The sequence below is a fragment of the Salvelinus alpinus genome, chromosome 1, assembly GCF_045679555.1.
Source record: "Salvelinus alpinus chromosome 1, SLU_Salpinus.1, whole genome shotgun sequence".
NCBI lineage: Eukaryota > Metazoa > Chordata > Actinopteri > Salmoniformes > Salmonidae > Salvelinus > Salvelinus alpinus.
In genome coordinates, this window is record NC_092086.1 from 73,634,871 (window position 1) to 73,923,228 (window position 288,358).

Genomic DNA, 288,358 nt, shown 5'->3' on the forward strand with positions numbered 1-288,358 from the left:
CATGGATATGGGGGGAGATGAACGAGAGGAGGCTGTGGCACCTGATATCGGTGACGCAGGAATGGACTGGCGAAGGAGGTCGGAGTTCATCGATTTGGTCCTCCTGTCGGGCTAGACATAGCTGCAGCTCCGCTGAATCCACCTGTCATTTTATGGCGATGTATTCTGTAATGAACACAATTGGAGACAGAGAGCTGGTTTCAAGCGCAGGGCACAGCAGGTGTTTATTTGTAAAGGACCACAGGAGGAGGCAGGTAGCTGGGTCCAGGGGCAGGAAGAAGGTCATACACAGGGGGTCCAAAAAGGCAACAGGGAAAAGGCTAGTAACGTCGTCCGGGAGATCAGGCAATAGGTTGATAACAGGAAATACGATAGGCTAAAGTACAAGCAGGGCATAGGTAAAAAGGAGTTGTTAGTGAGGCAGGCAAAAACTATCATACACGGGAGGATTCAATTACCGGAGAAACATAGCTTAGAATAGAAGTGTGTCACAAAACAAACAATACCTCACAATGATGGGCTGCAAAGAACTGAACTAAATAGCGGGAGAGGGAGTTGCGTTCAGGGGATCTATGTGTTTGAGAGTGTGAGCTGGAAAGTGAGCTGCGTTCAGGGGATCTACGTGTTTGAGAGAGTGAGCTGGAAAGTGAGCTGCGTTCAGGGGATCTACGTGTTTGAGAGAGTGAGTTGGAAGCAGACGTTACAGGACCATGTTGTAGACAAGTGAATTTCACTTTAACGTGTTATCCCCTCGGTTGTACTCAGCGCATCTTTTCCCCCAATAAAATCCATGTCAATCAATCAATCAACACATGTAGTACTACAGGGCTCTGTTTGGGCGTATTCTAAAAAAAGCTCAACGAAGTTTGAATTTACTTGGTCAAAATATATAAATTCCAAAGCGGCTGATTGAAACTCCCCTTCCTAATACACACTTGTGCTGTTAATTCACAACAAAAAAATTGGGGATCTTTTTGGGATCAGATATGAAAGAACCCTGGCATACCTTGAAAAATAGTCTGTGTAAAATACTTTCAGGGTAAGGAATCACATAACATTAAGGCCAGGATTCAATCCGATCATGCTTTGTCGGCTACTTAAATGTAATTTCTGACTGAGCCAACATATTCAGTGTTTACTGTGAATGCGGTCTCTGTGAACACGGGAACATTGCCTTTTAAAGCTGTATAGCTGACAAAGCGCGATCAGATTGAATCCTGGCCTTAATGTTATGTGATTCCTTACCCTGACAGTATTTTACACAGACTATTTTTCAAGGTATGCCAGGGTTCTTTCATATCTGATATGAAGTTGTGCAATACTGAACTTCCCTTTTAAGTGTCTTTAACAAGTATTTGTGAAATATGTGTGGTTGCATTGCGAATAAAATGAAAGATAAACATGCGAAACAAGAAGGTATACCAAAATATGCTGCAGTATTTTCACATCCAAGAATAATACTCCACCATCAGTGTTTCCAGCCAGCTTCTTTAATCATATTTCCAACTCATATTTCCCTCCCTCTAAACTGAAACAAAATGAAGACATTTTGCAATCTTTCCCTTCATTTTAAACAATAGATCAGTCAAATGTATGTTTTCAGAGCCAGAGTCCATATTAATAATAGTGCTCATAATAATATAGTAAAGTCTAGACAAAAATAATAAAAATACAGATTACATTAATATTTTAGGGATAAGTCTTATTTTTTTCAAATGTTTTAGTAGTTTCTGTTAAAATAATGTATGATGTAGAAAGCAGAAGGAAACAACCAACAAAACCAAGGAAACATGAAGATTGCTCTTACTTTAAGAGATACAGTGTTGGTCATTATTGTACATAATTGTATTTCTTTTACATTTAAAATAGTCCATAGAAGTCTCTTTTTTTGTTGTTGTTCACTTCTTTGTTTCCATCCAAGAATCCAAGCCACAACTTCATATTTCAACATTCTTCCAGCTGGGCTAACATTGGAGTGAAATTAATATACATTATTTGTTGTGCCAGTACTTTCTCAATCCAACCATGAAATCACAGAGCTCTGTGCTCTGACCCCAGAAGCTACATTTGTGAGTGAAGAGTTCCTCAGTAGCTTGTAGCCAAAGGATGATGTACAGTAACACAGAGGTTGGAGTTCCAAAAACAGAAAAAGGAAGACGTACAGCAACTGGGCCCATAGCTGGGGGGGGGGGGGATGTTCCCCCGATCTAAGAGGGTCACTGTCAATTAGGAATGGATGAATACCACTACTTCAGGGGAAAGTCAATAACAGGAACGACGGACTGTCCTCTCGTATTTTGCTATATCACAAGTGCTTCACAAGTGCCACTAATGCCAGCCAGAGGAGAAACAGCCACACTGAAAGATTAAGAAAAATTGCTCTTACTAACTACTAACAGTATTTCACTGGGTTGGCAAAGTAGACCTATCTAGCAGACCGAACGAACTAGTCCTTTTTCTTGAGATGCACAACATTTTCCTTTTTTTGGAGAACTGCTTGTTTTTCTTGAGATCCAATAAATTACTTGAGGACCTCTTAATGGGATAACCCTAATTTCCACTTCCAAATCTATACATACCGAAGGGAACATTTTACTTAAGTGAAAGTTAGGATTCACCCCTAGGTGATTAAAGAATCACTTCAGAACGTCATTATAGGCATGATGGTGGGCTAACTTAACATACTATTATGTTTTGAAGTTTAGTAGAAACCACTGATTAAAATCTCAATGACCATTCTCTAACCTTAAAATGTTTTGTTCTAGCGAAATTTGATCGATCTTCTGCACACTTCTCACTTTGGTATGGCTTTGCTATGGTACATGATCCTCTAGGCCCAAAGCATTAGCCACCACACGGGAGTGCTTTAAGTTGGACTATAGCATCACGTACAGTTGTGTTTCTGGACCCTGCTGGATAAATTGAAAGTGATGAGTTCCAAAGGCCCAATGCATGCGAGCAATGGGAAGATGACACTCTTATCCACAGGAGGAAAAAATATCTGGTGGTTGAGGGGGGTATAGTCCAATGGTCCTTGTGAGAAGGCTGTGGAGAGTTGTGGCGTTCTTCCCTGATTGCCGTGTGTGCCTGGGAGTGCCTGCGGGGTATCTGTCTCCACTTTAGGTCAAAGCAGCATTGGAGGGGTGAGGGGGTGATGTGGGGGGCATCAAGAGGACAGGGAGAGGTGACCAGGTGTCCCCCTCCCTGTCAATGTCACTATTTTGTTCTCTTGTGGTAGAGGATTAGGGGCTCTGTCACCACTAACTCTCATCTGAAGAGAGACAGAAAACAAAGAGAGAAATAGTGAAAACATATTTCCATTTTGCTTTCCTCATCTTGTCTTGCTCTTTGATATCTGACCACAAAACGTATTGAAGTGATAATGCCCGAGAAGCCAGTGTTTGGAGGATATATTGGCACGGGTGATGTTAGGCCCGAGTCGAGGGCCGCCAAACCGTGCCAATATATCCTCCAAACACCGGTTTTGAGGGCATTATCACTTTTATACCACGGGTTACTAACATATTCAAATAATGATTGACATATTTTCATTATAAACATGATTTTGATGAATTTATTCATACCATTTCATCCTTCCACAACACAAATCTAGGGTTGCTAGAGACGCGACCCAGTCGTTCAGTCTTTTAGTTCTGTATCTATGGACGCGCTCCAGTCGTTCCTTCTAAATGTTCCATTGCCATACTGGCTGGCAACATTCTTATCCTTTGCTTGCTAGCTAGCCAACTACGGCTAACTTACAGTCACGCCAAACAGTGCAGAAAGAATAACAGTAGCTGCATTTGTTTAAGCTGTTTTCAAGTGACATTTATTTGGATACATCCATAACAATGAGCTAATGAGGAACAATTTTGCCTGGCATAGAAAATGTGCTCACTCATTAGGACACGGTTGTTCAGAGGAGATGGCCAACAACACAGCTAACACAATAACTTCAAACTGAAGCTGGAAAGACTCCAAACTAGCTGCACGTCGTTTGACCATTTTTCAACTGACATTTCTTTGTATATATCCATAAAAGTTATGCCAGCTGATTCATGATTTCGACAGGCTGAAAAACACTGCCTGCCTCTCCCTCTCATCCCGACTCCGACACGTTCATTACTATGGGACAGTTGGAGATCAAATTTGAATATTGAAACAATGTTGCAAATGTCGGAGACACACACAGCAAGGTTTATACAAATCTCCACTGTTGAAAACTAAATGTTAGTCTAAAATAAATGTGAGATAATGTCTAGATGCTTTTTATAGTGGAGATCAAGTGTATAACTTCCCTGCCTGGGTTGATGAAATAGTGGATTGCACAGTCAGATGGAACAGAGGAAATAGGCATTTTAACATCATAGATTTATCTGGTGGTAACTTGTGGAATAGACACCGGCTATGATGTGCTTTTTAACAAAATCAGGATTAGACCCACCCGTTGTATAAATTTAGGATATCCAACAACAAATCTAGTTACAGGTTGTGATACGTATTATGTTTGTTGTCCCGTGTGTATGGTTTACTCACACTTCAATGCTTGCAGAAATTACAATGCATTGGTGGAGCACAAGATATCTATGCTCATGTATTACAAAAGCCCTTTCAAGCATCTTGTGCATGCAAACTACTCTTGTATCTGTTCGTGATCAGTAAAGTATCAGGGTGTGTCCCAAATGGCACCCTATTACCTATAAAGCCTTATGGAACCTGGTCAAAAATAGTGCACTATTAAAGGCTATATGGGACGCAATATCAATAATTCACAGTACCTTTGTTCTCCTCTGTGTCAGTAGCTGTTTCACTCAGCCTTTGGCGCAGTTCATTATACTTGGTTTCCACTTCCTGAAAATAAATTGTTGACAAACTTATCTGGTAGAACAGAAGCGATGGATAAAATTAGTGTGTAGATGGATGGGTGAATGGATGAATAGAAACATTTAATAGTATGGGCAAAAGCATGAGGGACTGAAATGATAGAATTTGAATGACTTTACCCAAAGCGCTTCTCATACATTTCTGGTACCATGAAGTTCTGGAATGTATAGTAGACGCTTTACGGGCTCCTGTTTTTTTGTTTGTTGCGCTGATAACTTTTTTATTATATTTCTTTTTTTTTTACATAATGTTTCTATGGCCGAAAATAACTTCTGGACATCAGAAGAGTGATTGCTAACCTCGATTCGGATGAAGATTTCTACTTCAACAGGTCGGCGGCGCAGGACATACTGCTCACCCCGACTAGGCCCTAATACCCGACACTCGGAAGAGAAAGAGACGGCAATATAGAGAACGACGTGCGGGCACCATGATAAAACTGCAGCGGTGAGTAAATAAACTACCTCCACCCTCTTTTCTATTGGTGATTGTACAATCACTGGAGAACAAACTGGATGAACTCCATTTGAGACTATCCTATCAACGGGACCTGAAGAACTGTAATATCCTATGTTTCTCAGAAACATGGCTAAACAAGGATATGGATCATATACAACTAGCTGTTTTCTCTATGCATCGGCAGAACAGAACGACAGCATCGGGTAAGCTCAAAGGGGGGAGGTGTGCGTCTCTTAACAAGAGCTAGTGCCCAATCTCTAATATTAAGGAAGTCTTGAGGTTCTACTCGCCTGAGTTAGAAAACCTCATGATAAGCTGCAAACCATACTATTTACCAAGAGTTTATCTACAGTTGAAGTCGGAAGTTTACATACACCTTAGCCAAATACATTTAAACTCAGTTTTTCACAATTCCTGACATTTAATACTAGTAAAAATTCCATCTTAGGTCAGTCAGGATCACCACTTTACTTTAAGAATGTGAAATGTCATTAATAAATGCATTGATGATATTGTTCTCACAGTGATAGTACGTACATATCCAAACCAGAAGCCATGGATTACAGGCAACATTCGCACTAAGCTAAAGGCTAGAGCTGCCACTTTCAAGGAGCGGTACACTAACCTGGACACTTATAAGAAATCCCGCTATGCCCTTTGAAGAACCATCAAACAGGCAAAGCATCAATACAGGACTAAGATCGACTCCTACTACACCGGCTCTGAAGCTCGTCAGATGTGGCAGGGGTTGCAAACTATCATGGATTACAAAGTGAAATCCAGCCGTGAGCTGCCCAGTGACACGAGTCTACCAGATGAGCTAAATGCCTTCTATGCTAGTTTTGAGGTAAGCAACACTGAACCATGCGTGAGAGCACCAGCTGTTCTGGACGAATGTGTGATCACACTCTCCGTAGCCGATGTGAGTAAGCCCTTCAAACAGGTTAACATTCACAAGGCCGGAGGGCCAGACAGATTACCAGGGTGTGTACTCAGAGCATGCGCTGACCAACTGGCCAGTGTCTTCACTGACATTTTCAACTTCTCCCTAACCCAGCCTGTAATACCTACATGATTCAAGCAGACCACCACAGTCCCTGTGCCCAAGAACGCCAAGTTAACCTGCCTATCGCCCCGTAGCACTCACATCTGTAGCCATGAAATGCTTTGAAAGGCTGGTCATGGCTCACATCAACATTATCCCAGACACACTGGACAAACTCCAATCTGCATACCGCCCCAACAGATCCACAGATGACACAATCTCTATTGCATTCCACACCGCCCTTTCCCACTTGGACAAAAGGAACACCCATGTCAGAATGCTGTTCGTTGACTCATTGCTAAGGACCCTGGGACTGAACACCTCCCTCTGCAACTGGATCCAGGACTTCTTGATGGGACTCTCCCAGGTGGTGAGGGTAGGTAAAACATCCACCACACTGACCCTCAACACGGTGGCCCCTCAGGGCGTGCTTAGTCCACTCCTTGTTTTCCTACGACTGCGTGGTCGTGCACGACTCCAACACTATCAAGTTTGCAGACGACACGATGTGGTAGGCATGATCACTGACGACGTTGAGGCTGCCGAAAAGGAGGATGTGTGGTGCCAGGACAACAACCTCTCCCTCAATATCAGCAATACAAAGAAGCTGATTGTGGACTAAAGGAAACAGAGGGCCGAGCGCACCCCCATTCACATCAACAGGGCTGAAGTGGAGCTGGTCGAGAGCTTCAAGTTCCTCGGCGTCCACATCAAAGGATCTATCATGGTCCAAACACACCAACAGAGTCATAAAGAGGGCATGACAAACCCTCTTTCCCCTCAAGATGCTGAAAAGATTGGGCATGGGCCCTTAGATCCTCAAAAAGTTTCTACAGCTGCACCCTTGAGAGAATCTTGACTGGCTGCATTACCACTTGACATCCGACCGCAAGACGCTACAGAGTGTAGTGCATAGGGCCCAGTACATCACTGGGGCCAAGCTTCCTGCCATCCAGGACTTCTATACCAGGTGGTGTCAGAGGAAGGCCCTAGAAATTGTCAAAAACTCCAACCACTCAAGTCATAGACTGTTCTCTCTGCTACTCCCAAGCTAGCGGTAGTGATGTACCAAGTCTGGAACCAACAGGACCCTGAACAGATTCTACCACGAAGCCATAAGACTGCTAAATAGTTAACCAAATAGCTACCCGACCCTTTTTGCACCAACTTTTTTGACTCATCACATACGCTGCTGCTACTGTTTTTTATTTCACTTTATTCCTAGTTATATGTACATCTACCTCAATTACCTTGTACCCCTAAACATCAACTCAGTACTGGTACCCCTTGTATATAGCCAAGTTATAGTTATTCATTGCATCTATTATTTTTTATTATTATTATTATTTTTTTTTTTACTTTTCTATAATTTCTCTATTTTCTTTCTCTCTGCATTGTTGGGAAGGGCCAGTATGCAAGTAAGCATTTCACTGTTAGTCCACACCTGTTGTTTACAAAGCATGTGACAAATACAATATGATTTGATGCCGAAGCTGCCCTGAGGCATCCATCAAAGAGCCGTTAAAACTGACCTTAGATCAGACCTGACTTTAAGCGTTTACTATAGCCTGCCTGAAGTGCGAACACAATCAAGCACAGAAAATATTTGAAATTAATTCAAATAGTATTTGAAACCAGGTCTGATCTAGGGGGGCAACTTCTTCATGGTACTCAAAGGGGGGTTGATGGTGTACCTTCAAGTGCTGCAGGTTGGCCTGCAGCAGGCGGATGTGGGTCATGACCTGACGGCTGAGGTTGGGGCCAGCATCCCCTGTCTGCGAGGATGAGGAGAGCAGCTTCTTCAGGTCGATGTCCGAGCCCCACTGGGCCCCGCCTCCACCCTTGCCACTCGCCTGACCGTAGTCGTCTGTGCTGCTCTCCCCCGAGCCCCCCAGGACAATGTAACTGCCTGAAAAGGGAGAGAGAGAGCGCTAGAGTCTGATTTATTGCCAGGTCTTGTCCACTCTGTTCTAATGAGTAATGCATGGCTTGTGGACATTGTAGAGGGAAACAGAAGACACATACATTTTCCTTAGAGCCTTATCCTTCAATGGTGGGGTCATAATATTTTGTAACTTAAACCGTTCAAAAGATAGTCACATTTGTAGGAAGAATGAACCAAGCGCAATTTTCTTATTTTATTTGAGTTTTTCTCGTGACCCCATTTTCAAATCAGGTGACCCCATATGGGGTAGCGACCCTTAGCTTGGGAAATGCCGGTTTAGAGCCATAAAGCTGATAATCTCTGAAAAGTGTAAATTATGCCCAATTGTGAACTTTTAACGTTCACAATTAAAAAGGAAGAACCTCACACATGCATAATGATATCATAAAACAACTTGCTATAAAATCAATAAAATGGCTATAAACACAATTTGTTCAGCTATGAGGATATTTGAACAATACACCTTACAGGGTGAATCCTAACTTCCGCTTAAGTCAAATTCAAACTTGTTCTCCTATTGACATCAAAACATGACTATGTGAAAATTTAAGGGGATTGGCCACTAAGTTTTCTGCCCTCCCATGACTTGTCCATCTCCCTGAATGTCCCAGTTGGCTCACCGTAGTCCTCAGATGTCTCGAAGAAGCCTGTGTCCCCAGGCGGGAGTTCCGAGGATCCTGGGGCCCCCTCCTCCCTCCCCGCCTCGGTCCTCTCCGAGGTGCCGTTCTCCGAGGAGCCAGGAGAGGATGCTGCTGCGCTCCTAGGGCCCGATGTACTGCTGTTGCTGTCCTCTGGGCCCCTCAGTGACGTGGTCCTCAGCAGGCGGGAGCCATGGGCCAAGCCCATCCTCTGCTCCTTCTCCTTCCTATTCTCATTGTTCTTGTCGCTGCCCTCCTCTCTGCTTGTTATGTGGTTGAGAAGGACCTGCCTCAGGGCTGCCACTAGGAGAAGGAGAGACAGAGGGCAGTTAATAAAAAAAAAACATATTTATTCAGGGGAACCCAAATGAGACCAGTTTCTCATTTACAATGGTGCCTTGAGGACAAAAAAAGTCATCAAAACAACAAAAATATATAAAACTACAAAACAGTATAAATACATTACCTCAGGTTATTACAACAATCAATTGCACACTTCAGTGAACTCATTTAACTGAGTTTAAACTGCCCTACTGGCATCAGGTAATCCAGGTGCAGTTTTTTTAAGGTATTCCATAACTGTGGTGTGTCTAGCAAGCTAGACAGGCAGTCATCATCATGAATCACGTTGACAATTACTGGCAAATCCTTTTCAATCCTTGTCATATGAAAAAAAAGTATAGATAAAAGGTATCGGTGCTCATCGGCAATGGACATAAACATTACACAACAAGTCGGAAATTGCAAATTCAACAATGAGTGGTTTGGAAGGAATCAGTGGCTACCTGCAAGCGTCGCAAAGCAATCACTAGCCTGCTATTCAGTGGAGTGGGTGTGTGGTCCAAGTCTGGGTTTAAGGGTCTCTTTTCCAAGCTTAACATTCACATGCAACACCATGGATGAGAAAAGGTTGAATACATTGGCCATGCTGTCAATCCAGCATGACTTCTGCCCGCGTTCAAAATAACTGGAAACTTGGAACTGGGAAATCTCGACTTCAGTGAGTTCAAGACAACTGGGAACTCGGTAAAAAAAACTAGCTCCGACTGGGAAAATATGTTGTGAACGGTCATCCAACTCAGAATTCCAAGCCGGGAACTCAGGCCTCTTTGTACAGCTGCGAACTAAAGAAAACTGATGTCATGATTTGACCTTGTTTCCCCCCCCCAGAGTTCCCTGTTGTCTTGAAAGCACCCTTGATGACAAATTTTGCCCACAAGAACAACCGCCACGCCACCTTCCTGTTCAAGTGAGCACAGCACAACAATGTTGAGTCCAAAAATGTCTTGTAGGCTTCTGCATAAATAAGCTCATGTGCTTTTCTTCACGAGGAGGAGATACTATATGTTGTTGGGTCTGTAACCATGTTTGCCAATGACAGTCTCTTCCCATTAAAATATTTGTTTTCAACAAAAAGTTCAGTAATAGACCCATGTAATTCCAGTTGATATTGCGAGGGTTGTTTTGTTTGCGCAATGCGCTGTCTATGCTTCGGTATATTGTCTATAAAAGTGGATCCTCGCGATTGTATTTTCCTTCAAATAGTAAGCGAACCACTCCTCTCTCGAAGAGTCAAATTCAGCAAGATGTTGAGGCCTTATCTGAACTAACATCTGAATTTCAGTCGGTGCCCATTTTGAAAGTGCTGAACAAACAGGCCTACCTCGTTGCAGCTCGTTTGTTTGCACTTGCTTATACTTAGAGCTAAGTGTTAATTATATAAGAACAAACATGAATTTACTGAACATAAATGTAATAATGTTTGAATGGTTCAAAAGTCAAAACTCATGTTGGCGTTCAGTATTATTAAGGACAATGAGGTTCTTATCGACTTACACAAATCCACAGGGAGTCAGTAGAAACCACATTTGTTTAAGCAAGTCAGCCATATCAGCTATGTTTTTCAAAAAAGGAGGTTAATGAGGGTGAATGGTCTGGCAGCGAAACAGTTAAGGCCCCGCTGATAGCCAAGTGTAGCGGTGGTAAGGATTCACTCCATGGTGCTGAAAAGAAAGCTCTGCTGTCGGGACAGCTTTATGTTTTTCAATTGGCTCATTCATCCACCCTCCTCTCCCCTGTAACTATTCCCCAGGTCGTTGCTGTAAATGAGAATGTGTTCTTAGTCAACTTAACTGGTAAAATAAGGGTAAAATAAAAAAATGTAGGCCCTAAAAGTTTGTGTGCACCATTTGTCACCGTTATAGTGCAATTGATGTATTGTTTAGTGTTGTGTTTTGGTGTGCTAGTATGCATCCCCCAAAAATTTTGAGTTTGCCCCACCAAGATTTACATGCAAAAATCGCCACTGGCAATGTAGTAGGGAGTTGTAATTTTCAACAGGCCAATATTATACAAAGTTTAGCGCATAAAATGTGGTAATTAACTACAATGACCATAATCCATTGGGCATCTACTTGCACGGTCCGTGTTTCTTTTATGCCTGCTACAGAAGAGGCAGAAGAATGCTCGATCGTAAGGGCATATAGAGAGCAGCTGTTGCTTCGCGAGGTATCTCTACCTGAAAATACACGATCTAAGTGATTGATAGTTGGTATTCGGCAGTCATAAAAGTATGCCTTATTTACTTTGAAAAACTACCAAATAATGATTTTGTCAAACAGCATATGCAGCAGCTCTATGATGGTTAATAAGCAGTCACTACAATCATGTGACTTTTATTCATTGTTTTATTCTGTGTTACAGCATTCAACCCAAAGTAATCGAAACTGAAATTGAAACCGGATTATTTTTTCATAATTGAAACAACCTCGTCAATGCAGCCCTCAATGTGTCCTGAGGGGAATGTGACAGGGTCTGACATGATGCTGCTGAACCGCTGGAGGTTGAGGAACTACCAAGTACGACGAGATGACATTGTGTCAGTCCTGACCTGAGCTCTAGGACCATGCCTCAGGACTACCTGGCATGATGACTCCTTGCTGTCCCCAGTCCACTTGGCCGTGCTGCTGCTCCAGTTTCAACTGTTCTGCCTGCGGCTATGGAACCCTGACCTGTTCACCGGACGTGCTACCTGTCCCAGACCTGCTGTTTTCAACTCTCTAGAGACCGCAGGAGCGGTAGAGATACTCTTAATGATCGGCTATAAAAGCCAACTGACATTTACTCCTGAGGTGCTGACTTGCTGCACCCTCGACAACTACTGTGATTATTATTATTTGACCATGCTGGTCATTTATGAAGATTTGAACATCTTGGCTATGTTCTGTTATAATCTCCACCCGGCACAGCCAGAAGAGGACTGGCCACCCCTCATAGCCTGGTTCCTCTCTAGGTTTCTTCCTAGGTTTTGGCCTTTCTAGGGAGTTTTTCCTAGCCACCGTGCTTCTACACCTGCATTGCTTGCTGTTTGGGGTATTAGGCTGGGTTTCTGTACAGCACTTTGAGATATCAGCTGATGTACAAAGGGCTATATAAATACATTTGATTTGAACCTCAAAAAGCACTAATCGCTCAGCACTGGACAATAAGAAACACATTTTTAGTTTCCGTAGCAAAACATGATAGTGTCATTCAATCACTATGTGTCATATTGATTTAACTAAGGCCAAGGTAGTAAACTCACAGGTTCTTAGGGCCTCCTCGGCTCTGGAGGGGGGCATGACGAAGGCGTCATGGGGCTCCTGGTCGTCGATGGCAATGCCTTGGCATGACCTCTCCTGGAGTAAGGGCAGTCTGTCTGCCAGCTCTCCAACCAGAAACGCTTCAACTTCCTCCTCGTCTGCCTCCTCCACTTCCTCCTCCTCCTCTTTTCTTCTGTCTAGCAGCAGCAGCGACTCTTCTTCCTTGTCGTCTGATTTGATGCTGTCGAATGGGTTGATTGATGTGGGCGTGGGTTGCAGACCAGGCGAGGAAGTGACATATTTTTCTAGGGAACACAGAAACATGGGTAATGAAGTTGTTTTAAAGCTGCATGAAGCATAGTCAAACGCACATGACTTTTCATAGGGTGGAAAAACTAGATTAAATGTCTTGTAATTGATACCTGCGAACTGGATACTTCCCGTGGAAAGGCGGTCTGGGTCTTTGCTCAGTTTGGGTATCCCTGTGCTGATCACCTCCACTGCGTCTCGCTCAGCACTGCAATACACATGAAAAATGCACGCACACACACACGTAAATTATAAACTAGGGCGATGTGAAACGGGAGCCTTTTTTCATTTGACAGCAGAATATATAACAAGTTAAATAGCCAAAAAAGGCCAGTTAACTTACTCGGTCTGAGGTAAAGGTATGATGTTGTGCGGTTTCGTATTCATGGTGTCTGCCCTCTGCGTTATCAGACACTGCCACCTAGTGGATGGGAGGAGCTAATGAGAAACAGTAAGCAGAGATAGAGAGCCCATCCCGTCTTTCTGTCAAGTGCCATTTATCTCTATGAGAGCAACTTAGCCTGGAGGGAAAGGACTTAAAATACAAATTAAACCAAGAAAATTCAGCTTTATCAGAAATATTAGTTGGAGGATCCTGTCCCTGCTTATTTCCCCCTGGAATCCTTCAACTGGAATTTCTGGAAAACCTGGGAACTTTGATAGTGTCCAGAATGTTTTAATCCTAGTTCCAGCCAGGTGACAACTGAATGGGAAGCTTGAATTAAGTGACTTTGTGATGAACAGACTTACGTTCTTTGCTCGGACACAGTCTGGGCCATTAGCTCGTAGATCTGGGCTCCGTTGTCGGACATAGACAGCACGAAGAAGGACTTGTTGTCTGTCAGCGGAAGAGACAGCATATCATCAGAACATATATTACGACAGTCTGCTATGTTGTCTTTCCTCTCCAAAGCCCACCAGATATAGCCTGGTGCCAGATCTGTTTGTACTGTATAGTCAACTCACTTCAGTAAAACAGAATGTGAGCTATCGCAAGATCAAACAGGTTCCAACCAAACTTAGTCTAATGTCATTGTCACTCCAAACACGATGGTTGGCAAGACTGCACAAACAAATCTCGGACCAGGCTACCACAGATATGTTGCTTGAAGCAATTTTATTGGACGTTGATTCCAAGAGACTTTTCAGTGGGACCCTACACTCAGAATGTGACAGATAGAAATGAAACATATAAGGCTGACACAAATCTCCATTCGGTTCTACACAAACTATTTCAGAATTGTTTAAAACATTACACACTCCTGAACAACCCTCTTAATTAAACTAAGTGGACGTGGCTTGTTAGTGCTTGCTTGTGTATCTTCATGTATCGTGTCGTATGTACTCCTGCAGAATGGATTTCCCTGTGGGGACAATAAACTGAATTCAATGGACTCACCGGTGGCCACCGAGCGCACCAGCACAGTGTTGAGCTTGATGACGGGGCTAAAGATGTGCTTGGTGTCGGCGGTGCCCGCCAGGTTCTTGCTGTGGCACTTGAGGACCAACCGCTCGTCCTGCTTCTGCAGCAGCACCAGGATGTCCTCCAGGAGCAGCGTGTACAGCTCTGAGGGCACAGGAGGAAGGTCAATAGATAAAGGTCCAATGAAGCCATTTTTCTCTCAATATCAAATAATTGATGGGTAACAATTAAGTACCTTACTGTAATTGTTTTGCAATTAAATTGGTAAAAATGTCTCAAGCAAGAATTTTGCTAGGACTGTCTGGGAATGGTCTGAGTGGGAAATTAGCTGTTATTGGCAGTGAGGTTTGGAACTTTCTTATTGGTCTCTTAACTAATTTACCGCCTGGTGATGTCAGAAGGGTACTCATGCTACTTTGTGTTGATTAATTGGTAGTAATGTATGGGAACATTTTGTATCAATCAAATGTATTTATAAAGCCCTCTTTACATTAGCCAATGTCACAAAGTGCTGTACAGAAACCCAGCCTAAAACCCCAAACAGCAAGCAATGCAGATGTAGAAGCACGGTGGCTAGGAAAAACACCCTAGAAAGGCAGGAACCTAGGAAGAAACCTAGAGAGGAACCAGGCTCTGAGGGGTGGCCAGTCCTCTTTTGGCTATGCCGGGTTGAGATTATAACAGATTATAACAGCCATGATGTTCAAATGTTCATAGATAACCAGCAGGGTCAAATAATAATAATCACAGTGGTTTTAGAGTGTGCAACAGGTCAGCACCTCAGGAGTAAATGTCAGTTGGCTTTTCATAGCCGAGCATTCAGAGTTAGACAGCAGGTGCGGTAGAGAGTATCTCTCAGTCCTGGCGTTTGGTACAGAGAGCCGATGGTTGACAACACACAGAAAAGCACTTACACTAGAGAGGACAAGCTAGTGCTTATGTAGGCTAAAACTAGCATGTGTACCCTTTTGTTTTTCTACTGTATGTTGTAGCCTACTTAGTTTTTCAGCATTAGATGATGACAACTCAAGTGTACTAAAGGGCTAAGCTGAAAATGATATTAGACATTGTCCTAAAGGTAAAAAAAATAATATATAGACTCTATATTATCAACATTTCTACACCGCTAAAACACACTATGTTAAATTGTGGGCACCTACCGATTGTCTTGTCTTTGTTGACCTTCCAGGAGAGAGGTCCCTCGTGCACCATCTTCCTTTTGGTCAGGTCCAGGCTCTACAGACACACACACACTTCATTTTATTTAACCCTTATTCTACCAGGTAAGTTGACTGAGAACACATTCTCATTTACAGCAACGACCTGGGGTATGGTGGCCATGATGGTATGAGGGCCAGATTGGGAATTTAGCCAGGACACCAAGGTTTACACTCTTACTCTTAGTATAAGTGCCATGCAATCTTTAGTGACCACAGGAAGTCAGAACACCAGTTTAACATCCCGTCTGAAAGACCGCACTGTAAACAGGGCAATGTCCCCAATCACTGCCCTGGGGGCATAGAGTACCACAGTATGAGTGATACTAACCATAAACTCTAGTGGTCAAACAGGGAAATGGTTCCAATCGTTTTTCCACCATTCAATTTTCTCATAGAGATTTTTTAGAAAGACTTAAAAGAATCATCTTCCATGTAGGCTTACCCTGGCGTGACGTTTTGATAACAGTGCAAATAGGACTAGGTGACTTTTATGAATATATTGGCCGCCTGTATTTGCCCCCCCCAAAAAATGAAATGCTAATTGGCTGCCAATGTGGCTATCATAAAGAACTACAAATGCCATGATCTGGACGAGACTGACACAGAGGACAATTTAAGAATCTCTGGATTAACTAATGTCAGCTACATTTAGTAATGAATAAATTGGCTAAATGTATTTAAATTGACAATTCTGTGAACTATCTTGTGGAAGTTTTAAATTGGCACAATACCTGTTAGCAAAGGTGTCAACTAGAAATGATGTGCAGGAGCTTGCAGGGATTTGTAGTCTTGCATGATGTCTACTTTGATGCTAATTAGCATTTTCAAATCTGAGAGTAAATAGAGAGGAATATATTGATAAAAGTCAACTTGTACGAGACTTGTCTGTTTTTTGACCAGAGGAAAGAGTGCCTCCTACTGGCCCTCCAACACCACTTCCAGCAACATCTGGTCTCCCATCCAGGAACTGACAAGGACCAACCCTGCTTAGCTTCGGAAGCAAGCCAGCAGTGAGACGTAGGGTGGTATGCTGCTGATGACACTAACACGCGCGTACACGCAAAGACCACGCCAGCGCTCACATCAGAACAGGCACCTTTCTAAAGCTTTATGCCAACTGGGGTTGTTGCCAATGAGCATATGTCATTAATCAACTTCCCTGGTCAAATAAAGGTACATGCATGTAAATAAATGGTGAGACAAGTGGAGGAATAGAGGTCTCACCTTGAACTCTGAGATCATTGGGTTCTCACTCTGTTTGAGTGAGGACAGGTCCAGGCGTCTTTGGTAGTCCTCTAACCTCTGTAGGGAGAGGAGCACACAGACTTATCAGCACTGGCTAGACAGGACCTATTCAGTCCCTTAGCTGATATATTGTGGTAGAAAGGTGGCAGGCATAAGAGTTGCACTGTTTACACAGGAAACTCATGTATTCGTTTAACCATTTATTATAAAATAGAAGAGAACCCATTTGGTCTTGGTGTTAGGCTGTGCTCCTTCAGGTGAGCTCACTGCCAGAGCAATACATCAATTATTAACATTTTAATACAATTTGAGGCTGGGGTGGTGGTAGACTAGCAGAAAACAGACAACGCATAGCAGGTGGCAGCAATAGTTACAGCAGCAGCAATATTAAGCAGAAAAGACAAACCAATCGCATAGCTAGGATATGTGTGCACAATTGGTCAACTTAAATAGACTGCCATATTAAGGTAGGAAGTGTTGTTTGAATCCCTTTATGCAAAAACTTGAGTTTCCCATCGGAACTTGCTTCGCTTAATTTTGCTTGCAAGTGTCAAACAGTTTTCAACCGATTCATTTAATATACACCATCAACATGACTGCACCATGACAACTGTTGGTGTAGCGCAGCTGTGTGCACGTGTCTAGTCCCAGTGGTTCTCCTCTCCATAGTCAGTTACCTGTTTGTTCTCTGCCTCTTTCACTGTCTGGTTGACATAGTTGAGGATCTTCCTGCAGCACTCCCCGGCCCTCTTCACCTTTTCCCTCTCCGCTGCATCCTCTGTCAGGAAAAAACACACAAGCTGATGTCAGTCTTATGGATCGGACCAAATAAGTGCACTGCTATCTTAAGGAGTGGACCAAATAAGCAGAGTCGGCTCTATGGGGTGGCCTGCTCCGGGTGGCCTGCTCTAGGAAGATTCTTGGTGGTTCCAAACGTCTTCCATTTAAGAAAGATGGAGGCCAGAATGTTCAAGTGGACCTTAAATGCTGCAGTAATTTTTTCGTACTCTTCGCCAGATCTGTGCCTCAACACAATCCTGTCTCAGAGCTCTACGGACAATTGTTTCGACCTCGTGGCTTGTTTTTTGCTCTGACATGCACTGTCAACAGTGAGAACTTATATAGGCAGGTGTGTGCCTTTCCACATCATGCCCAATCAATTGAATTTACCACAGGTGGACTCCAATCAAGTAGTAGAACACCTCAAGGATGATCAATGGAAACAGGATGCACCGAGTCTCATAGCAAAGTGTCTGAATACGTGTGTTATACATTTTTCATAAATTAAAAACAACTGTTTTTGCTTTGTCATTATGCGGTATTGTGTATAGACCGGAGGATGTTTAAAAAAAAAAAACATTTTAGAATAAGGCTGTAACGTAACAAAATGTGGAAAAAGCGAAGGGGTCTGAATACTTTCCGAATCCACTGTATATGGCTGCATTTCAGATAGGTCTATTTTTTTTTTTTACATTCTGTACAGTATGTAGGACCAATACCATGTGTAGCCTACTAAAACAAGTAGGCAAACTTTCACTCTTCTAATTAATTTGCATTACACAGTCATTGTGTGATAGGCTACTGTAAAAGAGATGTCAATACTACGAAAATGACACAAAGCCAACTTTTTCGCCCAATACCTGCTCTCTTGCTATAGTGTGTGTGTTGCTCTCAGAATACGCATTTACTCTTATTCGCGGCAAATTCAAATTAGCAGTGTTGGAAAAAGTACCAAATTGTCATACTTGAGTGAAAGTAAAAATGCCTTAATAGAAAATGACTCAAGTAAAAGTGAAAGTCACCCAGTAAAATACTACTTGTGTGACGTGATGAGGTTGGACCCAGGAGCAGAGAAGAGACCAGACAAGGAATCAGTGGTTTAGGTAAACGTAAATACTTTACTGAGAAACGGCAACAGAAGGATCACAGTAACACTGGGAAAACAACAAATACTAGGGCTGTGGTCCAAACACAAAAGACACACCCTTGTACACTTAACCTCGCCTTATGCCCTTGGGGGAATCCCCATCGCCATCTTGGAGGGTAGTCTAAATTATTAGCCAAGCAAGGGAAGTTTGCAACATAAGCCCCTCAGCCCTCGTTTTTAGTCGGCTTTGCGAGTGTACAATTATGTTCACTCCGGGGCCTGAAACTCCCCATAATTCAATTTGCGACGATTCTACATCCGGTAAGAAAAGTCAGAGAAAACTTAAAACAACATCAATGGAGAAGTCAGCATACAAGTGTAAGTAAAAACGAATGCAAATAAGTTACAAATTGTGCTACTAATGCACATGACGGCACAAACACGTCTTGTAAAAAGTAAATATGTTTTTGATTGGTTATCTTTTGGAAATTGTAGAAATAAAACATTTTCCTTCTTCAGAAGTTCCAGCTAGGCAGGCTAACGTTAGTTAGCTAATTAATTTGCGAGCTATCATACAGTAGGTGTATATTAATAATTCAAAATTTAATATAAGTAGACATGCACTCATAATTGACTGTAGCGCATATAAAGCACCCACAAGCTACCTGTGGCTGAAAACACAATAATCACGGGATGAGCGAGTAACAAATTTCCGGCCAAGGGTGGTCCATTTAAAAATCATCCATTCTTCCTTCCCTCCCTCCCTCACCCCTTGCCCTACAAGTATATACTCGTCAGACGTCATGATCTATTGTAAAGTGGTTGTTCCACTGGATATCATAAGGTGAATGCACCAATTTGTAAGTCGCTCTGGATAAGAGCGTCTGCTAAATGACTTAAATGTAAATGTAAATCAGAAATGCCCACATAATTTGAGGGCTGAGGGGATAGGGTGTCTTTTAAATGTTTGGACCGCAGCCTAGGGCTCGAAAAACTCACTCAGGAGACAAAAGTATATGGCAAAGGGAAACAGAAAACACACCTCTATTAACAGGGAAATCATAATTAGTGAACACACCTGTGTCATTAATGTCTCTAGGACGGTCTCTGCCGCCCTCTGGTGACAGGAGGAACCATGACAACTTGAGTAAAAGTCTAAAAGTATTTGCTTTTAAATATACTTAAGTACCAAAAGTAAATGCAATTGCAAAAACATACTTAAGTTTTAAAAGTAAAACTATACATTATTTGTTTTTGTTAATTTACAGATAGCCAGGGGCACACTCCAACGCTCAGACATAATTTGCAAACAAAGCATTTGTGTTTAGTGAGTCCGCCAGATCAGAGGCAGTAGGGATGACCAGGGATGTTCTCTTGGTAAGTGTGTGAAATTGACAATTTTCCTATATCCAGTTATGTACTTTTGGGTGTCAGGAAAAATGTATGGAATAAAACGCTTTTAAAAATCTTTAGGAATGTAGTGAAGTAAAGTACCGCCTCCCGGGTGGCGCAGTGGTCTAGGGCACTGCATCGCTGTGCCACCAGAGATTCTGGGTTCGCGCCCAGGCTCTGTCGCAGCCGGCCGCGACCGGGAGTTCCGTGTGGTGACGCACAATTGGCCTAGCGTCGTCCGGGTTAGGGAGGGTTTGGCCGGTAGGGATATCCTTGTACCATCGCGCACCAGCGACTCCTGTGGCGGGCCGGGTGCAGTGCGCGCTAACCAAGGTCGCCAGGTGCACGGTCTTTCCTCCGACACATTGGTGCGGCTGGCTTCCGGGTTGGATGCGCGCTGTGTTAAGAAGCAGTGCGGCTTGGTTGGGTTGTGTTTCGGAGGACGCATGGCTTTCGACCTTCGTCTCTCCCGAGCCCGTACGGGAGTTGTAGCGATGAGACAAGATAGTAATTACTAACAATTGGATACCACGAAAATTGGGGAGAAAAGGGGGTAAAAATGTAAAATAAAAAAGTAAAACATCTTCAACAATATAAATAGTAAAGTACCCCAAGAATCTACTTAAGTAGTACTTTCAAATATTTTAACTTAAGTACTTTACACCACTGCAAATTAGCTACTGCCATGTAGGAAATGTCACATCAGCTATTACTATAGAATATGCACTTAGTTTGATTTAGTTTTCCTTCCTGAAACTCTCCCACACAGAAAATATTGCGCACCTGGAGAAACGGCGGCTTGGTTACGCTCATTGCGTAGTGTGTCAAATTTGAAAAACGAAGCCTATAGTTCTAATTATTGAAGTTTAAGCGATGAAGCCTGTAGGAATATTTGATAAGCTAGTGGTGCTCACCCTTTCGAGTTGATCTGTGCGTGTTGGTAGGCGCAAATTATGTGTAGGCCTAATGCAGCTATGTTTGCATTTCGGGTGCACATGTTGTAGTGGGGTGCATACTGTATCTTTCTTTTGTTGTTATATAAAGCCACGGTTGTTGATGTGAACGGCTATATTTCAGATACATTTTGTACATTTGAACAGTAGTAGGACTAATCCACCTTGTGTTATTAAGGCGCTAAAGCAATACTTTTTGTGCCCTTCCATGGATTTAAAATGCCCCCTCAGGCATGTCATCCTGGAGCTGGGCCTGCATATAAGTGCAATACAGTCTTATGGAGTGGGCCAAATCAGTGCACTACAAGACCAATAATGTGAAGGGATGGGATGATGATGCCGGCTTCATTTATAGACTAATCTTCAGAATCATTTCTTCTTCAGATTTTACAACCTCTGGTTGTAAAAGTTTGAGTAGCTAAATCTGTAGTACTGCCATTGAAAAAGGCTTTCCTTTAGTTCAGTAATGTTATTAAATATTAGAAGATCATAGGGCTTGGAAATACACCCCTCTTCAATCAACCACAAAGAAATGCAATACTTATCTTCCAACAGGTGGACTCAGAAGAAGAGCGAGGCAACTTATTCCAAATTATTTTCAGGCCCAAGTCTCAACCTTTATTAGTTGTGTGGACAGACATTGTGTTTCATAGTGGTGTCTGTCTTCTGTACCTGTGTACTTGGCTATGCTCTCCAGCAGTAGTGGATACTTGGTCAGCCTCTGCATCTCCACTGGAATGATATCCTTCAGCTGCAGTCTGCGACACAGACGGTTGCTCTCAGCCTCCTTCGGGACGAGAGACACACCCGAGTCAATACTACAGTCACTCACTCCAGATCACCTCAGTTCAGCCATGTCTTGAATCTCCCCATCTATAACTGAGCTTGTATGGTTACGATGATGCCCTCTTAAGTCGTGCTTGAGGGAGTGAATAACGTTGTATTGTTCTATATTGAATTGCAAAGTATAGTGTAGTGCAGTATAATACTGTATATTGCACTATATTATTATAGTATAATAAAGTATTGTATAGTACATCATAACATAGTATAATAGTATAACATAGTTTAGAAAAGCATAGTATAGTTTGGTATTATGGGTTGCACCTCATGTCATTGTTATGAACATACTTAAGACGGCTCATCCATGGGGGCTAATGATTGTTTCGTCTAAATTACACTATAGTGGCTTGGAAATACGATGACATTGCTAAAGTAGACGAATAGTTAGTAGGAAACAAAAATAATATTAGGAAGTTCGTCAAATTTAATTTAAAAAATATTGTCATTCGCAATAGAAAAGTTAGCTAGCTAAAATCCGGTGCTTTCTCCTCAATCTTACCTATCTAGCTAATGCTATACTACATTTAAAGTCAATCTGGCGACATCACAATGATGGCAAAAGTATTTTTTTTTCTACAAATGCTTAGCTTCCTATAGAAATCTAATTGTGTGTCCAAGCCACTATAATGCACTTCAGACAAAATCTAAATTAGCGGCAATTATGAATGCATTGAGTAGAATGTCCAGTCCTCAAGAGAACCTTCACAACAAAATGGTGACGCAACATGCAACCCATGACTAGTATAGTTAAGTATATTGTGTCGTACCTGCATAAAGGAGGTGAAGCGCTGGTCTTTCTTCTGCCGGGTCTTGATGAGTTCCAGGGCGAAGGGCTGGTTACTGCAGAAGGTGCCCACCGCCCGCTTGATCTTCTCCTCCTCGCCATCACTGAACTACACATGCACACACAGAGGGACATGGTAACATGTGCAAAAACACGTACGCACGGAGGGACATGGACACACCCGTACGCACAGAGGGACATGGACACACCCGTGCGCACGGAGGGACATGGACACACCCGTGCGCACGGAGGGACATGGACACACCCGTGCGCACGGAGGGACATGGACACACCCGTACGCACGGAGGGACATGGACACACCCGTACGCACGGAGGGACATGGACACACCCGTACGCACGGAGGGACATGGACACACCCGTACGCACGGAGGGACATGGACACACCCGTACGCACGGAGGGACATGGACACACCCGTACGCACGGAGGGACATGGACACACCCGTACGCACGGAGGGACACAAAGACAAACACACGCACGGGCATGGACAGACAAACACACACACGTACACAGAAAATGACACGCGCACACACACAACAATGTTATCCCAATGGCTTTTGGATGTACAGTAATACTCCCCCCTCTCCTCTCCTGCAGTGACGGAAAGTTTGTCCCAAATGGCCCATAGGGCTCTGGTCAAAAGTAATGCACTATAAAAGGGAATAGGGTGCCATTTAGGATGCAAGTTGAGTCTTTTCTTACCCAAGCTAGTAGATCGTCTCCTATCAGGTCTATCACTGACGTCTCATTCTTCTTCCGAATGACTGTCACCTGTTCTGTTATCGACACTAGGGAGAAAGAGAAAAGCGATTACATGAAATGAGATAGCAAGGATTGGATATGCACAACATAAAAAGTCAGGGAAAATAATAAATCTGTTTGGGAATAGGTCCACATCAATGATTTAGGAAGTGAAAATGGAAATTAGGATTAGCCCTGAGAGAGGAGTTTAACCGACACTGACATACACACAGCGTACCATGTAGCTGGACAATCTCCTCTAGGTTAGTGAAGATGTGTTTAATGTCTCCAGGAGGCAGGATGCTGTCTCGGGTTAGTTTCTGGTAGAACACGTTATCCAGCACCTTCAACATCCTCAGGTGGGCTCGCTCTGTGTAGAACAGCTCTGTGGAGACACGCACAAAGTCAGACACAAATAATTAATCAGAACAAGACTGCTGTCAGCACATTCTAAAGCTATGCAGGCCTATCAGCCACTAGTGTATTTTATACAACGGGTGTGTCTAATCGTAATCCTAAATCCATGACGTTAAAATGCCTATTTCCTCTGTTCCATCTGACTGTGCAATCCACTTTTTCATCAGCCCAGGCAGGGAAGTTATAAACTTGATCTCCACTATAAAAAGAGTCTAGACATTCTCACATTTCTTTTAGACTAACATTTAGTTTTCAACATTCGGAGATTTGTATAAACCTGTCTGTCTCTGACATTTGCAACATTGTTTCAATGAACGTGCAGGGGTCGGAAGTCACGAGAGAGAGAGAGGCAGGCAGAGTTTCTCAGCCATTCGAAATCATGAATGAGCTGGCAACATTTTTATGGATACATACAAAGAAATGTAAATTGAAAAAAGGTCAAACGAAACAAAGTGCAGCTAGTTTGCAGTCTTTCCAGCTTCACTTTGAAGTTATTGTGTTAGCGGTGTTGTTGACCATCTCCTCTGAACAACCGTGTCCTAATGAGAGAGCACATTTTCTATGCCAGGCGAAATTGTTCCTCATTAGCTCATTGTTATGGATGTATCCAAATGAATGTCACTAGAAAACAGCTTCAACAAATGCAGCTACTGTTGTTATTCTGTCTGCACTGTTTGACGTGACTGTAAATTAGCCGGTTGGCTAGCTAGCAAGCAAGGGATTAGAACGTTGCCAGCCAGTATGGCAATGGAACATTTAGCACGAACGACTGGGTTGCGTCCATAGATACAGAACCAATAGAACAAACGACCAGCCGGCTTGGCTAGCAACCCTAGATTTGTTTTCGGGACTATATCTTGAGGAAGGATGAAATAGTATGAATAAATTCATCAAAATAAAGTTAATGAAAATATATCATTAGGTCATCAATCATTATTTGAATATGTTGGTAACCCATTGTATAACAGTGATAATGCCCTCGAAGCCTTGCCAATATATCCTCCAATCACCGGCTTCGAGGGCATTGTCACTTAAATATATCTCTATGGTCATAAACTAGGTGGAACCCATCTTCTTCCCGGCAGATGGCATCATTCTAACGTGACCGCATCTGACTTAAAACAATGAGGTGGACACAAGATTTTCTTTTGGGATTGAGGCCTGCAAATTCCCTGGTATCAGGATCTACACAACATATGTTGTCGAATTTGGACACTTTTCTACGAAAACATCACGCAAACTTTAGTGGCTTGTTGTTTAGCTAGCGGATCCACAATCACTGATACTCATAGTGAAAAAGTTCACCACTTGAATGGACACAGTAGCCTTGGTCATGGACACAATCTCAAATAACTAATTAGGTCAGGCTGGGGCGGCTAGGATATAAAGCTATGTATGAAAATATAAAGGACACATTCTAATACAGCACATCATACTTGCCATCTCAATAACCATGTCTCTTAACAGCTAACATGAAACTACTTGCAATATTCAACAAATGTATCTTTAGCAGACTGATAGCATGAAACTACTCAATCTGTATGATTGATCCCCAGGCAGCTGTACATTTTGTGGAAGAAAAATGGTCACCGGCCTCACCGTTGATGACTTCCTGTCTCTTGATCTCCTGTGGCGTCAGGCCCGCCAGGACCTCTCGGCTGACTAGTGTCTGCCAGTTGGGAGAGTCCTGCTTGCACTCGATCTCATTCCCCAGGTCGTCCTCACTCGGCACATCTGCACAGCCTAAACCCTGCATCCTGACATGAGAACAACAAGTCGCTGATGATGACACCTGGATTGTGCTCATTAGGGCATGCAGTGGCAACATTTTTGCAATGGAAAATGAAAACAAGCATTTCTTATTGGACAAGAGTTCAAGTAGTCTCTCCCTGTTTCAGTCAGTCTTCTTCTGGTTGGTTTTATTTACCTAATGAACACGGCCCTGGGGCCACTTAAACAACATTAAAGCGCAAGTCTCCAATAGAGATCAATGTGTGATCAAGTTACCAAGTTACTAAGTGCAATAATAGGTAGAGGTGGACTAGTAACTCAATCAATTCTATTCAAAGATTTTGCCAGAGTTAAGAGGCTCCCGAGTGGCGCAGCGGTCTAAGGCACTGCATCTCAGTGCTAGAGGCGTCACTACAGACCCTGGTTCGATCCCGGGCTGTATCACAACCGGCGTGATCGGGAGTCCCATAGGGTGGCTCACAATTGGCCCAGCGTTAGGGGTTAGGGGAGGGTTTGGCCGGGGTAGGCCGCCTTGTAAATAAGAATTTGTTCTTAACCGACTTGCCTGGTTAAATAAATAGTTTAATCACATTAATGAAACACCATTAATGAAACACCACTGATTCAGTTCATTAAATTGTGTGGGAAACGCAAACCCTTTGAATAGCTGATGCCACAGAACAACTGAGGAAAATCAGTTCTCATTCATGCCAAACCTTCATACGACTACAGAGACAAAAACAAATTATAAATAAAATAAACAGACCTGGATTCAAATACTAATTGAAATCATTTCAAATTCTTTATCCGTACTTGATTGAGCTTGCCTGGCTAAATTGACCAATGGAACAGTCAAACTAGCGCAACTGCTCAAAGTATTTGAACGATTTCAAATACTATTTGAACCCAGGTCTGTAAACAACATCACATGAAATAGACAACACAAATACAAGTTAAAAAAGACTCACCTCCGGGCTGGTTTGGGTGTGCCTCCCTCTTGAACTCTGGAGAGATAAGATCACAGTCCCCGTCAACACACTTTCTACCGAGCCCAAATCCCGGAGGTCCTAAGGCATAGGTCGGAGAATTCCCCGTCTCCAAGCAATACACCATAAGAGGACAGTTTATTTCAATGAGGTAATAAATGATCAGAGAGACAAAGAAAGGGATTTCAATGGCTCCAGTCTTCAGTATGTCACTGAGTGCTGTAGTAGAACAGATATGGCTCTGAGTATGATGGCTGGGTATGGGCTGTGTATCCCGGCACAATGGCCGAATGAGACTGTGACTGTGAGACAGCAGACTTTGCTGTCGACCGGTCATGTCGGATGATAACAAATGAGCTTGGCAGTGGACCAACACATCAGCAAAAACGTTCTGCCTTGGAAGGCTTTTTCTGGGAAAGCTTGCTCCTTCCTCGGACCAATATTTCAGTGATCATGCAATTCACCCAGCATGAGATTTAGTGTGTGTCCCAAATGGCACACAATTCCCTATTTAGTGAACTACTTTTGACTATATAGGGAATGGGGTGCCATTTGGTTTGTAGACTTAGCGTAGATTTGTGTTGACCCAGAAGACAGTCCTGACTCCGATTAGATAAACTGTTCGAGATGAAAGGATGGTATAGATTAGAGTTTCTCAACCCTTAAACAGATTAGACATTCACTATATATTGACGAAATCATCACATTTGATTACAGCAGATCTGCCCTCCATGGTCAATAAGCCTATCCTACTATAACCTCACTATGTAAACAATATGATTTTTGAGGGGGGGTAAACGCCAATGCAAGCAAATAAATTATCGTCTTACAATTTGTACACTTTTTTTTGTTGCATTGGTTGTAAAATACATTGATTCATGTTCTCGCTTACCTCATAGTTTAGTAAAAAAAAAAAGTGCTAAAGAAAGGTCACGTGAAATAGGCTCATGGAGTCAATTGACTTCAATGGCCCCATTAGCCTGAATTCACCTCCATATTTAAGTTGTATATTTCCCAAAGTCTAATCAATACCTAGCTGTGTGTTTTACACTGAAATGTGTTATAGTAAGAGAGACACTATCAAAAGTGTATAGACCCTGTGGCCTGTGTGGTCTAACAGTTAGCACCGCGTAGTCGGCATGAGTTTGAATCCAACCCCTGACACCATGACCTTGTGCCCGCCCTTACCCGTCACTCTCACGCTCCTCCTCCTGCAATTGGTCCAGGGTGCAGGGGCTGAAGTCAAAGTGGGTGCTGGTTGGGTGGGCCATCCTGTCCTGGGTGTCGCCCGGGTGGAGCCAGTCAGAGCTCAGTCTGGGCAGGGCGGAGGAGGGAGTGAGACCTGGAGAGGAGAGAACAAAGGAGGAGAGGAGAGGTCTAAAAGGCAAGACTGATCCTAAATCAACAGTCCTACTCAGACACTTGATATGGCCCCAGAGGGTAGTCCTCACATTAGAACAATAATCCAAAGGCAAAGGGGTAATGTCCCTCCCCAAGTGGATTAATAAAGTTCTATTCAATTCTACCAGGGTGAATGTTCCTCTCCATGTGAATTAATAAAGTTATATTCTACTCCACTTAAGTCCACATAAATCCAACAGGAGGCAATACGGTCCTAAGTAATATGGCGAAGGCTCACAGAAGTTTCTTCATTCGGAAGGTCAAACAAGATCTCCATTGAAGAGAAGCACGTTAGTCCACATTTACGCTTTGTTCATTGTTTTATCGTGTGATGGAACAAGCTCAAAAATCGAGATCCCCTTTAGTCGAAAAGCAGTGCAAGAAAGAATATCCGCACGACATATAGCAAGACGTTCAAAACTAAAAGAGAGAGGGGTTGTTTCGACAGATCATATGCAGACAAAGACAACATGCGGACAAGAAGTCCGCCCCCCAATTAGGAATAAACAAGAAGAAACCAAAGAAGGCAATTATTTTCCAGAAAGCTGGGCCACTGTAAGACAGGCTAAACCAGTGTAATGAAGTCCTGACAACAAAGGCCAGGGAGCAAACTTGTCGGAGAGGAGGGAAGTGGACCACAGAACAAAGGCAAACAAACAGCGTGGGAGAGAGAGGGTGGGGTGGTGCATGGAAATATAGAGAGGAAGCCAGATGGAAGCAAGACATGGAGGGAGAGAGAGGGAGAGAGTTGACATTGGATGAGGTGAGTCCGCCCCTCAAATATATAGCAATTTGAGCACTTGGAAAAGCACTACAGCGCTATAACATAATCCTTTCCTTTTCCTTCTATCATTATTTGAGAAATTGGAGAGGAAAAGGCAAATAGGAAGAGAGAGTAAGGAGGAAAAGCATTGGGAAGAGAGGGGTGCTTACCCGAGTCAGAATCGTGTCCCATTGGGTCGGAGCCCTGGCTGGCTGGGGCACTGTGTGGGGGTGATGCGATGAAGGCCGAGGGGTGGGTGGCCACATCCGAGCCTGGATCCCTTGATTGGCTGCCGCGGGCCGAGGATTCTGGGTGATCGGGGATGCTTAAGATGGGCTGGGAGAGCTGCTTCTGGGGGCCCCGCTGCTTGTTCATCTCTATGGCCTTGCCGACTACACACACACACACACACACACAAGCAAACAAACAAGCAAACAGACACGCCCGCATTAAAATAAACTACAGTCAGTACTGTAGCTCACATAGCCATGGGCAATCCATGGTAATAAAGTTCATGATGCCATTGACCTTAACAATGGCCCCAGGACCAGTGGAAGCCAAATAGCGCCATACCTTCAAAGATCCACCACCATATCTTACCGTAGGTATGAGGTACTTTCCTGCATATGCTTCTGTTTTTCAACACCAAACCCATCACTGGTGTTTGTGGCCAAAGAGCTCTATTTTCATGTAATCTGACCATAGCGCCCCCAGGAGTTTGATAAATGTCATTGACACTTGGATTGGTACCTGTGCTATGGTCAGAGGATATGAAAATAGAGCTCTTTGGCCACAAACACCAATGATGGGTTTGGTGTTGAAAAACATCAGAAAACTACCTCATACCTACAGTACAATATAGTGGTGGATCTTTGATGTTATGGAGCCATTTTGCTTCCACTGAACCACAAGGAAAACATGTGGTTGAAATTGAAGCAGCCAGTCCATAAGAGCAGACGAAGGATATCAAGGATCTGGAAAGATTCTGTTTTAACACACCCTGACCTGTTTCACCGGTCTTGTGCTTGTCTCCACCCCCCACCAGGTGTCTCCCATTTTCCCCCATTATCCTGTGTGTTTAAACCTGCGTTTTTCCCGTTTTCCTGTTCTAAAGTTTTGTTTCTAGTCTTCCCGGTTCTGACCTTTCTGCCTGTCCTGAGCCTACCTGCCGTCCTGTACCTGCCTGACCTTCGGAACGCCAACCATCTGGTTTCGATACGGGAAGGAGACGAATGGAAGACAGCCTTTAACACTGCTAGCAGGCACTACGAGTACCTTGTGATGCCATTCGGACTGACCAACGCTACCAGTGTTCCAGGCCCTGGTCAACAATGTGCTCCGTGACATGTTGAACCGGTTCGTATATGTCTACCACGACGACATCGTTTTTCCCCCATTCAGCTCAAGAGCACGTCCTCCAGGGCCTCCTGGAGAAACAGCTTTTTGCGAAAGCAGAGAATTGTGAATTCCATCGCGCCAGCATCTCCTTGCTAGGATACCTCATCGCTGCAGGAAATATTCAAATAATTCTGACAAGGTGAGAGCGGTGGTGGATTGGCCTCAACCCCACATCCAGAGTGCAGCTGCAATGTTTCCTTGGGTTTGCTAACTGCTACTGCCGCTTCGTCCGGGGTTACAGCACCCTGGCTTCCCCCCTCTCAGAACTCACCTCTCCCAAGGTTCTGTTCACGTGGTCTCCAGCAGCTGACCGGGTGTTTTTGGACCTCAAGCATCAATTCACTACAGCTCCCATCTTAATCCATCCGGACCCGTCCCGTCAGTTCGTGGTGGAGGGCTACGCCTCGGATGTTAGCAGGGGGGCCGTCCTGTCCGCGTCCTGCCCAAGACTAAAAGCTGCTTCCCTGCGCTTTCCTTTCCTATCGTCTTAACCCCGCTGAGAGGAACTATGACGTGTGAAGTCAAGAACTACTCACAGTTAGGACGGCGTTGGAGGGGTGTTGGCACCGGTTAGAGGGGCGGAACATCCATTCTTAGTGTGGACTGACCATGGAATATCTCTGCACCGCCAAGCGCCTCAACTCAGGCTCAATGGGCCCTGTTATTCACTTGTTTTAATTTTACTCTCCTACCGCCATGGGCCCAAGATTGTGAAGCCTGACGCGCTCTCACGCATGTATAGCCCCCCTGCTACACCATCTGACCCAGAGATCATCCTCCCTACCTCCTGTCTAGCGGCTGCACTCATCTGGGGTATAGAAAGCCTGGTCCGTAAGGGGGGCCCGGCTAACTGGATGTTTGTCCCGGACTCTGCCTGTTTCCCGGTCCTGGAATGAGCACATTCCTCTAGACTTACCTGCCATCCTGGCTGCCGTCGGACCCTGGCTTTCGTCCGACAACGTTTTTGGTGGCTCACCATGGTTCCTGACGTCTCCGCGTTTGTTGCGGCCTGCACTGTGTGTGAGCAGAATAAGAATCTGCGGCAAGCTCCGGCTGGCCTCCTTCAACCACTCCCTGTTCCTCACCACCCCTGGTCCCATATATCCCTGGACTTCGTCACTGGTCTTCCTCCGTCAGATGGCAACACCACCAATCAATCTATCTTTTCAGACTGTTACGAGTATTTATCTGGTCAATATGTAAGTGTATTATGTCTGTAACAGTGTGTTATATGTGAAAATGTGATTGTATTATAAATTGTATTTTAATGTTTAAGGACTCTTGGAAGATTAGTCCAAAATGAGGACTAAAAGAGATCCTAATAAAATCAAATCAACCATCCTAACGGTGGTGGACAGGTTCTCCAAAGCCGCCCATTTTATTCCCATTACCAAGTTACCCTCAGCCAAGGAGATGGCCCAGCTCATGGTGCAGCACGTCTTCCGAATCCATGCACTTCCGGGTCGACATGGTTGCCGATCGCGGTACTCAGTTTTCGTCCTGGTTCTGGAAGGCGTTCTGCACCCTCATTGGGTCGTTGTCCAGCCTGTATTCCGGTCAGTCAGAGCGAGCCAAATCAGGACCTGGAGACGGCTCTTCGTTGCCTCATCTCCGCCAACCCCACCACCTGGAACCAGCAACTTGTGTGGGTGGAATATGCCCGCAACACCATTCCCTGCTCTGCCACTGGTCTCTCGCCCTTTGAGTGTTTCTTGGGATATCAGCCCCCGCTCTTCCCTGAGCAAGAGGAAGAAGTCAGCATACCATCTGCCCAGATGTTTGTCCACCGCTGTCACCGTACCTGGAAGAGAGCCCAGTCCGCTCTTCTCAAGACCACCTCCAGGTATCGGTGACAGGTGGGCCGCCATCGGACCCCTGCTCCCCGTTATTGTCTCGGGCAGAGGGCATGGCTTTCCACTCGGGATCTACACCTCCGGGTGGAGTCTCGTAAACTTTCCCCCCCGTTTTATCGTCCCTTTCCCTATCTCTAAAATCCTTAGCCCTTCTGCTGTTCGTCTTCTGTTGCCCCGCACCCTCTATATACATCCCACTTTTCATGTGTCTAGGAATAAACCTCTGTCTCACAGTCTCACAGCCCTTTGTTTCCAGGCCCAACCCTCTCCCCTGTCTCATCGACGACCATCCGGCATACACGTTGAGGCGCCTCCTGAGTGTTCAACCTGGGGGCAGGGGATTCCAGTTCCTGGTTGACTGGGAGGGTTATGGTCCGGAGGAGAGGTGCTGGGTCTCCGCTATGAATATCCTGAACCCAGCCCTCATCACTGAGTTCCACTGCCGGCACCCCGGTCAACCAGGTGTGTGGGTTGGACACCAGGTGGCGCACCTAGGGGGGGGGGGGTACTGTTACACCCTGATCGGTTTCACCTGTCTTGTGCTTGTCTCCACCCCTCACCAGGTATCTCCCATTTTTCCCCATTATCCCCTGTGTATTTAGGTCTTGTCAGGTCGTACCAGTGTGCTTCAAGTTTTCAAGTTTTGTTTCTAGTCTTCCCGGTTCTGACCTTCCTGTCTGAAAGTATGCATCTTATAAATAGTTTTACATAAACCTTATATGTCTGAACTCAGAATCAAAGTTTTCACAAAAAATAACATGGTCACTGTGGTAGAACGTTTATTTTGATTGCCGATTTTCTGCATTTATTAAAAGTCCCATCAGGTAGACGGATTTCAGATGTGTCCACATAAACAGGATTATTAGGGATATTGTTAATGTTGCAAAGCATGTAAAAGTTAACTATTATATTAACCTGACTATCCACAATAATCACAGTGTTGTTATTCTCGCAAGGAGAGGGTGCAAAAGTATTGAAAACAGGGGTGCCAAAAATGTACCCCTATATTTTTGAGATTTGTTGTTATTTGTTAAACAAAATCTCTTTCTCTGAGCAGTTGTATTAGTATAAAATAATATAATTTCCCAATTTTTGGAGCATACAATATAGCTCAATATTTGCATTTATTTTATACAGCATTTTTTGCTGATCTTTATCAAGAGTGACAATAATTATGGACCTGACTATATATATATATATACATATATACATACATACACAGTATATATATATACACACACATACATACACACACAGTATATATGGTGGGAGCAGCACAATGTAATGGGGAGCTGACTCACAGCTCCAGACAGGCACTTCCTGCTGCGGAAGTTCACAATCTCTTTACAGCGCTGGATGTAACAACACCACTGGCGTCTGTCCGCAGTACAATACCAGGACACATTCCACCGAACTAAGTTAAAATAGCAACACTTCCATACTACTGGTGATGTATTGGCCATGCATGCAAAGAAGTATACTAGTGGGGATATTGGGACATAGGTATGTGGTCTTGTTTTTCTAAATCTTTTAAATCTTTTTTTTTTATTTTATTTTTTTACTTCAAGACATAATGGTCTAGGCAGGCTGGCAGATTGTCTTCATATTTGCGTTACGACATTACTGTTTCTTGTAGGACAAATATTTTAAAGAGTAAATGTGGCCTTTTTACGTGGATTCCTCTCAGGGTTTGGGTCAATTACACTTCAATTCAGTAAAATCAGGAAGTGAACTCAAATTGAAACGCAGAACTTTCTCAATGCTTTTCTATGAGGAAAATCCTAATTTCAGTTTACTTCCTGAATTGATTGAATCGAAATGGAATCGTTGAGAATCTCAAAAAAAGTTCAATCGTTTTTTCTTCTTCTTTTCTACAATGATTAGTTTGAGATTCAGGCTCTGTAGTAGTGTATTCAGGCTCAGTAGTAATATTATATCTCAACTTCATATATGACGTCACTACAGAGCCTGTTACGCATCTCAAACTAACCATTGTGTTTTTTTTGTTCCACACTGGTGCTGCACACTAGGAGGGAGCACTTTGTAGTCTTCTACACTTACTTGAAGTGGAGTCCACACGGCTGGGCCGACGAGGAGGGCCGAGGATGCTGGGAAAACGAGGCTTCTTCACCTTATCCTCCCCCTCTTTCTCAGTTTTGATGCTCTTCTGCTCCATAGAACAAAACAAATTCAAACCACCCAGTCAGAGAATGTAAAGCTGGGCCAAATTTAGTAGGCAAACGTTGTGGAACGTTGCAGATAGACATTTCATGAATAGAGCTGATGTGATTCCTTATTCTACATTACACATTCTACATGTCAGAGAGACATGTTTGTTCTATGCTATATTACTATCTGAACATTGCCCAACATTGCGGCCTGCTGAATGCTGCCCTGGAAAGCTGTTAACAAGTGGGCCAAAATGTTACCATGCTTGGTACCAAGAAAGACCTCACACCAAGAAGTGTGAGTAAAACAGTGCCGCCATGGGAAGAAACAGAATGATTTATGCTACATCAAATGTGAAGTTTCTACAAGCAGTAAAGGACTACAGTATTGTACTGAAATGCATAATTGATGCGTCTAGGTGTGTGGGTGTTGTACCTTGATCTTGGGCAGGAAGTTGATGCGGACTCGTTTGGGCTCTAGGCTACGAGGTTCCTTCACTTTAACTCCCAGGTGTTTCATATATGTGAGGATAACATACTGCATAGTAGTGCTGGAACACAACACAATACACTATTAAAGGGATTCTCTGGTACTGTTGTATACTTTTTAGCCAGTAGTTCTGAAAGTAGCGCTCACAAGCCAAAAGTGGTTTTAGAAAATTGCGTACTATGTCACAAACTCAGCAAAAAAAGAAACGTCTCTTTTTCAGGACCCCGTCTTTTAAAGATAATTTGTAAAAATCCAAATGATTTCACAGATCTTCATTGTAAAGGGTTTAAACACTGTTTCCCATGCTTGTTCAATGAACCATAAACAATTAATGAACATGCACCCGTGGAACGGTCATTAAGACACTAACAGCTTACAGACGGTAGGCAATTAAGGTCACAGTTATGAAAACTTAGGACACTAAAGAGGCCTTTCTACTGGGTCCCTGCTCATCTGCGTGAACGTGCCTTAGGCATTCTGCAAGGAGGCATGAGGACTACAGATGTGGCCAGGGCAATAAATTGCAATGTCCGTACTGTGAGACGCCTAAGACAGCGTTACAGGGAGACAAGACGGACAGCTGAACGTCCTCGCAGTGGCAGACCACGTGTAACAACACTTGCACAGGATCGGTACATCTGAACATCACACCTGTGGGACAGGTGCAGGATGGCAACAACAACTGCCCGAGTTACACCAGAAACGCACAATCCCTCCATCAGTGCTCAGACTGTCCGCAATAGGCTGAGAGGCTGGACTGACGGCTTGTAGGCCTGTTGTAAGGCAGGTCCTCACCAGACATCACCGGCAACAACGTCGCCTATGGGCACGAACCCACCGTCGCTGGACCAGACAGGACTGGCAAAAAGTGCTCTTCACTGACGAGTCGTGGTTTTGTCTCACATGGGGGGGATGGTCGGATTTGCGTTTACCGTTGAAGAAATGAGCGTTACACCAAGGCCTGTACTCTGGAGTGGGATCAATTTGGAGGTGGAGGGTCCATCATGGTCTGGGGCTGTGTGTCACAGCATCAACGGACTGAGCTTGGTGTCATTGCAGGCAATCTCAATGCTGTGCATTACAGGGAAGACATCCTCCTCCCTCATGTGGTACCCTTCCTGCAGGCTCATTCTGACATGACCCTCCAGCATGACAATGCCACAGCCATACTGCTTGTTCTGTGTGTGATTTCCTGCAAGACAGGAATATCAGTCTTCTGCCATGGCCATCGAAGAGCCCGGATCTCAATCCCATTGAGCACGTCTGAGACCTGTTGGATCGGAGGGTGAGGGCTAGGTCCATTCCCTCCAGAAATGTCCGGGAACTTGCAGGTGCTTTGGTGGAAGAGTGGGGTAACGTCTCACAGCAAGAACTGGCAAATCTGGTGCAGTCCATGAGGAGATGATGCACTGCAGTGCTTAATGCAGCTGGTGGCCACACCAGATACTGACTGTTACTTTTGATTTTGACCCCCCTTTGTTCAGGGACACATTATTCCATTTCTGTTAGTCACATGTCTGTGGAACTTGTTCAGTTTATGTCTCAGTTGTTGAATCGTGTTATGTTCATACAAATATCTACACATGTTAAGTTTGCTGAAAATAAACGCAGTTGCAGTGAGGACATTTTTTTGCTGAGTTCATGTGCACCATGTCATTGCTTTCTCTCTTGTTCTGCTGCTGGTGCATCATGTGTATCTTGCTACTCACTCTAATGGCGAGGGGCTGAAGCTCATTGGTTGAACTCAAAATGCTAGGGGGCTGGCCCACATGGGGGAAAATAGTGCAGCACATCCTCCAGAAAAACAGTTGCTTTGAAACTAGGGATTTTGTGGCTAATTGATGTAAGACAATAATTCTGCTCATAGATTATGCATGTATGAACTACACATTGACACATTCAGCCCAAAGCGGGAGGTTTAAAAAATAAATACTTAGTCGCCAAAGTTCTGGAACATGTCTTTAATTAACTGTTAATATTACCATAAATACACTTTCAATTAACATTAAAGGTCCAGTACAGCCGTCTTGATCTTAATAATATGAAATCATTTACGATCATTCAACCATCATATTGATTAGCTGCAATAATATTTATACTTTTTAAAAGAAAGTCTCATGATACATAAATGTCTCTCAGGGCTCTTTGAAAACAGTCATAATATGACACGTTATCAATCACTAGAAGTACATTTGGGGAAAATCTAATGAAAAGCTTAGGACACGTTTCTTCAATCCTGACCTGATCAGTTTTTACTATCACCGTATTCTTCAATACGATTCATTATCTCAGAACAGGGTCGAGTTCATAAGGGAGTGCAACCGAAAATAAAATTGTATTTTTGCATTGGACAAGACCAGGTAGTCCCTTGCCATTTCAGTCAGTTCTCTTCCATTTGGTGCCTAATGAACAAGACCCAGGCCTAACTGAAAGTGTGTAGTACCACAGATCTCCAGCAGATAGAGTGAGAGGACTCTATGATAACCACTGCTGGCAGACTCTCAGGATGCACATCCCAAATGGCACCCTATTCCATATATAGCACAATACTTTTGGGCAAAAGTAACCTGTGCCACGCCAACAGCTTTTCTCACAGGATGGATACACAATATGCTGATGGAATTCATGGAACTCAATATACTTTAAAATGACTAAAACCAAATCGAAACTATGTAGAAATTAGAAGGACCTGCATTCATACAGTTTCTTGACTGTGTCCAGCTCGCTAATAATCACTGAATAGAGTATTAAACCAAGTATCAGAGAACATGATTCCAATACACTTTAACTTCAGAACAGGGCCCGCATTCACAAAGCATCTGATAGTAGGGGTGCTGATCTAGGATCAGGTCCCCCTGTCAATATAATAATATTCATTATTATCCAAAAGAGGTGAAATTATCTTAGATCAGCATTCCTACTCAGAGGATACTGGCCCAGATAAAGTATGTGTGATTCACCTTGACCTTCACGAGTAATTGAACACATACATTTACATTTTAGTCATTTAGCAGAAACTCTTATCCAGAGTGATTTACAGCAGCATTTTGGATTAAGTGACTTGCTCAAGGGCACATTGATCGATTTTTCACCTAGTTGGCTCAGGGATTCGAACCATCAACCTTTCAGTTACTGGCCCAACGCTCTTAACCGTTAGGCTACCTGCCGCCCCAACCCTGCTACAACCCCAGTATGACAACACACACAATCATCACTGCTACTTCCACTGTCTAGAGTAAACTCTAGCATGACAGCAGACCTATCAAGTCTTATTCTGACATCATGTGGTTATAGTTAGATGGAACATAGAAAAATCCCACTTCTTACCACTTCTCCTCTTCTGTGGGCTGTGACGTCAGCCTGGAAGGATAAAAACACACACAGGGTGAACTGACGCTCACACACAGCTTCCCTTCTGCTACAAAAAGACACATGTGAAGTCTGCTGGTGTAATGGTAATACAGTTCCATTAGCCTATGGGTTTATGTCAGGGATGGGCAACTTTGATAGGGGTGGGGGCCACAAAAGAATCTGAACTCATCATGAGGGGCCGCAGTGGCTCGCGGGTCTGCGTACCCACATCCATAACCGCATATGCAGTCAGAGCTGGCACTAGACATTTTGGGGCGCTAAGGGAAATTTTGTTGAGGGGGCCAACATTTTAATGGCCCCCCTCTTGACAGCAGAGAGAAAAAAGTTAATTTCCTGCAAGTCTTCACATTTTTCAATAGGGTGGAGAGAAATGTTTGCAGTTTTTAATATGATATCTGAGTGAGAGTGGCTAACAAAATCAATGGGGGCCCCCATTCAACCATGATTACTACAAGTTTAGATCGCTGGCTAGACTAACTTACTAAAATTTTGGGCTGTGCTGACATGGGCTAATTGAGTGACTATCAGTGACTGACATAAGAGAAAAACTGCTGATGGACAAACACATTTTGAAATTGCACCTGGTGTATTCTACTATTCAAACTCACTACAGTAAGTAGACACACCGACTGAGGATTTTTCTCTTATCAAAAAACACCCCAAAAGCCAGGCTATCCTATCTATCTACAGCCCTGTAATCTGTCCAGTTAGGAGTGTTTGAGGCCCGGAGAACAGAGACACGCAAGCACTCACTGACCTGGAAATAACCACCAGAATGTCTGTGTGTGTGTGTCTGTGTAACTGGAGACAACACACTTATGTACTCTAACCTACACCTTATGCCATTACTAGACTAGATAATCCTTATGGAGCTGATAACGTCATGCTACTGTGTGTGTAGTGGCATGTGTGTGTGTGCGACAAATAATGTGTGTGTAAGAAAGAATGAGTAATTGTACACTACACTCGCCTCCTGTCTATCTCAAAGGGTAAGTGGAACACAGAGACAACAGCTTTCTTCGACCTGACTCTTGTGCCATGTTGTCATTCAATAATCTTGATGATGCTGGTAACGTCTGTGTCTCTGTATGTGTATGTGTGTGTGTGTGCGCGCGCGTGCGCGAGTCCTGTGTCCCTGTGTGTGTGTGCATGTATTTCAGAGACTTACAAGACGTCCTCTATCTTGGAGATGATATGTTCGGCACAGGAGCGTTCTCTATCCAGCGCCACGCGGTCTCTCACCCTCTCTGTGTCCAGTTTAGCCAGCTCCCCCTCTGCCAAGGTCAGACCCATGCTGCGCTTCTGCCTGTAGACACATACAGGCAGACACACACAGATGAATAGACAAAAACAGGCAGACACACAGACAGATACGAACGCGCACACACATACAAATGATTAATCCACCCATTAATTATGTGCACATCATCTTTGAGAAGTGAGTGTGTGCACGTGTGTGTTTGTAGTGTGCATTTATGGTGTATGTGTGGATTTGTAAATATACTAAATATAATCACGTCACCAAATAATTTATTAAAACACTATTTTGCAAAGAAGGTCTACAGTAGCCACAACAGCACTCTGTAGGGTAGCACTGTGGTGTAGTCGGAGGACAGCTAGCTTCCGTCCTCCTCTGGGCACATTGACTTCAATACAAAACCTAGGAGGCTCATGGTGCTCACCCCTTTTCATAGACTTATACAGTAATTATAATGTCTTGCAGCATGAACTGACATGTTGCCCACCCAATCAAAGGATCAGAGAATTAATCTTGTACTGAAAGCATAAGCTACAGCTAGCTAGCACTGTAGTGCATACAATGTGGTGAGTAGTTGACTCAAAGAGAGAAAGACAATAGTTGGAACAGTTTTGAACAAATACATTTCTTCCAAAATGAAGGAGAAGCAAGAGGAAAAAATATATATAGAGATGTCATTTTTTTCACTTTCAGTTTCACTTACTTAGCTAGCAAATGCAGCTAGCTAGTTTAGCCTACTGAATCACCCTGCTCAAACAGAGGGATGCTATGTTAGCTAGCTGGCTATGAGGTCAAGGTAAGCTTCAGGTTTTACGCCGTAGTAACTGCTTACTGCCTGATTGTAGCAGGTTTACTAACGAGTTAGTTCTAATAGCTATGCTGACTATGACGTTACTTTAGCTAATATGGTGACAACGATGTAGGCTGTGTGTAGTGGTTTGGCTTGGAAAGTTTTTTTCCTGGTCACATACAGCTGATGTGTTGTGCATTGAAGTCCACAAGTGAAGGGAAGAGGTGAGAGGAGGAGAGCGCATAGATGCGAGAAGGAATACAACGTGACTGTGTTTACGCGTGATCGGGGGTGTATTCATTCTGCCGATGCTGTTCAAAAAAAATACATTAAACGGAACAGAATGTGAATAAAATATTTGTATTTGTCCAATAGAAACTCAAATTTGCAACTGTTGGACTAATGATTACATCCTATATCAGCCAGACGCGGGCAAGAGTGAGCAAGGTGGTACTGAATTTCACTGTCTGTCCATGTGTCACTGGTTCTCACCTCAAATTTGTCTCACGACCTGTGTGCACCTATGTGGTAAACGTTCATTCATAGGCTAGGTTGAAGCAACCTCATGATGGGTCGGCGGGGGAAAATGTTAGTATCATGTTGTAGCCTAAACCTATTGCTGTTACATTGAACTGGGTGAATGGAATTTATTATTATAATTATTTATTATCTATGCATAGTCACTTCACCCCCACCCACATGTAAAAATTACCTCATCTTCTTGAACTGCACTGTTGGTTAAGGGCTTGTATGTAAGCATTTCACGTTAAAGTCTACTCTTCTTGTATTCGGCTCATGTGACAAAGTTTGATTTGTATATGAATGACAGTCATCCAATATGCTGTAATAGAAATAACGCCATGCTCATGAAAAAAAAAGGTCGTCCCTCATCTTAAACGGCACTGACCGCCACTGGTGTACATGTGTCTGTCTAAATGCGTGTGTGTGTGTGACCTGAAGTCCTCTAGGTTCCCCTGGATGTCTGGTAGCAGTGTGTCCTGTAGCAGCTGTGTGTACTGTCTGTGTAGCTCCTCTGGGATCAGCTCAGGTCTCCGCCGATCTGGGAACACACAACAGCATGTTAGCCCACACACACACACACACACACACCACACACACAGTCTCAAGCTGTCTTCCTTTTTTGGAAACGTTCTAATCAATTACACTAGACGATACACTACTGTATTGCTATAACTGTTGCTAAACTTATACAAGACCTGAAAGGAGTATGTGAAAACAAAAATAGTTGAAACAGCTTACCTAGTTCAGAGGCAATAGACTCAGGCACAGCTACTTTCAGATTCTGCAAGGGAAAAAGAGTCAAATATCTAACCAAAAAAAAAGAATAGAGACTTTAAGCAATTCAATCCCAACAAACACAAATATAATTTCATTTGCCTCCAACATAGCAGATAAAGACTGTACATTTAACAGAATACTAAGCATCTTGCAGATCAGCAGAAGCACACCGTTAGTAAAGGAACTTGGCTGTTCAGACACACTCACACCTAGTGGACAAAGATTCCTCAAGCAACATCAGGAAGACTGGAGAAAAGATATAAGAGCAGAAGCGAGGAAAAAAAGAGGATCTGATGGATGGTGCTGGGGTTTTAATTCACACAGGCTAGTAATGTGCGGGTTGACTCATAACCCGCAGGCCCTGCGGTTATATCCGCAGGGCGGGTTTAGGGTCATGAAATACTATGTGGATGAAGGATGGGTGGCTGGCAGGTTGAATAAAGAGAAAACAATACGTTAAAAAGTCCATAAATGTATCATTCTTATGCAATTTATATCTATAGGCTACATTTCTTTAATTATGTGACACTATCTGGTACCAGTGCATAAGCCTAAGATTTAGGGCCTAACAGTACGTGCATCAAATAGCCTGCAGGCCAATCGCCAAATACTTTTGGGAACGGGCAGAAAAAGTTAACGTCAATCCACGGCTGCTAAAAAATAACTTAGTCTTTAATTGAATAAGAGAAAAGCTGAGAAATGGAGAGTTGAAAATAAAGTGAAGGGAGGGCCAGAAAAATAATGTTTGGAAAAGATTTTGTGAAGTGGTAGAAGAGGATGATAGCATTGCCGGCTATGTTATGTGTGATGATTGTGAGGTGCTGTACAAATTCGACAGTCAGAAGACAGGGACTTCAAGTAGGCCTATGGCACGTCAAGGAAACTATAGCCTGTTCAGATCGGTTAAATGGAAAATGAAATCAGGACACTGATTGTAGGTCTATAACCTCTAACATAGTGTTAATATTTTTTATTTGATTGAACCTTTATTTAACTAGGCAAGTCAGTTAAGAACAAATTCGTATTTACAATGACACCCTAACCCGGACGACGCTGGGACAATTGTGCACTGCCCTATGGGACTCCCAATCACGGCCGGTTGTGATACAGCCTGGAATCGAAACAGGGTCTGTAGTGACGCCTCTAGCACTGAGATGCAGTGCCTTAGACCGCTACGCCACTCAGGATCCTACAGAAGTAAGCGTTTCTTGCAGTAAAATGATATACCAAATGTAGGCAAAAACAATGTACTCTGGAACAGCAGTGGAGAAATATGATTTCTTTCTTTCAGCATCTCGAGAAAATGTGAAAATGTGAATGGACAGTTAGATACCGTCTGTAGAGGTGCTATCTTTATCAGCAGCTGATAGTATTTCAACCACACATAAAATATGCATCCAAGCCAAACTGAAATCTTATCAGAACATGTTGGGTCGTTTTCACAGCTTTCTATTTCCTTACAACCGGTCAAACTGATGTCATTTGAAAATTTTGTCCAGAAAATCATAGGTGCGGGGGAGCTGTCACTGTGGGACGTTACGTGTGTTGCTTAAGAGCACAACGGCAGGCAATGACATCTAGGGTTTGATACCAGCAACCCTCCGATTGCCAGCTCATCTCCTGCCAGATTTTCCCCGTCGGATCCGGAGATTCGAACTGGAAACCTTCTGGTTGCAGGCTCGCCTCTCTAACCGCTAGTTTGTTTGTATGCATGTGTAATGGCATGCGTCCATGCGTGCCTTTGCGTGTGCTCCCACATAATGTATGTGTACATGTGTGTCTTACCGCTGCTCGGTCCATAAAGAAAGTATAGAAATCCGTGAAGATCCGTCTGGTCTCTTTGGAGTTGGTCTGCTTGTACAGGTCGGCGTAAAGGTAGCACAGCTAGGAGAGGACAAGGACAACGTTAGGTCTTAAATACTGACCAATGTCTTCTTGGGTCAAACCACCAAAGTGCTAGAGAGTAACTGCTGTACCCTATTAGAAAAAAAATTGTTTATTAGGGATGCAAAATGTCCCCATATTTTCTGGATTTGAATTTTATTTTGGGACAGTTACCAGAATTTTGTACACCTAGGGCTCTATTTTAACAACCATAACGCAATGGTAAATCTAAGCGCAGACAGTAACACTGTGTCAGAAATATTTTAGCCATTTTCACTATTACAATTTTCGGCGCACTTGCTGCCGTTGCGGTGAAAGGGCTGGGTTGTGATGAATAAACAAGTTGTGGGTGTGTCGAGGCTAGGCCCTTTATTGGCCAATCAGAACGTGCTCCATGGCGAAATATGTGACTCGTTTCAGGAAACAGGCATATGGCGCGCGTCACTACTTCACAGGAGAGACATTTGAACATACATTTTTTTAATCAAAATGCGTTTTTGGGCAGGAATGCCTTTCATGTGACTTAATGACAAACTTGTATTCCATCCATAAATACAAATACAATTGTTAAATTATGAGCCTAGTTGGTTTAGCCACGGAAAAAGACAGGAACCTTCCCGCTAGCGATGATTGGCTGAGATAATGGATGGGCTGGACATGCCGGGAGATAAGTTTGGATTGGTCTGCCATGTAGCTTCTGTCTATAACGTGAGCTGTTAAGTATGTGTGACAGTCCTTTCTACCAAGCCGTTTTTGAAAGACATAACATTAGCCATTGAGACCTACAAAAGTTTTGCTACTTTTCTCAACAACACTGATGCCCTGAATTTAGCAGGCGCTATCGACAGATCAGTAGGAAAAACTGATGGGCTACTTTCTGCACACGTCCTTAGTCCTGTACTGACGCTATGCCTGTTTGATGGTTCGTCTGAGGGCATAGCGAGATTTCTTATAAGCTTCCGGGTTAGAGTCCCGCTCCTTGAAAGCAGCAGCTCCAGCCTTTAGCTCAGTGCGGATGCACTGGTTGGGGTATGTACGTATGGTCACTGTGGGGACGACGTCATCGATGCACTTATTGATGAAGCCAATGACAGATGGGGTGTACTCCTCAATGCCATTGGAGGGATCCTGGAACATATTCCAGTCTGCGCTAGCAAAACAGTCCTGTAGCTTAGCATCTGCTTCATCTGACCACTTTTTTATTGATCTAGTCATTGGTGCTTCCTGCTTTAATTTTTGGAAGAGCTTTGTATGCATATCTGTGTGTGTTGTATAGGTGGTCCAGAGTTATTTTCCGTCTGGTTGCACATTTAGGTAAAACTGAGGTAAAACTGATTTAAGTTTCCCTGCATTAAAGTCCCCAGCTACTAGGAGCACCGCCTCTGGGTGAGCGTTTTCTTGTTTGCTTATGGCGGAATACAGCTCATTCAATGCTATCTTGGTGCCAGCCTCTGACTGTGGTGGTATGTAAACAGCTACAAAGAATATAGATTAAAACTCTCTCGGTAGGTAATGTTGTCTGCAGCTTATCATGAGAAACTCTACATCAGGCGAGCAATGGCTCGAGACTTCCTTAGATATCGTGCACCAGCTGTTGTTTACAAAAATACATAAACCGCCACCCCTTGTCTTACTTACTAGACGCCGCCGTTCTATCCTGCTGGTACATATAACCAGCCAGCTGTATGTTGATATAGTCGTCGTTTAGCCACGACTCCGTGAAGCATAAGATGTTACAGTTTTTAATGTCCCGTTGGTAGTTTAATCTTCCCAATAACTCATCCATTTTATTGTCCAAAGATTGTATGTTTGCGAGCAGAATTGAGAGGAGTGGGGGTTTATTAGATCGCCTCCTACTCCTCAGAAGGCAGCTCGCCCTCCGGTCTCTCTTTCTCCGCCTCCTCTTCATGCAGATCACTGGGGTCAGGGCCTGTTCCCGAGGGAGCCGTATATCCTCCGCCTCGGGCTCGTCAGAGTCGTTAAAGAAGAAAAAGGATTCTGCTAGTCCGTGGTGAGTAATCACAGTCCTGATGTCTAGAAGTTATTTTCGGTCATAAGAGACGGTAGCGGCAACATTATGTACAAAAATAGTAAAAAAATAAGTTACATACAACGCAGATAAACAAACTAAAAAACACAATCGGTTGGGGGTACATAAAACGCCTGCCTTCTGCTCCAGCGCCATTTTTTCACAAGTACTATCACTGTACCGTTTACACCTTCTGTATCCTGTGCATGTGACAAATAAACTTAGATTTGATATAGCGTGTGTTTACCACATGGTCTAACATGTGAATCCTTAAAAAGATGGGTGGGCTTAAGAGGGTGTGAACGATGCTGAATATGTGTAGAAAAAGAAGAGCTCTCCAGTACTTGTACCAAAACATTTTCTCAAAACTGGGGTTACAAGTTTATCAACTTTCAAAGCAGAATAACTTTCCCATTGTTCCTCAACTGCAGTATATGATATACCCTTTTCTAGCTCTGAGTCTGTACTTTTATCCAATGTAAAAAACACAATTTCAAATGTTGCTACATAAGACCGAATCGAGGCGGTCGGTCACATATGTGGTTGCTTCAAGTTGTGTACTTACGGTCTTTTATGTATTGCTTTGGGATCAACCCCAATTCCAATGTTATTCCATTATAGTTTGTTAAATGGGTTACAGCAATGAAATAACAAAATGTAGAACTATGTTTGCTAAATACGTTAACTTGTACCCATTTGCAGTCCACATTGTTCTAATTAATCACATGGTATAGAGGCTAGGCCTACTGTCAATTGCATTATGGCTGAGCATGGACATGCCAAACATTGTCAATAAGCAAGATTAAATAATAATTTTCATCAAATTCTAAACAAAATAAACAACAATTTGTTTTAAATAGGCTATGTCACACTTACAGGCACCATCATTTCTTTTCGTGGGTATAAAATATTAAAACGACGCAGACTATGGAGGGTTTTACACACATCCAAACTTTTCACAGTAGCTGGATCCAATATATACACTACCATTCAAAAGTTTGGGGTCACTTAGAAATGTCCTCGTTTTTGAAAGAAAAGCAAATGTTTTTTTCCCAAAACCATATCGCAACCAAAGATAACGTTTCTAGAAAGAGTGTTTCACATTCGACCAGATCCCCTCAGCTAATCAAAAGGTGCGTAGAATGAGTCCAATGTAGTATTGGATTCATGACAAGGGCTAACCTAACCTATGACATGACCCGTCACCTTATGTATTACTGCCCCCCGTTGAAAGAAGTGACATCTCAAAAAAACACACAAAAAAACTATACAACCCAAATGTTTCCTAGCCTTCCACGCATGCTTTATGTCCCTAACACCTAAACTAAATTATAGAAAAATATATTTTATTTTTATACAACGTAACTAGAGAATCTAATAGAAAAACACAACACTTTAATAACCTTGGTGTGTGTGTGTATATGTACAGTGAGTGTGTATGTATGTGGTGGTCTTACCAGAGGTGCAGGGTCAAACTGAGAGACCACGTGATGGAGGAAGGCGGCCAGGTGAGCGGGCCGAGACTTGAGCAGCTCTATACTCTGGAAACAACAACACTGACCATTGATCTGAGAGACAGGGTGGAGATCAACAGAAAGATAGAGTTGAGTAAGAGAGAGATACCAACTCCGTTGTCTTGTGGTTAAAGTGTTTTTCACCCTGAGATTGAGAGGTTGGCGGTTTGATCCCCGGTCGAATCATACCAAAGACTATAAAAATGGGACCTGATGCCTCTCTGCTTGGCATTCAGCATTAAGGAGATGGATTGCGGTAAGGCGCTGTGACAGACTAGCATCCTGTCCGGGGGGTGTACTTTTACATCAAGCTGCCTCACACTACTGGCTTGGCTTTATTTTCCCAAGCTTGCTAAGAGAGAGAGAGAGTCATCGAGAGAATGAGACAGACAGGCACAAAATGAGAGATAGAAAGAGATAGACAACCGGAGACAGTCAGACGGAGCCAGACAGTCAGAGCCAGACAGACACGACAGCTAGCCAGCAGTCTAGCAGTAGTCCACCAGTACCTGTTCCTGCTCGGTGTCAAAGTAGTCGTCCTCTGCTCCGATGATCTGGGGGTTGAGACGGGACAAGGGCCTGCCCACACTACACTGGAAGTTACAGTTCTGAATCACACATACACAGACATGAACATGACTTCCTTCTAAATCTAGTGTTGGGAGTAAACAACAAATATACTGTGTGTGTGTGTGTGTCTCTGTCTCACCAAGTCCGGCGTGTCCTCGGCATCAGGCGAGGGGCAGGAGTTGAGGCTGTCTCGGGGGGTGGTCTTTGGGCAATGGCAGGGGGTCTCTCTTTGGCACGGACTCTCAGGGAGGGGACTGGGAGACACCTGAAATACAGAGACACACACACCATTCACATACTGTATAAAATTTGCCAGTCTCCGATTTTGAATGGGCATTGTGGTAGTGATACCACACGTTCCACTCACATTTTCTGATAGAAAAGTATTCGGGGGTCCCGAGTGGCGCAGTGGTCTAAATACTGCATCTCCATGCAAGAGATGTCACTGCAGTACCTGGTTCTAATCCAGGTTGCATCACATCCGGCCGTGATTGGGAGTCACATAGGGCGGCGCACAATTAGCCCAGAGTAGTCTGGGTTTGGCCGGGGTAGGCCGTCATTGTAAATAAGATTTAGTTCTTAACTGACTTGCCTAGTTAAAAAATGGAGGAAAATAGGATTTGGCATTTCAGTTTACTTCCTGATTTGACCAAATTTAAATGGAATGGACCCCAACCCTGGTTGGCAGGTAGCTTAGCGGTTAGAGCGTTTGCCAAGTAACCAAAATGTCGTTGGTTCGAATACCCAAGCCGACAAGGTGAAAAATCTGTTGATGTACCCTTGAGCAAGGCAGTTAACCTTAATTTGCTCCAGGGGCGCCTGACTGACCCTGTATAAGGCATATTTCACGGCACCTATTGGGTGTATGTGACAATAAAACATATGATGATTACTTTTTTCTTTATTCCAGTACAATGGTATTGTATTGAGAATGCCAATTCACATGTAGTTGTCATGGAGCATCTGGTGGTGATAATAACAGACAGGCTAATTGGCCAGGTTGACTCAGTGTTATTGGTCCAGGTTCCGTTGCTGCCGCTCTCTACCTGCGAGGGGGTCTGCTCTCCATCGGCCGCCCCAACGCCCCCCCCCTCACCGTTCCAGGGGGAGAGGGAGCCATCCTGAAAACACACACACCTTCTATAAATGGGTGGCAGGCCAGGCAGTAACTGCGCTGTCCCTTTGAGAGTACGTCTGTACCTGTGAGATAGAGACAGCAAGAGAGTGTTTGTGTCTATGGGAGAGTGTGTTTGTTTTTGTGTGTGCTTGTATACATATGCACGTACATGTGTGTGAACATATGTATGTGTGTATACGTAGGTGTGTATACCTTAGGTGTGCCTGTGGTCTTTCTGAGCTGGCCATGCAGCAGAGGAATGTGTTTCTTGGCCTCCTGGATGTCCTTCAGTAGTTTGGCTGTGGGGTTCCTGCTGTACTCCTCCTTCATAGCCTGGACATAACGTGACATAACACAGGACAGAGCACACGTTAAGAGAGGAATTAGGTAGGAAGGGAGGGAGCGGGGGGGAAGAGAGAAGAGGAGGTGTATTCTAAGTCCTTGTGTGTGTGTGTGTGTGTGTGTGTGTGTGTGTGTGTGTGTGTGTGTGTGTGTGTGTGTGTGTGTGTGTGTGTGTGAGAGAGACAGTCAGTCAGTCAGTCAGTCAGTCAGTCAGTGAAAGAGAGAGGGAGAGTGTGTGTGAGTGTACATGCGTGTTTGTGTGTCCAGTTCCCACAGTCCTAGTTTTAGTTCATGGTCTATCATAGAAAGAAGTGAAACTAAGGGGAGGGCAAGATGTGGTCAGTGTTTATCAGTGGAAGAATTATTGGCTTTTGGGAAATGTAACCACTACTTTCTTAACAAAAACGAAAGGAATTCATAATAAAAAAGACTTACAACAGTTACAGACTTACAGCAGAAATAGAAAATCTAACATTACACATCAATGGTGAAGATACATGTAATACAGAAGCACTGAATATTCTAGAGGTAAAACAAAAGGACTTTGAGGAACTTATTCAGGAAAATTAGCTTTCATTTATAAAAAATAAAAGAGAACATTTGATGGAGAATGGCAAAAAATGCATCAAAGGTTTTTCCTAAAAATGCGACCAAAAATAACTTACAAAAAATAGTTAAACGATGGAGAAATCCTTATCTCACCAACAGAGATCTTGAATGAGGAAGCAAAATATTTTTAACAAATGTTCTCTTGTAATGCTCATAGAACCAAAAAGTCCCTACCAGATTTTATTCATCACGATCAGATGGGATTCTTAAAAGGTATATAAAAGATATATTGGAGACAACATTAGACATCCACTAGAAATAATGGAAAACTATGAGAATGCAGGGAAACCAGATATAATCTTTATAGCATAATTTCAGAAAGCATTTGATACAGTACATCTAGAATATGTTTATAAGTGCCTGGATTTTTTTACATTCTGGAGAATCTCTCATAAAATGGGTAAAAGTCAGGTACAACAAAATAATAAATAATTGTTACTTCTCTGAGAACTTTGAATTGTCAAGAGGCGTAAAACAAGGTTGCCCGCTATCACCATACTTATTTATTATGGCCATTGAACTGTTAAGTGTTCCCTTTATTTTTTGGAGCAGTGTAGCTTGGGGGTAGACGCTGTTAAGAAGCCTTTTTGACCTACACTTAGCGCTCCGGTACCGCTTGCTGTGCAGTAGCAGAGAGAACAGTTTATGACTAAGGTGGCTGGAGTCTTAGGCAATTTTTAGGGCCTTCCTCTGACACCGCCTGGTATAGAAGTCCTGGACGGCAGGAAGCTTGGCCCCAGTGATGTACTGGGCCATACGCACTACCCTCTGTAGCACATTGGCCGAGCAGTTGCCATACCAGGCAGTGATGCAACCAGTCAGGATACTCTCGATGGTGCAGCTGTATAACTTTTTGAGGATCTTTTCAGTCTTCTGAGGGGGAACAGGTGTTGTCGTACCCTCTTCACGACTGTCTTGGTGTGTTTGGACCATGATAGTGTGGTGGTGATGTGGACACCAAGGAACTGGAAGCTCTCAACCTGCTCCACCACAGCCCCCTTTTCCTGTATTCCACGATCATCTCCTTTGTCTTGATCACGATGAGGGAGAGGTTGTTGTCCTGGCACCACACTTCCAGGTCTCTGACCTCCACCCTATAGGCTATCTCGTCGTTGTCTGTGATTAGGTCTACCACCGTTGCGTCGGCTGCAAACTTAATGATGGTGTTGGGTGTCGTGCTTGGCCATGCAGTCATGGGTGAACAGGGAGTACAGGAGGGGACTAAGCACGCACACCTGAGGGGCCCCCGTGTTGAGGATCAGTGTGGCAGATGTGTTGTTGGCTACCCTTACCACCTGGGGGCGGCCCGTCCCAGGGTCCTTAGGTTAGTTTGAGGGCACTATGGTGGTGAATACTGAGCTGTAGTCAATGAATGGGGGGGGGTCAAGTGCAAGTGTTGATTAAGTGTTTTAAAAAATACATTTATTTGAGGTGAGCAGGAGGATTGTTTAAGATACTATTTCAGGAGAACAGAATATGAGTTGGCCTACTGTATGTTATCTGGCTATGCGCCATTGCCATAGGCTTGTTCATTTATCAGACAAGATACGCTTATACAGTGCATTCGGAAAAGTATTCAGACCCCTCCACTTTTTCATCTCAAGGATGATCAATGGAAAAAGGATGCACCGGAGCTCAATTTCGAGTCTCATAGCAAAGGGTCTGAATACTTAGGTAAATAAGGTATTTCTGGTTTTTATAATCATTTGTAAAAACGTCTAAAAAATAGTTTTTGCTTTGTCATTATGGGGTGTTGTTTGTAGATTGATGAGGGGGAAAAAACGATTTAATACATTTTAGAATAAGTCTGTAACGTAACAAAATGTTGTAAAAGTGAAGGGGTCTGAATAATTTGCCAATGCACTGTAAGTCCCGTGTCATTATTTTATATTATATGATTTCACAGTAAGAAGAATATAACTGAACTTAGCTGAATAAAATAAAAGAGGATATTCTTCCTATTCAGGAGCAAGTCTGCATATGAAGTGGCTACCTTGAGCATAAAAGTGATCATTTGAAACAGGTCCTATATGCTAGATTTAGAATTATTTGGCAACTTTAGTTGTGAATGATATAAACCTTAGAAATCAAAACATATATGGGCTGCATGATGCGACTGTAGGCTATTAATGATTTGAAAAAGTCACAAAAAAAGCTTGCACTATGTTCCTTGCCTCAGGCTGCAAACACTGTTCTCTTATCAAGTGATACTATTTTCACCCATCAGACTATTCTCAATTTAATCTTGTCTTTATTAATACTGTATGTAGAAATGGGCAGGACATTCATATGCACTCGAATAGCGAATGGAGGCCGCTTTCCTGCCAGTTAGTTTTTCCATGCTGGGTAGGCTACTCATGTTATTTCACTACATGTATCAACCACTGTTTGAGGAGCATGTAGCCTCTCGCTACGTGACGGGTGATATTCCTCCCAAACTCTGTTTGTCATGGGCTCTCCAACCCTGTTCCTGCAGCTACCCTGTGCTGAATTTGGGAAACCAAGTGAAATATGATCAGGAACATTGATAGTAACATGTTTTCACAAGGAAACATATTTAATTCAACTGTTGACAGCCCCTCTCTCTGCATGGTCGAGAAAGGAATGAAGGAGAGAGAGATGGAAACGCATGGTGTTCAGATATTCTGTAGCTAAAGGTAATGTGTCATCCTGTATGAGAAAAAAAAACTATTACTAGGCTATTCAAAATCAAATACAAATTCACTATAAATGTAGGCTAACTCTTTAAGCGAGTTGGGTACTACCAATGCATGTCCAGAGGGCATTAGAGGAGATTACCGTGACGGTCACATGTGGCTTAGTTGGTAAAGCATGGTGCTTGCAATGTCAGGGTTGTGGGTTTGATTCCCATGAGGGACCAGCAGATGCTGGATAAGAGCGTCTGCTAAATGTCAAAAAATTTAAATGTATAGTGGTAATAAGGTCACCGCAACAACCCTAGGTGAGTCTAAGGCTTAAGAGGGTGTGAACAAAGCTAAATGGGCATAAACAAAGAGCAGCACTATAGCTGTTCAATGTGAAAGGTTATCTTTATTATACAACAATAGACAATTTAATACTGTTAATGGTTTGCCTAGTGGGGGAAGTATTCCTTCTCTAAATATATGTTTCCCAAGGATTCATGTAGAGCAAGCGTAAAAATCGGAGCAAAATGTTTGAATGCCTTTTTCTCCAAAATGGGATTACAAATGTATAAATTTTTAAAGCAGCATAACTTCCCCAATTTCACATTTTGGAACATAAGACTGAAGAGAGATGGGGGCGGTCACATGGCGTTTAAGGAAACTCAGTGAGTATTCTATGCTACACTGGAATGATGCCACTGCTGTGGATGGTGCTAGGAACTGAATCGTGCTGTAAATTAACATAATGAATAAGCAGCAACATGCGCAATGACATCATTAAGCGTTTGATGACAATTTAATGTGTGAATGATATTTATTTAATCTGGGTCTGAATTTGGGCTCCTGAGTGGCGCAGCGGTCTAAGGCACTGCATCTCAGTGCTAGAGGCATCACTACAGACCCTGGTTTGATCCCGGGCTGTATCACAACTGGCCGTGATCGAGAGTCCCATAGTGCGGCACACATTGGCCCAGCGTCGTCCGGGTTAGGTGAGGGTTTGGCCAGGGTAGGCCGTCATTGTAAAATAAGAATTTGTTCTTTAACTGACTTGCCTAGTTAAATAAAGGTAAAAAAATAAAATAGAAATCATATAGTATCATAGATGTACAGGGCAGACCTCATCCTAGATCAGCAGTCCTACTCTGAGATGCTTTATGAACATGGCTCTAGGTCCTATGAACCTAACTATATGAAAAAAACGGTCAATTCCAAAGAATACTCGGAATTTGAATTATCTCATTCAAATCAAAGATTAAAAGTTCGACTAGATGACTGTCTCATCTCCTCATGTAGAAAACGTCAGAGTATGGAGATACTATGTGTGTGTGACTTGCCTGTACATCCTGCTGCTCCTTGGACAGCATCTTCTGTAAGATGTCCACGTTCTGGCTGTGTACAGAGTTATTCTCCTCCTTAGGGACCAACCAAAATGAAGAAAAACAGAAATTATAAGAGTGTTTGCTTCCGGACAGGACAGCGACAAGTGCAGCAGAGGGAGAGTGACAGCTTTATGAAAAAATTGAGGAAACTAGTGAGAGAAGCGTGAGAATACAGATCCAATTAGAAAGTGAAAGAGGTAGAGTGAGTGGGGGTGGGTGGGTGGAGGACGGGGGGATGGGGAGGGGTGAAGAAGGGATGTGGAACTGTGGAGGCCGAGAAAGAGAGACAGAGAGAGAGAGAGAACTAAAGAGAAACACTTCTGAAATGGCACCCTACTCTATATAGTGAAAAGGATGCCACTTCAGTTGCAGCCACAGAGCAAGGTGGCTGTCGATCGTACCCAGAGGGGCAGCGGGGAGATGATGTGGTCCTGGGGACTGGTGGAGGTGGAGCAGCGCTGCCCTGATCCCCCCATTGTTCCTGGAGAGTGGGGTGAGGAGAGGGACGACGACAGGACCCCTGGGTCTCCACCCTCGCCCTCTGACAGGGGGATTTGGGCCAGTCCCGGGGGCCTCCCCAGCACTGTGAGGGCCACATAGGAGCCCGCTGACACAGAGAGACAAGAGAGTTCGGTTACATTATAAGCAGTTCAAGCAGTACTTGTTAGCTTTAAGAAAGTGTGTCTCTTGAAGAGCCTGTGATTTTTCATGTCTATGAACAATTAGATATAAAACTGCATCTTTGACTTACATTTGATTAACTTTACGACTTCGACATGGTTTGAATGTGTTACTAAGCTCCCGTTAACCTGCAACAAAAACAGAACATCTGCTATATGTCACAACATCAATCAAATGAAATACAACACTTTCTATGGGAGGACTATGCATTCTGTACCAGATTAGATGCCCCATATCAGTTAATGGGTACATTCAACAGGAGCAGGTGTACATAACTCTTTCCATGCCAAGAAACACCTTCTTTCTTTCTAAATGTTCAGTAATTTTAAATTGGCATTTTAGTCATTTAGCAGACACTCTTATCCAGAGCGACTTATAGGAGCAATTAGGCTTAAGTGCTTTGCTCAAGGTAACATCAACAGATTTTCCCCTAGTTGGCTCAGAGATTCGAACGGAAAGGTGAACGGAAAGGCTCTGGAGCAACGAACCGCCCTTGCTGTCTCTGCCTGGCCGGTTCCCCTCTCTCCACTGGGGTTCTCTGCCTCTAACCCTATTACAGGGGCTGAGTCACTGACTTACTGGTGCTCTTTCATGCCGTCCCTAGGAGGGGTGCGTCACTTGAGTGGGTTGAGTCACTGACGTGATCTTCCTGTCTGGGTTGGCGCCCCCCCCCCCCCCCCCTTGGGTTGTGCCGTGGCGGAGATCTTTGTGGGCTATACTCTGCCTTGTCTCAGGATGGTAAGTTGGTGGTTGAAGATATCCCTCTAGTGGTGTGGGGGCTGTGCTTTGGCAAAGTGGGTGGGGTTATATCCTTCCTGTTTGGCCCTGTCCGGGGGTATCATTGGATGGGGCCACAGTGTCTCCTGACCCCTCCTGTCTCAGCCTCCAGTATTTATGCTGCAGTAGTTTATGTGTCGGGGGGCTAGGGTCAGTTTGTTATATCTGGAGTACTTCTCCTGTCTTATCCGGTGTCCTGTGTGAATTTAAGTATGCTCTCTCTAATTCTCTCTTTCTCTCTTTCTTTCCCTCTCTCGGAGGACCTGAGCCCTAGGACCATGCCTCAGGACTACCTGGCATGATGACTCCTTGCTGTCCCCAGTCCACCTGGCCGTGCTGCTGCTCCAGTTTCAACTGTTCTGCCTGCGGCTATGGAACCCTGACCTGTTCACCGGACGTGCTACCTGTCCCAGACCTGCTGTTTTCAACTCTCTAGAGACCGCAGAAGCGGTAGAGATACTCTTAATGATCGGCTATGAAAAGCCAACTGACATTTACTCCTGAGGTGCTGACTTGCTGCACCCTCGACAACTACTGTGATTATTATTATTTCACCATGCTGGTAATTTATGAACATTTGAACATCTTGGCCATGTTCTGTTATAATCTCCACCCGGCACAGCCAGAAGAGGACTGGCCACCCCTCATAACCTGGTTCCTGTCTAGGTTTCTTCCTAGGTTTTGGCCTTTCTAGGGAGTTTTTCCTAGCCACCGTGCTTCTACACCTGCATTGCTTGCTGTTTGGGGTTTTAGGCTGGGTTTCTGTACAGCACTTTGAGATATCAGCTGATGTAAGAAGGGCTATATAAATACATTTGATTTGATTCGAACCAGCTACCTTTCGGTAAACTGGCCCAACCTGCAGCACTACCTGCTCATTCAAGTGTAAACATCCATACGTGACTAAGTGAAGATTTTACTTAAAGGAAAGCTGTACCTATAGACTTCTAATCATAGCAGAAACGCTAATTAACAATGTCTCGCAAAACTACCTTCAACTTCTTTAAACTGAACACAGAGACATAAAAATGGTATCAATGAGTTAATCTGACTCTGGGTAAGTAGAAAAATGGCTTGATTGCCAAAGTCTCACACTAACCCATTAGGAGAAAGTTGGGATTCCCCCTCACAGACTAACAATACATTTTCTGCACTGACACTACGCACAGCATGAAGGCATCATGCCCTTTCCAATGACATTGGAATACATTTCCATGTTATGGTGTAGCTCCTCATCAACCCAGTAGGGGGCAGAGTGGGAAAGTATGCAGGGGGCCTAATCCATGACCCACAACCTACCTTTGTACCCTGCAGGGTTCTCTTGTCTGAGGCGGAATGAAGTTGCCCCAACACACTGATCTTGGGTCAGTTTAGCATTTTCCATACTAATGGTTAAGTTTAGGGGACACTGATCCTAGATCTGTACCTAGGGGAAACTTCACCCTGATCGGTCTCTGTCTAAGAGACAGTGGCAGAATGAAGTTCCCCCTTCACACTGATCTAAGTTCGGTTTAGCATTTTGGTTTAAATGCATAAGGTAAGATTTTGGAAAGATAACCCTTAGATCTAGGATCAGTTTATCTCGGACAATAATAAAATTATTGTGGAATTGCGTCAGATGCTTAATTAAGTTCTGGGGGGAGACATGTTAGAAAATGTACTAACTAATGACACTAGCGAAGTCTCCACCCCTCTAAACAAAAACTCTCAGCAAGTTTCGGGCAAGTCTATGGGCCAAATAGAACCTGCGAAATTGTGATTTGTCCAAAATGATCAGACACGAAAAATCAGTGTACCGGAACAAAGTTCCTCGTTAGTTGTCCCATCCTACAGTCTATTGACAGATGCTACTACATGCACTACATTACATGCATCTGTCAATTAAAGATTAGGCCCAGGGTAATGTCTAGGAAGAGTGTAATGGGCCCCAGAGAGGGAATGAGCCTCACCTTGATGATCCTATCACCCGTCTGGACGCCTGCTCGCATGGCAGAGCCATCTGCAGAAGAAGACAGTACAGGACAGGACACGTAATGGGAATGAGAATTATAAAAGGTTAGCGATATTACTGTATCCAACTGTGTAATGACACATTCAGAGATAAATCCAATACATTGTATTGTTGCCTTGGATATCAAGACTATATGATGTAGAATATATATTAATATTCTGCTCCCAATCAAACATGTTGATCTAACGTCACAGGTTTACACCCCCAAGATATGTACTTACATTTCCTTAAAACATTATATGTATTATACATTTTTATATGGGTGGCCCTAGTGGGAATCGAACCAGCTACCCTAGGGTTGCAAGCACCATGCTTTACCAATTAAAGGAATACTTCGGGATTATTGGCAATGAGGGCCGTTATCTACTTCCCCAGAGTCAGATGAACTTGTGGATACCATTTATGTCTCTGTGTCCAGAATGAAGGAAGTTAGAGGTAGTTTCTCGAGGGCCAATGCTAACTAGCGTTAGCGCAATGGGTATCATCATCATTTCCTTGACTACAGCACAGGAAGGTGTAGATTAGAATAGGATGGAAAAGGCCTTACCCTCTTTGACCAGCTGCACAAATACAGGGTTGTCTCCGCTCACCGTCAACCCAAAGCCGTTCTCATCTTTCTGAATGATCACACAACGCTGGACAAGCCCTACACAGACAGACAGACAGAAGAGAAAGATATGGTGGGTTACACACCATCACAACACAACTCACGGGTTGGCACAGTGAGAGGAAACGAGGCTGGCGATGTGGGACACGGTGTGTGTGACGGGGCATAATGCGCACTGTGTGTCTGCTTGGTGGCGGAGGTACTCTTTCAATAGCTCAGCTCTGTATTTATTGCTAGTAGTTTTTATAAAATGTTGACGAGGCCTGACAAATTGCTTTTGAAGCTTCTATAGCAATGAATGATTGATACCCGTTTTCAAATACTTAATACGCCCCAGTTATTATAGCACTTCACTCTCTTCTTCAAAAGCCTTTAACACATGGATGCATTTTGAAAAGTGCTTATTGTTGTTAAAGGGATAGTTCAGCTAAATTGCATATTAGATATTTTTCCCTGAACTTGAAAGCAGTCTATGCACAAGGACAGAATAACACAAATGTGTGGATTGCAGTCACTCATTGTCCATAGACTGCTTTAAGGTAAGGAAACAAATATCTAATCAAATTTGCTGAACTATCCCTTTAATATCAGTAGGATGCCAAGATAGGCTGTTATGAATAATGGCATAACACATGATCCTCTAAGAACCCAGTTTGACACTCATATAAGGACACATTGTTTGGGGAACATTGATATAAGTGACAACAACACCCCCTGTCATGTTTGCTTGTCATGTTTGCTTGAACACAGAGTTGTTTGAGTTGCATTTTATCTCCGCAGCCAAGAGGAGGACATCAAAAAATGTGGTGGGTGACCACGCCATTCGCCACAGACACCATCTAAGCCCCCCCCCCCCCCTTTGAACCAGAAAAACCCCTGCTATAATAGCATTTTCTAGCCAAGAACCAAAGTAAATTCACATTTCAAATTCACAAGTCCCCCAGTTAGCATGAATTAAATGTCATGCCCAAATCACAAAGTTATTGGGCTACACAATCCCTTTCAGATATGAGCTGGACATGAAATTGAAAGCATGCCAACTGGGCGACATTGACATACATTGGTTTTTGGTTACAAAATGCTAACATTAACGGTCGGTGGCAGTAGCTAGCTTAATGACAGCAAAGCATGTAAATAAATAGGTAATTTGGCAAAACTTCCCCTTTAACATTTTAGAGTGAAATGTATTTTCAGGCCTAAATAGGAGTCTTCATACATTGACTTAAACAGGTGCATTTTTACTCCCTCAAACCCTCCTGGTAGCGTTCCTTCATCAACCCAAACATCTTCCTTCACGCTACTCTGGCCAGGTAACACTAAAACATCCAGACAATGTTTGTCAAACACTGTGGGAAAGTTCACTGCCAGGGCAATAAAAGGCAAGGCTGAGTGTAATCAAAATAAAATAAACTGAGAACAAAGGAGGTGTAGGACTCGTGTTAGGGCGTGAGTGAATGACAGGGGGACACATGGCAGAAGGACTGGGAACTTCACCACACAAAACAGTCACCACACACTAACGGGGTATATCTAAACAGGGGAGCAAAATGTCCACTTTTACTTGCCTCCCTTAGTTTGCACTGAATTTAACAGATTGGATAAGTGATAGGTGAAATGTGAAAAAAGCCTAGTCCTGGTGAATCTGGCTTTCACCTGTCCACTGGCCAGTTACCGCATGTCAGATGAAGGAAATTACAGGAAAAGGAAAGGAGGTCATTTAAAAGACTATTGAAACACAGCCGTTTAGACCATCTTACCACAGGACTCGGAGGGGATTCCCTCAGCTACTACACAGCCAGTCTGCTGCACAAGGCACGTCTAGTACAACACGACAGACAGTACACATGGTAAAGTAACACAACCAGGACACACAGAGGGGAATAAAACACCAAAAGCCAAGAAAATCAAAAAGGAAACATTGGGAGGGAGGCGAAAATAAACAATGACAGAAAAAAAGACACTTCCCCAGTGTGACTATGCACCTTACAGCCCGAATTTCTTTGCAAATAGTACTTGTTTTTGATAACACACCCTTGAAAACAAACAAAACTGAAATAGTAACTGAGGGTATGAATGTTAAAAAAGATTAGCAATATTCAAAAGAATAATGATTCTGAGGAAGGCCTAAAATGGCGCTCATACAAAGAAAAACGAAGGCATAAAGATAAATGTTTCTCAACCTTTTTTGTACCCGTTTTTCCCTCATTGCGGGACAGCTTACATTAAAACTAGCTCTGTATAACTGACCAGATTAGATTCTCAGGGACCGTTCAGCACCATACCATGGACCGGTGGTTGAGAAACACTGATATATACTATATATTGTTAGGCTTAAATGGCATGCTTCTATTATTCCCTAGACCTACAAGTAACAGTCACAATACACTAACAACCTTCTGTGGTACCAGACCATTCAGAATATCAGAATATATTTTTACATCAACGGCGAATTAAAGCGTAAATACAATTCAGACCTGGAACCTTAGTGTAGTGGACACCATACCACTTCTCTGTTTAGTCCAATTTCTCAGTGAGAAGAACAGTGTTCAAAGCGACAACGCCCAGTACTGAGGATACATTTACACTACAAACAGCTTTGACTAGGAAACATGCTGTCACCAGGGCATTGAATAGTCACTCCAAGAAAGTCTTTCACATAGTCTAGCAAGAGAGGGAGTTTGGTGCTGCGTTTGTCTGTAGAGCAGACTACCTCATCACATGACTAGGGCTCAAAGTGCACTTTCAACCTCAAACTCCAGCAGCCGTGACTGTGGGCGTCTTTCATCCTCAGACTCCAGCAGCAGTGACGTGTGTACGTGTGTGCATGTATTACTGTGACTGTGCGTGCGTATATGTGTGTGTGAGAGAATGTGTGTGTTTCATTTTGCTGCTGCTGGCATTTCCCCAGCCTAACAGAAGATAAGCATCAGCCTGGTGCTGCGTGTTTATCTGTCTGTCAGCTGGGGAGCCACGGCGCTCCCAATACACCCCCCACCCCAGACCAAACATTAGCTCCTAGTCTCTAGAGTGGAGCTTTAATACCAGGGTCATATTCATTAACAGTCTCGGACCCTAGGCAACCTGAACCCTAGCCAAATGGTACACTGTGGGAGGCAATAAGAATCTCGTTTTTGTTGCGAAACATTTTCAGTTGAAAAACAGTTTGCTACAGAAAACATAAATGTACCTTTCTTATTGGACAAGGTAGTCCAACCCCGCTTTGGTTTGTTTTCTTCAGTTTGGTGTCTAGTGAATAGACACTGGTATTACACTGGCGCTACAGCAGCCACCTAGGCTACAGCATGTCACCGCAGCACTTTCTCATATTGAGACACTGCATAATTAACATTCCATTATCTAATGTGAGATAGTGAGAGAATTGACGTGCTACCTACCGCAGGATCAATGACAAGTTTACAGACCGAAAGGGGACGATAACAAATGATTGGCTTCAGCATGCATTGATGTCAATGGGAGACTAAAGGCCTTTCAAGATGATTAGATACAGGGACTCCGATAATATACAGGAACGATACATTTTAGTCTGAAACGATTCGGTGCGATTCGGTTTGATTAGAGGAACGAATCAATGCGATTCGGTTTGACGCGATACAATTCAATGCACTAACATTTGTTGCATAAACACATTAATTTTCCATTCTGCTGCTGATGGAGCTCATGACCTGGGCCTCTCTGACCTGGATCTGTCTGAGCTGACGTGTGTGTTTGTGTGTGTAAATTATATACACCTTCCTTATATTGAGTTGCACACCCATTTGTCCTCAGAACAGCCTCAATTCATCGGGGCATGGACTCTACAAGGTGTCGAAAGTGTTCCACAGGGATGCTGGCCCGTGCTGACTCCAATGCTTCCCACAGTTGTGTAAAGTAGGCTGGATCTCCTTTGGGTGGTGGACCATTCCTGATACACACGGGAAAATGTTGAAAAACCCAGCAGTTCTTGACACGCCTGGCACCTACTACCATACTCCGTTCAAAGACACACAAATATTGTCTTGCCCATTAACCCTCTGAATGGCTTTAAAATCCTTCTTTAACCTGTTTCCTCCCCTTAATCTACACTGATTGAAGTGAATTTAACAGGTGACATCAATAAGGGATCATAGCTTTCACCTGGTCCGTATATGTCATCGAAAGTGCAGGTGTTCCTAATGTTGTGTGCACTCAGTGTATGTCTATGTTGTATTTAGGCACCTGAGCTGAGAAAAAAGGTAAAGTGGGCATCTACCACTCCACTATCAGTTAGGGAGGGGGCATTGTTTGCTTTTGTCCCTCCCCCTACAGCTTTCGAGGAACGGGACACGGACACTTACAAGAAAGCCCTCTACGACATCCGACGAGCCATCAAACATGGAAAAGGTCAATATCGGACTAAGATAGAATTCTACTACACCGGCTCCGAAGCTTGTCGGATGTGGCAGGGTTTTCAGACTATTATGGACTACAAAGGGAAACTCAGCCATGAGTTGCCCAGTGACGCAAACCTCCCAGACGAGCTGAATGCCTTCTATGCTCGCTTCGAGGCAAACAACTGTGTGATCGCTCTCTCCGTGGCTGATGTGATTCTCAGAGCATGCACACACCCTCTGGTAAGTGTCTACACAGACATTTTGAACATCTCCTTTTCCCAGTCTGTAATCTTCCAACATGTTTCAAGCAGACCACATGTTCCAAGAACCTGCCTAAATGACTATTGTCCCGTAGCACTCACATCTGCAACCATGAAATGCTTTGAAAGGCTGGTCATGGCACACATCAACACCATCATCCCCGACATCCTGGACCCAATCCAATTCGCATACCGCACTAACAGATCCACAGACGACGCAATCTCTATTGCACTCCACACTGCTGTCTCCCACCTGGACAAGAGGAATATCTATGTGAGAATGCTGTTCATTGACTACAGCTCAGCGTTTAACACCATAGTCCCCTCCAAGCTCATCACCAAGCTCGGAACCCTGGGACTGAACACCTCCCTCTGCAACTGGATCCTGGACTTTCTGACGGCCGGCCCCAGGTGGTGACTGTTGGTAACAACACATCTGCCACACTGATCATCAACACAGGGGCCCTTCAGGGGTGTGTGCTTAGTATACTCCTGTACTCCCTGTTCACCCACGACCGTGTGGACACGCAGCACCATCAAGTTTTCTGATGTCACTACGGTGGTAGGTCTGATCACCGACAACGAGAGACCTGGCAGTGTGGTGCCAGGACAACAACCTCTCCCTCAACTTCAGCAAGACAAAGGAGTTGATCGTGGACTACAGGAAGCGGAGGGGCGAGCAGGCGTCCATCCACATCGACAGGGCTGTAGTGGAGAAGGTCAATAGCAAAAAAAAAAAAAAGCTTTTATATTATTATTATTGTATTTATTTTTTGCACTTTTTACCCCTTTTTCTCACCAAGTTCGTGATATCCAATTGGTAGTTACAGTAATGTCCCATCGCTGCAACTCCCATACGGACTAGGAAAAGGCGAAGGTCAAGAGCCATGCATCCTCCGAAACACGACTCTGCCAAGCCGCACTGCTTATTGACACACTGTTCGCTTAACCCGGAAGCCAGCCGCACCGATGTGTCAGAGGAAACACTGTCCAACTGGTGACCGTTTCAGCGTGCATGCACCCGGCCCACCATAGGAGTCGCTAGAGCGCGAAGGGACATGGACATCCCGGCCGGACAAACCCTCCCCTAACCCGGACGACGCTGGGCCAAATTGTGCGCCGCCTCATGGATCTCCCGGTCGCGGCCGGCTGCGACACAGCCCGGGATCGAACTGGGATCTGTAGTGACGCCTCAGACCACAGCGCCACTCGGGAGGCCCAGATCCTCAAAGTTACATGCATACAGCTGCACCATTGAGAGCATCTTGACTGGCTGCATCACCGCTTGGTATGGGTTCTGCACCGTCCTCGATTGCAAGGCACTACAGAGGGTGTTGCAGACGGCCCAGTATATATCACTGGGGCTGAGCTCCCTGCCATCCAGAAACTCCATGCAGTGTTAGAGGAAGGCCCAGATTATTGGCACACTTACCTGTAGGGTCAAACTCATGCAGAGGTGGGACTGTGTTTTTGTCACTTTTGGGTTTCTTGTCTGGGGGGTGGTCCTTGCTGAGAATGCTAAGGGTCCTGGGTACACAAAAACACGGATGGCATGGTGAGTAACACACACACACACACAGACAGACAGACAGACAGACAGACAGACAGACAGACAGACAGACAGACAGACAGACAGACAGACAGACAGACAGACAGACAGACAGACAGACAGACAGACAGACAGACAGACAGACAGACAGACAGACAGACAGACAGACAGACAGACAGACAGACAGACAGACAGACAGACAGACAGACAGACAGGAAGAACAGACTCGACACATCGGTCTAGACACATGACAGCTATCATCCAGAAAGTGAGGTCAGTACAGGTGCTTTAAAGCTGGGACCGAGAGATTGAAAAACAGCTTCTATCTATCTATCTTCTAAGGCCATAGGACAGTTAAATAGCCATCACTAGTCGGCCTCCACCCAGTACCCTGCCCTGAACTTAGTCACTGTCACTAGCCGGCTACCACACGGTTACTCATCCCTGCACCTTAGAGGCTGCTGCTCTATGTACATAGACATGGAACACTGGTCACTTTAATAATGGAACACTGGTCACTAATAATGTTTACGTACTGTTTTACCCATTCCATATGTATATACTGTATTCTAGTACATACACTATTCTATCCATGTATTCTTCACATACTGTATACTATATATTCTGTCCATAATGGCAGTACAGTACACATCACACATGTTCAAAGGTTTGGGGTCACCCAGAAATGTCTTTGTTTTTGAAAGAAAAGCATATTTTTTGTCCATTAAAATAACATAAAATTGATCAGAAATACAGTGTAGACATGGTTGTAAATGAATATTGTAGCTGGAAACGGCTGATTGTAATGAAATATCTACAGAGGCCCATTATCAGCAACTATCACTCCTGTATTCCAAAGGCACGTTGTGTTAGCTAATCCAAGTTTATCATTTTAAAAGGCTATTTCATCATTAGAAAACCTTTTGCAATTATGTTAGCACAGCTGAAAACAGTTGTTCTGATTAAAGAAGCAATAAAACTGGCCTTCTTTAGACTAGTTGAGTATCTGGAGCATCCGCATTTGTGGGTTCGATTACAGGCTCAAAATGGCCAGAAACATCAGTCATTTCTTCTGAAACTCGTCAGTCTATTCTTCTTCTGAGAAATGAAGGCTATTCTATGCGATAAATTGCTAAGGAGCTGAAGATCTCGTACAACTCTGTGTACTACTCCCTTCACAGAACAGCGCAAACTGGCTCTAACCAGAATAGAAAGAGTAGTGGGTGGCCCCGGTGCACAACTGAGCAAGAAGACAAGTACATTAGAGTGTCTAGTTTGAAAAACAGATGCCTCACAAGTCCTCAACTGGCAGTTTCATTAAATAGTACCCGCATCTGATGTTTCCAGCTACAGCTATTTATTTATTTATACTCCGGACTCCGATATTGCTCGCCCTAATATTTCTAAATTCCATTCTAAACACATTAAGTGTAATCTTAACATGCTGAACAGAGTGTAATGCGGTATGGGGTCCTAAAGCCTAATCACATCGGGATTAATCCACTCAAATACAGGGCTGCATCTAATAAGGTTCCATTGTGGACACATACCAGGTGTCCCAACTCTTGGGGGCATATGGTTTATTTTGTGGTAAGACGTTCTAGTTATACAGAGATATTCATCTGGATGTCACGATTGCAGTCCTTAGTGATGGACAATGTGGAGAAATATTAATGAAACAACTTACCTGGTTGCTTTTTTGGGAACCCTGCGAAAACAAAGTTGAGAAAGGATTAGAAACTATTATACTACTCTTTGTCATTGGTGAAGTCCTGTTCTAATTCTATATTGTGATGCCTATTCAGATTCTTTTTCTAGACAGGATATTTTTCGCCAACTGTATGAAGACTCCTTGGGCCTGTAGAATTTTGACATCTGTGAGGTACAGAAGTGTTAAGTCAAGCAACAACTGATTAAGCCTGTACCTGGACTAAAACATGTTCAATAGAGAATTTATTAAAATTGTTTTTTAGTCCAGGAAAAGGCTCAATCCGGGTTTGAGAAACCGACCCAACGTTCACCCTGACATTCTTAATTCGCTACCACATGTGACTTATATTCTACAACTTTTTATTGCCATTGCATGCTACGTCATGCTACGTGTTCTACGTTTAGAACACCTAGTCATTCAAAGGTTTTTCTTTATTTAAGCCAAGAGAAACAGCATTCCATCATTACTTTAAGGCATGAAGGTCAGTCAATAAGGAACATTTCAAGAACTTTTAAAGTTTCTTCAAGTACAGTCACAAAAACCATCAAGCGCTATGATGAAACTGTCTCTCATGAGGACCGCCACAGGAATGGAAGACGCCGAGTTACCTCTGCTACAGAGGATAAGTTCATTGGAGTTACCAGCCTCAGAAATTGCAGTACAAATAAATGCTTCACAGAGTTCAAGTAACAAACACATCAACATCAACTGTTCGGAGGAGACTGTGTGAATCAGGCCTTCATTGTCGAATTGCTGCAAAGAAACCACTACTAAAGGACACCAATAAGAAGGAGACTTGCTTGGGTCAAGAAACACGAGCAATGGATATTAGACCGGTGGAAATCTGTCCTTTGGTCTGATGAGTCCAAATTTGAGATTTATGGTTCCAACCGCCGTGTCTTTGTGAGACGCAGTGTTGGTGAACAGATGATCTCCGCATGTGTATTTCCCACCGTAAAGCATGGAGGAGGTGTTATGGTGTGGGGGCTTTGCTGGTGACACGGTCTGTGATTTATTTAGAATTCAAGGCACACTTAACCATCATGGCTACCACAGCATTCGGCAGCGATACGCCATCGCATTTGGTTTGGGCTTAGTGGGACTATCATTTGTTTTTCAAAAGGACAATGTCCCAACACACCTCCAGGCTGTGTAAGAGCCTGGCCTCCACAATCCCCCAACCAAATTGAGATGGTTTGGGATGAGTCGGACCACAGAGTGAAGGAAAAGCAGCCAACAAGTGCTCAGAATATGTGTGAAGCTGGTTGAGAGAATGCCAACAGTGTGCAAAGCTGTCATCAAGGCAAAGGGTGGCTATTTGAAGAATCTCAAATATAAAATATATTTGATTTGTTTAACCCCTTTTTGGTTACTACATGTTTCCATGTGTGTTATTTCATAGTTTTGATGTCTTCACTATTATTCAACAATGTAGAAAATAGCAAAAATTAAGAAAAACCCTTGAATAGGTGTTCTAAAACTTTTGACCGGTAGTGTACATTTTCAGAAACGATACATATATACAGTATACAGTATATACAGTAAATGTACAGTTCCGGGGTAACCAGGGCCTGTATTCATAGAGCATCTTAGAGTAGAAGTGCTGATCCAGTATTAGGTCCCCCCTGTACACGTTATGAATACAAGCCCATGTCATCTGCATGTTTCTGTATACTTAGGTTTGTGTTTCTGCTGGTGGTGTAGTGACATCCTCAGTGAGCCACAGCCAGCTTCTAACCCCCCCACCTCTAAACCGACTTTGCCAAGTTGCCGCTGGTACTGCCCATAAGATGCTGCTAACCAGTAGAGTGCACTATCATAGGAACATCTGTCATCCTCTGCTTACACAACACATGATCACAACCACCACCATAACTCGGGGGGGGACCATAAATGACTCAAGACCAGACCCACTAATTCATTTCATAATCAAAAGGGCAGTGGTGTGACGATGCCAACATAAGCCCCATGTCCTCAGGCACCTTCTGGCTCCCAGTTGTTCCACTAGTTGGCATATCAAACACGTAGATCCTTACCCTACCCTGATCCCTAAGTCTGACAGATAGGAGGAGGATGGGAGGGATCTTCATATAAATAGCACAGGCCCCTCTCTCTCTCTCTCTCTACTCCACATCCTTCCGCGGGTGGTTTTTGTTTTTGCTGCTGTTCCTTCTCTCAGACAATGGGGCCTGAACTTTGAACAATGGCGTTCACGTCAAAGCCAACTTACTACACTGCAGCATTGTAAGACAGATTCCCGGAAACAGAGGGGGCTTCTGGCAGGGCTCCCATTTCCTGTCCTGAATGTGGGCGGGTGGGGGATGAGAGGGGAGGAGAAGAGGGGGATAAAGGGGAGTGGGTCTTTTAAGAGAAGGCAAGAGGGGTAGGATTTGGAAAATCCTGTGCTAGTACCCAGAATGCAGAGCTCGTACTTGAAAGTCTCTTTTGACAGAAAAACATCACTCAGTCTAACCATGGACGAGATCCATAATATATGACATTTACCGAATACACTGTGATACAACACTCCACTGCTACTGCCTTGAATTTGAGAACACCTCTTTATATTTTAAAAGTTACTTCATTCGACCAAATAGTGCCGTTTATAAAAGGAAATTAACATCATTCCATAAAAAAGCTGACATCAAGCCAGTCATATTGAAACCCTGCCAATTAGAGAGACATACTATACTGTCTGAGAACAGGATGAGTTATTCAACTGGTTCTCCTCTGATGTGCCCTGAGGAGATTAGGATGGGATAGGGGATAGACTGTATGGGTGAGGAAAGACATCATGCTCACTGGCTAAGCAGCGAGCTGAGAAGGGGATTAAGCTGATATTTATACCCTTAAATGCAGACTCATTCAAAATGGATAAAGAGAGGCCTAATTGATACGTTGAAAGCCTGAGGGGAACAATGAACTTGTTATCGTGTTCAAGCTAACAAGGCTGATCAATGGAAAACACAAAGATCCAAGTGCAGGGAAATCAATTGCTAGCCTTTAACGATTATCCGTTAGCTTTAGCAGAAGGTTAGGTCCCACTACAAGTAGCTTTTCATTTATTTAGTCTTGTTATAAAATCAATTCCTTTAAGGGTAGGAACCATGAGTTTTTACTTACCTAAGTAACAACACAGTGTGGTCAAAGACTAAATAACTTAGTGAGAAAGGGAAAGGGCATACTGTACCTAGTCAGTTGCACAACTGAATGCATTCAATTGAAAAATGTCTACCGCATTTTACACAACCCCTCAATCACAGAGGTGCGTGGGGCTGCCTTAATCAATGTCCACGTCATCGGCGCCCGGGGGGTAGATGTTGTGGGGGTAAACTGCAAAACTACCAGTACAGCGTCAGTGTCAGCATTGATGGAGACAAACCGGGTAAATTCAATATGGATTTACCTCACTATATCACTATTGGATTAGCTGACTTTCCCTTGGCCGGATGAAACGGCCTCTCCCTCTGAAGGCCTCGCCTTGACTCTTCTTTGACTTTGGTAGCTAACTCGGCCATCATTCTGTAAGTCTCCGCTCCCTCTACTTTATATCTGTTGTTCTAGACTAGTTTATATTGTTTTGTTCTAGATTAATTGTTCTCTGGCTTAATACTTAGCTATGTCGACCATGGTGGTTTACATTATAGAGAATAGGCTGGCTTACCGCGTCCTCCATATTACATCACAACCCACAAATTTTTCCGCCATGACTTTGTCATTTTTCGGAATTCTGATCAGTTTAATGAAAAAACTTGAAAAATAGGAAAGTGAGAGGTCACTTTGCATTGGGACTTTTGATGCGCATTCTAATACAAATCCATGTTACATGTGGTTACGTTTATGCTACCGAGCCTTTAAATTGAATAATCTTTATCAATATTCCGTTTATGTTCTACTTTAACAATAAAGGCCAAGTTAACACCATCTAGCAAGGGACCACTCAGAAATGGACAAGTATGTAGAAAAAAAAAATGAAAACAGCACAAGAGTTCCACAGAGGGTTGCACTCAAGGGTGTCCATTTTGTGCCAGTTCCATACATAGAGGATTGAACACCATTCCTGTATGCCTCGAACATGACTACCTCACCGGTCTGAGATGTGTAAATGCTTCAACTCTTCATTGCAGTGGAGTTTGACCGCTGGCTACGTCCCTTCCGTCTTCAAGAGAGCGAGAGTTGCACCCCTTCTGAAAAAACCTACACTCGATCCCTCCGATGTCAACAACTACAGACCAGTATCCCTTCTTTCTTTTCTCTCCAAAACTCTTGAACGTGCCGTCCTTGGCCAGCTCTCCTGCTATCTCTCTCAGAATGACCTTCTTGATCCAAATCAGTCAGGTTTCAAGACTAGTCATTCAACTGAGACTGCTCTTCTCTGTGTCACGGAGGCGCTCCGCACTGCTAAAGCTAACTCTCTCTCCTCTGCTCTCATCCTTCTAGACCTATCGGCTGCCTTTGATACTGTGAACCATCAGATCCTCCTCTCCACCCTCTCCGAGCTGGGCATCTCCGGCGCGGCCCACGCTTGGATTGCGTCCTACCTGACAGGTCGCTCCTACCAGGTGGCGTGGCGAGAATCTGTCTCCGCACCACGTGCTCTCACCACTGGTGTCCCCCAGGGCTCTATTCTAGGCCCTCTCCTATTCTCGCTATACACCAAGTCACTTGGCTCTGTCATATCCTCACATGGTCTCTCCTATCATTGCTATGCAGACGACACACAATTAATCTTCTCCTTTCCCCCCTCTGATAACCAGGTGGTGAATCGCATCTCTGCATGTCTGGCAGACATATCAGTGTGGATGACGGATCACCACCTCAAGCTGAACCTCGGCAAGACGGAGCTGCTCTTCCTCCCGGGGAAGGACTGCCCGTTCCATGATCTCGCCATCACGGTTGACAACTCCATTGTGTCCTCCTCCCAGAGTGCTAAGAACCTTGGCGTGATCCTGGACAACACCCTGTCGTTCTCAACTAACATCAAGGCGGTGACCCGTTCCTGTAGGTTCATGCTCTACAACATTCGCAGAGTACGACCCTGCCTCACGCAGGAAGCGGCGCAGGTCCTAATCCAGGCACTTGTCATCTCCCGTCTGGATTACTGCAACTCGCTGTTGGCTGGGCTCCCTGCCTGTGCCATTAAACCCCTACAACTCATCCAGAACGCCGCAGCCCGTCTGGTGTTCAACTTTCCCAAGTTCTCTCACGTCACCCCGCTCCTCCGCTCTCTCCACTGGCTTCCAGTTGAAGCTCGCATCCGCTACAAGACCATGGTGCTTGCCTACGGAGCTGTGAGGGGAACGGCACCCCCGTACCTTCAGGCTCTGATCAGGCCCTACACCCAAACAAGGGCACTGCGTTCATCCACCTCTGGCCTGCTCGCCTCCCTACCTCTGAGGAAGTACAGTTCCCGCTCAGCCCAGTCAAAACTGTTCGCTGCTCTGGCACCCCAATGGTGGAACAAACTCCCTCACGACGCCAGGTCAGCGGAGTCAATCACCACCTTCCGGAGACACCTGAAACCCCACCTCTTTAAGGAATACCTAGGATAGGATAAAGTAATCATTCTAACCCCCCCCCCCCTTAAAAGAGTTAGATGCACTATTGTAAAGTGGTTGTTCCACTGGATATCATAAGGTGAATGCACCAATTTGTAAGTCGCTCTGGATAAGAGCGTCTGCTAAATGACTTAAATGTAAATGTAAATGTAAATGAGTCGCTAAAACTGTTACAACAACAAACGGAGTGCCGGAAAGTGCTCTCACTCAGTGGTGCCTGCTAAGCTAAATGAAGCTTCTTGGAAAGTGTGAGTGAGGTAACAGGTTTGCCCAGGATACCTGGCACGGGGACACTGTTGTTTTTTAAGATTTCTAAGACAGTCAGGTCTATGGAAGAGGTTCAAAACAACACAGAGAAGAGTGGGACAGTGAGAAAGGGAAGCAGCACTGCAGCAGCAGGACTTGAAACGGTAGGTCTTTGGGATATGACCTGATCCCTTTCGATGTAGACAAGCTACAGGGCCAGAGAGGCTTATGGGTCATTCCACTTCAAAAAGCACAAGAATGAGGACTTCGACATCCACCATCTCAAATTGTTCTGAACTTGTTTCTTTAGTTAGAAACAGATAAGATCAGAATTTCAGCAACATTATTTTGATGAAATATAATTTGATCTGAGAAATTAAGCTAATTTATTGCAACCAAATTGGCCATTTTAATGTATAGGATTCATACAACATTAAATAAATATAGTACCTAACATCAGATTTGGACAAAACTTCATCCTAACAATGAGTAAGACATGAGGATAAAAAAATAAGTCAATAGCCAATAGTAAATAGCCACCCACGGACCCCCAAGCAAACCCCAACGGCCAGTATACAGTATCAGTTCTCTATGTTTGACAAGTAGTATGAAGCTGCGGTTTGGAGTATTATTTATTCATTCTATGTATTGTATTCTCTGTGAAGTTGATGTTTTTTCACTGTTCAGAGAAATTAGCCATTGAAGTCTCCTGCATTTTTCCTCCTTTACCCTCCTGTGATGTCATCATCCAGAGTTGGCCCAGTATTCAACAGGACGTTATCTCATGTTGAATTGTGTATTTTGCTCCCCTGTTTTCTACCTTTTTTACAGGGCTGTAACCCTTTATTTTGTAGTTTGCAAGTAAAGGTAATGAACATTGAAAAGCGTGTGGATAATCCTTGTTAAGTTACCATAGGTAAAATGGTAAATGTCACTAATCACATAACAGAGATGTATTCTAATAATTGTATACACATAAATACACAATTGTTTAGAATTGTATTATTTTATTAGGTTTGTCAGAACATTTTAGTCACTATCCCATTTCCCCATCTAATTTTTGGGCTTCATATTTACATTTACATTTAAGTCATTTAGCAGACGCTCTTATCCAGAGCGACTTACAAGTTGGTGCATTCACCTTATGATATCCAGTGGAACAACCACTTTACAATAGTGCATCTAACTCTTTTAAGGGGGGGGGGGGGGGGGGGGGGTTAGAAGGATTACTTTATCCTATCCTAGGTATTCCTTAAAGAGGTGGTGTTTCAGGTGTTTCCGGAAGGTGGTGATTGACTCCGCTGACCTGGCGTCGTGGGGGAGTTTGTTCCACCATTGGGGTGCCAGAGCAGCGAACAGTTTTGACTGGGCTGAGCGGGAGCTGTACTTCCTCAGAGGTAGGGAGGCGAGCAGGCCAGAGGTGGATGAACGCAGTGCCCTTGTTTGGGTGTAGGGCCTGATCAGAGCCTGAAGGTACGGAGGTGCCGTTCCCCTCACAGCTCCGTAGGCAAGCACCATGGTCTTGTAGCATGGTGAGAATCATATGAGAATTGTATCACAGGGAAAGCCCTCAGAGAGCTGCCACTTGTTGGACTATTCAAGGAGAGTTGGGTTGAAGCATTAGGCTGCTAAGAGAAGGACAAACTGAATTGCTTTCACGGAGGACTGATTTGTGAGCATAACCACACAACTTATTTTCATCATTGGTTTTCTACCTAAAGTTGCAAAGAAAATGTTGTGATACATTTGATAAACACAAGAGCCCAGAAAAATGGACAAAGGCCAATAGAAGGAAAAGGGCATCTAGTGGGCGAAACCTGGTAATTTCACTTAACCCCCTAATAGTGCTGAGCGATTAGTGCTTTTTGAAGTGGGTTTGGTTTCAGTTAGGTTTTAGATAATCAGTTTTCGATTTTAGTTTAGATTTTAAACAACAAATGTATTATGTGGGTTGAATGCTGTAACACAGAATACAACAATTCATGGTATCGACTTGGTTGTGCATATTAGATATTTGTTTTTAGTATGACGATGACTTTGTAATTTAATTAATACAAACTCAATAAACCATCCTATATTCACATTGAATAACATATTTCCGTTGTTGTGTATATTTAAAAAAAAATATTTGATTACTTATTTAATTCCAAATCATCATCTCATCTCTGCTCAGGCAATAGCAGCCAGCCAGCCATCGATCTCTGTGCTCCCCAAAGAGTCATCCTATTCAGGCTTGTAGCCTAGCTGGCTAGCTAGCTGCCTGCTGTCTGACAAAAATCACTATTTCAGTAGTTATTCAAAGTAGATAAGGCATACTTTTAAGACTGCTGAATAACAACGATCAATAAATTAGATGTATTGTCGGGCAGAGATACCTAAGCAACTGCTCTCTAAATCAAATCAAATCAAATCAAATCAAATTGTATTAGTCACATACACATGGTTAGCAGATGTTAATGCGAGTGTAGCGAAATGCTTGTGCTTCTAGTTCCGACAATGCAGTAATAACCAACAAGTAATCTAACCTAACAATTCCACAACTACTACCTTACACACACACACAAGTGTAAAGGGATAAAGAATATGTACATAAAGATATATGAATGAGTGGTGGTACAGAACGGCATGGCAGATGCAGTAGATGGTATAGAGTACGGTATATACATATGAGATGAGTACTGTAGGGTATGTAAACATAAAGTGGCATAGTTTAAAGTGGCTAGTGGTACATGTATTACATAAAGATGGCAAGATGCAGTAGATGATATAGAGTACAGTATATACATATGAGATGGGTAATGTAGGGTATGTAAACATTATATTAAGTGGCATTGTTTAAAGTGGCTAGTGGTACATTTTTACATAATTTCCATCAATTCCCATTTTTAAAGTGGCTGGAGTTGAGTCAGTATGTTGGCAGCGGCCGCTAAATGTTAGTGGTGGCTGTTTAACAGTCTGATGGCCTTGAGATAGAAGCTGTTTTTCAGTCTCTCGGTCCCTGCTTTGATGCACCTGTACTGACCTCGCCTTCTGGATGATAGCGGGGTGAACAGGCAGTGGCTTGGGTGGTTGTTGTCCTTGATGATCTTTATGGCCTTCCTGTGACATCGGGTGGTGTAGGTGTCCTGGAGGGCAGGTAGTTTGCCCCTGGTGATGCGTTCTGCAGACCTCACTACCCTCTGGAGAGCCTTACGGTTGTGGGCGGAGCAGTTGCCGTACCAGGCGGTGATACAGCCCGACAGGATGCTCTCGATTGTGCATCTGTAGAAGTTTGTGAGTGCTTTTGGTGACAAGCCGAATTTCTTCAGCCTCCTGAGGTTGAAGAGGCGCTGCTGCGCCTTCTTCACAACGCTGTCTGTGTGGGTGGACCAATTCAGTTTGTCCGTGATGTGTACACCGAGGAACTTAAAACTTTCCACCTTCTCCACTACTGACCCGTCGATGTGGATAGGGGGGTGCTCCCTCTGCTGTTTCCTGAAGTCCACAATCATCTCCTTTGTTTTGTTGACGTTGAGTGTGAGGTTATTTTCCTGACACCACACTCCGAGGGCCCTCACCTCCTCCCTGTAGGCCGTCTCGTCGTTGTTGGTAATCAAGCCTACCACTGTAGTGTCATCCGCAAACTTGATGATTGAGTTGGAGGCGTGCATGGCCACGCAGTCGTGGGTGAACAGGGAGTACAGGAGAGGGCTCAGAACGCACCCTTGTGGGGCCCCAGTGTTGAGGATCAGCGGGGTGGAGATGTTGTTACCTACCCTCACCACCTGGGGGCGGCCCGTCAGGAAGTCCAGGACCCAGTTGCACAGGGCGGGGTTGAGACCCAGGGTCTCGAGCTTGATGACGAGTTTGGAGGGTACTATGGTGTTAAATGCTGAGCTGTAATCGATGAACAGCATTCTCACATGGGTATTCCTCTTGTCCAGATGGGTTAGGGCAGTGTGCAGTGTGGTTGCGATTGCGTCGTCTGTGGACCTATTGGGTCGGTAAGCAAATTGGAGTGGGTCTAGGGTGTCCGGTAGGGTGGAGGTGATATGGTCCTTGACTAGTCTCTCAAAGCACTTCATGATGACGGAAGTGAGTGCTACGGGGCGGTAGTCGTTTAGCTCAGTTACCTTAGCTTTCTTGGGAACAGGAACAATGGTGGCCCTCTTGAAGCATGTGGGAACAGCAGACTGGGATAAGGATTGATTGAATATGTCCGTAAACACACCAGCCAGCTGGTCTGCGCATGCTCTGAGGACGCGGCTGGGAATGCCGTCTGGGCCTGCAGCCTTGCGAGGGTTAACACGTTTAAATGTTTTACTCACCTCGGCTGCAGTGAAGGAGAGCCCGCAGGTTTTGGTAGGGGGCCGTGTCAGTGGCACTGTATTGTCCTCAAAGCGGGCAAAAAAGTTGTTTAGCCTGTCTGGGAGCAAGACATCCTGGTCCGCGACGGGGCTGGTTTTCTTTTTGTAATCCGTGATTGACTGTAGACCCTGCCACATACCTCTTGTGTCTGAGCTGTTGAATTGCGACTCGATTTTGTCTCTGTACTGGGACTTAGCCTGTTTGATTGCCTTGCGGAGAGAATAGCTACACTGTTTGTATTCGGTCATGCTTCCGGTCACCTTGCCCTGGTTAAAAGCAGTGGTTCGCGCTTTCAGTTTCACGCGAATGCTGCCGTCAATCCACGGTTTCTGGTTTGGGAATGTTTTTATCGTTGCTGTGGGTACGACATCGTCAATGCACTTCCTAATGAACTCGCTCACCGAATCAGCATATTCGTCAATATTGTTGTTGGACGCGATGCGGAACATATTCCAATCCGCGTGATCGAAGCAGTCTTGAAGCGTGGATTCAGATTGGTCGGACCAGCGTTGAACAGACCTGAGAGCGGGAGCTTGTTGTTTGAGTTTCTGTTTGTAGGCTGGAATCAACAAAATGGAGTCGTGGTCAGCTTTTCCGAAAGGGGGGCGGGGGAGGGCCTTATATGCGTCGCGGAAATTAGTATAACAATGATCTAGGGTTTTTCCAGCACTGGTAGCACAATCGATATGCTGATAGAATTTAGGGAGTTTTGTTTTTAGATTAGCCTTGTTAAAATCCCCAGCTACGATGAATGCAGCCTCAGGGTGTGTGGTTTCCAGTTTACAAAGAGTCAGATAAAGTTCGTTCAGGGCCATCGATGTGTCTGCTTGGGGGGGAATATATACGGCTGTGATTATGATTGAAGAGAATTCCCTTGGTAGATAATGCGGTCGACATTTGATTGTGAGGAGTTCTAGATCAGGTGAACAGAATGACTTGAGTTCCTGTGTGTTGTTATGATGATCACACCACTTCTCGTTAATCATAAGGCATACCCCCCCGCCCCTCTTCTTACCGGAAAGATGTTTGTTTCTGTCGGCGCGATGCATGAAGAAACCAGCTGGCTGCACCGACTCCGTTAGCGTCCCTTGAGTTAGCCATGTTTCCGTGAAGCAGAGCACGTTGCAATCCCTGATGTCTCTCTGGAATGCTACCCGTGCTCGGATTTCATCAACCTTATTGTCAAGAGACTGGACATTGGCGAGTAGTATGCTAGGGAGTGGAGCGCGATGTGCCCGTCTCCGAAGCCTGACCACGAGACCGCCTCGTTTGCCCCTTTTTCGGCGTCGCACAGGGTCGCCGGCTGGGATCAGATCCATTGTATTGGGTGGAAGGCAAAACACTGGATCCGTTTCGGGAAAGTCATATTCCTGGTAGGAACGATGATGAGTTGACGTTAATCGTATATTCAGTAGTTCCTCCCGACTGTATGTAATGAAACCTAAGATTACCTGGGGTACCGATGTAAGAAATAACACATAAAAAAACAAAAAACTGCATATTTTCCAAGGAACGCGAAGCGAGGCGGCCATCTCTTTTCGGCGCCGGAAGTATATCCATTGTTTGCGACGCATTCCTTCCCACTCCCTCCCTTCCTTTCCGTGTCTGTCTGTCTGTCTGTCTGTCTGTCTGTCTGTCTGTCTGTCTGTGTCTGTGTCTGTCTGTGTCTGTCTGTGTCTGTCTTGCCCCACAGGCTTGTCCAAGCATGAACCAATGAAAATAGGGAGCTGTAGGCACAGTATTCTGGTCAGTATAGTTAATTAACACATTTTCTGCGCTAACTATGATGAATATTAACCTGTTGAAAACTACACCTTCCTATAATGTCCAACAGTTCATGCTTGATTTGTGCATTGAGCTCCCAGAAATAAATAAATAAATGGAATTAAAATAATCAGTTAGTTATTTAAAAAAACAAAAATAAACTGAAATTTCTGCTAATCGCTCAGCACTAACCCCTAGAGTTGATTGACGCACCCGGACATCGCACAATGACGTATTTTTGAATTTTGAATGGCTCCCTGTGTGTTTATGCTAGAGACTTACAGTTTTGTGCAGTGGCTGCAGCTCAATCCCCTCTTTCCTCCGATATAAAACATGCCCCAATTCCATAAGATGGGGCTTGTGAAAGCGGTGTTTTTCTACAAGAAAATCATCATGAAACGGTTCGGGTTTTACAGACTGTTTCAGCTAAACTAATGAGTCACCACCATCAAAAGATGACTCCCATGAACTGTTTTACTCTATGACATCCACAAGTTTTACGGCAGTCGTCTGATCTCAGTTGTGGATGTCCTAATTTCGAAGGTGTCTTCTCACAAAGCCAACTGTCCAGACTAAACCGTTTGAACTACAAACCAATATCAAAAGGGCAGGCTCTGACGAACATGAAGGTGTTGGTTGTTTTTGCTCTATGACTCACAGCTTCTGGGGAGTCGTCTGAAGGTAACCCAGTACCAGGCTGTAAAAATGGCACAACGTGCATATGGGGTAAAAAGTGGCATGAATAAAGTGACCAAACATGGGTCTAAAAAATAAAATAAATTTTTTGTTTTCTTAACTCTCTCAGATATAGAACAAACACTTCAAATCCCTATTTCTTATGATGTATTATGATCTGTTTTGCCATGTACAAATGTGTTATTCAATGTGTTTCTATGGATTATAGCAGTAAAGGCCAAATTAAATGTTTAATCAAAAAAAAAAATCTGATATATGTTTTTATACCTACAAGGGTCCTAAAATTCCAAATCAAATGGCTAAATGATAAATTTTATGACCATCTTAAAACAATTCTATATGTTGGCTTAGTAGATATTATGTTAGTTTAGTAGATATTGTGATCTATGGGGAAAATGCAAGTGACTTCAATGGTTCATTTCTCTGAACGGGAAAAACCCCCACCAAACTTGTCAAACATAGAGAACTGATACTGTATACTGGCCATTGGGATGGGCTTGGTCTGGGGTTTGGGGGTCCGTAGGTGGCTTTTGACCATCTACATCTACAGGTTTTAGTGCAAATCGGATGTTGGGTACTATATGTATTGAATATTATATGAATACTATACATTGAAATGGACAATTTGGGTGAAATCAATTAGACAATTTTTACTCTGAAAAATTAAGCAAACAACAAAATAATATTGCAGGAATGCTAATCTTATCGGTTTCTAACTACAATTCAGAAAAATCTGAGATGGTGGGTGTCATGGCTTGCTGAAATGACATGGAACAACACCTAACACGTTTCCCTTGTGTTGGATCCAAAGCACACGTTTTTCAGAGAGAATCTCATTGTGACTTACCAATTCTGGCTACTTCTTTCACTTCAACCTCCGTTCCATATGAGGTCAAAGTTTGAGGAAGAGTGGCATTTAGAAAGAACATCCAGTTTGGGGGTGAACTTCATGCCTCCTCAAATATAAATAGTGATATCCTTAAATGGATGTCACACCTTCTTTCCTATCGCAACTGCCCATTCGGAAACCGATTCAAGCACGTTCCATTACAAAATGGTCAACATTTGACCTGAACTCAGTCCTAAACATAAAACGAATTGAAGTGGATTTGAAGTGAACTCCACTGCTCTGCTCACAAGACAGGTGGACCCTCACACAATATGACACCTGCGATGGTCGGCCTGTTGCTAGCTCCCAGATAACTTTGCGGTCAGCGTGCACGTCACTGAGGACCTGAAATGGTCTCGCCACACCGGCATCGTGGTGAAGAAGGCTGAAGAAATTCATTCATTCTACAGCAACCAGTGTCAAAGGAAGGCCAAGAAGATCATTGAGGACCTCAGCCACCCGAGCCACAGATTGTTTACTCGGCTATCGTCCAACAGACAGACAGTACAGGTGCATAAGAGCTAAGACCAAGACACTAAAAAGCAGCTTCTATTACCAGGCCATCAGACTGCTAAACAACCATCACTAGCCCTCTACTAGGAGATGCACACTCACTCACTCACACAAACACACACACACACACACACCTCATACTCACAACACACACACACACAACGCTGCTGTCCCATGCTATAGAGACATTGAACCACTAGTCACTTCCCATTTCACACTGTGTATTTAAATACAGTATCCCCAACGTAGCGCATCATAATATTTCTACTACTGTACATTGTATTTCAGGTACACTGTTTACACAAACGGCAAATGTATTTATGCACTGGATTCTTGACATATCTACAGCTGTACATATAATTCTTGGCTGATCTTCTGTAAATTCTCCCGCCGTACATCAGTATTTTTTCCCCTTACATTTAAATTATTTGACATTTTACTGTATTGTCAGGAGCTTGTAACATAAGCATTTCGCTTCACCCGCTATAACACCCGCTATGACACCCGCTATAACACCCGCTAAACTGATTCACAACTCAAATAGCACTGTAGCAGTAATCAAATGCAATCTATACATACAGTGAGGCAAAAAAGTATTTAGTCAGCCACCAATTGTGCAAGTTCTCCCACTTAAAAAGATGAGAGAGTAAACCTTGTAAAGACTTACAGAAAACGTTTGACCTCTGTCATTGCCAACAAAGGGTATATAACAAAGTATTGAGATAAACTTTTGTTATTGACCAAATACTTATTTTCCACCATAATTTGCAAATAAATTCATTAAAAATCCTACAATGTGATTTTCTGGATTCTTTTTCTCATTTTGTCTGTCATAGTTGAAGTGTACCTATGATGAAAATTACAGGCCTCTCTCATCTTTTTAAGTGGGAGAACTTGCACAATTGGTGGCTGACTAAATACTTTTTTGCCTCACTGTATGTGCACCGTGAGAATCCAGTGCATACATAAATATGCAGTCTATATAAACAGTGTAACTAAAATACAATGTAAAGCAGTAGAAATATACGTTGGGGATAAAGCATTTAAATACACAGTGTGAAATGGGACGCGACCAGTGGTTCAAAGTCTCTATAGCATGGGACAGCAGCTTTGGCTGTGTGTGTGTGTGTGTGTGTGTGTGTGTGTGTGTGTGTGTGTGTGTGTGTGTGTGTGTGTGTGTGTGTGTGTGTGTGTGTGTGTGTTTTGTGTGTGTGTGTGTGTGTGTTTTTGTGTGTGTGTGTGTGTGTGTGTTTTTGTGTGTGTGTGTGTGTGTGTGTTTTTGTGTGTGTGTGTGTTTTTGTGTGTGTGTGTGTTTTTGTGTGTGTGTGTGTGTGTTTTTGTGTGTGTGTGTGTGTGTGTGTGTGTGTGTGTGTGTGTGTGTGTGTGTGTGTGTGTGTGTGTGTGTGTGTGTGTGTGTGTGTGTGTGTGTATGTGCGTGTGTTTGTGAGTATGAGGTGTGTGTGTGATTGCTTGCGTTTGTGTGAGTGAGTGAGTGAGTGTGCATCACCTGGTAGACGGCTAGTGATGCTTGATTTGATTTGACCTGGGCTTGTGAGATAAGACAACTTGTCTTGAACACACTGCCTCCTCCACTGAACACACCAGAACACAGAACAGTCTGACCAACACCAGAGAGCATTTGGAGAGAGAGGAGAGAGAAAGAAAAACCTGGCATATCTGTCTACGTTCAGAGAAAAGCTAACTCTAGGCAAAGACCTGAAGGAGCAAAATGTCATAATCAGACTAGTGTGACCGTGACTTATCAACGTCAGCCCGGCTGCTCATATCAGTAAACCCTTCTTTCTACGTAACTCCAGTACCTACTACCTAGACAGGCAGACTTCATCACTATCAATTGCTGCAAGCTTATTAACTTCTTGCAACTATAGGGGGGTGCTGTTCCGCATTAGCATTTTTTGGTCTCCAAATTAAACTGCCTCGTGCTCAATTCTTGATCGTACAATATGCATATTATTGTTATTATTGGATAGAAAACACTTTCTAGTTTCTATAGCCGTTGGAATTTTGTCTCTGAGTGGTACAGAACTACTTCTACAGCACTTTTCCTGACAGGGAGTCAGATTTCAGAAATTTTGACCCCTGATCTGGGGTCGGTTTTAAGTTGCCTGTAAATGCTATGGAGAAACCGACACTGCCTACGTCTTCCTCTGGGTGTCAGTACGTCATCACGCTTTGAATGGAGTCGATTGCACAATCAGAGCCACTATAAAACAACAAAACGTGGAAGTACCGTCCTTTCCCTTCGCGCGTCTTACGCAAGATGGACATCGGACTTGCCTCCTTCCAAATGGTTGTTTAGCCAGTGATATTTCTCCGGTCATGTTTTTAGTCGTTATAGTTGTTAAAAACATCATAATGTAGTTAATTTGAACCGTTTTATAGCAATTTATATCCGTTTAGTGCGATTTTGAGGAATTTCTTTGTCGTGCACTTTGAAGCTTTGGTCACGTTTCGGGGTCTCGGTCGATGTTAGTGGACATTTCGAAGGACAGAGGACATCTATCGACCAAAAGAAGATTAGACCCAAGAAAGGATACATTGCCCAAGAATCTGATGGAAAATCACCTCATAGTAAGAAATATTTAATATGATAAATCGTTGTTCTGTCGAAATATTTTAAACGCATAATCCGCCATTTTGTTTGTTATCGCTTCACTTGGCGAACCCTGTATTGCACAGTAAGGATAATTTTAGAAATGTAAATCAGCGGTTGCATTAAGAACTAATTTGTCTTTCGATTCCTGTCAACCCTGTATTTTTTAGTCAAGTATATGATTAGCTTTCGATTAAACTAGATCACTCTGAAAGATGACGTCCGACATTTTGAGGCTTGATTTGCTAGTATTTTCATTGTATAACCACGGTTTTGTATGGCTAAATATGCACATTTTCGAACAAACTCTATATGTATGTTGTAAAATGATGTTACAGGAGTGTCATCGGAAGAATTCTGAGAAGGTTAGTGAAAAAATTAATATATTTTGGCGATGATTACGTTATAGCTCTCTTTGGCTTGAATCGAAGCTCTGGTAACGTTTGCACATGTGGTATGCTAACTTATCGATTTATTGTGTTTTCGCTGTAAAACGCTTAGAAAATCTGAAATATTGTCTGGAATCACAAGATCTGGGTCTTTCCATTGCTATGCTTTGTCTATTCTTATGAAATGTTTTATGATGAGTAAATTGGTCATACACGTTGCTCTCTATAGTAATTCTAGTCGAGTTGTGATGGTCGGTGCAATTGTAAACTGTGATTTCTACCTGAAATATGCACTTTTTTCTAACAAAACCTATCCTATACCATAAATATGTTATCAGACTGTCATCTGATGAGGTTTTTTATTGGTTATTGGCTATCAATATCTTAGTTTAGCCGAATTGGTGATAGCTACTGGTGGAGAGAAAAAATGGTGGACAAAGAAATTGTGTATTTTGCTAACGTGTTTAGCTAATAGATTTACATTTTGTGTCTTCCCTGTAAAACATTTTAAAAATCTGAAATGGTGGCTTTATTCACAAGATCTGTATCTTTCATCTGGTGTCTTGGACTTGTGATTTAATGATATTTAGATGCTACTATCTACTTGTGAAGCTATGCTAGCTATGCTAATCAGTGTGTGGGGGGGGTGGGGGGTGATCCCGGACCCGGGGTAGAGGCTCGTGAAAGGTTAACAACTGTTAGAATGGACTGGGAGTTGTGTAGCACTCAGGTGCAGGTGGCACTTTGAGCTACTGGAGAAGCACTATATAAATCCAATTTGTTATTGTTATATACACATTTGAATGCATCTTTGTAGCACAGGAAGTCTGCGACTGAAACAAGAGCCAATTCAACTCAAGGCTGCCAATAATATTAATGACTTGCTGTAAAGTCTGTAAAGATTGTATATTGTACACTACCACATCACGAATAAAGAAACTATAGGGATACGATTGGTAAAAGACTCACTACCACGCCATTGGTGGTACTTACTTGTTTATTAACCCCTTAATTTTACATTTGAAGAATCAAATAGGCTTTCAACAACAATGGAAGAGTACTGTGAAGTCATTTCTTGAATGGGGATCATACTCTTATTCAAAACAAAGGTGTTTATATTGTGTTGCATGCACAGTAATGCTAACTGTATCTAGGGGAACTCAAGTCATTGGCCTTGAAAGGCCCTATACTCAGTCTAACTCAACATAGGTCAGAAGAGACCATGCACACACACACACACACCTCTGCCCCTCCTCTCTTCCTCCTCCTCTCTCTCGCCTACCTCATTCTCCAGGGCCTGAAGGGAGGGAGGAGGCTCTCCCCTCTTTTTCTGCCCCAATAAGCCTGATCAGAGTGTACATCCTGAAACGGCTTGGGGACGTACATTTCTTCACGCTACACTGTCTGTTCATGTTTTATTAGCGTGGCCAGGGACGGGTGGGGATGGGGAGGAGGTGTAGAGAGAGAACGATAAATCCACGAGAAGAACAGCCAGCCAGCTCCCAAGAGAGACCAGCCAGCACCTCCATATCTACCATTAGATCCCTTTAGGCAGGCAGTGAAGGCAAGGCCGAGCCTGGTCTAATTTACACATAGCTAGGCTACAGACTACCCTATAGTGACACAGAGACCAACACAAGAGGTGTGAGGGTGAAATGCTTGAGGATAACACATTTCTGTAGTCCTGGGAGGTTGAAACTGTGCTTTTATTAATGAATGAATGTATTATTGGTCTTACTGTTTAAGGCAGGTCATAAGCTTGGGGGAGAACAAACTTTGGAGACCCGGCAATGAATAATGCATTGATCCATTAGAAACACTGACGTCACATGAGAACTGGAACCTCTGTGGGATAAACTAGAGGGGGATGGACAATTACAAGCGTAAAATGTGTTCCCCCATTACAAAGTAAAGCGCTTTGAGCACTTGGAAAAAGCTTCATTATAAAATAAAATAAATTAAAAAGTGTGACAATTTAGTGTTTAAAGCGTGAAATAACACATTTAGTTTTTGAAGCACCACATTAATCCAATCATCATTATCCATTATTCTAATACCATTGGTGAGATATGGAAAGTGATCCTAGGCGAAGCTAGGTCTTTGGGTAATGTGACAACATTAAAACTAAATGGTCACGGTTTCCCAGTGAAACGTACAGTGGAATGTACAGTTGGGGGGTAGAAAGTCCATGGAAAATAGTTCAAGTGAGTTCAAGAGAAGCTCCAGGCAGAGATAGGCATATTGATGCCATGCAGTTCCGAGGCTCCTGACGGCAGTGAACTCTTCAATGCACTGCAGACCGAACACTCCTCTGATCAAAGTATATAATCAAGAGAGAGAAAGTGAGAGTAATACAGAGAGAGACAGAGCGAGAGAAATGGGGAAGAAAGGGGGGAGATAAAAGAGAGAAAGCGGGAGAAAGCGGGAGAAAAAAAAGAGAATAGGAGAGAGATTAAGACCTAGAGAGAGGGAGTGGAGAGAGAGGCCAAGCCCACATGGTGGAAAGGGGGCCAAGCCCACATATCAAGAAAGGGGGGAAAGAGGGGACGGAGGGACGAGATGGTGGGAGATGCTAGAGGGAAATAGAGGGTAGAGATAGTGATACAAAGTATGCATCCCAAATGGTACCATGTTCCCTATATAGTGCACTACTATTGTCCAGAGCCCTATCAAAAGTAGTGCACTATAAAGGAAATAAGGTGCAATTTGGTATGCAAACAGAGTGAGAAGATCTAGTAGTGACAGAGGGGGTGTTTGTATCACTTAAGCTGTCATGTCTGATCCAGCTGTGCAGAGATAAATCAACACCACTCTTTCGCTCTCTCTCCATTTGTTAATGTATAGCCATGCGGTAAAGGGAGCTTGTGTATTAAACTATCAATATGGCTCGTGAGGCTAAGGGGCTATCTGTGCAAGCCAATTCCGTGTAACAATGCAAGTAACTAGCACTTAATAGGTTGTGGGTCTTCATATCCAAATCATCTCAAGTAAGACAATTGAGTTAGACAATACATTATTTGAGTTGAACATGGAGCGTGGAAATGGTAATATAGGTACTATTGGCTTGCACTGGATTTGTGCCACAAATGCTAAAGAGTTAGCATTTGAAACAAAACCAAAGCATGGGTTGCTGTCGTACCTTGTCCATAGACTGCATACAGGGTAAGGAAACCAAAATGTAATTTTGTAATTTAGGTGAACTATCCTTTTAAAATGGCGCCGCAAGAAATGGCAGCAGTTTTACGGGCGCCCAACCAATTGTGCTATTATGTGTTTTTTTTCGCGTTATTTGTAACTTATTTTGTACATAATGTTTCTGCAACCGTATCTTACGGCAAAAAAAGAGCTTCTGGATATCAGGACAGCGATCACTCACCTCGGATTAGACAAAGATTTTTTCTACAACAAGGACGACGCACAAGACATTCTCCAAACACCGCACAGGGCTGACATCCCCGTTATTTGCAAGAGGAAGCGACGCCGGTACAGAGGACAAAGAGCCGGATGCCTGGTCAAGACCCGGAGAAGGCGAGTGTGAAAGCTGCCGTTACCATCAATACTACTCGCCAACGTGCAATCATTGGACAATAAATTAGATGAGGTACGATCACGAATATCCTACCAACGGGACATCAAAAACTGTAATATCCTATGTTTCACGGAATCGTGGCTGAATAACGACATGGATATTCAGCTAGCGGGATATACGCTGCACCGGCAAGACAGAACAGAACACCCTGGTAAGACGAGGGGGGGGACGGTCTGTGCATTTTTGTAAAGAACAGCTGGTGCACGAAATCTACAGAAGTCTCTAGATTTTGCTCACCTGAAGTAGAGTATACTATGATAAATTGCAGGCCACACTACTTGCCTAGAGAGTTTTCAGCTATACTTTTCATGGCTGTTTATTTTCCACCACAGACAGATGCTGGCACTAAGACCGCACTCAGTCAGCTGTAAAAGGAAATAAGCAAACAGGAAGCCACTCACCCAGAGGCAGCGCTCCTAGTGGCCGGAGACTTTAACGCAGGGAAACTTAAATCAGTTCTAACCAAATCTCTATCAACATGTTAAATGTGCAACCAGGAAGAAAATAATTCTAGATCACCTGTACTCCACACACAGAGACGCGTACAAATCGCTCCCTCCCCCTCTATTTGGTAAATCCGACCACAACTCTATCCTCCTGATTCCTGCTTACAAGCTAAAATTAAAGCAGGAAGCACCAGTGACTCGGTCTATAAAAAAGTGGTCAGATGAAGCAGATGCTAAACTACAGGACTGTTTTGCTATAACAGACAGGAACATGTTCCGTGATTCTTCCGATGGCATTGAGGAGTACACCACATCAGTCACTCGCATTATCTTTAAGTTCATCGAGAACGTCGTCCCCACAGTGACTGTACGTACATACCCCAACCAGAAGCCATGGATTACAGGCAACATCCGCACTGAGCTAAAGGGTAGAGCTGCCGCTTTCAAGGTGTGGGACTCTAACCCGGAAGCTTACAAGAAATCCTGCTATGCCCTGCGACGAACCATCAAACAGGCAAAGCGTCAATACAGGGCTAAGATTGAATCATACTACACCGGCTCCGACGCTCGTCGGAATGTGGCAGGGCTTGCAAACTATTACAGACTACAAAGGGAAGCACAGCCGCGAGCTGCCCAGTGACATGAGCCTACCAGACGAGCTAAATCACTTCTATGTTCGCTTCGAGGCAAGCATCACTGAGGCATGCATGAGAGCATCAGCTGTTCCGGACGACTGTGTGATCACACTCTCCATAGCTGACGTGAGTAAGACCTTAAAAAAGGTCAACATACACAAGGCTGCGAGGCCAGACGGATTACCAGGACGTGTGCTCCGGGCATGTGCTGACCAACTGGAAAGTGTCTTCACTGACATTTTCAAAATGTTACTGATTGAGTCTGTAATACCAACATGTTTCAAGCAGACCACCATAGTCCCTGTGCCCAAGAACACAAAGGCAACCTGCCTAAATGACTACAGACCCGTAGCACTCACGTCTGTAGCCATGAAGTGCTTTGAAAGGCTGGTAATGGCTCACATCAACACCATTAAACCAGAAACCCTAGACCCACTCCAATTTGCATACCGCCCAAACAGATCCACAGATGATGCAGTCTCTATTGCACTCCACACTGCCCTTTCCCACCTGGACAAAAGGAACACTTACGTGAGAATGCTATTCATTGCCTACAGCTCAGCGTTCAACACCATAGTACCCTCAAAGCTCATCACTAAGCTAAGGATCCTGGGACTAAACACCTCCCTCTGTAACTGGATCCTGGACTTCCTGACAGGCCGCCCCCAGGTGGTGAGGGTAGGTAGCAGCACATCTGCCACGCTGATCCTCAACACTGGAGCTCCCCAGGGGTGCGTGCTCAGTCCCCTCCTGTACTCCCTGTTCACCCACGACTGCATGGCCAGGCACGACTCCAACACCATCATTAAGTTTGCAGACGACACAACAGTGGTAGGCCTGATCACCGACAATGACGAGACAGCCTATAGGGAGGAGGTCAGAGACCTGGCCGGGTGGTGCCAGAATAACAACCTCTCCCTCAACGTAACCAAGACTAAGGAGATGATTGTGGACTACAGGAAAAGGAGATCCGAGCACGCCCCCATTCTCATCGACGGGGCTGTAGTGGAGCAAGTTGAGAGTTTCAAGTTCCTTGGTGTCCACATCAACAACAAACTAGAATGGTCCAAACACACCAAGACAGTTGTGAAGAGGACACGACAAAGCCTATTCCCCCTCAGGAAACTAAAATGATTTGACATGGGTCCTGAGATCCTCATAAGGTTCTACAGCTGCAACATCGAGAGCATCCTGACTAGTTGCATCACTGCCTGGTACGGCAATTACTCGGCCTCTGACCACAAGCCACTACAGAGGGTAGTGCATACGGCCCAGTACATCACTGGGGCTAAGCTGCCTGCCATCCAGGACCTCTACACCAGGCGGTGTCAGAGGAAGGCCCTGAAAATTGTTAAAGACCCCAGCCACCCCAGTCATAGAATGTTCTCTCTACTTCCACATGGCAAGCGGTACCAGAGTGCCAAGTCTAGAACAAAAAGGCTTCAACAGTTTTTACCCCAAGCCATAAGACTCCTGGACAGGTAATCAAATGGCTACCCAGACTATTTGCATTGTGTGCCCCCCCGAACCCCTCTTTTTACGCTGCTGCTACTCTCTGTTTATCATATATGCGTAGTCACTTTGACTATACATTCATGTACATACTACCTCAATTGGGCCGACCAACCAGTGCTCCCGCACATTGGCTAACCAGGCTATCTGCATTGTGTCCCGCCACCCACCACCCGCCAACCCCTTTTTTACGCTACTGCTACTCTCTGTTCATCATATATGCATAGTCACTTTAACCATATCTACATGTACAAACTAACTGTGGATATAGATACTTTTGTACCCGTTTCCTCCAGCATCTTCACAAGGTCCGTTACTGTTCTTCCGGGATTGATTTGCACTTTTCGCACCAAAGTACGTTCATCTCTAGGAGACAGAATGAGTCTCCTTCCTGAGCAGTATGACGGCTGCGTGGTCCTGTGTTTAAACTTGCGTACTATTGTTTGTACAGATGAACGTGGTACCTTCAGGCACTTGGAAATTGCTCCCAAGGATGAACAAGAGGAGGTCTACAATTTTTTTTCTGAGGTCTTGGCTGATTTCTTTTTATTTTCACATTATGTCAAACAAAGAGGCACTGAGTTTGAAGGTAGGCCTTGAAATACATCCACAGGTACACCACACCGCCAATTGACTCAAATGATGTCAATTAGATGCAGTACCTTATTAAACCGCTGGTCCGTGTGTGTGTGTTAACCATTTAACTGTACTAGAATGCTTAAAAGGCCGCAAATATTGTAAATATCGGTTATCATTTTTTGGGCAAGGAAAATATCGGATATCGGTATCGGCCAAAAATGTCATATCGGTGCATCACTAGTTTCAATACACAATACATAAAAAAAGAAAAGCTGCGTTAGACAGGATTACCTAAGACATACTGACCAGCTCAAACAGACAGAAGCGTGCTACATGGCAGATCAATCCAAACTCATCTCTCGGCATGTCCAACCCAGTCATGGCTAGCGGGAAGATTGCTGTCGTTTTTTTGGGCTAAACCAACTAGGCTTGTAATTTAAAAAATGTATTTGTATTTACAGATGGCATACAAGTTTGTTATTAAGACACATGAAGTTAACGTTCAAACGGCTCTCCTGTGAAGTAGTGACCCGCGACATACGCCTAGTTTCCTGAAACGGGTCACAATGATGAGTTAGGATTATGGTTAATTGTTTAGCGTAAACTAGCTAGCTAACAAGCTAGAAATGAAGCATAGTTTCGAAAGTTGCTTTTAGTTGCCTGGTTTGCTAGATTGACATAAACTAAATACATTTTTAAACGGGTGGGTTTATTGGTGTAAAAAATATACCAGTTATGCTATTTTGGACAACCAGGCTGTTGATGTCATTCGGCTTGTAGTTTGTGTTTATACTTTTTCATTACGACAAGTTTGATTTCGTACGACAATAGACTGTTCTTGATGTCACCGAGATAACTGTCGACAGACGTAGTATAAACCAGTCTTTATTCTTGAAATCTTTGATTGTTTAATACATGGCCTAACATGTGAACCCTTAAAGAGATGGTGAGGCTAAGAGGGTGTGAACGATGCTGAATGGATGTAGACAAAGAAGAGCTCTCCAATAGGTGTACCAAAACATTCAAGGGCCATTTTCTCAAAAGTGGGGTTACAATTTTATCAACTTGCAAAGCATAATTATTTTCCCATTGTTCCTTAACTGTAGTGTATGGTATAACATTTTGTAGCTCTGAGTCTCTACTTTTATCCAATGTAACAAACACAATTTCAAATTTTGCTACATAAGACTGAATCTAGCAAGTTGGTCACATATATGTTTTGATTTCTAAGACATTCTAAGGTTGGTATCTTTCACAACTAAAGTTGCCAAATAACTCTGAATCTAGCATATAGGACCATATAGTTTCAAATGATCACTTTTACGCTCAATGTAGCCACTTCACATGCGCACTCGCTCCGGAATGGGAAAAATATCCTTTCCATTTTATTCAGCTAAGTTCAATTATATTCTTCTAACTATAAAATCATATAGAATAATGGCATGGGACTTATAAGCATGTCAGCTAAAGAACAAGCCTATGGCATGGAGCATAGCCAGTCTGGCTGTCCAGCTGTGTCTGTCTGTGGTACATGTGTGCGTGTTAGTAGTGTCATGTCAGGGTAACAAAGGCCTGTGACACCGCTCAGATGGGTTAATCTCCCAGGCTTTAGAGGTCTACCAGATGTTGATAGGATCATAAACAAAACAAGCAAACACACACACACACACACTTCAGTGAAATACATTATCACAACCCTATGCTGTGGAGTTTTCCTGGCATGACAGTACAACTATGAAAATGCACAACCACCCCCGTGAGGTGTTTGGAATTGCAGTGAGGTGCTACTTGGGATGTGTTCCAAATGGCACCCTATTGCCTTTATAGTTCCCTACTATTGACCAGGGGCTCATAGGAATCTGGTCAAAAGTATTGTCCTATAGGGAATAGGGTGCCTTCTTGCATCTTTCTGTGAACCATGGACGTTTTCCCAACGTCCGTTTCCATTTGTATCATGCCGGGGATGGAGAAAGTGGGAACAAGACCCTGCCGTACATTTTCCCCCTCGCCTCTACTCTCCCCAACCCAACACTGGCCCTGAGGCACAGCCAGGGTCTCTACCTCAATCTCCACTGGTCAGACACTTCTAATGGCCTCCCAGCAAGCACAGAATAAAACATACGAAATGCTGGCACACATACAGTGGGGCAAAAAAGTATTTAGTCAGCCACCAATTGTGCAAGTTCTCCCACTTAAAAAGATGAGAGAGGCCTATTTTCATCATAGGTACACTTCAACTACGACAGACAAAATGAGAAAAAAAAATCCACATTGTAGGATTTTTAATGAATTTATTTGCAAATTGTGGTGGAAAATAAGTATTTGGTCAATAACAAAAGTTTCTCAATACTTTGTTATATACCCTTTGTTGGCAATGACAGAGGTCAAACGTTTTCTGTAAGTCTTCACAAGGTTTTCACACACTGTTGCTGGTATTTTGGCCCATTCCTCCATGCAGATCTCCTCTAGAGCAGTGATGTTTTGGGGCTGTTGCTGGGCAACACGGACTTTCAACTCCCTCCAAAGATTTTCTATTTGGTTGAGATCTGGAGATTGGCTAGGCCACTCCAGGACCTTGAAATGCTTCTTACGAAGCCACTCCTTCGTTGCCCGGGTGGTGTGTTTGGGATCATTGTCATGCTGAAAGACCCAGCCACGTTTCATCTTCAATGCCCTTGCTGATGGAAGGAGGTTTTCACTCAAAATCTAACGATACATGGCCCCATTCATTCTTTCCTTTACACGGATCAGTCGTCCTGGTCCCTTTGCAGAAAAATAGCCCCAAAGCATGATGTTTCCACCCCCATGCTTCACAGTAGGTATGGTGTTCTTTGGATCCAACTCAGCATTCTTTGTCCTCCAAACACGACGAGTTGAGTTTTTACCAAAAAGTTATCTGACCATATGACATTCTCCCAATCTTCTTCTGGATCATCCAAATGCTCTCTAGCAAACTTCAGACGGGCCTGGACATGTACTGGCTTAAGCAGGGGGACACGTCTGGAACTGCAGGATTTGAGTCCCTGGCGGCGTAGTGTGTTACTGATGGTAGGCTTTGTTACTTTGGTCCCAGCTCTCTGCAGGTCATTCACTAGGTCCCCCCGTGTGGTTCTGGGATTTTTGCTCACCGTTCTTGTGATCATTTTGACCCCACGGGGTGAGATCTTGCGTGGAGCCCCAGATCGAGGGAGATTATCAGTGGTCTTGTATGTCTTCCATTTCCTAATAATTGCTCCCACAGTTGATTTCTTCAAACCAAGCTGCTTACCTATTGCAGATTCAGTCTTCCCAGCCTGGTGCAGGTCTACAATTTTGTTTCTGGTGTCCTTTGACAGCTCTTTGGTCTTGGCCATAGTGGAGTTTGGAGTGTGACTGTTTGAGGTTGTGGACAGGTGTCTTTTATACTGATAACAAGTTCAAACAGGTGACGAGTGGGGGACAGAGGAGCCTCTTAAAGAAGAAGTTACAGGTCTGTGAGAGCCAGAAATCTTGCTTGTTTGTAGGTGACCAAATACTTATTTTCCACCATAATTTGCAAATAAATTCATAAAAAATCCTACAATGTGATTTTCAGGATTTTTTTTAGTAGTAGAAGTGTACCTATGATGAAAATTACAGGCCTCTCTCATCTTTTTAAGTGGGAGAACTTGCACAATTGGTGGCTGACTAAATACTTTTTTGCCCCACTGCATCTAGTGTCCTATAATATATATATTTTTCAATTCACTTGATTCCATTTAGTTTTCCCCCAAATTCTGTTTTCTCCATTTAGTTTTTCCAGGTTTCCGTTTCCCCTGTTTTTTCAGGTTTTTGTTCTGCCAGGTAAGCATAGGCTACTTTGTAGTTAATAATTCATTGAGAATGTTTTTGGGAAAGCTTTTCCATTTACTGTACCAGAAGACTTTTCATTAGCATCATCACTAATGGCTACACAATGCACATACATAGACGGGGAATTTTCATTGCCTCTTCAGAAAGTTGCAGGAAATACGAATCACTGATGCATTCTGTTCATGTCTTGTGATAAACTTGGGCAAATGTATTAATGTCCAATATAATTTAATTGATTACCTACTAAGTTCAATGAATGTTTCTATATTGTTGAATTCCATTTTAATGTCTGGATTCTGTCTTTGTTCTCTGCATCACAGATTTTATAGGGCCCTACATATCCACGTTGTACATGTTCCATCTCAGGCTGATACAGTGAGACTCATCCATGCTTCCATTACAAGCAGGCTTGACTGCAGCAGGTAGCCTAGTGGTTAGAGCATTGGGCCAGTAACCGAAAGGTTTCTAGATCGAATCCCTGAGCTGACAATGTAAAAATCTGTAATTCTGCCCCTGAGCGAGGCAGTTAACCCAGGCAGTTAACCCACTGTTCCCCGGGCACACGTGGATGTCGAGTAAGGCAGCCACCCGCACCTCTCTGAATCAGATGGGTTGGGATAAATGCAGAAGACACATTTCAGTTGAATGCATTCAGTTGTACAACTGACTAGGTGTCCCCCTTTCCCTACTGTAATGCTGTCCTGTCCCAAGAAAGCCATTGGTCAACTGCAAAACATACAGAATGCTGCAGCACGGGTACTGACCAAGATCAGACAGAGAGCACACATTACACCAGTTTTAAAGTCTCTGCACTGGTTTTTAGAATTCATTTTAAGATTATTCTATCGGTTTTTTAATCAATCCACGATTGTGCACCCCAATGCATGTCAGACATGCTTTTAAGTTATGTACCCAGTAGGTCCATCTGGTCTTCTGGTACTGGCCTTTTAACTATCCAAAAGCCTAGGAGGCATGGAGAGGCAGTCTTTAGTTACTATAGCCTGCCAGAGAACCTGAGGGAGGCCGAATTTGTGGACATATTTAACCCTCCTATTATGTTGCGGGTCAATCTGACCCATTTCCACTTTTGAGGTGTCTAAAATACTAGTTAACCTCTCTTTTTCTCCATGAAATTGACTTTTCCTCATTTAGGGTCATGAACCTAACTTCAAAATGTGGACACACTGATGTGTTGTGGAATGTCTGTGTATATTTTGTATACAAACATGATGTTGTGGGTCATTTTGACCCGGAGGCTTTCATGTGTACAGATATTTATACAGATCCAAAATAAACAAGTGTCTTTGATGTATTTTGTTTTGACTGGTTCTGGTGGCACTTTTACAATTATGTTTGGGTGAAAAGGAGCTTTCCCAAGCTTCTCCTCAGTGCGAGAGCAGCAGATCTCTGACACAGACACTCAAAAATGAGCTCCAAAAGATTTTCAGTCAATGAAGCCTTATCACAAATTCTGGACTGTGCTTTTTTAGTCTTTCAGTTTTTATTGTCATTCTTTTGTTTTTATCCTCCTGTATTTTTCTGTGTAATAAATATTTATGTTTTTATTTTCATTGTTTTTTATGTTTTTCTCCTGTGAAGCACATGTGTCTGTGCATCCATGTCTGAAATGTGCTATATAAATAAAGCTTGATTTGATTTGTAGACGGTAAATGCACATAAACCCCAGTTACGCATATTTTTCCATTTTGTGCAAGCGCTTACCCACCTATTGTGGAAAAATGCAATAAGAAGAGACTTGCTTGGGCCAAGAAACACACACAATGGACATTAGACTGGTGGAATTGTATCCTTTGGTCTGGAATCCAAATTGGAGATTTTTGATTCCAACCGCTGTGTCTTTGTGAGATGCGGTGTGGGTGAACGGATGATATCCGCATGTGTGGTTCCCACCGTAAAGCATGGAGGAGAAGATGTTATGGTGTGGGGGTGCTTTGCTGGTGACACTGTCTGTGATTTATTTAGAATTCAAGGCACACTGAAGCAGCATGGCTACCACAGCATTCTGCCATCCCATCTGGTTTGGGCTTAGTGGGACAATCGTTTGTTTTTCAACAGTAAAATGACCCAACACACTTCGAGGCTGTATAAGGAATATTTTACCAAGAAAAAGAGTGATGGAGTGCTGCATCAGATGACCTGGCCTCCACAATCCCCCGACCTCGACCTAATTGAGATGGTTTGGGATGAGTCGGACCGCAGAGTGAAGGAAAAGCAGCCAACAAGTGCTCAGCATATGTGATAACTCCTTCAAGACTGTTGGAAAAGCATTCCAGGTGAAGCTGGTTGAGAGAATGCCAAGATGGTGCAAAGCTGTCATCAAGGTAAAGGGTGGCTATTTGAAAAATCTCAAATATAAAATATATTTTGATTTGTTTAGCACTTTTTTTGGTTACTACATGATTCCATATGTGTTATTTCAAACTTTTCATGTCTCCACTATTATTCTACAATGTAGAAAATAGTACAAATAAAGAAAAACCCTTGAATGAGTAGGTGTTCTAAAACTTTTGACCGGTAGTGTATATGCATATCGAGTGGTTTCAAGCAGGTGCAGGAGATCTAAGAATAAAGACTGCCCATACAGCCATCTATACTCACACTGAAACATCCACGGGAACGCAGAGACTGAATCCGTTCCATGGTCATTTCTAACTGTAGTTTTCAAAATGCCATACCAATATACAGTACATCACATAATTTGAATATAACTCCGAGCTTCAAAAAAAACTATGTCATGACGATGATGTAACAAATGGCAAATGTTATTGAGAATGACAACACTTGAGTTTGTGTCTGGGGTCAGGGCTACTTTAGCTGCACTGCAGCAGTGCTGTAAGGCTAAACCCCCCTGTGAGGTCATGGGGAGGTGAGAGATGGGGCAAGAAGGAGACATGCTCTAGTCAGGGGAAGGCGGGGGAGGCTTGGGCAAACAGATGATTCACCAGCAGCTGAGCTGACAACACCGCCTCGGTGAGCCAGCTACACTCACTTCGTGTGTGTGTGTGTGTGTTTATTGTCTGCCAGCAACATTGTGTGCGCCTTTCACACCAGACTAGTGCTGAGGTAAACTCATAAAAGCCCCTGTAGTGTGGAGTCCCCCTGGGGTGTTTGCCATAGACCAGGCTACTATGCAACCTGCAACAGGTCTGATTCCATTAGTCATCCATCGGGTCCCCCAGATAGGCCTGTGCATCTGGCTTCCCAAACAGAACACAGTGTACCACCCATCCGTATCGATCATACATACAGCACAGAGACCGACACAGAGAGACCTAGCCCACCACCCAAACACCCCAACACGGTGGAGGAACTGACACACATGAATCAGATTCCAGTGATTTGTAATAACAGAACCTAGGATTAACCTTCAAGTTTAGGGCAGATCAGTGAGCACTTGGCTCATGAATAGTTCATTAGCCCAGAATGTGAATTAAGCACAGTATAAGAGGGTTGAGTGTGTTTTTACTCCCCTTTTTCCCCCCATTACCGCTAGCAACAAAGAATACTATAAAGAGTCATTCACAACCTCTAGTTTTCTGTTTTGAAAAACGATCTGTTCTTTATTCTCGAACACAATATGCCATTGAGGAGCAGTTGACAATTAGATCTGAATAAAATTAGACGAAGCCACACAATAGCAGAAAATGAACTAAATCATCATGATATACAGTTGAAGTCGGAGGTTTACATACACCTTAGCCAAATACATTTAACCTCAGTTTTTCACAATTCCTGACATTTAATCCCAGTAAAAATTCCCTGTCTTCGGTCAGTTAGGATCACCACTTCATTTTAAGAATGTGAAATGTCAGAATAATAGTAGAGAGAATGATTTATTTCTGCTTTATTTTCTTTCATCACATTCCCGGTGGGTCAGAAGTTTACATACACTCAATTCGTATTTGGTAGCATTGCCTTTAAATTGTTTAACATGGGTCAAATGTTTCAGGTAGCCTTCCACAAGCTTCCCACAATAAGTTGTGTGAATTTTGGCCCATTCCTCCTGACAGAGCTGGTGTAACTGAGTCAGGTTGGTAGGCCTCCTTGCTAGCACACACTTTTTCAGTTCTGCCAAGAAATTTTCTACAGGATTGAGGTCAGGGCTTTGTGATGGCCACTCCAATACCTTGACTTTGTTGTCCTTAAGCCATTTTGCCACAACTTTGGAAGTATGCTTGGGTTCATTGTCCATTTGGAAGACCCAAGCTTTAACTTCCTGACTGATGTCTTGAGATGTTGCTTCAATATATCCACATAATTTCCCCCCCTCATGATGCCATCTATTTTGTGAAGTGCACCAGTCCCTCTTGCAGCAAAGCACCCCCACAACATGATGCTGCCACCCCCGTGCTTCAAGGTTGGGATGGTGTTCTTCGGCTTGCAAGCCTCCCCCTTTTTCCTCCAAACATAACGATGGTCATTATGGCCAAACAGTTCTATTTTTGTTTCATCAGACCAGAGGACATTTTTCCAAAAAGTACAATCTTTGTCCCCATGTGCAGTTGCAAACCGTAGTCTGGCTTTTTTTATGGCGGTTTTGGAGCAGTGGCTTCTTCCTTGCTGAGCAGCCTTTCAGGTTATGTCAATATAGGACTCGTTTTACTGTGGATATAGATACTTTTGTACCCGTTTCCTCCAGCATCTTCACAAGGTCCTTTACTGTTGTTCTGGGATTGATTTGCACTTTTCGCACCAAAGTACGTTCATGTAAACTGAGGTTTTTGGATATAAATATGATATATAAACTTGATCGAACAAAACATACATGTATTGTGTATCATGTTGTCCCGGGAGTTTCATCTGATGAAGAATATCAAAGGTTAGTGATTAATTTTATCAATATTTCCACTTTTTGTGACTCCTCTCTTTGCTTGGAAAATCGCTGTATGCTTTCTGTGACTAGTTGCTGACCTAACAGAATGATATGTTCTGCTTTCACCGAAAAGCTTTTTTGAAATCGGACACGGTGGTTGGATTAACGAGAATTGTATCTTTAAAATGGTGCTTAATACTTGTATGTTTGAGAAAATTGAATTATGAGATTTCTGTTGATTGAATTTGGCGCCCTGCAATTTCATTGGCTGTTGGCGAGGGGTTCCCCAGTCCTAGACAGGTTAATGTGTTAGTCCACTCAGACATGTGTCTAATGTGCCATATTTAAAAAATATATATTTGCAACTGCTCGACCCCAAAAAATCTTGGCCGACCAACAGCCCCCGACCCCCCCAAAAAGGAAAAAAAAGAAAGAAAAATAAATTGTATAAATCGACCAGTCGACTAAATGGGGTCAGCCCTATTAGCAGAACTGAAAATGTCCAATTGACACACTTATCAAGAGAACAACCCTGGTCATCCCTACTGTCTCTGATCGGGTGGACTCATTAAACACAAACGCTTAATTTGTAAATTGTTGGTGTGTGCCCCTGGCAGTCAATAAAAAATAAAATAAAATAAAAAAATTCTGCCATCTGGTTTGCTTAATATAAGGAATTTTTAATTATTCATACTTTTACTTTTACTTTTGATGCCTAAGTACTTTTTTGCAATTACATTTGCTTTTGATAATTAAGTTTATTTAAAAACAAATAGTTTTAGACTTTACTCAAGTTGTATTTTACTGGGTGACCTTTACTTTTACTTGAGTTATTTTCTATTAAGGTATCTTCACTTTTACTAAAGTATGACAATTGGGTACTTTTTCCACCACTGAAACTATACAACAACAATACACTCATGTCTTGGATACCAAAAATACCAGACAATTCCTTTGAGATGATCACATCAGAGTACAGGCTGAACCACACAGAAGCCCAGTTTCCAGCCACCGCAGCCCTAGCTAAGATGAAACTTATGCCTACTACACCTTTGTATTTGCAGTGTGAGAACCCATTGATTCATGTTTTGGAGTAGCACTAACGTATGATTCATTGCCTGTAAAAACAATTGGGTAATATATAATCCCTTTTCAAACAGCCCCATCTTTACCTCTTTGTTGTCGGCATTCACCTTTTATATTGCAATTGACTTAGCTGCAACTGAGCAAGAGACAAACTTTGCCCTGTTCTTGCGACCGTTGTCTTAGTAACCTGATGCAGCAAGCAGCATTGATCAAGTTCTAAATTCCTCAATAGGGTTCCGGTCTAGAATTATGTTTTTGACTGCACCTACAGTCTTGCTTCAATACTGCGGTTTAACTGACGCCCGGCCCAGAAAGACAATTTCCATAAACCGCCACACAGAGAAGTCAGATTAGAAAATTCCTAATAAGGGACTTTAGTTATCACTTTTGAGCACAAAACATCCATTGAATTGATCAAGCAAATTGTCCCTGCGGCCAATTTTTTTCATCACTCACAGCCGGAGATATTAACGTTTTATATTCATCCAATGTCTGCCGTGTTTTTGGATGATGTGGTGTCATCGCTACTGGCTCTGCTCACACTGATTACTAGTGTGTATGTGAAGTTGGGCCATGTAAACCGGATGCAACCCGGATAGACGGTTGAAGAATCGGCGTATGCGAACGTGACTAGATTACGTTGAAAACAACGGTTGGACTGCTTGGATGCAGTCTCCAGTTAAATTCACAACAGTAAGTTAGCAGCTCGCCATACTTGTAAATAATGACCTTGTATGGAGTTAATTTTCCTGTCATGCTGAATAAATGTTGGCTACAGTTAAACTCAAAACGTTGTCAGATATGCTCTGGTTGTCAGGACCCGGTGCGAGAAACAGTCACTAAATCGTCAGAACCCAGAAGATGAGGCAGACACAGCAGTACTAGAGATGGTGGTTTAATAAAAAATAGATATCTTCCAAAATACAAAGAAAATCCACAAAGTGGTAAAAACAGCAAGGGAAAAACAAACCTCAAAAGACTAATACAAAATACAAAAGAACAAAACCAGAGAACCTCTGGAAAATCCAACAAGAGAAAAATATATGTTCATAACAAGGCTTGGGCTGGGGCTGGGTGCTAACATACAAACACTGAGCAAGGAACTGAGGAACACACAGGGATTAAATACTAACAAGGGAACGACATACAGGTGCAAACAATAATTAGAGCAAGGGAAAAAACAAAAGGTACAAAAAAGGTGCAATGGGGACATCTAGTGACAAAAAACCAGAACAGTCCTGGCCAAAACCTGACAGAATCCCCCTCCTAGGAACGGCTCCTGACGTTCCTACCAGCCTTCTCAGGGTGGAGGGCCCTGAACTGACGAATGAGGTCAGGGTCCAGTATGTCCTTGGCAGGAACCCAGGAGCGCTCCTCGGGACCGTAGCCTTCCCAGTCCACCAGATACTGCCAGGACCGCTGCACCCGGCGGGAGTCCAGTATCCGGTGGACGGTATAAGCCGACTGGCCTCCGATGACACGGGGCGGAGGGGGAGGTCTGCCTGCCGGAATAAGGGGAGAAAAAACAACAGGTTTTAATAAAGAAATGTGAAATGTGGGATTGATTTTAAGGGATCTGGGTAAGTGCAGGCGAAAAGTAACGGGATTGACTCTCCTGGCAATCTTAAAGGGTCCGATGAATCTCTGGGACAGCTTGCGAGACTCCACCCGTAGCGGTAAGTTTTTTGTTGAGAGCCATACTCTCTGGCCGGGGCACAGGGTAGGACCGGGACGGCGACGTCTGTTGGCTTGTCGTTGGTACTGCTGTGAGGAACGCAGAAGATTAAGACGGGCCTTCTTCCACGTAAGCCGACAGCGTCTGATGAACCTCGAGGCTGAAGGCACTCTGACTTCTGCCTCCTGGTCCGGGAACAATAGAGGAGCATAGCCAAACTGACACTCGTGCGGGGATATACCAGTGGAGGAGGAGCACAAGGTGTTGTGCGCGTACTCAGCCCAAACAATGAAGGATGACCATGTGGATGGGTTGTTGGAAACCATACATCTGAGGGTGGTTTCCAGCTCCTGATTCATCCTCTCAGTTTGGCCGTTGGACTCCGGATGGTACCCTGAAGATAAACTGGCCGTGGCCCCTATGAGTTGGCAGAAGGCCTTCCAAAACCTTGAGGCGAACTGGGGACCTCTGTCGGAAACCATATCTTGCGGGATGCCAAAGACTCGGAACACATGGTTAATCACCAACTCAGCTGTTTCCTTGGAAGAAGGTAATTTGGTCAAGGGAACAAACCTGGCCGCCTTAGAAAACCTGTCGATGATGACTAGGATCGTAGTATTACCATGGGACGGAGGAAGGCCAGTAATAAAGTCCAGCGAGATATGGGACCAGGGTCGGTGGGGAATAGATAAAGGGTGAAGGAGTCCTTGAGGGCGGAGGTGAGAAGATTTGCCCTGGCAGCACACGGAACAGGCCTTGACGAAAGTGGCAACGTCTTCTTTTATGGTGGGCCACCAGAACTTACGCTGGATGAACTCCAAGGTGCGACCTACGCCCGGGTGACAGGTGAGGCGAGAGGAGTGACCCCACAGAAGGACTTGGGACCTTGCTGCCTTGGGAACAAACAACCGATTAGCAGGACCTCCTCCAGGGCCCGGTTCGATGGCTTGAGCTTGTTTCACGGTATCCTCCACTTGCCACGAGATCGGAGCCACGATCTTAGCGGCAGGAAGAACAGTCATGTCAGTATCTTCTCGAATGGCAGGAGAGTAGACTCGTGACAAGGCATCCGGTTTGAGATTCTTTGACCAGGTCTATAGGTGAGAATAAACTGGAATCGGCTGAAGAAAAGAGACCATCGAGCTTGTCTGGAGTTCAACCGCTTCGCCTGCTGGATATACTCCAGATTTTTGTGGTCCGTAAGCACTTGAAACGGTTGAGAAGCCCCCTCGAGCCAGTGTCTCCATTCCTTCAATGCCATCTTAACCGCTAGGAGTTCACGATCCCCCACATCGTAATTCCTCTCGGCCGGGGTAAGCCGGTGAGAGAAGAAGGCGCAAGGATGAAGCCTCTTGTCTTCACCCCTCTGAGAGAGGACAGCTCCAACACCAACCTCTGATGCGTCTACCTCCACCACAAAAGGTTCATCCGCCGTCGGTAGTGTCAGGATGGGAGCAGAGAGGATGCGCTGCTTGAGTCCTTGGAAGGCCGTCTCAGCTTCTCTTCCCCACAGAAACCTTGTGTTGTCACCCTTGGTTAAAGCTGAGAGAGGGGCTGCCACCGAGCTGAAGTTCTTGATGAACTTGCGGTAGAAGTTAGTGAAGCCCAGGAAACGCTGAACTTCCTTAACGGACTTGGGGGTGGGCCAATCTGCTACCGCCCCTACCTTCTTGGGGTCCATCTGGACTCGACCGGGTTCCACTACAAATCCCAGGAACTGTACTCGAGAGGAATGGAATTCACACTTTTCCGGCTTAACGTACAAATGGCTGTCTAGGAGGCGTTTGAGCACTTGTCTGACATGCTTAGTGTGTTCTTGAAGGGAGCTCGAAAAGATGAGGATGTCATCCAAGTAAACAAACACGAAAATGTTAAGCATATCCCTAAGCACATCGTTTATGAGCGCTTGGAACACAGCCGGGGCGTTGGTCAGGCCGAAGGGCATCACCAAGTATTCGTAGTGACCAGTAGGCGTGTTGAAAGCGGTCTTCCACTCGTCACCGGGTTTGATCCGCACAAGATGGTATGCGTTCCGTAGGTCAAGCTTAGTGAAGACCACTGCTTCCTGGAGCAGCTCAAAGGCTGTGGCCATAAGGGGTAGCGGGTAGCGGTTACGGACGGTTATGGCATTAAGTCCCCGGTAGTCGATGCAAGGACGTAATCCACCGTCTTTTTTGGCCACAAAGAAAAACCCTGCTCCCGCCGGCGAGGTGGATGGACGCATGAGGCCTGCTGCCAGAGCGTCCTTGATGTAGGTATCCATAGCAGCTCGTTCGGGAGGAGATAGGGAAAAGATCCGACCCCTGGGGGGGCAGGTGCCCGGAAACAGGTCGATGGGGCAATCGTAAGGTCTATGGGGTGGTAGTTTGGTGGCCCTCTGTTTGCTAAATACCGGTTTGAGGTCATGGTAACACTCGGGAACTCGGGACAGGTCGATGGATTCTAGAGACTCGGGAGGGGAACTCGGGGAACTTGGGAAGATACAAGTGGCTTGGCACGTAGGACCCCACTGCTTGATAGTGCCCACAGACCAGTCGATGTGAGGGTTATGGCTGTGAAGCCAGGGGTATCCAAGGACGAGAGGGAACTCGGAACACGAGGTCAGATGAAAGTTCATCACTTCCTGGTGTTGGGAAACTGAAAGACGCAAGGGGGTAGTGACACGAGTGACAAGTCCAGATCCCAAAGGGCTTCCATCCAACGTAGTAACCCTTATGGGGTCACTTAGAGGTTCAGAGGGAACGCCATTCTCCTTCGCCCAGACACCATCCATGAAGTTACCTGCGGCTCCAGAGTCTACCAAGGCTTGAAGGGGAAGCTCGTGGTTGTCCCAGGAAAGGGTAACTGGAATGAGCAGGCGGGAGTTGGATGGATGAGAGGAGGTTATGTTTCCCGTTACCGTCCTCCCAGGCCTGCACGGGAGAGTGCGTTTTCCCTGGAGCCCGGGACACGTGGAGAGGAAATGGCCCGGTTTGCCGCAATATAGACAGCATCGCTCCCTCATCCGGCGGTCTCTCTCAGCCTGGGAGATGCGTCCAACCTGCATGGGTTCCGGTGGAGTCAGCGGGGATAAAGGTGGAGACTCGGAGCTGGGACCGATAGGAGCTAGGGTGAGAGATCTACGGTTGAGCTCTCTCTCTCTCAGACGCTGGTCTATGCGTGAAGCCAACTTGATCAGGGACTCGAGGTTGTCCGGTGGTTCCCGAGTGACCAGTTCATCTTGGATGGTGTCGGAAAGACCCTTCAAAAAGCACACTGTGAGCGCCTCGTCATTCCAGCCACTCGCTGCTGCCACCGTGCGGAACTGGATGGCATAGTCCGTCACGCTGCGCCGACCTTGGCGGAGAGTCAGGAGCTGTTTGGCTGAGTCAGGACCGCTGGTAGGACCTTGAAACACTCGCTTGAATTCTTCAGCAAAGGTAGAGTAGCTGGCACAGCAGGGACTTTGGGCATCCCACACAGCAGTAGCCCAGGCTAGGGCTTTTTCCGACAGCAGGGTGATGATATATGCTATCTTGGACCGGTCGGTGGGAAATGACGAGGGTTGCAGCTCGAAGGAGAGAGAACATTGGGTGAAAAACCCCTTACAACCACTCGGATCACCTGAGAACCGTTGGGGAGGCGGCAGACGAGGTTCAGCCAGGGGGTTAACTGCCACGGGCACTTGAATCTGATGAACTGGAGCAGAAGCGGTTGCAGGAGAAAGTTGATCAGAAATCTGCTTTATGGAAGTCATCATCTCCGACAGAAGTTGAGAATGTCCAGCCATTAAGGCCTCTTGCTGAACCAGAGCAGCTTCGTGACGTTGGACAGTCCCCTCGTGGTGGGACAGCATGGGAAAAAAGTCCTGGGTACTGGCTGCCTCTGGGTTCATTTTAATGGCTCAGTGTTTCTGTCAGGACCCGGTGCGAGAAACAGTCACTAAATCGTCAGAACCCAGAAGATGAGGCAGACACAGCAGTACTAGAGATGGTGGTTTAATAAAAAATAGATATCTTCCAAAATACAAAGAAAATCCACAAAGTGGTAAAAACAGCAAGGGAAAAACAAACCTCAAAAGACTAATCCAAAATACAAAAGAACAAAACCAGAGAACCTCTGGAAAATCCAACAAGAGAAAAATATATGTTCATAACAAGGCTTGGGCTGGGGCTGGGTGCTAACATACAAACACTGAGCAAGGAACTGAGGAACACACAGGGATTAAATACTAACAAGGGAACGACATACAGGTGCAAACAATAATTAGAGCAAGGGAAAAAACAAAAGGTACACAAAAGGTGCAATGGGGACATCTAGTGACAAAAAACCAGAACAGTCCTGGCCAAAACCTGACACTGGTAATATGAGCTGGCTAGCAAGCTAGATAGATAAGTTAACTAACAAGCTACAAACCAAAACATTGTCTAGAAAGTAGTTGTTAGTTTCCTGGCTTGCTTGATTTACATATCCTAAATACATTTTTAACTGATTTTTGGGGGGAGGAAAAAAAATAGAGCAGGTAACATTGCTATTTGGACCAGGCTGCTTCATGCAGACTGTGATTTTGTTTATACTTTTTCATAATGACAAGGACAAGTTTGATGTGGGAGAACAACAATAGAATGTTTATGATTTGATCCGTGCCAAAGCCGGTAAGAAGAAAGGGGCATCTATAATGAGAGCGAGGCGGGACTTTTAAACATAATACCACAATCATGACTAGGTTAGTTAGCAGAAATAAAAGTACAGGCTTTCAAATCAAATACAATTGTATTTGTCACATGCTTCGGAAACAACAGGTGTAGACTAACAGTGAATTGCTTACTTACTGGCCCTTCCCAACAATGCAGAGTGGTGAAAAAAAGAGAAATAATAGAAGAAAATAATATGCCGGCAATATCTTTTAGATAATGAAAAGTTGGCAGCAAAATGTCTAGGTTTGAAAGGTGTATAAGACTGCAAACATGCAAACAGCAGGTAAATGGACTTACTAAGAAGTTAAGGCAACATAGGCTTAAAAAGAAAACCCATAGATATTAATCTTTTCCCCATGTTTCCCCTCAAAAATGGCATCAAATAAGTAAGCCCGGGAGGGACATATCAAGATGGCACGCTAGTTTGTGGAACATGCACAGGAGAGCAGCAGAACGTGAGCCGGCTTCTCAATATCACAGAAGTTCATGTCTGGACTTCAAACCGTTTGAGAAAAGAGGTTTGAAAAGTCCTCCATTGTACACACAAGTCCATTTAACATATAACAGCTGTAGGATTTCAAGTGTTTTTTTGGCTAGACAAAGACGCATCTCCTCTACTGAGTCCATTTCGGCACAAACGTGCCAACTATAACTAGTGGGGCTCTAAATGTGTTCCTACTTTGTTTCGGGAGAACAAAACCAAAAGCCCTTTGCTCAGCAGTTGTCTTTGTGATAGGGTAGGCCTAACAAAGAGTGAGTGTGAACAGTGTGCAAACATTTCAATGGTCCTCCACACAGCTGCTGTCTATGCATGTGTGGGAGAATACCACACCTAGGCCAAATCACGGAATCCCAAACACACGAACCCACAGGAGATTTTGCTGAAAGGTATCCTGCCATTTACAAAAGGGAAAAGCAGAGTACCGTTCCTTTCCAGACAAAAATTACCCTTGATACAGAATATCAGATAATTCTCTGCTTGTTTATTTTATTTAACCTTTAACTAGGCAAGTCAGTTAAGAGCAAATTCTTATTTACAATGACGGCCTACCAAAAGGCCTCCTGCGGGGACGGGGGCTTCGATAAAAAAAATACATATATAGGACATCCTCCACAAAAGTTGTATGTGGAGGATGAGGGCTGCAGTAAGTATCTCAGATGAGGGGAGTGAGGCCTAAGAGTGTTTTATAAATAAGCATCAACCAGTGGGTCTTGCGACGGGTATACAGAGATGACCAGTTTACAGAGGAGTATAGAGTGCAGTGATGTGTCCTATTAGGAGCATTGGTGGCAAATCTGATGGCCGAATGGGAAAGAACATCTAGCCGTTCGAAAGCACCCTTACCTGTCGATCTATAAACCACGTCTCCGTAATATAGCATGGGTAGGATGGTCCTCTGAATCAGGGTTAGTTTGGCAGCTGGGGTGAAAGAGGAGCAATTACGATAGAGGAAACCAAGTCTAGATTTAACCTTAGCCTGCAGCTTGGATATGTGCTGAGAGAAGAACAGTCTAGCCATACTCTCAAGTACTTGTATGAGGTGACTACCTCCAGCTCTAAATCTTCAGAGGTTGTAATCACACCGGTGGGGAGAGGGGCATTCTTCTTACCAAACCACATGGCCTTTGTTTTTGGAGATGTTCAGAACAAGGTTAAGGGTAGGAAAAGCTTGTTGGACACTAAGAAAGCATTGTTGCAGAGCGTTTAACACAAAATCCAGGGAGGGGCCAGCTGAGTGTAAGACTATCATCTGCATATAAATGGATGAGAGAACTTCCTACTGCCTGAGCTACATTCTTGATGTAAATTGAGAAGAGTGGGGGACCTAGGAAGGAGCCTTGGGGTACTCCCTTGGTGACAGGCAGTGGCTGAGACAGCAGATTTTCTGACATTATAGACTGTACTCTTTGAGAGAGGTAGTTAGCAAACCAGGCCAAAGACCCCTCACACCATTACTCCTTAGTCGGCTCACAAGAATGGAATGGTCTATCGTATCAAAAGCTTCAGCCAAGTCAATAAAAATAGCAGCACAACATTGCTTAGAATCAAAGGCAATGGTGACGTCATTGAGGACCTTTTAAGGTTGCAGTGACACATCCATAACCTGAGCGGAAACCAGATTGCATATCAGAGAGAGAGAAAATACTACAGACATCAAGAAAGCCAGTTAGTTGATTATTGACATGTTTTTCCAACACTTTTGATAAACAGGGCAAAATAGAAATTGGCCTATTACAGTCAGGATCAGCTTGATCTCTCCCTTTAAATAAAGGACGTACCTACCTAGAGAGGAGAGACAGGTTAGAAAGGTCAGAGATAGCCTCTGCAATGATAGGGGCAGCAACCTCTACAGGATCAGTGTCCCGTCCTCGGGACGGTTGAACTAACGTAGGCTAATGTGATTAGCATGTGGTTGTAAGAAACAAAACAAAAAATCCCAGGACATAGACATATCTGATATGGGCAGAAAGCTTAAATTATTGTTAATCTAACTGCACTGTCCAATTTACAGTAGCTATTACAGTGAAAGAATACCATGCTATTGCTTGAGAAGAGTGCACAATTATGACCTTGAAAATGTATGAATAAACCAATTAGGCACATTTGGGCAGTCTTGATACAACATTTTGAATATATATGCAATAGTTCACTGGATCACTCTAAAACGTAGTGCTGCCATCTAGTGGCCAAAGTCTAAATTGCGCCTGGGCTAGAATAATTCATTATGGCCTTTCTCTTGCATTTCAAAGATAGTACAAAAGGAAAAAAAAGCATGTTTTTTTCTTTGTATTATCTTTTACCAGATCTAATGTGTTATATTCTACTACATTAATTTACACAAACTTCAAAGTGTTTCTTTCAAATGGTACCAAGAATATGTATATCCTTGCTACAGGCAGATAGATTTGGGGATATTATTAAAGACAAAAATTGGGGGGGGGGGAAGGGGGCTATCCCTAAGTTAATGAAGCTGCCAGTTGAGGACTTGTGAGGCGTCCGTTGTTCAACTAGAGAACTAATGTACGTGTCCTTTTGCTAAGTTGTGCACCGGGGCCTCCCACTCCTCTTTCTATTCTGTTAGAGCCAGTTTGCGCTGTTCTGTGAAGGGAGTAGTACACAGCGTTGTACGAGAACTTTTCTTACATGGAATAGCCTTCATTTCTCAGAACAAGAATAGACTTACGAGATTCAGAAGAAAGTGCTTTGTTTCTGGCCATTTTGAGCCTGTAATCGAACCCACAAATGCTGATGCTCCAGAAACTCAACTAGTCTAAAGAAGGCCAGTTTTATTGCTTCCTTAAATCAGAACAACAGATTTCAGCTGTGATAACATAATTGCAAAAGTGTTTTCTAATGATCAAATAGCCTTTTAAGGCTAAACTTGGATTAGCTAACAAAACGTGCCATTGGAACACAGGAGTGATGGTTGCTGATAATCAGCCTTTGAATGCCTATCTAGATATTCCATTAAAAATCTGCCATTTCCAAAAGTCATTTACAACATTAACAATGTCTACACTGTATTTCTGATCAATTTTATGTTATTTTAATGGACAAATATCTTTTGCTTTCCTTTAAAAAACAAGGACATTTCTAATTGACCCAAAACTTTTGGACGGTAGTATATACAGTTGAAGTCAGAAATGTACATACACTTAGGTTGGAGTCATTAAAACTCGTTTTTCAACCACTCCACAAATTTCTTGTTAACAAACTATAGTTTTGGCAAGTCGGTTAGGACATCTACTTTGTGCATGACACAAGTCCTTTTTCAAACAATTGTTTACAGACAGATTATTTCACTTATATTTCACTGCATCACAATTCCAGTGGGTCAGAAGTTTACATACACTAAGTTGACTGTGCCTTTAAACGGTTGTTCCACTGGATGTCATAAGGTGAATGCACCAATTTGTAAGTCGCTCTGGATAAGAGCGTCTGCTAAATGACTTAAATGTAAATGTAAATGTAAACAGCTTGGAAAATTCCAGAACATGATATCATGGCTTTAGAAGCTTCTGGTAGGCTAATTGACATCATTTGAGTCAATTGGAGGTGTACCTGTGGATGTATTTCAAGGCCTACCTTCAAACTCAGTGCCTCTTTGCTTGACATCATGGGAAAATCTAAAGAAATCAGCCAAGACCTCAGAAAAAACAATTGTAGACCTCCACAAGTCTGGTTCATCCTTGGGAGCAAATTCCAAATGCCTGAAGATACCACGTTCATCTGTATAAACAAAGTATGCAAGTATAAACACTATGGGACCACGCAGCTGTCCTACCGCTCAGTAAGGAGACGCGTTCTGTCTCCTAGAGATGAACGTACTTTGGTGCGAAAAGTGCAAATCAATCCCAGAACAAATCAAATCAAAGTTTATTTGTCACGTGCGCCGAATACAACAGGTTTAGACCTTACAGTGAAATGCTTACTTACAGGCTCTAACCAATAGTGCGTAAAAAAAAGGTGTGTTTGTGAAGATAAATAAAGAATAAAACAGCAGTAAAAATACTTTTGAAAATAACAGTAGCAAGGCTATATACAGACACCGGTTGGTCAGGCTTATTGAGGTAGTATGTCCATGTAGGTATGGTTAAAGTGACTATGCATATATGATGAACAGAGAGTAGCAGAAATGTAAAAAGAGGGGTTGGCGGGTGGTGGGACACAATGCAGATAGCCCGGTTAGCCAATGTGCGGGAGCACTGGTTGGTCAGGCCAATTGAGGTAGTATGCACATGAATTTATAGTTAAAGTAACTATGCATATATGATAAACAGAGAGTAGCAGCAGTGTAAAAGAGGGGTTGGGGGGTGGGGTCACACAATGCAAATAGTCCAGGTAACAATTTGGTTACCTGTTCAGGAGTCTTATGGCTTGGGGGTAAAAACTGTTAAGCGTTTTGGTCCTAGACTTAGCACCCCGGTACCGCTTGCCATGTGGTAGTAGAGAGAACAGTCTATGACTGGTTTGGCTGGGGTCTTTGACAATTTTCAGGGCCTTCCTCTGACACCACCTGGTGTAGAGGTCCTGGATGGCAGGCAGCTTAGCCCCAGTGATGTACTGGGCCGTACGCACTACCCTCTGAAGTGCCTTGCGGTCGGAGGCCGAGCAATTACCGTACCAGGCAGTGATGCAAACAGTCAGGATGATCTCGATGTTGCAGCTGTAGAACCTTTTGATGATCTCAGGACCCATGCCAAATCTTTTTTGTTTCCTTATGGGGAATAGGCTTTGTCGTGTACTCTTCAAGACTGTCTCGGTGTGTTTGGACCATTCTAGTTTGTTGTCGATGTGGACACCACGGAACTTGAAGCTCTCAACCTGCTCCACTACAGCCCCGTCGATGAGAATGGGGGCGTGCTCGGACCTCCTTTTCCTATAGTCCACAATCATCTCCTTAGTCTTGGTTACGTTGAGGGATAGGTTGTTATTCTGGCACCACCCGGCCAGGTCTCTGACCTCCTCCCTATAGGCTGTCTCGTCGTTGTCGGTGATCAGGCCTACCACTGTGGTGTCGTCTGCAAACTTAATGATGGAGTTGGAGTCGTGCCAAACCATGCAGTCATGGGTGAACAGGGAGTACAGGAGGGGACTGAGCACGCACTCCTGGGGAGCTCCATTGTTGAGGATCAGCGTGGCAGATGTGTTGCTACCTACTCTCACCACTTGGGGGCGGCCCGTCAGGAAGTCCAGGTTGTTGCAGAGGGAGGTGTTTAGTCCCAGGTTCCTTAGCTTAGTGATGAGCTTTGAGGGTACTATGGTGTTGAAAGCTAAGCTGTAGTCAATGAATAGCATTCTCACATAGCTGTTCCTTTTGTCCAGGTGGGAAAGGGCCGTGTGGAGTGCAATAGAGATTGCATCATCTGTGGATCTGTTTGGGCGGTATGCAAATTGTAGTGGGTCTAGGGTTTCTGGGATAATGGTGTTGATGTGAGCCATTACCAGCCTTTCAAAGCACTTCATAACTACGGACGTGAGTGCTACGGGTCTGTAGTCATTTAGGCAGGTTGCCTTTGTGTTCTTGGGCACAGGGACTATGGTGGTCTGCTTGAAACATGTTGGTATTACAGACACAATCAGTAACATTTTGAAAATGTCAGTGAAGACACCTGCCAGTTGGTCAGCACATGCTCGGAGCACACGTCCTGGTAATCAGTCTGGCCCCGCAGCCTTGTGTATGTTGACCTGTTTAAAGGTCTTACTCATGTCGGCTACGGAGAGCATGATCACAGAGTCGTCCGGAACAGCTGATGCTCTCATGCATGCCTCAGTGTTGCTTGCCTCGAAGCGAGCATATAAGTGATTTAGCTCGTCTGGTAGGCTCGTGTCACTGGGCAGCTCGCGGCTGTGCTTCCCTTTGTAGTCTGTAATAGTTTGCAAGCCCTGCCACATCCGACGAGCGGAGCCGGTGTAGTATGATTCAATCTTAGCCCTGTATTGACGCTTTGCCTGTTTGATGGTTCGTCGCAGGGCATAGCGTGATTTCTTGTAAGCTTCCCTTTAGCTCAGTGCGGATGTTGCCTGTAATCCATGGCCTCTGGTTGGGGTATGTACGTACAGTCACTGTGGGGTCGACGTCCTTGATGCACTTATTGATAAAGCCAGTGACTGATGTGGTGTATTCCTCAATGTCATCGGAAGAATCCCGGAACATGTTCCTGTCTATGATAGCAAAACAGTCCTGTAGTTTAGCATCTACTTCATCTGACCACTTTTTTATAGACCCGAGTCACTGGTGCTTCCTGCTTTAATTTTTGCTTGTAAGCTGGAATCAGGAGGATAGAGTTGTGGTCGGATTTACCAAATGGAGGGCGAGGGAGAGCTTTGTACCCGTCTCTGTGTGTGGAGTACAGGTGATCTAGAATTTTTTTCCTTCTGGTTGCACATTTAACATGTTGATAGAGATTTGGTAGAACTGATTTAAGTTTCCCTGCATTAAAGTCTCCGGCAACTAGGAGCGCCGCCTCTGGGTGAGTGGTTTCCTGTTTGCTTATTTCCTTATACAGCTGACTGAGTGCAGTCTTACTGCCAGCATCTGTTTGTGGTGGTAAATAAACAGCCACGAAAAGTATAGCTAAGAACTCTCTAGGCAAGTGGTGTGGCAACAGCAAAGGACCTTGTGAAGATGCTGGAGGAAACAGGTACAAAAGTATCTATAGCCACAGTAAAATGAGTCCTATATCGACATAACCTGAAAGGCCGCTCAGCAAGGAAGAAGCCACTGCTCCAAAACCGCCATGAAAAAGCCAGACTACGGTTTGCAATTGCACATGGGGACAAAGATAGTACTTTTTGGAGAAATGTCCTCTGGTCTGATGAAACAAAAAAATAGAACTGTTCGGCCATAATGACTATCGTTATGTTTGGAGGAAAAGGCAGCAAGCATCATGTTATGGGGGTGCTTTGCTGCTGGAGGGACTGGTGCACTTCACAAAATAGATGGCATCATGAGGCAAGAAAATTATGTGGATATATTGAAGCAACATCTCAAGACATCAGTTTGGAAGTGAAAGCTTGGTCGCAAATGGGTCTTCCAAATGAATAACGACCCCAAGCATACTTCCAAAGTTGTGGCAAAGTGGCCAAAGACAACAAAGTCAAGGTATTGGAGTGGCCATCACAAAGCCCTGACCTCAGTACCATAGAAAATGTGTGGGCAGAACTGAAAAAGCGTGTACGAGGAAGGAGGCCTACAAACCTGACTCAGTTACACCAGCTCTGTCAGGAGGAATGGGCCAAAATTTACCAAACTTATTGTGGGGAGCTTGTGGAAGGCTACCCAAAACGTTTAACCCAAGTTAAACAATTTAAAGGCAATGCAACAAAATACTAATTGAGTATATGTAAACTTCTGACCCACTGGGAATGTGATGAAAGAAATAAAAGCTGAAATAAATCACTCTCTACTATTATTCTGACATTTCACATTCTTAAAATAAAGTGGTGATCCTAACTGACCTAAGACAGGGAATTTTTTACTCAGGATTAAATGTCAGGAATTGTAAAAAACTGAGTTTAAATGTATTTGGATAAGGTGTATGTAAACTTCCAAATGTATCTCACACCACATGGCCCCCCCATGTGGTGTGGGGGGGGGGGTATTTGGTAATGGTCCGTTAGTGCAGGAAGTTGGCTGATGATTCGATGGTAGTGATAAAGGCGCGGCGGGGTGTAGCTAGTGACTCTACCATACTTGCAGCATGGGTTGTGTCTGTGTTCATAATGTGTGAGTGTGTGTGTAATGTGTTTGAGTGTGTCCATGCATGTTTATGTGTGCGCATTTTGCATGTGAGAGTGTGTGTGAAGATAGCGGCAGGGTGACTGCACCTGCTGTTGAGACTCACGCTCCAGTGGGCCTGAGAAAACGAGGCATGCGGGGGAGACAGGAACAGGAACTAGAGGCCTACAGGTCCAGGTGCACTGCCTCAAACAGAGCTACAAATGAGACAGCGGTCCCCACTCTCTCTCTTTCCCTGGTGCATGAGACACATACGCCAAGCCAACTCACTTTGAAGCATATGGCTAATTTCCTTCACTTACCCATGCAATTCCTATGTTGCGTAAATAAAGTTGCTTAATTGTGACTGTGGGGTACAATGTGATTCGAAGCTCTGAGCAAATGACAAAAAGAAAATGGCTAAATGAAATAAATAAGATAAGTCACTGACTCATGAATGATGGATAGTTTAAAAAAAAATAAAAAATACGTGCACACTGTTTGTGCACCAAATATGCCGGCTTATTGAACATGAAAGAGAGACTTAATATACCCAACAGGTGCATATTTCTTTGTGGTCACATTTTCTAAACAAAACCTTTATTTATTGATTTTTTACCGACCTTCTCATTGAGAACACAACTCATGTTTAACATTATACATCGGCCTAAATCACAAGTCCAGAAAAGAAAATTGGCAGCTATAACACTTCTCTGGAATGTTTAGATTGGCATGTCTCTCTCTCCCTTTCTCTCTCCAGACATGGACTGACTCTGGCTTCACTTCAGAGGAGCAGTCTCTGAGGTGGGCTGCTATCAATCCAACTCACTTCAGGCCAACACAATATATTGGGCTACATAACAGCCATCCTGGACTGTAATGTTCAGATTATAGTTTCCCCCTAAGCAACATGATGTGCTTGACATCTTACTCAGTTACTGTATATTTCTGAGGGAGTTACTGTATAATTCTGAGGGAGTTACTGTATAATTCTGAGGGAGAAGGTCATCAGCATGCCTGTTGTAGCTGCTATGAAATCACGCTATTGAAGACAACACTATCAAAGGACAGAGTGCTGTGTTGCTAATGACGGATACCGGGCACATGTTTGGGTATGCTTCAAGAAAATGAGCACATGCATATTTCAAATGATCAATTGCTAATGTAAAACCAGATTAAGGTTATTGTATGGCTAGGGCTGTGAAGATTATGGCTTTAGAAAAAACATAATAGCACAATACTGGAAGGGTGATATAAAACGTAATGTTGTTAAAAGGCGGACCCAAGTTCTAGTGTGCCTAAAGAACCTAATGGACCTAGCCTGTCCTAAAATATAGGATAAAACAACAAAATTGGACAACTTTCTGTTGAAGTAACTGGACCCACAGACAAGGTATAAAACAAGGTCATAGATATGTGAATGAACTTGGTGAGAAGTGAAAAGAGTTGGTTAGATCTCAGTGGCCTGATTTAGATTTTAGATGTTTTTATCCCATGCAGAGTCACAGATGTAGATGCAGTCTACAGTGAAATTCCAACAGCGCAAGTGTGAATGAAACAATAAAAAAACATCATAATATATAAAAACACTAGAAAAAGTAGAAACCGGCAATGTTTTGTAATTGCTCGACGGGAGGTGCCATCTGTTGGCGCCATCTTAGTATCGATCTCAGTGGCCTGTGTACTGATAGCAAGCATAATTACTACGTGTAAAGGATCAGTGGGATGTTGGGGGTCAGTGTTAGAGTCGCAAGTCAGACTATCCTGAGGAAGTCATTTTCCTCCCTCTTCATTGCTGGCGGAGGGAGGAAAGAAATAGCAGGGAGGAGGGGGAGGAGGATGGGAAAGAGGCCGCATATTACTGGCAGTTTCCATGGTGACTGACGCAGCTGGGAAAGTTGAGCGCTTCGTCATGTGTGTGGGGCATGAGGAGCTGTGCTGGACTGCGCTGCTCTCATACACACACTAATACATGCACGCGCACACACAGACAGACAGACACACCAGGCGAGAGGAGAGAGAGAGCTGAGCAAGTTTACTCCCTCTTCAAGAGGGGTCTCTCTCTTTCTCCCCGTGTCTCACTCTCTGACACTTCCTGTGGGAACTGAGCACTAAGGGCCCACACACACACACACACACACACACAACATACAGGGCATTCGGAAAGTATTCAGACCCTTTGACTTTTTACAAATTTTGTCATGTTACAGCCTTATTCCATAATGGATTACATTTTTTTTCTCCCCTCATCAATCTACACACAATAACCCATAATGAAAATGCAAAAACAGGTTTTTAGACATTTTTGCACATTTGTATATTTTTTATACATAAGTATTCAGACCTTTTACTCAGTACTTTGTTGAAGTACATTTGGCAGCATTTACAGCCTTGAATCTTCTTGGGTATGTCGCTACAAGCTTGGCACACCTGTATTTGTGGAGTATCTCCCATTCTTCTCTGCAGATCCTCTCAAGCTCTGTCAGGTTGGATGGGGAGCGTCGCTCTACAGCTAAAAGATGGCGCCGAAGAACATGGCTGACGTTTTACATTCTCCCAACCAATTGTGCTATTTTTTTTTTTTTACTTATTGTGTACATAATGTTGCTGCTTCTGTCTCTTATGACCGAAAAAAACTTCTGGACATCAGAAAAGCGATTACTCACCGCGGACTGGAAGAAACTTTTTCCTTTAACGAGTCCGACGAGAAGGATATCCTGCTTTCACACGCCTTTTGCGTGAAGAAAAGACGCAGGAAAAAGGGTACGCTGATCGGGGATCCTTGTGAGAATCCGGAGGTGAGCGAGTTAACTCCCAATGCCTTCCATTCTTCTTGCTAACGGGCAATCATTGGAAAATAAAATAAAACAACCAACGCTATAAATGCTCACCCAGAAGAAGCGCTCCTAGTGGCCAGGGACATTAATGCAGGCAAGCTTAAATCAGTTTTACCACATTTTTGCCAGCATGTCACATGTGCAACCAGGGGGAAAAAATAATCCTAGACTACCATTACTCGACACACAGAGATGCATACAAAGCTCTCCCCAGCCCTCTATTTGAAAAATCTGACCGCCAATCTATTCTCTTGATTCCTGCTTACAAGCAAAACCTAAAGCAGGAAGTACCAGTGACTCGCTCAATACGGAAGTGGTCAGATGACGCAGATGCTAAACTACAGGACTGTTTTGCTATTTCCGGAATTCATCCAATGGCATTGAGGAATACACCACCTCAGTCATTGGCTTCATCAATAAATGTATCGTTGACGTCGTCCCCACAGTGACTGTACATTCATATCCCAACCAGAAGCCATGGATTACTGGCAACATCCGCATTGAGCTAAAGGTAAATGCAAATTAATTACTTAAAAATCATACAATGTGATTTTCTGGATTTTTGTTTTAGCCTTTCTTAAAATCAATACACAAGTGTGTGTGTGTGTATATATATACACTGCTCAAAAAAATAAAGGGAACACTTAAACAACACAATGTAACTCCAAGTCAATCACACTTCTGTGAAATCAAACTGTCCACTTAGGAAGCAACACTGATTGACAATAAATTTCACATGCTGTTGTGCAAATGGAATAGACAAAAGGTGGAAATTATAGGCAATTAGCAAGACACCCCCAATAAAGGAATGGTTCTGCAGGTGGTGACCACAGACCACTTCTCAGTTCCTATGCTTCCTGGCTGATGTTTTGGTCACTTTTGAATGCTGGCGGTGCTTTCACTCTAGTGGTAGCATGAGACGGAGTCTACAACCCACACAGGTGGCTCAGGTAGTGCAGTTCATCCAGGATGGCACATCAATGCGAGCTGTGGCAAAAAGGTTTGCTGTGTCTGTCAGCGTAGTGTCCAGAGCATGGAGGCGCTACCAGGAGACAGGCCAGTACATCAGGAGACGTGGAGGAGGCCGTAGGAGGGCAACAACCCAGCAGCAGGACCGCTACCTCCGCCTTTGTGCAAGGAGGTGCACTGCTAGAGCCCTGCAAAATGACCCACATGTCATTTCATAATTTTGACGTCTTCACTATTATTCTACAATGTACAAAATAAAAATAAACAAAAACCCTGGAATGAGTAGGTGTGTCCAAACTTTTGACTAGTACAGATACATTCAATGTGTTTTAATCAAATCAACTATATGCACTGAGCTTGTCTGATGCTTAAAGTGTTTACTGAAATTATTAAAAGACACACAGATGACTAGAGGGAGTCCGACTGCAATTGATTTGATGTTCTGTGTTAAAAAATGACAGCAAGTGACTGTGACTAGCACCCGTTCTCTCTCTCCTGCAGCGACCACCACAGAACATCAACAGTGTTATCGCGCTGTCCGTGTTGCTGAACCTGAAAATAATTACAGCCATATCTGACTGAAAAGTTTTCTTACCGAAATCCCTCATTTGTTTAGGAAAAACATTCTCTATTCCCTCAAACCTTGCTCTCTTTACGTGACACATGTATGCGTCGCTGGCACGTGACCAAGAGGGCCTGACCTATAGCATACCATAATCACATGAATAACTTGGTTATAAAAACTCTGAACACCAGAACACGTGACAGCAAAATGGATGCAGGTGACGTGACAAACTCGAAACGGGGGAATGGTTGGTTGCTGAGGAGGTAAAGAGGAAGTCGGATGTATGGAATAAATTTGACTAGTTGTGGAAAATACTGGAGATCTAGAAAAATAAGGTGAGGAGCAAGCGCTGCATGCATATTATTTGTGCCAAACAGGTGCTGTTAGATTACAATATAATTTTTCTGACCATTTGGAACAATGTAAACAACACTAAATAAATTATAAGCGTACCAGAGTCTGTTGTAATTATTATTATTTTATTGTTTTTGGAAAGCCTTTATTATTGCAAAGACTAAAAACAGTAGCATGCATTCGTGAATACTGTTGCTGACATGGAATGGTTTATTTATTGTTTATGCTAATATTTAAAAGGTTGCGTTGTTATATTAAAACTAAAATGCTTGACTGCATCTCAAATCATGAATGACACATATGCTGTGTGATGACATGAACGACTTAATTGATACAGTAGCCTATATAAGTACTGAAATATAGGCCTAAATTACAGTGTTAAGTCTAAACAGGATGCGCTCTTAGGCCTGCAGCCCGATGGTGGTTATACAAGGCTGCTATACTAAGCCTACTAATGACAACATTACTTATTATAATGATCATAATAAAAACAACAACAACGAGATCAAGGAGGGTTATTATTATTAAAATTATAATTTCTCTGACAAATTGGAACAGTGTAAACAAATAAATCATAAATAATTCCAGAGAGGCTGTTCTAAGGGGTGAAAAAAAAATGTCTAAACCCTTTATTACGGCATAGGAAAGATTAAAAACTGAATTTGTAAAATTGCTTATCAGACGTGGTGATTGCTAGACGCTTGGTGCTCACGAAATCAGTAGGCTATTAAACAAACAGTCAAACAGGCTACTAAAGCAGGATCTGTATTATTTTTCCACACACACACACACACACACAATATATATATATATATATATATAGAATACAGCCAGGCACATTTAACAGTTAGGCTGTTGATTATAGACCTAATGAAGTTTGGCGTTTCCTCTCTCCTCACTATTCTTAGACAATTAAGGGTTGTTTTCTCATCTCCTAACTGCACTGCTGTCTCCGCCGCATTGTTCTCAACGCCAACATGGTGGGTAACTTTGCTCTTATGCAAAGGACACCACTATGTAAGTAACCATTTCAATAGAATGTCTGCGACAACTGTTGATAGGCGTAGCTGTTAAATTCGCTCAGGCTATCTACATTTTGGGCTCCTGAGTGGCGCAGCGGTCTAAGGCACTGCATCGCAGTGCTAGAGGCGGCACTACAGACCCTGGTCAGTAAACATTGGCAAAAAAGTCTAAATTGTTGCCATCAGTACAGTTGCAGTCACCAAAGCTCTGGATAACATAAAACAGCCTAACCAGCTCTGCTAGGGCAAGTAAAATGGTCAGGGAACTGTTCTCTCATTTGTGTCTGGAAGTAGCTAGCAAGCTAGCCAACGTTAGCCAGTTAACTTGGGTGCTTGACTGCGGTTGTTGGGACAGAACGCTCAGATCAACCCTTAAAGAGATAGTGGGGCTAAAGCACAAGAGGGTGTGAACAACACTGAATGGGTATAGACAAAGAAGAGCTCTCCAGTAGGCGTACCAAAACATTCAAAGGCCATTTTCTCAAAAGTGAGGTTACAAGTTTATCAACTTTCAAAGCAGAATTACTTTCCCATTGTTCCTCAAATGCAGTGTGTGATATACCATTTTGTAGCTTTGCGTTTACATTTTATCCAATGTAAAAAACACAATTAAAAATGTTGCTACATCGTGTAAGACCAAATCAAGGCAGTAGGTCACAATTGCTTTGTAAAGAAAATCATTTGTTTACCTTTTGTTAATAAAATACTTTTTCTGCAAACAGACCCTTCTGTAGGTATTACATTATAGTTTTTAATTCCGGTACTGAGTCAATGTGAGTTAATGTGAAGCGGCTAATTGTATTGCTAATAGGCTAGGTGTTTGTAGATCGAATGAGGTGAATGAAGCTACAGCAACAAATGTGATACTGGCTGGGGTCATTTTTGCTTGTTTTAGCTGTTCCCCAAACAGCATTTTAGAGTTTTTAAATTGAATAGAAATGCAGTAAATGAGTGAAAGGAGAAAAAAGAGAAAGGGACAAAAGGAGGGAAAGAGACAGCTGGTCACATTACTAAGGCAAACATAACCTAAGGAGGACATAAATACTAAAGGTTGTAGCTGTTTGTGTAGACACTTGAAAAAAGGGCCTGTAGGACCTGTCTGGTCGACTGAGATGACAAGGCAGAGCAACGCCATATCATGGACAAACCTCTTCCCATTTTACCAACCATTGAGTCTATATGTTTTGACCATGAAAGCTCACCATCTAGGGTTATACCCAGCAGTTTAGTCTCCTCAACTTGCTCAATAGCCTCATTATTCAATAATCGATCTAAACGAGGTTGAGTTGAGCGAGTGATTGCTCCCCAAAATTATGTTTTTCGTTTTTGATATATTTAGCACCATCCTATTGCTAGTTACCCATTACTGACAGGAGCTCTATGTTAAGCGTCTCATTTATTGACTTTACTGTTGCAGTCATTTATTGACTTTACTGTTGTATACTGTTGAGTCGTCAGCGTACCTAGACACACAGCTTTATATAAGATCAATGGGAGGTCATATTTATAAACAGAAAACAATAAAATGGCCCTAGCCGGCTGGTTATGATCAATGACATCAAAAGCTTCACTGAATAAAACACCTCCCATAATCTTCTATCAATTTCTTTTAGACAATCATCAATCATTTGTGTCAGTGCCGAACACGTGCCCGGTATGCTTGTAATCATTAAGGACTGAGGAGTTTGTCACGATTCAAAATAAACAGAATGGAGCTAAGCACAGGCATCCTAGAGGAAAACGTAGTTCAGTCTGCATTCCACCAGACATTGGGAGATGAATTCACCTTTCAGCAGGACAATTACTTATAACAAGGTCAAATCTACAATGAAGTTGCTTACCAATAACACAGTGAATGTTCCTGAGTTAAAGTAAATCTATGGCAAGACCTGGAAATGGTTGTTAAGCAATGATCAACAACCAATTTGACAGAGCTTGAAGAATTTTGAAAATAATAAATTGGGCAAATGTTGCACAATTCAAGGTATGGAAAGCTCTTAGAGATGTAATCACTGCCAAAGGTGTTTATACAAAGTATTTACTCAGGGGTGTGAATACTTAGGTAAATTAGATACTTCTGCATTTCATTTTCAATACATTTGCAAAAAATTATATGAACATGTTTTCACTTTGTCATTATGGGGTATTGTGTGTAGATGGGTGAGGGGGAAAAATCTATTGAATCCAATTTGAATTCAGGCTGTAACACAACAAATTGTGGAATAAGTCACAGGATATGAATACTTTCTGAAGGCACTGTATGTAGCTTAGTGTGCATATCACTTTTTCCCCGCGTCATCCTCTCAGGACAGGGGGCTCTCCTTCAACTGGAAAGGTTTCTTGTAGTCTGTTTATGGCTTCATCGGCGCTTGTGAATTCCATCCTTTGCGTTCCCTTCCATACCCACAGCACTGCAAGCTGTTCGTAGCCCATCTGTAAATAGCCCATCCGATCTACCTACCTCATCCCCATATGAAGCTGGAGACTTATATCTCCCTCACTAACTTTAAGCACCAGCTGTCAGAGCAGCTCACAGAACACTGCACATAGCCCATCTGTAAATAGCCCCATACTGTTATTTATTTTGCTCCTTTGCACCCTAGTATCTCTACTTGCACATTCATCTTCTGCACATCTATCACTCCAGTGTTTAATTGCTAAATTGTAATTATTTCGCCACTATGGCCTATTTATTGCCTTACCTCCCTTATCCTATCTCATATGAACACACTGTATATAAACTTTTTCTATTGTATTATTGACTGTATGATTGTTTATTCCATGTGTAACTCTGTGTTGTTGTTTGTGTCGCACTGCTTTGCTTTATCTTGGCCAGGTCGCAGTTGTAAATGAGAACTTGTTCTCAACTAGCCTACCTGGTTAAATCAAGGTGAAATAAATAAAATTTTAAAAAACAGGACAACGACCATAAGCACACAGCCAAACTGAGCAATCGAGGGAGAAAGGCCTTGGTCAGGGAGGTGACCAAGAACTAGAGGTCGACCGATTATGATTTTTCAACGCTGATAACCGATACCGATTATTGGAGGACCAAAAAAGCCGATAACGATTAAAATCGGACGATTTTTATTTATTTATTTGTAATAATGACAATTACAACAATACTGAATGAACACTTATTTTTACTTAATATAATACATCAATAAAATCAATTTAGCCTCAAATAAATAATGAAACATGTTCAATTTGGTTTAAATAATGCAAAAACAAAGTGTTGGAGAAGAAAGTAAAAGTGCAATATGTGCCATGTAAGAAAGCTAACGTTTAAGTTCCTTGCTCAGAACATGAGAACATATGAAAGCTGGTGGTTCCTTTTAACATGAGTCATCAATATTCCCAGGTAAGAAGTTTTAGATTGTAGTTATTTTAGGAATATTTCTCTCTATACCATTTGTATTTCATTAACCTTTGACTATTGGATGTTCTTATAGGCACTTTAGTATTGCCAGTGTAACAGTATAGCTTCCGTCCCTCTCCTCGCTCCTCCCTGGGCTCGAACCAGGAACACAACGACAACAGCCACCCTCGAAGCAGCGTTACCCATGCAGAACAAGGGAAACAACCACTCCAAGGCTCAGAGCGAGTGACGTTTGAAACGCTATTAGTGCACGCTAACTAGCTAGCCATTTTACACCAGCCTCCTCTCGGGAGTTGATAGGCTTGAAGTCATAAACAGCGCAATGCTTGATGCACAACGAAGAGCTGCTGGCAAAACGCACGAAAGTGCTGTTTGAATGAATGTTTACGCGCCTGCTTCTGCCTACCACCACTCAGTCAGATACTTAGATACTGGTATGCTTGTATGCTCAGTCAGATTATATGCAACGCAGGACACGCTAGATAATATCTAGTAATATCATCAACCATGTGTAGTTAAATAGTGATTATGATTGATTGATTGTTTTTTATAAGATAAGTTTAATGCCAGCTAGCAACTTACCTTGGCTTACTGCATTCGCGTAACAGGCAGTCTCCTTGTGGAGTGCACAAGGACTAGTTAACTGTAAGGTTGCAAGATTTGATCCCCCGAGCTGACAAGGTGAAAATCTGTCGTTCTGCCCCTGAACGAGGCAGTTAACCCACCGTTCCTAGGCCGTCAATGAAAATAAGAATGTGTTCTTAACTGACTTGCCTAGTTAAATAAAGATTAAATAAAGGTGTAAAAAAATAAATAATAATTAATAATAAATTCGCCAAAATGGGTGTCCAAAAATACCGATTTCTGATTGTTATGAAAACTTGAAATCGGCCCTAATTAATCGGCCATTCCGATTAATCGGTCGACCTTTACCAAGAACCCAATGGTCACTGACAGAGCACCAAAGTTCCTCTGTGGAGATGGGAGAACCTTACAGAAGGACCGTGGATAGACGGCAGCATTCACAGACAACTGAAAGCACAAACCACCACATTTAACCATAGCGAAGTGACTGGGTATATAAACAGTGTAGTTATGCAGAAAACAAACCGTGTAGTTATTCCCTCTAAGGCAGGGGTGTCAAACTCAAATACCCAGTGGGCCAAAATGTAAAACCTGAACAAAGTCGTGGGCCAACATTGAACAAATGAACCTTTTAATATGGACACAAGTTTTGCTTTAACATTGAATATGGAACAAGCATCGCTTATTACCATACAATATATAATTTAATAGTGGAGACATGCAAAATCGAATTTCAAATGAAAAAACACATCAATGGCATTCATTTATTAAATAAATAAAATTTTAATAAAAATCGTATGCCTCTTTTCTATTTGCAGCCTTCTGATTTAAATACCAAAAACAACATTTTCCACTGGCTAATAATTTTACAAATAAAATGATAATAAATCAATCAACCATTCAAGCCCATGCCTTGTAGCAAGAAAAAGTGCACAAAGAAAACGTTAATTATTGCACACTGATCTAATCTGATGTGCCCAAGCCAGATACCTGGCATCTCTTCTTGGATGCTAGTTCATCAATGTCTGGGCTCAGGCTCTGAGCTGAAGAAATCCTCAGTATCGAGCGAAGGTGTTCATCAGTCAGACGTCGTAGTATTAGCGGTGAATGCGCTGTATAATACCGGCGGGCCAGCTCTAGTAGTAATTTGGTATTGTCTCGCGGGCCAAATATAATTACCAGAGTTTGACACCCATGCTCTAAGGCAATCAAACAGGCAAAACGTCAGAACAGAGACAATATGGAGTCACACGTCAATGGATCTGACACGAGACGTATGTGGCAGGGTCTACAGACAATCACGGATTACAAAGGGAAACCAGCCACATCACGGATGTCTCACTTCCAGACAAACTAAACACCTTCGCCCCCCTTTTAGGATAACACAGTGCCACCGACTCCCAAGGATTGTGGATTCTCGTTCTCCGTGGACGACATAAGTAAGACATTTAAACAGAATCCCTAGCCGCGTCCTCAGAGCATGTGCAGACCAGCTGGCTGGAGTGTTTACAGACATACAGTTGAAGTCGGAAGTTTACATACACCTTAGCCAAATACATTTCAACTAAATTTTTCACAATTCCTGACATTTAATCCTAGTAAAAATGTCCTGTCTTAGGCCAGTTATGATCACCACTTTATTTTAAGAATGTGAAATGTCAGAATAATAGTAGAGAGGATGATTTACTTCAACTTGTATTTCTTTCATCACATTCCCAGGGGGTCAGAAGTTTACACACGCTCAATTAGTATTTGGTAGCATTGCCTTAATTGTTTCACTTGGGTCAAACGTTTCGGGTAGCCTTTCACAAGCTTCCCACAATGAGTTGGGTGAATTTTGGCCCATTCCTCCTGACAGAGCTGGTGTAACTGAGTCAGGTTTGTAGGCCTCCTTCCTCGCACACGCTTTTTCAGTTCTGCCCACAAATTTTCTATAGGCTTGAGGTCAGGGCTTTGTGATGGCCACTCCAACACCTTGACTTTGTTGTCCTTAAGCCATTTTGCCACAACTTTGGAAGTATGCTTGGGGTCATTGTCCATTGGGAAGACCCATTTGCGACGAAGCTTTAACTTCCTGACTGACGTCTTGAGATGTTGCTTCAATATATCCACGTAATTGTCCTTCCTCATGGTGCCATCTATTTTGTGAAGTGCACCAGTCCCTCCTGCAGCAAAGCACCCCCACAACATGATGCTGCCACCCCCGTGCTTCAAGGTTGGGATGGTGTTCTTCGGCTTGCAAGCCTCCCCCTTTTTCCTCCAAACATAACGATGGTCATTATGGCCAAGCAGTTATATTTTAGTTTCATCAGACCAGAGGACATTTCTCCAAAAGGTACAATCTTTGTCCCTGTGTGCAGTTGCAAACCGTAGTCTGGCTTTTTTATGGCGGTTTTGGAGCTGTGGCTTCTTCCTTGCTGAGTGGCCTTTCAGGTTATGTCGATATAGGACTCGTTTTACTGTGGATATAGATACTTTGTACCCGTTTCCTCCAGCCTCTTCACAAGGTCCTTTGCTGTTCTTCTGGGATTGATTTGCACTTTTCGCACCAAAGTGCTTTCATCTCTAGGAGACAGAACACATCTCCTTCCTGAGCTGTATCACTGAGTTTGAAGGTAGGCCTTGAAATACATCCACAGGTACACCTCCAATTGACTCAAATTATGTGAATTAGTCTATCAGAAGCTTCTAAAGCCATGACATAATTTTCTGGAATTATCCAAGCTGTTTAAAGGCACAGTCAACTTAGTGTATGCAAACTTCTGACCCACTGGAATTGTGATACAGTGAATTATAAGTTAAATAATCTGTCTGTAAACAATTGTTGGAAAAATGACCTGTGTCATGCACAAAGTAGATGTCCTAACCGACTTGCCAAAACTATAGTTTGTTAACAAGAAATTTGTGGAGTGGTTGAAAAACGAGTTTTTGACTCCAACCTTATAAGTGTATGTAAACTTCTTACTTCAACTGTAGATATTTCATAAAAATGTTTAAAAATCTGCCGTCTTCAGCTAAAATAGTCATTTACAACATTAATAATGTCTACACTGTATTTCTGATCAATTTGATGTTATTTTAATGGACCAAAAAATGTGTTTTAATTTCAAAAACAAGGACATTTCTAAGTGAACCCACACTTTTGAACGGTAGTGTAATACTTCAAAGTACTACTTAATTAGGGGGTATCTGTACTTCACTATTTATATTGACAATTTTTACTCCACTACATTCCCAAATAAAATTATGTACTTTTTACTCCATTCATTTTTCTTGACAACCAAAAGTACTCATTACATTTTGGATGCTTTGCAGGACAGGAAAATGGTCCAATTTACATACTTATCAAGAGAACATCCCTGGTCATGCCAACCGACTGCCTTTGATCTGGCGGACTCACTAAACACAATTGCCTAGTTTGTAAATGTTGTCTTGAGTGTGCACCTGGCTATCCGTAAATTACTTTTTTTTTTTTTTAAGAACTGTGCCATCTGGTTTGCTTAATATAGGGAGTTTGAAATTATTTTTACTTTGTCTTTTGATACTTAAGTATATTTAAAAACTAATAATTTTACTCAAGTAGTATTTTACTGGGTGACTTTCACTTGAAGGTATCTTTACTTTCAATCAGGTTTGACAATTGGGTACTTTTTCCACCACTGCCGTTTCCCAAAAACGTACCGCAAGTTATGTTTAGAGCAAGAGTCAGGGCTCTAAACAAAACTCCCCCAGTCAGAAGATACTACATTATCTTCAATAGGCGCTAAAGCAGTTAGCGTCTATGAATGGGGTAGGAGAAAATCAGACACATCTAATAATATTATAAAAGGAAAAGGACATGGGGTTTCATAACAAACGCGTTGGTCCACTGGCCTGAAAACATGACATGGACAAATTCCATCATGTGTATTGCTAGGCTACATGACAATATGCTGCTAGTTACATTAAAATACCAATACAGAGCCGTGGGAAGGGAGAAATGCAATGGCATAAGCAGTATAGGAGTTGAGCTACCATTCATGCATCGTGGGAATGAGATATTATTTACCTGTCAGTGAGTGTTGACTGTGTCTCGCTCATTGGGCTTCCGTTGTTTTTTCCCACACGGATTTTATCCAAATAACGTTAGCATTTTCACAAAAATGACAAACTGTATTTTGGAGAATGGCTTCGCCTTGGCTTTCAATGTCCGTCCAAGGGCGTTCCACAACGATTCAAATTCGTTTAATCCATTAAAAAAATAACATATGGGTGATTCCACGGTGTAGACTTCAATTCTTTGGTGTATTTAGTTTTTTCAAATATTGATGTAAAATAATTGTTCCAGACAGAAGAAATCAGAGGTGACTGTAAACGTTCTTCTTCAGAACCATTACGGGGGCGTGCATGAAATAACGTATTGCCAATGATACATAGATAACTCTGAGTATGGTGAAATGTTACTAGAAAATAAAACGTTAACCTCTCAATATCTTTAGGAGAAACATTAATTGCGACCACACTGTATCATGGGCATCGCCTGTCGCTGCCTGCATCCGTCTTTGTCAATAGACTACCGGGAAAATAATAGCACTAGCTACCTATTGTTAATTTGTTTCCATGTGAAATAACACTGCACAAAGTTACTAATTCGACCAATGTCTTGACAAGATTGGTCTAATCGTTCTGAAGATTCCTTGTTTTAGTTTTCTTTTCATTAAGTTCCCTCAAATGAAGCTTGGTTTCTCTCGAAGTTGGTCGCTTATTTACCTTCCAAAATGTTTTCATGGTAAAATTCCCATCCGATTCGCCCCTTAACCCAGACAGATTTGGTCCTTCATGCCCGGAAGAATGTCGACAACAATGAAAGTGATCATCGCTGCGTTCTAAAGGTTTTCACGAAATTTGAAATATTGTTTCACCACTCCGTTCCAAAAACCGTTTAGATTACATGAGCGATCCTCACAGGCCTCTCGCTCTTTACTGTACTATAGTGCGGATGGAAAAGGGAAATCATTTTCCCACCCCTAAAAAGGGAGAGGAAAAAATATATACAAAAATATCACCTTTCCTCTTGGGCCAAACCGGGTCCCGACACAGCAATTCGTAACAGCAACTTTTGAAAGCAACACACAGATCTCGACAAATTCCGTTTTCTGCAGCCTAGTTTCTTTTGCGGTTGAGCCTACTACGTTTCATTGAATTACAGTATGTATTTGAATCACCTAGGTACGTTTTCGGAATAGAGCTTTCAAAACCTTTGATGTCCGTTTAGTTAGGCTGGCTAAATGGGATGGTCATGATTCAGCATCTCATCTCCATGCTATATATGACAGACCAGTAGATGGTCCATTTACTAAGCCTATTATTGCACATTCCAACAGATACATTTTAATTTAATGTTTATTCGGCTATCAACTACATTATATTATATTGGCTAGATATATATGTATAGGCTCTATAAGTAGTAGCCAGGCCCAGCCAATCATTATTAGTTTTTTCCCCACAAAAGGGCTTTATTACAGACATTTTGAGGAAATGTTCGCATTGTATATATAAGCAATAATTTATGATGTTTCTCTGTCCGCTTTTGTATGTTTAGTATATATTCTAGATCATGCATTCTATTGTACTAGGTACTGATTTATAGATTTTCTGATGTACACTACATGACCAAAAGTATGTGGACACCTGCTCGTCGAACATCTCTTTCCAAAATCATAGTGTTGGTCCTCGTTTACTGCTATAACAGCCTCCACACTTCTGGGAAGGCTTTCCACTAGATGTTGAAACATTTCTGCGGCGACTTGCTTCCATTCAGCCACAAGACCATTAGGGAGGTCGGGCACTGATGCTGGGCGATTAGGCCTGGCTCACAGTCGGTGTTCCAATTCATCCCAAAGGTGTTCGTTGGGGTTGAGGTCAGGGCTCTGTGCAGGCCAGTCAAGTTCTTCCACACAGATCTAGGAAAAAAAATATGTATGGGCCTCTCTTTGTGTACAGGGGCATTGTCATGCTAAAACAGGACAGGGCCTTTCACAAACTGTTGCCACAAAGTTTGTATTCAATGTCATTGTATGCAGTAGCGTTAAGGTTTCCTTCACTGGAACTACAGGGCCTGATCCATGGAAAAAAGCCCCAGACCATTATTCCTCCTCCACCAAACTTTACAATTGGCATTATGCATTCGGGCAGGTAGCGTTCTCCTGGCATCCGCCAAACCCAGATTCGACCGTCGGACTGCCAGATGGTGAAGCGTGATTCATCACTCTAGTGAACGAGTTTCCACTACTCCAGAGTCTAATGGCGACGAGCTTTACACCACTCCAGCCGACGCTTGTCATTGCGTATGGTGATCTTAGGCTTGTGTGTGGCTGCTCGGCCATGGAAACCCATTTCATAAAGCTCCCGACTAACAGTTATTTGCTTCCAGAGGCAGCTTGGAACTCGGTAGTGAGTGTTGCAATTGAGGACAGATTAATTTTACGAGCTATGTGCTTCAGCACTCGACTCTCCCGTTCTGTGACCTTGTGTGGCCTACCACTTCGCGGCTGAGCCGTTGTTGCTCCTAGATGTTTCCACATCACAATAACAGCACTTAGTTGACCGGGGCAGCTCTAGCAGGGCGGAAATTTGACTAACTGACTTGTTGGAAAGGTGGCAGCCTATGACGGCGCCACGTTGAAAGTCACTGAGCTCTTCAGTAAGGCCATTCAACTGCCAATGTTTGAAATGAAATTGCATGGCTATGTGCTCGATTTTATACACCTGTCAGCAATGAGTGTGGTTGAAAGAGCTGAATACACTAATTTGAAGTGGTGTCCACATACTTTTGTATATGTAGGCTGCGGTCCAAACACTTAAAAGACACACCCTTGTCCACTTACCCTCGCCATCTTGGTGGGCGGTCCAAATGATTAGCCAAGCAAGGGAAGTTTGCAACGTAAGCCCCTCAGCCCTCGTTTTTAGTCGGCTTTGCGAGTGTACAATTATGTTCACTCCGTGGCCTGAAACTCCCCATAATTAAATTTGTGACGATTGTACACCCGCTAAGAAAAGTCAGCGAAAACTTAAAACAACATCAATGGAGAAGTCAGCATACAAGTGTAAGTGAAAACGAATACAAAATAAGTTAGAAATTGTGCTACTAATGCACGACGGCACAAACACGTCTTGTAAAAAGTAAATCTGTTTTTGTTTGGTTATCTTTTGGAAATTGTAGAAATAAAATGTTTTCCTTCTTCAGAAGTTCCAGCTAGGCAGGCTAACATTAGTTAGCTAATTAATTTGCTAGCTATCATACAGTAGGTGTATATTAATAATTATACATTTCATATAAGTAGACATGCATTCATAATTGACTGTAGAGCATATAAAGCACCAACAAGCTACCGGTGGCTGAAAACACAATCATTGCGGGATGAACGAGTGTCGAGTTTTCAGCCAAAGGTTGTCCATTTAAAAATCCCTCACTTCCTCACCCCTTGCCCTGCATGTGTATACTTGTCAGACGTCATGATACGTCATCAGAAGTGTCCACTTCATTTGAGGGATGAGGAGATAGGGTTTGTCTTAAGTGTTTGCACTGCAGCCATAGTGTATTTTCTTGCCTGATCATGTGACATATGCAATTATCCTTGACATAGAAAACAGGTGTGTGTGCTGACAATTTACACTGACGATGGCCTGAGGCAAAATCATTTTTGTTTTGTTTTCATCTTTTATTTATGCACTTTCTTGCACTATAATATCTTCTTTGGCACCATGATGCTTCAATTAACATCTTTATTTTGCATTCAAGCCTCAGTATTAAATCTATTCCTTTTTTCTACAGTGTGCGGTTCTCTATTTCTTCCAGCAGCCCTGGTACTGTATATTAGCCCAAAATCCTTTCAGTGAACTATTTATAGTAGGCTACATTCTGCATGACAGTCTTTTAAGCTGCATTGTATACACTGAAAAAAACCTGATGGTATTTCCTCCTTTATCTCCCTTATCTATGATCAGATGATGTTATGTCTGGTAATATATCCAACTCTCCAAATCTTTAGCCAATTGTCTGGACAATCTAAGCACTGGGTAATTAGTCATTATATAGCCTACCATGCTTAATGCATTTTACCTGGCTGCATAACATACGGTGCATCAATTGTCTCATCACAAATCTTAATTATAATCAGGATTAGTTATAGGACGTTGCAGTCATTATTTAGCCATAAAATAACCACAAACAGGTGCATCAAGGTGGCTCTGACATTCAGTTCAATGCAATTGGTTATAGTAGGTGATTGATGCCAATACCTCCCCAGATACCTCCTTAGATCTATGATCAATAGAATCAGCCGTACAAAAAGAGATTTGAGAAATCATCATTGAACTTTGCTGCATACACTCCATGCTTCACAGTGGGAACCATACATGTAGAGATCATCCGTTCACCTACTCTGCGTCTCCCAAAGACACGGCGGTTGGAACCAAAATTCTGAAATTTGGACTCATCAGACCAAAGGACAGATTTCCACCGGTCTAATGTCCATTGCTCGTGTTGGCCTAAGAAATAATTTTCTTCTTATTGGTGTCCTTTAGCAATTCGATCATGAAGGCCTTGGGATAAAGGCGCCGGAGGGGATGGCTGACATTTTACGGGCTCCTAACCAACTGTACTATTTTGTTCGTTTTTTCGCATTGTTTGTAACTCATTCTGTACATAATGTTGCTGCTACTGTCTCTTATGACCGGAAAGAGCTTCTGGACATCAGAAAAGTGATTACTCACCTCGAACTGGACAAATAATTTTTTCCGACGCAAAGGATATACTGCTTTGTCGAGACAAGGCCCAAATCCCTGTCATCCGAGTGAAGAAAAGACCGAAAAAAAGGGGGAGGAGGGCGGGGTGCCTTGGAAGAATTCGCAGATGAGAAGGTAAACCACCACTACCCGCCGTATTATTGGCCAATGTGCAATCATTGGAAAACAAACTGGACGATCTACGATTAAGACTATCCTACCAACGGGACATTCAAGACTGTAATATTTTATGTTTCACCGAGACGTGGCTGAACGACGACACCGATAATATGGAGCTGGCTTGCTTCTCTGTGTATCTGCAGGACAGAGCAGCTGTGTCTCGTAAGACACGGGGCGGGGGTGTGTGTCTATTGGTCAATAACTGCTGGTACGGAATGTCTAATATTAACTTATTTGGGGTAGGGGGCAGTATTTTCACGTTCGGATGAAAAGCGTGCCCAGAGTAAACTGCCTGCTACTCAAGCCCAGATGCTAGGATATGCATATTATTTGGATAGAAAACACTCTGAAGTTTCTAAAACTGTTTGAATGATGTCTGTGAGTATAACAGAACTCATATGGCAGGCAAAAACCTGAGAAAGAATCGAACCAGGAAGTGGGAAATCTGAGGTTTGTAGTTTTTCAACTATTTGCTTATCCAAGATACAGTGGAAATGGGGTCATATTGCACTTCCTAAGGCTTCCACTAGATGTCAACAGTCTTTAGAACCTTTTTTTGATGCTTCTACTGTGAAGTGGGGGGCGAATGAGAGGCGATTGAGTAAGGTCTCTCCCAGAGTGCCACGAGTTGACCATGCGCGTTCACGTGATAATTAGCTTGCGCTCCATTGCATTTCTACAGACAAAGGAATTCTCCGGTTGGAAAATTATTGAAGATTTATGTTAAAAACTTTCTTAAAGATTAATTGTATACTTCGTTTGACATGTTTCTACGGACTGTAACGGAACCTTTTGACTTTTCGTCTGGACCTAGTGCTCGCACCTCATGAATTTGGAATACTGGGCTAAACGTGCAAACAAAAAGGAGCTATTTGGACATAAATTATGAACTTTATTGAACAAATCAAACATTTATTGTGGAACTGGGATTCCTGGGAGTGCATTCTGATGAAGATCATCAAAGGTAAGGGAATATTTATAATGCTATTTCTGACTTCTGTTGACTCCAACATGGCGGATATCTGTTTGGCTTAATTTGTCGTCTGAGCGCCGTACTCCGATTATTGCATGGTTTGCTTTTACCGTAACGTTTTTTTTAAATCTGACACAGCGGTTGCATTAAGGAGCAGTGGATCTAAAATTCCATGCATAACACTTGTATCTTTTATCAATGTTTATTATGAGTATTTCTGTAAATTGATGTGGCTCTCTGCAAAATCACCGGATGTTTTGGAACTACTGAACATAATGCGCCAATGTAAACTCAGATTTTTGGATATAAATATGAACTTTACCAAACAAAACATACATGTATTGTGTAACATGAAGTCCTATGAGTGTCATCTGATGAAGATCATCAAAGGTTAGTGATTCATTTTATCTATATTTCTGCTTTTTGTGACTCCTCTCTTTGGCTGGAAAAATGGCTGTGTTTTTCTGTGACTTGGCTCTGACCTAACATAATCGTTTGGTTTGCTTTCGTCGTAAAGCCTTTTTGAAATCGGACACTGTGGCTGGATTTACAAGAAGTGTATCTTTAAAATGGTGTACAATACATGTATGTTTGAGGAATTTTAATTGTGGGATTTCTGTTGTTTTGAATTTGGCGCCCTGCGGTTTCACTGGCTGTTGATGACGCTACCGTCCCACGTAACCTAGAGAGGTTAAAGAAGTCTCGAGGTATTGCTCGCCTGAGGTAGAATACCTCATGATAAGCTGTAGACCACACTATCTACCAAGAGTTTTCATCTATATTATTCGTAGCCGTCTATTTCTATTTACCACCACAAACCGATGTTGGCACTAAGACCGCACTCAACGAGCTGTATACGGCCAAAAGCAAACAAGAAAATGCTCATCCAGTACCTTGGTGTCCACATCACCAACAATCTATCATGGTCCAAACACACCAAGACAGTTTTGAAGAGGGCACGACAACACCTTTTCCCCCTCAGGACACTGAAAAGATTCGGCATGGGACCCGAGATCCTCAAAGTTCTACAGCTGCAACATCGAGAGTATCCTGACCGGTTGCATCACTGTCTCCTATGGCAACTGACTGTAATGCGCTACAAAGGGTAGTGCGTACGGCCCAGTGCGCCACTGGGGCCAAGCTTCCTGACATCCAGGACCTACAGTACCAGTCAAAAGCTTGGACACACCTACTCATTCAAGGGTTTTTATTTTATTTTACTATTTTCTACATTGTAGAATAATAGTGAAGACATCAAAACTATGAAATAACACATGGAATCATTTCATAACCAAAAAAAGTGTTAAACAAATCAAAATATATTTTAGATTCTTCAAAGTAAACCCTTTGCCTTGATGACAGCTTTGCACACTCTTTTCATTCAACCGGATTCATGAGGTAGTCACATGGAATTCATTTCAATTAACAGGTGTGCCTTGTTAAAAGTTAATTTGTGGAATTTAATGCGTTTGAGCCAATCAGTTGTGTTAAGACAAGGTAGGGGCGATATACACAAGATAGAAATTTTTGGTAAAAGACCAAGTCCATATTATGGCAAGAACAGCTCAAATAAGCAAAGAGAAACAACATTCCATCATTACTTTAAGACATGAAGGTCAGTCAATGCGGAAAATATCAAGAACTTTTAAAGTTTCTTCAAGCGCTATGATGAAACTGTCTCTCATGAGGACTGCCACAGGAAAGGAAGACCCAGAGGTACCTCTGTTGCAGCGGATAATTTCATTACAGTTACCAGAAATTGCAGTCTGATGTCATGAGCGCTCGAGAGCACGTTTTTATCAAGGATCTCTCTGTACTTTGTTTTTTTTCATCTTTCCCTCAATCCTGACTAGTCTGAGAGTCCTTTAGGTGCCTTTTGGCAAACCCCAATCGGACTGTCATGTGCCTTTTACTGAGGAGCGTCTTCCATCTGGCCACTCTACCATAAAGGCCTGATTGGTGAAGTGCTGCAGAGATGGTTGTCCTTCTGGAAGTTTCTCCCATCTCTACAGAGGAACTCTGGAGCTCTGTCAGACTGACCATCAGGTTCTTGGTCACCTCCCTGACCAAGGCCCTTCTCCCCCTTGATTACTCAATTTGGCCCTGCGGCCAGCTCTAGGAAGAGTCTCAGTGGTTACAAACTTCTTCCTTTTATGATGGAGGCTGCTGTGTTCTTGGGGACCTTCAATGCTGCAGACATTTCTTGGTACCCTTCCCCAGATCTTTGCCTCGACACAATCCTGTCTCGGAGCTCTACGGACAACTAATTTGACCTCATGGCTTGGTTTTTGCTCTGACATGCAGTGTCAACTTCTGGACCTTATATAGACAGGTTTGTGCCTTTCCAAATCATGTCCCATCAATTGAATTTACCACAGGTAGACTCCAATCAAGCTGTAGAAACATCTCAAGGATGATCTATGGAAACTGGACGCACCTGAGCTCAATTTTGAGTCTCATAGCAAAGGGTCTGAATACTTATGTAAATAAGGTATTTTCTATTTGTAATAAATGTGAAGAAAAAAATAAAACCTGTTTTCACTTTGTCATTATGGGGTATTGTGTATAGATTTTTTTTAAATACATTTTAGAATAAGGCTGTAACGTAACATGTAACGGCAGCCTTCCTCCTCTTAGTCTGAAGAGGAGGTGTAGCAGGGATCGGACCAAGACGCAGCGTAGCTCGTGTTCAACATGTTTTAATAAACAAGACGAAAACGTGAACACTTACAAAATACAAAAATAACAAACGTGGCAAACCGAAACAGTCCTCTCTGGTGAAACGAACACAAAGACAGGAAACAACCACCCATAAACGCCAACACAAAACAAGCCACCTAAATATGGTTCCCAATCAGAGACAATGACAAACACCTGCCTCTGATTGAGAACCATATCAGGCATACATAGAAATAGACAAACTAGACACACAACATAGAATGCCCACCCAGCTCACGTCCTGACCAAGACTAAAACAAGTAAAACACACAAGAACTATGGTCAGAACGTGACAGTACCCCCCTCCTGAGGTGCGGACTCAACGCACCACCTAAAACTCTAGGGGAGGGTCTGGGTGGGCATCTGGCCGCGGTGGCGGCTCCGGCGCTGGACGAGGATCCCACTCCACCATTGTCTTTGTCCCCCTCCTTAGCGTCCTTTGAGTGGCGACCCTCGCCGCCGACCTTGGCCTAGGAACCTTCACCAAGGTCCCCACTAAACTTAGGAAACTCCTCCGGACTGAGGGACAGCTCATGACAGAGAGGTAGCTTATGACAGAGAGGTAGCTTATGACAGAGAGGTAGCTTAAGACAGAGAGGTAGCTTAAGACAGAGAGATAGCTCAGGACAGAGGGGCAGCTCCGGACTGAAGGGCAGCTCCGGACAGAGAGGCAGCTCTGGACTGAAGGGCAGCTCCGGACTGAATGGCAGCTCCGGACTGAATGGCAGCTCCGGACTAAATGGCAGCTCATGACTGGAGGGCATCTCATGACTGGAGGGCAGCTCATGACTGGCGGGCGACTCTGGTCGCTCCTGACTGGCGGGCGGCTCTGGCAGCTCCTGACTGGCGGGCGGCTCTGGCAGCTCCTGACTGGCGGGCGGCTCTGGCGGCTCCTGACTGACGGACGGCTCTAGCGGCTCCTGACTGACGGATGGCTCTAATGGCTCGGGACAGACGGGCGGCTCTGACGACTTGGGACAGACGGGCGGCTCTGACGGCTCGGGACAGGCAGGCAGCTCAGATGGCGCTGGGCAGGCAGGCAGCTCAGACGGCGCTGGGCAGACAGGCAGCTCAGACGGCGCTGGGCAGACAGGCAGCTCAGATGGCGCTGGGCAGGCAGGCAGCTCAGATGGCGCTGGGCAGGCAGGCAGCTCAGATAGCGCTGGGCAGACGGGCAGCTCAGGCGGCGCTGGACAGACAGGCAGCTCAGATGGCGCTGGGCAGGCGGCCGACTCTGACCTGCTGAGGCGCACAGTAGGCCTGGTGCGTGGTGCCGGAACTGGTGGTACCGGGCTGTAGCCACGTACCTCAAGGCTAGTGCGGGGAGAAACAACAGTGCGTACAGGGCTCTGGATACGCACAATAGGCTTGGTGCGTGGTGCCGGAACTGGTGGTACCGGGCTGGAGACACGCACCACAGGGAGAGTGCGTGGAGGAGGAACAGAGTTCTGGAGACGCACAGGAAGCCTGGTGCGTGGTGTTGGCACTGGTGGTACTGGACTGGAGCGAGGAGGTGGCACCGGATATACCGGACCGTGAAGGCGTACTGGCTCCCTTGAACACTGAGCCTGCCCAACCTTACCTGGTTGAATGCTCCCCGTAGCCCGACCAGTGCGGGGAGGTGGAATAACCCGCACTGGGCTGTGCTGGGAGACGCACTGGAGACCAGATGACCAATCACGCTATGTTTCACTGGTGGAGTGAAACAAACGAGCAACAGCGCTGAATTCAGTCTGGATTTCAAGGTGACAAGCATTACAAGCCTGGCAATTAAAGGCGAGTCAAGTGTGCAGGGTCTACAAGCATCATAACACATTCTTGGAAACTAGTGTTTCCATGTTTGATTAGGCCCAGGCCTCCTAATTTCCCTTTGGGACTGTGAGTTAATTACCCTTAGAGCTATGAAGCAGACAGGTGACAAATGGCCTCTTTACACTACACTACTTTGATGACCCAAACTAGGTCCAGGAGAGATACAGTACTTGTGTAGTGTAAAGAGACGGATCTAGATTCAAATCTCTCTATAAGAAATTTGGTTGACATCTACACCACATACCCCCCTCTGAGTGGTAAAGTGTAAAGACAATAGCTGTCCCACACCACATGTCCCTGCAAGAATAAACCTCAATTACCCTCACAGATCCTTGCCCAAGAGACTCCACTAAAATGAGCTACAATGTAACAAAGTGTGTTTCATGAAAGTAATAAACTGTAACAATGTATGAATTGGACCATTGATAGATCACCCTGAAACACATTGCAGATGTTAAAGTGTGATGCACTTCTGAAACATTCCTTAAAAAATACTAGTGCTTATTTTTTTTCTAAAGTTCTGGCCCCTCTATAATATTTAATCATTTCACAGCCTAAATATATTTGCAAACATTTTATATACAAATACAAACAATAGACAACATAATTATGTAAGATTGCTGTCTTTTAATATGTACACCTTCACACAATTATTGTCACACCTGAACCCCTGATGAATAACAAAGGAAATGTCCAAATTAACCTCACTGTACCCAATACGGTAACACTTGACTTGTTAGCCATGTCATGATATGTCATAACAGCTGACATAACTTGACATAATATGATCATAACCTGTCATGACACATATTTAGACCTGTTGTGAAATATATTACGTTATTTTATGGCTGGTTATGACACCTACATAAGAGTGTCAAAACCCACAAAACTACCACACCAGGCAAAACATTCCATTATACCACAGCCTACTTGTTTATGTTATATAACATCAATGTACCATATTAAATTAGCATTGTAACTGTGCACACGTTGATGTCAAACATGCACCTACCCCAATGCTCTGTTTCTGATGACTGGGATGAACACAGGAACAGATTTCAGGAGCATGACAAGACTATTTTTGACGGATGACTGACGTAAGGGCATGTATGTGATAGGCCTATCTTGCTTATATGGTTATGATGGTCATACTGCTTCTTGGCAGTGTCATAAAGTGTATTTTCTTAGTCCAAGTGACACAGGGTGGTTATAATGCTTTATGTCAAAAAGTATATTTTCTACAAGTTAGTATAATTTTTTTTGAAATAGTTATTTAAAATATGATGGGGGAAAAAAACATGACTGTAAAGAATTCATAACAACAACAAAGGACAAAGGACAAACTTTCAAACGAAAGGAAACTTCTTGGCAGGGAAAAAACATTTGAATAGGTGTCATAACCAGCCATAAAATAATGCAATATATACCACAACAGGTGTAAATATATGGGTTATGACAGTGTTAAGAGCATGTTATGTCAGGTGTTATGACATATTACGATATGGTTATGACCGTGTCATAACGCTGGGTGTCAAGTAAAGTAAAGTAATACGAAACAAAACATAATGTACATGGGCAGCTCAACTGAATCCAACATATACAACTGTATAGGCTACATGCATTTTCCGGTGGGTAAATACATAAAAAAAAAAAAAAAAAATTGTACCTTTATTTAACTAGGCACCTCAGTTAAGAACAAATTCTTATTTTCAATGACTGCCTTGTTCAGGGGCAGAATGACATATTTTTACCTTGTCAGCTCGGGGATTCGATCTTGCAACCGTTCGGTTACTAGTCCAATGCGCTAACCCCTAGGCTACCTGCCGCCCAAATTGCAGTGGTTTATACTCTAAAGTCTAAACTTTAGAAGTTTAGAGTACAGTACTGTAAAATACCTGGTAAAGTACCTTTAGGCTATATGTCTCCCGTTTTCTGAATAAGTCACTTATGCGTGGGCAGTGGTTTAAACACTACATAAATGTGTTACAAATCATCTATAACCGTATGTCATGCTTTATAAAGGCTTCACAAATGTGGCATAACTGTTTGACATAACCCCCAATGTCAAATGTGACATAACCCATTATGTCAAATATGACATAAAACTGTGCTTTATAAAGGGTGGCAGAAGCACCGCTTAATAAAGGCCATTTAAAAATGTTTGCCTACTTCAGTTTTTGACCCAAATACCGTTTTGTTTTTCCAGGTTTCGGATTTCCCCCATTTTTTTCTTCTGGTTTATCCCATTTTGTTTACACTTTTTTCAAATAGAAAAACAAAAAAAATATTTTCTGTGTTCACAACAATGGTTAAACCACATCAGGGGATGACTTTTGAGGTCTATGAAGAATCTAAGAAATGTAGATTTCTTTTGTGTAGTTGCCCGTTATTTCAGTGAGCATGCCCTGCACTGTTTGGTGAGCAGATTTTATGTAGTGCAGTAAGCACATACACCACTGTTCAAAAGTTTGGGGTCATTTAGAAATGTCCTTGTTTATGAAAGAAATCTATCATTTTTGGTTCATTAAAATAACATCAGATTGATCAGAAATACAGTGTAGACATTTTTAATGTTGTAAATGACTATTGTAGCTGGAAATGGCAGATAAAAAAAAAATGGAATATCTACATAGGCGTACAGAGGCCCATTATTGTTAGTTAATCCAAGTGTATCATTTTAAAAGGCTAATTCATCATTAGAAAACCCTTTTGCAATTATGTTAGCACAGCTGAAAACTGTTGTTCTGATTAAAGAAGTAATAAAACTGTCCTTCTTTAGACTAGTTGAATATCTGGAGCATCAGCATTGGTGGGTTCGATTACAGGCTCAAAATGGCCAGAAACAAAGATCTTTCTTCTGAAACTCGTCAGTCTATTCTTCTTCTGAGAAATGAAGGCTATTCCATACGATAAATTGCCAAGAAACTGAAGATCTCGTACAACGCTGTGTACTACTCCCTTCACAGAACAAAAATGTGATTTTAAGTTGTGAAGGCCAAGTTTGATGTGTTGGTCCACCAGACCTTCTGCGCATTTGGGCAGAAGTGTCTGAAGTTAGGAGTAATGTGACTAACATGACATCACTTTAGAGCCTTATGCCATGCTTCAGCACAACATGTCACCCTTTATAAAGCACATGTTTATATCACATTCGACATAGTGGGTTATGTCGCAGTTGACATTGGGGATTATGTCACATAGTTAGGCCACATTTATGAACCATGACATACAGTTAAAGATACTTTGCAACACATTTATGTAGTGCTTATGAAGGCATCATGAAGCGTTTATGATTTGAACATCATTTAAAGCGGGACCAAGTATTGTATATGACATTTGACATTATGTGTGTCTGATGGATTGTATCCATTTCTGTTTCCCTTCATTGACATCGGTAGTTTTAGTTCTCTTCCACAACAGGCAGGATTTCTCAGTGGTGATAGGGCATAGAGTTCCATGTGCGATACCACGACCTGAAACGTAAACATAACAGATCCATCGCTCATCTGTACAATGCCATGTTGCCATTACAGCATTAGAATAATCTTCTGGGTGTCTCTCAAATGGCACCCTATTCCCTATGTATTGCACTACTTTTGACCAGGCCATAGGGCTCTAGTCAAAGGTAGTGGACTATATACTGTGGGTAATGGGGTGTAATCTGTTCAGATGTGCTTGGCTGTGGTGAGGGGTGAGTCTCTTACCCTGGTGAGCTGAAGGATTGGTTGACCTGGGAGGTCAAAGCAGTGGAGCCAGACGAGAAGGTGCCGAGCGAAGGCCCATGACTAGGACTATTAGGAGAGGGACTCGATGACACTAGAGCACAAATGAATAAACTCAATTTAACATGCACACACTCACTTCACGAGAAAGCTTGAGACTTCATACAGTGAGTTTCATATGGATGAAGGTTTTATAGGTTAGATTTCTCAGACAGTGTGGATTTCCCACAAATGTCTTCATGCCCTTCACTTTTACAGGTCTTAAGTACTACAGACTACAGTGGGGTTCAAAATGACTGAAATCCTTGATAAAGATGAGCAATAATGACTGTATAAAATGAATGATTCAAATACTGAGCTATATTGTATGCTGAAACACATTTATACTAATACAATTGCTCAGAGAAAGAGATTTTGTTTAACAAGTTATCCCAAAAAATCTTTCAACGGTCAGGATAAACATTATTGACACCCCTAATGAGTCTTGTAAATAAAGTAGTCAAAAGTTCAGTGTTTGGTCTCATATTTCTAGGACGCAATGACTTCATCAAGCTTGTGACTCTAAAAACTTGTTGGATTCATTTTCAGCTAGTTTTGGTTGTGTTTCAGATTATTTTGTACCCAATAAATATGAATGGTAAATAATGTATTATGTCATTTTGGAGTCACTTTTATTGTAAATAAGAATATGATAGGTTTCTAAACACTTATACATTAATGTGGATGCTACCATGATTATGGATAATCCTAAATGAATCGTTAATAATGGTGAGTGAGAAAGTTAGTCAAAGATCATAACCCCAACACATGCTAACCTCCCCTGTCATTGGTAACAGTGAGAATTTAGCATGTCTTGGGGGTATGATCTTTGACCCTCTAACTTTCTCACTTGATGTAGTCATTGCGTTCTAGCAATATGGGTGTCACGACTTCCGCCGAAGTCGGTCCCTCTCCTTGTTCGGGCGGCGTTCGGCAGTCGACGTCACCGACCTTCTAGCCATCGCCGATCCACTTTTCATTTTCCATTGATTTTGTCTTGTCTTCCATTACACCTGGTTCCAATTCCATCAATTACATGTTGTGTATTTAACCCTCTGTTCCCCCCCATGTCCTTGTCCGTAATTGTTTGTTGTAGTGCTTGTGTACGTTATGCTGGTGTGTACTGGGTTTTGTTGACCCGTTTATTGTATTGATTCTGTTTACGGTGGTTTATGGTTATTAAACTCAACCGTTGTAAATCAGTTTCCGCTCTCATGCGCCTGACTTCTCTCCTGCCAGTAGCATCGCATTACAATGGGACCAAACACTACATTTTGTCATAAATTAAAGTAGTCTAATTTTTAGTGGTGTCAATAATTTGGACCCCTACCTTTTTGAGAGAGAAAATATTACTTGTTACAGAAAATATCATTCTCTGAGCAATTGTATTAGTATAAAATAATATAATCTTTTCATTTTTTGGAGCATACAATATAACCTTTCAATTATTTATTTGATACAGTCGTTATTGCTCATCTTTATCAAGGGTGTCAACCATTTTGGACCCCACTGTATATGAAGTAGTCTTAAATACAGATTATATGAAGTGCATATGGTGACACTTGCCTCCTCCTGAAGCAAGAGGGCTGTATGATCTGGACGTGGAGGCCTGAAACAGGGTGTTACATGAAGGCTAGTGGGAAAAAAATAAGACAATGTACTGAAAATGTTGTAGTGTACATAATGCATTACTATTACACTACTCTTGTATTACACAAATCTTATCATATACCAGTGAAGAGCGAAAGCCCCTAAAAAGCAACTTCTCGTTTTGAAAACGGCCTATGTGCTATCGATAGGAGTCAGAAACATTTATTCTAGTGTCAAAATTGACTACAAAGTGTAAATATTATAATGTTGGTCATCAAGTCAGTCTCATCCAAAACTGAAATTTGCGAGATTATAGGGAAAAAAGGTATGTCATGGAATGAAGGGTACCTTCAATCCTGCCCATATGCTCACAGCTGAAAGCACCCAAGTAATCATCCATTTGGAGTGCAGCTGCACGTGACCCAATCATAATGCCCATGATATCCCTATGGGTCTTGTTAGGGACCATCAGTAAATTACACAATGTACATGAGACAATATTTTAAAAGGTCAACAGCTCTAAATTTCAATGACTTAAAAACCTCAAACCAACTATAAACTGTAGAAATTCATATAAAAATATTGAAAGCATTTACAATGTGTAATTTATCGACGGCCCCGAACTAAAATCAACTTTGCCACAGTGGCACACCAGCTGCCTGAAGCTAATTGGCGAAAGCAATAGCTTGCCTGGGCAACTTCTTAATGATCAAGGCGAAAAATGTGGCCAAATCAGAAAGTTCAGCTCCCCCCTTAAAAATATATAGGCTTTCAAATTGGCTTGAAAATATAGAGCTACTGTACATATTCAGAGCTGGCCACTTTACTATCAGGAAAAAAACATACAACATTTCCCCAAAACAGTATCACCAAGAGATTTAAGGCTAACCATTCTGGGGTTGAAGTTATGTGATTTCATGGGTGAGGTGGACACAGGGCAGTAGATCCTCTTTTCCTTCTGTCTACGGTTACAGAACCACACCCGTACCACCTCCTTCTCCATAGACAGCTGCTCTGAGATCAGCGTGATCTCCTCCGAGTTAGGCTTGGGGTTCTGAGTAGAAACGTGGGTATAATGGTATTACTGTAGAGGCTATTAGCATTCATGAACCTTTATAATGCCTTATAATATGGCATATAATATGTAGCTGCTCTGATATAATTGTGATCTTCTCTGAGTTGGGCTTAGGGTTCTGAAAAGAAACCTTGGTAGCTAACTGTAAAGCCTGCAGGTACAATGCTTATGACTTATTATAAGCATGCATGAGCTTCTATAAAGTCTTATAATAAGCCATATCATATGTATCAACATTGCAACTAACTCAAAATGGCTGCTATGTAGTCACTCAAGTGCCACAACAATGTGCATGAAGGTGGATTGTTTTTCTCCCTGCATGAAGTGTTTTTAAATACAAATGATATCAACAGTTCCTAAATTATGTATTTATGGTTGGAAGTGCAGGGGACAATATTAGGGGATAGACAGAGTTAACTCACGACAAGAAAGCGTTTCTCCAGGGTGAACTTGATGTTGGTTTCAATGCTTGTTCTCTTTTTCCTCTTCCTTCCATAGCCTTCCATCAGGGGGGATAGAGAGGCTACGTTGGCCATAGAGTCAGAGGGAGAATTCTCTGATGTGGAAAGAGATAGTGAACATGACTTAAAATAAATATCCCCTCGACATAGAAATCAACGGTACACGTGTGTAAAGACATCAGCAAAATATAATGTTATACACTATAGTACCTGCGTCGCTCAGCCACTTCTCCAGTAGCGGCTTCAACTTGCACATATTTTTGAAGCTCAGGTTGAGTGCCTCGAAGCGGGAGATGGTAGTCTGACTGAAGTCATTCCCATACAGTTTCCCCATATCCAGGCCTACATCACCCTAGAACACACACACAGGATATATTTGAATCTGATTATGGCAAACTTTCAAATAATAATGTTATCTCTTTTAAGTATTTTGACGACAGAAAACATGTCACTTCACTACTGTCTTTGAACTGTGTGTGTTACAACAGTAAGGTTATTTCAAAGTGAGCAAGTACACCAAGTACAGAAGTTAGGTGGCACAACAATAATCAGAGCGAGGCAGTAGCTTCAAATCCCAGGGCTGACAGGAACATTTTACTTGCTACCCGGATAAAGCACTAAATAAACTTCAGTTAGTGCTAAATACGGCTGCTAGAATCCTGACTAGAACCAAGAAATTTGATCATATTACTCCAGTGCTAGCTTCCCTACACTGGCTTCCTGTTAAGGCAAGGGCTGATTTCAAGGTTTTACTGTTAACCTATAAAGCGTTACATGGGCTTGCTCCTACCTATCTTTCCGAGTTGGTCCTGCCGTACATACCTACACGTATGCTACGGTCACAAGACGCAGGCCTCCTAATTGTCCCTAGAATTTCTAAGCAAACAGCTGGAGGCAGGGCTTTCTCCTATAGATCTCAATTTTTATGGAATGGTCTGCCTACCCATGTGAGAGACGCAGACTCGGTCTCAACCTTTAAGTCTTTACTGAAGACTTATCTCTTCAGTAGGTCATATGATTGAGTGTAGTCTGGCCCAGGAGTGTGAAGGTGAACGGAAAGGCTCTGGAGCAACGAACCGCCCTTGCTGTCTCTGCCTGGCCGGTTCCCCTCTCTCCACTGGGATTCTCTGCCTCTAACCCTATTACAGGGGCTGAGTCACTGACTTACTGGTGCTCTTTCATGCCGTCCCTAGGAGGGGTGCGTCACTTGAGTGGGTTGAGTTACTGAAAGTGATCTTCCTGTCTGGGTTGGCGCCCCCCCTTGGTTTGTGCTGTGGTGGAGATCTTTGTGGGCTATACTCAGCCTTGTCTCAGGATTGTAAGTTGGTGGTTGAAGATATCCCTCTAGTGGTGCGGGGGCTGTGCTTTGGCAAAGTGGGTGGGGTTATATCCTTCCTGTTTGGCCCTGTCCGGGGGTATCATCGGATGGGGCCACAGTGTCTCCTGACCCCTCCTGTCTCAGCCTCCAGTATTTATGCTGCAGTAGTTTGTGTCGGGGGGCTAGGGTCAGTTGGTTATATCTGGAGTACTTCTCCTGTCTTATCCAGTATCCTGTGTGAATTTAAGTATGCTCTCTCTAATTCTCTCCTTCTCTCTTTCTTTCTCTCTCTCGGAGGACCTGAGCCCTAGGACCATGCGTCAGGATGACCGGGCATGATGACTCCTTGCTGTCCCCAGTCCACCTGGCCTTGCTGCTGTTACAGTTTCAACTGTTCTGCCTGCGATTATGGAACCCTGACCTGTCCACCGGACGTGCTACCTGTCCCAGACCTGCTGTTTTCAACTCTTAATGATCGGCTATGAAAAGCCAACTGACATTTATTCCTGATTATTATTTGACCATGCTGGTCATTTATGAACATTTTGAACATCTTGGCCATGCTCTGTTATAATCTCCACCCGGCACAGCCAGAAGAGGACTGGCCACCCCTCATAGCCTGGTTCCTCTCTAGGTTTCTTCCTAGGTTTTGGCCTTTCTAGAGAGTTTTTCCCAGCCACCGTGCTTCTACACCTGCATTGCTTGCTGTTTGGGGTTTTAGGCTGGGTTTCTGTACAGCACTTCGAGATATTAGCTGATGTACGAAGGGCTATATAAAATAAACTTGATTTTGACTTTGCCATGACTTATGCCATGTTTATATGATATCTGAGTGAGAGTGACTAACAAAAAGAGTTCAGGGCCCATTGGCACATGCCTTGCATTCCCGGTCAGTAATTCAGCCATGATTACTACAATATTTAGATAATTGGCTAGACTAACTTACCTAGAAATCTATAAAATGTTAGCTGACGTGGGCTTACTGAGTGACTGTCAGTGACTGACATAACAAGAGGAAAACGTTTGATGCACCATCAAATTTCGAAATTGAACGTTGTGTATTCTACAATACTAACTAACAATAAGTTGAGACCCCCACTCACTTCCTAAAAATAAAACCAAATTTTATTGAATTTTTGGGGGGTTTGGCTGTGGGGCCCTAAGAGGCTGCTTATTTCGTTTATGCCTAGAAACGGCACTGCCGGTATGTGTGGTGTCCGTGGGTTAGGGAAAAAACAAGACAGCAAAAATACAAATAAAGCTATATTGTATTTTGAGCCGGTGGTCCTCAATCTGTACCTGGGTGAAGCCCAGTTTGATGCGTCTCTGTTTGAAGGCCTTGGCAAACTGTTCCAGCTCCTCTAGGTCGCTGGGATCGTCCTGCTGGGAGGCCCCGATGTGTTTGGGGACCTGCAGGTGGGACATGTCCACGTGTCCTTCCATGGACGACGACGTCAGGCCCGACCGACTCATGGCCTTTAAGGAGGAGAAAAATGGTTAAATGGATGATAGAAAGTGTTGTGTTCAGCCATGTGAAAATTAGAGCAGTGTTAGAAACCTTGTTCATATGGAAATGGAACATGTTTCTGTATTATGCAAATGTTCTCTTCATATTTCCTCATTAATATACTGAGTGTACAAAACATTAAGAATATCTGCTCTTTCCATGACATAGACTGACCAGGTGAATCCAGGTGAATGCTATAATCCCTTATTGATGTAACCTTTTAATTCCACTTCAATCAGTATAGATGAAGGGGAGGAGTCAGGTTAAAGAAGGATTTTTAATGCTTGAGACAATTGAGACATGGATTGTGTATGTGTGCCATTCAGAGGGAATGGGCAAGACACAGTATTTAAGTAGGTGCCAGGCACACTGGTTTGATTGTGTCAAGAACTGCAACGCTGCTAGGTGTTTCACACTCAACAGTTTCCCGTGTGTATCAAGAAAGGTACACCACCCAAAGTACATCCAGCCAACTTGACACCACTGTGGGAAGCATTGGAGTCAACATGGGCCAGCATCCCTGTGGAACGCTTTCGACACCTTGTAGAGTCCATGCCTTGACGAATTGAGGCTGTTCTGAGGCCCGCTCATTAGGCAGGATTAGGTGTCCGCCTATGGCGGCAAATTGACGAGGGCGGCATTTTCTGAGCTAAACTTAGCAAGACGCACCTCCAACAACACATAAAATCTCACATAGGCCTAATTCGGCCCCTAAACAATTACAATTTCTCTCAAGCAATGGCATAAGGGCTTTTTAGCTGCCATGTGATAAGCAGTGCCCACTTTGTCAAAGGCAGTGCGCAAAATATTTAGCTTGTCCATTCCCAGCTCACCTCTCCAGGGTGCTGTTGGAGAGATGCATCGCTTCGGCGCTCCACCAACGCTCCGTCAAAAAAAGAATGTACCATAAATCATGTAGCACGTATAGGATATGGTAGAAAGAGTATGTGGCCTTTTCTGTAGCCTACAGGCTAGAGATAAAATGTATGACAATGTAATGAGACTGACACTTTGTACATCATGCAGGTTTCTCCGATCGGATAGCCTAAACTAAATGGCACCCAATCAAATGAAAAAGGCACTGTCGTGTTAACAAACAACATATCCAAAAACCAGGACAGGTCAAAGTAAAATGGAAAATATGTAATGGACATTCACAAGTGTTGTACAGGAGTTTCGCATCATTGTCATGATTAGTGCTTTCAAGTTTGTATCTGTACATTTTTGACAAGCTGATCATTTCGAAAAAATAAAATATTTATGCATTTCCCGCTGTGTGAACACATTGCAAATAGTCACATCCATTAGTCACAGGAATCAGGAATAATAAAGCGAATGCAATGACCTGTTTTACAAATGGTGGGCCTATCACATGGAAGGGCACATATAAAATTCCATTGCAGCCAGACCGGACGTCTTTTTTTTTGTGTTTTACAAAACCTGCGGACTCCTTCACCGCAGCCAACGTGAGTAAAACATTTAAACGTATTAACCCTCGCAAGGCTGCCGGCACAGACGGCATCCCTAGCCGCGTCCTCAGAGCATGCGCAGACCCCTATCCCTATCCCAGTCTGCTGTTCCCACATGCTTCAAGAGGGCCACCATTGTTCCTGTTCCCAAAAAATCTAAGGTAACTGAGCTAAACGACTATCACCCCGTAGCACTCACTTCCGTCATCATGAAGTGCTTTGAGAGACTAGTTAAGGATCATATCACCTCCACCCTACCTGACACCCTAGGCCCACTCCAATTTGCTTACCGCCCCAATAGGCCCACAGACAACGCAATCGCAATCACACTGCACACTGCCCTAACCCATCTGAATAAGAGGAATACCTATGTAAAAATGCTGTTCATCGATTACAGCTCAGCATTTAACACCTTAGTACCCTCCAAACTGATCATTAAGCTCGAGACCCTGGGTCTCGACCCCGCCCTGTGCAACTGGGTCCTGGACTTTCTGACGGGCAGCCCCCAGGTGGTGAGGGTAGGAAACAACATCTCCACCCCGCTGATCCTCAACACTGGGGCCCCACAAGGATGCGTTCTCAGCCCTCTCCTGTACTCCCCGTTCACTCATGACTGCGTGGCCATGCACGCCTCCAACTCAATCATCAAGTTTGCAGATGACACAACAGTAGTGGGCTTGATTACCAACAATGACGAGACAGCCTACAGGGAGGAGGTGAGGGCCCTCGGAGTGTGGTGTCAGGAAAATAACCTCACGCTCAACGTCAACAAAACAAAGGAGATGATCGTGGACTTCAGGAAACAGCAGAGGGAGCACCCCCCTATCCACATCGACGGGACAGTAGTGGAGAAGGTGGAAAGTTTTAAGTTCCTTGGCGCACACATCACGGACAAACTGAAATGGTCCACCCACACAGACAGCGGGGTGAAGAAGGCGCTACAGCGCCTCTTCAATCTCAGGAGCCTGAAGAAGTTTGGCTTGTCACCAAAAATACTCACAAACTTTTACAGATGCACAATCGAGAGCATCCTGTCGGGCTGTATCACTGCCTGGTACGGCAACTGCTCTGCCCACAACCGCTCTGCCCACAACCGCAAGGCTCTCCAGAGGGTAGTGAGGTCTGCACAACGCATCACCGGGGGCAAACTACCTGCCCTCCAGAACACCTACACCACCCGATTGTCATAGGAAGGCCAAAAAGATAATCAAGGACAACAACCACCCGAGCCACTGACTGTTCACCACGCTATCATCCAGAAGGTGAGGTCAGTACAGGTGCATCAAAGCTGGGACCGAGAGACTGAAAAACAGCTTCTATCTCAAGGTCATCAGACTGTTAAACAGCCATCACTAATATTGAGTGGCTGCTGCCAACATACTGACTCAAATCTCTAGCTACTTAATAATAAAAAATTGGATGTAATAAATGTATCACTAGTCACTTTAAACAATGCCACTTTATATAATGTTTACATACCCTACATTACTCATCTCATTTGTATATACTGTACTCTATACCATCTACTGCATCTTGCCTATGCCGTTCGGCCATCGCTCATCCATATATTTATATGTACAAATTCTTATTAATTCCTTTACACACATAAGGTAGTTGTTGTGAAATTCTTTGATTACTTGTTAGATATTACTGCATGCTCGGAACTAGAAGCACAAGCATTTCGCTACACTCGCATTAACATCTGCTAACCATGTGTATGTGACCAATAAAATTTGATTTGATTTTACAAACAATAGGCTTATCACGTGGATGGGCATTCATAAAACACAATTTCAGGCAACACTGTAGGCTACACCTCAGTAAGCATGGACCTATGCCAACGCCTTTTTGATGTCTTATTTTGGTGCAGTCCGGACTGGCCTTGATTTCTCCACCCACGGTCATTGGTTTTTGGTCCAGTCCGGTCAAATATGAACCAATCATAGACATCTATGTTTGGTTCAGATTTTATATAAATTACAACTATTCAACTTTTATTCAGAACCAAAATGAACCTGATTTCAACATCCGGAAAATATGTATTTTTTCAATGTCTGGAAAAGACATATTTTCGACATCCGGAAAATAAATATTTTCTACCGTTATTCAGAACCGAAAATGACCCTGATTTCAATGTCCGGAAAATATATATTTTTCCATGTCTGGAAAAGATGCCTTTTCAACTTACTGGAAAATATGTATTTTAAACATACGTAAAATATGTATTTTCACATTTCATTCAGAACCTAAATTGAGACTAACTTCACAATCTGGAAAAAACATATTTTAAATGTATTTTCAACATAATTTTGCTTACTGGGACTATTCTAGTTTTGCGGGGTGGCATTTTTTGGTCTCGCCAAAAATGGCAAGGACCGGCCCTGAGCTCAATATTAGGAAGGTGTTCTTAATGTTTTGTACACTCAGTGTATATCTGACTGATGTCAGTGAAAGTTCCATGATACTGTAAGTCCTTATCCCTCTCATGGTATGTCCTGTAAACGGATAATTCGGTTATCAAGTTCAAGGATCCGGATGCATAACCTATATTGTTGCCCTTTTAATCTTCTCAGCAAATGTGGTCACTTGACTTACATCTCTCTGCCTCATACAGCTAATAATGTCAACTGGTGTAAGAGGTGTGATTTTTACCTGAGGTGTTAGTGCTAACCCAGGCTGGTGCTGGAGGACACCTGACTGGCTCTGGGTGGGAAAGCTGTGTAGGTTCTGCTGCAGAAGTGCTACACAGGGGAAAAAATTGTTATTGATACAATTTGTTTGGAGAAGTATCATAGATATTGTAACTTTCCAAAACTTCCCAGATTTTTCAGAAATCCTGGTTGAAGGATTCCCAGTTGGAGGATTCCCTCCCTGCTTATTCTCTCCTGGTTTTCGGAGTCCTCAAACTGGTATACTGTATCTGGAAAAACTGGGAACTGTGGGAAAGTTTACATGACACATGTGTACCTTGATGCCCCGTGTGTTGTGTCTGTGAGAGGAGGAAGGAGGAGGGGGGGGAGAGGTGGTGAGAGCCTGACATAAGCACCAGCTGCGGCATCGTGTGGAGGGAGGGGAGCTCCTGTGAAAACAGAAATACTATCTTAGATTTTTCCTTTATTTTATCTTTATTTATCCAGATGAGTCTCGTTTAGATAAAATACATTTTGCAAGAGAGACCTGGATGTAAACCAAAAAACAACCAACATAATGCATTCCTTACAGAATGACCATTTCCTCCTATTCTTAGAAAAGGATCAATAATCATAGCTTTACGTGACATTAAACATGGGGCGGTATATACAGTGCCTTTAGAAGGTATTCACGCCCCTTGACTTTTTCCGCATTTTGTTGTTTTACAAAGTGGGATTAAAATGGATGTAATTGTAATCTACACAATATACTCTGTAATGTCAAAGTGGAAGAAGAATTCTAACATTTGTAAAACATTAATGAAAATAAAACACTCATATATCTTGATTAGATAAGTATTCAACCCCCTGAGTCAATACATGTTAAATTCACCTTTGATTCACCTTTGATTACAGCTGTGAGTCTTTCTGGGTAGGTGTCTAAGAGCTTTGCACACCTGGATTGTATAATATTTGCTTATTATAATTTGTTTCATTCTCCAAGCTCTGTCAAGTTGGTTGTTGATCATTGCTAGACAGCCATTGACTTGCCATAGACTTTCAAGGTTATTTAAGTCAACACTTTAATCCATTAATCCATTCAGGCTGTAACACTACAAAATATGGAAAAAGTAAAGGGGTGTGAATACTTTCTGAAGGCACTGTATCAAGCGTAATAGAGTAGGAGTGCTGATCTAGGATCAGATCCCCCCCCTGTCTATATAATCATATATATTATGATTTAAAAGGTAAAACTGATCCTAGGGCAGCACTCCTATTTCAAGACACCAGATACATATGGCCTGATCTACTGAGACAGACGATGCGTGGCCTACCACTGACAGCTGGCCTGCCTGGACTCCAGGTATTGGGGATCCTTGTGTCCGGTGACATGTTTTGTGTGATGAGACTGCATGGAGAGAGTCGTTGAGGTCCTCTGTTTTGATCTGTGAACCAATCACAAGACAGTATTACTCACTTTCCTACTTCCTGCTGTCTGATGTTGACATTGTCTTTAGAAGAATAACAGTCCATTAACACTGTCTTGTCTTTTTCAATGGAAATCTGGATATCAATTGGGTATGACCAATTGTCATGGAACAACCAGGCTGACATTTGGCCTATGTTGTCATAGATCACAGTGTGTGTGTGTCTGTCTGTCTCTCTGTCTGTGTGTGTGTATGTGTATCTCTGTCTGTGCGTGTGCGCACGCGCGCGTGTGTGTGTGGGTGGACCGGTTGGGTTAGGCTGCTGGACTTGTTTGACAAGATACAAACTGTGATAAACACAACTCCCCTCAGGCAGTGCAGTATGCAAATGTCTCACCAGGGCTCGAGAAAGTTTCTGGATCCCCCAGGACTAAAACAATAAACCTCTAACAATCTCCGAATGGAAATACATAGTTTACGAATAACTTATAGGTAATAGGTTATAATAATAGGAAGACATTATGAGGTATATAAACAGTTGTGTGAAAAATCTGATGATCTTAGTTTGACTGTCCAGCAGTCTAATCAGTTCCTGTAATATGATAGTAGATGTTCTTATGACATTATTTACACTGTCTATCGTACATTACTTTCAGTTTTGACTGACATCACAATCAATGTTTTTCTTATAAAATCTTACAAGTACCAATTGTCTCGAGACATATGGCATGAAGTAAAAACCTTTCAAGTTTTTCTATATCGAATAAATTACAAGCATGGTTTTCCTGTAACGTCCTACTATAAATCTGTTCTCAGATGGAAAGTAGCTCCCACTTTAATGAATTCCCATTTATAGAAAGTTAATCTGAAATTAGAATTAAATGTGTTTTCTATACTCACTTGTCTTTGTTCAATGTCTGCAGGAGAAAGTAAATATAAAATATTAGACAGCCAAATATCACAATGCCCTTCCTAGCATATTAGGGCTACACTGGGTTAAACTACCTTTTGTTTCTAAGAATAGGCCTACACAGGAAGTAGCGCTCTGGATAAAATCATGGCGCAGGGATGGGCAACTGGCGGTCCTCTCCGCCCTATGGCAAAAATGTGTAGAATTGCAGCAAAATGTCTTTAAAAGTACAAATTCTTCTTTCCATGGCAAAATTGCAGGATATCTCCCCACTGTTAAGTGGGGTCCTAAAATGTTTTGCTCGCAAGGTGGGGGGGACCCAACTCAACTAAATTTCACTTAGGGCCTCCAAAAGGCGAGGGCCAGCTCTGACTGCATGTGTGGGTATGGATGTGGGTACGCAGACTACTGAGGCACCTGATTATGAGTTCAGATTTTTTGTAGCCCCCACCCCCATCAAAGTTGCCCATCACTGGTACGGATGGTTTTTCATAATTAAGCTACAAGAGGGAATACTAAGCAAATCATTAAACCCTTTCTCATAACTTTCATGAATAAGGCATTATAAATGCTTGTAAATGTTCATAATGCTTTATAAACTAGCATACTTTTTTATAAACGTTTATAAATTGTTACGCTCGTAACACTTATAATTATTTACAAATGTTTACAAATGATGAAATACTTGTTTATTTTAAATAATTTATGAATGTTATTTCATGACATTTATTATAATGCGTTATAATAAACAACACACAGAGACACCATGCCCTGAATTTGATCAATATATAGGATAATAATATACAAGATACAGTTTCTTGGCACTAATCATATCTATCCTAATCAGGGGTATACTGTAAAAATTCAATACAGCCATATGGATGATTCACCACCATATGGAGTGATTAAGAAGGTTATGATAATTTTAACCCTCCACTGGCATGGCACCCTCCCTTCAATACAACAATACCATGTGACAGACAGAGAGTGCAAAGGTCTGCTGTGACAGGTAATCTTCCCTCATTTGAATTTCAAATGGAACCTCTGGGAGTTTGTGGCGGCCGATGTGCCTGCTCGACCCACAGTATGGAAATCTCCCCTCCCCACCACCACCCTGTTCAGAGGCCAAACTTCCAGTATGGAAATCATCAAGCCATGCAAATCAGCTGCGTAGTCCTGGCAACCTTTTCAGGCCCTTCCATTGTAATGTTTACAGACCCCCAGGTGCACTGTACACACGGACTAAGGGACCTATTCAATCCGCGTAACGGAAATTCAGCTTTACAGCGTGATCGAAATTTAAAGGCAATGTTCCCGGTTTAGCAAAAACTGCATTCACGGTAAATGCTGCATATGTCAGCTCAATCGAAAATGACCTTTAAAGCCGCAATATCTAACTTTTTGGGCAGCCCGACAAAATTCACATAAAATTGTGTTATTGATCTGTCATTCTCATTGAAAGCAAGTCTAAGAAGCAGTGGATCTGTTCTATGTGCGCTATTTCTATGCTTCTCGTTCTTCAGGTAAATTTTTTCTTCTTTTAATTTCGGTTCTGTAAACCATCTTCAAACAGCTGAAAATATAATATTTTTGGTTATGGAAAAGATATTTCACAGTGGTTTAGATGGTACAATGATTCTCTATACTATACTTGCTTGTTTTGCCACATAAACTGAAATTAGGCTAACTATTAGAATTAGCAACCAGGAAATGGTGGAGTGATTTTTGCAAAGTGGGGTGGCAGGTAGTCTAGTGGTTAGAGCATAGGGCCACTGACCGAAAGGTTGCTAGATTGAATCTCTGAGCTGACAAGGTAAAAATCTGTCGTTCTGCCCCTGAACAAGGTAGTTAACCCACTGTTCCTAGGCCGTCATTGTAAATTAGAATTTGTTCTTAACTGAGTTGCCTAGTTAAATAAAGGTAAAATAAAAAAATGTCTTTACATTTCTATTGCAGATTCAGAAACGTTTCAGCTTTACAGATTGAATAGAGCCCTAACTCCAGACCCAGAACTATAATGGAACTGGGTTTAACTTCAATATAATGGTTATATCACACCCCTTGTAATTATAAAATCTCTGATAAAAAAGTGTCTTATGATTTTATTTCCCATAATACACATTACCATAGTAATAGTAATGGTAATGGAGTTGACACAGAATAGACTGTCTGGTTGCATGCTCTGGATGACTACTCAGCCAGGTTTTCAGTCATGGGACTGACAGTTTCTGAATCAAGTGTCAAAGTCCTCTATCCAGGATACACTGCTGTGGAAATCAATGCACCTCTGAAAGTGATATCTGGAAAGCCACTTTCTGCAATTAATCATTGTAGTTATACATCAATAAATATTGTTAACTCAACAAATAGACTGTTTCTAAATTCAATTTCTTATTTGTATTTCTCATCTGTTTTTGTTCTACCTTATGTAGTATGACAGTGCATTCGGAAAGTATTCAGACCCCTTCCCTTTTTCTACATTTCGTTGCGCTACAGCCTTATTTTATAATAATGACAAAGGGAAAACAGGTTTTTAGAAGTTTTTGTGAATGTATTAAAAATAAATATTCAGACCCTTTGCTATGAGACTCGAAATGGAGCTCAAGTGTATCCTGTTTCCATTCATCTTGATCGTCCACCTGTGGTAAATTCAATTGATTGGACTAGATTTGGAAAGGCACATACCTATATGGTCCCACAGTTGACAGTGCATGTCAGAGCAAAAACCAAGCCATGAGGTTGAAGGAATTGTCCGTAGAGTTCCGAGACAGAATTGTGTCGAGGCACAGATCTGGGGAAGGGTGCAGCATTGAAGGTCCCCAAGAACACAGTGGCCTCCATCATTCTTAAATGGAAGAAGTTTGGAACCACCAAGATTCTTCCTAGAGCTGACTGCCCGGGCAAAGTGAGCAATCGGGGAAGAAGGGCCTTGGTCAGGAACCGGATGGTCACTCTGACAGAGCTCCAGAGTTCCTCTGTGGAGATGGGAGAACTTTCCAGAAGGACAACCATCTCAGCAGCACTCCACCAATCAGGCCTTTATGGTAGAGTGGCCAGACGGAAGCCACTCCTCAGTAAAAGGCACCTAAAGGACTCAAACAAGATTCTTTGGTCTGATGAAACCAACCGCCACATCTGTTGGAAACCTGGCACCATCCCTATGGTGAAGCATGGTGGTGGCAGCATCATGCTGTGGAAATGTTTTTCAGTGGCAGGGACTGGGAGACTAGTCAGGTTCGAGGGAAAGATGAATGGAGCATAGTACAGAGAGCTCCTTGATGAAAACCTGCTCCAGAGCGCTCAGGACCTCAGACTGGGGCAAAGGTTCACCTTCCAACAGGACAACCACCCTAAGCGCACAGCCAAGACAACACAGTAGTGGCTTCGGGACAAGTCTCTGAATGTGCTTGAGTGGCCCAGCCAGAGCCCGGACTTGAACCCGATCGAACATCTCTGGAGAGACCTGAAAATAGCTGTGCAGCGACGCTCCCCATCCAACCTGACAGAGCTTGAGAGGATCTGAAGAGAAGAATGGGAGAAACTCCCCAAATACAGGATTACCAAGCTTGTAGCGTCATACCAAAGAAGACTCAAGGCTGTAATCGCTGCCAAAGGTGCTTCAACAAAGTACTAAGTTAAGGGTCTGAATACTTATGTAAATGTCATATTTCAGTTTTTTATTTTTAATAAATTAGCAAACATTTGTCATTATGGGGTATTGTGTGTAGATTGATGAGGGGACAAATAATATATATTTTAGAATAAGGCTGCACCATAATGAAATGTGGAAAAAGTCAAGAGGTCTGAATACTTTCCGAATGCACTGTACATTGTTATTGATCACTACATTGTTGGGTTTAGAGCTTGAAAGAAAGGCATTTTACTGTACGTGTGCATGTGACATTAAAACTTGAAACAGACAAAAGGTCTCCATGCTCTAGTATATTATACAACAACTATTCATGAATTTGCTTTGGGGATATCCTCTCAAAGGTACAATTAACACACAGAAAACTATCTTACTGATTTATGTTTCATACAGACCTTTCATTGAAAAAAAAAACAAATATTAGGGAGTTAAGTTGTTTGATTCATTTTGGTTAATTTGTGTTGGAAAAATACAATAAAACAATGAACTGTAAGCTGTGGGAAGGGATTCATGATAACATTGCTCTCAGAGTAAAATGATAGTGATATTTTCCTCTCTTACCTGATGGTCTTGCATAGCATTGTGGCTATTAGTGTTAGATTATATGAAATTGATAGCTGGTGTGATCCTGATGTGATCCTATGAGGTGAAGTTGATTCAACTTGAAAGGTTAATGCAACCAGCTACCGCTGCACTCATATTTCAAGGCTTCTCAACCTTGGGGCAGGAAAGTTCTACTAACATTCATTCCTGAGTTGTCTCAACACATTTGCCAATGTTTCTACTCCTAGTGTACTCAAATGATCCCAATTGTATTACAGTGATTTGTTTGAATGATATGAATGAAGCTGGGGCAACATCATGATGGAAACTGATTAAAAAAACGATTTTTGTAAGATTATGTCCAAAAATGTTAAACAATGAATTCACTTCCATACACTCTGAATCCAAGTTCCACATTTTCATTGAGTTTGTTCCGTGTTTCACCACCTCTTCCATGTCACCTAATAGCCTAGGGATGTGGCAGCTTCTCTGCAAACAGCTTGAGGTACAGACAGCACATCCTGGTAGAGCCTCCAACTGACAGAATCAACACATCCTATTTTAGAAACACTTGTTCATAGTAAAGTGTTATTGGGGGAGATGTTTGCTGTTGATAAGGTTCTTTCAACCAGAAAAATTATACAGAGAAATAGTAATTCACTATTCACACTGTGGTAATCAATACACCCTAACGCCCCACGTATCAGTAAAGGATTGTAGAATAAATGCTGATAAATACTAGAGAGTTTGTGTACAATATAGCTTAAAGCTACAAAACAAATGTGCAGACACACCATAACTACTTCAGAAATAAAGTTTAAGGATTAAAATAACCATAGCAATGTAAAATGTTCATGCTCTGCATGGATGCGCCACATACCCATGCATCCAAAATCCATGAGGACAGTCGTAACATACGAATAAGCAGAAATGTAAAAAAAATTCTGTTATGCTATTTTGTTTTAAACACCACCATCACCAAGAAAAAAGTTTAGCAGGTGCAATGGAGGAGAAAAGTTGACATCAGAAATTACCAAGATAATTTGTTGAGATACACCTGACAAGAGTTAGCGACAAACAAACACATTGAAAATAAACATTGAAAATCAGGTGAAACATCCTTACCTGCTTGTTCATGTTGAGCCTCTGAGTGTTCCACACCATCTGTGCTCATCTTAATATCTGTAATGATAAATACTGCTGATTTTCCTAAAGGATTGTAACTTCGCTGGGACAGTGCAGCACACAGCTCTACCAGTAAAATCCTATTGAGGTTATTCTAATGCAGTTTACTATTCATAAGATGGAGGTTATCCCCATTCAGTATTGACCACAGTAACTCCAGCTCTCCACCCTATCTGAACTCAGTCAAAACCAGATGAATCAAGTCAAGAGACACTCACAAAGTTTGTTGAAATGGCAAAAAAAAAAAATTGCTTTATATTACATTGAATATAAGTATGTAAACCTTGAACAGGTAATTTATTCATTTTGAATAAAAAAATTAATAATAATAATTACCTGGATTGAAGAATTGTTCCACTCACTGGTTTAGATAGCACTATGTGAATATGTCCTTTTTTTTCTCTAAAAACATGCTGGGATTGGGATAGAAATTTCACAAACCAACTAGTGCTCATCTGCATTTACCTAAGTGGGATAGTGGAGGAACATTGACCTTTTTTAGTATCCCACACAGGCAGATAGAGTCATTTGCATAAGTCTCTCTGTGTGTCCTATCCAGTCTCAGTCCTTTTGCATAAAACAACAATGGGTTGTCTGCGAACTTAGGAAAGTTGCTCTTCAGTGTATGTGTTTATATAAAGGGAAGGATAAAGGGAAGGACCGCATGTCACAATGCCATAACTTAGCATCAAAGCAGGGCAAATTCAGAAGAGAATTGTAGTTATTTGTCACAATGGAACGAGATTGAAATCTACCAATGGGCAGAAAAAATGAGCAGACTGCCAAAATGTGGGTAACACTTTTTAATACATTTCATGAATAAGCTGTATTTAATGATGAATAAATATACATTTTGTTATCTGTAAACATTTATAAACATGTGCGTTTACACGCATTGTAAGCATTACAGTTCATTAGCATTTATAACATTCTATAACTGTATAAAGCGTTATGGCAGGTTTGGTTCAAAGTGCATTATCATCTGCTTATTTTCACTACAAGACAACATTGTGCTAATATGTTTTGAGAGGATGCCACAACCACAGGTCTGTCTGCCTGAATGACATGAAGAAAAGAAGGCATGGGACACACAAAGACCTTCAAGCAAATGAATTTGGTCAATCTTAAAACAGATAAAGAGAACATTGATGTCCAGTGGGAGAATGGCACTGGTGACTGAGTAAGCAGCTACCTTGCTCCTCCCTTTGGTTGGCTTGTTGACACAGCATCTTCAACAGTCTTTCATGCCATTGGATACGCTCCTTCACACATTGCTCCTACAGAAAGACAAATCCGCACATGTGCGTGCACACACATACCATCACAAGGAAATCTGGAACAGTGCTCAACCTTGGACCCATGTAAGCTTGTCGTCTCCTAGACACATGCATTCAACAAATTCAACACACTTCTCCAATTAATGGACACATTCTGACAGGTTAGAGACCCAGCCCTAGGACCCACAGACCAAGCGAGTGTAGCGATAGCGGTAGGTTAACTAATCGGTTTTGGAACACAACGCATATCTCATTCGTTCAATTGTTCCCTTGTTTCATGAAACGTCATAGTCTGCCACACCAAATTAGGTGACAAATCAGTTAGACTATGTTTTTATGGAAATTGATGAATGAATGAATAGTAATTTATTCACTTTACAGATAATGTAGTTTTTCTATATGTGGATCAAAATGTGGTTATAGGCAAATCTGGTCAAATGGTGCTTTTAATCAAGACTGCTGGATATTAAACGTTTGTTTGATAAAGTTTAACAGCAAAGTTTCTAAAATCTATGCCTAATAATTTAGCTACAGGCTAAACCTATCATAAAGCTGTCAAGTCTCCTAAATGTATTTTGTCAGGCAACCTTCAGTCCAGTCATCACCAGAGGGCAGTCAAACTCCACAATGGATATTTGTGCATTATGTATACGTTGACTTCGGAAAATATTCAGACCCTTTAACTTTTTCCACATATTGTTACGTTACAACCTTATTCTAAAATGTATTAAATAGTTTTTTCCCCTCCTCAGTCTACACAGAATACCCCATAATGACAAAGCAAACACAGGTTTTTAGAAATGTTTGCTAATTTATTAAAAATAAAAAACAGAAATATCACATTTACATACTGTCAGTATTCAAACCCTTTACTCAGTACTTTGTTGAAGCACCTATGGCAGCGATTACAGTATCGAGTCTTCTTGGCTATGACACTACAAACTTGGCACACCGGTATTTGGGGAGTTTCTCCCATTCTTCTCTTCAGATCCTCTCAAGTTCTGTCAGGTTGGATGGGGAGTGTCTCTGCACTGCTAGTTCCAGGTCTCTCCAGAGATGTCCGATCGCGTTCAAGTCTGGGCTCTGGCTGGGCCACTCAAGCACATTCAGAGACTTGTCCCTGAATGTCTTTAGGTGCCTTTTGGCAAACTCCAAGCGGGCTGTCACTTTCCTTTTACTGAGGAGTGGCTTCTGTCTGGCAACTCTACCATAAAGGCCTGATTGGTGGAGTGCTGCAGTGATGGTTGTCCTTCTGGAAGGTTCTCACATCTCCACAGAGGACATCCAGAGCTCTTTCAGAGTGACTATCGGGTTCTTGGTCACCTCCCTTCTTCCCCGGTTGCTCAGTTTGCCCGGATGGCCAGCTCTAGGAAGAGTCTTGGTGGTTCTAAACTTATTCCATTTAATAATGATGGAGGACACTGTGTTCTTGGAGTTTTAGATGTATAGATTGTGAATTATGATGTTAATATGGCCACAAATCCAGTTTTGCTAATATGACACCCAACAGAAGAAGCATTAGGCCTAGTATAAAGACTAATAAGGATTTACATTTGTCAAAGTTAAACACACCTTTAGGAAACATTTTTGAACTTCAACTGCAGATGTTTTACATAAAACGTTTTAAACCATATAATTACTTTCAAATCAAACAACACAGTGACAAGTTAAGGCACTTACCATCAACCAATAATTTACAGATTTAAAAAATAAAGGTTTATGTTTCGTTCCTGGACGTATGCTTTAGGTCTATTTTTGAAAAATCACTTTTGTTTGTAACAATTCTTCCCTCAGAGAGATATATGAGCAGTTATCATAATGTACCAATGACATGCAGAACAGCAATCTCCAGTACAAGCTTAATCACTGGCACTGTGGACATTAAGTTTGAAAAGTTGAATAAATATATAAGGGAAATAAAGACTACATAAAGTTTTCAGTCCACTAGTTTGTGTCTTCAGTTTATCACAACAACATAGTAAACCTGAAAATATATTGTTGATCAAAGAGGTTAAAAAAAGTATTGACAAAAAGTAGAACTGAGAAGTTCCCAGATTGCCTGATGAATATCTCATACCACCATGAATATGACAGTACAATACTCACAGTTAATCACTTTATTCCGTATACCTTAAGTATAAACACGACTTAAGTCAGTTTCTGCATATGATGCTACATGCTGATGCATTTGACAGCAATGACAAAACCCTTCCAGCGAGCCAAAAATTGGTCCCTATAGTTCAAGGTAAGAGTGTTGATATTGGTTACAGACTGTACTGTTTCAATGTCCTAGTTCTTTTAACAGAATGTCAATAAATGGCTTTATTTTGCATTAAGTAAATAAAAACGACATCAGTTAAGTGATTCATTCACTACCATGGATGAATGTTTTCTCTGAGCAGATCCACCATCCAGTTTTACCCCAAGGGAGCACTGAACAGCACTTTGACTGCTGGCATCAAATCAAAACATTCATCCATAGTAGCATGGCAATTCCTTCTAGGTTGGGCGATATTACAATTTTCATAGTGTCGATTTTACCCCATTAGTCTCCTGTCTAGCTGCCCTAATACAGACACTTGCATGCTTAGAAAAATAATTATTATATATGGACAACACTCGACACACCACTGTAGGAAACATCCAACATTCAAAACATATGGTTACAATAGATATGCTACTGTCTGGTTGAATCCAAATACCTTGGTGGTAAGTCAGAGACAATCTTCTGTCTGAAAATAAGTTAGACTTACACTAAGTGTACAAAACATTAAGAACACCTGCTCTTTCCATGACATAGACTGCCCAGGTGAATCCAGGTGAAAGCTATGATCCCTTATTGATGTTAAATCCACTTCAATCAGTGTAGATGAAGGGGAGGAGACAGGTTAAATAAGGATTTTTAAGCCTTGAGACAATTGAGACATGAATTGTGTATGTGTGCCATTCAGAGGGTGAATGGGCAAAACACAAGATTTAAGTGCCTTTGAACAGGGTATGGTAGTAGGTGCCAGGCACACCGGTTTGTGTCAAGAACTGCAATGCTGCTGGGTTTTTCACGCTCAACAGCTTCCTGTGTGTATCAGGAATGGTCCACCACCCAAAAGACATCCAGCCAACTTGACACAACCGTGGGAAGCATTGGAGTCAACATGGGCCAGCATCCCTGTGGGATGCTTTCGGCACCTTGCGGAGTCTATGCCCTGATGAATTGAGGCTTTTCGGAGGGAAAAACTCAATATTCAGAAGGTGTTCCTAATGTTTGGTATACTCTGTGTCTATGTAGGCACTAGGCAGGTCTGTTCCTTCACTTCAAGGCCTCTTGCCAATCCCCTGCCATGCTCAGTCCAGATGTGCACGGTAGGCTAAATGCCTTCTAGGAAAGAACTAAGGGCAAAAGCAGCTGCTTTAGGTCTCCTCGTCCCATGGGCAGAGCTGTTTATGGGGGACGTAGTAGTCAAAGCGGTAGCCCTTGCTGCAGCTCCTGATGCCACACTTGTACGGGTTGGCCCTTCCAGCTGCGCCCCGGCGGCTGCGACAGTATTTGAGCAGGCAGGGGAGCCACTCCAGACGTAGGTGATAGCTGCAGAAGCATGGCTGCCACAGGTCCAGAGTGGAGGGGCATCGCTGCAGACCAGAGACGTCCACTGTCTGGGGCAGGGGCTCAAACTCAATGGCCTCTATTCCTGTAGAGACATTTTGACTTTCGATCAAAGAATGTCTGTTAAAATGCATGGCAATGAACTTCATAGCTGTGCAGATAAACATCCAAAAGCTTAGAGACACTTAGGGAACAATATGGGGGGAAAAAGCTAGGATAGATAGAATGAAGAAGTTCCTTTAAAACACCCAAACAACACTAACAGAGCATCTGAATGGAAGCCAAACTCACCTTTATCCAGCCAATGCTTGGTGTCAGCTGCCCGGGTATAAAACCCCTCATGGGCCTCCTTACACACGTTGTGGATGAGTGTGTTGAGGTGCCCTGCATGACTCACGTTCACCGCCATGTCCATGTGGAGGTGTTCCTCCCCACGCTTCTCCTCTGCCGTGCGGACCAAGTGGGGGTTCTTCTGTAGAATCCCATCACAGAACAGCTATATTTTAAAATTCGAGGAAGTTCAAAAAAGGACAAGTATTGCTGGTAGAATAAATTTAGCAATAGAAGTAAGCTCCACTACTTTTGTGTGAGGATTAACAGTTTGGTGGTAAGTCAGATAACATTGTGCAGTAAAGAAAATTTTAATTGCCTACAATAACATTTTTACATTATGGGCTGTATTGAAAGTCCAGGACGAGGCTTATTCTGTGTCTGGGAAACCAGCCCTATAACATGTTATTATAACACAAAATGGGTCGTTCCACCAATCCGGTGCCTTTTGAGAAGTAAAAAAAAAAAAAAAAGTTATCTTTCGCCTCAATTTAACATTCTGTCGTCAGCTTCATCGAAACACGTATTCCCACGAAGAGGTTCAATTTAAAAAATACTACACTACCGGTCAAAAGTTTTAGAACACTTACTCATTCAAGGGTTTTTCTATATTTGTACTATTTTCTACATTGTAGAATAATAGTAAAGACATCAAAAATATGAAATAACACATATGCAATCATGTAGTGTCATGACGTTGGCCTGTTGGGGGACGTTCATGACCCCCATAAATACCGTTCCCCCTTTTCCTCTCTCTACTCTACCGATGTGACTATTGAAAATCCCTTTGTTAACATAGAGAGTCTGGGAACATCAAAAGGTGGGAAACGGAACCCTATTTCGGTAATCCAACCAGTTGAAAATATGTGTTGGTACTTACTGAATATGATGTCAGATCAGTTGGCGTCTGAGACATTATTACTGATGATAGGACGACATAAACTGTATATTGGAAAGTCTACACATTCTAGTTATCAGATTCACATGGAATTGTTGTGCAATTTAAATGTTTAAATATGAAAATATTTGTGAAAAGATTAAATGTAATTTTAGCTTCTAAATGAGAGAATTGGTTTTGATGAGTGAACTATGCTCAACTCAGTGGCCCCGCCCATGTGAACAGACATCGGTTGTAAACTATGAAACACGGCCCTCTCTCCCAACCCTATATAAGCCCCTTTACAAAAATGTAACTTCCTGTTCCAAGGATTGAGGACTTGCGGTCCCCACGTTGAAAGGACAAAGACCACCTACAGAACTAAGCCAACCTCAGCAGGAACCTAATGAAATTAGCATCGAATTTCAACATGAAGATTACGGTCAACACGCCGAAAGAATGAATTTCGACTGTACCAGCCAGAATATAGCATGAGCTTAAAAGTATGGCAACTTGGTATGAACTTCGAACTCTTATTCACTAAAGAAGTGAAACCACCTAGTCGTTGTGTTAGCGCAGCAACTGTAGACGTGGGCTAGGAGAGGACGGACAGAGTATCTGTTCTACCACACGACAACGGTACTACCAAGTATCCAGTTTACCACCAGAGACATTCTTCAAAGGACAAGAGATCCCTGCTGGGCAAACCGGCCTACTATCTACGACCAATCTACCGAAGCGCAGCTCAGAGTAAATATTTATTGCATTTTCCTTTTTTCAAATGGGCGGTTATTTAGAATGCATAAGATTCTGTATTTATGATAGCATAGCTTCTCCCTTTGTCACTCATTCTTCCCGCTCTTTCATTCAAAACCCAACCCCCTTTCTTTGTGTAACCAGCCGTCATATCTGTTCCGTCCGCTAGGGACGTTTTCCTTTATAACATAATTTCTAATCAATGTATGATCCATTCTGTGTAGATGTAATTCTGTGTGATTATTTAGGTATTTAGTAAATAAATAAACCAAATGTTGTATTGCTGATTCAACTTGTTCGCCAGGGTTCGTGAAGATAACCAAGAATTTACAACTTTCAGATGAGACTAAGGTGAGGATTAAATATTGACTGCTACTGATGTAAAAGATGACTAGGAGTTAATTCGGAAGATAACAGCTCTATAAACATTCTTCCGTGGTGCCCCAACTTTCAAGTTAATTACATTTACCTGATTAGCTTAATCAGGTAATATTAATTACAGAGAAATTATTTTATAGAATAGCATGTCATATCACTTAATCCAGCATAGCCAAAGACACGACAGTAGTAACCAAAAAAGTGTTAAACAAATATAATATTTTAGATTCTTCAAATAGCCACCTTTGCCTTGATGACAGCTTTGCACACTCTTGGCATTCTCTAAACCAGCTTCATGAGGTAGTCACCTGGGAATGCATTTCAATTAACAGGTGTGCCTTCTTAAAAGTTAGTTTGTTGAATTTTTTCCTTCTTAATGTGTTTGAGCCAATCAGTTGTGACAAGCTGGTGGTGGGGGGGGGGGGGGTGGGGGGGGGGGGGGGGGGGGGGGTATACAGAAGATAGCCCTATTTGGTAAAAGACCAAGTCCATATTATGGCAAGAACAGCTCAAATAAGCAAAGAGAAACAACAGTCCATCATTACTTTAAGACATGAAGGTTAGTCAATCCGGGAAATTTCAAGAACTTTGAACGTTTTTTCAAGTGCAGTTGCAAAAACCATCAAGCGCTATGATGAAACTGGCTCTCATGAGGACTACCACAGGAATGGAATATCCGGAGTTACCTCTACTGCAGAGGATACGTTCATTAGATTTACCAGCCTCAGAAATTGCAGCCCAAATAAATGCTTCGCAGAGTTTAAGTAACAGACACATCTCAACATCAACTGTTCAGAGGAGACTGTGTGAATCAGGCCTACATGGTCGAATTGCTGTAAAGAAAACACTACTAAAGGACACAAATAATAAAGAAGAGACTTGCTTGGGCCAATAAATATTTGCAATGGACATTAGACCGGTGGAAATGTGTCCTTTGGACTGGAGTCCAAATTGGAGATTTTTGGTTCCAACCGCCATGTCTTTATGAGGTGTGGGTGAACGGATGATCTCCGCATGTGTATTTCCCACCGTAAAGTATGGAGGAAGAGGTGTTATGGTGTGGGGGTGCTTTGCTGGTGACACTGTCTGTGATTTATTTTGAATTCAAGGCATACTTAACCAGCATGGCTACCACAGCATTCTGCAGTGATACGCCATCCCATCTGGTTTGGGCTTAGTGGAACTATAAATTGTTTTGAACAGGACAATGACCCAACACACCTCCAGGCTGTGTAAGGGCTATTTTACCGAGAAGGAGAATGATGGAGTGCTGCATCAGATGACCTGACCTCCACAATCCCCCAACATCAGACAAATTGAAATGGTTTGGGATGAGTCGGACCGCAGAGTGAAGGAAAAACAGCCAATAAGTGCTCAGCATAATGTGGGAACTCTTCAAGACTGTTGGAAAAGCATTCCAGGTGAAGCTGGTTGATAGAATACCAAGAGTGTGCAAAGCTGTCATCAAGGCAAAGGGTGGCTACTTTGAAGAATCTCAAATATAAAATATATTTAGATTTGTTTAACACTTTTTAGGCTACTACGATTCCATATGTGTTATTCCATAGTTTTGATGTCTTCACTATTATTCTACAATGTAGAAAATAGTACAAATAAAGAAAAACCCTTGAATGAGTAGGTGTTCTATAACTTTTGCCCGGTAGTGTATATAAAGTGCCTACTAAGTGCCAAGTAAAGTAACATGGTTGACTGTGTAATAGGGTTGACAATAAATCCCTTTGTGACAGTGGGAATAGAAGATTGTTATGTGGAACACAAATTGGCAATTAAATTAAATTCAACATTTAAATTGTTAAAACATGTCTAGCCTGTGTATCTAGGGGTAAGAGGGTTGACATGTTACGCTCAACCCATTCAGTTTTCCAACACAAAACACCAGAAAATTGCCAAAAAGTATAGAACCAGCTCACCTGCTTTTAAACTATGATATGTTCAATGTAAAAAATAAAAAAAGGAATAGTTTCACCATATTGAAAAGACAGTTCGGTTTACGTAACAGGGTGATCTTAATGAGGGAAAGGGAAAGTGGGGACACCTAGTCAGTTGTACAACTGAATGCCTTCAACTGAAATGTCTTCCGCATTTAACCTGTGGGTTAACTGCCTTGCTCAGGGGCAGAACGATGACAGATTTTTACCTTGTCAACTTGGGACAGACATAAATGAATCACTAATCACATGAAATAAATTAAGGCTTCCTAGAAGTCACAGTGAAATGCTGAATTTTGGAACTTCAGCAAGTCTTTATTGATATTAAAAATAGATTTATTGAATTATCCATGTGGTCTAAATTAAAGGGCACTTAATTTAATATAACAAGCTTTTAAAATTCAATATTAGTGCAAAATATATACTTAAAATATCAAAGGGATGCAGAAGGCACTCTTTCATGTAAAGACCCATCTCTTATAATAACACCAAATCAAATCAAATCAAATGTATTTATATAGCCCTTCGTACATCAGCTGATATCTCAAAGTGCTATACAGAAACCCAGCCTAAAACCCCAAACAGCAAGCAATGCAGGTGTAGAAGCACGTTGGCTAGGAAAAACCATTGGTACCATTCCTCCACATCCAAAACCTGTCCCTAGTTACCTCTCCCTGTGCCCTATATGGGAATGATGGCCCAGATTATGAGGGACGGTGGTGGTTTGTTACAACAGCTCACCTGTCTGAGGCGAGCCATGGACTCAGTGGGGATGATCTCGTGGTGATCGAGGCGCGAGACAAAGCACAGCACCTGGTATTGGTTCTGGCCTCGCTCTGGCTCCCCCAGGATCAGAGCTCGGACAATCCTCACATCCTGAAAAAAGAGAGAAATATGAAATATAAACAGGATATAAATTCACATATTAGTGATACAATATACACTGAGTGTACAAAACATTAAGAAGACCTTCCTAATATTGAGTTGCACACCCCCATTTTGCCCTCAGAACAGACTCAATTTGTCAGGGCATGGACTCTACTAGGTGTCGAAAGAAACTACATACATACTGAATGGCATAAGGGAACCTTCGTGTAAAAGTGCTGCCAAAACTCCACTATGCGTTTGGCATAAGGATAATCCATAAATAAGTAACTACTATATCAAGGGTCATGTCTGTTATGAGGGCTGACCTGACCTGACCTTCACTGGAAACATGAGACGTGAATCCAACCCTATACCCACATCTGTCACAATGCTACACTGACTTCATTTTGGCTATCCCAACATCGACTATGTTTACATGCACACAATACTATGATTATTGTGAATACTCATATTAATATAATACTAAGATTAAACCGTTTACACGATTTGCAAGAAGAACGTTTAACCTTATAATGCGGTTAACATGTACAGATCTGATAATCAGGCTATAGTGCCTTCAGAAAGTATTCACAACCCTTTACTTTGTCCACATTTGTTGTGTTACAAAGTAGAATTAAAATGGATGTGATGGTCATTTTTGGTCAAATTTCTACACAAAATACTCTTTAATGTCAAAGAGGGAGAAATATTCAAACATTTGTAAAAAAATATATTTAAAAAAATAATGTATCGTGATTAGATAAGTATTCAAGCCCTGATTAAATACATGCTAGAATCACCTTTGGCAGTGATTACAGCTGTGGGTCTTTATGGGTAAGTCTCTAATAGCTTTGCACCCCTGGATTGTACAATATTTGCGCATTATTACTTTTAAAATATTTCAAGTTGGTTGTTGATCATTGCTAGACAGCCATTTCCAAGTCTTGCCATCGATTTTTAAGTCAAAACTGTAACTAGGCCACTCAGGAGCATTCAATGTCATCTTGGTAAGTAACTCCAGTATATATTTGGCCTTGCGTTTTAGGTTATTCTCCTCCTGAAAGGTTAATTTACTCTTTCAGTGTCTGTTGGAAAGTAGACTGAACAAGGTTTTCCTCTAAGATTTTGCCTGTGCTTAGCTCTATTCTATTTATTTTTCTCATAAAAAGAACCCCATAGTCCTTGCTGATGACAAGCATACCCATAACATGATGCAGCCACCACCATGCTTGAAAATGTGAAGAGTGGTAGTCAGTGATATTTGTATTGGATTTGTCCCAAACATAACGCTTTGTATTCAGGACATAAACAACATTTCTTTGCCAATTCTTTGCAGTTTTACTTTAGTACCTTTATTGCCAACATAATGCATGTTTGGGAATATGTTTATTCTGTACAGGTTTCCTTCTTTTCACTCTGTCAATAATGTTAGTATTGTGGAGTAACTAAGATGTTGTTGATCCATCCTCAGTTTTCTCCTATCCCAGCCATTAAACTCTGTAATGGTTTTAAAGTCACCATTGGCCTCATGGTGAAATCACTGAGCAGTTTCCTTCCTCTCCGGCAACTGAGTTTGGATGGACGCCTCTTTCTTTGTAGTGACTGGGTGTATATTCAATGCCTGCTTTAAAAAAAAATTATCAAGCTACCAATAGATGCCATTCTTTGCGAACCATTGGAAAAAAAAAAAAAATGAAATTCACTGCTCGACCGAGGGACCTTACAGATAATTGTATGTGTGGGGTACAGAGATGATGTAGTAATTCAAAAATCATGCTAGCCCTCAGAAAACTGAACACATGAATGTTCTTGCAACGTTCCATTAAACGTGTCTATAACATTAGCACTATTATTGCACACAATGTGAATCCACGCAACTTACTATGTGACTTGTTAAGCAAATTTTTGCTCGCAAACTTATTTAGGCTTGAATATTTATTGACTCAAGACATTTCAGCTTTTCATTTTTAATTAATTTGTAAAAAATGTAATTTCACTTTGACAGACTGAATTTAAAATATATAAAATGTAGTTTTGTTGGTCACTGTTCTACACATGATACCCCATTTCATGTGTAGGCCAGTGACCAAACAAAATACATTTTATATATTTTAAATTCAAGCAGTGACACAACAATATGTGGGAAAAACAAAGTGGTGTGAACACTTTCTGAAGGCACTGTACCTAATAAGACTTTCTGAAGGCACTGTACCTAATAAGACTTTCTGAAGGCACTGTACCTAATAAGACTTTCTGAAGGCACTGTACCTAATAAGACTTTCTGAAGGCACTGTAACTAATAAGACTTTCTGAAGGCACTGTACCTAATAAGACTTTCTGAAGGCACTGTACCTAATAAGACTTTCTGAAGGCACTGTACCTAATAAGACTTTCTGAAGGCACTGTACCTAATAAGACTTTCTGAAGGCACTGTACCTAATAAGACTTTCTGAAGGAACTGTACCTAATAAGACTTTGAAAAATGCAGAAAATCGCCAATCAAAAGAACCCTTGTATCACAGTGTTCATATTATTTTTGGGAAGCTTATTTTATTCTGAGTTCATACATATACAGTTTGTATGTGAAAACTATTTCTAAGATAGATAGTCTACTATCATTTCCGAAACACACTTCACTCGCACCAAAGAGGGAGGCTCGTGAAAGCACATGTGTGAATCAAATACACTGCATTAACTCCGATTAAGGTGTTACATTTTCTAATAATTCAAAAGATAGTAAAAACTAAAAAACTGGCGTTTCAATTCGTTGATGGTTACTCCGCTTATGACCTTATCATAATTAGGATTATGCCAAACTCAGAGTAGTGTCATAATCAGTTGAATATATTAATATAATATTTAATAATTATTGTGCATGTAAACATATTCATTCTTAAAACTCCCAGTAGAACACAAAGCCGAGGTAAACATCCCAGTCAGCTGAGTAGACAAAGGAAGACAAGGCTATCTGAACAAGGAACAAGTCCTTTTCTTCTCTTCATTTACCCATCCCATTGGGTTGATCTCCCTCTGAGTAAAACAAATACCATGATTCAAACACTCTGGTCCTCAAGTTGGAGATGTCGATAATGAGGTCAGGGAAACTGTGGAGTGGTTGAGGTAAAAAAGACAAGAAGGAGGAGGAGGATGGGGGACTCTTGTTTCCCCCACTGTGACGGTAGAACATCCAGAGGAGCAGATGGATGGGGTATACAGAGTGGGGGAGGGGATGGGAGCATTCCTGGAGGGGCCTGTGCACAACTCGATTCAAGGCAGGTTTCTTATGGTTGAACTCCAGGCCACCCACAGTCTACGCAACGGATCCGCAATGGATCTGCTGGAGGTTAGTTTGCATATGTACTTTTGTGAGGCTGAATTTTTGGAATGCAACGCAAATGGAGCTCCGTAGCTCTGTTTGCGTAGACTGTGAAATCCCTGTGGTGGGCCCTTAACCTCTCAATGGGCAACACGTGATTGTCTAATGACTAGCATGATCACTAGAGTCCAAGGACAGCTAAAGTGAGACATGGTTTGGGGATTGACCCGACAAAATAGGAGGGATTCACACCGACAGAGGATATAGAAACAAAGCTATTTAAATAGGGATTAGGCCGCACGTTGAGAATATCACCACAGTCTGTGAACAAAGCATCAACTGTCTTTATATAAATCTTTGAACAAAGTACCCTATAACATAACTTGATTAAAATGCTTACTGAACACACCAACACTGATAAAATCATCATGAACAAAAAAACTATGTCAAATGTTACTTTCTCAAAGGATTGTATTTGACCAATAACTGCACTGATGCTGTAAAAAGATAGCCTGTACAAAACTTAAATCCGACCTAACAAGCTTCCATGGGGCAGCTAATAGCTGGAGGTGAGGGTGCGGAGATGAATGTGTAGTTGGCTCATCATGCATACAATATGATATAACATGCATGGGTTTGCTGCTGCCCTGGTTCTTCATGGGGGCTGGGTTGGCATGGTAAATACCTCTCACTGACAGACAGAAGAAACGCACCACAGAGCCTCCGATGACAGGTCAAACTGCAGCTCTCATAAGGATAAAGTGAGAGGTGACTCTTTTCCTTCATCTTATCCCCATGCCATCACAACCTGGGACCAAACAAATGACAGATGGCTTGGGAATCGCACCAATGGTTGAATTGAGATAAATTCAACAGGAGATGTGTGTATGGTGGTGTATGGGGGTGATTTTACATTTCTCAACTAGGCTTGAGGCAGAGGGATATTTTCCTGTTTTAAAAACGAAGGTTTCTTAAGGTCATGCTGTAATAGCGTTCAATGTATGAAGTGGATGTAACTTGTGGGCCACATGATCGCCATTACAGTCGTATGCAACGGTCTACAATCCTGGGTACCTTTAACATCACTCCAGCTTGGCAGGCCTCTCACAACTGGATACAGACTGTTCCCTGTCTGGTGAAAAATGAAATATGGCTTGAAATGTCATGGTATTGACATTAAGGTCTGAAAGGCAAGTGTATTTTGTCGTTGCCTAAAAAGTTGATTCATCTGTTCACATACAGAGGGAGGGGGGGGAATAGGGGAGGAACCAGAAACAAACAAAGCGGCCAAAAAGACTTGAAAAATAATACCAAAATGCATCTGGAATTCTCAGCCATTGATGCAGGATTCTCTGAATATTGCACAGCCCATTTACTTCTTAAACAATTATCATGTTATTCTCCAGTTAGACTCTGTCCCTTTCTGCTCCCCCACTACACACCATAGGAAGACAAATATTCCCTTCATTTTTTCATTGCACCTTTTCAACAGGTTCCTCTACAAGATGAGATGTCTCGCCTGGCTGTACAGTAACTCTACTCTGGCAGCTGGCCTTCAGACCAATTCCAACTTTCCATAAATCTGCGTAATGCTGACAGTAGATTGGAAGCACATGCATGGAGTGAGGGAAAGCTGCTGTCCAAATTGACTTGATCCAGACAGAAGAAAATATGTCCTGTTCCCCTGCCTGTTAACTGTAACCAGATAAGCCCACTGGGACTTCAGGAAAGTTTTCCAACAGGAGAAAAAAAGGCCTGATCACTGTAAGTCTGAGTGGAGTCAATGGGGGACAATAGTTGTATGATTCCTTGATTGCTCTACAAGTCAATAAGACTTTGAATGTGTCTGTAATGTCAGGATATCCTGGGTCCTTGTAGGGAGTTCATTAGCCAGGGCAATATCAAATGCCTGCTCAATCAGGGGTAGTTCACCACAAATCCTCATTAACAAACACTTGTATTGATTGTAATAATGGACAATCCCAAAAGATAAATATGTCTATGTTCACAGAATATAACAAATACGATATAATTCCAAAAGTCGGTCCAAGAGGACTATTTGTCTTTGGTATTTCATCCCTTACAAAAAAAGATTGCTGTAAAAGGGCAGTAATTTCAGTCGGCTGTGGTACTTTGGAAGCAGTAATTGCAGAATAACTGCAGTGTACTGCAGTTGAACAGCAGTTATACTGTAAAATAAAATAAAAACTGTTATTTTGGACACAGTATTTGCAGCATACTGCAGTTATACTGCACTCTGACTGCAATTTTCTTTCGTAAGGGTTATGAAAACATTTGTCTGTTTGGCAACACAGCAGCATATAGTTAAATAGATATACAGTAGGTCTATAGATAATGGATAGGCCTTTATAATATAATGTCCAGGATATCTATATAATAGACAGCCTAATGGTGTATGTGTGTTTATATATATTGGTAGAAACATAATGCAGCATTTCACAGAGTTTTTAAAAACTGTTGTAAATATTTACATCGAAGAATATTGACTTAACTCACCCGTTTGAAATCAAATACCGCAGTAATATGAGTACCATCTCCTTGCTTGAACTCGACTGTAATGTCATCATTCTCACTGTTGGCGTCCAAAATCTCCTCCCCAATTAGTCCATCACTTAAACGCACTCGTACTTTTAGTTCTGAACAAATCCCAAGCGATACAAGAGTTACCACTAGCAGAGAAATCCGAACTGGTGGCGATATCTCCCTTGTATACATGCTGAAACTCATGGAAGAACTTTAATAACTATTAAAAATCTGTCTACTACTCTCGTAAATAATATTGAAATCGGTCGCAAATATTTCCAAATCAACGAAAAGTCCCGAAAAGTCTGCATGAAGTTCAATCTATGATCCACATATTTAATTCAGTATTGTGAAATCTCTGCAAATGTTGGTGGGCTACCATCCCGCATTGATCGTTGTGTCGCCCGAGTACGTTCTATATTCTGATACATTGTAGCGTTTCTGACGTCTGTGAATACAAGGTTTTTGCGCACAATCATTAGGCTACTGTAACATTTGCGCTCTTCGTTCAGACGACTTTAACCAGACTTATATTGTGGCAGCCTTCATGAAAATTTGGAAGTCCTCACTTGAGTTTACTATCCCGTTCCCGTCACTTCCTCTGACGAACCAGTGCGACGAACCTACTGCACTGTAGGCCTATTGTGGACAATTGCGGGCTCGCAAAACTAAAGAAATATCACTCCCCAAACAATACTTCCCAAGAGGCGCCAATGACATCTGTTGCAGAATAAATTAACTCATGTTCCAATGATTCAATAGTTTGCGCAATAATACACTTAAGTGCATCAATGTGCCCTATTGTTATCCTACGCCTAGGGAAAGTAAATATTGAGCTTGACCAAACATTTCTAGGACATACAGATAGATCCCATGCCAAGCAAAGGATAGGTCAACTTCAAATCCGCCCCGTCTCTAAACAACATTCTAAACAACATTAGATTGATTGGGTAATACATGTCTTCTAATAAGTGTTATTTAAACTGGTTTAACAGCAACTTAATTAATGTAAACTGTGGGTCCTCGCGAGGTCGGGGGCAGTAGTGGTGCATGGGTAAAATCACTGGGGAAGCCAAGCCAGGAAAATATTGCCATATTACAACCTGTGCTGTGATAATTGCGTTGTTTGATCTATAACCTGTTAGTTCAACCAACAGTTAGATGACCTACAACATGGTCTAGCAAGTTAATGTTTATAAAATGTTCAGACTACTAACCAACTATTGAAGTCGCAAGAAAACAGGAACTGTCTCGACTCTTCCAGCACCATTTCAACATAATCGAATCACCTACAGTATGCTTAGTCGTATACAGTTACAACTAAAAGATACCAAAAATGATTTACTCCAATCAATCTAAACTAAATATGATGTGGATGTCCATGGTCCTAATTTATCTGTGTGTGTGTGTGTGCGTTCATGCAAGTAGAAAACATGTTGACTCACCCTTCTTTGAGAAATGCCAATGTCATCATCCTCTCTTTCATGTTGACAAAACGACGATCTATGACTCTGTCATACAGTGCAGGCTTTGATGTTATTGTTGTCTCAGGCTACCTGGATAAAATGCTTGCTCCCTAGAATTTATGAATCGACGGTTGGATCAGAATTGCCTAGAATTTATGAATTTATGGTTGGATCAGAATTGCTATTATAATAATTGGCCAGTACAGAGAAATAAGTAAAACCACAAGTCCAAATCCCTATCTCGACCCATGGCTAATTTAGCTAGCTAGCCACTGGAGGACAACACAACTAGATGTAACAATTACATTTTTTTCTGACAATAATGTTTGGTTTTTGATGTGATGTGATTGGTGTGAAGCCGAAACCAAACTGGCTTCTCTTGACACTTCTTTTGGTGTGCCAGGACCATTCACAATTGAGCTTGCTCAGTTTAGCTCAACACTCATTGGCTATTATTTTTATATATTTTTTGATCAAGGGAGTCCAAATGCTCGCTGGCTTCCCTTGCATTCAATGCTATGGATGGCAACATATCATACTTATAGTTATAATTGTAATCATAAAAAAATATACATTTTTAAATGGCTAAAATATAAATAATATACTATCTGTTGTTTACAGGGAACTCACTCTACAACTAAAGATGAGGTTGGGTGGAAAAAAAACTGGGAGGGAGAAATATATAATTTTAAATATGCTATTGGACCAAAAACTGATTTAGCTAATTAATCTATATTGTCCAAATAATGATGATCCACACTTTGGAAATATATAAAGTCATCTATTGAGCTCACAAGTAACAAATAAATTTTTCATTATGGTGGGAGATTATATACGGTCTTAAGTATTTCAATGGATCATAAAGGAAATCACATAACACACTATCACCCTCATGCACTTAAGATCACACATATCATGGATACATTAGAACTAGTGGATAATATGGAGCCTAAAAAACCCTGACCTAGTGAGATAAACATAGAGGCTTAATCAAGCTCGCCATTTTGACTACTTCCTTGTGTCATTCTCGCTGGCACCAAACATTTAAAAAAAAGTGTTGATAGGAGACCAAATGCGATCGGACCACCATCTAATTGGCCTCCATATAACAACTTTTTCCATGTGGACGGGGGTATTGGAAATATAATCAATGCTTATTGGATGACAATTTGTTCTTAACTTGTAATGACGTGCGCTGAGAGTCGGGAAGCAAGTTCAGGGAGTGAGTGTCTTCCACCGAAGTCGGTCCCTCTCCTTGTTCGGGCGGCGTTCGGCGGTCGACGTCACCGGCCTTCTAGCCATCGCCGATCCACTTTTCATTTTCCATTTGTTTTGTCTTTGTCTTACACACCTGGTTTCAATCCCCAAATTACTTGTTCATTATTTAACCCTCTGTTCCGCCATGTTTGTTTGTGAGTGATTGTTTCTTTGTATTGCGGTCCGTTATGTATGGCCTTGGATTTATTGACGTGTATTGTATTATTGTTGAGTAAATTGCGTACATTACTCTTATCTGCTGTCCTGCGCCTGACTCATCTACACCAGCTACACACAGACGCATTACAGTTTTAATAAATAAACAGAACATAATACAAAACAAGAAACTCAAACAGCACACAGACAAGAAACAGAAACAACGACACCTGGGGAAGGAACCAAAGGGAGTGACATATATAGGGAAGGTAATCAGGGAAGTGATGGAGTCCAGGCGAGTCTGACGACACGCAGGTGCGCGTAACGATGGTGATAGGTGTGCTCCATAATGTGCAGCCTGGTGACCTAGATGCAGGAGAGGGAGCACACGTGACATAACTTAGACAAAATAATTCATCATTTACTTTTTTTCTGAACAACATACTGTAGGTACAGCAGAACCCCTTATTGTATGGGACACTTTCAAATGTACTTTTAGAGGCCATTTAAACAAAAGCAGTTTCGGTCAAAAGAGATTAGACTAATAAAGGAAATAGAATAAATAACAGCACAGGTAGATAGCAATAAAAAGTGTTCTATAGAGGCACAAAATAAGTTAGAGGAAAAACAAAAATAATTGGAGGAACTTATTCCAGAATGATCAAGTGTAATTTATTACAAAAACAAAGTGAATTGGATGGAAAATTGTGAAAAATGCATTACATTTTTTCTTGAATCTTCTACATAGAAATGCTACCAAAAGTAATGTACAGAAACTCGTTACAAATGACGGAGTCATCCATGATTCACCAAATTATATTTTGAAAGAGGAAGCATAATAGTTTATTTTTAGTCTCCTCCATTTCAATTGAATGATGTTAACTGTAAGGACTGTAATAATAATAATCTAAAATTAACAAATGCAAAGAAAGACCTGTATAAAGGCCAACTCACAGAGGAGGAACTTCTTGAGGCAATTAAATCCTTTCAGTCTGTAAAAACACCAGGGCTTGATGGTATACCAGTAGAGGTATATCAGACCTTTTTTGATGTACTCAAAGATCCATTATTAGCATGTTTTAACTACTCTTATAAAAATGGTAGACTATCAGGTACTCAGCAAGAAGGTCTGATTTCATTTCTACTGGTAGTAAGTATAAAGATCCAGTCCATTTAAAAAACTGGAGTCCTCTTACACTGCAATGTTGTGATGCGAAAATCCTGGTGAAATGCATAGCACATAGAATTAAAAGGTTTTTTACCAGATATTGTTCATCCTGATCTGACAGGTTTTTAACATGGATAATATATTGGAGATAATATACGACAATTACTTGAAACAATATAACATAATGAAACATCAAAGATACCAGGCCTGGTCTTTATAGCAGAGTTTGGAAAGGCTTTTGATAAAGTACGACTAGCATTTAAATATTTCAATTTTGGTGAATCTCTTATACCATGGGTTAAAGTTATGTATAGCAAAAAATAGTAAATAATGTGTAAAATAGTAAATAATGGTTACGTCTCAGAAAGTGTTGCCCTGTCAAGCAGAGTAAAACAAGGCTGTGTGTTGTCTCCATATCTATTTATTATGGCCATCGAAATGCTAGTTATTAAAATTAGATCCAACAAGAACATCAAGGGGTTAGAAATCCAGGGGTTAAACACAAAAGTGTCACTGTATGACGATGACTAAAGTTTCTTCTTAAAACTTCTTATGGCTGGGGGCAGTATTGAGTAGCTTGGATGAATAAGGTGCCCAGAGTAAACTGCCTGCTGCTCAGTCCCAGAAGCTAAGATATGCATATTATTAGTAGATTTGGATAGAAAACACTCTGAAGTTTCTAAAACTGTTTGAATGATGTCTGTGAGTATAACAGAACTCATATGGCAGGCAAAAACCTGAGAAGAAATCCAACCAAGAAGTGGGAAATCTGAGGTTTGTAGGTTTGCCTATCCAATTTACAGTGTATATGGGGTCATATTGCACTTCCTAAGGCTTCCACTAGATGTCAACAGTCTTTAGAACCTTGTTTGATGCTTCTACTGTGAAGGATGAGGGAATAAGAGCTGATTGAGTCAGGGGTCTGGCAGAGTGCCACGAGCTCACTCAGGTGCGCCTCCGTGAGAGTTAGCTGCGTTCCATCGCATTTCTACAGACAAAGGAATTCTCCGGTTGAAACATTATTGAAGATTTATGTTAAAAACATCCTAAAGATTGATTCTATACATCGTTTGACATGTTTCTACGAACTATAATGGAATTTTTTGACTTTTCGTCTGGCCTGCGCGTCATCAATTTGGATTTTGGAACTAAACGCGCAAACAAAAAGGAGGTATTTGGACATAAATTATGGAAAATTATGGCTTGTTTTGGTCTCTGATTGCTGTATTCAGATTATAGCATGGTGTCCTTTATCCGTAAAGTTCTTTTGAAATCTGACACAGCAGTTGCATTAAGGAGAAGTTTATCTAAAGTTCCATGCATAACGCTTGTATGTTTTATCAATGTTTATTATGAGTATTTCTGTAAATTGATGTGGCTCTCTACAAAATCACCGGATGTTTTCGAGGCAAAACATTAGCAGCATACCACCCTGCATACCACTGCTGGCTTGCTTCTGAAGCTAAGCAGGGTTGGTCCTGGTCAGTCCCTGGATGGGAGACCAGGTGCTGCTGGAAGTGGTGTTGGAGGGCCAGTAGGAGGCACTCTTTCCTCTGGTCTAAACAAAGATCCCAATGCCCCAGGGCAGTGATTGGGGACACTGCTCTGTGTAGGGTGCCGTCTTTCGGATGGGACGTTAAACGGGTGTCCTGACTCTCTGAGGTCATTAAAGATCCCATGGCACTTATCGTAAGAGTAGGGGTGTTAACCCCGGTGTCCTGGCTAAATTCCCAATCTGGCCCTCAACCATCACGGTCACCTAATAATCCCCAGTTTACAATTGGCTCATTCATCCCCCTCCTCTCCCCTGTAACTATTCCCCAGGTCGTTGCTGCAAATGAGAACGTGTTCTCAGTCAACTTACCTGGTAAAATAACGGTAAAATAAATAAAAATAAATAAATAAAAATTACTGAACATAACACGCCAATGTAAACAAAGATTTTTGGATATAAATATGAACTTTATCGAACAAAACATACATGTATTGTGTAACATGAAGTCCTACGAGTGTCATCTGATGAAGATCATCAAAGGTTAGTTATTCATTTTATCTATATTTCTTCTTTTTGTGACTCCTCTCTTTGGCTGGAAAAATGGCTGTGTTTTTCTGTGACTAGGTACTGACCTAACATAATCAGATGGTGTGCTTTCGTCGTAAAGCCTTTTTGAAATCGGACACTGTGGCTGGATTAACAACAAGTTTATCTTTAAAATGGCGTGAAATACTTGTTTGTTTGAGGAATTTTAATTATGAGATTTCTGATGTTTGAATTTGGCGCCCTGCACTTTCACTGGCTGTTGTCAAGTCGATCCCGTTAACGGGATTTCAGCCATAAGAAGTTAAACTCTTAAAGATCTGACCCTTTTTTTCAATTTTCACCTAAAATGACATACCCAATTCTAACTGCCTGTAGCTCAGGACCTGAAGTAAGGATATGCATATTCTTGATACCATTTGAAAGGAAAGACTTTCAAAAAAGGAAAGACTTTCACAAACTGAAGTTTGTGGAAATGTGAAATTAATGTAGGAGAATATAACACATTAGATTTTTGTACCATTTTTGAAATGCAAGAGAAAGGCCATAATGTATTATTCCAGCCCAGGTGCAATTTACATATTGGCCACTAGATGGCAGCAGTGTATGTGCAAAGATTTAGACTGATCCAAGGAACCATTGCATATCTGTTCAAAAGGTTGTATCAAGACTGCCCAAATGTGCCTAATACATTTTCAAGTTCATAATTCTGCACTCTCCTCAAACAATAGCATGGCATTAAATCACTGCAATAGCTACTGTAAACTGGACAGTGCAGCTAGATTAACAAGAATTTAAGCTTTCTGCCCACATCAGATATGTCTATGTCCTGGGAAATGTTCTTGTTACTTACAACCTCATGCTAATCACATTAGCCTACGTTAGCTCAACCGTCCCGCGGGGGGATACCGATCCCGTAGTTAAGGCAAGGTCAGAATAATGCGTATCTGTAGACACTTCCGACACACCCTCATTTTTTTGATCTCCACCCCCAACGAATAGCAGGTGAGTAGCATACTATTCCCATGCTTGATGAAGTTCAAGGTCAGAATAGGTGTAGAAAGTAAAGTGCATAAAATGGGAATTGCGTTCCATTTGCGCGCGCTTAACTTGGGTCGGATTTCCCCGAGTAGTGCTTACACTGGAGAATACTATACTACACACTGTAGCATCCCTTGATCACGTAGTGCTTACTTTATAAGCACTACGTGATCGATTGGACTGCTAGACAGAATGCTCATCTATGCTATGTCGGTACGTCTCCCCTCTGAGGAGAAGTATACTGTATTTATAGAGACTTGAGATCACTGAGCAAGAATGAGAAACCCTGATGTCAGCAGAGGTTGTGGTGAGAGTATTCACCATAAAGGATCTGTAACAGGGAGAAGATGCTACATTTTGTTCCTTTTGAATAATGATTTCATAGTTTTCATGTATTCACTATTATTCTACAATGTAGAAATCTAGTACAAATCTAGAAAAACCCTTGAATGACTAGGTGTGTATGTAGCATATATTTTATGTATGTACTGTATGTAGCATATATTGTCATGTGAATGCTGTACAGTATATATTTTTTATACATTTTTTATTTAACCTTTATTTAACTAGGCAAGTCAGTTAAGAACAAATTCTTATTTACAATGATGGCCTACCAGAAGGCAAAAGGCCTCCTGCGGGGACGGGGGCTGGGATTAAAAATAAAAAAATAAAATATAGGACAAACACACATCACGCCAAGTTTTTTACCTTTTATTTAAGTAGGCAAGTCAATTAAGAACAAATTCTTATTTACAATGACGGCCTACCCCGGCCAAACCTGGATGACGCTGGGCCAATGGTGCGCCGCCCGATTGGATTCCCAATCACTGCCAGATATGATACAGCCTGGATTCAAACCAGGGACTGCAGTGACACCTCTTGCAATGAGATGCAGTGGCTTAGAAAGCTGCGCCACTCGGGAGCCAAAGAGAGAGACAAAAGAGACAACACAACGCTACATAAAGAGAGACCTACAGTAAGACAACAGCATAGCATGGCAGCAACACATGACAACACAGCATGATAGCAACACAACATGGCATCAGCACAACATGGTAGCAGCACAAAACATGGTACAAACATTATTGGGCACACAACAGCACAAAGGGCAAAAAGGTAGAGACAACAATACATCACGTGAAGCAGCCACAACTGTCAAGTGTCCATGATTGAGTCTTTGAATGAAGAGATTGAGATAAAACTGTCCAGTTTGAGTTTGTTGCAGCTCGTTCCAGTCGCTAGCTGCAGCGAACTGAAAAGACGAGCGACCCAGGGAATTGTGTGCTTTGGGGACCTTTAAAAGAATGTGACTGGCAGAACGGGTGTTGTATGTGGAGGATGGGGGCTGCAGTAGATATCTCAGATAGGGGGGAGTGAGGCCTAAGAGGGTTTTATATATGTAATAGGACCATGTATGTAAGATATATGTATATCTAACTCTAACAAAAAAGCTGTAAAAACAAAAACAGCTATTTTTGTCCTCCGAAGAGAGATGGGTTAATGATAATAAAATAATAAAAAAATATATCATGTTCTTTTTGACCAGACAGCATTAGATAGATGGGCTACACATACAGAGACAGAGGGGCGTTGTTTCACTCGCTCGGATGCTTTCTCCGGTGAGGTATTATTCAGCCTCTTGCGAATTGACGGAAGATTATGAAACACAGAGACCAAATATATTTTTTTATTTTTTTATTCGTCAATATTTTGGGTAAGTCTGGCTTCCCTTGGCATCCATGAATACATGCCACTAGTCGGGGGCCCCCCAAATAACATATGATAGCACAATGTAAAATTGCATATACATACACACATGCATATATACTGTACATATGCACATACAGTGCATTCGTAAAGTATTCATATCCCTTGAATTTTTGCAACCTTATTCTAAAATTTATTAAATAGATTTTAATCTACCAACAATACCCCATAATAACAAAGCAAAAGTTTTTTTGACATATTTGCTAATTTATTAAAAATAAAAATGGAAAAATCACATTTACATAAGTATTCAGACCCTTTACTCAGTACTTTGTTGAAGCACCTTTGGCAGCATTTACAGCCTCGAGTCGTCTTGGGTCGTCTCACTACAAGCTTGGCACACCTGTATTTGGGAGTTTCTTCCATTCTTCTCTGCAGATCCTCTCAAGCTCTGTCAGGTTTTTGGGGAGCGTTGCTGCATAGCTATTTTCAGGTCTCTTCAGAGCTGTTCGATTGGGTTCAAGTCTGGGATCTGGCCACTCCTGCATTGTCTTGGCTGTGTGCTTAAGGTTGTTGTCCTGTTGGAAGGTGAACCTTTGCCCCAGTCTGAGGTCCTGAGCACTCTGGAGCAGGTTTTCATTAAGGATCTTTGCCTCGATCCTGACTAGTCTCCCAGTCCCTGCCGCAGAAAACATCCCCCACAGCATGATGCTGCCACCACCATGCTTCACCGTAGGAATGGTGCCAGGTTTCCTCCAGATGTAACGCTTGGCATTCAGGCCAAAGAGTTCAATCTTGGTTTCTTCAGACCAGAGAATCTTGTTTCTCATGGTCTGGGAGCCAAAAGTGTGCAAAGCTGTCATCAAGGCAAAGGGTGGCTACTTTGAAGAATCTAAAATTTAAAATATATTTTGATTTGTTTAACACTTTTTTGGTTACTACATGATTCCATATTTCATAGTTTTCATGTCTTCACTATTATTCTACAATGTATAAAATAGTAAAAATAAAGAAAAACCCTTGAATGAGTAGGTGTGTCCAAACTTTTGACTGGTACTGTACATACATTACATTTTACTCTGGTATGTAGTGTTTTCAATAATACGATTACTGATCATAAACTCCTTAATCCCACCTATCACCGTAGACCACCCTAATCTGGTTTCCATGTGCCATACTGTGCTGTGATGTTTTACATTCATTTTTAACCTTTTTAATCGCATTATATCCACAGATTGTCAGAAAAAGATGAAAACCTTTAAAACCTATTATACTATTGTTGATGGATTGACTATGGCTTTCCAAATCGCCAGACAAGGCTATTTGTAAGATACATTTTAAATGAATGTTGGGATTTTTTTGCCATTCCTGAACCTGTGACAAGAAACAAGCTACATAGGGGCTATACCGGAATAAATGATCTAATGATTCTGTCTCTTCGCAGCAAAATCTGCAGAGTTTAGATTGTTATTTGCCCCATATATATAGCATTCTGCTGGTGGCAAGAATTTTGTATAATAATTTAAATTGGAAAAACTTGACGTGTTGAATAAAGTGTTGTTTTTTGTAACAGTTCTTATACACTTCATGACCAAAAGTATGTGGACACCTGCTCGTCGAACATCTCATTCCAATATCATGGGCATTAATATGGAGTTGGTCCCGCTTTTGCTGCTATAACAGCCTCCACTCTTCTGGGAAGGCTTTCCACTACATGCTGGAACATTGCTGCGGGGACTTGCTTCCATTCAGCCACAAGAGCATTAGTGAGGTTGGGCACTCATGTTGGGTGACAAAAAACTGCAGTACAAGCAGCTCATTTTATAGACACAAGACGCAACACCGACCAATCCAAAGTCATCTCTCGGCATGTCCAGCCCACTCATTATCTCAACCAATCATGGCTAGCGTGAAGGTTGCTTACTTTTTCTGGGGCTAAACCAACTAGGCTCATCATTTAACCATTTTATTTGTATTTACTGATGACATACAAGTTTGATATTAAGGCACATGAAAGTTCACATGTTTGAGAAAGCATTTCTGCCCCAAAAAATGCATTTTGATAAAAAATATTTCTTTACGTTCAAAAGACTCTCTGTGAAGTCGTGACTTGCGACATACGCCTAGATCTATCTTACCTTATGATCGCTGGAGACATGTAAAACCAATCATATGACAGCCACAGTAAGTTATACCCACATACATTTATAACTGTCATTGCCTTTAGTGTTAATTTCCTTACATTTTGCATCATTCCATTACATAATTAGTTTATCTTTCTTTCCTCTGTCACATTCGTGTGGTTGTTCCTGAGGATCGCTAGTAATAGTGGATCATATTAGGCTAAAATTTTACAAGTTGTGCAAAAAATTGGGACATGTGGCCTATTTTGAATCATTATGGAACACAGACCATACCAGGAATACCCATGTAAGAATGCTGTTCATCGACTACAGCTCAGCATTTAACACCATAGTACCCTCCAAACTCGTCATTAAGCTCGAGGCCCGGGATCTCGACCCCACCCTGTGCAACTGTGTCCTGGACTTCCTGACGGGCCGCCCTCAGGTGGTGAGGGTAGGAAACAACATCTCCAACCCGCTGATCCTCAACACTGGGGCCCCACAAGGGTGCGTTCTCAGCCCTCTCCTGTACTCCCTGTTCACCCATGACTGCGTGGCCATGCACGCCTCCAACTCAACCATCAAGTTTCCAGATGACACTAGAGTGGTAGGCTTGATTACCTACAGGGAAGAGGTGAGTGCCCTCAGAGTGTGTTGTCAGGAAAATAACCTCACACTCAATGTCAACAAAACAAAGGAGATGATCATGGACTTCAGGAAACAGCAGAGGGAGCAGCCCCCTATCCACATTGACAGAACAGTAGTGAAGAAGGTGGAAAATTTTAAGTTCCTCGGCGTACACATCACGGACAAACTGAAATGGTCCACCCACACAGACAGCATGGTGTAGAAGGCGCAGCAGCGCCTCTTCAACCTCAGGAGGCTGAAGAAATTTGGCTTGTCACCAAAATCACTCACAAACGTTTACAGATGCAGAATCAAGAGCATCCTGTCGGGCTGTATCACTGCCTGGTACAGCAACTGCTCCACCCTAAACCGTAAGGCTTTCCAGAGGGTAGTGAGGTCTACACAACGCATCACCGGGGGGCAAACTACCTGCCCTCCAGGACACCTACACCACCCGATGTCACAGGAAGGCCAAAAAGATCATCAGGGACAACAACCACCCACGCCACTGCCTGTTCACCACGCTATCATCCAGAAGGCGAGGTCAGTACAGGTGCATCAAAGCTGGGACAGAGAGACTGAAAAACAGCTTCTATCTCAAGGCCATCAGACTGTTAAACAGCCATCACTAACATTGAGTGGCTGCTGCCAACATACTGACTCAAATCTCTAGCCACTTTATTAATAAAAAATTGGATGTAATAAATGCATCACTAGCCACTTTAAACAATGACACTTTATATAATGTTTACATACCCTACATTACTCATCTCATATGTATGTACTGTACTCTATACCATCTACTGCATCTTGCCTATGCCGTTCGGCCATCGCTCATCCAAATATGTATATTTACATATTCTTATTCATTCCTTTACACTTGTGTGTATAAGGTAGTTGTGAAATTCTTGGATTATTTGTTAGATATTACTGCATGATCGGAACTAGAAGCACAAGCATTTCGCTACACTCGCATTAACATCTGCTAACCATGTGTACGTGACAAGTAAAATTTAACTTGATACCTAGCAGTTTAAACCTGGAGCCTTGCGCACGGTTCACAACAACTAGACCGTTGTCATTACAGTTCCATGATTAATGAGTATTATTAGGGTAGATTTATAGGACTACTGTTCAACCCCTATTGTACACTTTTTTTCACCTTCCAATATATCATGGATTTAAAAATTTAATACGGCAACTTTCAGGATGAATAACATTGAAAGACATGTATTTAGCGTGCAAGCGACCTCACCTGCAAAGCCCATTCAGCACCTGCATAAGGTAAGTCTGAATACTAACTACTGAGAATTGTGTCGGAAAGGCGTGCGCAGGAAAGGCGTACTTTCCTAAGTCTGAACGGGCCCTACATGATCGAGGGATACTACAGTGTTTAGTATAGTATTCTACAACATTCTAAATTAAGTACTACACACGATCTAGGGATACTACAGTGTGGAGTACAGGTTTTTACAGTATACTACCATTTAATATAGTTTACTACAGAATTCTAAAGTACTATACTATTCTATAGTAAAGTGTAATATCTTTTTATGTGGGCGCCCCTGCACTGGCTGAGGAGAAGATATTCACTATCAAAGAAAATAGCCCCTCATATAACTATATAGAATCCATCCAACGCCACACCCCTTGCAGGTACAGAGTACACACACAATAAATTCTCATTTCTATAACCATAAACACTTCTAGAGAAACGTTAGTGAACTCTGATACTCTGCTGCACTCCATCTGTTAGTGTGTCAGCACCAAAATGGCAACATCCATGGATTCGATCAGTTGTTCGATCTGCCTGGATCCACTGAAGGATCCTGTGGCTATCCCCTGTGGACACAGCTACTGTATGGGTTGTATTAAGGATTACTGGGATCAGGATTACCAGAAGGGTGTCTACAGCTGCCCGCAGTGCAGACAGACTTTCATTCCAAGGCCTGTTCTAAACACGAACACTCTGCTGGCTGAATTGGTGGAGAGTCTGAAGAAGACAGGACTTCAAGCTGCTCCTCTTGCTCACTGTTATGCTGGACCTGGAGATGTGGAGTGTGACGTCTGCACTGGGAGAAAACTCAAAGCCGTCAAGTCCTGTCTGGAGTGTCTGGCCTCTTACTGTGAGACTCACCTTCAACCTCACTACGAATCGCCGACATTTAAGAAGCACAAGCTGGTCAAAGCCTCCACACAACTACAGGAGAAGATTTGCTCTCGTCATGACAAGCTGCTGGAAATGTACTGCCGTACCGATCAGCAAGTTATCTGTTACCTCTGTATGATAGGTGATCATAAAGGCCACGATACAGTGTCAGCTGAATCAGAAAGGGCTGAGAGACAGGTAAGGACATAAACTGTATTGTTTACAGAATACTTGAGCAATTAACAAGTAATTGTATGCATGGCAGTAGTATTTGATTTCAAAATGTATTTTTATGGAAACGTTAGTTACACTAACGTGCGTGTGCACGCATACACACCTCCATATGGTACGGACATTGACTTATAAAGTTTGACGTAGACAAACACTTTTACAAATGATCTATGGAATGACAATGGAAGATTTGTTTCTATACAGAGGCAGAAGGGGGAGAAACAGAGAATCCAGAAGTTAGAGAAAGAGATGCAGGAGGTGAGACGTTCTGTGAAGTCACTGAAGGTGAGTTTTGACCATATACATTTATTCACTTAGCAGTGAGTGACTTACTCATCGTAAACTATACTGCAGAGCCAGTGAGAACCCCAGTGAACCCTACTGTGGGGAACCTGCTTATCTGGTGTCCCGGTGAGAACTGAGTGACTGGGCTGGTTCAAATGGAACCCCTCCTCTCTCTGTGTCTTAACAGCGGTCCGCACAGGCAGCAGTAGAGGAGAGTGAGAAGATCTTTTCTGAGCTAATCTGCACCTTTGAGAGAAGGTGTTCTGAGGTGAAGGAGCTGATCAAAGCCCAGGAGAAGGCAGCAGTGAGTCAGGCTGAAGGACTTCTGAAGCAACTGGAGCAGGAGATCGCCAAGCTGAGGAGGAGAGACGCTGAGCTGGAGCAGCTTTCACACACAGAGGATCACATTCATTTCCTCCAGGTGACATCACTGGTTTCGCTCTCCACAGCAGCAGGTGTCAGTCACTGCAGAAAGTGATCGTTTCAGCCGTTCCCAATTTGATCCCCTTCCCATTGGTCCTACTCCTAACCCTTCAATGTTTGCAAGATCTGTACAGTGGAAGCTTCACCACTACACTGCTTAGACCTATACATGCCCTTCAGGAATGCTAACATCAAGGGGTTAGGGCCAATGGGGAGGGATAGGGAGTGATTTGGGAACGGCTGAGAGTCTTTCTCAACAATAATCTGTTCCCCGTTTCCTCACTCTGTAGACTTTGCAGTCCCTCTGCGTCCCTCCTGGATCTGAGGCCTTACTGAGCATCACTGTCAACCAACATGTCTCTTTTGAGGATGTGAAGAAATCAGTGTCTGAGCTGAAAAATCAAATAGAAGTTATCTGCTCTGGGGAAATTGCCTTGATCTCTGCAAAAAGTAGGTCTAGGTCTTTTTTGAAGGACATTGCTAGAAATGAAATGTGCTTCATCCTATCGGAGTTAATCTCACTGACATAGTGATTTCATTAGGTGATCTAATTTGAACATAGTTGAATGTTTATACTCAGTGAAGAACCACTCTCAAGCTGGGATTCAATGCACGGTACATTATAGCGCAGCACACTATAACATACTTTTAAAGGTCATTTACACTTGAGCTGACATTTACCATGAATGCAAGCTCTGCGAACGTCGGGAAAAATGCCTTTAAAAGGCCTATTGTCTGCTTGGTTGTTCCATGAAAAGAGCGCCTTTTGCATCTCTTTGATATTTTAAATAGAAATTGTGCACCATTATTGCATTTTAAAAGCTATTTATATTAAATGAATTGCCCTTTAGTATAGACAACATGGAGAATTCAATAAATCTGAATTTAGTGTGCATAAAAATGTTAACCCACTTTAAACCCACTTAACCCCAAAATGTCTCCAAGTTTTCACCATCGTTGTAAAGCCCTCGCTTTTTTGTTGCTTTGACAAAGTCATTTCTGAAGATTATTAATAATTTCATGTGATTAGTGATTCATTTAAAAGTTTGTCCCTAATTTTAAGGTCAACCTGGTTATGTGAACTGAACTCTCAATTTAATATGGCGAAACTATTCCTTAAAAAAAAAAAAAAGTAAAAACAAACAATTAACATCTAATGGTCAAATCATTGTGTAAAGCAGGTGAGCTGGGTCTACTCTTTTTGGCCATTTTCTGGTGGTTTTGTGGTGGAAAATGGAGCAGGTCGAATATAACACTAAAACCTTTTACCCATAGATAACAGGCTTGAAATATTTTAACAATTTAAATGTATTTGTGGAGCTTGCATTCAAATGCCACTCCCTGTTGCTCACAACAAGCTTCCTTTCCCCCTTTCACAACAGGATTTATTGCTGATTTAAGATGACATCGTCAAACCTGTTACTTCATTTGGCACTTAATAGGCACTTAGTATAGTAAAAAAAAGGACATGGGAAAATGTGTTTTTGATGAAGTTGAACATATGCTCTTTATGACAGAATGTTAAAATTAGGTGAAATCAAAAGGTTTTTTGACAAAGTTACACTTCTCAAAAGGCACCCAATTGGTAGAATCCCCCTACTGTATAGTGCCTTGTGCCTTACATTGAACCCCAGCCTTAGTTTCTTGACCCGTTAACTTCCTGTATGTTTATGTAATGATCAGTGTGGACCAGTGATATTTGATGTTCTTTATCTCCATAGTGACAAAAGTCAAAATTTTTCCACCCGTTGAGCCCTGTTGTCTCACGTCATTCAGCACGCCTCAGTCTGAACTGTTAGTCGGTGAACTAGCGTCATGTAGAAATGATGCCACCTTTCAGAAGATAAGGCCTGAACCCAAGACCAGAGAAGAGTTCTTGGAATGTGAGTGTGCATGCATGTGCGTAAACACACACACACACACACACACACACACAACCTTTCACCTGTTTTTTTCTTTGTCCTCAGATTCCTGCCAGCTCACATTGGATCCCAACACCGCTAATAACTGGCTGTGTCTGTCAGAGGGGAATAGGAAGGTGACGTGGAGTCCATGGAGTAATAAGGCCCAGCCTTATCCTGACCATCCAGACAGATTTTCCTCCTATGAACAAGTCCTATGTAGAGAGGGTCTGTCTGGAACCTGCTACTGGGAGGTAGAGTGGAGCGCATTCAAGGCTTATATAGCCATCTCATATAAAGGGATTGGCAGAATAGGACGTGGTGATGAGTGTTGGTTTGGAGGCAATGATCAGTCCTGGAGTTTGGTGTGTTGTTCTATCCTTGGCTGTTATTTCTACCACAAAAACAAACGGACTGCCATACATGTACCCCGCTCTTCCAGAATAGTAGGAGTGTACCTGGACCACAGGGCAGGAACTCTGTCCTTCTACAGCGTCTCTGACACAATGACCCTCCTCCACAGAGTCCAGACCACATTTAATCAGCCCCTCTATCCTGGGTTCTGGATTTATGCTGGATCATCTGTAAAGATACTGAACCAGTGATTGACTTTGTTTAAAATACAGGCATGCTACTGTATATGACATTTACATTTAAGTCATTTAGCAGACGCTCTTATCCAGAGTGACTTACAAATTGGTGCATTCACCTTATGACATGTTCAACTATCCATGTTGCAAGATTTTAGCATTTTTTAAAGATTTGATCACTCTTCACAATGTCAGCGCATAGTTCTGATATCTACCATAATAATCCACACTAATCATGGGACTGTGGTGACAATGGTCCAGTCCTCGAGAACCGTTCTCCAGGTTTAAACTGCTACGTATGGTTTGCGTTCTATAATGATTCAAATAGGCTACATGTCCCAAATGATTGAACAACTTGTAATACGTTAGCCTTAGATGATGCACTATTGCTAGCGATCCTCAGGAACAACCACACGAATGTGACAGAGGAAAGAAAGTTAAACTAACAATGTAATGGAATGATTCAAAATGTAAGGAAATGAACACTAACGTCAATGACAGTTATAAATTTATGTGGGTCTAACTGAGGAGACGTCCTATAGTGGCTAATATTTAACACGATTCAAATTGTAAAGAATACTGTGAAAAGTCCGGGCATATTATTAAAAGAGTCTAGAAATCCTAAATCAACTGATTTGGCGCTGTAGTGTCATTTGCACATGGCTACAGAAGGCTATAGCTCGGGTCTCCAAATTTCATCCCGTTATTAGGCCAGCATTTCATAAATGTCACTGTGGAAAAGGTGATTTGTTGATATGCTTCAGTTTGCTGCCATATGACTGGTTTCACATTTGTCTCCAGGGATCATAAGGTCAAATAAAACAATTGTTATTGATGTTCACAATTCCCTTATCCAAACCACTTACCCACTTACCTAGCTCTTTATCAATAGCTCCTATCAATTTGTAAATTACAGAGAATGGAGAAGGGTGTTATTTCTATCAGAAAACAAATAAATGAGATGTTCCACTTGGAACTGACAGGTTGCTCAACCTTATTCATAATTTCATCACGCGTAAAGGTGGTGGAATTATGAGGGCATTAAGTCAATTCATCTGTAGACACACCACCGCCACACCTTTATTTTTTTTAATCTCCACCCCAAACGAATAGCGGGTGAATGGCATGCTATTCTCATGCTTAAGTTCAAGGTCCGTATACGCGTAGAGAGAAAAGTGCATAAAAAGGGAATTAATTTCCCTTTACACCACTTAACTTGGGTAGGAATTCCCCCTTGGTCAATAGAATCCTATTGACTCTTGGAACTATGACGACCCAGTCCTATGGTTCCAGTTTACTATGGAACTAATCCTGACTATCACAGACATGATGGATTTTCACTGAGGTCTAGCTTAGATTTCACGTTTTATTTCAGTCTAAAAAAATACTTCTTGAGAATTGATTACATTGTTGATTATGATATTTTGGTTTTAGACAAACAGAAAAATAGACATACAGAGGGATGAGTTTCTACACAAAAATAGCTTGTTGTGTGTGTGTGTGTGTGTGTGTGTGTTAGTTGAACAAGTATTGCTGTTCTTTTTTTGTGACCAAATCTGTATTCATTTTTTTTTATTGGAGGGGGGACTACATACACAATACAGAAATTCAGTCCGGATGCAAATGCATTTGCATTGTTTTTAATAATACCTTTAATGGTGTCCCATAAAGTCAAAGGATGATAGACTGAGTTTTTGTTAATCATTATGAATTCATTCAAATCAGTTTTAAATTGGCCACAGAAATTAGGATTTTGTAGTAAGGAAACATTAAAGTGCCATCTTGTGGCCCTTCTAGCAGATTCTGAAATGTGTATCTGTCAGTAGTAAGCATGATGATCACAAGGGAGGAGAGGGGCTGGGGAAGGGGAAAGGGGGGGGGGATCGCCGCGCTGCGCCACCGTCCTGTTCGAATGCGCACAACAGAACAAGGTGAGTCTAAAAATGTCTTGTATGCTGCTGCATATATGATGTTATATGACAGGGAGATAAATTTGAAGTCGGAAGTTAACATACACTTAGGTTGGAGTCATTAAAACTTGTTTTTCAACCACTTTTTCAAAACTATAGTTTTGGCAAGTCGGTTAGGACATCTACTTTGTGCATGACACAAGTAATTTTTCCAACAATTGTTTACAGACAGATTATTTCACTGTATCACAATTCCAGTGGGTCAGAAGTTTACATACACTAAGTTGACTGTGCCTTTAAACAGCTTGGAAAATTAGCTACCTTCAAACCCAGTGCCTCTTTACATGACATCATAGGAAAATCAAAAGAAATCAGCCAAAACCTCAGAAAAAATTATAGACCTCCACAAGTCTGGTTCATCATTGGGAGCAACTTCCAAAACGCCTGAAGGTACCATGTTCATCTGTACAAACAATAGTACGCAAGTATAAACACCATGGGACGACGCAGCCGTCATACCGCTCAGGAAGGAGACGCGTTCTGTCTCCTAGAGATGAACGTACTTTGGTGCGAAAGGTGCAAATCAATCCCAGAACAACAGCATGGTACCTTGTGAAGATGCTGGAGGAAACAGGTACAAAAATATCTATATGCATCAGTAAAACGAGTCCTATATCGACATAACCTGAAAGGCTGCTCAGCAAGGAAGAAGCCACCGCTCCAAAACCGCCATAAAAAAGCAAGACTACGATTTGCAACTGCACATGGGGACAAAGATTGTACTTTTTGGAGAAATGTCCTCTGGTCTGATGACACAAAAATAGAACAGTTTTGTCACAATGACCAGCGTTATGTTTGGAGGAAAAAGGGGGAGGCTTGCAAGCCAAAGAACACCATCCAAACCGTGAAGCACGGGGATGGCAGCATCATGTTGTGGGGGTGCTTTGCTGCAGGAGGGACTAGTGCAATACACAAAATATGAGAAGGCAAATTATGTGGATATATTGAAGCAACATCTCAAGACATCAGTCAGGAAGTTAAAGCTTGGTCGCAAATGGGTCTTCCCAATGGACAATGACCCCAAGCATACTTCCAAAGTTGTGGCAAAATGGCTTAAGGACAACAAAGTCAAGGTATTGGAGTGGCCATCACAAAGCCCTGACCTCAATCCTATAGAACATTTGTGGGAAGAACGGAAAAAGCGTGTGCGAGCAAGGAGGACTACAAACCTGACTCAGTTACACCAGCTCTGTCAGGAGGAATGGGCCAAAATTCACCCAACTTATTGTGGGAAGCTTGTGGAAGGCTACCTGAAATGTTTGACCCAAGTTAAACCTATTTAAAGGCAATGCTACCAAATACTAATTGAGTGTATGTAAACTTCTGACCCACTGGGAATGTGATGAAAGAAATAAAAGCTGAAATAAATCATTCTCTCTACTATTATTCTGACATTTTACATTCTTAAAATAAAGTGGTGATCCTAACTGACCTAAAACAGGGAATTTTTACTAGGACTAAATGTCAGGAATTGTGAAAAACTGAGTTTAAATGTATTTGGCTAAGGTGTATGTAAACTTCCAACTTCAACTGTACATAGTGGGATCATGATGCTTGTCCTGGGTCATGTTCATGAGGCACTAAACAGAATAAATGTATTTTTAAACTTGCAATTTTACTTTTAAGTTGAGAGAATTCTCAAAATGGGGGAATGTGATAGAAAAATGACATTTACCTGGTTTGTTTGATATTAATAGTCAGCAATTAATACTTAACAAACAGGACATTTCTGTTCTGTTTAATTCTTTGTTTTCATGGGCTCCACTCCAGTTCCCTGCAGCTAATCTGGGCGTACCCGTCACCAGAGATGGCTTGAGCTGACAAATTAGTTAAATACTGCATCACATAGATAATGTGTTTTACTAGAGATAGTTTAGGAGTATAACAATCCCTCATTGTCTCAAAAGCATCCTTGCATCTGTGAAACTAAACCAGAGTAGGGTTAAGACAACAACCCGCGTGCAGATAACAACAAGTTGAACCCAGAGTGGTTTATGATGCTCCTTGGTCTGCATGAGGGGTTTGAACCAACCATGACTTAACATAGAAATGACCAAATCTCTCTCAGTATTGAATCTTCACGACACTGGTCACCAGCCTCCAAAACACAACAAATACTGGTCACCAGTGTCCAAAACACAACAAAGGCAGGTCACCAGTGTCCAAAACACAATGAAGGCAGGTCATCAGTGTCTAAAACACAATGAAGGCAGGTCACCAGTGTCTAAAACACAATGAAGGCAGGTCACCAGGGCATGCTTGTTTATGCAGTTTTTTTCAGCATCAGTAAGTGAGGCTGAAGGACTCCAGGAGCGACTGGAAAAGGAAATAGCTGAGCTAAAGGAGCAGAGGCACTGAGCTGGAGCAGCTCTCACACACAGAGGATCACATCCATGTCCTTCAGGTGACATAAAATAGCTCTCTGTTCACAGCAGCAGGTATCACTGCTGAAAGTGACAATAATATTTTCCCACACTTTCTTACGTTACAGCCTTATTCTAAAATAGATTTTTTTTTAAATCCTCATCAATCTAAACACAATACGCCATAATGACAAAGCAAAAACTGTTTATTTTTTTTGCAAATTTATAAAAAAATTAAAACGGAAATATCACATTTACATAAGTATTCAGATCTTTTAAATCGGTACTTTGTTGAATCACCTTTGGCAGCGATTACAGCCTTGAGTCTTCTTTGGTATGACGCTACAAGTTTGGCACACCCGCATTTCTGGGGCTCTCGAGTGCCACAAATCAAATCTCATTTTATTGGTCACATACACATGGTTAGCAGATGTTACAGTGAGCGTAGCGAAATGCTTGTGCTTCTAGTTCCGACAGTGCAGCAATATCTAACATGTAATCTAACAATTCCCCAACAACTACAGTAATATATAACAAGTAATCTAACAATTCCCCAACAACTACCTAATACAGACAAATCTAAAGGGGTGAATGAGAATATGTACATATAAGTATATGGATGAGCCATGACCGAGCGGCACAGGCAAGGTGCAGTAGATGGTATAAAATACAGTATATACATGTGATATGAGTAATGTAAGATATGTAAACATTATTAAAGTGGCATTATTTCAAGTGTTAGGTTCTAATTTTAGGAGTAAATGACTCCACGGACACTAGGAAAGCTTAACCAACTTTAATTCTTCCCAAAGGGTCGATACAGCTGCATTCAGACAAACGACATTTCACACAAGCACTGATATTTAACCCTTTCTCCTAGGTTGAGTCTCTTCCACAACTGAACAGACCATTGTATCTCTGTGGGGACCTTAAACAGAATGTGACTGGCAGAACAGGTGTTGTATGTGGAGGATGAGGGCTGCAGTAGATATCTCAGATGGGGGGAGTGAGGCCTAAGAGGATTTTATAAATAAGCATCAATTATGAAATATGATATAGGTGGGAAAAGGGTACTGTTTTTCATTCATAGCAGCCATTGATTCATTTCATGTATTAAATTCATGCTGGATCATTACCATGAAAAGGAAGTGATAGTAAACTTACTTATCAAAATGTGAAAATTTTATTAAATAATGATTTTTGACATTGCGTATACTTTGAATAAATACATAAAAGATAAACATTAACATTTTCCTGTCAACCAGTTGCTACATATCACATTGAACGATAAAGGCACTCATGTAGAATGTCAAATGTAATATCATGAACAAAAATAGCTCAATGCTTATTCATCTTCCAAAGAATCGAATGCAACTAGATGTACGTACCTCAGTCAGTCAGTTAGAAGCTAACCTCTCCCGCCTGTTGATATGCTGCAGATCCAGTGAGGGGGATGGAATACAACAACCTGTATGAAACCTGAGAGGGAGGGATCCACTAGCAGCGCTTTAAATAATCACCCATTTACTCTGCAGTTGCCAAGGTACCGTTACTACAGCGAAGTAGGCTGTCCACTGACCCTGTCACATCTTCCACTCCTTTCAGGAAACCATGAATTGGGATCATAGTGGTAGAATCTCAATATTCTCTTGATTCCTCGCGTCCTCTCTCCTTGCCTCCAATGCAGTTTGAGGCTAGGAAAGAGAATGTGAGGAATCAAGGTAATACTATTGAGATGCATCCATGGTGGTAGAATAGAATCAAACATTGAACAGTGCATGCGTTTACCTTTGATGGCCTGATTAGGTAATGCCTACTCAATGGGTTACATCAGATGTGAATGGTGTTCATCAGGTGTTTCCACATTGAGTTCAAACCACGTTCATACATCATTAATATCAATAATAAAGTGGGCTTGTTCTGATTAACTAATAGTTCACCTGGGGTCGAGGAAACAAAATATCCAGATGGTGTTAAAAGTATGTGTGTGAATCTTAAATTGTACTATTTTACCTATATAGTACACTACTTGTGACCAGTCCTATAGGCCCTGGTCAAAAGTTGTGCACTATAAAAGGGAGTAGTGCACATTTGGGATGAACACATGGGTGCTGTGGTACCAGAATATATGTTCTTGAGTGATTTTATATTTAGATAACTGAGTATAGTTTCTGTGTAGCCATTTCATATCTTCTACATTATATAAAATATGAGATAAAAACATCCTAACTGTTAGGGTGAGGAGTTGCATTTGACATATTAGGTAGACTTCCCCTCTAATCAATCATTCCCATTGAATATAAATGTTATGAAGCAAAACATGCCCTTTAAATTAAATAAAGTTGCTCAAACTCATATTCATCTGATGTTCATACACTAAATTCACATATTTATTTTTTTACATTTTAGTCATTTTTGGAGACGCTCTTATCCAGGGTGACTTACAGTAGTAGTGCATACATTTTCGTACTGGTTCCCCATGGGAATCAAACCCTCAACCCTGGCGTTGCAAACGCCATCCTCTACTTACTGAGCCACACATGTAAATCATATAAAAAAATACATCTATGAATAAACACTGAACAAAAATAAACAACATGTAAAGTGTTGGTCCCATGTTTCTTGAGTTGAAATAAGATCCCAGACATTTTCCATACGCAAAAAAGCTTATTTCTCTGAACTTTCGTGCACAAATTATTGAACAAAAATATAAAATGCAACAATTTCCAAGATTTACAGTTCATATAAGGAAAGTCAATTGAAAAAAAATCCTTAGGCCCTAATCTATGGATTTCCCATGACTGCGAATAGAGATTACACATCTGTTGGTAACAGATCGCTTAAATAAAATAAATAAGAAGTAGGGGTGTGGATCAGAAAACCAGTCAGTATCTGGTGTGACCACCATTTGCCACATATAGCGCGACATCTCCTTCACATAGAGTTGGTCAGGCTGTTGATTGTGGCCTGTGGAATGTTGTTCCACTCCAGTTCAACGGCTGTGCGAAGTTGCTGGATATTGTCAGGACCTGGAACACGCAGTCGTACACGTCGATCCAGAGCTTCTAAAACATGCTCAATGGGTGACATGTCTGGTGAGTATGCAGGCCAGGAAGAAATTGGACATTTTCAGCTTCCACAAATTGTTTACAGGTCTTTGCGACATGGGGTTGCGCATTATCATGCTGAAACATGAGGGGATGGGGGCGAATGAATGGCACGACAATTGGCATCAGGATTGTCACGGTATCTCTGCGCATTAAAACATTAAATTATCTGGCAAGAGCTCTGGTGGACATTCCTGCAGTCAGCATGCCAATTGCACCCTCCCTCGAAACTTGAGACTGTGGCATCTGTGGCATTGTGTTGTGTGACAATACCGCACATTTTAGAGTGGACTTTTATTGTCCCCCAGCACAAGGTGCACCTGTGTAATGATCATGCTGTTTAATCAGCTTCTTGATATGCCACACCTGTCAGGTGGGTGGATTATCTTTTAGAAATGCTCACTATCAGGGATGTAAACAAATTTGTCCACATCATTTGAGAGAAATATGTATGTAAACTTTCTGGGATCTTTTATTTCAGCTCTTTAAATGTTGCGTTTATATTTTTGTTCAGTAAAGAAGAGTGTACCTCAAACTGAGTGTACAGTGCATTCGGAAAGTATTCAGACCCCTTCACTTTTTCCACATTGTTACGTTACAGCCTTATTCTAAAATGGATTAAATAAAACATGTTCTATATCAATCTACACACAATACCCCATAATGACAAAGTGAAAACAGGTTAAGAAATGTTTGCAAATGTATAACAAATAAAAAACAGAAATTCTTTATTTACATAAGTATTCAGACACTTTGCTATGAGACTCGAAATTGAGCTCAGGTGCATCCTGTTTCCATTGATCATATTTGAGATGTTTCTACAACTTGTAGTCCACCTGTGGTAAATTAAATTGTTTGGACATGATTTGGAAAGGCACAACCCAGTCTATATAAGGGCCCACAGTTGACAGTGCATGTCAGAGCAAAAACCAAGCCATGAGGTCGAAGGAATTGTCCGTAGAGCGCCGAGGCAGGATTGTGTCGAGGCACAGATCTGGTGAAGGGTACCCCAAAAAAATCTGCAGCATTGAAGGTCCACAAGAACGCAGTAGCCTCCCTCGTTCTTAAATGGAAGAAATTTGGAGCCACCAAGACTCTTCCTAGAGCTGGCCGCCCAGCCAAACTGAGCAATTGGGGGAGAAGGGCCTTGGTCAGGAAGGTGACAAAGAACCCAATGGTCACTCAGAGAGCTCCAGAGTTCCTCTGTGGAGATGGAAGAACCTTCCAGAAGGACGACCATCTCTGCATCTCTGGAAGCCACTCCTCAGTAAAAAGGCACATAACAGCCAGTTTGGAGTTTGCCAAAAGGCAGCTAAAGGACTCAGACCATGAGAAACAAAATTCTCTGGTCTGATGAAACCAAGATTGAACTCATTGGTATGAATGCCAAGCATCACATCTGGAGAAAACCAGTCACCGCTTATCACCTGGCCAATACCACCCCTACGGTGAAGCATGGTGGTGGCAGCATTATGGGGATGTTGGGGGATGTTCTTCAGCGGCCGGGACTGGGAGACTAGTCAGGATCGAGGGAAAGATGAACGGAGCAAAGTAAAGTGAGATCCTTTATGAAAACCTGCTTCAGACCTGACTGGGGCGAAGGTTCAACTTCCAAAAGGACAACGACCCTAAGCACATAGCCAAGACCACGCAGGAGTGGCTTCGGGACAAGCCTCTGAATGTCCTTGAGTGGTCCTGCCAGAACCCAGACTTGAACACGATCGAACATCTCTGGAGAGACCTGAAAATAGCTGTGCAGCAACACTCCCCATCCAACCTAACAGAGCTATAGAGGATCTGCAGACTAGCTTTAGCCACGGCAGGAGCAGGCCTGCCTAGGCAAGTGCAGGGGGGTGGCCTAGCAATACGTGCCTCGGAGGGAGACTACGTCTGCATAGCGTGACAATTTCCAATGATTTGTGAATCTGTTCAGACCAAACTAGCGCAACAGCTAAAATGGCTTTGAAAAAATAGTATTTCAGCTACTAGGGAGAAGTATCTTACCAAGTAACTACACTATGGCATTCACTAATCAAACTGTTTACGTTTTATAGAAATGTGGGTATATTTGTGGATTTTTCTGTTTGTTTACTAACTCAACCTTAAAATGTTTACTATATTTTGCTACTTCACTCAAGTAAACCTTTTTTAAAGTCAACTAACATTTTTTTTAACACTAATGAAATTCTAAATTTCTTCCACCCTATGCACCATCATATATCTCTCCCCAAATGATAAAACTTTTTCTAATTTATTATGAGTGAAAGTGTATTAGTCTGAGTGTAGTTATTTCTGATTAAATATGTGCTCTAACTTCCCCATTGTCCAAAGTAATAAGGTTAATATAGTCAAAGTAATTAGACCAGATATTTTTACATTTTGAACTTTGACTATATTTCACCACTTCACTTAAGTAAAACGATTTAAACTTCTTCCACAAACATACTTGAAGAGCTGACGCAAATCCTAACATTTATCTCCCCCCGAGAGCCCCCCACCAAAAAAAATCGATCTTAAGGGGGTTAGCCATCTGTGACAGACTTGACAAGCCACTGATAGAGTTAAAAACAAATACTAGAAATGTGAGCCATATTAAAAGTAACATATTTTAACCAAAATGTATATTCTATCAGGCAGATGGAGTTGACAGTTTACGGTTGTGACCATGGTGATTCCAATATTGTTTGTTTAAATCTATCAAAAGTGCAGCACTTTACAGACCATGAGTGGTATTGTTGCACTACATGTGCATGTAATGAGGACACAAATGTTAAAACGGCGCCAGAGTAGAAGGCAGACGTTTTACATGCCCCCAACCAATTGTGTTTTTTTGTTTGTTAATAACTTATTTTTTAAACTATTTTTGTACATAATGTTGCTGCTGCTGTCTCTTATGACCGAACATAACTTCTAGACATCAGGACTGCGATTACTCACCATGGACTAGCAGAATCCTTTTTCTTCTTTAACGACTCTGACAAGCCCGAGGCGGAGGACATACGGCTCCCTCGGGAACAGGCCCCGACCCAAATGATCTGCGTGAAGAGAAGGCGGTGAAAGAGAGGCCGGAGGGTGGGCTGCCTTCTGAGGAGTAGGCGGCGATCGAATCGAGGACCGAGCATGCCCCCATTCTCATCGACGGAGCTGCAGTGGAGCAGGTTGAGAGCTTCAGGTTCCTTGGTGTCCACATCACCAACAAACTAACATGGTCCAAGCATACCATGACAATCGTGAAGCGGGCACGACAAAACCTATTCCCCCTCAGGAGACTGAAAAGGTTTAGAATGGGTCCTCAGATCCTCAAAAGGTTCTACAGCTGCACCATCGAGAGCATCCAGACTGGTTATATCACTGTCTGGTATGGCAACTGCTCGGCCTCCGACCGCAAGGCACTACAGAGGGTAGTGCGAATGGCCCAGTACATCACTGGGGCCAAGCTTCCAGCCACCCAGGACCTCTATACCAGGCAGTCAGAGGAAGGCCCTGAAAATTGAAAAGACTCCAGCAACCCTAGTCATAGAGTGCTCTCTCTGCTCCCACACGGCAAGCGGTACCGGAGCACCAAGTCTAGGTCCAAGAGGCTTCTAAACAGCTTCTACCCCCAAGCCATAAGACTCCTGAACATCTAGTCAAATGGCTACCCAGACTATTCACATTGCCACTCCCCCCCCCCCCCACCACAGCCACTCTCTGTCATCTATGCATAGTCACTTTAATTAACTCTACCTACATGTACATACTACCGCAACTAACCAGTGCCCCCGCACATTGACTCTGTACCAGCACCCCCCTGTATATATTGTTATTTTTTACTGCTCCTCTTTAATTACTTGTTACTTTTATTCTTATCTGTATTTTTTTTTTTTTGCACTGTCGGTTAGGGGCTCGTAAGTAAGCATTTCATTGTAAGGTCTACACCTGTTGTATTTGGCGCATGTGACTAATACAATTTGATTTGACATGAGGGTTCTTAATGGTATAGCTGACAGAGCATTCCTGATTAATTTAGGATTTTAGACAAATCTGACAGAGTTGACCAAATCTCTGGATTGTTTAGGAATCACAGTTGAGAGAAGTATTCTTTAAAGTCAGAGGTCTATAGCAAGAAACTATATAAAGATAATTTCAGTTAATATCCAATATTGCCACACTTTTTGGAGCGCTTGAAATTGGGATCCTTAGCTTCGGACAAGAACATTTTCAGCCACAGAGCCGACATGGAAATTAACAAATATTTAAAGTATTTAAAAAAATTCCCAAAACTAATCTTTTCCCTTATAAAATTCCCCTAAGTGTCATTGTTATGCTCAAATAACAAAATCAAAATAACTTCTACTCTAAAATTTATGTTGGGGGGGATTGTCCCAACTTTCAAAAATCCCTCTACAACATAATACAGCCTGCCCTCTGCATACGCTTATGCATGTCATCATCTGGGGAATTACAACTACCGGTAACTGCATCCCTCCCCCTCAATTCAAAATGTATTTTCTGCCACCTATAGCAACGCCTCTCACTACAACAAAGCAGAGGGTCCACAAAGTAAAATGATCACCTTAATAACATGGGCCACTAGCGAGGATGGGACCAATGTGTGAAATGTAGATCAAAAGGAATGGAAGACAAATTCTTTGAAAAAAATAAAATAAAATATAAAAAAATGTGTCAAAAATGTGTGACCTGCCTGTTGTTGGTCAGAGGGCATAGTTGTCATGTGCCATTGAAATGTTTACAAATCAAAGTCACGTGAAAACATTGAGTGAGCTTGTTTTGCATGGCCCAAAGTTCTACTATAACAGGGTGATCAGATTAAGAGCTTACATCTGTAGAACTCAACTTGCAATTTGGGAGCCCGGGGACAAAAGTCAAATCCCCCTGTTATGATACGAATGGGTGGCAGGAAGCCTAGTGGTTAGAGCATTGGGCTAGTAACCCAAAAGTTGCTGGATCGAATCCCCAAGCTGACAAGGTAAAAATCTGTTGTTCTTCCCCTGAGCAAGGTGGTTAACCCATTATTCCCCGCGCGCTGAAGATGTGGATGTCAATTAAGGTAGCCCCCTGCGCCTCTCTGATTCAAAAGGGGTTGGGTTAAATGTGGAAGACACATTTCAGTTGAAGGCATTCAGTTGTACAACTAGGTATTTCCCTTTCCATAATGGTTTGTCAGGTCTGGTGGTTTCTACGGTTGTGGCTAGATGGAGTTATTGCATCTGGGAAAATAGTTGTTTTAGCTGAGCCTAATCCTTTTCCTAACCTTAACCTCATTCTCCTATGTTACTACTTCTAACCTGCGATGTAAAGTCACTTCTGGCCACAGCCGTAGAAACCATCAGTATCGTCAAAAACAAAACAACAACAAAATGCATGTGGTGGATACAAACAAATTTCTAATAATTGATCAACAAACATTTCCATCAGAGACAAATGGAAGGATGTGATGGTACTGTCTGAGAAATGATTATTTTGATCGGTCAGACAATTTATCCTTATCTGTACTGGTTTAGTGACAACATTTGCCCCCACAGCACTTGATTACAACTGCAAACCCCTCCTTCGCTGCATATGTAGTTCGGCGTTCTCCAGGCTGTGCAAAACATGCGCGCCCAATTTAGCTTGCCCAATACTAGCATGTGATTTTAACTGTTAGTAACCATTGAGGAGAGATTGGGGAAATGCAGTGTGCACATCATTTTAATAATAAGATGAAAGATGCACACAGCCCCGAGAGGGGCTAACAGAGAAGAAAATAAACATACAAAATAATAATAAAAAAGGTATAAGAGAGAAAGTGCTTTGCGACCATTTGAAGAAAGGACATGTTCTCTCTTGCCGTCAGATTGTCCCAAAATATCAATGGCTCCTTCCTCCTTTTCCAGATCCTTTCATCCGCTGGTGACAGGGTCTGGGTCCATTAAGGATGAAGAATGAAAGGATCGGCACCCTATAAATCGTCATGCACCTCAGGGGTTAGTCCTTTTTCCTGCGTCCTTCCTTGCATGTGTGATACGGTCTCTTGTCCCAGGCACCCACTCATATTTCTTTGAACCTGACAACACAAGGCGAGATTAGCCCGTTTCAGAATGGACCAAATACAAACCTATTCTGGTCATTAACATAGGTACCAGATCATTGGATCTGATTCATTCAATGTAATTTTATATTTGAGGACTGGAGGAGAAGCAATGACCACATAATCTTCAACTGAGTATCCTCCCTGAAAATTTTGCAAGTAAACACGGTCCCTAGCACTTTCTCAACCTTGCTGGAGAGAGGCTAATGCTATGGAGTCAGTTTGGGAAGTGGAATAAATGAGGGGCAGTATAGAGCCATGAGGTGCACAATTGTTGTTGGGGATGGAGCATTGCTTTATTTGGCAGCATTATTTGACAGGATGTGAGGGTTATTTTGGGACTTGGAATAAACGGGACGGTGTGAGAGTGGCCGGTGCCTTGCACAGTTGTGGATATTGGGGTGGATACAGCTTCCTTTTAGCTTTGACACTTAGGTAGCTCAAAGAAAGACACCTTGGACTGTAGTGTAACTCCATTATGACAAACCAGACATGTTACATGGTGAATTATGGGTAATGTAGTACTGCTATAGTTTCCAAAACAACCTACAATGACATATGTTAAACTTGATGTCACAATGGCTCTTAAATCGCAGTTGCCCAGTGTATATAGATTTGCAGAACATGGAAAGGTGCTTGTAATCAAGAAACCGTGACTTGATGCTGTGAAAGAATAAAGAAGCCTGAGTGCTCAGTGAACAGAGAAGATTCCGTGTCACATTTGATTGAGCGTCTAAGACCCAACTCAAGTCATCCATTCAAAGACAATCATGTCTCAAATCCTATGGGAACCTGTTGGAAATATAGAACTCTCAAGATGCAGGTTGTCCCAGGTTGATAGTGATTGATTACCTATGATGCCTAAAAATAGCCTGAGGTGTAACTGCAATTTTTCTCATAAACTGTCCAATGAAAATCTCACTTTTAAAAGTTAATATTCTGTTAACGCATACCCAAATATTATTGTCGATTCATTCTATACTCGTATAAATTGGAGGGGAAAAAATGAAGAAAAAGAAAACATTTAAAAAAACATACCTTAAACTTGTATTAAACAGAATGTTTAAAATAATGCTTGATATTTCCTCATAGAGGATGAGCTGGCCAATCAGAGGTCTACTCGCATGAATATTTTTTATGGCCGGAATATGCCCACACCATTCCAAAACAGAAAATATACTTTTTAACATACTAAATTACCATGTTTTGGAAGAAAACTATTTCACTGATATTATAATTAATTTCAGGTAATATTTCATAGAAATTTGGAAATACTGGACAGTTACTTTAAAGCTGGCCAATTAATAAGCAGCCTGGAGGCCCCTTTGGAGTAGAATAATGGGCACCCTTAACCTCCAGGGAGAGGCTAATGTACAACTGCCCTACGGAGTAGCTATTTGTGGCTTTGATCTGTATTTCAAGGAAGAGCCATTTTTGTGCACATGCAAGTTCAATTGCAAAAAAAAGGTACCCTTAAGGAGCCAGTATTTTTTCACTCATTAGATACACAAATGTATGATTTTATGAGACTTATTGCACTTAGAAGCCTCTTCATCTTAAGAAAATGAAACCAGCTTTAGGTTTCCTGATTGGTGATATAAGTGGTGTATTCATGAGTGGCTCACCCTCTTTGTCTGGGGCTGTGTCCACACCAGCCCCTCACCTCCTTATACACCAGCCTGGACAGCAGCTGGAAAACAGGAAGACAGCACACTCAACACAGTTTACCAATCACCCGACCTCAACCCAATTGAGATGGCTTGGGATGAGTTGGACCGCAGCGTGAAGGAAAAGCAGCCAACAAGTGCTCAGCATACGTGGGAACTCCTTCAAGACTGTTGGAAAAGCATTCCTCATGAAGCTGGTTGAGAGAATGCCAAGAGTGTGCAAAGCTGTCCTCAAGGCAAAGGGTGGCTACTTTGAAGAATCTCAAATAAACAAATCATAATCTATTTTCTAACACTTTTATTATTATTCCATATGCTTTATTTAATAGTTTTTAGTTCTTCACTATTATTCTACAATGTAGAAAATAAAGCAACACCCTGGAATGAGTAGGTGTGTCCAAACTTTTGACTGGTACTGTATATCTATATGTTTTTAGATATATAAAAAAATTACATTTTCCACATATTTATAACACAAATGTTTTTATAAGAAAGTATTCAGACCCCTTCCCTTTTTTCCACATTGTTACTTTACAGCCTTATTCTAAAATGGATTAAATAAAAAAAATCCTCATCAATCTACACACAATAACCCATAATGACAAAGCGAAAAACAGGTTTAGACATTTGCAGAAATGTTTTGGTACCGCTCTCCAGATCTGTGTCTCAACACAATCCTGTCTCAGAGCTCTACGGACAATTCCTTCGCCTATCATGGCTTGGTTTTTGCTCTGACAAGCACTATCAACTGTGTATATAGACAGGTGTTTGCCTTTCCAAATCATGTCCAATCAATTGACTTTACCACAGGTGGACTCCAAGTTGTAGAAACATCTCAAATATGATCAATTGAAACAGGATGCACCTGAGCTCAATTTCGAGTCTCATAACAAAGGGTCTGAATACTTATGTAAATAAGGTTTTTCTGTTTTTCTTTCTAAAAAACAGATTTATGCTTTGTCTTTATGGGTTATTGTGTGCAGATTGATGAGGAAAAAAACAATTGAATCAATTTTAGAATAAGGCTTTAACGGGGTCTGAATACTTTCCAAATGCACTGTACAAGCTCCCAGTAATGTATTGGGTAAATTAGTAGCTTGCAACATAAATATATATATATTTTTTAAAGTAGCTCTCATGATAGAAAAGGTTGGAGACCGCTGTTGTACACAATCCACAGGTATAGCACCTTCTTTGTACATGTGGCTCAAATATTGCAGTGATTTATAAAACAAGACTAAAAACTAACCAAACAGGCGAGGATATCAGCAGTGATCAGCATGAAGAAGACATTGTTCCACCCCGTCGGAGAGAGCAGTCCTGCTAACAGAGGACCTAGGGCAGCACCTACAGGACAGTCAGAATAACAGTCAAACACTTGAGCAGGGGAAACCAAGCACCTGAAACCAGGGGCCACATTTATCAACAGTGCGTAAATGTCTCACTAAATTCTGTCGATTCTAGGATTTGCATGGAACAACAAATTGGGATTTATCAAACTGGCGCACGTAACATATGTTTTCATTGATAAATCAGAGCCATATTATGGCTACAACCCCGCCTGGAAAACACCCCCCATTCACCTTTTATGGTAACAAAAACACCCTCATTTGCTGTATGATTTGGAGATTTTGGAACTGGGCCATGACAGTTTGTAAAGTAAAGCGCAATGGCACATTTGATCACATTTATGTAGAGATATGCACAGAATGTTTTGTAGTGACTTTTTCAAAACAAATGCATGTCGCCTATAGCGAGTGCCCAACACTAGCAGCACATTCTGGAAGTATGATTTTCTATTCGAACAATGTAAAAGTAGGACTAAATGCTATAGCACACTTCTATTGAACATATAACCATTTTCAATATTTTGTTTGTCAATAGATGATTGTGTTTCTATCTGCTGCCTTGGTATAGGATCTGAATTTATATATTAGCTATGATGTTGTGCTCCTATCGCACAGCTATACTGTAGCCTACTGTATACCCATACTATCAAATATATTAAATTGGCTACCGGTCTATTTAATTTCTAGCATGTTGGCTATTAAATGAGCGATGAATAAATGGTACACTAATATATGTTGTGTAGCGGGAATAAACCAGTCATGTCAGAAAAGGACAGTCATGTCCTGCAATATGATCATGATTTAGGCCTATATACCATAAAACTTCAATTAAAAGCTCAGTCTCAAAAAGCCACCTGTCCCTTTAAATAGCTGGGCAACGGCACACATTTCAGCAAATAAACGCTGGGTTTGAATTGTTTACGAGGTTACCATGCATTACCATGAACTGTTTACAAGGTTTAATGTTTGATTTGTTACATTAAATAATTCAGTAATGACTCAAATAAAAATCTTCCGCTTTTTATCACCAGTAAGAAACTGCACGCCACTGGCTGCTAACAGCTGAGAACTGCTAGCTAACGATCAAGCACAAAAACAGTCAACAACTTTGGGGGTACAGACCCCTAGAAATCATCTGAAAGTAAGAACTGCTGAAAATGCAGTCAGAGGAGAATAATTATTCCGTAAAGTAATGTTTTCTTCTTTCTAAATTGAGACATACTACGACAATTGAAATGTGACAGAATGTGTAAATGATAACATAGTGCATGAAATGAATAAATAGCTTAAAATGTTGGAAGTGAATGCTGGATCCAAGCAATTGACTATGCAAATGAGAAAAAAGCTGTGTGCATTAAGGAAATAGACGCCTGGTTCAAATAGAAACCTGGCTCTAATAAGCGCCTGTTGTGTTCAGTGATTTAAGCAAATAAATGCCAAAGCTATTCATTCAAGTTTTACGGTAATAAAAGAAACCCATTAGGCTACATGCTGCCATGCGATCTCCTTACCCACGGCAAATGCATCCGTTTTATCATTAGGCCTAAGTTGTGTATTTATTAGTCTACTATTATTCAAATTCGGATGTATCAAACACCCACATTTCCCTCAAAAGAACAATATTTGCTTGCAATACAATTGATCAACCACTAGAAGTGAGATATGCGTGGAGATACCCCCACTTTCACATCATGTTCAAAATGGATAAATACCAACCTTTGGGGTAAAACTGGCGCACGCAATGTTAAGAGGCTTTTTTTGTGCGCACGCAGCTTTGTTAAATAAGGCCCCAGGTCTGGATATACAATTTGATTTGGGACAACAATACACTACATGATTTACAATAGAAAATAATTATGCATGGCAATTAGCCATGGACCTTGTACATAAACTGTATAAAACAATTTGTAAATTGCCACATTACACTGCAATAGGTGAGCATTGAAGTGAATCTCAAAACATAGGTGACCTCAAATAAATAAATAAAAACATTCCTTCGTGCATTGACACAGGCGCACATAAACGCACCATAGCCCCACTAACCCATTACTAGTCACCATTACAAGCGTCAAAACTAAAACAACAAAATCAGCACCAATCCCCCATGTGGCCCAGACATTCCCCACATACCTATTGACCCTGTGCCGTCAATTATGGCCGTGACCGTTGACAACGCTCTAGAGTTTCCCCTCAGGCTCTCATGTGTCCCCTACGAAAGGAAAAACACTCATTATGAACCAACATTCAATCCTATTTCCCAATTTGTCTCCTCGATTCCTTGCGTCCTCTCTCCTCACCTCTCTCCTCAAAACGCATTGAGGGTGATTGTCTGATGGGAGGCACCTTGAATCGGTTTGAGAAAGAGGCAAGGGAGACAGAATGCAGGGAATCGAGGAAAGACGCATTAAGACAGAGCCGTGGGCTAACAGGGGATGTGGGGGGAGTTAGGGCAATGAGGAGCTTATCTCCCCCTTGTGACTTCGGGAGAGCTGAGGACCTCATGTTAGAGGCATGAAGTGGTCTATTCTGGAATGGAAATGCTTACCAGGTCAGCAGACACAGCGGTGGTGATGAGGGCGTAGGGTCCGTTCACCAGGGCTCCACACACCAACAGCATCCCTACGGTGCAGAGGTACACAACAACACAGCACTGTGAGAGAATCAGGCATGCACAGTACGCTAGCTAGCAGATAGCAAGGGTCTTTTTTAGGAAGATTTTCATTGTGATATGTGGTTATGTTGATTGCCAACTTCAGTTGAATGCACCGATTGTAACTCGCCCTACAATGTGTTAAATTGGAGCATTGATGTAGTTGTTAGCAGGAGGGGTTGACACTAAAAATGGCTCTATGTTTTGAAAGTCAAATGCCATACAAAAAAAACAAATGTATCTCTTACCGATTGTGGTTGCTAGGCTATGCTGTCCAATGTGGTTGTACAGGAACAGCTAGGAAAGCAAAACAAACATTTGGACTGGATTTTGGACAAAAGGTGGCACCCTTGAAGGATTTGCTCATGATTTAATAGCCCACATGTAAACCCAAAGGAAAACATTTAGCTATGCTGAAAAACAGATTGACACAATAGTGTCAAGGACCTTGCAACCTATCACGAAATGTTTCTCGGGCAGCGGGTGAAATTCACTGCCAATTCCAGAGCTACAAAGCGCAGCCAAATTCCTTTTTCAGAGTCCATCAGGCAGTCATATTTACATGACATATACAGTACCAGTCAAAAGTTTGGAAACACCTACTCATTCAAGGGTTTTTCTTTATTTGTACTATTTTCTACATTGTAGAATAAAACATCAAAACTATGAAATAACACATATGGAATCATATAGTAAGCAAAAACGTGTTAAACAAATCAAAATATATTTTATATTTGAGATTCTTCAAAGTAGCCACCCTTTGCCTTGATGACAGCTTTGCACAATGAGTAGGTGGGTCCAAACTTTTGACTGGTACTGTACGTGATCAATACATTTACAGAGAGAATTTCCTCTTGTCATTAGTGAATATAAAGTGTCCAGTCAACATTTGCAATTCAGGCCTTTGTGCAGGCCTTTCCTTTCATGATATACAGTATATTTTTGCCCAGCACCGGTTTTCTAAAGAATGGAATGTGCATATTACTCTCAAATGCCACATTTACAATTCAAAGAGAAGTCATAAGTGTACTATAATAAAGACACTAGAAATGTCCATGGTGTTACACATGGTAAAAGCCAGTGATGTCTTTTGTGTGAATGCACACTCACCATAGGAGCAGCCACGATTAACATGACACAGCAGGTTGAGGCTCTGCCCCCAGTTTGGTCCGACACCAGACCAGCCACGACGCCCCCTGCAGACACACAACACACGCTTAACATACACGCTTAACACAGACTTAACACGTAGGGGAAGATAGCAGTCCTACATCATCTGAAAATATTCAGCCTTTGAGGAGCTGCATTGAAGATTAATAGTAAGTGCTCAGACACCAATACAGTAGGAGCCAATCATTGGCCAATTCTAATGATAACTCTTCTGACTGCAGACATCACTTGGTATGTCTATGTTCTGTTTTGTTCTGACTGCAGAAACCCGTCGTTATTTCTATGACTTGTTATAACTACAGTGTCGACAAAACATCCAGGTCAATCAGAGAAGAGCTTCCTGGTTCCTCATATGATCTCTATAAAGGTTACATAATTCCATATAAAGTCAGTCACATGACAGTTAAGGCTTACCCACAATTCCTCCTACATCAAATAGTGTTGACATGTCCCCAGCTTCTTTGGGGTCAAAATGGGCTGAGGAAATAAACATTAGGAATTTTAAGCGACACAGTATATGACAAATTAACTAATGGCGCATCTCACAATGCAAAGCAAATCATTACCAGCTTATAAGCATTGTTAGCATTTGAAACCTCAGGTGAACTGTCAACAAATAGGAGCTAAACTGAGTACGTACCAACATTAGAGATGTAGAGAGGAAGCCAGTAGAGAAAGGTGTAGCTAACAAGCTTAGCGAACAGCAGACAGAGGGAGAACTCCATTACACCCTGTAAGATAATATATCACGCAAACTCAGCAAAAAAATAAACATCCCTTTTTCAGGACCGTGTCTTTCAAAGATAATTCGTAAAAATCCAAATAACTTTACAGATCTTCATTGTAAAGGGTTTAAACACTATTTCCCATGCTTGTTCAATGAACCATAAACAATTAATGAACATGCACCTGTGGAACAGTCGGTTAAGTCACTAACAGCTTACAGACGGTAGGCAATTAAGGTCACAGTTATGAAAACTTAGGACACTAAAGAGGCCTTTCTACTGACTCTGAAAAACACCAAAAGAATGATGCCCAGGGTCCCTGCTCATCTGCGTGAATGTGCCTTAGGCATTCTGCAAGGAGGCATGAGGACTGCAGATGTGGCCAGGGCAATAAATTGCAATGTTCGTACTGTGAGACGCCTAAGACAGCGATACAGGGAGACCGGACGGACAGCTGATCGTCCTCGCAGTGGCAGACCACGTGTAACAACATCTGCATAGGTTCGGTATATCTGAACATCACACCTGCGGGACAGGTACAGGATGGCAAAAACTGCCCGAGTTACACCAGGAACGCACAATCCCTCCACCAGTGCTCAGACTGTCCGCAATAGGCTGAGAGAGGCTGGACTGAGGGCTTGTAGGCCTGTTGTAAGGCAGGTCCTCACCAGACATCACCGGCAACAACATCGCCTATGGGCATAAACCCACCGTCGCTGGACCAGACAGGACTGGTAAAAAGTGCTCTTCATTGAAGGAATGAGCGTTACACCGAGGCCTGTACTTTGGAGCGGGATCGATTTGGAGGTGGAGGGCCCGTCATGGTCTGGGGCAGTGTGTCACAGCATCATCGGACTGACCTTGTTGTCATTGCAGGCAATCTCAACGCTGTGCGTTACAGGGAAGACACCCTCCTCCCTCATGTGGTAGCCATCCTGCAGGCTCATCCTGACATGACCCTCCAGCATGACAATGCCACCAGCCATACTGCTCGTTCTGTGCATGATTACCTACAAGACAGGAATGTCAGTGTTCTGCCATGGCCAGCGAAGAGCCAGGATCTCAATCCCATTGAGCACGTCTAGGACCTGTTGGATCGGAGGGCTAGGGCCATTCCCCCCAGAAATGTCTGGGAACTTGCAGGTGCCTTGGTGGAAGAGTGGGGTAACATCTCATAGCAATAACTTTCAAATCTGCTGCAGTCCATGAGGAGGAGATGCACTGCAGTACTTAATGCAGCGGGTGGCCACACCAGATACTGACTATTACTTTTGATTTTGACCCCCCCTTTATTCAGGGACACATTATTCCATTTCTGTTAGTCACATGTCTGTGGAACTTGTTCAGTTTATGTCTCAGTTGTTGAATCTTGTTATGTTCATACAAATATTTACACATGTTACGTTTGCTGAAAATAAACGCAGTTGACAGTGAGGGCTTTTCTTTTTTTGCTGAGTTTATAACACACTAGTCATAGAGCAGTCATAGCAACTGTCATAACAATAAATCAAAACTATATGGAAGGGGTTGAGGGTAGCTGAAGGCTGGGACTAAAAACAAACAAAAGATAACTAATGTAAAATATACTGTACATGAAATGTATGCAACATGTTTATACTGGAAGTGGAAGCCTAAGTATTGTTGTCTATTAGTTTACTCCAATTAGGGGAGGGGTGGTAGGGCTAGGGGGAAAATAATAAAGGAAAATATATTTTAAAAATGTATTTTTTAAATATATTCTATCTGCAACACTATCTGCAACACTAAACCTGGTCTACCACCTTTTAGAAATAAAATAAAATGTCATTACAACAGTCTACAGCATTTCCAGTTTATAAATATAATAAATGATCAACCATGAGTCACAACAGAAAGCAAATGAAACAGCTTGGAATTAAAGTAGATAGTGATCCGCACTCACAGGTATCCTGAGGGCCCTACAGAAGCTGATGGCCTCGGTGTGCTCCTCTGTCGACTCGGAGGAGATAGAGTTGGACAGGCCAGGACTGCTGAAGATCTCCTCGTTAGTAGATGAGTTTTGTAAGAGAGGCTCCTTCTCGTTGTCCTCCTGCTCATACACAGCAATTAGCAGATATCTGATATCATATCTCAGGTGCCACCGACATCGACTGCCCTTGAGCAAGGCAGCCCTTCTCTATAATACTAAGGGCACCCATTACTTCATATGTTCTTTGGTTATACTTACATGGTGCTGCGGAGGGCTGCAGCCGACATCTTCTGGTTCTGTGACAACAACAAAAAAGAAGGTTGTGCTCACAAATCCATTTACATGTCAAAATACAGTCTTGGGACGAGCCATTTACATGTCTAAATGAAAACAGTCTAGGTTGAATATGAAATGCCTGCAGAGTAAAAACTCTTGGATAAATCCTGTCGGGTTAACGCAACATGATCCATTTTCAAACTAGGTTAATAAAAATAACTTTCTAACGGCAATGAATATTGTATACCATTTCATTTGGATTCTATGATCTACGGTATCAAGCTTCAATAGGTTGCAGTGGTTTATGCAGTCAGCACTATGGTCCTGTTGACATGTTTTGAACATCTCAAAAGTAAGAATAGTGATCTAGGATCAGGCCCCCTCTGTCCATTCATTATTATCTAAAAAGGCAAAACTGATCCTAGATTAGCACTCCTACTTTCTCTATGAATACAGACCCAGAGGTCAAAGGTCACACTCACTCTCCACCAGGAAGAAGAAGCAGAGTATGCCCGTGGATGCGATAATGATGCCGGGCACGATGAAGGACATGCCCCAGGCCGAGGATACAAAGATGCCGGCGATGAGCGAACCCAGGATGTTGCCTACCGAGGTGTGTGAGTTCCACACGCCCATGATGAACCCTCGTCTGGAGGGAAAAGGACAGACACACACAGATGGGATGGACACGAAAGAAGTGGGTTTAGAAACATTGTATAGCGAGACATTGAGCCTGCTTACATTAACTTATAGGGACACTTGAACATAGGGAATTTATTGGAGTGAATTCAATATATACTTAAAACATTCAACATACCGGTACTAAATACAGAGGACAGCTTTCGGCAGTAAAATGCTGAATTGGAAACTGGATATCTGTAAATTGTTCCTATTTTGAATTTCCAAACACTCATTACACTCAAACAAAGGAACTGACCAGAGAGTTCTGTTTTTAATTTCACATAATGTGACTGACCTTGAGCAACAAACAAAAAAAATACCCTACACAATATGGAAAAGGGGTACTGATACTGTGCACTCAGCATTGCTGAACCAGTCAAGAGTAAGAATATGTCTCACTCACTTCCCCTTTCCAAACCAGTTCCCAACGCAGGCCACCACTGCAGGCCAGCCCGTTGTCTGCACTAGTCCATTCATTGCCTAGGGAAGTAAGAGAGGGAGATTTAGATTTTTTAGATGCTTTTAATTTCAACATTAAATATGCCCCTATACCCAACACGATGAGAGAGAAAAAAAAATGGAGAGATGTTTTGTATCCCCATGAGAGAGATACAAACAAAGACACAGAAAAGAGAAGGGGGCTGGGCCAGTTACCCACACCATTATATTATCACACACATAGCCTTGAGAAAAGGCATGGAAACAACTGGCATGGAAACAATCCCTCAGCCTCGCTCACACACTCTACATCATATGATACTGCTGGTCTGTCATGTGAGTGCCTAAAGCCCCCATGCCAACTTTTACCTGACTTTCCTTTTACAACCCAAGTTGTTTTGTTGCTGCATATGCTCTGATAGGAAAACTCATGATTGTGCATGCATACACAAGGCCCTGTATACACAGTGTGGACAAAGATGTAACTTTAAACTGTTGTTTTTCAGTACCAGGCTGTGTTCATTAGGCACGAAACACAAGACATCTGACTGAAACAGAGGGACTACCAGGACGTCCCGTTGCAAAAGGTTTACGCTGCAAACTCTTATGAACATGCCCCAGGTCGGGCCTGAACTCAAAGGTAACTATGGGGCGGGGTGTGAGCGAGTGACAATGGTTTTAGAGGAGATTTAACCCTTACCTGGACGAAGGCGTAGTACCAGATGGAGTGGATGTTCCAGTAGAAGCCCAGGCCAAACAGACATGTGAAGAGACCACTGAGAAGCATCCCGGTGGTCAGGTAGTAGCGCAAGGGCACGCGCTCACCAAATATCCCACTGTCAAAACACACAACACATCATCTGGTTAACTCCTTGTAGTGAGGTTTAATACACACGCAAGCACACACACCCACAAAAACAAAACAATCATAGAATTTACATCATTCTGCCTACCTGAAAAACATGCCAATGGCATAAGCAACGAGGAAAGAGTTGTCCACGGCTCCAAACAGCGTCTGGTAGTTGTCCCGGTCTGGAGAAAACGAGTTGGCACAGAAAATGTCAGAATGAAATCTGCTGTCGTAATGCTTAAACAGCAACATAAAAACTGATTCATTCTACTGACATGGTGTGCTTTCTATATTCTCAGAAACACTTTGGAAATGTTTAGGAAGCATTTTTATTCTTTTATTTTATGAACGAAGAAGTCAAGTCAAGCAGAGGACTCACCAAATGGCGCCCAGTCACACCAGGTTCCATTGTCAGTTCCGTTGAGGTTTGGTGGCCGAATGAGGGTGGAACAATTTTTGTGCAGCTCACTCTGTATATACATGGGGCAATTTCCAGAGATTACACACAGACACAAAACACTAGGCCTTCAAGACGCAACCAGCTTAAACGGCTCGAAATAAAAACAGCCACTACCATATAACTATCTCAAAAATGACTATGTTAACTATTGTAGTGCAACTTGAGTGTTCTAGGGCTTTTGTGGCCTAGAACACTTAGATATGTTAGTATATAGAGCTGAACAGTGTGGCCTTACATTAAGATGCCTGGTTAAATAAAGGTTACATTTCAACAAAAAAAAATAAGATAACGTTTCATACAGGTTTGTGAAGTCAGTGTATCACCTTGACGATGCTGATGGGTTTCCGGGAGAGATGGTAGCTGGTATAGAAGAGAAAGGTGAGGAAGAGGGTGAAACCTCTGTACCTGCACAGAGAGTAGAAAAAGAGCTCATTCTAATGTTGTCCAAAGCAAATACAATTTTTTGGACAGTCTCTTATACATTATCTAGAGGTCTACAGGGCTTGGGTATTATGGGATGTTAGTCTCATAAGACCGGGAGGGGGAAAGGGAAAAAGATAAAAAGAGAGAGCGAGAGAAGGAGAGAGAAAGGCTTCAAACTACCATCCTGGAGAGGGATCTGAGGAGAAGAGAAAACAAAACAATTGTTCACATGGTCTTGTCTGTACAGTAGGCAGTACACATAGGCTTGTTTTTTAGTGTGAACCAAACAGGATATTCAGAAGAGTTAAACACTGCTGAGAGCAGTACAGGAACTTAGCTGACACGAGGTGTACACTGCACAGGAAGGCAGCTAGCTACACCACACACGCTCTGTATTGACCTGTTTACATTTCCTGGAGTGGAAAGGAAAGTTTTACCACATTTAGATTGTAGTAACAGTTAACACCTCACTCAGAACCTGGTGTAAACTCCTCATCCTCAAGCTAATTGCACACAACACATAAGATGCATCCAAAAAGACACCCTATTACTGCACTACTTTTGTCCATAGCCCTATGGACCCTGGTCAAAAGCAGTACACTAGGGCCTTGGTTAAATGTAGTGAATACTGGGATGCCATTTCGGACACAAACATTCAAGAGAAAGTGTTGTGCACAAGACTCAACCTGCAGTGACCTTTACAGTTTGACTGACTAAATCTAGGACAAAGTGTGACTATTTCGTCAGGTTTATGGAACAACCTGGATCAGTGACAGCAATAATCCAGAAAGTATTGTGGATTGATGAAATGTTGTAGAAATCCAACACTGTAGATGGCCTTCACCTGGGATGTTTTCACGTAAAATTCGATGCTTCTATTTGCACAAGACATCTTTGAATATTTACATTTACATTTAAGTCATTTAGCAGACGCTCTTATCCAGAGCGACTTACAAATTGGAAAGTTCATACATATTCATCCTGGTCCCCCGTGGGGAATATGTGGTTTAAAGTGAAAATAACGCAACTGTGGCCCACAATTCGTGGCGTTCCAACATGTGGGCATCCCGGCATCTGCAGGAACCCCTCTTTATACCTCTACTGGTCCATTTTTAAGATAGGACTCCAGTACACAGGCTGGAATAGGTGGCGGTAATGCACCATAACGTTGGATACCAAACACAGATAAACCCCACAGAAGAAGAATAGGCGGGGGAGACAACGCTAGCTAGCTAGTACACCGGTAGACAGTGTTCTTCACCCCCGCCCTAGCGCACATAGAACAGATATATCGCTTCTTATACTTGCTTTCAATGAGAAAACAGATCTATAACTAACATTTCTATGTGAATTTGGTCGGGTCGCCCAAAAAGTTACATATTGCCAGCCTAATCTCAGGAGTTGATAGGCTTGAAGTCATAAACAGCGCTGTTAAGCAAGCATTGCTAATAGCTGCTGGCAAACGCAGTAAAGTTTGAATGAATGCTTACGAGCCTGCTGCCGCCTACTCATTTAACCATATTAGATATGATCCAGGTTGTTCCATAAACCTGACGAAATAGTCACACTTTGTCCTAGATTTAGTCAGTCAAACTGTAAAGGTCACTGCAGGTTGAGTCTTGTGCACAACTACTGCTCAGTCAAACTGCTCTATCAAATCATAGACTTAATTATAATATAATAAACACAGAAATACGAGCCGTTGGTCATTAATATGGTTAAATCCGGAAACTATCATTTCGAAAACAAAACGTTTATTCTTTCAGTGAAATACGGAACCGTTCCGTATTTTATCGAACGGGTGGCATCCATAAGTCTAAATATTCCTGTTACATTGCACAACCTTCAATGTTATGTAAAAATTATGTAAAATTCTGGCAAATTAGTTCGCAATGAGCCAGGCGGCCCAAGCTGTTGCATTTACCCTGACTCTGCGTGCAATGAACGCAAGAGAAGTGACACAATTTCCATAGTTAATATTGTCTGTTGACATGAATTTCTTTTAACTAAATATGCAGGTTTAAAAAAATATACTTCTGTGTATTGATTTTAAGAAAGGCATTGATGTTTATGGTTAGGTACATTCGTGCAACAATTGTGCTTTTTTCACAAATGCGCTTTTGTTAAATCCTCCGTTTGGCGAAGTAGGCTGTGATTCGATGATAAATTAACAGGCACCACATTGATTATATGCAACGCAGGACAAGCTAGTTAACCTAGTAATATCATCAACCATGTGTAGTTAACTAGTGATTATGTTAAGATTGATTGTTTTTTATAAGATAAGTTTAATGCTAGCTAGCAACTTACCTTGGCTCCTTGCTGCACGTGCGTAACAGCTGGTCAGCCTGCCACGCAGTTCCCTTGTGGAATGCAATGTAATCGGCGTCCAAAAATGACGATTACCCATTGTATTAAAAACGGCCCTAATAAATCGGCCATTGAGATTAAATCGGTCGACCAAAACTATACGTAATGAATAGTTGCGATTTTAACATGTAAATCTTGGTGGGGCAAACACCCCAAAAAATAGCAAATATGCATGCCAGCAAAGGCACTACACAACACTAAACAATACATTAATTGCACTATAACAGTAACAAACGGTGCCCACAAACTGTTAGGGCCTACATAAAGCTGTTCCAACCCCTTCCCACTGCTACACCTGGCTATCAGCGGAGCCTTGTCTGGCAGAGAAACAGTTCATTCAGCCTCATTTACTGCCTTTAAAAAAAATTCTGACTTGCTTAAACAAAATGTGGTTTCTCCTGACAATTGAGATGTACAAACTATGGCATAAGGGGATGACGATAAGGGCAATCTGTCATTTCAATTAAGACATTAATGAGCGAGCTAGGACAGACGCAGTCAATATAACTATTTGTTCAGCACTTTTGAAATGTAGAGCGACAGAATTAGGAATATGGGCCATTCTTACCCCGAGGTCCCGACTTGGAATTCCGAGATGGATGACAGTTCAAAACGTATTTTCCCCAGTTGGAACTTGTTTTTTCCCCCCCAGAGTTCCCAGTGTCTTTGAACTCACTGAAGTCCGAGATTTCCCAGTTCCCGAGTCTCCAGTTGTTTTGAACGAGGCAGAAGTCATGCTGGATTGACAACATGGCTAATGTGTATCTTTTAAGCTTGGGAAAGAGACCCTTAAACCTAGACTTGGACCACACACCCATTCCACTGAATAACAGGCTAGTGTAGTTAGCCACTGATTCCTTCCACACCACTCATTGTTGGATTTGCGATTTCCAACATAAACTAATGTTTTTGTCCAATGGCCGATGAGCACCGATACATTTTATCTATAATTTATCTTCATATGACAAGGATTGAAAATGATTTGCCAGTAGATTGTCAACTTGATTCATGATGATGACTGCTAGGTAAGATTTTGAAAGTATGATGTTGACATTATCAGTCCAATAAAAGCTACGGTAGATATAACGTGATTTTACGTCATTTTATCTGTGTCCAATGACCTTGTGCTTTCTTGGATGGGCACTTCTAATGTAACTTTTTGCCATGATGCTCCTGAACCCTAACCTAGCTAACGTTAGCCACAACAAATTAGAATCTGTAACATATCATACGTTTCGCAAATTCGTTACATATTGTATGTTTGCAAATTCGTAACATATTGTGGATATGTCCACAAATTAAGACATATCATAGGAAACGTAACATGTCATACTAAATTGAGTGTCTCAAATGTATGTACAGAATAATACAACATGCTTTGAGACCAGGTTACAGCCTCATGTCTAGCCAATAATTGACTTCTATCTGATTAGGGACAAAACAGCTACCCCCCCCCCCCCATCATCAACCTACATACTGTACAATGCAATAGTTGTGTTTGCATAAAGGGTGTCACACACACACACACACAATAGAATTCAAAGATAGTAGAAGCTTACCCGCTATCTCTTGAGAAGGACGTGATCAGTCTGATGCCGGGAGCCAAAGACGACCTCATCTTGGGTGGAGGTCTTCTACCTTCGAATAACTTGTTAAAACCGCTTACACTTTTCTCTCAGACATGGCATCAAAAGTTAGTTCGTTCGTCTTGTATACATCCAATTGATATTGTCTGTTAAAAAAATAGGACTACAAAAATATCTAAAAACAGCACAAAAGCAAGCTGAATGTCTATACATGGGACTTCAAAACAGCTTCGAGCTCCGGTGACTTTGAATTTTTAGTTACAATATTCCATCGATATTTTTCCCACTTTCATTATAAAACACTGGTTTATTTCTTAGATTTTTTGTTTAAAGTGTAATAATTTAAAAGATAAACAAAACAAAAAAACAGCGCACTGATCAAAACAGCTTCAGTCGCTTGGCTATTCCTACTTCCTGTTAATGGGTGAATCTCCGCCAACAATGAATTCCCATAGATTTCCATGCATGCTTGAGCAAGCTGATAGCGTTATAAAAGCCGGTTCCTATAAATACTCTATGCACTTCTCTACCGTGTCACATGCACATTAGTCCACATGTTTACGGATTCTGTCCATAATAGTTTAAAGGTAGCCATTTCCCAATATTTTCCAAGCCCAAACGCCGTACAAAAACAAATCTTCCCGAAGTGTGTGGACATGTGATTCCCGTATCTGACGTCACGGCATTAAAGGAGCAATGACTAATTTACTCTTCAAGTACTATACCACCACCACAGAAAATTATGCTTTGTCTTCTGTCAATCAAATGTGGTACAGCCTACCTACAGCAGAAAATGAAAAGACATCAATGTGTTTGAAATGTAAATTATGCTCCTCTAAAATTACAGATTGAAAAGTTTCTAGGGTCATGAGTGGAGCAAGCCACAGCAGCTCCTGAGTGGTGCGGTGGTCTGAGGTGGTCAGACTGTAGTCCCTGGTTCAAATCCAAGCATCACTGTAGTCCCTGATTTAAATCCAGGCTGAGTTGCATCTGGCTGTGATTGGGAGACCTATAGTGTGGCGCACAATTAGCCCAGCATCATCTGGGTTAGGCTGTCATTGAAAATAAGATTTTGTTCTTAATTAACTGACTTTTCTAGTCACAATGAGAGTAGGAAAGCACACCAGTATTTCAAATAAAGCGTTGAGAAAATCTCTCATTATTAGGTATCTTAAATTAGAGCTACACACAAGCAATTTGTAAAAAAAATCTGTGCACTCATAGTAATAGTTAATCACGGTAGGTGCTCTCGTTTCTCAGGATTGTGGCATTGATTCATTTGTTTTAATGTTACTACATGGATGCAAACTCAAAGGCTTTTTAAGTGCGCTTTTCTGATAAGAGTGCCTTGGTATTTTTGGATGGTCTTTATCAGGGTTCCTCAATAAGCGGCAAGCAGGTGATTATATTTGTCCCCCAAGTTGAGAATTTTGATATAAAAATATATATATAATTGATTGTTGCACATAAGACAAAAATGACCCGGAAATCAGTTCAAAGTGATTTACATTTAGGATATCTGTTCCCAAATACTCCCATGCATTACTAGAGGCATATGTGCTAACTATTCCCACACACAACTAGAGGCATATGTGCTCGTATCCAGTGGTGTAAAGTACTTAGGTAAAAATACTTTAAAGTACTACTTAAGTCGTTTTTTTTAGTATCTGTACTTTACTACTCATATTTTTGACTACTTTTACTTTGACTTCACTACATTTTTAAAGAAAATAATGTACTTTTTACTCCATACATTTCCCCTGACACCCAAAATTGTATATTTATATTGCTTAGCAGGACTGAAAAATGGTCAGATTCACACACTTATCAAGAGAACATCCCTGGTCATCCCTACTGCCTCTGATCTGGCGGACTCGCTAAACACAAACACTTTATTTGTAAATGATGTCTGAGTGTTGGAGCAGTGGCGGTTCTATCTTGTGTGGATCCCCCCCTTGGTAGCATTTCGTAGTGTGACTGATTTTACTAATTGCATTAGTACTGTACAAAGTTAGAGGTGCACTATTTGATAGATCCCCCCCCCCCCCCCCCCCACACACCTCGGGCTTCCAGTGGGGAGACCTGAGGTCAACCTACCCCTGCCCCCGTCCCCATCTCGTACTTCTGAGTGGGACACCATCTCAAGCAGTAGCCTGCCAAGCTCACAAACTAGAATCAGAGAGCCCACTCCGACAAGGTTAATTGACCCACAGTCGCACACGGTGACATGATATCATTGACATGACGTACAAATGAGAGATAGAAAACCGATCGCACAAATGTCACCATTCTGATTTATTCTTGGGCAGGCGCCCCATGCCTAAATCCGCCGCTGTGTTGGAGTGTGCCCCTGGCTATCCATAAATAAATAAAAACAAGAGAATTGTACCATCAGGTTGGCTTAATATGAGGATGATTTATACTTTTACTTGTACTTTTGATACCCAAGTATACAGTGGCAAGAAAAAGTATGTGAACACTTTGGAGTTAACTGGATTTCTGCAAAAATTCGTCATCACATTTCATCTGATCTTCATCTAGGTCACAACAATAGACAAACATAGTGTGCTTAAACTAATAACACACAAATGATTGTATTTTCTTGTCTATATTGAATACATAATTTAAACATTCACAGTGTAGGTTGGAAAAATATGTGAATCCCTAGGCTAATGGCTTCTCCAAAAGCTAATTGGAGTCAGGAGTCAGCTAACCTGGAGTTTAATCAATGAGACGAGATTGGCGATGTTGGTTAGAGCTGCCTTGCACTATAAAAAAACAGTTTACTATTCACAAAAAGCATTGCCTGATGTGAACCATGCCTCGAACAAAAGACATCTCAGAAGACCTAAGATTAAGAATTGTTGACTTGCATAAAGCTGGAAAGGGTTACAAAAGCATCTCTAAAAGCCTTGATGTTCGTCATTCCATGGTAAGACAAATTGTCTATAAATGGAGAAAGTTCAGCACTGTTGCTACTCTCCCTAGGAGTGGCCGTCCTGCAAAGATGACTGCAAGAGCACAGCGCAGAATGCCCAATTAAGTTAAGAAGAATCCTAGACTGTTAGCTAAAGACTTACAGAAATCTCTGGAACATGCTAACATCTCTGTTGATGAGTCTACGATACGTAAAACACTAAACAATAATGGTGTTCATGGGAGGACACCACGGAAGAAGCCACTGCTTCATATCTGAAGTTATTGCTGCATATCTGAAGTTTGCAAAAGTGCACCTGGATGTTCCACAGCGCTACTGGCAAAATATGCTGTGGACAGATGAAACTACAGTTGAGTTGTTCGGAAGGAACACACAACACTATGTGTGGACAAAAAAAGCCACAGCACACCAACATCAAAACTTCATCCCAAATGTAAACTATGGTGGAAGGAGCATCATGGTTTGGGGCTGCTTTGCTGCCTCAGGGCCTGGAAAGCTTGCTATCAACGACGGACAAATTCATTCCAAGTTTATCAAGACATTTTGCAGAAGATTGTTAGGCTATCTGTCCGCCAACTGAAGCTCAACAGAAGTTGGGTGATGCAACAGGACAGCGACCCAAAACACAGAAGTAAATCAACAACAGAATGGCTTCAACAGAAGAAAATACGCCTTCTGGAGTGGCCCAGTCAAAGTCCTGACCTCAACCTGATTGAGATGCTGTGGCATGATCTGAAGAGAGCAGTTCACACCAGACATGCCAAGCATATTGCTGAACTGAAACAGTTTTTAAAGAGGAATGGTCCAAAATTCCTCCTGACCGTCGTGCAGGTCTGATCCACAACTACAGAAAACGTTTGGTTGAGGTTATTGCTGCCATAGGAGGGTCAACCAGTTAGTAAACTCAAGGGTTCGCATACTTTTTCCACCCTGCAATGTGAATGTTTACACGGTGTGTTCAATATGAAAACTTATAATTGTGTGTTATTGGTTTAAGGAGACTGTGTTTGTCTATTGTTGTGACCTAGATGAAGATCCGATCAAATGTTATGACCAATTTATGAAGAAATCCAGGTATTTTCAAAGGGTACTTTTTCTTGCCACAGTATTTTAGCAATTACATTTACTTTTGATACTTAAGTATATTTAAAACCAAATACTTTTACTCAAGTAGTATTTTACTCGATGACTTTCACTTTTAGTTGAGTCATTTTCTATTATCTTTACTTTTACTCAAATATGACAATTGAGTACTTTTTCCACCACTGCTCATATCCCAATGTCATGAAGGTTTGAAATGATTGTTTTTGTCAAATACTATATCTGTTTTGGCTTCTTGCAGTACATTTTCTATACAAATTCTTTATAACTATGTTCCGGCCTCCCGACCATCTGCTCAAGAAAGAAATTGTACCGCGGCTGAATGTTATTGGGGACCTCTGGTCTATATCCTACAAGTATAGCCTCCAATGTGGCTTTTCATATTCTGTTTTGGTTAAAACTAAAACATACATTCACTCATCTGACTACAATAGGAAACATTGTGACCAATCTACCTCACAATGCAATGAGTAACACATTAATAATACATTGACATAAAAAAATATAAATTCAATCATAGGTCTGTGGTCTAGGACAAAAGTCACTCTTTCCCCATTTTATAGGAAATTAAACCAGCAGACAACATTTTCAGCCCACTCTTTTTCCATAGGAATGGAATAATATACACTGAGTGTACCAGACATTATGAACAGCTTCCTAATATTAAATTGCACCCCTTTTGCCCTTGGAACAGCCTCAATTTGTCAGGGCACAAAATATACAAGACGTTGAAAGCATTCCACAGGGATGCTGGCCCATGTTGACTCCAATGATTCACATAGTTGTGTCAAGATGGCTGGATGTCCTTTGGGTGGTGGACCATTCTTGATACACACGGGAAACTGTTGAGCATGAAAAACCCAGTAGTGTTGCAGTTCTCGACACAAACCGATGCGCCTGGCACCCACTACAATACACCGTTCAAAGGCACTTAAATATTTTATCTTGCCGATTCACCCTCTGAATGGCACAGATACACAATCCATGTCTCCATTATCTCAAGGCTTAAAAATACTTATTTAACCTGACTCCTCTCCTTCATCATCACTGAACAAAGTGGATTTAACAAGTGATATCAATAAGGGATCATAGCTTTCATCTGGATTCACCCGGTGAGTCTGTCGTGGAAAGAGCAGGGGTTTCAAAATGTTCTACATTGTGTATACTGTAATAGGAAGGATTAGGAGACCATCAGTGATTATGCCCACTGCCGCATCCAAAATACATTATAGGACAAACACCAATGAAGCATCATCCTGAGGTTCAAAGATAAATTGTCAGGTGTTTTTAAATCAGCAAATTGTCCTTAATTAAGGACAGACTAAAACCAAGTGTACATCTCTGACAAAGCGAATGACAGATTATTAAATTAAAACCACATACAAAACAAATCCCATCATGTTTTAAGGAATTACAACTGATAAGTATCCAAGAGAGAGATGGCAAGGTTTGATTTAAAATCAGTCGCACATCAAAATGACATGTAAAGGAAAGGGAGATACCTAGTCGGTTGTACAACGGAATGCATTCAACTGAAATGTGTCTTCTGCATTTAACCCAACCCCTCTGAATCAGAGCGGTGAGGGGGGCTGCCTTAATCAACATCCACGTCATTGGCGGCCGGGGAGCAGTTGTTGTTGCGGGTTAACTGACTTGCTCAGGGGCGGAACAAGCCATTTGTACCTTGTCGGCTCGGGGATTCAAGCAACCTTACCAACTGTTCATGGTACAGATTAAAGGTCATTATTGATTTGACAAAACAAAGAGGGCAGAAATTCAAATGTATTTTATTTTTGTTCCTTTGCAAGGTGTCTAAGTTCCTGTGAGTTGTGGTTTGATTCCTGGATTACTTCCTGGGTTAAAGGGCGTGCATGGAGGCAATCCGGCGAGCCGAGGCCTGCTGGTAAGTGGAGTGGCTCCCATCCTTCAGATCATAGCTCAACGGCGCAGACTGCAGAGCCTGGACATAGGCTTGGTGAAAGACAAAGAAAAAATTATCCATCCCAGTCCAAGCACATCATACTGAACCTCAATGCCATGTTCATCAGGGACCCAACATAGGAGAACGGACTGTAGCAGGGAGGGACTACACTACCCGTCCAACAAGAAACTCTAATTTGATAATTTTAGGTTGCAACGCTTAAAAAATATATATGTTGCGTACCCTAATAAACACGATCCAGATAGGCTTGAAAAGAGACAAATCTACATAGGGAAGAATCCAAATAGGGAAATATGGAAGGAAGTTGATACTTTATATGAACAGGAGGTCACTAAGGGGTAACTGGTACACATTAGTGGGTTCATGTTGCGGGACCTTGACATACTTGTGTTAATTACTCCTCGAGGCATGTTACTAACAGGAACTGAAAAATGAATGTGTTAGGAAATACTGAATTCAATCTAATTTTCCCACAACATCGGACGCCCCCTAACTTCGGACACTCTCTAGCGGTTGGAGGATTAAACCACTTAGAGCGCAACATTTAAATGGCCTGGGAAAAAACGATACGTTTTGCGACGAATGACTCTCTTCTATCTAGCTGACCACTGATTTTCATTGCAGTTTATGTAAGTTAGGTTTTGAGAGTTTTCAAAAAAGTAATATATACAGTTGAAGTTGGAAGTTTACATACACCTTAGCCAAATACATTTCAACTCAGTTTGTCACAATTCCTGACATTTAAGCCAAGTAAAAATTCCCTGTGTTAGGTCAGTTAGGATCACCACTTTATTTTAAGAATGTGAAATGTCAGAATAATAGTAGAGAGAATGATCTATTTCAGCTTTTAGTTCTTTCATCACATTCCCAGTAGGTCAGAAGTTTACATACACTCAATTAGTATTGCCTTTAAATTGTTTAACTTGGGTCAAATGTTTTGGGTAGCCTTCCACAAGTTTCGAAAAAATATATTGGGTGAATTTTGGCCCATTCCTCCTGACAGAGCTGGTGTAACTGAGACAGGTTTGTAGGCCTCCTTGCTCGCACACGCTTTTTCAGTTCTGCCCAAAAATGTTCTATAGGATTGAGGTCAGGGATTTGTGATGGCCTCTCCAATACATTGACTTTGTTGTTCTTAAGCCATTTTGCCACAACTTTGGAAATATGCATGGAGTCATTGTCCATTTGGAAGACCCATTAGCGACCAAGCTTTAACTTCCTGACTGATGTCTTGAGATGTTGCTTCAATATATCCACATAATTTTTGTTCCCTATGATGCCATCTATTTTGTGAAGTGCACCAGTCCCTCCTGCAGCATGATGCTGCCACCCCGTGCTTCACGGTTGGGATGGTGTTTTTCGGCTTGCAAGTCTCCCCCTTTTTCCTCCAAACATAACGATGGTCATTGTGGCCAAACAGTTCTATTTTTGTTTCATCAGACCAGAGGACATTTCTCCAAAAAGTACGATCTTTGTCCCCATGTGCAGTTGCAAACCGTAGTCTGGCTTTTTTATATATATACACACACATTTTGTGGGACACACTGTATATTGTAAAATTTGACTGCGTGACAAACCACACATCATTTAATATCCAACTTTTTTCCTAAATTATTCATACTCATTCATATGTTACTTTTAAACTGTTATCTACGTTCTCAAAACTTAAGATTAATCTGTAAAACAAATAATGACACTTTATTTGGTTACAACACTGAATATGATGTTGGTGAAGAACCATTTGTAAGAGTCAACAGGAGGGCGCACCGGGCTACGCAATGAAAAGTTGACAGGCAAGTCATTTTTTTACTGAAAGGCTAGCCAACTAGTCAACTATCTAGTAAACATTTCAGATACAAGGTTGGTGTCTCTTTTTTTGAACAAAATTAAACTGATATATCTTGTAATACAACAAAATAGTAAGGTGGCCAATAACTGGGGACCGTATGCCGATAATACGGGATCTATTTTTTTGCTAAATGGCTTATCAAAAAACCTGATTGTAGTAGTTTTTCCACTGAAATGTCAAACATGCTAATTTCTAACCCGTTTGCTAACATTTTTACGACACCAATAATCACAAAACATTGATAGTTTGATCACAAGATAACACTGGTGAGGGTAATTTAAACGCTGTTGAATATGCCGATAATACGGGGTGCTAATCTATGTGGAAATGATACATACTTCATATGAAAAACATACAGCAAGGGTGCAAGTCACCTATCTTGGCTTGCAGCAGGTCAAAGAATAACTATAACTTTAACCTTACTGTTCTATTGGAGAGATGGCCAATTGGCTTGTGGTTAGGACATTTAGTGCTGAATTATACACTCTTACTGACAGTTGTGGCTGCTTTGCGTGATATATTGTTGTCTCTACCTTTTTGCCCTTTGTGCTGTTGTCTGTGCCCAATAATGTTTGTACCATGATTTGTGCTGCTACCATGTTATGCTGCTGCCATGTTGTGTTGCTACCATGTTGTTGTCATGTGTTGCTGCCTTGCTATGTTGTTGTCTTAGGTTACTCTTTATGTAGTGTCGTGGTGTCTCTCTTATCGTGATGTGTGTTTTGTCCTTATTTTTAAGCCCCCGTCCTCGCAGGATGCCTTTTGCCTTTTGGTAGGCCGTCATTGTAAATTTGTTCTTAACTGACTTGCCTGTTAAATAAATGTAATAAAAAAAATAAAAAAACACCTTTAGAGTTGTGGTAGAAGACACAGTTTGCGCAGGTGTCAGGATGTGAGTCCCAAAAACTGTCTCCACAGCAACAGAGAGGGGGGAGTTCTGTCTTCTCCAGAGCTATCCTCTTCTTCTGAGCCCTCAGAACCTTGATGTACCTGCCACAGAACACAGTACAATCTTTATTGGTCCATTTGCTGTCACAGGGCCCAACTTGTTACACAATTAACATGCACAACATAGGCTGGGACACAGGGCCTTATTTTCTAGGTTCACCAGCACAAACACATGTAGGTCCAGTTTCCTGGAGTCATATTATTCCTGGACTAAAAAGTATTTTCAATGGAGATTATATACGGAACAAAAATATAAAACACAACAAGTGTTGGTCCCATGTTTCATGTGCTGAAATAAAAGATCCCAGAAATGTTCCATACGCACCAAAAGCTTTCTCTCAAATGTGCACAAATTTGTTTACATCCCTATGGTGTGACGTATCAAGAAGCTGATTGAACTGCATGATCATTACACAGGTGCACCTTTTGTTTGGGACAATAGAAGGCCACTAAAATGTTCAGCTGTGTTACAACATAATGCCACAGATGGCTCAAGTTTTGAGGGAGCATGCAATTGGCAGGCTGGCTGCAGGAATGCCCACTAGAGCTGTTGCCAGAGAATTTAATGTTCATTTCTATACCATAAGCTGCCTCCAACTTTGTTTTAGAGAATTTGTCAGTACATCCAACTGGCCTCACAACCGCAGACCACGTGTAACCACGCAAGCCTAGGACCTCCACATCTGACTTATTCACCTGCGGGATCATCTGAGACCAGCCACCCGGACAGCTGATGAAATTGGCTGTGTGTAAATATGGTCACTAATAAAGGTTATTTGGTAGCCATCTTGGAAGGGCCTGGTTGTATATTCATAAACACTAGAACCCTATAATGTAGTTCTAACGGGCCTTTATCACCTGTCTCTCTCAGTTCCTCCTGGTCTTCTTGGGGCCAGAGCAATTGAGTAGCTCTATAGTCAGTACCAAACCGAAAACTATGACCTGCAGGATAAGGCTCTGTAACTAGCCTCTCACACACCTGCAGCACACACAGGTATGTAAGATTGATTATCAGCGGTCACAATAGATGCGTTTTAGCATTAAAGCAGTCTTTTTCATACAAGTCAGATGACTCCTGGGCAACAGCACCCAAAGACTCATTTGCAGAAGAGTTAAGCACCTCTTGTTGTGCATTATGTAAGATTCAATCTTTAGGGTAATTTAGTTGGAGTTACAAAGAAAACTATATAGACTGATAAACAAACACAAATCGCTATAGCTTGACTAAAGTAATGTTAGAATAAGCACGTGCCTCACAGGACTGTATGTGGTTTGGGGAAATGGGAGTGTTAGGAAATTGGAGAAGTGTTAAAAAGAGAACACTTGTGGTGACCGACCGGATTGTTGTCAAAGGTGACAGCCTTGCTCCCGTGACCTTCGTGAGGATCAAAGTTCTGAAGAGGGGAGTCATGTTGCCCAATCAAAGGAATATCTTCCTCCTCCTGTTCTTCTTCTTCTTCATGATCCTCCTCTGCTCTTGTCACCTGAGATACAGGTTTTTGTTTTGAGTTAGAAAGCAAAATAGTTATTTGTACTCACATTTCCAGAAAAATCTTGTAGTAAATACAGTATTCCTATAATTGGGAGGTAAGAATTATAAAGTTATATCCATTGAAAAATAATGAGAAATTCATAGAGGTACAAAACATTTACTCGAATTCTATGGTTATCTGACATTTTTGTCAAAACTGACTTTGGCCAGTTAGAAAGGAGCAGTGTAAACGCACGTCTCTGGTTGGAGACACTTTCCATATTCCCCCGGGAGCTATGACATCACTTCCCCATCTCGGAACATTTGACAGGCTACCAGTCTGTGTCTGACCTGCCTCATGACTTTGCTGAGCTGAAAAACCAGAACCAGCCCGTATGAATATCTATTTTATCTATAGAGCTAATGACAGCACTAATGGTAATGTCACTGAATTAGTATGTTCAGCCAGCTTGGCTGCAACATCTGTGTAAATAATCCATCTGCATCACTGAGGATAAAAAGGGTAAGTCGCCTAGGTCTATAAGGTGCAGAGATCAATGATGGGTATAGATGCACATTAGATATAGATGCAAAAAAGTTACATTGAGTCATGGAGGGAACAGAGGGCTAAATACACATAGTAATGATGATGAGATGAAAACCAGGTGTGCAGGAAAACAAGACAAAACAAATGGAAAATGAAAAGTGGATCGGCGATGGCTAGAAGCCCGGTGACGTCGACCCCCGAACGCCGCCCGAACAAGGAAAGGAACCGACTTCCACGGAAGTTGTGACAGATAGTATAAGCTACACTTTGACACTGTGGCCAACAGGAGGGCCTCTAAAATGTTCGGTCAGCAACCACACCATTGGCCAAGCCCCCGCCACGCCCACCACCTAAGCCACACTTTGATCCAGAAAAACCCCTGGAGGCGACTAAGCACACACCTCTTTGGATCCCCCATGTTGAGGGTCATCGTGCCAGCGGTAATGTTGCCTACCCTCACCACCAGGGGACGGCCCATCAGGAAGTCCAAGATCTAGTTGCAGAGGAAGGTGTTCAGTCCCAGTGACCCAAGCTTGGTGACGAGATTGAAGGGGACTGTCGTAGCGTTTGCTGTCATTAAACGTGAAGACTTATATTATCAAATAAATTCTCTATGTGTAATTATTCCTTCCGTGATTAATCTAAACATGTAACTTTAATTAACTAGGAAGTAGGGGCACCACGGGAGAATGTTTATAGTCTCTATTTTATTGAATTAACTCTACAGATATGTTCATATCTTATCAATTACGGTCTTCTATTAATGAATTATTACCTCATCAGTCATATTTTGAATGTCGCAATCCCTTGGATATCGGCACGAACCCTGGCATAGATCATGAATCGGCGATATACAAATTGGCTTAATTATTTACTAACTAAATCAATCACAGAATTACATACATTTGAAAGACTTATCTTCCTCTATCTTTTCTTACAACAAAACCAAGAAACGCACCATTTTCGCATATGTTGATGTTGGGTGTGGTGCTAGAGCTGATGAATGAGTTGAAAAATTGTGAAGTTTCCCTTTAAGTTAAAATGTAATCGTTTTTAACTTCTGGCTTCCCGCAGACTGTTTTTGTGATACTCATTACAATAGGAATAAACGCTAGTGTTTGTAAATACCCCTGCGTTACTAAAAGCAACTATGGCAATACAATAATGTCCATTATCCACATAATATAGGCTACTCACCATTTCACATGACTTCTGAAGCTGCCGCCTCATGCGGACTTGTTTGCACCACGCGGCGGCACACTTCGTCCCGAAACCGGCAAAGAGTATCCTCTTTCTCCCGTTGCCTCTCCACCTGTAGCCCCTCAGTTAGCAGGGTACTAATCTGGCCCATATGAGAATAAGTCAAAAGATAAATATGCTCCAGCTACCTACCCATTCCAGTACAATAATTGATGTTGCTAACTACAGCACGTGACTTGCAGTTGAATGATCATTATCGTGGTAGTCTTCTCCACTCTCCGCCCAGGCGCCTGCAGGTGCAACTGCCTGATTCCTCTCGGCCAATACTTTATTTTGACGACCATGTTTGCTTTGAGCATGTATCCCACTAATTGAAACGTTGGTTGTGCCCTTTACTTTAAGATTTTTAGGGGCCATTTTGCTAGCCAGATTGCTAACATTTGCATGCAACGTTAGCTAGTTACTTCTTCAACCAACCTAATAGCTACGATTCACTAACTACAACATGTTGTTGAAATGAGTATTACTTGTCCCTAAATAAAGGTGGAATAAAAAGGGATATAAATCGTTTACGAATATTACGTCTGTGAACCAAACCATAACTGAAATATCCATGCATAGAAGTTTGTTTGGCTTCTCAACTGCCGCAGTAGACTCATGTTGTTGGATGACATATAACAGTGCGACCATTTTTGCTCCACCTACTTAATTTATTCTTCTTAGATTAGGTTTAACGACAGTTGGCATTAAATATGTTGCATTACCGCCACCAACTGCACTAGAGTATAAATCCATTATACTTTCTGACACGAAAGGAAAAAGGTAAAAAATTACCCTGCCATCTAAGGCTACACTCATTAAAAACCCACCACCCTATTCCACTATTTTAACCCCATCAGGTCCTACACCCGGCGAACGGCCTGAGAGGATGGGACACTACCACTCAACACTCCCTGTAAACTCTTCTGCAATAAAATCTCGTAGTCTCAAGTACTTCTCTGCAGCTGCCACCACAACACCTATTTTCTGTAACTTACATTCCATTCCTGCGGTACAGTTGATAACCATGGCAATGAACACTAAAAAACCAACATCACTGAAGCACAATTCATTTGTAGTCCTATCACTCTGAACTGGCAAAAGTATGCTACTCACCGGGAGCCTCTTAGGATCCCTACCCCTTGACCTCTCTTTTTCTACTTTCTTCACTGCTTCAGCAAACGACACATTCTGTACAACTCCTAAATCTGGCAACCTCAACCTGCCTCTGTCTCACCGGTTGCTTCTGATCTCCAGCACCATGGGAACCCCTACAATGAACACATACCGCTTCTTTCACCGATACTACACATTCCTTTGTCTCATGACCTTCTGTACACTTCTCACATAGGAACCTCCCTCCTACACACTGCTGCCACATGCCCATAAGCTTGGTACCTGAAACACCTACTTGAGTGATTTTGGTTCCCGCTAGAGAATCTGTGAATGCAATCTGAATGGTCGTACCAGATGCCAGTCAATGTGGTTTGAGTTAACCAGGTGTCACGTTCCTGACCTGTTTTCTGTTAGTTTTTGTATGTGTTAGTTGGTCAGGACGTGAGTTTGGGTGGGCAGTCTATGTTTTCTGTTTCTATGTTGGTTTTGGGTACCTGATATGGTTCTCAATTAGAGGCAGGTGGTTTTCATCTCCTCTGATTGAGAATCATATTAAGGTAGGTGTTTTCACTTTGTTTGTCGTGGGTGGTTGTCTCCTGTGTCTGTGTTTGTTTGCACCATACGGGACTGTTTCGTTCGTTTCTCTGTTTTGTGTAGTCATTTTCCTGTTCGTGAGTTCTTCGTGTTATGTAAGTTCTTATGTTCAGGTTCGTCTACTCCGTTTGTTGTTTTGTTTAGTTTCAAGTGAAGTTCGTGTTTTCGTCTTTACTTAAAATAAATCATGTCATATCAAGACGCTGCATTTTGGTTTAATCCCTGCTCCTCCTCTTCGGATGAAGAGGAAGAGGAACGCCGTTACAGAACCACCCACCAAACCAGAACCAAGCAGCGTGAATTCGAGCAGTGGCCTGCTACACAGGATTATTGGAGTTGGGAGGAAATATTGGACGGAAAAGGTCCATGGGCACAGCCGGGAGAATATCGCCGTCCCAAAGCTGAGCTGGAGGCAGCGAAAGCAGAGAGGCGGCGATATGAGGAGGCAGCAAGGAGACGTGGCTGGAAGCCGGAGAATCAAGCTCAAGACCGAAGATATGAAGGTACGCGGCTAGCAAGGAAGCCCGAGAAGAAACCCCAAAAATTTATTGGGGGAGGGCTAAGAGGTAGTGGGCCAAGGGCAGGTAGGAGACCTGCGCCCACTTCCCAGGCTAACCGTGGAGAGCGTGAGTACGGGCAGACACCGTGTTACGCAGTAGAGCACACGGTGTCTCCTGTACGTGTGCATAGCCCGGTGCGGGTTATTCCACCTCCCCGCACTGGTAGGGCTAGATTGAGCATTGAGCCATGTGCCATGAAGCCGGCTCTACATATCTGGCCACCAGTGCGTCTCCTCGGGCCGGCTTACATGGCACCAGCCTTACGCATGGTGTCCCCGGTTCGCCTACATAGCCCGGTGCGGGTTATTCCACCTCCCCGCACTGGTCGGGCGACGGGGAGCATTCAACCAGGTATGGTTGGGCAGGCTCAATGCTCAAGGGAGCCAGTACGCCTACACGGTCCGGTATTTCCGGCGCCACCTTCCCGCCCCAGCCTAGTACCACCAGTGCGTACACCACGCACCAGGCTTCCAGTGCGTTTCCAGAGCCCTGTTCCTCCTCCACGCACTCTCCCTATGGTGCGTGTCTCCAGCCCAGTGCCTCCAGTTCCGGCACCACGCACTAAGCCACCTGTGCGTCTCCAGAGCCCTGTACGCACTGTTCCTTCTCCCCGCACTCGCCCTGAGGTGCGTGCCCTTAACCCGGTACCACCAGTGCCGGTACCACGCACCAGGCCTATAGTGCGCTTCGAGAGGTCAGTGTGCCCTGTCTCTGCTCCCCGCACTAGCCTGAAGGTGCGTGTCCTTAGCCCGGTGCCTCCAGTTCCGGCACCACGCACCAGGCCTACAGTGCGCCTCATCCGGCCAGAGCCATCCGTCTCCCCAGCGCCATCTGAGCCATCCGTCTCCCCAGCGCCATCTGAGCCATCCGTCTCCCCAGCGCCATCTGAGCCATCCGTCTCCCCAGCGCCGTCTGAGCCATCCGTCTGTCCCGAGCCATTAGAGCCGCCCGTCTGTCCCGAGCCGTCAGAGCCGTTAGTCAGTCAGGAGCCGCTAGAGCCATTCGTTCGTCAGTCAGGATCTGCCAGAGCCGCCAACCAGACAGGATCTGCCAGAGCCGCCAACCAGACAGGATCTGCCAGAGCCGCCAACCAGACAGGATCTGCCAGAGCCGCCAACCAGCCATGAGCGTCCAGAGCCGTCAGCCAGCCACGAGCGTCCAGAGCCGTCAGCCAGCCACGAGCGTCCAGAGCCGTCAGCCAGCCACGAGCGTCCAGAGCCGTCAGCCAGCCACGAGCGTCCAGAGCCGTCAGCCAGCCACGAGCGTCCAGAGCCGTCAGCCAGCCACGAGCGTCCAGAGCCGTCAGCCAGCCACGAGCGTCCAGAGCCGTCAGCCAGCCACGAGCGTCCAGAGCCGTCAGCCAGCCCAGAGCTGCCAGTAATCCAGAACTGCCCCTCAGTCCAGAGCTGTCTCTCTGTCCGGAGCTGCCCTTCAGTCCGGAGTTGCCCCTCTATCCTGAGCTACCTCTCTATCCTGACCTACCTCTTTGTTTTGAGCTATCTCTCTATCCCGGTGCTGTCCCTTGTCCCGGTGCTGCCCCTTGTCTCGATGTTACCCAAAAAATTAAGTGGGTGGAATAGGAGGGTGGTCAGTCGTAGGGGGAAACGTAAGCTGGGATTGACTATGGTGGGGTGGGGACCTCGCCCAGAGCCTGAGCCACCACCGTGGTCAGATGCCCACCCAGACCCTCCCCTAAACTTTGTGCTGGTGCGCCCGGAGTTCGCACCTTAAGGGGGGGGGTTATGTCACGTTCCTGACCTGTTTTCTGTTAGTTTTTGTATGTGTTAGTTGGTCAGGATGTGAGTTTGGGTGGGCAGTCTATGTTTTCTGTTTCTATGTTGGTTTTGGGTACCTGATATGGTTCTCAATTAGAGGCAGGTGGTTTTCATCTCCTCTGATTGAGAATCATATTAAGGTAGGTGTTTTCACTTTGTTTGTCGTGGGTGGTTGTCTCCCGTGTCTGTGTTTGTTTGCACCATACGGGACTGTTTCGTTCGTTCGTTGTTTTGTGTAGTCATTTTCCTGTTCGTGAGTTCTTCGTGTTATGTAAGTTCTTATGTTCAGGTTCGTCTACTCCGTTTGTTGTTTTGTTTAGTTTCAAGTGAAGTTCGTGTTTTCGTCTTTACTTAAAATAAATCATGTCATATCAAGACGCTGCATTTTGGTTTAATCCCTGCTCCTCCTCTTCGGATGAAGAGGAAGAGGAACGCCGTTACACCAGGCCCATTCTAGCCCATTCAAAATGTCCTCTCGGCTCAGAAGCACAGAGTAAACATTAGGCATAGAAGTGAGTTGATTAAAAATATATTTTGGCTGTTAGAATTCAATAAACAGATAATCAACCTGCCTCTGGGCAATTATTTGATACATGGTAAAAAAGCAGCAATAAGTGGTGGACAGTATACTTTCTGTACCCAATAAGGCCAGGCTTTTCTTTAGGTTGTGGACCTGACCGCATTGACAACACTTGGACACATATAAAGACACACAAATTCCCAGTCCTGGTGTTCACCTCTGCACCTGTGGTCCACTGATTGAGTCCCCCTTCTGCTGTTTTCACTGTCTAAATTGGTCTACTACTGGGGTGTGATAATTCCCAGGCTTTTGTTGGAAGTGTCCTCCTGTCGCAGCTGGCTATGTGCGTGAGGATAAGAACCAAATAGACCAGAGATCGTTCCACTTCATGATATAAGTATCAAACTTAGTATACTAATACTGGATACCTTATGGAAGTCTGGGAAGCATGTCAGTCAACCAGAGCAGCCATTGGATTTCCTCTTAGAAAAAAATAGGGTAAAATCAATGACCTAGTAATGTTATATACCCACTAAATAAACCCCACAGATAATATAGACAATAAATAATAATAGGCGTCATATTGAGGTCCTTTTAACCATAGTGTCACGGATCCCTCTGGAACTTTCATTGCGCACACCTGGCCCCTATTCCCACAAATTGTATTTGTATATATGTGCCCTTTGTTCACCATGGTTCTGTCGATCATTGTTACAATGTCCGTTGGTGTGTGTGTGTGAGTACCTGTGCTGTGTGTTTTGGGCTTTCGTGCCCTTATGGATTGCGCAGATTGATTACGGGTCTCGTCCCGTGTGTTCATTATTGTGCGCGTGTGTATTTATTCGAGCTACTCCTCACTCTTTTATTTGGGTTTCAACCCTGTGTTTTGTGTATGTGTGTGTTTGGTCTTTGTCCCCGTGCCTTTACATGGCACGCCGTAATTTGGGCTGAATAAAAAACCCTATTACGCATTCCTGCGCCTGTCTCCTGAGTCATATATAACCAACGTGACACATAGTCCAGCGGCTACAGGAAAAAATTGCTGATAGCACCACCAAATTTCACACACAGCTGGGGCATGTCTAAATAAGTATTTTTGGCTATAGTACAATCACAGATTGTGTCCATTACCCGCCTGGTCGACCATTTCCAATATGGCCACCAACCAACTGCATGGGGCCATATTGGACAAGATTAATTTGGCCATATCTCCATAAATAATTGATATTTACAGCCCAATTATGGCTTAAAATGTTTGAAAGGGTCTGGAAAAAGACAATAAAATGCCACAAAATGCCATATATACAGTGCATTCGGGAAAATATTCACTCCCCTTGACTTTTTCCACATTTTGATACGTTGCAGCCTTATTCTGAAATGGATTAAATAAAATGATTTCCTCATCAATCTACAGACAATACGCCATAATGAGAAAGGGAAAACAGTTTTTTAGAAGTGTTTGCAAATGTAATTTAAAAAAAACCTGATACCTTATTTACATAAGTATTTAGACCCTTTGCTATGAGACTCGGAATTGAGCTCAGGTGCAGCCTGTTTCCATTGATTATCCTTGAGATGCTTCTACAACTTGATTGGAGTCCACCTGTGGTAATGTAAGGGGTGCGTACTGGTGGCAGGGAAGTCAGGCGCAGGAGAGCAAAAACTGGGTTTACAACGGAGCAGTTTAATACAGAAAACCACCGGCATCCAGAACAAACAATAAATGGTTACAAAACCCGTCGCACACCAGAATAACATGCACTTACAATAAATAATTCCGGACAAGGACATGGGAGGAACAGAGGGTTAAATACACAACATGTAATGAGGGAATTGAAACCAGGTGTGTGGGAAGACAAGACAAAACAAATGAGAAATGAAAAGTGGATCGATGATGGCTAGAAGACCGGCAACGCCGATCGCCGAATGCCGCCCGAACAAGGAGAGGAACCGACTTCGGTGGAAGTCGTGACAGGCAAATTCAATTGATGGGACAGGATTTGGAAAGGCACACACCTGTCTATATAAGGTCCCACAGTTGACAGTGCATGTCAGAGCAAAAACAAAGCCATGAGGTCGAAGTAATTGTCCATAGAGCTCCGAGACAGGATTGTGTCGAGGCACAGATTTGGGGAAGACAATAAAAAACGTCTGCAGCATTGAGGGTCCCCAAGAACACAGTGTCCTCCATCAATCTTAAATGGAAGAAGTTTGGAACCACCAAGTTTCTTCCTAGAGCTGTCCGCCTGGCCAAACTGAGCTATCTGGGGAGAAGCGCCTTGGTCAGGGAGGTGACCAAGAACCCGATGGTCACTCTGACAGAGCTCTAGAGTTTCTCTGTGGAGATGGGAGAACATTCCAGAAGGACAACCATTTCTGCAGCACTCCACCAATCAGACCTTTATGGTATAGTTTCCAGACGGAAATCACTCCTCAGTAAAAGGAGTGGCTTGGTCACTTTTACATGACAGCCCGCTTGGAGTTTGCCAAAAAGCACCTAAAGACTATCAGACCATGAGAAACAAGATTCTCTGGTCTGATGAAACCAAGATTGAACTCTTTGGCCTGAATGCCAAGCGTCACATCTGGAAGAAACCCCTCATGCTGTGGGGATGCTTTTCAGCGACAGGGACTGGGAGACTAGTCAGGATCCAGGGAAAGATGAACGGAGCAAATTACAGAGAGATCATTGATGAAAACCTGCTCCAGAGTGCTCAGGACCTCAGATTGTGCTGAAGGTTCACCTTCCAACAGGACACCGACCCTAAACACACAGCCAAGACAGTGCAGAAATGGCTTCGGGACAAGTCTCTGAATGTCCAGAGCCCGGACATGAAGCTGAACGAACATCTCTGGAGAGACCTGAAATAGCTGTACAGCGACTCTCCCCATCCAACCTGACAGAGCTTGAGAGGATCTGCATAGAAGAATGGGAGATATTCCCCAAATACAGGTGTGCCAAGCTTGTAGTGTCATACCCAAGAAGACTCAAGGTTGTAATCGCTGCCAAAGTTGCTTCAACAAAGTACTGAGTAAAGGCTCTGAATATTTATGTAAATGTCATATTTCCATTTTTTTTTGCAAAAATATCTAAAAACCTGTCTGCTTTGTCATTATGGGGTATTGTGTGTAGATTGATGAGGAAAAAAAACAATTTAATACATGTTAGAATAAGGTAGTAACGTAACAAAATGTGGAAAAAGTCAAGAGGTCTGAATTCTCTCTCTCAGGCTGTTATGCAGAATACTAATTAATGAATGAATCATTAATTAAGTGATCTTGCGAGACATTGATTAGTCACTCTGGTGCACTCCTGCAGCACTGCACCCTATTTATACTCAGTTTTCCAAAATGACCACCAACCAGCTCCAAAGGGGCATTTTGGACAGGATTCACATGGCCATATCTCCATAAATAATTGGTATATAGAGCACAATTATGGCTTAAAATGTTTGAGGTGGTCTGGCAACACAATAAAATGGCCCAGTATGCCATACCATATGTCTCCAAAAAATTGACTAAAATGACTGATTCTTGAACATACTTTCATCCTCATTTTCAGTATTTTACATTTAAACACTCTGATCAAATCAAATCAAATTTATTTTATATAGCCCTTCGTACATCAGCTAATATCTCGAAGTGCTGTACAGAAACCCAGCCTAAAACCCCAAACAGCAAGCAATGCAGGTGTAGAAGCACGGTGGCTAGGAAAAACTCCCTAGAAAGGCCAAAACCTAGGAAGAAACCTAGAGAGGAACCAGGCTATGAGGGGTGGCCAGTCCTCTTCTGGCTGTGCCGGGTGGAGATTATAACAGAACATGGCCAAGATGTTCAAAATGTTCATAAGTGACAAGCATGGTCAAATAATAATCAGGAATAAATGTCAGTTGGCTTTTCATAGCCGATCATTAAGAGTTGAAAACAGCAGGTCTGGGACAGGTAGGGGTTCCATAACCGCAGGCAGAACAGTTGAAACTGGAATAGCAGCAAGGCCAGGTGGACTGGGGACAGCAAGGAGTCATCATGCCCGGTAGTCCTGACGTATGGTCCTAGGGCTCAGGTCCTCCGAGAGAGAGAAAGAAAGAGAGAAGGAGAGAATTAGAGAGAGCCAAGATTTTCAAAATGTTCATAAATTACAAGCATGGTCAAATAATAATCAGGAATAAATGTCAGTTGGCTTTTCATAGCCGATCATTAAGAGTTGAAAGCAGCAGGTCTGGGACAGGTAGGGGTTCCATAACCGCAGGCAGAACAGTTGAAACTGGAACAGCAGCAAGGCCAGGTGGACTGGGGACAGCAAGGAGTCATCATGCCCGGTAGTCCTGACGTATGGTCCTAGGGCTCAGGTTCTCCGAGAGAGAGAAAGAAAGAGAGAAGGAGAGAATTAGAGAGAGCATACTTAAATTCACACAGGACACTGGATAAGACAGGAGAAGTACTCCAGATATAACCAACTGACCCTAGCCCCCCGACACATAAACTACTGCAGCATAAATACTGGAGGCTGAGACAGGAGGGGTCAGGAGACACTGTGGCCCCATCCAATGATACCCCCGGACAGGGCCAAACAGGAAGGATATAACCCCACCCACTTTGCCAAAGCACAGCCCCCGCACCACTAGAGGGATATCTTCAACCACCAACTTACAATCCTGAGACAAGGCCGAGTATAGCCCACAAAGATCTCCACCACAGCACAAACCAAGGGGGGGCGCCAACCCATGAAGGTACACTGACCAAATGCTCAGCTATAATTAAAATATCTTTGCATCTGACTGGAGACCTTTTTAGAAGTAATTTAATCACTAAGTGCTTCCAGCTTCATAAATGACCTGAGAAGATAATTCTCAATCAGAGGCATAGCAAAGCAGATACGTTCAGATTGCGATACAAACTTTGTTGGTGTTTGCCGAGACCTTAGGATGGATGGATCAAGCTCCAGTTCAGAGAGTGTGGAGAGGTACAGTTGAAGTCGGAAGTTTACATACACCTTAGCCAAATACATTTAAACTCAGTTTTTCACAATTCCTGACATTTAATCCTAGTAAGAATTCCCTGTCTTAGCTCAGTTAGGATCACCACTTATTTTAAGAATGTGAAATGTCAGAATAATAGTAGAGAATTATTTCTTTCAACTTTTATTTCTTTCATCACATTCCCAGTGGGTCAGAAGTTTACATACACTCAATTAGGGATCGGTAGCATTGCCTTTAAATTGTTCAACCTGGGTCAAACGTTTACGGTAGCCTTCCACAAGCTTCCCACAATAAGATGAGTGAATTTTGGCCCATTCTTCCTGACAGAGCTGGTATAACTGAGTCAGATTTGTAGGTCTCCTTGCTCGCACACACTTTTACAGTTCTGCCCACACATTTTCTAAAGGATTGAGGTTAGGGCATTGTGATGGCCACTCCAATACCTTGACTTTATTGTCCTTAAGCCATTTTGCCACAACTTTGGAAGTATGCTTGGGCTCATTGTCCATTTGGAAGATCCATTTGTGACCAAGCTTTAACTTCCTGTCTTGAGATGTTGCTTCAATATATCCACATAATTTTCCTGCCTCATGATGCCATCTCTTTTGTGAAGTGCACCAGTCCCTCCTGCAGCTAGCACCCCCACAACATGATAATGCCACCCCTGTGCTTCACGGTTGAGTTGGTGTTCTTTGGCTTTCAAGCCTCCCCCTTTTTCTTCCAAACATAACGATGGTCATTATGGCCAAACAGTTCTATTTTTGTTTCATCAGACCAGAGGACATTTCTCCAGAAAGTACGATCTTTGTCCCCATGTGCAGTTGCAAAACGTAGTCTGGCTTTTTTATTACGGTTTTGGAGCAGTGGCTTCTTTCTTGCTGAGCAGCCTTTCAGGTTATGTCGATATAGGACTTGTTTTACTGTGGATATAGATACTTTTGTACCTGTTTCCTCCAGTATCTTCACAAGGTCCTTTGCTGTTGTTCTGGGATTGATTTGCACTTTTTGCACCAAAGTACGTTCATCTCTAGGAGACAGAACACATCTCCTTCTTGAGCGGTATGGTGGCTGCGTGGTCCCATGGTGTTTATACTTTCGTACTATTGTTTATACAGATGAACGTGGTACCTTCAGGCGTTTGGAAATTGCTCGCAAGGATGAACCAGACTTGTGGAGGTCTACAATTTCTTTTCTGAGGTCTTGGCTGATTTCTTTTGATTTTCCCATGATGTCAAGCAAAGAGGCACTGAGTTTGAAGGTAGGCCTTGAAATACATCCACAGCTACCCCTCCAATTGATTCAAATTAGGTCAATTAGTAGATCAGAAGCTTCTAAAGCCATGACATCATTTTCTGGAATTTTCCAAGCTATTTAAAGGCACAGTCAACTTAATGTATGTAAACTTCTGACCCACTGGAATTGTGATACAGTGAATTATTGTCACGTCCTGACCGTAGAGAGCTTTTTATGTCTCTATTTTGGTTTGGTCAGGATGTGATTTGGGTGGGCATTCTATGTTCTTTTTTCTATGATTTGTATTTCTGTGTGTTTGGCCGGGTGTGGTTCTCAATCAGAGGCAGCTGTCTATCGTTGTCTCTGATTGAGAATCATACTTAGGTTGCCTTTTCCCACCTGTATTTGTGGGTAGTTGTCTATGTGTAGTGGCCTGCGAGCACTACGTAGCTTTATGTTCGTTTGTTATTTTCGGCGACATTAAATAAACTAAAATGTACGCTCACAACGCTGCGCTTTGGTCCATTCCTTTTGACGAGCGTGACAATTATAAGTGAAATAATCTGTCTGTAAACAATTGTTGGAAAATTTTGTTGTGTCATGCACAAAGTAGATATCCTAACCTACTTGCCAAAACTATAGTTTGTTAACAAGACATTTGTGGAGTGGTTGAAAAGCGAGTTTTAATGACTCCAACATAAGTGTACGTAAACTTCCAACTTCAACTGTATATGGCGACAACAGGGGACGGGCTATTGCCGAAGACATGGACACGCATTCTGTAGTCCACAATTGTTGCGATACCACAGGAAGCAAAGGAAGTCTCTGTGATCCTCCCTCATCCCGAAGCAGTGGAACATGTGCTTGATATCAGCAGTGATGTCCACAGGTTCTTTCCTGAACCTCATGAGTACCCCAGCAGGCTGTCGTTGAGACCAGGGCCTGTGGGGAGTACATAATTGAGGGAGACTCCTTTGAATGGTGCACTTGAGTTGAACACCACACAGACCTGGTCTGGCTTTTTAGGGTGATAGACTCCAAATGGAGGTACCACCATTCTTGACCTTCCTGGTGGAGCTACCTCTGCATGGTCGTTGATGAGCATTTTCTGCATGAACTCTAGGAAGTGGTCCTTCATCTGAGCCTGCTTTGCTAGAGTACGACGGAGTGAGGTGAGACGACTGTAAGCGTACTCCATATTGTTTGGCAGCCATCATCTGGGTTTCTGAAAGGGCAAGGGCGCGACGCAGCTGTTGGAGGGGTCTTGGCAGACCTCGTTGTCCGTGATCTGAAGGAATCTCGTGTCGTCTCGAAGGTGCAAGTTTTTGATCGCTAGTGGTGCGACAGAAGATTGGCTGACCCAGATTCTCTCCGGTAAGTGTCAGTGAGTTGTCTTGAAGGTTTGGCTCGTCAAGGATCTTCTGCGGTGCTACGTAACTGAGCTTCTCTTTCACCCTAACCTGACTGTTGCATGGTCTGAAGTAGGTTGGATGACCATTTTCCAAGATGGATGTCTTGAACGAACTCACCTGAGATGGTTTGTGGGCACCTCTGAGACACACGTCCCCAACAACAACCCAACCTAGGTCTAGCTTCTGGGCAAATGGAGCATCGTCTGGACCGTTGATTTGGTTCCTGACTTTATGTACTCTCAAGACATCTCTGCCTAAGAGAAGTATGTCTGCGTCGGAATCCAGAGGTGGGATCTCGTCTGCGATGCGTCTCAGGTGACTGTGGTGGCGAACTGCGTTTGGAGTGGGAATTTCTGAGTGGTTGTTAGGGACTTGGTTACATTCGATGAGTGTGGGACTGCGGAGACTCATCTTCTCGTCGACTGACTCCACAACGTAACCATGGGCCCTCCTGCCAGCTGTCTCTGTGAGTACCACGCACATCTTGAGTGTGTATGGTGATGAACTACCTTTGACCTTGAAGATGTTGAAGAACTCTGATCTTGCTAGAGACCGATTGCTTTGTTCATCCAGTTTAGCGTGCATCCTATTTGATTCTTCACAGCATCCTTCTGGAACACATTTACGAGGCATATCTTGGAGCATGCTCTCGTGCTCATTCCTTCTCCACATACCACGGTGCACTTAGATGTGACCTCCTGATTGGCTGGTTCCTCTTCCTCCCCGCTATGCTCTGAAGAGGAAGGGGATGAGCTTAACTTCCATGGAGCTGGACCAGGATGGAGTGCTGAGAGGTGCCGGCCGCTTTCACATTCGTTGCATTTCACCGTTACCTTACAGTTCTTGGCGAGATGATTTGTGGAAGAGCAGCACTGAAAACACACATAGTTCTCTTTGAGGAACTGTTTGCGGTCTTCCAGGGACTTCTCTCTGAAACCTCCACACTTCTTTAACGAATGAGGCTTGGTGACTGTACGTAATCTACTTTTGCAGATTTAACGGCTGGTTTCTTCTGATTCCCCGTGTTCTCTGTTGAAGATACTTGTATTTTGTGGACAGATATTGTCTTCCCATGTCTGTCTTGCTCGTCTCATCTGACAGGTGCCGCATGGGAGGAGAAGAGGTTGAAGCTGGGGTCTGCCCTGACTTTGGCTTCTCAACGGATGAAGTTGGCAAACACCCAGAATGGAAGGTGACGTTGTTTTCTAGCTTGAATTTTGACCAATATGATGTCCATGTTTCCTGCAGGCCATATGGGAGCTTCTCTACGATAGGGCTCACCCCTCTGGATGTCTCCATGTACGATAGGCCAGGTAGGTAGCCATCTTGCTTTGCAGCTTTGAGGTCCAATAGTAGATCTCCAAGGTCACAGAGTCTCTGGGGTTCTTTATTTGTCACCTTGGGGAAGTTCTCCAACTTGGCAAAGAGTGCCCTTTCAATTGCTTCGGGTGAGCTGTAGCTTTCCTCAAGTCTCTCAACAGGGCTGTAGTGGAGCGGGTCGAGAGTTTCAAGTTCCTTGGTGTACACATCTCCAACAAACTATCATGGTCCAAACACACCAAGACAGTTGTGAAGAGGGCACAACAACACCTTTTCCCCCTCAGGAGACTGAAAAGATTTGGCATGGGTCCTCAGATCCTCAAAAAGTTCTACAGCTGCAACATCGAGAGCATCCTGACTGGTTGCATCACCGCCTGGTATGGCAACTGCTCGGCATCTGACTGTAAGGCGCTACAGAGGGTAGTGAGTACGGCCTGGTACATCACTGGGGCCAAGCTTCCTGCCATCAAGGACCTGTATACTAGGTGGTGTCAGAGGAAGGCGCAAAAAATTGTCAAAGACCCCAGTCAACCAAGTCATAGACTGTTCTCTCTGCTACCACACGGCAAGCGGTACCAGAGCCCCAAGTCTAGTTCAAAAAGGATCCTTAAAAGCTACTACCCCCAAGCCATGAGACTGCTGAACAATTAGTCAAATGGCCACCCAGACTATTTACATTGACCCCCCCCTCCCCCTCCCCCCACCCCTTTTGTTTTTACACTGCTGCTGCTCACTGTTTATTATCTATGCATAGGCATAGTCTCTTTGCCACTACCTACATTTAGAAATTACCTTCGTACCCCCGCATACTGACTCGGTACCGATACCGGTACCCCCTGTATATAGCCTCGTTATTTTATTGTGTTAATTCTTCTTTTATTTTTTACTTTAGTTTATTTAGTAAATATTTTCTTAACTCTATTTCTTGAATTGCATTGTTGGTTAAGGGCTTGTAAGTAAGCATTTCATGGTAAGGTCTACACCTGTAGTTTTTTGCAGTTCAGGTCATAACCATAGGGCTGTGATGCTTTGCTCTGCACTACAGTTCCCCATTTCAGCTGTTGTCACTCTCTCTACACTGGTCGGCTACAAATGCATGTTTGTCAAACTCTTCTCCAGTAGCTGAATCAAGCTAGTATGGCTTGTAATACTTTTGCAGATAAATTGCTAATTTACATCTATGGAAATAGGCTGTTTGATTTAGACCCACTGAAAAGTCCAAGTAGAGCGTGGAGAAATTGTGTAATGTCTCCACTCTCCAATTTATTCATTCATGTATATGTTGGGATAGGCAGATGAATTGCTTTCTTTCTTCTCCACGCCTCAACCACACAGCCATAGTCATCACTGAACAGGCATGCTTTTGTCCTCTTGGTGAAACTGTGAATCAGCAAACAGATTCTCTCTGTGTGTGTTTGAGAACAGAATGATGAGCATTAGACAAAAAGGAACAAGTTACATAAAGCTTGTACTGTACTGTGTTGAAAGTGTGTCCCCTCTGTTTTATTGCAGGGCACAAACATTCCCTGTGAACAGAGATGAAGAGATGGCATTGATGTCGACCACGATGACTGTCTGAAGAAACCCAAATGCATGCTCGCCTCGAGTCGCCTGAACATACAAACCAACAATATTGAGGACAAAGTGTGTGAAACATTCAAACTTTCCCTAAAGTTTAACTTTAAGTGAAACAAATTTAGAAATGACAACAAATATTTCTTCCTCGTACCTTTATTGAACATCTCTACTGATATGTACAATGCATCCTTTGATTTTCTTAACAATTCTATGAATCTAGACAAAGGAAAACAAATATTGAATGATTATTCAACTATGATACCAAGTACACAGACAATTAGTAGTTCAATTACAAACATCCACTCCATACAAAATTTACTAACAAGAAACTGGTACCTTAAAAGAGAGGTTTTATACATTGTACAGTTTAGGTCTTAAGAATGGGACATAATGAAATGTAACAAACAAATTGGCTAACGTGTCAGAACTTAAAAACTCAACTGACCCATACAGTTGTGGAGGATGACAGTGTATTTACAAACTCATTGTGGAGATAATATTAAAGTGCTGTGTTGGGTTCTTTGACAAACATTACTGCACTATCACGTCATAAAAACATATTTACATACATACAGTCACCATGTGAACATACAGAAATATACACATCTCTCTGCAGCTCCAAGGCATGGACCACAGGGGCCACAGTGTGTGGAAGCTTTTTTTCCTGGCCCAGCTTCAACACACCAGGGTCATATTCATTAGGGCACTGAAAATAAACTGTTTTAAATCATTTTGCAACGAAAAAAGAAATTTAATGTCCAGTTTGTTCCCTTTGGTGCCAAAAGGATACGATCCTGTTTCAATTAATCATGGTCTTAAATCTAGGCCAGATGTGTTAGTGCTGGGCTGAAACAAAAGCTTGCACACACTGCATCTCTCCGGGACTTGCATATAGACAATCAGGGCTGAGTGGTGCTGTTGCTCTCCAGTATGGGGGTGGGCTCTTCCAACTGAGGGGCAGGCAGTATGCCCACTGGGGTGCGGAACATGCGCCTGGAGCTTCGAGTGCGGGGTGGGGAGGGGGTGGAGGTTTTGCTCTGCACCTTGTTGTTGTGATGTGAAGGGGGGGAGCTGACTGGGGTGCGAGGGTACCTGCGAGAAGAGCGGGCAGGGGGGTCAGGGGAGTGTGAGGAGGGGGGCAGGGAGCTGCTGTAGCTGGGAGGGCTTCTAGGTGGTACAGAGGGGAGGCCCAGGCCTATGTTGCCGGGTGAGTCATGGTCTTCCTGAGGGGAATCCTACAAAGAGGGAAACCAAGTCAATACTCACACATACACACACACACACACACACACACACACACACACACACACACACACACACACACACACACACACACACACACACACACACACACACACACACACACACACACACACACACACACACACACACACACACACACACACACACGTAGCATCACAGGGGGTAATGCAGGATATGAATGGGTCAAACTCATTAGCATAATGCTCTCTAAACAGGTCCAAACAATACCAAAGGTGTAGTGGCTGTATTATATTCTTAATTGAGATATTGTAGTCATCCTAACAGCTGAATGAGAGTTGAGAAATAAAAATGTACAAACCCCCACAGTATCTCTCTGCATTTTATCGATTTAATAAATGAACATTTATTCAGACAAGGGTTTATTTAGTTATGTTTTGAGTCAGATACTGATGGTGACAGCTTTGCATCTTTTTTGTTACTTAGAGAGTTACCTTTTTGAGGATGTAGAGTGCCACGGGATTCTTGCATTCATGTTCAGTCATAAGTTTTGGTAAAACTCGAACTGAACGGGATGAAAAAGACATTGGATGAACACCTTTGGTGCAGCACACATTTTTAAATTTTATTATTATGAATATATTGGAAATATAAATAAAAGTTATTATTAGTTTTCTTACCTGCATGATTGATTTGGGAATAATCAGGGTGTTCTATTAAATGCCTTGGCAGCCCTGCCAAACCTCTGGGCTTCATTTGCCGTTTCTGACGTTCTCTGCATAATAAACATACAATATATGTGAGATTAAACTGTGTGCTAAAATGATACAGTATACAACTGTTAAACCCTTTACATGCTGACCAGACCGGACACGTCGCGTGCGCGAGCGTCGCAAAATAAATTTTGAAATCCATGTTATTCAATTATTGCACCCACACTGCCTGCGCGCGCCAACGAGCGTCTGCGACACCAAGGGCTAAAATAGATGTCGTTCCTATTTTTGACGCAGATCGCGCTGCAAGTCCTGCCTCTCCCATCTCCTCATTGGTTTGCCATCTCCTCATTGGTTTATAGAAGCAGGTACCCACGTGCCATCTCCTCATTGGTTTATAGAAGCAGGTAACCACGTGCCATCTCCTCATTGGTTTATAGAAGCAGGTACCCACGTGCCATCTCCTCATTGGTTATACCCACATGGGTGATTGAAAGACGAACTGTTTTGCCGGTAGTCGTGGTAATACAATGAAAGTTTAGATGCGATCACCATATAATTTAAACGATGAAAAAGCCTGGAAGGAGGAGAGATGACTAGAAACGATTCGGTTGGCCGTTTTATGTGTGGATTAATTGTCGGAGTAGAGATCCTTGTATAAGCTAACATATGGAATTGTTTTAAGATGGTCATACCAAGGATCATTTAGCTCTTTCATTTTTGTATTTATTTTAAGAGCCCTTAATGTATCAAAAAAATATATACAAAAATTATTTGATTTTATTAGGCATTACTGCTATTAGCCAATAGAAAACACATTGAATAACAGATTCAGTACATGGAACAACAGATAGTCCCCCCCAAAAAAATCGAAAGGAACTTTGTTTTGTAGTGTCTGTCGTATATCTGAGAGATATAAGAAAGATCAGGATTTTTTTAAACATGTATTTATTCCCTTATTTTAGGCACTAAACTATCTCCATATATACTTCCATAAGTTTTTTAAACTGGTACCGGGGACCTTCAAATGAGTCTTTTGAGGCTTGTGGGCCTGAAAGAAATTGACTATCAATATGCTTCTGCCTTTTTACCACTCTTCTCACTGTATTCCCCCGACCATAGGACCGTGAGAATGCTATTCATTGACTACAGCTCAGCGTTCAACACCATAGTACCCTCAAAGCTCATCAATAAGCTAAGGATCCTGGGACTAAACACCTCCCTCTGCAACTGGATCTTGGACTTCCTGACGGGCCGTCCGCAGGTGGTGAGGGTAGGTAGCAACACATATGCCACGCTGATCCTCAACACTGGAGCTCCCCAGGGGTGCGTGCTCATTCCCCTCCACGACTCCAACACCATCATTAAGTTTGCAGACGAGGCCTCCCGGGTGGCGCAGTGGTCTAGTGCACTGCATCGCAGCGCTAGCTGTGCCACCAGAGATTCTGGGTTCGCGCCCAGGTTCTGTCGCAGCCGGCCGCGACCGGGAGGTCCGTGGGGTGACGCACAATTGGCCTAGCGTCGTCCGGGTTAGGGAGGGTTTGACCGGTAGGGATATCCTTGTCCCATCGCGCACCAGCGACTCCTGTGGCGGGCCGGGCGCAGTGCACGCTAACCAAGGTCGCCAGGTGCACGGTGTTGGTGCGGCTGGCTTCCGGGTTGGATGCGCGCTGTTAAGAAGCAGTGCGGCTAGGTTTGGTTGTGTTTCGGAGGACCAATGGCGTTCGACCTTTGTCTCTCCCGAGCCCGTACGGGAGTTGCAGCGATAATACAAGATAGTAATTACTAACAATTGGATACCACGAAATTGGGGAGAAAAAGGGGGTATTTTATTTTTTTTAAGTAAAAAAAAAAGTTTAAAAAAAGTTTGCAGACGAAACAACAGTGGTAAGCCTGATCACGGACAACGACGAGACAGCCTATAGGGAGGAGGTCAGAGACCGGGCCGGGTGGTGCCAGAATAACAACCTATCCCTCAACGTAACCAAGACTAAGGAGATGATTGTGGACTACAGGAAAAGGAGGACCGAGCACGCACCCATTCTCATCGACGGGGCTGTAGTGGAGCAAGTTGAGAGCCTAGAGTTCCTTTGTGTCCACATCAACAACAAACTATCATGGTCCAAACACACCAAGACAGTCGTGAAGAGGGCACGACAAAGGCTATTCCCCCACAGGAAACTTAAAAGATTTGGCATGGGTCCTGAGATCTTCAAAGGGTTCTACAGCTGCAACATCGAGAGCATCCTGACTGGTTGCATCACTGCCTGGTACGGCAATTGCTCGGCCTCTGACTGCAAGGCACTACAGAGGGTAATGCGTACGGCCCAGTACATCACTGGGGCTAAGCTGCCAGCCATCCAGGACCTCTACACCAGGCGGTGTCAGAGGAAGGCCCTAAGAATTGTCAAAGACACCTCAGTCATAGACTGTTCTCTCTACTACCGCATGGCAAGCGGTACCGGAGTGCCAAGTCTAGGACAAAAAGGCTTCTCAACAGTTTTTACCCCCAAGCCATAAGACTCCTGAACAGGTAATCAAATGGCTACCCGGACTATTTGCATTGTGTGCCCCCCCCCAACCCCCCCAACCCCTCTTTTTACGCTGTTGCTACTCTCTGTTTATCATATATGCATAGTCACTTTAACTATACATTCCAGTTGAAGCTCGCATCCGCTACAAGACCATGGTGCTTGCCTACGGAGCTGTGAGGGGAACGGCACCTCAGTACCTTCAGGCTCTGATCAGGCCCTACACCCAAACAAGGGCACTGCGTTCATCCACCTCTGGCCTGCTCGCCTCCCTACCACTGAGGAAGTACAGTTCCCGCTCAGCCCAGTCAAAACTGTTCGCTGCTCTGGCACCCCAATGGTGGAACAAACTCCCTCACGACGCCAGGACAGCGGAGTCAATCACCACCTTCCGGAGACACCTGAAACCCCACCTCTTCAAGGAATACCTAGGATAGGATAAAGTAATCCTTCTGACCCCCCCCCCCCCCCTTAAAAGATTTAGATGCACTATTGTAAAGTGGTTGTTCCACTGGATGTCATAAGGTGAATGCACCAATTTGTAAGTCGCTCTGGATAAGAGCGTCTGCTAAATGACTTAAATGTAAATGTAAATGTACATACTACCTCAATTGGGCCAACCAACCAGTGCTCCCACACATTGGCTAACCGGGATATCTGCATTGTGTCCCACCCACCACCCGAAAAGAAACCTCTTTTACGCTACTGCTACTCTCTGTTCATCATATATGCATAGTCACTTTAACCATATCTACGTGTACATGCTACCTCAATCAGCCTGACTAACCGGTGTCTGTATTTAGCCTCGCTACTTTTATAGCCTCGCTACTGTATATAGCCTGTCTTTTTACTGTTGTTTTATTTCTTTACCTACCTATTCTTCACCTAATACCTTTTATGCACTATTGGTTAGAGCCTGTAAGTAAGCATTTCACTGTAAGGTCTACTACACCTGTTGTATTCGGCACACGTGACAAATAAACTTTGATTTGATTTGATGTACAGACAGAGAAGCATCCAGAAACATGTAGCGAGTGAGACAACCATCAATAAGCCAGTTCTTACTTCTTGGACGGCCCCCAGCAGGCGCATACTGTAACCAAGGTGATGAGGAGAAAAATACCCCCGGTGGAGAGAATGATATAGAGGGAACTCCTCCCTGTGGGGGGAACATAGGAGGGTCAGGAGGATAGCAGTGTCACAGTCTGTGTCCCAAATGGCACCTGTTTCCCTATTCAGTGCACTATTCAGTGCAAGTAGTGCACTATATAGGGAATACGGTACTATTTGGGTGGTAACCACACAGGAAGATAAATGTCACAGGAGAGGTACTTAACAGTATGTTCAAGCAGAATTACAGTATGTACTTTCTCCCCCGTCCTCCCACGTACACACTCATGTCTCTGTGATGTAGTCATGTACTGTCTGTATAGCCAGTGATCGACTTCCCTCCCACGCATTGTCTGTTTGCTAATGGTACATTACAATGATGTTTTTTTCCCCTCTAGCGTGAGGGCTTTGGGTTTATTTTCTTTTACAGAAGCTATCTATGATTTGCATTTGCCTTTATTCACCCCTTCCCTAAAGTACAAGGACTTGCTTTTCAGTGAAGTATTTGTTTCACGCCCTAGGCTTGAACCACTGACTTGTACGCCTAAGAAAGCGCTCTGAGATGAAATTCTGAAAATAACTTCAATTTTACTTAGTGAGTACATACTAAAGAAGCCTATTTCATGGGTTAGAGAGTGTGAGAGTATTACAGGAGTTAGCTAAATTTCATCCCTCAACTTTATAGCAAAGCAAGTGGTGGGGCTGCCATTTTACAGAAAACCAGATTGCAGATTGTGGCTTTAAATTGCCACTGGTTCAAGCCAATAGTACCACTGTTAAGCCTACTGTAGATAGTGAGTTTAATGGGCAGGCTCTTCATGCTGCCAATAGGGTTCTCCACCACGCAGCCGTAGATGTCATCATCCACCATCAGCACCCGCACGATTGTCAAGAGCTTCTGGTCAGGTGACAACTGCAGGCGCGTCTCATTGGTCAGCGGTTTACCGCCTTTCTGCCAGCTGTACTTGGCATTGGTTCCATTGTCGTGGGAGCAGTTGAGGGTAAAGTGCTCGCTGAGCTCCAGCACTGAGGAGGCCTCCATGTGGACATAAGGCCTGGATATGGGCTCTATGGAGAAGAAGCATAGTGGTCACACATGTTTCTGAAATACCCCAATGAAAAGATTAGGATCTCTTGTTCGTTCAGGGTCAAAGGTTATGCTGATACGATGGTACAAAAAAAATGTGTCACGCGTGAGCTAATGTACATAGACAACTTCTCAGGTGACCCTTCTCAGGTGACCCATGCGACAATGACTTCACAGGAACAACACTGTTTGGGCTACTGTCCCTTGCACTTTCCTTGACAATTCAGCCTATTCACACAAATTCAACAAATTCATGCAATTCAGCCCAGTCATATAAATGAGAAATATAAACAAAAATGGCAAAAAGCTTTTGGTTGTATCACAGACAATGCCAGAAGTCCCTGCAAGCAGTGCCTCTTTAATGTAAATCATGTCATAGAGGACTATTCACCAACCAACTTAGTGACCTTAGTGTCCACCCTGAAATTGGTAGAGTCATACCAAAGACTCCAAAAATGGTACTCAATGCCTCTGCTTGACACTCAGCATTAAAGAGATGGATTAGGGATAAGGTGCAGGACCTAATGGACTAGCATCCTGTCCAGTGGGTGTACTTGTATATCAAACTGCCTCACGCTACAGAATAAGGACATAGGCTACTACCCTAGGCTACTACCCTATGGTCCATTCTGGCATGGACAAGGCTTACTTTTCCAAGGCTTACTTACTTACACTATGAACCACCTACCATCCACAGTTAGGTCGATACTCCCTTCTCCAGTGAATGTATCATCCGTGATTGAAATCTCCACTTCGTAGGTGCCCTCGTCCGAGAGCTTGAGGTTGTGGAGCAGGAGGGTGCCATTCTCAAACACCAGGATGCGGTCCCGGTACTCTGGCCTCAGGTTCCCAATGATCTCGGTGCCAATGGACTGGACCACGGTGACAGGCTTGTCGTCCCTCTTCAGCTGCCACTTGATGACAGGCGCGTCGGGGCTGGAGCTGCTGTAGCGGACGGAGAGGAGTGCCTCCCCGCCCAACGTCCCCCGGATCAGGGAGCCAGGGCTGGTGATGTTGACCCCCTCGACACTTCCTAGTCATAGAGGAGATGGAACAGACTGGATGTATGAGATCCACCTTATTGTATCTAGACAATTTATTCAGGTTATTGTCTCCTGGAACATGTGTAAGCACCACCATACATATTATATTTAGCATATTTATATTCATATTTGTATTCTTTATCTTATCAGATTAGAGTCTCAGTTTACACGAACGTAACTTACATGCATGTGAGACAGATTAACTGACACATTACACCGCAATAGGGCACAGGTGTATCCTAGCTGCAATGCCACTTCAGGTTGCTAGAAGTGCCTTTTAAATAGGCCTAGTAGCAAACCATCCAACAATAAGCTTTACCCAAGGAGACTTGGCCCACTTCTTAATGGAAACGTACTGCCTTTCCTATGCCATTACTCTGTGAATGTTAGTGTTCTGAAGAATATTGCCATAACTCGACGGTCTTCAATTGAGTGGCATTCATCGTCACAGGTCATTGTCCAGGCATATGCTAAGCTTCCTCCTCTCAGCCCCTTAGCTATTTCAACAGCATATCTCAAACAGTCTAATTTATGGCCAACAGATTTTGCAGCAATACTTTCTGAGTTCATTGACCAGAGGTTTATTCTCTGTGAGGGAAATAGCCTGCAGTATGTGTTCAGAGTGGGCTAATAAAGTGAGAGCCAAATTACTGTATCTAGCTCTGCTGGCTGTTGTTGTGGGCGGTAGGCTGCTGATGACTCGACTGTGGGCACCGGGCCCCCTCCTCCATTGGGGCAGAGTGTGCTGAAGCGAGCCTGCGTGGCAGCACTGAATCACCGTGGTAACGGCTCACAGTTCTCTTGGACCGCTGGGATGAGCTGACAAAAGTGGCGATTGTTTGGACCAACTTCCTCCCTGGCAGTCCATGAAAAGAGCCCTCAGAGCAACATGAGATCCCCGATTGGCTGAGCCCGGAGACAGAGGACCCCAGTGATTCTGCTGATGACAACACAATCGCACCTCTTTCTATGCTTGTGTCTTCACACCTTTTTTATATATCTCATGTAAAGTTAGAATTATATATTTACAAAAGTATAGATTCTTCGTATATCTTCCCTTTTATGTTTCTAGGTTGTACCTCAATACCCTGAGCTCAGGTCCTTCACCAACCAACATCTGCCCTTTCACCATGATCCTCTCTGCTTGGAGGATCCTCTGATTGTGCCATTCTCACAGAGCAGTTTGGCTCCATGACATCACCATTCATACTGGTGGAGGACTTTGGCTAACCTGCTAAACCAACCGGAAGACATTTGAGTAATGTAGTGCCCACATGGGCTCTACAGAGGTCAAATACAAACACTTAAACTCGTTAAAGTCTAAACCTTGTGGGCCGGTTTCCCAAACCCAGATTAAGCCATCCTGGACAAAAAAAATAATTCTCAGTGGAGAATGTCCATTGAAAGTACATTTTACTCCAGGACTTTTTCTGGGTCCTATTGTGACTGCTTTCTGACAAATAATATATCTTCATCAATTTTTAAATCCACAGATTGTTGTTTTATGAGTGTCATCAGCTTGACTACAAAATGTTTTTCTAGTAATTTAGGATGAATAATATAATGCCACACAATGTACTGTGTGGCATTGTGCAGTCAGATTGAATGAGAATACACAGAGTGTACAAACATTATGAACACCTTCCTAATATTGTGTTGCACCCCCTTTTGCCCTCAGGGGGGCATGGACTCTACAAGGTGTCAAAAGCGTTCCACATGGATGCTGGCCCATGTTGACTCCAATGCTTCCCACATTTGTGTCAAGTTGGCTGGATGTCCTTTGGGTGGTGGACCATTCTTGATACACATGGGAAACTGTTGAGCGTGAAAAACCCAGAAGCTTTGCAGTTCTTGACACACTCAAACCTGTGTGCCTGGCACCTACATGCATACCACAGGAGGTTGGTGGCACCTTAATTGTGGAGAACGGGCTCATGGTAACGACTGGAGAGGAATTAGTGGAATGGTTCTGTGTGACTCAGTTGGTATGGCACTTGCAATGCCAGGGTTGTGGGTTCGATTCCCATTGGGGACCACAACAAACAAATATGAACATGTATGCACTCTACTGTAAGTTATTCTGGATAAGAGTGTCTACGTAAATGTCACAAATGCATCAAACACATGGTTTCCAGGTATTTGATGCCGTTCTCCCTTCAGCAGCCTTCTGTGCTGCATACCCCATTCAAAGGCACTTCATTCTTTTGCCTTGCCCATTCCCCCTCTGAATGGCACACATACACAATCCATGTCTCAATTGTCTCAAGGCTTAAAAATATTTTTTTAATCCTGCCTCCTCCCCTTCATCTACACTGATTGAAGTGGATTTCACAAGTGACATCGTTAAGGGATCATAGCTTTCAACTGGATTCACCTGGTCAGTCTCTGTCATGGAAAAAGCAGGGGTTCCTATTTTTGATTTGTTTCATCTTTATTTTATCAGGGAGTCATACTGAGACCGAGGTCTCTTTTACAGATGAACCCTACATGTCATAAATTACAGAAAATACACACATCAAAATATAAATAGAAAATGCAAGCAGAAAGAAAAACACGTTCATAAAAAATAAAACACATTCATCAGTAATAACGTCCTCAATCAGCTTTCTGAGGCACCAATACATCACATTTAAGAACATTTTGAAGATTGTTCCACAGATAACGTGCAAAAAATGTATCTAACTCAGTAGAGACCAAAGGAAACCAAAGGAATGTTATGTACACTCAGTGTAAGCTAATATATAATAAGGAAACGTTTATTTGCTTGTTTGACATGGAAAAAGTAGGCATAATTGAACATGTTCTTGCAAGTAGAATATGAAAAACACAAAATGTATGTGTCCAACCTATCAGACAAACAAATCTCTCAGTCAGAAACTGTTTACTTGTCCACTCGATTCTAAATACCTCCCACCCACATTGCCTTGCCTTGCAAGTGTACACTACACATTGCTTTAAGTCAGCACAGATGTGTTTCCCAAAAACAGGGGAAAGTTTCCCTTACCTGACTGGGACAAAACAAGGAGACACCAGAGCAGCAAAAGTTGAGGAGCGGCTATGGCTTCTGAGAGAGCCTCTCTCTCTGCCTTCATCTTGGGTTTAGCACTCCGTTTCTGTCCCAGACAATTAGCATGATTTGTCCACTCTGGCCACGTCCCCCAGAGAGCGCACAGCCATTCCTCCAAGGCAGGGCTCCACTAGGACTGGGTGCACTGCACAACAAAGCAACACACCAGCAGGCAAGACAGAGTGATGTGTGTGTGTGTGTGTGTGTGTGTGTGTGTGTGTGTGTGTGTGTGTGTGTGTGTGTGTGTGTGTGTGTGTGTGTGTGTGTGTGTGTGTGTGTGTGTGTGTGTGTGTGTGTGTGTGTGTGTGTGTGTGTGTGTGTGTGTGGGTTGGTTGGTTCTCCTATCCTTGTGGGGACCTAGAATCCCCAAAAGGATAGAAAACAAGGAAAATTTGCCCTCGTGGGGACATTTCCCACATCCCCATATGGACAAAGGCTATTTTAAGCTTAGGGTTACAATTAGGGAAAGGGGGATACCTAGTCAGTTGAACAACTGACTGCATTCAACTGAAATGTGTCTTCCGCATTTAACCCAACCCCTCTGAATCAGAGAGGTGCGGGGGGCTGCCGTAATCGACATCCACATCTTTGGCGCCCGGGGAACTGTTGTTCTGCTCTGGAGCAGAAACAGATTTTTACCTTCAGCTGAGGTATTTGGTCCAGCAACCTTTCAGTTACTGGTCCAACACTCTAACCAATAGACTACCAGGGTAAGGGGTTAGTGGTTAGGGTTAGGTAGTGGGTTAGGGTTAGGGTTAGGGTTAAGGTTAGGATTAGGGTTAGGGCATGGGTGGCAAACTTTTTGTCTTGAGGGCCACATCGGGATTTTGAAATTAAACGGAGGGACGCATTTTTTGGGGGACCAATTGTTTGTTAAAATCTATTTTCAGCGGCCTCCCGAGTGGCACAGTGGTCTAAGACACTGCATCGAAGTCCTTGAGGGGTCACTACAGACCCGGGTTCGATCCCAGGCTGTGTCACATTGGCCGTGCATGGGAGACCCATGAGGCGGTGCACCATTGGTCCAGTGATGTCCGGGTTAGCAGAGGGTTTGGGAGGCCAAGATTTCCTTGTCCCATCATGCTCTAGCGACTCCTGTGGTGGGCCGGGTGCATTGCACGCAGACACGGTCGGCAGGTGTACGGTGTTTCCTCCGTCACATTGGTGCGGCTGGCTTTTGGGTTAAGCAGGCATTGTGTCAAGAAGCCACTTCAATCCGGCACACGAGACATAAAAAAATGTCTTGCGGGCCTATTTTCTCCCCAATTTCATGGTATCCAATTGGTAGTTACAGTCTTGTCCCATCGCTGCAACTCCCTTACGGACTCGGGAGAGGCGAAGGTCAAGAGCCGTGCGTCCTCCGAAAAATTACCCAACCAAGCCGCGGCCACTACACTGGAACGAATTGCAAAAATCACTGAAGCTGGAGACTTATATCTCCCTCTCTAACTTTAAGCATCAGCTGAAAGAGCAGCTTACCAATCACTGTACTTGTACACAGCCAATCTGTAAATAGCACACCCAACTACCTCATCCCATATTGTTATTTATCTTTTTGCTCTTTTGCACCCAAGTATCTCTACTTGCACATCATCATCTGCACATCTATCACTCCAGTGTTAATGCTAAATTGTAATTATTTTGCCTCAATGGCCTATTTATTGCCTTACCTCCCTAATCTTCTACATTTGCACACACTGTACATGGATTTTTCTATTGTGTTATTGACTGTATGATTGTTTATGTGTAACTCTGTTGTTGTTTTTGTCACACTGCTTTGCTTTATCTTGGCCAGGTCGCAGTTGTAAATGAGAACTTGTTCTCAACTGGCCTACCTGTCAAGGCACAAGGCGAGACCTAATGCAGGAAGCAGATGGTTGGAGTCTTACAATGTTTATTAATCAAAAGGGGTAGGCAAGAGAATGGTCGTGGACAGGCAAAAAGGTCAAAACCAGATCAGAGTCCAGGAGGTACAGAGTGGCAGATAGGCTCGTGGTCAAGGCAGGCAGAATGGTCAGGCAGGCGGGTACAAAGTCCAGAAACAGGCAAGGGTCAAAACCGGGAAGACTAGAAAAAGGAGAATACAAAAAGCAGGAGAACGGGGAAAACCACTGGTTGACTTGAAACAAACAAGACGAACTGACACAGAGAGACCGGAAACACAGGGATAAATACACTGGGGAAAACAAGCGACACCTGGAGGGGGTGGAGACAATAACGAGGAACTGAAACTGATCAGGGTTTGACACTACCTGGTTAAATAAAGGTGAAATAAAAAATAAAAAAATAAATAAGGAAATTAGTCAATTGAAATAAATTCATTAGGCCCTAATTTTTGGATTCCACATGACTGGGCCGGGGTGCAGCCATGGGTGGGCCTGGGCGGCCCTGGGCCTACCCGCTAGGGAGCCAGGCTCAGCCAATCAGAATTCGTTTTTCCCCACAAAAGGTATTTCTTACAGACAGAAATAATCCTCAATTTGTGAGGCCGGTTGGACATACTGTCAAATTCTCTAAAACAACGTTGGAAGCAGTTTATGGTAGAGAAATTAACATTAAATTATCTTCAAACAGCTCTATTGGACAATCCTGCAGTCTGCATGTCAACTGCACGCTCAAAATTGGAGAAATCTGTGGCATTGTGTTGTGTGACAACACTCCACATTTTAAAGTGGCCTTTTATGGTCCCCAGCACAAGGTGCACCTGTGTAATGATCATGCTATTTAAATCAGCTTTTTGATATGCTACACCTATCATGGTGGATGGATTATCTTGGCAAATAAGAAATGCTCAATAGGAATGTAAACTAATTTGTGCACTACATTTGAGAGAAATACTTTTTTTGTGCGTATGGAAGATTTCTGGGATTTTTATTTCAGCTCATGAAACATTTTACATGTTGCGTTTATATTTTTGGTCAGTGTAGTTCACTACTTTTGACCAGGGCCCATGGTCAAAAGAACACTATATAGGAAATATGGTGCCATTTGGGACACAGCCAGGGTATATGGGCCAAATACAGTTCTTGATGAATGGAAGGTGGGTTGATAAAATTGCATTTATTTGCAGAATATTCTAGGTATGTGAGAGAGAGGAAAGAAAAATACTGTTTTATTTGGTTGCCTTAAAGGAACATTTCACTCATAAATGGAAATTTGATGGATCTTTTCAGACATCAAAAGTAGAGTAAATGTCAAGTTGAAACCACATCCCACAACATGAGAATACTTTAGGGGTCAATAAACATCTGACAAACTTGTAATGTCCCTTTATGTAGCCTACTCATTAAATTAAGTACTTATCAAATAAACTATGATTACAAGAGAACATATTAACTCTCCTGTTGTATTCGTTTCATGTTAATTAATTCAGTGTTCCCCATCCAAAATGACCGCCCCATTATAGCTGACAATAAATCCATAATAATACATATATTATCACCTAATGTTGTGTTAGATCTTTGTATCAACTTAAGTTCTTGTGAACATTACACGTTTTGAACTTCAATTTGCTATTTATGGCCTGTAGGAATCATTGACCTGAGCTCATACAACTCATTTTTGAGTAAAAAAAAGCACAATGTATGGATTATTTTGACTATAACAAATACTCACATGAAACATATTGTGCTATTTATCATAGACTACTTTGTGTCAAAGTTTAACAAGGACATTGGTTTTGAAACCAGTTCAAATGTTTAAATACTGGCAGGATTTGATGTCATCAACCCGGGATATGGCTTATCTCGTTGGCCCTGGGGTCATCCTGATAACCAATCAATCAATCAAATGTATTTATAAAGCCCTTCTTACATCAGCTGATGTCACAAAGTGCTGTAAAGAAACCCAGCCTAAAACCCAAAACAGCAAGCAATGCAGGTGTAGAAGCACGGTGGCTAGGAAAAACTCCCTAGAAAGGCCAGAACCTAGGAAGAAACCTAGAGAGGAACCAGGCTCTGAGGGGTGGCCAGTCCTCTTCTGGCTCTGCCCGGTGGAGATTATAACAGAACATGGCCAAGATGTTCAAATGTTCATAGATGACCAGCAGGGTCAAATAATAATAATCACAGTTGTTGTCGAGGGTGCAACAGGTCAGCACCTCAGGAGTAAATGTCAGTTGGCTTTTCATAGCGATCATTCAGATTCCTCCTAAAGCGCCTTCTACCAGCCTCCATTGCTGTATGGTGCACTCAAAATGTCTTGTATTTGGGTAACCAGCCTAGGCTACTGCTCACATTTTGCTGTAATATACCTTCATGTTTATCCTTTGCATGGTGTTTTGTTGCAGGTTTCGTTTTTTGGTTATTCATTATCAAGCTTTAAAATGGAAGCTAGAAGGCAACATTTTAGTAGCCTAGCTAGATTGTGGCATGTGTCTGTACATTTTCCCTCTACTGCACGTGGTAAACGGGACACACTAAAGCAGCGCAACTGACATTGATAAAATTGTAGACCTCCACAAGCCTGGTTCATCCTTGGGAGCAATTTCCAAACGCCTGAAGGTACCACGTTCATCTGTACAAACAATAGTACGCAAGTATAAACACCATGGGACCATGCAGCCGCCATACCGCTCAGGAAGGAGACGCGTTCTGTCTCCTAGAGATGAACGTACTTTGGTGCGAAAAGTGCAAATCAATCCCAGAACAACAGCAAAGGACCTTGTGAAGATGTTGGAGGAAACAGGTACAAAAGTATCTATATCCACAGTAATACGAGTCCTATATTGACATAACCTGAAAGGTCACTCAGCAAGGAAAAAGCCACTGCTCCAAAACTGCCATAAAAGAGCCAGATTACGGTTTGCAACGGCACATGGGGACAAAGATCGTACCTTTTGGAGAAATGTCCTCTGGTCTGATGTATGTAAACTTCCGACTTCAACTGTATTATGACAATTCATAAGAGCTATTGAAAATATTAGCATATTTTTCTTACAATCAATCTTACAATCAAAGTTTCACATTCAACCGTTTAGTGTGAAAAACAAAATAAAAACCCCTTCTGCATGTTTTATAATATTTAAAAACATTTATTTGAAAATCCAAAGTTATAAACGACAACACTAACAATTGTGAATTCAGAAAACATGAACACTAAAAGGAACAAAGTGTGTGTGTGTGTGGTGCTTACTTATTCTGTCTTAGTCCATGCATTTTTTACAAACCACCAGCATGTGACTGTGCTCTTTGCAGACGGGTGTGTTGCACTGAGAACACCAGCAGCTGACTTTTCTATCCTTTGCGCTTGGGCAGAGCTGGCACCTCTTCCTCTTCTGGCCCTGGCTGCTCTGGGTGGTGGTGGCATGGCTCTTTTTCATCACCCCACATCTTTCCATTGCCTCAGTTCTTCGGTGGAGCTGGGAGAACCTTCCAGAAGGACAACCATCTCTGCAGCACTCTAACAATCAGTTCTTTATGGTAAAGTGGCCAGACGGAAGCCTTAAACAAATGTGGTTTCTAATGACAATTGAGATGTACTAATAACTATGGCATAAGAGGACGACAAGCGGATAAGAGGCAATCCTTAATTTCGATTTCGAAGAGATTAATGAGCGAGTGAGGAGAGACATAGTGAATATAACTATTTGTTTAGACCTTTTGAAATGCACAGCGACAGAATTCATAACATGGGTCGTTCATACAGTGTTCTCCCTGTACACCAAGTCAGAACCTTAGGATAAATAAAGGGGGCATATAAGCAGACAATGAAAGCTCTCTAAAACAGGTAATAGGCTACACGTGCAGCACCAAGTCAGAACAGTAGGAGAAATTAAGAGGGGTAAATAGACCAAATTATAAGGGTGAGGCACATGGGCCACTAACATCTTACTACACAACATATACTTAGTATTACTTTCTTAGCTACAGTATACTTATCTCCCTGGCATATTACATAATTTATGCAGCAGCATACAATACATTTTTGGACTCACTTTGTTGTGCTGTGCGCACTTGAACAGGAAGGTGGCGCGGCGGGCAAATTTTGTCATCAAATCCTCTGGATTTATGGTGCTTTCAAAACAACTGTGAACTCGGGAAAAAACAAGGTTGAAAGTATGATGTTGACATGATCACTCCAATCAAAGCTACAGTACATATAAAGTGATTTGATGTACTTTTATCTGTGGCCAATGACCTTGAGCCTTCTTGGATGGGCACTTCTAATGTAACTCTATGGCAGCACCCAAGGGGCTAGAATTTTTTAGGTCTACCCTTAGACTTGGTGGTGACGTAGTGTCCCCATGAGTGACAGAACACTGAGCCAATCACTGCGCAACGCTCCGTATTTTCTGTTGGCTTGCCACACATCACAGAAAGCACTGAGCTAAGCTGAGCTAGAAAACAAAAAAGAGACCATGTTTGTATGCGGCTTTATTAACTCAATGATATATATATATATATATATATATATATATATATATATATATATATATATATATTACATTGCTCTGCCCCACCTGCCCTGAATGACGGGTCGCCACTATAAAACATTTATATACAGCATCCTATGTAAAATGCATTCGGAAAGTCTTCAGACTCCTTTACTTTTTCCACATTTTGTAACGTTACAGCCTTATTCTAAAATTGATAACATTGTTTATTTTTACCCTCATCAATCTACACACAATACCCCATAATGACAAAGCAAAAACAGGTTTAGACATTTTTGTAAATTGAAATTTGATATTTACATAAGTATTCAGTACTTTGTTGGAGCACCTTTGGCTGTGATTACAGCCTCGAGTCTTCATGGGTATGACACTACAAGCTTGGCACACCTGTATTTGGGGAATTTCTCCCATTCTTCTCTACACGTCCTCTCAAGCTCTGTCAGGTTGGATGGGGAACATCGCTGCACAGCTATTTTCATGTCTCTCCAGAGATGTTCGATCAGGTTCAAGTCCGGGATCTGGCTTGGCCACTCAAGGACATTCAAAGACTTGTCCCGAAGCCACTCCTGCGTTGTCTTGGCTGTGTGCTTAGGGTCGTTGTCCTGAGCGCTCTGGAGCAGGTTTTCATCAAGGATCTCTCTGTACTTTGCTCCGTTCATCTTTTCCCTGGATCCTGACTAGTCTCCCAGTCCCTGCCGCTGAAAAACATCCCACAGCATGATGCTGCCACCACCATGATTCACCATAGCGATGGTGCCAGGTTTCCTCCAGACGTGATGCTTGGCATTCAGGCCAAAGAGTTCAATCTTGATTTCATCCATCCAGAGAATCTTTGCTTCTCATGGTCTGAGAGTCCTTGCTTTTTGGCAAACTCCAAGCGGGCTATCATGTGCCTTTTACTGAGGAGTGGCTTCCGTCTGGCTACTCTACCATAAAGGCCTGATTGGTGGAGTGCTGCAGAGATGGTCGTCCTTCTGGAAGGTTCTCCAATCTCCACAGAGGAACTCTGGAGCTCTGTCAGAGTGACCATCAGGTTCTGGGTCACCTCGCTGACCAAGGCCCTTCTCCCCCGATTGCTCAGTTTGGCCAGGCGGCCAGCTCTAGGAAGAGTCTTTGTGGTACCAAACTACTTCCAGATAAGAATGATGGAGGCCACTGTGTTTTTGGGGACCTTCCATGCTGTAAAAATGTTTTGGTACCCTTCCCCAGATCTGTGCCTCGACACAATCTGTTCTCGGAGCTCTACAGACAGTTTCTTCGACTTCAAGGCTTGGTTTTTGCTCTGACATGCGTGATCAACTGTGGGACCTTATATAGACAGGTTTGTGCCTTTCCAAATCATGTCCACTCAACTGAATTTAGCACAGGTGGACTTCAAGTTGTTGAATAATCTCAAGGATGATCAATGGAAACAGGATGTACCTGGCTCAATTTTTTTGCCTCATAGCAAAAGGTCTGAATACGTATGTAAATAAGGTCTTTATGTTTTTTTATTTATTACATTTGCCCAAAAATTCTAAAGACCTGTTTTCGCTTTGTCGTTATAGGGTATTGTGTGTAAATTGATGAGGACATTTTTTTATTTAATTAATTTCAGAGAAAGGCTGTAATGTAACACAATGTGGAAGTAGGGATGGGGTCTGAATACTTTCCGAATGCACTGTACTTTTAAGTGGATATTATAAAGGTTCATCTTTTTTCAAATAAAACAATGGGCAGTTTGGGTTGCAGTTGTATGTACCTTTTTTTGTAAAAACAAACATAATAGGCGATGTCTGGCTAGCAAATTTGTTGTGTTTTTTTCTATATGGTCCTTGCACTAATTGAGTTTGACACCCCTGATCTATTTAAAAATGTATATACTGTATATATATTAACCAGGCAAGTAAGTTAAGAACAAATTCTTATATACAATGACGGCCTACCCCGGCCAACCCTAACAACACTGGGCTAATTGTGCGCCACCCTATGGGACTCTCAATCACTCCCGGTTGTGATACAGCCTGGAATCGAACCAGGGTCTGTAGTGACACCTCTAGCACTGAGATGCAGTGTGTTAGACTGCTGCGCCACTAGGAAACCCAGTATCTTTCACTGAATGTAAACAAAAGACCCCCTCCCCACCAGTCTCATTGAAACCAGCATAGTCTTATATTGAGATATATCAATAAATTTACATTTCACAGATCCATGGGTGTAAGACCTCTGGGCTACTCTATTTGTTTGTCTTCATCGATCCTCTCTGGCACTTATCACAGTTCTTATGCTCTGATGACACCCTCTGCTGTTCACTTTACACCATAGCAAGCTCACGTGGCCACGACTAGTTCAACAAATAGTGGCTAAAAGTGACAAAACCAAACATTTTCATTGTAGAAATGTAGAAAACTAACAAAACAACATATCCGGCTCAGCAAATGTGTACACGAGTCAGCAGGGTGGTATTCATTAATGCACACCATAGCAAAGCACTTTATAACGGAAAATGTAAATTAGCATTTCTTGTTTAGTTCCCAGTGAATATGACACAGTACTCGTGTGCACTTAGTAGCCTCGCATATAAGGGGCTTAGATTCGGATTTTGTAGGTTGTGGTGCTTTTTAATGAGAACTCTATTGTAAACGGTTCCATTTCCATTATGTGCTGTCTCCCAACCTGGAGTGGTACAATTCAATTCCATTACACCCCACCCCCATGCTAACTCCTGCAGATACTCTGCACAGGAGTGTGTTTGGCTGTGTCAGTGCTTGTCTGTGTTTTAACATGCTTCAAGTGCCATGCCTACTGTAGCCATTGACAGGCTCTTCCCATTTGTGGTAGTGGGTGAGTGAGACCTGAGAGGGGACACCATTATAAACTATCCCAGAGATACCATCTGGCCTCGCTCGAAACCCACTTCATCCACTTTGACAAACGTCTTTACTTTTTCATTAGGCTTAATACACACATCCATTGGGATCCATTGTACTGTTCAATGCTACTGTCAAACATTTTAAGGCTCTATGGTAAGGGTGCCATTGTGTTGATCCACTCATTCTCCCCTGTTCCTCTCAATGCTCACCTCAACCTTCATAAATCCTTCATATGCCCGACCACACCTCAGAAATTGTGCTACGACGACTCTCTTTAAACTGTGTGTTAATTCACTAAACATGAGCTATACTCACTCGTTCTCCACAACTCCAAGTGGCGCGTTTCAAACCGACAAGACCAGAGGAGGAGTAAAATAACAGTGGCCGTGGTGGGTTGCTATTGGAAACCCTCTGAAAAATGAATCTTTCATAACACTCACCTCGGTGAGTCGAGTCCGCATTAGCATCCCAGAGCTGATTCCCACTCCATGGCAGTGTGAGTGGGAGCCTACGTGGGCGGCCGTTGGGCTCCGAGCGGCCCGAGTGCAAGTCTACACAGGAGGGTTCAACTTCAAGAAGAGCAACATAAAAATATCGGATGTGTGGCTCCACGCCGTACGGCTGGGGCTGTTGTGTCTTTGCTATCTCGGTACCTGAGGTTGAGGGTTCAAATTCAAATGGGAAAACTGGCTACATGCGCTATAGTTAGTAATGGGGATATTTGAATGAATATGTTGTGCTGCTTGGTCTGTGGCTATACGCTACAGTGTCTATATCATGGAGGGGGTTTCAGTTCAGAAAAGGAAACAGGTGAGGCAATCACCAGCAAACTGTTCTTATCCTCGAGAATGAGCAAAGAAACGGTTGCAAAGCTAGGTCACAATTTGTACAGCCAAGCACTCCTTGACTAAGATGGCAACCCCAAAAGAAATGTCAATCAAATACACAGCAACTTGGCTTTTTTTTTTTACAACTATCAACCACCAACTCCAACAACTACATAGCAACCACCACCACCACCACCACAATCAATAGCACCGCAATGATCTGTCTCACTTAGCAGTTGCTGATGTGGCTAACGTATGAATCCTGTATCGGTAGCGTGCTTCAGCCTTTGCCCTTTTAGCTGGCATTAAATATAACTGAGGTAGCTACTGTCAGGAGGGAAAACAGGACAAGATAATTACCACACGCTCCAGTTTCCCTTGTCCTCCCTTTACCATTGTGATTTGTGCATAGTAATTAAAACATGAGAGCTGCTGGTATAAAGTTGCACACAGTGTGCATTAGCTTAGGGAATGTGCAAGGTGTTTGGGAGTGGGTCTTAACACTGCTGTTCTCATGTACATCAGCGGAGGTTGCTGAGGGGAGGATGTGTGTTTGAAAGTATCTGATACCATTCCACCTATTCTGCACCAGCCATTACCATGAGCCCGTCTTCCCCAATTAAAGGTGCCACCAACCTCCTGTGATGTACATACAGTATGTGAGTGTTTGGGGGGGGGGGGGGGGGCGTCTATATGTGTGTGTGAGAGAGAGAGACAGGAGAAAATAGAGATAAAGAGAGACAGTGAGAAAAAAAAGGGTGGGCGGGCGTACATACCTTTGTTGCAGTAGGAGCTATATCCTCCTAAAAGCTTTCCAAACGGATGAATCCCAACATACAGTGTAAAGGTGTTCTGATGTGTTATTCTGCAAGACTGAACATAGCGAGTGCATTTCACTGTACACATTTATTAACCAGCATCAGTTCTACATGGGAGACAAATTTGCTAGATTTAAAAGATTGATTAGCCACAACACAAGGAAATCAAGCTGTTAAGGGCCTACGGCAAGAAGAAGGTAACAAACTTGCTTCAATCGTTATTCCTCTATTTATTTGGTTTTCACAGCAATCAAACCAACCAAACACCATACAGACTTTCACACTTGTCCGTTTTTATTGTAGATACTTTACTTTTAATAAATATATATATATAAATATCAGGGACAACCAAAGAAACAAAGTCAAAGAAAATGGTGCCATTGGGTCAATAACGAAACATTAACATAAATCAATATGTCACATACTGAGCAGTTCTATCAATTCTACTTCAATCAATTTCACTTTATTAGAGTGACACAAAACACACACAAAGAAAGTTACTTTTATATTGTAAAATGTATATGATTATATAGCCAGTTAAGTGAGCACAAACATACATTTCCCAAATAAACTGTCCACCTTGCCATTACACTTGCTCTGGAAGAAGCCAAGTCCCACTTCACCCTTCAAATCCATCAAACATACTTTTCACTTGAGTGCACTTGCTATGTTTACATTTTTAAAAATCATGGCGTGAAATATTATTTTGGGTCACAGACATTTACCCTGATACTAGTGGAGGAAGGGGAGTGTGTGTGTGTGTGTGTGTTAGTGAGAAGGAGAGAGTTCACTGATCAGGTACACCAAACCTACATCTAGTTAGTTCTATTTGTGTGGTATGGTGACATTTTTTCTCTTCATGATAACAGGTCTTGATATTGCAGTAGCGTGCGTGTTTCTGCCAGGATCCGCGACCTCACAGTACAGGAACCTCTCTCTCTCCTCTACTTCTGCTCCTGTCGCTTCTGAAAAGCATGCACACAGCATGCGTGCATACAAGTGCGCGCACACACACACACACGCACGCACACACACACACACACACACACACACACACACACACACACACACACACACACACACACACACACACACACACACACACACACACACACACACACACACACACACACACACACACACACACACACACACACACACACACACACACACACACACACACACACACACACACACACACGTGGCATCACAGGGGGTAATGGCAGGATATGAATGGGTCAAACTCATTAGCATAATGATGGCGATCTAAAAGACAGCTTTTAAAAGGTTCACTGGATGATGAGAGCAGATTACCACCAGGACTTTGGCAACAAAATACAGAAAGAAACAAAAGAAACAAACAAACAAAAGAAAGACAGAAAGCTAGAAACAAAGAAAAAAAAAGCTTTTTTGAACATGAATGACACAGGTCAATCCTAGACGCGCACCTTTAAATCTGTATTGCTAAAAGTTATGAGAGGACATTATGACACCAAAAGTGCAGGATGCCCAAAGAAAATGATATCCTAAATATCCACTCTATTATACCTAACCATCATGGTGTCTTATCAAATGTTATGAAGTAAATAATATTATGAAGAACTGTCAGACATGATGCTATAACTTAAATTATAGAAAATACTGTATGTGCAAAACTCCTCGTTGTCTTCAAATATACAGTATGTGACTGATGTGAGCGTTCATTACTCAGTGGAGATCTTGCACTCTCATGACATTAACTGGATGCCATCTGAATTATTGTCTAGCAACACGCAATTAAGTCTGCATGGCTCTGAAAGCTTTTTTTCCCCATCCGGGGATTGGGTGATAGGAGGCTGGCTGGGTTACTGATTCCTTGTGGAACACACACAGTAGATGTGTCATGCCCATAGCGGGCACAAGGGCACGTGCCCCCTCAAATTTTCCCTGTTTTGTAATCTTTCTTATGTTAAATGAATTATTAAACTTTATTTTTAAGTCCACGTTTTATCATAATTATTTATAGAAAGATCTGTCATATGTATTTTGCGGAGGAGGCACACTGATTGGACCAGGCAAAGAGTACCCCCCCATTCTCCCTAAGTAAGTGGTTCCTTCCAAGGTGCACCACATAGCAAAGATATGCTAGGCAGGACGTTAGACACTAGTTAGTGCATGCAGACAGTATCTTCAGTGAGGAGGAGAGTGTAGAGTGACACACACAGCGTTTGATTTGATTTTAGCTGCCAGTGATGAGCAGGACTCGCAGGAGGTATATTTGTAAAATAATTTGATTAAGCTATGTAGCCTATTGATTCCCTCTTGATGAATAAATACAATTACAATGTTTTGCTGTTTCTGTAATACTAGCCACCTAGCAATTTCATGAAGTTGGCTTTAACTAGCCAGCTAGATAGTTTCCCAAACAAGCTACCAAGCCATTTCCGGTTCTCAATCAAGTCAGAGTAGCGTGTCTAACTATCTTAGCTGGGAAGGTTGCTAGACTTTAGAAAAGCTAACAATTACTAAATAAGACTCAAATTCCTTTCCATCTTTTACCCAGATTTTAGCAGAGAAGCATATTTCCTTTATTAGAAAATATAACCACCAGTCAGGATGATACAGACAGTTTAAGGGGTATTTATTTTATACCTTTATTTAACTAGGCAAGTCAGTTAAGAACAAATTCTTATTTTCAATGGCGGCCTAGGAACAATGGGTTAACTGCCTTGTTCAGGGGTAGAACAACAGATTTTTACCTTGTCAGCTCAGGGACTTAATCTTGCAACCTTTCGGATGCTAATCCAACGCTCTAATTAGCCACTTGGCTACCTGCCGCCCCGGGTATGCTTAGATATGCAAAAAATAATTGGTTTAAATGTAATCTGGCACCTTATGCTAATCATATTTATGTATTACTTATGATGCCATGATATGTATCACGTTTCATGTAAGACCCAGATGCAGACAATGTCGAAGTAACAAAAGTTTATTACTAGTACAGGGGCAGGCAAACGAAAGTTCAAGGGTGGCAGGGTAGCCTAGTGGTTAGAGCGTTGGACTAGCAACCGCAAGGTTGCAAGATCAGGCAGGGGTCAATAATCCAGTGTGGTGTGGCAAGGTATAGAACGGTAGGCAGGTTCAGGGCCAGGGCAGGCAGAATTGTCAAAACCGGGAAAAAATTGAAAACAGGAACTAGAACAGAGGGGAAAACCACTGGTAGGTTTCACGAAACAAAACAAACTGCTCATTGAACATCTCATTCAAAAATGATGGGCATTAGTATGGAGTTGGTCCCCCTGTTGCTGCTATAACAGCCTCCACTCTTCTGGGAAGACTTTACACTAAATGTTGGAACATTGCTGCGAGGATTTGCTTCCATTCAGCCACAAGAGCATTAGTGAGGTTGTGCACTGATGTTGGCTTATCAGGCCTGGCTCGCAGTCGGCGTTCCAATTCATCCCAAAGTTGTTCAATGGTGTTGAGGTCAGGGCTCTGTGCAGGCCAGTCAAGTTCTTCCGGACCAATCTCGACAAACCATTTCTGTATGGACCTCACTTTGTGCACGGGGGTGTTGTCATGCTGAAACAGGAAAGGGCCTTCCCCAAACTGCTGCCACAAAGTTGGAAGCACAGAATTGTCTAGAATGCATCGTATGCTGTAGCGTTAAGATTTCCCTTCACTGGAAATAAGGGGCCTAGTCCGAAGCATGAAAAACAGCCCCAGACATCAAACTTGTCGTTGTCATTATGAAAAGGTATAAACACAAAAACTACAGGCTACATGACATCACCAGCCTGGTGGTCCAAAACACCATAACTAGTGTATTTTAACACCAATAAATTTAAAAATTTATCCATTTAAAAATGAATTTAGTATACAGTATGTCAATCTAGCAAACCAGGCAACTAAAAACTACTTTTTAAACAATGTTTTGGTTCGTTGCTAGCTAATGTTAAGTTAGATGGTTAGCCAGTTCAAATAATTACCGTATCATATAGCTGACAACGTCTTCACTTTAGCTAATTTGTCTTCATTATTACAGGAAAATAAACTCACAACAAGATCATTATTTACAAGTTAATGGCAAGCTAATTACAGAATATATCTTACAGTTGTGAGTCTGATTAAATAAAAGCAGGGCATTCTACCGGAGAATTTTAGAACGTGGACACTGTCTCGTTGGCCTAACGTTATATCCTAATTTGACTTTGGTGCAGGTCATGTGCTTCACTGGTAAACAAATACTATATAAAATCAAATCAAAGCTGATTTGTCGCATGCACAAGATACAGAAGGTGTAGTGAAATTGTTACTTGCATAGTAGAGTCTTTTGTTTAGACATATAGCTACCTAGCTAGACAATGAACCATAATCCCAACTCATAATGTTAGTACCCTGCATGAATCTGCAGGTAGCTAACCAACCAGCTTCAATGTTAGCTAGCTAGCTAACTTTAGGCTATAACTAGCAAAGCAAATGGCTCTGAGATATGAATAATATTACTACACAGATCATACAAGTAACGTTAGCTAGCGAGCCAGCCAGCTAGCATTAGCTAGCTAGCTAACAGTACACTATAACTTGAAATGCAAACGACTTTCTGACAATATTAGAAACGTATAATATCTGAAAATGTAGCTAGCTAGACTATCTTACCCATATACATGAACGGATGCTTCTCCCTCTTTGTCACGGATGCCATGGTTGCCCTTAGTTTGAAGATGTAATTCGGAGATAGGTGTTTTAACAACAGTCTTCTGTGCGTTCTCTTTTCAACTCCATCTGCATATTTGCAATCAAACTCCAACTGCATATTTGCATTTACAATCAAACGTCTGAATTTTCTCCAACTCCTTAGGTATCATACTCTAATTCCACCGGGCATTCCGATGTTTTCAAAACTCGGTCCTCCAGAAAGTGGAGAACAACACTTTTGCAGCGTTAGAAAGGATTACCTACACATACTGACCAGCTCATGTTATAGACAGAAGCCCGCTACATGGCAAACCAATCCAAACTCATCTCTCGGCATGTCCAGCCCATCCATTATCTCAGCCAATCATGGCTAGTGGGAAGGTTCCTGTATTTTTACGTGGCTAAACAATCTAGGCTCGTAATTTAACCATTTTATTTTTATTTACAGATGGCATACACGTTTGTTATTAAGGCACATGAACGTTCACACGTTCCAGAAGGCATTTCTGCCAAAAAACGCATTTTGATTAGAAATAAAAGTGCCTGATTCAGAGGAGTTGGGTTAAATGCGGAAGACACATTTCAGTTGAATGCATTCGGTTGTACAACTGACTAGGTATCCCCCTTTCCTTTTCTCTCTTGTGAAGTAATGAGGTGTGACATACACCTAGTATCCTAAATCACAATTTTGATACTGAAGGATTAAGGACTAGTTTCTCTACCACGTAAATTCTTACAAAAAAAGTAAATACACACCTAAACCATAGAAGCTCAATTCCTTATAAGAACAACCGTTGAGCCAAAATGGATGCTCAATACACCCTCAGTTTCCCTCCTAAGACCAAAGTTCTTAACCTTATCCCTCTCTCTTACAGCTCTTGTGCTGTCTTTCGACAACTTGAACTACACCCATACACATTTCTGTCAACATTGTTCATAGCAATTACAGTTTTTATTTCTGATTCTGAAGGGTTACAAAATTCTGGCAACTTTCCCAGAATTCCCATGGTTTCTAGAATATTCTGGGAATTCTGGGAAAGTTACCAGCATTTTGCCAACCTAATTCTGCTAAAGCTTTCACCTCCTCCCTGGGTTTGTCTTCCTTCATTTTCTTGCGAGTCATGTGACCACGGAAGCTGGCCTGGATCTTGGCAGCAGCCTTGTTGGCCTCGGGGTCATCCAAGGGGATGTCCATGATGTCCTCCTCGTGGGTCTTGGGACACCCGTCCTGAGAGGGACAAACAACACGGTTGGGGTCAGTTCCGCTTCAATTCAGTTAATTCAGTAAACTGAAATTCCAATTCAATGTTTTTTCTCATTTAAACAACAAGGCCAATATCAGCTGTTCTCATCCCATTCACTGATTGACTGTTGTACAATTTGAAAGCCAGCCTGGGTGCCAGTCTGTCTCTGCTTTATACAACTTGTTGCGGTCAAGCCATACAATGGAAGGCAACGTGTAATTCTGAATAGAGTAACAGATTGTAACAGATTTCACCGCCATAGGTTTGATAAATTCATCTCTGAAGGTGAAATGTGTACTTACATTCTGAAATCTTGCTCTGATTTATCATCCAAAGAGTCCCAGAGATAACATGAAGTGTAATTTTGTTAGATAAATTCCTTTTTCATACCCTAAAAATGTCCATATAGCATGCACGATCGATTTTGTATTTCCACTCGTTCAATTTGCAAAGAAAGGAAGCCTTGAAAATCTAACCCTAAATGTTGTTTCAACCATTCAAATCATGTTGGTATTTATTCCTCAGAGATCCTAGAACATAACCAGACTTCACTATATCATTAGGAGTATAGTATATCCTATAGGACACCAAATTTGGTTAGAGCGACGCCTTCATGGCACACCGATGACGCGGGCGGTCTTCACTTGATTGACTTTGTCGAATAAGCGCCCATCGGGGTCAAACAAAGCTAGCTAGATAGCCAATGAGCTGGGCTTTACGGGAGTATCTGTCGCAAAATGTTGCTGCTAACCTTGTGCGACATCAAGCCTTTTCCATTTGGATAAAAATTATTAGAATATGGAGAGTTATAAAGTTATGATAATTGTGTGTTTTGCAAATGTGGAACTTATAATATGGCTACTAATACTGGAAAAGCTAAATCAATGTCCAAGTATTCAGATTTGACGATATTCTTGCAGAAAAATGTAATGTGAATGTAAATGTCTCCACGATTTGCCCAAATGTACCTGGGTGACTTCATACTAAATGTCATGTAGTTTGCTCAGAGTGATGGCTAGATTTGGGACCTTTCTGTTGCATTTCAAAAATGGGAGAAATTTTTGTTTTGTTTTCTTCTACCAGATCTATTGTGTTATATTATCCTACATTCAATTCACATTTACACAAACTTCAAAGTGTTTCCTTCAAATGGTACCAAGAATATGCATATCCTTGTTTCAGGGCCTGAGCTAACAGGCAGTTAGATTTGGGTATGTCATTTTAGGGGAAAATTAAAAAAAAGGGGCTATCCCTAATTAAACTCTTCATAAAGACAAATTATTGACTCCCCGGAACGAGTATTTGGTTGCACCAGCAACGGCCAAGATAACTGCAGACAAACGCTTCTTGTAACCGTCAATGCGCTTGCTGGACCTTTCTACTGGCAATTTGGCCAACTTTTTAGCAGCAAACTGCTCTGATTCTTCAATGTTTTGAGGGGTGCCCTCCACCAACTGCTGTTTTCAGATCGCGCCATAGGTTTTGGATGTAATTCAGATCTGGGCTCTTCGCTGGTCACCATAGCAGTCCAGCATCTAGTCTTGAACCATTCCTGGGTGCTTTTTTATGTGTGTTTGGGGTCATTTTCCTGTTGGAATACCCACAACCTTCAACTGAGACGCATCTTGTGGGCAACCCCACAGCATTATCAACCCTCCCCCATCTTTGATTGTAGGGAGGGTGTTCTTTTCATTGAATGCTTCATTTGGTCGTCACTAAACACAGTGCTGATATGTATTGCCAAAGAGTTGTAATTTTGTTTCATTGGTCCACAGAACATTTCCCCCAGGATTTAGGCTTGTTTAGGTGGGTTTATGAGAAGTTCAATCAGGCTTTCTTGTGTCTTCTTCAGCAGTGGGGTCTTCCTCACTGCAACCTTCCTCAGGAGTGGCAGGTAGCTTAGTGGTTAGAGTGTTGGGTGAGTAACTGAAAGGTTGCTGGATCGAATCCCCGAGCTGACAAGGTGAAAATCTGTCGTTCTGCCCCTGAACAAGGCAGTTAACCCACTATTCACCTGTAGGCCGTCATTGTAAATAAGAATTTGTTCTTAACTGACTTGCCTAGTTAAATAAATAAAATTCCTATGTTTACCAATTACCAAATAAAGCATTGAAATAAAAGAGGGGTTGCTTTGCTGTCTCTGGTACTGGTGGCCTTGAATGTGTGCATGAAATAAGCAGATTGTCAATGTGATTTAGAGTGCAATGTTCAATCCACTGTCCAAAAACTCTGTTGAAGGTTGTGGATCTTCCAGCAGGACAAACCCAAACAAATATCAAAAGCACCCTGGAATGGTTCATGATGAAATGCTGGACTGTTCTGGAGTGGACAGCGAAGAGTCCAGATCTGAATGAGATCCACAATCTATGGCAAGAGCTGAAAACATTGAAGAATTAGAGAAGTTTGCTGCTGAAGAGTGGGACAAATTGCCAGTAGAAAGGTGCAGCAAGCTCATTGTTATCTTTGCCAAAGGCTGTGCATCCAAGTAGCTAGCTCCTGGGTACCAATAATTTGGTCCATGCCATTTGCCTTTACGTTCTAAGTTACAATTGTAAATTTAAGTTTACAAAAATACATTTGGTTCTGCAATGTTGAAAATCCAATAACAAGGTGTAGAGACAATTTTTTAAATGTTTTATTTCAGCTTATTTGAGAAGAAATAGGGAATTATTTAAGTACAGTGCAAGGGTGCCAATATATTTGGCCGCAACTGTATCTGCCTAGGGCAGCTGTAACTTACTGTAGTAAGCTGATAAACGTTTAGGTTGCTGTCTAGCTCTGATAAGATGGTTTGATGGTCCGATATTGAAAGTTTGAATATGTATGATCTGCATGAAGGAGAGTTGGGCAAGAAGTATGGCTATGAGTCAAGTGGACCAAATATTCTACTCCATGTAATGAGGTATAATTTCCAAACACTTTGATACAAATGAAAGTGGCACACAAATGGTGCTCAGAATTTACTTAAAATAGAAAAGAAAATAGAAAAGACATCAGAATGACAAGGGCTGGAACACAGCGTTGGTATTATCAGGAATCAAGGTAAATCCCAAGGGCAGACTGTGTGAAGGAACGATGTTTATTGTAACCACAGGGGAAGGCAAACGACAGGTCAAGGCAGGCAGGGGTCGATAATCCAGAGAAGAGGCCAGGGTACAGGACGGCAGGCAGGGTCAGGCAGAGGTCGGTAATCCAGAGGTGGAGCAAAGGTACAGGACGGCAGGCAGGCTCAGGGTCAGAGACAGGCAGTGGTCAGGCGGGCGGGTACAGGGTCAGGACAGGCAAAGGTCAAAAACCAGGAGGACGAAAAAAAGAGAAACTAGGGAAAAACAGGAGCTGAGACAGAACGCTGGTAGGCTTGAACAAACAAGATGAACTGGCAACAGACAGACAGAAAACACAGGTATAAATACACAAGGGATAATGAGGCAGATGGGCAACACCGGGAGGGGGGTGGAGACAAGCACAAGGACAGGTGAAACAGATCAGGGCGTGACAGTAACCCCCCCCTAGGGACGCCACCTGGCGCATACCTGGTTGAGCGGGGTGCCGGCGCTGGAACTCAGAGATGAGGCCTGGGTCCAGGATGTCCCTAGCGGAGACCCAGCACCTCTCCTCCAGGCCATAACCCTCCCAGTCAACCAGGTACTGGAATCCCCTGCCCCGAGGTCGAACCTTCAGGAGGCGTCTCACCATGTACGCCGGGCTACTGTCGATGAGACGAGGGAGAGGGGTGGGCCTGGAAACAGGAGACTAGGGGCAGTCAGTCATGATTTTAACTCTGGACACAGAAAAGGTAGGAAGAATACAGAGGGTACGGGGCAACAGAGGACGAACAGCAGAGGGGCTAATGATCTTGGAGCGGGGGGGAAAAGGTCTCGGCTTCTGGGCCAGTAGCCGCAGCACTATAGCGGCGTGCCAGCACCTCAGGCTTGACCTTCTTGGATACCGGTCAGTGCTGAGGAAGCGAAGTGGCCTGGGCCTTACTGAACCCCTCCCGGAGGTCCTGGTACTCTGTGGAGCAGGCCGAGAGGTCCAGGGCAATTTCCAAGCCCCCAGGACGTCCCGGGGCAGGCAGAGCTGACTTCAGGTAATGAGTGTGGCAGGATGGGCTTCAGCCCACGATGGCACCAGTTGCACAGTCAATGGAGGGATTGTATCGCTGGAGCCAAGAGAATCCCAATACCACTGGAACCTGCGGAGACTCAACCAGCAGGAATTGGATCGTCTCGATGTGGTTCCCCAACACTCGTAGGTTGACAGGGGTGGTCTGGTGGGTGACCCGGCCTATAGAGCGCTCTAACACCCATGGGAATGAAGAAGAGTTGAGTGGGGATGCCCGGCTCGGACGCCAGGGTAATGTCCATGAGACTCACATCGGCCCCCGAGTCGATGAGTACCTGGAGAGACTTGGACTTGTCGCCCCACAGTAGGGTGGCATGAAGAGGGGGGCAAGTAAGGGGAGAATAACAATTATCTTTAAGACCCACCAGAGGACTCACTCCAACGAATGAGCTGGGTCTCTTGAAGGGACAGGTAGACACATAATGACCGACAGTACCGGAATACAGACAACTCTGGGTGTTCAGTCCATGTACGTGTTCGACTGGAGGCAGCCTAGCCCTGCCGAGCTGCATTGGCTCGGGAAGAGGCAACTCGGCAGTCTTCGGAGGATCTTGGAGGAACTCGGCTGACCTCGGATCCTCTCGGGGACTTCCAGAGTTCACCAGATGCAAGGTGGGATCATTGAGTGAGCGAGTGAGTGAGTGAGTCTTACGTTACCGTAACCATCCACAAGCACAGGGACAGGTGAAACAGATCAGGGCGTGTCAGGTACAGTATAACAGTAGATAGGTTATCACATATACCTGCTTATCAACTTGTAATGATCATTCGGGACACGTAAAATACGATGTCATCGACATTAATAACCTAAAAAAAGAAATACTAATATGTCAATTTATCATTCCATACAAATAACATAGTGACATGAAACATTGTACCGTCATATCATTGCGGAGCGGATAAACAGACTGTCTCATAAAGGGCATTGTTCAACTCTAAGGAATATGCTTAGGAACAGAATCCCTCATGCTTTGTTTATAAGCACACAAGCCTCCTGTGCTCTGTCTGTGCCTCTCCACCCAGGTCCTATGGGGTCTTCAGTTTCCATCAGCACATCTATTTCCTCTTGGCTGTTAGGGGATGGCTACGTCCCAAATGGCATCGTATTCCCTATATAGGGAATAGGGTGCCATTTTGGACACAGAAGATGCTTCAGTGTCAGGGAATCAGAGGCCAGAAGACTTCCTCTTACAATAAGGCTTGCTAGACATGAAGGTAGTTTAGTGAAATGAAAGCAACATCCTCGGGTGAGTTTCATGTACTATGGCTAAGCCGAAGAAACCAAGGGTATGTTATACACGAAGTCTGGCCTAAACTATCTGACTTTCACAGAGGCAAATCGGTAGACCACTCTAGTGGGTGATGTTTCCTTTTCTTGGTATTGGCCTCTAACACTTTACTTAACGACAAATTATATAATGAATTATGGTGCATTAATAATGCATACGCATTATGCATTATTGACATAAGCATATATGACCCCTTATGATGTCTTAGCATTATTTCACACTAATCCTGAATAATCAGCCTTATTGAGTAAGGCATAGCATGTTATGACTGCGTAATTAAACATGATAAGGGCTCATACATACTTACAACAAGTTATAAGGCATTATGCCCGTTGACCTGAGTTACTTCAATTATCTGGTCACATAACCAAAACCAAAGACAAAATAGGGATTTGAGTAGTGGTTATAACTGAAATATATCGGTGACAGTTACATTTGCCAAGAACCATTGTTCACTTAACAAACACATTTCTTAGAGTATACTATAAATGGAAACAAGAGGGCATATTTAAGTTGAGTGTCACCCCATCTCTTTTCAATATTTCAATAGAATGCTCTCGGGTGGAAACACAACAAACGATGTACTCGAGCTAAAAAAATCCTAGCTCTGTCAATATATACACTTTTAATGTAATTATCAATCATTGTATGGATCTTCAAACTATGCAGGTCAAATGACTGGTGAGAGTTAGTATGCAAATGACCATCTGTCTACTCAGTCACAAGCACACGGTAGCAAGTCTTCAAATTATACACAGATAATTGCTGTTTCTCGAAAACTCGAAAGTCTAGGGTCCTCCCACAAACAGACAACCTTCAAGCCCACGCAGTTCAGCAAGGATGAGTTTTGTAGTGTACCAACTGGTGCTATCCATACCAGATTTTTTTTGTTGTTGCAAGAAATCCTCGAACCCTACTGAATATATTTATCTCCCTTTGCCTAAGTCCCAATAGAATACGTTGCCTATTTTGGATTGTTTTTGAAGAACTCATATTCTAAAATGATTCACAGAGTACAATTCAGTGAGTACAACGTGGTCTCAGGGCAATTCGCATTATTCTGTACGTAAATTTATTACACCCCATTTAGTGTGATGTACGTTACGTTATATTATAAATGGAATAGTGGTCGTACAATATCTGAATTATAGGACATATAGTGTCTTACGTCTACTTCGGTTATACAATAGCATACGAATTGGATGATGTACCTTCTTACACATCTTGGAAGTATTATATTACACGTCTTTTTCTGAGACCAGGTTGCTTGTAACAACAAATAACATTTTAACTTAGTCAGTATAATTGAGTCAGAATCATTATGAAATGATAATAAGACATTATAAGGTGTGATACATGCGTATGACAAGTCTTAAGCTGCATTATAACACAGTTATACATTTTAACTGCATTATCGCACAAACCAGTCATTGGAGTAAGCCTGGATTTTCATGAGTGATTTGCATGCCCCTGTGCTTATTATACTAAAGCTCAATGAGCTACCCACAAGGTATTTTCCTCTATCATATTTAGTCACTTCTAATCCTATCTTTCCAATAATTATCAAGCAAATGAACATTGGACTGAAAACGACATACAGCTGAAAACACAGTTGACTAAAACAGTACTTAAACAGAATGTACAATAAATACATCTGAGTGGTTAAACACGTCTCTCAACAGTTCTATGCACGTTTGATTTGAAAATAATCACATAATGCCAGTCTGAGCCTGCAGCTGCTCTCCCACCTCCATGATTAGCAGGCTAACCCTGCCAATAACTACAATGTCTCATCATTGTTTCTAAATGGATCCACATTTGTGGTGCAATTTTGCATTGAGTCACAGGTCAGCTTTTGTTTTGGAGAGCAAAAACGCACTGACTTTGGAATGCCAATTTTCTTGGACTAAACTGTGCCTGGATGCCTGAATGTTGTTTTATCAGAATTATTTAGGCCTACTATATCCATTATTTCAACTTGTCTCCCGTTACTTTCATCATGAAATACATCTAATAAAGTAGCCTAAACCATAATAAATAAAGTTCAACATTTAAATGCTTGCACCTCATAATTTTTACAAAATAGCCTAGATCGATACTTACATTTAGACATTCCATTGCGAGAGAATGGAAAACAAAAATCCTATATAGAAACGTGAAGTTCACTTCTCAGAGTTTTTGGTTGATATTTATGAACATTCCCCGTCTACGTTCGTGCGCTTCTCTCCCGTGCCTCTTCTACTCCTGTATGGCAGTGCCTGTGTGAAGCTAGCCACAATAGTGGAATTTTCGGTTCGCCATCAAAATAAAAGTTCCCTAATGAAAGTGATTCAAACGGATACAGTAGTTTACGCACATTCATTCTCCAATCAGCTGCTAGCAGTGCAGGGACGACCTCTGGCGTTTTCCTTGCTCTGCCCGATGATCACAAAACAAAACATTACAAAAGTGTAAGAAAAAGTTGTGGTTATGAGTAATTAAAAGCATTGATGGGAATATCACATATGAACAGAAAATACAGTATCTATTGTAGAATTAATTTCCCCTCATAATCCTCATAATATTACATACGGATTGTTTTCCCCTCATCAATCAACACACAATACCTAATAATGACAAAGCATTTACAGGTTTTTAGAAATGTTTTGCTAATTTCTTAAAAGTAAAAAACTGAAATATGACATTTAAATAAGTATTCAGACTCTTTACTCATTTTTCTGTTGAAGCACCTTTGGCAGCAATTACAGCCTCGAGTCTACTTGGGTATGTCGTTACAAGCTTGAAACACCTGTATTTGAGTTTCTCATTCTTCTCTGGAGATCTTCTCAAGCTCTGTCAGGTTGGATGGGGAGCATCGCTGCACAGCTATTTTCAGGTCTCTCCAGAGATGTTTCGATCAGGTTCAAGTCCGGGCTCTGGCTTGGCCACTCAAAGATATTCAGAGACTTGTCTCGAAGCAACTCCTGTGTTGTCTTGGCTGTGTGATTAGCATCGTTGTCATGTTGGAAGGGGAACATTCGCCCCAGTCAGAGGTCTTGAGCGCTCTGGAGCAGGTTTTCATCAAAGATCTCTCTGTACTTTGCTCCGTTCATTTTTCCCTCGATCCTGACAAGTCTCCCAGTCCCTGCCGCTAAAAAACATCCCGACAGCATGATGCTGCCACCACCATGCTTCACCGTAGGGATGGTGCTAGGTTTCCTCCAGACGTGATGCTTGGCATTCAGGCCAAAGAGTTCAATCTTGGTTTCATCAGACCAGATAATCTTGTTTCTCATGGTCTGAGTGTCATTTAGGTGCATTTTGGCAAACTCCAAGCAGGCTGTCATGTGCCTTTTACTGAGGAGTGACTTCTATTTGGCCGCTCTACCATAAATGCCTGATTGGTGGAGTGCTGCACAGATGGTCATCCTTCTGGAAGGTTCTTCCATCTCCACAGAGGAACTCTGGAGGATCTGTCAGAGTGACCATCGGGTTCTTAGTCACCTCCCTGACCAAGGCCCTTCTCCCCCTGATTGCTCAGTTTGGCTGGGTAGCCAGCTCTAGGAAGAGTCTTGGTGGTTCCAAACTTCTTTAATTTAAGAATGATGGAGGCCACTGTGTTCTTGTGGACCTTTTTTGGTACCCTTCCCCAGATCTGTGGCCCCATCCTGTCTCGGAGCTCTGCGGACAATTCCTTCGACCTCATGGCTTGGTTTTTGCTCTGACATGCACTGTCAACTGTGGGACCATATATAGGCAACTGTGTGCCTTTCCAAATCATGTCCAATCAATTGAATTTACCACAGGTGGACTCCAATCAAGTTGTAGAAACATCTCAAGGATGATCAACGGAAACAGGATGCACCTGAGCTCAATTACGAGTCTCATAGCAAAGGGTCTGAATACTTATATAAATAAGTTATTTCTGTTTTTTATTATGGGGTATGATGTGTAGATTGATGAGCAATTTTTTTTTTAAATCCAGGCCTATAACTTCTCTTAACTCTCAATTTATTACAGAAAACAAATTGATAAACACAATATGTAGGGAAAGTACTGCACATTTGAAATAGTGCCCTTTATTCACCTGAACTTCAGGCATCATATTATACTTTTGTAAGCCTACACAGTGCAGGGTTATTTTGCTGATAAAAAAAACATGAAAATGGATCATCATAAATGACATGTTTTTTTGCCTTCATAATACTTATATCATACTGTATCTAACATTTCATACTTTGTTTAGGCAGAACAGTACCACAGTACAGTAGAAGTGAAAACCTTGTTTCCCATGGGATCTTTCCATTCTCTGTATGATGTTCATCATGAGTAACTTCAGCCCCCATGTTCCTCCACTAACTTCTCTACCCTGGGGTGTTATGATAATATATGATTCCACTCCCTCTTTCATTTCTCTTCTTCTGTGGTGTTATTTTAGGAGCAATCACCACACAACGCCCTTAGACAGTGCAGTTTGGTGAGTCTGAGTGGGCAATGGTTCACTTTAACTTCTCACTTAATGGAATAAATATTGACTGTAATTGCATTGCAGGAATTCTATGTCATACAGGTCCTATGCAAAAAAAAGAAGGTTATATCCAAAGCTTTTCTGTGCATAATTAGGCTACAGTGTCTACTCTGTGTGTAAGCATTTTGTTGAATCGGTTTTCAAAAAACCAAAATACACATCATATGCTATAAAAGTGACAGGTTCATCCAAAAATAGCATTCTCCCTTGAGAACGCAGACAGACAATATCACTCTGTGCTGCTCACGCATGCCTAGAAGTGCATAAGTAAAGATTCCAGATTTAGTGTTGATGCTACCACGAACGTATCATCATTCTAGTCAAGAATCTGTGATCCAGCCAGGTGTGTGTGTGGTATCCAGGGGTTGGGAAAATACTTCACAGTGGACCAATGAAGGACATGCTATTGCTTGTTAGCCATTTAACAGTCCTATTGCATTAGACAGTAAAATGGCTTGTGGCCTCAAAAACTTTTGGTGAACGAATATTGTTAAGCCTTGCCTTCATGAGGTGCTACATCACTCTACATGTTTCTATGGTAATATACTCGCTTGAGTAACACAATCCCTCATTGTTGCCTGCCAATTTCAACAGAGCCTACATCAGATCCCTACATCCTGCAACACAAATTCAAAAAAGTTCTGGGACACCGTAAAGTCCATGGAGAATAAGAACACCTCCTCCCAGCTTCCAACCGCTCTGAAGATAGGAAACACTGTCACCACCGACAAATCCACTATAATCGAGAATTTCAATAAGCATTTTTCTACGGCTGGCCATGCTTTCCACCTGGCTACCCCCACCCCGGACAACAGCACTGCCCTCCCCTCTGCTACTCGCCCAAGCCTTCCCCATTTCTCTTTCTCCCAAATACAGTCAGCTGATGTTCTAAATGAGCTGCAAAATCTGGACCCTTACAAATCAGCCGGGCTAGATAATCTGGACCCTTTCTTTCTAAAACTATCTGCTGAAATTGTTGCCACCCCTATTACTAGCCTCTTCAACCTCTCTTTCGTGTCGTCTGAGATCCCCAAAGATTGGAAAGCAGCTGCGGTTATCCCCCTCTTCAAAGGGGGGGACACCCTTGACCCTAACTGCTACAGACCTATATCTATCCTACCCTGCCTTTCTAAGGTCTTCGAAAGCCAAGTCAACAAACAGATTACCGACCATTTCGAATCCCACCACACCTTCTCCGCAATGCAATCTGGTTTCAGAGCTGGTCATGGGTGCACCTCAGCTACGCTCAAGGTCATAAACGATATCGTAACCGCCATCGATAGGAAACAATACTGTGCAGCCGTATTCATTGACCTGGCCAAGGCCTTTGACTCTGTCAATCACCACATCCTCATTGGCAGACTCGACAGCCTTGGTTTCTCTAATGATTGCCTCGCCTGGTTCACCAACTACTTCTCTGATCGAGTTCAGTGTGTCAAATCGGAGGGTCTGTTG

At 42.5% G+C, this 288,358-nt stretch overlaps 6 protein-coding genes across 17 annotated transcripts; 1 reads left to right on the forward strand and 5 right to left on the reverse strand.

Annotated features, from left to right (window-relative positions):
• Positions 1-1,468: 1,468 nt before the first annotated feature.
• Positions 1,469-128,430, reverse strand: LOC139530146 (rho guanine nucleotide exchange factor 12-like). 9 transcript variants are annotated; one of them, XM_071326294.1, is made up of 40 exons: positions 127,191-128,425; positions 65,307-65,327; positions 63,503-63,597; positions 57,381-57,479; positions 56,772-56,821; positions 54,116-54,173; positions 53,766-53,971; positions 53,320-53,397; positions 48,603-48,722; positions 48,166-48,393; positions 47,412-47,537; positions 47,212-47,310; positions 46,646-46,756; positions 43,061-43,159; positions 41,237-41,279; positions 40,931-41,036; positions 39,097-39,234; positions 37,884-37,916; positions 34,503-34,617; positions 33,960-34,065; positions 28,818-29,039; positions 27,672-27,825; positions 26,466-26,501; positions 25,366-25,523; positions 23,588-23,734; positions 23,311-23,396; positions 22,572-22,697; positions 21,634-21,748; positions 17,427-17,527; positions 16,729-16,806; positions 15,445-15,520; positions 14,261-14,428; positions 13,612-13,699; positions 13,205-13,282; positions 12,975-13,069; positions 12,555-12,857; positions 8,954-9,274; positions 8,083-8,297; positions 4,779-4,851; positions 1,469-3,271 (listed from the first exon to the last, which is right to left on the reverse strand). In XM_071326294.1, exons 1-40 carry the CDS (start codon positions 127,220-127,222, stop codon positions 3,261-3,263), a joined length of 4,614 nt encoding a protein of 1,537 aa, XP_071182395.1. In that variant the 5' UTR covers positions 127,223-128,425; the 3' UTR covers positions 1,469-3,260. The 9 variants fall into 9 exon arrangements, with proteins under 9 accessions (XP_071182395.1, XP_071182404.1, XP_071182389.1 ...); XM_071326303.1 differs by lacking the exon at positions 4,779-4,851 and having other exon boundaries at positions 46,646-46,729; positions 127,191-128,430; XM_071326288.1 differs by lacking the exon at positions 4,779-4,851 and having other exon boundaries at positions 127,191-128,428.
• Positions 128,431-138,198: 9,768 nt separating this feature from the next.
• On the reverse strand, positions 138,199-159,591 carry LOC139530190 (POU domain, class 2, transcription factor 3L-like). 2 transcript variants are annotated; one of them, XM_071326377.1, is made up of 13 exons: positions 159,453-159,591; positions 159,057-159,113; positions 153,730-153,746; positions 152,737-152,847; positions 151,740-151,851; positions 151,425-151,513; positions 147,096-147,272; positions 144,689-144,830; positions 144,440-144,573; positions 143,832-143,996; positions 142,919-142,985; positions 141,296-141,407; positions 138,199-141,064 (listed from the first exon to the last, which is right to left on the reverse strand). In XM_071326377.1, exons 2-13 carry the CDS (start codon positions 159,103-159,105, stop codon positions 141,022-141,024), a joined length of 1,218 nt encoding a protein of 405 aa, XP_071182478.1. In that variant the 5' UTR covers positions 159,106-159,113; positions 159,453-159,591; the 3' UTR covers positions 138,199-141,021. The 2 variants fall into 2 exon arrangements, with proteins under 2 accessions (XP_071182478.1, XP_071182468.1); XM_071326367.1 differs by lacking the exon at positions 159,453-159,591 and having other exon boundaries at positions 159,057-159,183.
• Positions 159,592-162,495: 2,904 nt separating this feature from the next.
• Positions 162,496-175,602, reverse strand: LOC139530206 (out at first protein homolog). 2 transcript variants are annotated; one of them, XM_071326405.1, is made up of 4 exons: positions 174,985-175,602; positions 169,026-169,160; positions 164,286-164,490; positions 162,496-164,079 (listed from the first exon to the last, which is right to left on the reverse strand). In XM_071326405.1, the coding sequence occupies exons 1-4, from the start codon at positions 175,213-175,215 to the stop codon at positions 163,802-163,804; spliced, it is 849 nt and encodes a 282-aa protein (XP_071182506.1). In that variant the 5' UTR covers positions 175,216-175,602; the 3' UTR covers positions 162,496-163,801. The 2 variants fall into 2 exon arrangements, with proteins under 2 accessions (XP_071182506.1, XP_071182515.1); XM_071326414.1 differs by having other exon boundaries at positions 164,286-164,466; positions 174,985-175,551.
• A 12,647-nt stretch (positions 175,603-188,249) lies between these two features.
• Positions 188,250-193,778, forward strand: LOC139530217 (tripartite motif-containing protein 16-like). Its single transcript, XM_071326427.1, has 6 exons — positions 188,250-188,941; positions 189,179-189,259; positions 189,447-189,680; positions 189,973-190,132; positions 191,404-191,565; positions 191,650-193,778. Exons 1-6 carry the CDS (start codon positions 188,366-188,368, stop codon positions 192,186-192,188), a joined length of 1,752 nt encoding a protein of 583 aa, XP_071182528.1. The 5' UTR covers positions 188,250-188,365; the 3' UTR covers positions 192,189-193,778.
• An 11,508-nt stretch (positions 193,779-205,286) lies between these two features.
• Positions 205,287-222,964, reverse strand: LOC139530226 (glucose-6-phosphate exchanger SLC37A2-like). The gene is made up of 18 exons (XM_071326435.1): positions 222,250-222,964; positions 218,221-218,302; positions 217,817-217,907; positions 217,541-217,619; positions 217,288-217,423; positions 216,553-216,629; positions 215,951-216,117; positions 215,451-215,488; positions 215,166-215,312; positions 213,160-213,250; positions 212,934-212,996; positions 212,460-212,545; positions 211,598-211,646; positions 211,245-211,318; positions 210,830-210,908; positions 208,600-208,697; positions 207,309-207,373; positions 205,287-205,659 (listed from the first exon to the last, which is right to left on the reverse strand). The coding sequence occupies exons 1-18, from the start codon at positions 222,306-222,308 to the stop codon at positions 205,644-205,646; spliced, it is 1,497 nt and encodes a 498-aa protein (XP_071182536.1). The 5' UTR covers positions 222,309-222,964; the 3' UTR covers positions 205,287-205,643.
• A 26,569-nt stretch (positions 222,965-249,533) lies between these two features.
• LOC139530235 (hepatic and glial cell adhesion molecule-like) lies at positions 249,534-260,326 on the reverse strand. 2 transcript variants are annotated; one of them, XM_071326447.1, is made up of 7 exons: positions 260,108-260,326; positions 256,749-257,093; positions 255,745-256,041; positions 254,929-255,022; positions 251,300-251,394; positions 251,114-251,184; positions 249,534-250,633 (listed from the first exon to the last, which is right to left on the reverse strand). In XM_071326447.1, the coding sequence occupies exons 1-7, from the start codon at positions 260,193-260,195 to the stop codon at positions 250,298-250,300; spliced, it is 1,326 nt and encodes a 441-aa protein (XP_071182548.1). In that variant the 5' UTR covers positions 260,196-260,326; the 3' UTR covers positions 249,534-250,297. The 2 variants fall into 2 exon arrangements, with proteins under 2 accessions (XP_071182548.1, XP_071182556.1); XM_071326455.1 differs by having other exon boundaries at positions 255,760-256,041; positions 260,108-260,325.
• Between the last annotated feature and the right edge of the window lie 28,032 nt (positions 260,327-288,358).

Bases quoted from the DNA above. Each gene is read 5' to 3' on its own strand.
- LOC139530206 (XM_071326405.1), bottom strand. From the start codon at position 175,215: ATGAGTTTCAGCATGTATACAAGGGAGATATCGCCACCAGTTCGGATT. The intron at 164,491-169,025 runs GTGAGCTGTTGT...TTTAAAATATAG, and splicing joins CCATGGCTCGCCTCAGACAG to CTGTTCTGTGATGGGATTCT. The intron at 164,080-164,285 runs GTGAGTTTGGCT...ATGTCTCTACAG, and splicing joins CAAGCATTGGCTGGATAAAG to GAATAGAGGCCATTGAGTTT.
- LOC139530235 (XM_071326447.1), bottom strand. From the start codon at position 260,195: ATGAAGGCAGAGAGAGAGGCTCTCTCAGAAGCCATAGCCGCTCCTCAA. The intron at 256,042-256,748 runs GTAGGTGGTTCA...TCTTCTCCATAG, and splicing joins TATCGACCTAACTGTGGATG to AGCCCATATCCAGGCCTTAT. The intron at 250,634-251,113 runs GTAACTCTCTAA...CCCTCTTTGTAG, and splicing joins CACTCTACATCCTCAAAAAG to GATTCCCCTCAGGAAGACCA.
- LOC139530217 (XM_071326427.1), top strand. From the start codon at position 188,366: ATGGCAACATCCATGGATTCGATCAGTTGTTCGATCTGCCTGGATCCA. The intron at 188,942-189,178 runs GTAAGGACATAA...GTTTCTATACAG, and splicing joins CAGAAAGGGCTGAGAGACAG to AGGCAGAAGGGGGAGAAACA. The intron at 189,681-189,972 runs GTGACATCACTG...CTCACTCTGTAG, and splicing joins ATCACATTCATTTCCTCCAG to ACTTTGCAGTCCCTCTGCGT.
- LOC139530226 (XM_071326435.1), bottom strand. From the start codon at position 222,308: ATGAGGTCGTCTTTGGCTCCCGGCATCAGACTGATCACGTCCTTCTCA. The intron at 208,698-210,829 runs GTATGTGGGGAA...ACTGTCCTGTAG, and splicing joins TGACGGCACAGGGTCAATAG to GTGCTGCCCTAGGTCCTCTG. The intron at 207,374-208,599 runs GTTAGTTTTTAG...CCTGTTTTCCAG, and splicing joins CTGATATCCTCGCCTGTTTG to CTGCTGTCCAGGCTGGTGTA.
- LOC139530146 (XM_071326288.1), bottom strand. From the start codon at position 127,222: ATGAGCGAGACACAGTCAACACTCACTGACAG. The intron at 15,521-16,728 runs GTGAGACCTCTA...GTGTGTCTGTAG, and splicing joins CAATGATCTCAGAGTTCAAG to AGCCTGGACCTGACCAAAAG. The intron at 14,429-15,444 runs GTAGGTGCCCAC...CTGTGCCCTCAG, and splicing joins CAACAAAGACAAGACAATCG to AGCTGTACACGCTGCTCCTG.
- LOC139530190 (XM_071326377.1), bottom strand. From the start codon at position 159,105: ATGAGCACAGATGGTGTGGAACACTCAGAGGCTCAACATGAACAAGCA. The intron at 144,831-147,095 runs GTACAGATTGAG...TGTGTGTTCTAG, and splicing joins TCAAACTGGGCTTCACCCAG to GGTGATGTAGGCCTGGATAT. The intron at 141,065-141,295 runs GTAAGAGACTCA...TTTACGTTTCAG, and splicing joins CAATCCTTCAGCTCACCAGG to GTCGTGGTATCGCACATGGA.